The sequence below is a fragment of the Colius striatus genome, chromosome 6 (genome assembly GCF_028858725.1).
Source record: "Colius striatus isolate bColStr4 chromosome 6, bColStr4.1.hap1, whole genome shotgun sequence".
In the NCBI taxonomy this organism is placed as follows: domain Eukaryota; kingdom Metazoa; phylum Chordata; class Aves; order Coliiformes; family Coliidae; genus Colius; species Colius striatus.
The window spans coordinates 39183131-39471488 of NC_084764.1; the positions used below are offsets into that span (position 1 = coordinate 39183131).

Genomic DNA, 288358 nt, shown 5'->3' on the forward strand with positions numbered 1-288358 from the left:
CTTATTATTTTCCCTTCCAATTCAGGCCACTTTTTTCCCCAGAAACCCTCCAAGCTATTTCATGAGCACATCTGCTTTCTGACCCATGCAAACGACAACATCTGTATAAGAGTCTCAGTTACTTCCAGAGTGACTGCTCATGGCTTGCAAATAGTACAACGTTGCTTCTGCATCTGCAATTCTCTACATTTCTGCATTCTGCATTCCCTAAAATTATCCTGGGATTCAAAATACACTTTAAGGTCCAACTCAACCACAGAATCACACAATCATAGAATCATTCAGCCTTCAGTTTGCACCTGTGTACCAGGGTTGCTTTCCATGTCCTGGTAAATGAACACTGAATTTGAATCTAGCAGTCAGTCCAAACTTTGGTGCCAGCAGCATCAAGTCCCTGCTACTTCTGCAGAAGAGGGTAAACAAAAAAGGGCAAAGCTCAAGTTTGCCACTTCCAGAGTCAGCTCTGCTCTAGCCCCTGTCCCCTGGCAAAGACAGAAAAGTGGGGGAAAAAAAGGATTTACAAATACAAATTCAGAAGAATAAATCTTCATTAAAACAATTGATTTTTTCCAGTCATTATCCTGAAGTGCTGTTCTATCTATATCTATATGCAACATTACACCAAAAAAATGCTATTAAAGGTACTCTAGTTCATTTGCTTTGAGAAGTGCTCATTTTTTTGTACACATTTTATTTATATTATAAAGTCCAGAAGGATAAAATCCACTTGTGTGCAAGTAAAACGCTTAGAACACAAAAAGCACAAGGTAAGTGTTAAGAATGTTGTTACCAGCACATGGTGGGAACACCTGTACTGGTATACAGCTCTTAAAGGAAAGGAAGGGAAAGCATGCAGCTCCCTCCACACAGCACGTACCTGCTGCTGCAGCACTGGCTTAGTTGGAAGGGACATGGTTTTGTCCCTATTGGACTTAATGACAATAGATGGTTGCTTTTGATCAAGCTTCAACTACAAGAGATGGACTCATGCTTCTTTAACAGAAAAGGAATGCCCTGGTCAGCAGCATGCTCACTCACAGCATGCATGACCCCGAGGGGAGGGGAAAGCTGAACCAGTGCCCCAGTAACAACTCCATGAAACAATGTGCAATGCTCCCATCACGGAAATATGGAGGCAAAGCACTTCAGAATTGTACAAGCCAAACTTTCAGAGTAATAGTCACCAGAGCAAAACCCACAAAGGGAGATTCTGGCTGCACCCCCAGCACACAGAGGTCAGGACAGCCTGTCTGTACATTGCACTTAGGTTTGCAAGACACCCACCAACCATACCACCTCATACAGGGTACAAGCTGGTTCCACTGAACTTGCAATGGATAATATTTGAATAACAGAGTCAAAACAGCACTAGAAGTCGACTTGGAAACACTGCATTTGTTTCACGAATGTGGTATTTCACACTACTTATAGCTTTTTAGCCACTACACGTTTTAACCTGTCGAGCTGCACTTCAACTGTAATAGACATTCTGGGCTCAAATAATTTTCAAGGTAAAATTAATCCTGGTACATGTTGTCTCACTGTAAAGTGGCACAAAGTTATACCTGACTTGTAAGATAAAACCTAAACAGGAATTCCTTTGCATGCCATGCAGTTCTATCTAGAACTAAAATCTGTGACAGAGAAAGAAAGGAAGTCCTTCACAAAGGCAGAGGAATGCCACTAGGGCTAAAGCTTTCTAACAAAGTCATTCTCATCACCCTGCTATCTCTGTTGCAGCATCACATCCCAGTAGATTCACACATTCAAGGAACTGTATGACAATCTGGCCCCCAGACAGCTTGCATGACTCAAGTATTCACTGGGCAGCTCTGGGTAGTTGTTGCACATCTGTCTTAACTGGCAATCCAAGTCAGAAAGAGCATTCAAATCTTCGAAGCTTGCCATTTAAATTGTTCCCACAAGATCTGTACATACACCAGCAGCTGGCAGCAATCCTGTAACTCCCTAACCCCATAACCCCCTTGACTCTTTCAGAGTCCCATGATACGATTTACAGTAGGACCCTGAAGGTCCTGCTGTTTTGCAAGTGTAGTTTGTCCTTGCAGACAAAAGCACGGTTGTAGGGTTACGGATCTGCAGTTGTGTCAGAAGAGCAGCTGCAAAATACAGCTGAAAGTTTTGACAGTGCAACTGCAGCTGTGGAAAACTATAATGAGCAGGCAGCCTAACCAACAGGCTTTGGGAAGAGTTGTCTCTTTCAGTGGCTTTTTATTATTCTTTTTCTTGGTTTTTGTCTATCGGTTCCTGAAGAAAGTAACTAGACAAGAGGCAGAAACAGGCAGAAAGCAACCGCAAACAAGAAACACCATCATATCCCCAGAAGCCTCCAAGAACTGACATATCAGAAGCAACAACTTCTTAGGCTTTCTTAAGAACTTTTGGGGGTTGATGGGTTTGGATTTCAAGGTAGAAGGTAGGTTCACCTGAAGATACAGGTTCCTAATTGCCATTACTGCAAATGATGGTTTGTTTCGTTGTTTGGGGTATTTTGGGGGTTTTTTAAAGTTTTTCAGGAAGGAATTTAGTTTAGTTTAGTTTAGGTCCAAATGTTAAGTAATGGATTTGATATTGGTGTCTGGTAAGGTTGCCCAGATTACCTGATTGATAGTGATGCCTTGTGGTACATATATGTTTTACTACAGGCACTTTTGAAAACTTAGGATTTTGAAGGTTGGACTAGATAATCTCTAAAGGTCCCTTCCAGCCCCTACCATTCTATGATTGATGCAAGAGGTCATTAAAGTGTAGAGGGGAAACCCTTCTTTGAAGGAGCCATTGCATTCTGCAGGGCTGGTCTCAGGCTGCAGGGGCTAACAGCTCTGAAGCTGTGATGGCCATTTCTGCTGTGCATCACATGTATCTGGATTCAAAATCAGTGCAAATGGAGAGGCAAAAAACCCCAACCACACTAGTGTACCCTGGCAGAGTCCAAAACCTCAGCTTGCAAACAGAACAACAATCAGGATCTAGCACAAGGACCCTCCCTGCTGTGTGACAACTGGCTGTGTGGGGACTGTGAGTCTGCTCTTGAAGCGTGACCCCCTCCATACACTGAAACCTCCCACGAGTCCAAGGCAAGAGCAGCGGGCAGCACCCTAGGGAGAACTTCATCTCCCCAACACAACCACCTCTCTCTCACTTAGACATCCAGGTGCCTTGGACTAAAGCAAATTTCATCCTGACAGGTTCTTTCCTCTCTTTCTCAAAGGCAGTTGCAGACTGATAAACATCTTCAGAAAAGACAGTGGAGCAGGATTAACTGCAGCCTTTTAACTTCAGGCTTTCAAATCTGCTCATGTGGCTCCCAAGGAGCTAAACTACCACTGTACTCTCCCTTGCTCAGAACTTGTGTAAAATCGTTCTGCCAGGGGCAATGGGGAAGACAGCGGGGAGAGCAACCTCAATCCTGCAAAAACAAGACATCCTAATGAAGATACTGACAGAACCGGACACCATCGCCTAGTGCTGCAAAGAGAATCTACATAATCTTACTCTAACAGTTCAGTAAAAGGAGGCTTTCGAGAAAGAAGTTACCCTCAAACGCTGAGGGAGTGCAATTGAGAGAGTTTCTGTTACTTTCATTTCATTACATAAATAACCATTATTATTACTTAGGATGTTAAAAGAGCAGGAGGATACTTGAAACAAAAGGCCGTGCATGCACAACACCCACACGAATAAATTCCAGTGATCCACCCCAGCACTGGACACGGTGCCCTTCCCTGGCCACTGAGCTCAGTCCTCCCTTTAGGAGGAGGAGGGGAATTTATCACCAAATATACAGTATATTGCAATGGAAGAATACCAGGAAACAATACTAATTGGAGTCTGAGAGTGTTCTCCATGTCATGTTAATCTACTGTTTGACTCGGCAGAAAAGACAGTGAGGAAAGAAAAGCTCAATTCACCCAGCCTGAGATCAAAACTGTCATGGCAATATTGGCAGGTTAGACCCTGATTCTTTAAATAGTACATTGCCTTTGTTAAACAAAAGTCATTCTTTTATTACATAATAGAGATTATAAATAAATGTAAAGTGTGCATGCAGTCAACTGCATATTATACAAGCAATCTCTATGTTAATAATTGTTTTCTTTGGCAGGCCAGAATCCAGCTGGACATGCAATATTTACATATCAAAATCCTTGGTGTGTTCAAGTCATATTGGATGCAAGTGAAAATATATATGTATATATATTTACCGTATACACACACACACACATATATATGTATAAATGTATATATACACCCCTGCATATATACTGTATACATATATACACATAGGTATATGCTAAAAGTGGATTTCATCTTTTTCTGATTCGGGTGACGCAGGCCTTGAAACACTAAAAATATCCTGACAGGGTATCTGGGGGGGCCGCTGGGGTGATAAATGAGACTTGGGGGAAGAGATCTGGGGCACATTCTTTTCAGACAAGATTTTTAAGATTTCTGCCACCTGCTCCTCAAGGGCAGCCATCCTACTGCTTAGCAGCTGGATATCCTCTTTGAGTTCGTGCTTGACCTCCTGCAGCGTGGTTTGTAAGGCCTGCTCAGGAATGGGGTAGAAAGGATGTCTAGCATCAGCCTGAATGGGGCTGTGCTCCAGGGGGCTGCGAGTCTCACCAGCTTTATCCAAGCGAAGGTCACTTTTTGTTATTCCACTGTCACAAGAGTCTGTTTTCCTCAGGGGGTTTTTATTTACACCGTTCTCCGAGTCATTGCACTTGGGGTCGTCGGACAGCAAACCCATGGACTCGGCCTTCGTGACGTTGTTCCAATCCTCCTTCTTCTCCTCGTGGGTCCCTATTGTGTTCTTCAGCCGAAGCCATCCTTTCCCATTCCCGTTTTTCATCCGCATGGGACTGTTTACTTTCAGACATTTTTGGTCTCCATTACCATTTGGCTTGAGCTCCATTGCATCCCTGTTGTTAGGCTTCACAGCCTCGCTGGTTTTCATGTAAGCCAGGGACGTCTGGATGGGAGTGATCTGAGACACGGTGACCACGCTGGTGCCTGTGATGGAGGCCCCATTCTGCACACTCCGGCTTTCCACCTGAAGCTGGTTCCTTTCTGGGTCAATGTGGGTTGAACCCTGATTACGCATCTCCTTTTGCTGTTTGAATTTCTGGAAGAGTTTCCGCACGGGGTGGTCCACAGGGATGCTCAACGTCACCTCGTTCTTCTGGCGCAGACGCTCTTCTTCCTCCTTCTTGACATCACTGATCTTCCGGAAGATGATCTATGGGGGATAAATCCACAACAGGGTCAGTACCCAAAGGACATCACATACAGCAAACAACACCTGGAGACGGGGAAATCTTATTGAGAGAATAGTCATTTCTCCTTCCTTTCCATTTCTTGCAAAGAATTAAGACATATGCTACCATATAGCTACTGTACATACACACATACACACACTTTCTTAAAAGTATTGATTAAAAGTGGGTTTCCCCTTTATTTTTGATGTGGAAGATAGAGCTTTGAAGACTTAAAAATATCCCAACAGCAACAGAAGGAAAGAAAATGAATAAAGATTGATTTACACAACCTGAAGAGAAACCAAAGAGAAGAAAGCAAGCAAGAACCCAAATACCATGATACCTACCTACCCATTAATCTCACTCATACCTGCTTCATCACTATCTTTAGCACAGATCAAACAGAAACAGTAATTCAGAGGAGACTACACAGTTGTAAGTTTAATTCAATGTATGTACCCTTCTAGAAACTGGAAAGTCCAAATGTGGTGAATAATTTTTAGCTTTGTTTATTGTTAGTTTTGTAGGAGTGGCTGGAGGGTGCAATTAGGTTGACACAGCAACACAAGCATTCCCTGGAGAGTTTATACATCTACTACATGTGGGTATACTGAGACCACCACAAAGAAGCACCATGCCAGGAGGGGTGTGACCACAAAACCCAGCAATATACCCTGTTTTATGATGTCAGGCTATTTAATGCTGCAGCTATTTCACCCTGCAGCATCTCTCAGGCCTCTATAGAAAAAAGGAATCTTGAACCTCCAGCTGTGGAACAGTCCAAAGAGTAAAAACATTTCCGTTGATTTTATGCATGTTACTCATACTAAATCTGTTTGTTTAGGTTCCTCCAGTTTCATTGAATGTGAGACTGAGGCAGCATAGGGAAACTCTGATTATCTGGATGATGATATTAAAGTGAAAAGCAGCTGCTGAAAAGCAGCATGTGATTAAATGCAAATATGGACCGTGTAGGGATAGTGTTGGTATAGTAAAAGAAAGTCCCCACAATACACAAACAAAACTCTGTAACAGTCAGATGTAGGTTCTGAAGCTTTCATTTAAGTATCTATGGTTCAGTATCTATTTACTTTTTCTAAAAAGGCTTCTTATGCCTGTCCACATCTGCACAGAAATAGCTGCTTTCAAGTCTCACATCTTCAGAAATTAGCAGAGGAGTGCCACGATGGCTACAGCTCCTCCCCTGCATGAATCTGGGATGAGCTGGACTTCAAAGCTTCGTTAGGGAGCTTTCAAATGCAGTAAATATATCCTTGTGTGATGCTGATAGATGCAGCTGCTTATAATAATTTAGAAACTTAACATGTTTTAAAAAAAACCCAAACAAGTGAGAAACAGGGAAGATACTTTCATCTGACTCCTCTGACCTAGATGCAGTGACACATACACTCATTTGGCAGCTCCCCTTTGTTAGTACCTACCTGTATGGAGCAACTCTCTCCGACAAGCCACTGGGGACAGCAAGGGCAGGAGAAGTTGCCCTTGATTCAAAACCAAGTAATTACATTTGATTGAAGCCACGCTATCTAAATAAAGATGTGGAAGGTGGGTTGTGTTGCTTGGTCTATGACTTTCTTTCCCTGGGAGGCAGCGTGGCACCCCTGGCAGACAACACGATGATGAGACCAACCAGCTGCAAGGATGTGTCCCCAGGATGTGTCTCAGAGAAGATGGCTGGTTCCTTCACTGGTCTCCCAGTTAGGCTGTGCTGCTCTGCCCTGTGCCCTGTCAGGCCAGAGTGGCTTGATGCCTGTAAATATCTTCTACCCAATGTTACCCTGCTCTCTGGCCAGGACCCTATTTCACAGCTTGACTCTTTTCTCCTCCAGAACAGTTGGGTGAGGTACAAGGTAACTTTGACAATTTCTGTCCTGACAGCTGTTTATAACGATCAGAATGACAAGAAGAAAGACCACAGTACCCGTTACCTGCTACCCTTTTCCCTTTAGTGTACTCTTGCTTTTTTATTTCTTCCTTTCCTCCTCTCAGTTTAAAACTTGTCAGCCAGAGGTTATCTCCCTGCACAGAATATAATTACCTGCTGCTGCTTTCTTCTTCAAAAGAAAAGACAAGACCTCACTATTTCAACACCACCTGTCCCTCATACACCTGAAGTGAGCCCTTCTGAAAGCCAGGAAATCACTATGGGGGTTTTTGCCCCAGAACCACTCGGCCAGAGGTCACTGGGATGAACTAAGCCCCATGGCTTGAGGCTCTGAGCCCAAGCATTGCTCTTCAGAATTCACACACAGAAAATTAGATGTGAATTCTAGCAGTAATAGTTGTTTTTCATTACCAATTTTTTTCCATGTTAGGATTTCTTTCACATGGTTGGATTTAATCCACTTCCACAGTGGTTTAATCTAAACCAGAATAGGATTAAAAGTGTTCACATGAAGACTTCATTTTATTAATTTCTAATAACTACTACTGGCTATTTTTCTCTACAAGTAAGAAGAGAAAACCATCTCATACAATTTGACATTCCTCAGCAAATTGGGAGAGGCTTATTTTGAAACCTTAAATTGGATGAGCTATTTCTGTTGTCCCTGATCCTTTTCACAGAGGTTACACATAGGCCTGCCCACACGTATGTCCCAGGAATAGACACAAACCCCAAAGGAGTTAACCAAACGGAACTGAATTAACTGTGTGTATAACACATCTCAGGGAGTAAAGAGCCCCAAGTGCTAAATTCATTAATGTGATGGAGATTCAGTGCAGGAATTCATTTCCTTTATGGATGGGATTGTGAAAAACTGCCCATGTGACACAAATTCTGTCTCATGAGACCAGATTCTTCTTTTTCTTGGGTTTATTCTATTTATTTTGTGAAGGATGGGGAATGGAAGTGATGTTAATTATTGACCTGGCAAAGGATAAGTAGAAATTAACTGATGTCCAGCCCTGGGAGCTGAAATATTTGAGTTATCTATGATACAGGCACAGAAGAGAACACAGCAACTTGAGATTCTCTGTTTGATCTTAACACCAACCTCCTTTCCCTCTGCTCTGTGGCAAGTCATAACTCACCATGACTGCGAACTCAGCCCATTTTGAAAGAGGTCTGAAGTCTGGAGCTCCTGACTGTGAACTTGACTGCTTCCAAACAAGGACCCTACCAAAAGTACTGGAAATGGATATATTACTGATGGAACACCTCCCGTGACATGCCAGCTTCTATAACTGAATCGAAAGCCAAGTGCAAATGAGGGCAGCAGCAACAAGAGGACAAGGAGCCAGCTTAATGCTGAGATACACAAGTGCTCCCATTTATGGTGGAATTAATCAGTAAAGCTGTGGCCTTTCCAGATGTTTTGAAATGCATCCCTTGTCTGCTGTCTTGTTTTGTACAGTATCGTGAAAATTATCCCTCCATGACCTTGCTCCATTCGCAAAGACTTCTTAATAAGTAATTCCAAGGAAGACACATGAATAGATTAAAGAATTGGTAGAAGTCTTGGAGAACTTCAGTAAGTTCATGAAAGTGACAAATATTTGACCAGAGATCGTCCTGTCCTGTCCTTAAAACATCCCATGCGGTTGTTAGTGGCATTTGATGGGTACTCACCCTCACCAGGGAAATCCACACAGTTGTCATGGTGATGAATACAGTACAGGGAAAGGCACACAAGGCCATCAATGTAAAGATTTTCACAGATACTGATAAACCCTGTGTGCCCAAGCTGTGCCATCCTACAAACATGGCTGTCGGGCTGGAATCCTGCAGCAAGGGGAAGACCCTGTCCCGGGAGAACTGGCTTGACTGAGCTAATTGGATGTTTCTGCGGTGACAAAAACTGGAACAAAAAGTGAACACAACATTTCATCCTCCACAGTTACATAAATCCTTATGGAGCAGAGAAGGAGCTTTGCCATGAGGCTGGATTGGGGCTGCAAGCAGTAAGCAACAGGTCGCATTCAATAATGCACAGACTAGGCTGATGTGGGTGCTGGTCTCCTCTCAAACGTTTGTTCCAGAGGTAACTATCTTGTCTGGTTTAATATGTTGCAGAAGCCCCATTTTCCTCGCATCTTCTTACTCACAGTCCCATGTATTTGTCCAGATCCCTATCTTTTTCTTCCCATTTAATACAGATAGATCCTAGAAGGGATGTTAATTCATTATTGTGGCTGTGAACACAATTACTCTTCCCCTCCCTGGTTGCACTGAAAATGAGATCAGTGAAATGACCTGGGCTAGTAAAACTGAAGAAATAAATACGGTTCTCTCGAACCTGGACCATGCCAGTGACCCACCTGACAGCACAGACACACAGTTGTTCTGTCTCTTTTATATAGGAAATAGAAGAGTGTCTTCCATCGCCTACCTGGCCTAAAGGATTCAAGGCAAGTCCTGCACACAGGCTTAGCTGAAGCTGGCAAATGGATTTTAAAGTTCATGATATAATCAACATCAGATAAATGTTGCAATCACATACACCTCATTTTCTTCAGAAACAATGTTAAAAATCCCCAACAAGTACAACTGAAAATCGTAAAGAAAACTTAATCCATGCTCGGGCTGCACAACATAGACAAAACTTTTGTAAAGATGATTGCAAAAAAATACTATTAATTTTCATATCTCCATGTGCATCCCAGAAAAGTAATTGCCATTTTTGTCATGCTAATGAGGGAAGTGAATTCATGTCACATCCAGGATTCAGACAGCGGATATCCCAACCCATGCAGTGCTCGGCTCAGATTAATGTGCTACTTTCCTGCTTCTAAGACCAAACTACAAAATATAATTTCCAGAGCATAGATATCAAGAACAAGGTTCACCTATGAAGCCTGTGTCTGTATCTGATCTCATCCTCCTGGAGCCCTGCACAGTTAAGGGACAGAAAAAGGCACTTGGAGGGAGTGAGTCACTTCACTTGCATTGAGATGTTAAAACAGGTCAAACAAGCTGTACCTTGAAATGCCTGTTTGTCTCCTGTGTCTACACAGGGAGCTTTCTGCATGTCACCTAGGTGCAGACATCCTCCATATGATGGTGGGTAAGAAGTACCCAGCCCCCTGTCTCTAGCAGTGCAAACGTCAAGGTTTGGTACAGATTGCGTATAAAGCCTTCCTCTCAAACTTTTCTCTGGGGCACAGGGTGTATGTTATACCCTTCATCTGATGCTATTTTTATTTCCCCACAGCGTGCTGGAGTATTGCCAGTTCCCAGCTGGGATGCATTCCTCACCTAGCCTCAGAAACCAGCCAGTCCTTCCAGATAAACACTATTATTTTAAAAGCTGCAGAGAGAGGACGAGTGACGGCTGCACAGCAGACCATGCCAGATTGGCAGGTACAAGTGAGAGCTTGTAAAAAACAGCCTTTTTATTTGCACAGAGGGAGGAGATGAACCACTAATAGGGAAGGTAAAGTCTCCCTTCTTCTTACTTCACTCCCAGGGAAAACTCTCCAATGGCTGGTGGGGAACTAAGCTGATCTCCCTGCAGCTCCTAGGAAGTTGGAGCCCACTTGGGATGGTTGTGGCTGCTCTCATACAACCACACTTTTGCACTGTAAATCTAATCCCACTCCCAGATGTTGCAGGACAGATGCTGCCCAGATTCCTCCCACTTTTGGCCCCGTGAGCTGCTAAGGGCTGTCATCCCCAGTAATCTCTTCCTAGGCCATTGCTTTGGTGTGTTCAGGTGAGTCTAGGATGCTTTACCTCTCAGTCTCTCAGGACTAGACCTCTCCAGGAGCCTTCAGTTGCCAGCCCTTCTTTTTTGATACTTTGAAGGCTAGGCCAGTCAAGCCCAATTTCTCACATGTAACCTTTGGTAAATAGGCTTGCTCCAGAATTGAACTGTATTCTAAACCTAGGTGGGTTCCAGAGACCTTGACTTGCTATAAATGGGCTTAGGTCTTATTTTTCCAGATTTTTTTAAAAATGACTTTTAAGATGTTAACAACTCATCCATGTCAATTACAGAAATCAAAATTTACTTAAAGTTAAAAAGTTAAACTATTGAAAGAATGGACAGAAATGGATGAACAGGAAACCCCCTCACACGAGTCCTTCTGTTTGCCAACCAGGCAGAAACTGGAGGCCTGGGTTAGCAGAGCTGTGAGATGCAGTTCAGTCTGACAGAAGAGCCATAGGCCATCTGAATCCCTCGACTGCATCTGAAAGTCCAGCCAGAGAAAATTGAACAGCCAGTGTTAATGCAAACCTGCCTGTGGCATGGATGTAAGAAGCTGGTGTCATGCACTGTGGATAGACTCACTGTGTCTGGACTGTTTCTCTGCCTTGAAAACCTGTTTCATTGCAGGTTTACTGCCCTTCCAAAACAGAGAGGGCAATAGCAGCATTGTTAATGAGATGCAATTCTAGCTCTTGGCCCCAAGGGAGTGTTTGGAGTAACACCTCCTTCTAGGTCAGGGCATGGCAAGGAGGTGGGAGCAGACAGCTAGGATGGGAAGACCAAACCAGCAAGACCAGCAAACATCAGCAAAGAGCCAGCAAGGAGCACTAGTTATGACCCAGCTTCCATTAACAGCTTTTTGGTATGGCTCATGCATGAGAGAAGCCTCTGAACAGGCTGTCCTGTGCTGGCAGGAGACACTGCAACTGAGAAATGTATGGTCAGAAACCCTCAGCAGAATATAACAGAAATCTGGCAGAAGTGGAAGGGAGCTGAAGCCACAAAAAGCATGAGCCAATAGAGGCTTCAAGCTATGGCACCTCTTTCCAAATGCAGCTGCATTTAGGATGCTTCACCTAATTTACTCTTGTAAATCTCCCTGTCCTCCTAGCTCACTTTATTAATCTGTACTCTGAGGATGCAGAATAGATGGCTTGAAATGATGACTTATTGTTCTTCTGCTCTGTATGCTCCTCAGATAGCTTTACTTTGATGTGAAATTCAGCTTCAAAACCAAATTGCTCTAACAACTGTTTTAATTGCCCTCCAGTAAATTCTCCTTAATCCTCCTGTCCCAGGAACTGTTTTGTGTTAAACCTTTGCTCCATCTGCATGTGGGAAAGGAATTGCTGTCCTTGGCCATGCAGGGAAAAATGTCTGACTGCTGAGCAATTAGTTAATCTCCAGGAGAGAAATGTTTCACTAAACAGTCTTTCATGCCGGATTTTGAAGGAAAAGATGATCTTTGTAGGTTAGACTGCTGGCTGCTTAAAAGCAACAGTAAATAATAGCCTTTCTGCAAATTTCCATTGATCCTGACTTCACAGACACGGTAGCATGCAAAAGCAAAAGCTTGCTACCAAGCACATTTTAATTTTGCTCTGGAGCAACTGTATTCACATAGTTTCCTCCTAAGTGATTACAGAATTGACTTGTGAAGATTTCCAATCCAAGAAACAAAGTGATGTCTTTTCAAGGAAAGGAGAATTATTTCTGTGACATTGGAAAAGCCCTTAGCAGGGAAATTTAATGGCATTTTTCCTGCAAGAAAAGGGTTAATCCTTTCATCAGGACTTAAAGATCTGTGTCCCCCAAATCACCAATCTAAAGAAAAATAAAGGGAGAGAGACACCCTTTCGAAGAACCAACACAGATTTCCCAGAGTCCAGAACTTTCATCACCTCGTTACTGCTTGCTCTGTATTAGAAACTGGTTACTAAAGGTTAACTACAGGTCTGGTTGCATTTTGTGTTTGCAATCAGTTCTCAAGGCACCCAGCTCATCTTGCAGAGAGACATCTGTGCATGCTGGCAGCCAATTAGCCTGATCTGCATTTGAGAGAACAAGCATGCATATTAAGAAGAGAGTGGCTGAGAGTTCATCTACTTCATACTTGGTATGGCTCCCAAACCATCCTGACTGAGTTTCTCTCAACTGAGAGACTAGGATCCCTGGCTCATAGCAGAGGGAGGTCACTCTTTTGGCTTGTTGCCAAAACTGAGACAATTTATTAAACAGCACACATAAATGTTCTCAGGTTTTCAACTCAACACTAAAGGCTCAAAGCACTGCTGCACTGACACAGAAGCCAGGGAACAACCCATGTACAATGCTACAGGAAGTCCTGATACCCAGATATATCAGTCAAACCTTGATTATTGGGAGCATTGACACCGAATTTGTGAGGAAAGATCAGTCAAATCACTCAGCTTGAGTGATGGGCACTGACTCTTCAAATAGTGTGCTTACATGTTTAACTAAGAACAGGCTCAGCTAAAGGGTCAGACTTGCAAAGAAGTGCCAAAGCCTCTTACTCTGGTTGTATAATTGCACACATTCACACCAACAACTGCATTTTTTGAGAGCAGCTCAGTCTCCTGAATCAGAAGCTCATTTGTTCTTCCAGTCACCCAGACCTGAGCACCTCCTGCTATCAGAGGCTCCTTATCTCTGTACCCCATGGGAAAACAAGGCATGGATTTTCTGCCACTGCAGGCTTAGCTGTTATATCTGATCCCTGCTGGGCTCTGTTTCTGCTTGGGAAGGGATGCAGAGGAAGGGCACTGGGTACATTTGGAGGTTGGGAGCTTTGCCATGGTTTTTAAACATGACTCAGGAATTGAAACTGATCACATCACCTGCTGCTTTGCCCTCAGTGTTTTGTTTTCTCTGCTCTAAGCAAAGAGTGGATGCAGAACAGCCAGATTCAGACCTGTTTCTCTATCATTACAGCAAAATGGACCTTCCACATATGAAATTATTTAAAACAATTAACCAGAAAGGCTACTTTGTGAATTTATGGTGTTTTTCCAGCAGTGTCTCCAAAGAGACACAATCCTTCTTATGGGAATCCTGCCACACCTAGCCTTCTAATCCCTTTTCAGGACTCTAAATCCTACATTGAACTCAATACAAAGACCAAATTGGATTGGGGAGCTACAATATTTTATTGAATCAGGGCTTAATTGGTTTTCTGTATACAACATAGAGAGAGTTAAACATGGGGAAATTAAGCAGAGAGCAATTCTGGGATAAGTGTTGCAGTGTAACTATTACTGATTAGTATCTCATGGGAACCCATTGGAAGCTCACACCTTCCTTTACTCCATAACAACTCTCTCCTGTAAACAAGTCTAGCCTGGGTTGGTTGGTTGCTGGGAGCACAAACTGAATGGTTCCTCCTGCTCTCTGCCTCCTACTACCAACTTCTTGTAGATGTGGTCTTGATAGAGAGTACCATGTACTCATCTCCCCTTCTCCTTCCCCTTCTGTCCTTCACTGAAGCAGTTATTAGAGGAAGCAAAGGGTAGGGGAGATATTTCTCCTGTGTCTTTGCTGGGCACTAAGGAAGAGAGAAGAGCAAATTTCTAACACTCTTGTTAGACCCTCTTTCCCTCCAACTTGCAGATATTTCTTGCCATGTATATAGCACAGAACTCCTGCAAGAAGGGAAGCTGAGGTTATAAGGACTGTGGTCCCAGACCCTGGGAAAGAGGAGTCCTTCAGAAGGCTAAAAATCTAGGCTTGGTAGATCCAAGATGTTCCACTGGATCTGGAGGAGATCTCCAGAAAAGCCAGCCTCCACCCACCACAACAAAACACTCATGACTATTAGGACACCAGGTTGATGATAAATAGCTGGTGACACATATAACCAAGTAGGGCACCTTCACGTTCGGTTTCTGGCCAGTCCCACTTGTGACAGAATCAGTATCCCTTCATAGCCTTAGCACAAAGCCACACAGAACAGGGGCCCAGAGCATTTGCAGAATTTGTGTTTTCTTCTCTGGGTTTTTGCCTCTTAAGGCTTTCTGCTCGAAGACCAAACGGTCTCAATAAATGCCTAAGAGAGTCTCTCCATTTATAAAGCAACACATCAGCAAAAGAAGTGCAAATTTTTCCCAAAATGAACTCTTTTCTCCTCTCTAACTAGAAATTTAAATTCATTGGAACAATTGTGGAGTCTTTTTTCCTCAAATATTACTGTACCAGACTATAACGTGCCTGAAATTTAATCTGAAGTCTTTAGACTTGGAAAAGTGTTCTGCAACTGAAAGCTTGTTGATTTTTTTCCAGCTATATCCACTGGCCTAACAAAAGATAACACACCTTGCTGTCAGCCTTGCTTCTCACAGGGAGGGCATTCTACCCGGCTTTCGGAAACTTTGGGTTTATACAGGATCTGCCACCAGCTACTCTGTCCACTTCATCATTTTCAAGGTTTTGTTAATTTATTAGAAAGCTTTTCTAACAGAAGCTTCAATTAAAACAATGCACTTCCAGTGCCATGTGATGCAGAACACCATCACTTATGTTTGGAAGTGATGAGTCAGAAATGATTAAGTAATTTTAAAGGGCAGAATATATGAACAGCAGACCCCAAGGGACAATGGGCAGCCTCTGTACCTTGAAGAGCCAAGGTATCATTTGCATTTTTCCATATTACAAAAGAGAGTTCAAACAAGTTGCTGTCACTGTCCCCACCTGAAACAGGTCTAATAGTGTAGACTTGTTACGTGAGCAGAGTCCTTCACTCCAGCTTCAAGCTAATTAAAACACATGGTAGTGTTCTTGAGTAGAGCAGAGTTAGGCTGCTGTCATATGCTTGTTTCCTATTTGGTTCTAGATCCTACTCAACAACATGATCTTTTACATGTTTATGGGGCTGAGAGTGAGGGCACGTCTACGCCACACTACAGAGAAGGGCACAAGGACCCCTGCTGTAGTATAGCAGTGTTGTTCTCCCCCTGCCCCCGAGACAGTCAGGGTTAATTAGGCTCAGTTTGGAACTGCTCTAATCTGACTCTGCTGCTTTCAAGCCCAAAGCACATGCTGCACCATAGTTCTGCTTTTAGCCAGCCAGCCATGCCAGTTACCTTGGAGTTACTTTTTTTCCCTCTTAACTCATAAATACAGCCTGTTGCCACATCAGAGAAGAGCGGATCAGATTCAGGGAAGTGCTGTTGGTGCTCCTCCCCTTTCTACAGATCTTTTAAAAGAAACTCAAGCTCAAATGATTGTCGGACATATTCCTGTGCCTACCTTTCCTGTGGGATGCCCAGCAAACAAAGCTACAGGGATGCTGCAGGGGAGAATGAGTTGGTGCTATTCAGCAACTCACGTCTCTGCTCCTCAGCTCAAGAGACACCAGCACAATATTGAGTGTGATCACAAAATTGGCAGTATGACCTGGCAAGTCTTTTAAATTGAAATCAAGACTTGGAAAAGACAAACATCTCTGATCATTTGCTGACTGAAAGGCAGGGTCAGCCCACTGTGCAACAACTGTGAAATAAGTCTATTAAATCATTGGGAAATCTCAATTTAACTGGAAAAGAAGACCAAAATGTTATTTAAACTTTTGGTATCTACTTCATAGAAAGCTCTGTGAAATAACCTTAACAAGTATCCCTGCAATTCATCAAGTGAAACATCTCACCCAGCAAGAGCAAAAATTTTCCCAGTTGAGAGCTGTCAGTTGTCAGTGTGTGAGTAAGGAGTGCTGGCTGTTGAAACATATTGTAACTGCCTTTAATATGATCACAGGCAGTGCTTCAGTGGGAGAAGAAGACATAAGCATACAAACATTGAAGAGTATCCAGTCAAGAAGAAATATACCATGAAGAGGATGTACTGCTTTCAGCTAAGCATCTCCCTTTAGCCAAAAGTGGTCCGTGTAGAGCTCACATTGAGGGCACTTTTGCTCAAGAGAATGAAAGAATTGCATCTGCAATTGTCAGCAGAGCGGGAGCCTTCTATTTATGGCACAATCAAATGAAATTTTTTAGAGAGCAAAGACCCCATTTCAATGCCATTGCTAATATTTTCTTGTACCCGAATCTGCAACAGCGAAGAGCTCTTACTTTCTGGGGCAGAAAGTCAAGGAGAATCACACACAGTCAGAAGAGCTTGAAGGAGAGCTATCCACCAACTAGCAAGCTACCTAGGACAGCGTGGAAATACTGCATCAGCAATGGGAAACTTCACCACAAAGAGAAGCGTGTTGCTCCCTGAAGATTACTTGTGCAGAACTGAAGTTGCTGATGATAGTCGTATCAGAGCCTTTTGCGGGCAAAACCAGTGGGTTGCCTACATGACAGACACTCAGAGAGGATAAAATGTGCTGTCTGTCCCCAGAGGGACCATTACATGTTTTTTCTAACCTCAGAAGATGTAACTGAGGAACTCTGGCAAGTGGTGACTCCACAGAGCCTTGTTTTATTTCTGAAGGGTATCAGCATGAGGAAGAGACAGCATAAAAGAGTTAACTAGTGGGGGTATGGGGCTGGGATAAACAGATGGTGTGGTGAAGAGCCATTTCCTTCCCATTTACATGCTGACTGCACTAAATCAATCCCTGGGCTTTCATAGCAATAAGCTAAGCTCTGCTGGGGAGGATTTGAGTGATCTGGCTATATCCCACTTGTGGGTATCATTCTGTTGTGTCCCAGCATTTAGCCTATTGTTGGGGAAAAGGTCCTTCAGCTTTTTTTCATGTGATTCTTTGTGGTCTTCCTTAATATCTATATCACAGACATTATCCCTTTTCCAGACATGGATCTCCGTAAAGCTCATCAGCACTATTCTATGTTCCTATCCATGTATTTAGGCACTGACATAGGATGCTCCTTAGGGGCTGAGCCTGCTGGTTTTGCAGCCTTAGCTTATCTCACTGCTCCAGACCCAAACAAATTAGTTTGTAATCCTCAGTATTTTATGCTTTGGCAAATCTGTCTTTAAAAGTGATCATAAAGGACCTCCTCATGCAAAACTGGATTCAAACCAGTTGATTTGTCTCCTCTTCCTGTCTGGGGCTAGTAAGAAAACCCTTGTACATTCATAAATAACAGGTCTTTGCAATTAATAACATTGATGATTCTGTATTTCCCCATTTGTGACTATGCTGCATCCTGTTTACACACTGTTTGTATCCTTTCTACCACTCCCTGTGTATACACAATTAACAAAACACTAGCTGGTACAGGATAACCACTGCTGAAAGGACACAGAGAGACACCAGGTAGAAGAAGTAGAGCTTTCCACCTCTTGCTCTGTTATCTTTTCATCTCATATGCTGCACTTGCTTCCCGGAGGTCCTTTTGACTGCTGAGACTTTAGCCAAAGCATCTCCTGTTTTTCCTCTGGCTTAATACTTTTTTCTGGCATCTGAAAAACCCAGCTAAACCTAAGCCTTCCACACAAGACAAGGTTCTTCAGTCACCTTCTCCCAGGAAGGCCTTGTCCAAGCACTTTGACTCTTCTCAGTGAGGTCTGGTGCCCACGTCAGGTGCTAGGGGATGCCTGCAGATGTGCCAAACTTTCTACCCACTGAGCAGGGCTGATCAATGGAGCAACAGCATCTTCCCACAAGAAGGCTGGCAAGGTTAAAAAAGATTGTTGGGGGCTTTGCAAGGTCAATCTCTGTCTCAGCACAGTCCTTGTCTACCCTATCAGCAGCTATCTGACATGTTGGACTCAATTTGAGCAGTACTGGTCTGGGAAGAAGCTCTTCATGGGACACGTTACAGATGGACCACAGGGCAAACAATGCCTTAGTTCAAAACTTCCTGCAAAATGTTGTAAGACTAAGGGCTCATGTAGATCAGTCAGGCATTTGTTTGATATATTGATGCACTGCCTGAATGACAGAGCCCAGAGGGTGGTGATCAATGGCACAGAATCAAGTTGGGGGTCTGTGGCCAGTGGAGTTCCACAGAGATCGGTTCTGGGGCCAGTCTTGTTCAACATCTTCATCAACCACCTGGATGAGGGGACAGAGTGTACCCTCAGCAAGTTCTCTGATGGCACCAAACTGGGAAGACAGACTAATTCACCAGAGGCTGTGTTGCCATTCAGCAGGATGTTGACCAGCTTGAGAGTTGGGCATGAGGTTCAACAAGGACAAGTGCAGAGTCCTGCATCTGGGAAGGAACAGCCCCATGCACCAGCACAGGCTGGGGATTGACCTGCTGGAGAGCAGCTCTGCAGAGAGACCCAGGAGTCCAGGTTTATAATAAACTAACAATGTGCCCTTGTGGCCATGAAGGCAAGTGGCATTCCTGGATGCATCAAGAAGAGTGTGACCAGCAGGTAGCTGGCCCTAGAAGTCATTCTGAATGGTCTTCAAATGAAGGCCCTTGCTGCCATTGCATATTTAAGAATAGAAGAAACTCCTTTCCACTTTCCTCAGCACTTGGTCTAGCTCAGCTGCAAAGCAGCTATTCCCCAGGGACCAGCACACACAGGCAAGCAGATCTGTCCCAAACGATGCTGCTCTACATTTCATACAACCTCAGGCTGAAAGAGATGATTGTCTAGTCAGAGCTTGAAAGCCTTGGTCTGGGAGAGAGACACCTAGGTGTCCTCTCCTAGCCCTGACAGACTGCTTCTGTCATCTTAAACGAGGCCTTTTAGCGCTCTGTCTCAGTTCACCTGCCTCAGGGAGCTGTCCAGGGTCTGGAGAGAGGCCAGCGGACTGGAGCATCTTCCTTATGAGGAAAGGCTGCGGGAACTGGAGCTGTTTAGTCTGGAGGAGACTGAGGGGGGTCTCATTAATATTTACAAATATCTAAATGGTGGGTGTCAGGAGGTTGGGCATCCCTTTTTTTTTTCTGTTGTATCCCCTGAAAGGCTGTGAAAACTGAGAAGTAAAAATACGATGGAAAACCATGGATTAATAGCATACATTCCTTCCTAAACAGAAGAAAGATTTTTCTTCCTTTCAGCAAGTTGCTGAAAAGTTCAATAACAGGAGACTCAGCTTATTTCAGGTGCTTCCCAGAATCCCCTTGTCCCTCCCAACAGCTATGCCCACCTCTGGCATATATGTAAATCGGCTGCTCTTAAAATTGCTCCTCCAGGCTTCCTTTGCATGGGACCTAAACTGAGGCAGCTTGTTAATCACAGCAACTGGCTGACAATTAAAAAAGGCATAGTCAATCAGCCATCATTAAGTTGGAAGTGACAAGCTAGGTTTTATTTTTAACTAAAACTAGTGGGATTCATACAAAATTCCCCACAAAGTTTCTCTTGCACTTGGTGTACAATTTAATACTTTCCTATATGCACTGTTTCTTTGCTGTAGGAAGCAGCCCAAAAATAGCATTCTAAGTAAGGTAAATCCAAGATTTGCACAGCTGCAATGATTACCACATGCTGAACCAGCACATTTGGGTATTATTGCATCTATGAGGAGTGTGCTGCAAAACAGTAGTTGGATGGATTTACACCTGCACAGAAAGACCTTCTGCAGGGAGTCTTATTTAGCTTTTTACAGGCTTATGGTCTCTAACTGGTGAGGAGTCTTACTGTGCAAGCCAGGGAAAAACCTGGTGGGAGAGGAGAAGGCGAGAATAAAAGCAGTGCTCTCTGCAGCACAAAACAGCTGGGGAATTGTTATTGATCATTTCTAGATTGGACAAAACAGACCCCATTTTTGGCAGAGCCAGAAAACTCCAAATTGAGTGAATGCTAAAGCTGTCTGCTTCTTGCGGAGCCTCTGGGAATCAACTTATATGATCTCAAACAGGCAGAAGTTCTCTCTTCCCAGCCACGGTTTTGGGATGCATTGCAATTGACATCCCAAGTCTTGCAGAAGTACGGTTTGGGAAATGGGAAGTCTTGGTGTAGAAACTCATTTGTCATGCCATACTGTCTGGTGTTCTGCTTCAGGAAGCAATGATGGAAGTAACCAGAACACTTGGAATTAATCACCTCAGTTTTTTTAACATTTCGCCCTGTTTTGCAGTTATCATGTTGGAAAAGTTGTAGATAGACATAATAATTAGGCTCAGAGGACTATACAAGAAGAAATCCATTGTTCTGGGCTGTCTGAAGGAGTGGGAGATAACACAGCAGATACTTTTCTCCTCTTTTGGTGCAAATCCCACCTGCTCGGATGCTGGTGGCTTTAATGTTAGGCACAGTTATATCTAATGGAGGTGGCTCATAAGCAGGGAACTACCTGCAGCAGTGGCAGCTACCAGGCAGACTGAGGGCACCACAAAATAAATTGGCTACTCTCAGTGGTAACTTAAATCATAGATTTGTTTCAGGTGGAAAAGATCTTTAAGATCACTGAGTCCAATCACTTTTGTCACACTTCCAAGTTCATCAATAATCTATGTTCCTCAGCACTTCAGCTACACAGCTTTTCAATATCTCCAGGGATGGTGACTCCACCACTTCCCTGGGCAGCCCCTTCTAGTGTTTAACATCTCTCTCAGTGAAAAAGTTCTTAATCTCCAACCTAAACCTCCTCTGGCCCAACTTGAGACCATTTCTTCTTGTCCTTTCATTAATTATTGCAAAGAAGAGACTGAATCCCATCTCAATACAGCCTCCTTTCAGGTAGTAGCAGAGAGTGATCATGTCTCCCCTCAGCCTCCTCTTCTCCAGACTAAACACCACCAGCTTCCTCAGCCACTCCTCATCAGACTCATGCTGCAGACCCTTCACCAGCTTCATCGCCCATCCCTTGACATATTCCAGCACCTCAGTGTCTCTTGTGTAGGGAGAGGCCAAAAACTGAACACACTACTCGAGGTGCAACCTCAGCAACACCAAGTACAGATGGACAATCGCTTCATTGGTCCTGCTGGTCACACTGTTCCTGATACAAACCAGGATACCATTGGCCTTTTTGGCCACCTGGGCACACTGCTGGCTCACATTCAGCTGCCTGTCAATTAACATCCCTAGGTTCTTTTCTGCAGGACAACTTTCCAGCCACTCATACAATTGAACCTCATACAATTGGCATTTGTATGCATTTGTAACACTCCCACGGCTTCTTAGGCACCAGAGTAGTCATAGAAGGCTATGGGGAGAAGAGCTTTGTAAGAACACCTGCCCAACAGAGAGAGGGATAATCACAGTAACTATGTTTATCAGAACATCAAAACACAGAAGGGACTGATGATAAAAACCTTCTTAATTGGCAATCAAAAATGAAATGGCAACTTTGCTTCCCACTGCACCATACTCATTCCCTCCCCTGCTCTAGCAGCTGGAAGAGATTAAAAACACAAGTTTTAATCAATGAGGGGAGTAGAACACAAAATTTGTATTTTTTAATATTTACAAGATTAAAAATACTAAACCTTCTATTCTTTTTTTTTACCATCATTTATCCCCTGTGCAAGCAACAGTGCCCTGAACAAGTACTAGCAGACAGCCTGCAGAAGGCTTTCTGAGCCAACTAAGGAGAGTCTCCTATTTATGACAGCTTTCTAAAGAAGAAAATAGTATTAATTCATAAAAGGTACATTAGCAAATTATCATCAATCTGGATCTTCACTCTAACACAGACAGTTTATGTTTTTGTTTTCCTATGAACGCTGCCCATCCCTGACATTTCCTGTTTAATGATACATCCACACACAAATAAATCAGTTTGCACTGCCTGCCTGTAGAAGAGGTGCTCATACCTTTCACTGGGGTAAATCAGCCTTTTATAACAGCTGCTGAGTGAAAGCAGCACATCAGCACACACGAGTTTTTTTGTGCAGCTATACCATGCTGTTCAAACATCCTTGAATGAAAAGTATGCTAAATTGCCTAACATTCTCAACAAAAAAATACCAGTAGGACAAACAACATCCAATGTACTCCTGATTTAGACAGCAAAGACACACATCCAGGAAAAAAATAAGACTATCTTTGTAATGACAACGGGTTATCAGAATTGGGCTTGGTCCTACTTTTAACAGAGTTGGTAGTGCTTTGCCTCTCTCTCTTGCAGAAGCATGGTCAGGATGTCTGAGGAAGGTATTTAGTTTAGAGATTATGTTAAGAATAGAAGAGACCTTCTGTACCCTGTGGGATTAATGTTGCTCTGAAACACTACTGAAAGCAATAATGTATTGGCTAATCTCTGCATCTGTCTGCAGTCTAAAGGCAAAATGTATGAATCCAGACTGTGCCATGAATACACACCATCCCAAGCCTCCCAGAGACCCCAAGGGACATAGTTATTTTCATATTTAAACACTCTTTAAGAGGAGAGGAGAGGAGAGGAGAGGAGAGGAGAGGAGAGGAGAGGAGAGGAGAGGAGAGGAGAGGAGAGGAGAGGAGAGGAGAGGAGAGGAGAGGAGATTTCAGCTGGAAAGGACCTACAGTGATCATCCAGTCCAACTGTTTGACTACTTTAGAGATGACCAGAAGTTAAAGCATGTTGTTAAGGGCATCATGCAAATCCCTTTTAAATGCTTGGGGCATCCACCATCTCTCTATAATGCCTATTCCAGTGTCTGACCACCCTCTTGATAAAGAAATACTTCCTTATATCCAGTGTAAATTTCCCCTGGTGCAGCTTTGAACTTTTCCCATGCATCCCATCACTGGACATCAGGGGGAAGAGCTCAGGACCTCCCTCTCTACTTCCTCTCCTTGCGAAGCTGCAGAGAGCAATGAGATCATCCCTCAGCCTTCTCTTCTCCAAATCAAACAAGCCCAAAGTCCTTGACCACTCCTCATAGGACATTTCCTCCAGCATTTTCACCAGCTTTTTTGCCCTCTTCTAGATGCATTCAAGATATTCCAGGTGTAGCACCACTCATCCACAAACATGGTCACAGCCAAGGGAGCACACTATGCCTAGCAAAGGAGAATAACCCACTGTGCTCCCTCTGTGGCTCCAGGCAGAGTTTCAATTGCTCTTATTCCTCTGATTTTCCATGGTCTACATGACCCAAAGGATGCCCAGAAGAGCAAAGCTACATATCCAGGAAAAAATAAGGGAGATGACAATGTGGCAAAAAGGAGAGAGAAGGGAGTGAAGCACACAGAAGAAAGTCAGGCTCACAGCTACCAAAAAACAAAAGTGAGAAAGAAAATCCACCAACAGTTTTTCCAGCAATTGTTCTACTCAGACAGCCGTCCCATGCTGCCTGGAATGGAGGCACAGAGGGGTGAAGTTAATGCTGTCACAGCTTTCTCTTTGAATTTTTATGCTGCTCTTTCTACCTAGCAAAGTCATGCTCGGTCCCCCAAGGACTAACTTCCTTGCCTTGACTGCCTTAAAGTCAAATCCTTATGTGCCTGAAGAGGAGCAAAACCACAAGGAATTGCTCAGGGGAGTATGAGATGGGAGGGAAGAGTTGCAGAAAAAAAAAACCCTCTAGTATCAAATCTGTAATCCTCACTCAGAAAGAATCGCAAGGGTCTCTCGATGGCAGAACACCAATGGACTGTGCTAGGCTGTCTGTAACCACACAGCTACAAATACACAAGGAATTACTTCATTCTCCATACTGGCTAATTCCTCCCATGGCTTTGGCCCAGACCCATTAGCAGATTCTCAAGAAATTCCCAGGCACAGAGCAGCCAGAGCCCACAGGTCAACTGCAGTTTGGATGAGATCACTTTGTTTGAATGCTTAAGTGGGCTTTTGTGTCCCATGCACATTCAGTATACAAATATAAATACCATCAGAGGTGGTAGATATAAATCAGTGAAACAGTCTTTTAAGAAATATTGCAAAGGAAAATTAACATATCTGGAGATAGCTGTGAATGCAATAAAGCCAAACAACAAAAGGTTTTCAAAAATTGTCTTAAATGAAAGCCTCTTCAAGCACAATGGAGCCTGCAGAGTCTGCTAAGACATGCACAAAATCAAACCAAACTGATTTTTGAGGTTATAACTTATTTGCACTGTAATCACACTAAACTTGCACTGCAGCTAAACTATAGCTACAGGGCTTCATTTTCTGGTAAAATATGTTCATATAAAAGGAGAAAAAACTCAGGCAACTAAAGACCAGAGAGAGATAGGAACAGGCAGAGCATCCAAAACAATCTTTCCTTTCTTACTTGGGGATGAATAAAGGAATTTGGCAAAATTAAAGTCAAAGCTAGCCTATGAGCTCTACAGAGAGAGCATGAGGAGGTAAACATCCTCTTTATGCCCAAACTGAACTGACTTCACTGCTTTAAAAACCATCCAACCAAATGAGACAAAGCAAGGGTAAAAAGGAATAGTGTGCATTAATTTGTTGGAGTTACAGGTGAGGAGTGAGTGAGGAGGAAAAGAGGTGAGACTCTGGCTTACACAGCTGAGGAGGGTGTGTTTGCCATGATTACAAGAGAGTTTCTCACAGGAATGAAGCAGTAGCTGTAAACAACCAAACACCATGTCATGGGCAGTACAGCTACAGGCTGTGACTAACATCACTCTGTGGTTTGCCCTGGAGAAGTGAAAAGGGGTGTCACCATGCCTGGCTTGGGAACCCCTTAGTGTGCTCTTTCCTCAGCTTGGGTCAGCAAGCAGAAGGGATGTATTAGCCTGAAGATGCTTTGAGTCTCTGATACAGACAGTGAAGAGCAACATGCCATACACACTGCCATCAAGAAGTCAATCAACTTAATTTTCAAGCAAGATCTAGAGTCACAAACAAACTCTAAGTCATGCCAAACACCCAATGACCATGCAAGCCAAAAAAGAAATTGATCTGTTGGATCAATCAAGCCTTTCAGAGGCTTGATCCTGCATTCCCTGAGACCTTTGTACAGGAATAAGCTGCTCATGCAACAGGAAAGTACCAGGAGTGAGAGATGAATAAGGACCAAGTACCAGGCTACGGGTTGACACATTCCCTATGACAGGAGGGAGCCCACCAAAGCCCCCACAAGCTGATCCACATTATTAGTCACAGCAGTTCCCAGAGCAGCATGTTTTTATCCCCTGCTTCTCTTCATTAATACTGATAGAAAAACTTGTTTTCCCCAGATAGGTTTTGCCATTATCATTGACTCACATGAAGAAAGTTCCCAATAATGGACTGAAAAAAATGTGAAAAGGGACGATGGACCTGCCAGAGCACATGGACCACTGGGCAGAGTAAGTACTCACCACAGTGTGCTCCACAGCTCCCTCACAGTTTTCTGACTGACAGTTACTCAAAGACATTGCTCTGATCCCTTTCTACGTAAGCAAGCCACTCCTCACAGCTGAGGAGGATTGAGTGGGAGTACCAGATGGCAAAGTGCCAGCACCTCTGAATTAAGCTGCTGTATTTGTGAATGGCTTTCAGGACTCAAAACCTGCAAAAGTCCTCAGGTTCACCAGAACATGTGCAACCTTTAGGAGCAAGGGCCAATGCACAGAGCTATACTTTCTGCCTCTGACATTGCTTCTGCATCAGGGCACTTGCTAGTAAAACATGCTACCTGGAGAGCCTTGAAAATGAAAAAGAAGAGGGATCCTGAACGAAGCTTGGTGCGACCTTCACTTTTAGGAGACAGGAACATTGAATTCAAATTAAAGCTTTTCTAAAAACTCTGTAACACAGAAATGATGGATGATTCAGTCAAGAAACCACGTGTGGTTCATTAAAACCTCAAGCAAAAACAGAAAGCCAGCTTAAAATCATTTTGATCTGACATAGAAAGAAAATCAGGACATATGTGTTAAGAGAGTCTGAGGTCTTCACTTGCTAAAAAGCTTCAGAGATCTACAGTGTGCTCAAGGAATTAGAAAACATCAGTTGCTCACAGTGCTGTCCCTAGGTTTAAAGGAGTGGAAGGAAAAGAAAAAAAGTCTCTCCAGATGGTATTTCACTGCCTTAAAAGCACTCATTTCTCCTTGCATCTCCTTGGCTTGTTCTCCAGCACACCCTTCAAGAGCAAACGCGCCAGAGGTCCTACACAGTCAATTGTCCTCTTCCCTGGCTGCTCCTGACTCATTCCTTTAACACAGCTCATTTTGTTCATGGTAGGAAAGAGCAGAATGTGACCACGGACCTTAAAAGCTGTGGAAAATCTTTGCTTTATTGAAGCACAGGAGAATTTTAGGTGTGATTTCAGGACAGAAATTTCAGTTCCATTTTTCCTGCATTTGCACAGACTGTGTTGGTCTAGCAGTTAGGTGGAAGTGGTGCATTAGCTGGTGCAAATGGATGCAACGATGAGAAAAGGAAAAAAACACTTAACAGTATTTCAGCTGAACAGTTGTTTCCTATCAGAACATATTTGGTAGCTTGATTTAGGCCCTCCTTGAATTTTGACCATCAATAAAATGTACATTTATTTATTTGGGTTTGAGGCTCCTGTCCTGGCTCCCCTCCTCAAAACAAGCTCCAAGGCTCAAGCTTCCAGTGAGGCCCTCCTCCAGCTGTGTGAAATCTTGAAAGGCACTTAATGAATTTGACATTATTAATATTCTCTTCCAACATCAGAAGGCAGTAATTAACTCTTTGAAGACTCATCCCAAACACTGCTTTATAACTTTCAGTCCTCAGCCATGTAATCTCCTTGTGATTTTAAAATCAATCTTTTCAGATTAATTATTTTCCCTGTTTAGAAAAAAAAAACCAATTCAAAGTCCTGATTGTGCCTTGGAGTGTGCACTAGTGACGTTAGATGTGCCATAAAGATTTCAGAACACGAAACATGATATGCTGCAGTACTTTGCAATTACAGATTAAAAGTCACCTCGCCACTCTGGGCAGGGGAAATAACTGCAGGTTGAAAAGCTAGCAGGCACGCTCACTTTTATGGGCTCATAAATGCAGTGTGATGGCTGAGCTACCTAACATACACAAAAAAAGACAACAAAAATCCAGAGTTGATAATAGCATGCTGAGCAGATGCCTTAAGTAGGTCATTCAACATGCCAGGCCTCTAAATGTTATCTGGGAGTGAGAAAACATTATTTTCCAAATTCAGTGAGACATTTTCTTCCCTGTCATGTGGAACTAACTTTTTGTGCTCAGTAGTATTATTAATTTATTAGCCTTTTGAATGTCTAAATTGTTTAGCAGTCTATGGACTGCATTCAAGGGCTGGTTGAGAGACAGTGCAGTACAATCAAACGTGTATGTATATGTGTGTGTGTGTACATCCACATACACGTGTGCAAAACTGATGAAAAAAAATGTCTATATATTTTTGACACTGACAACTGCCATTTTCTTGAGCACAGAACCACGAGGAGTGTATTTTGTTATAATTAAATGTCAAACCTTACAAGTGATGACTATGTAGAAAAAGCACTAAGTATATTTCTATTGAAATCAATTAAAGGCAATGATTTTCTTTCTATCTAGATTACATGACTCCAGCACAATCTGCTGAAGTACAGTGCAGCTCTGTCAGCCCAGTTTCACTGCCTGAACAACTGTTTTCTCTTCACCTGATGGAACTGTCCTGGATGCTACCACTTCTCCTAAGAGATAAAGTCACTGTCAAGCATTTCCATGCCCAACAGGGAATCAAGTATACTTTCAGCATATATGAGATTTGAAACAACCCCCTGAATAATTTTGTGCAACAAGACTTGTATTGTGTCCCTAGTGTAAAGTAGTATGATCTATTTTGTGCCTAAGAACAACATACAGAATTTCTGTAAAGCAAGTTCTGGCTCAGCACATCTTTTTGCAATACTAGAAGTAAGACTCCTCTCAAAGTAAAACTCCTCTTGAGTAAAACTGTAGGAGACATCATAGGTGGAATTCATGTGATGTACCCTGTGTATTTAAAAGTTAGTGATCATTGATTCTCTCAAAAGTCAACAGAAAGGAGATGATTTTCCCATCCCAGGATGGGCACTAAAGAGGGGTCAGATGATTGCCTTCTAGAGGAATCAATCATCATGGGATTTAAAGGTGACTGGTGACTAGTTTGGACATCATCATTCAACTTTTAATGAAATTAATTCCACCCTGCCTGTACCACATTGACACGACCTTTCTTTGACCCTCCATCCACCTGCATGTAATGCCCACACATGCCCCTCACCAACATTTCCTTTCCTTCTGCAAAATCTAACACTCCTTTAGAAGTGTTCTCCCTTCTTGCTTTGAGTAACTACCCCCATGGCAAAGTCCATGTATCTAACACTGAGATAGAGAGCAGACATCTGTACTGGAGATCTGAGCTCCACGTGTGCTTCCACCTTGGTGTCTTCCTATGCAGGGGAACCAATTTTCCTTAAGAAAGGTATATAGGAGAGAAGAAAATCCATGAAAAACCAGCCAGGAAGTTATTCCCCATATGCACCCCTGCACTATAGAGTTGAACTAGAGTGCATTGCCCTGTCAGGAAAAGTTGTGTACGTGTTTTTGCTGTATACGATCTTGTCAAGGCTAATGGGAGAAGGTGAGTCCCAGGAAGCTAGCTGAAGTGACAGATTCACAGTTTCAAGAAGGGAAAGAACACATTTTAGCACAATATATTTGGTATTATCTTGTCCCATGAAATCACTGTCAGCAAGGCCTCAGCAAAATTGTCATTGTGGGACTGTGGCTGGTGGCACGACACAGGTAGGTGAGATGGCAAGGGGACGATGCTGAAGTCAAGGCTTGGAGGACATCTTATCAACTGAGAAGCGGTAAGTTAGAAATTCCAAACCAGCTTTCAAACTCCAAAGCCCTTCTTCAGATCTGAAGTTGACAACCTTCAAGTCAGAGGTAAACTGACACGCTGTAACTAGACCCAATTATAATTCAGCTCTTTCAGAGTCCAGCACAGACAGAGAGGGACTGTAATCCCCCTGCATCTACTTTTTGCCATGGATATTTCGTGCCATATTTCATACACAAATGCTCCTTTGAAAGAAGCATTTGTAAGATGCTCCGGTGACTAGAGAGCAACTAGACTCAGAAACATAAAATTCTACTTGCTTTAAACTCCTGGGACTGCAGAGGCTGAAATTTTCTTGTGAAATACTGAGGTAGCCTTGCTACATTATCAGGTGTGATGCCCAAGGTACAGCTGCAAAAAAACGTGTTTCAGCAGCAAGAGGATCACAGTTATTGCTCAATAATCTATACATCATTGTTATGAGATTTCTCCACGCAAATGAAATTTATATAACCCTCATCAATCTTAAAAAAAATCATAAAGATTAAATTTTGCTGCCACAGTGAGAATTAAAGAATCCCTTAACCTGTTTTCAAGATATGTCTTTATAGTTAATTAATCTTTAGATGGAGTGTCCTCTGAAAGGACTAATGGATAGTGAGCATTGCTGATTGATTATAAAATGAGCAGGAGGGTTGAAGAAGTGAGCTGTGAATGTAAAATTGCTATCCAGCTTTATCAACCATGCCATATTAAAATTCTAAGCTACACAAGTGAGAGAAGCAAGTATTAATGCAATCCTTTTGCTGAGTGAATTTTAGTTATTTAACATCAATAAATCTGTCTTAGTTGGTCTATGCCATACAGATCCATCAGACTGTCCTCTGACCTATCTATATCCTAGCAGACGAGAGACTAAAACTCACTTCTGAGGAATCCAGAATCTGGATCCTATCAGACTATAGAATATATAGAATATAGAATTTATACATTATGCAATGGTGTGGAAAAAGCCAAAAGAGCCCCAAAAAAGCCCAAAACTGTAAAGAAAAGGAAAAGAAATGTAATTCATATGTCACTCTGCTAGGAATGCTTCTCAGAGCTGCAAATCTATGGGTGACTTTTATTGAGTCATCATTAACGAACAGCGACAACATTTATTGAAAGGACAGTTAATCTGCAATGACCCGAAAACATCAAGAGTAAGCTAGGGGTTGTTAAACATTGCAAACAGCCTGCAAGAGCATGCAACCTCTCAGTGAGAGGACAGGGAAAACGCCACCTTACCCGTTTCCTCAGATTGCAGGTGAGTGTGAGATTCCTGGAGAAGGAGTTTGCAAAAGCAGTATAGAAGTCCAACACTTTAAGCAAGGCTTCTCGTTTAATAATATGTAAGTCGCAGTATGTCAGAGCCCGTACATTGGCACATGCATGGGCCAGACTGGTTTCCTTCCAGAAGATATCACCAAACACATCACCTTTACCTGAAAGACAGCAGGAGAAACGTGTTAAAAGGTAATGCTTATGCAGAGTTCTTCGGCACACAAAGTATTTCTTCCCAAACTGTTCTACCCTTCCAATTTTTCTAACAAGCTCCAAACTGTGACAACTAATAAGGGTAAAAGTTTTAAAAGCATCTAAAGCACCTGAGTATCCTTAGCAGTAGTTCCAGGTTTTTAAGGTATTTATAGATTGCTCTGTGAGGTGTCACAAAGCAGAAAAGCCAGATTGGAAATTTTTCCTTGTAGCTGAAGATGCAGTTAATGGATTTTTCAAAGGCTCCTGAATATAGTAAGCACTTAACTGATGTTCAGGCGATTGAGTATTTCTGAAGATCTGTTCCTAAGTGACTGAGAAGCCCAGCTCTCACCAAAAGCCTATGACATCTGGTTCCCTGCATCACTATGGCTTTGCAGCATGGTACAAGAGCCAGCTTCCAAGGCCCAGGACCACATTTTAAAAGATGTTTAAACATTTTTAATTCAGTGTGAGTGGCAATACTCCTTCTGAAAAATACACCAAAAACCTCCCCGAAACTTTTAATCTCTACATAATCATAGTCAGCTCTAAATCTTAAATACATCCAGAATTCTAGTCCGAAATTCAAACACATCCACTTAAGTAGAGCCTTACACCTAAGTTTGTATTTAAATGGTGGTTGGTTAAGAAAGGGTTTGACATTTTAGACACCTACAAGTCTAAGTAACTTCTACCAGATATGTAAATTACACCTAAAGGCTATTTCTACATTGGTGTGCAATGTAGGAGAAGAGCTAATGGTGAAGCCCTGCACAATTTGAGGACAGGACTAGCTGAGGTCTAGTCTCATGGACAGAAGAGCTCCAAAAGGTGGAAGTGCATGAGATGTGCGCTGACATTCCAGTTTCCTTTCCTCTGCAAGGAATCCACACCCCTAGACAGATGTACTAGACACTGAAGCAGGACAAGTCAGGAGGATCAGGACATCAGATGCAAAAATCTAACCCTGACCCAATCAGAACACCATCATGAATAGAGACTGGAGACATGCTTTCAGGTTTGGATCATATGGTTGCTCAGAGAAGTAGCAACAAAAAGCACACTGAAGCATCCAAAAGCTGCCTTTTGCTGCCCAGTTGCTCAACAGCCCTGGGCTGAGCAAGGGCCATGGTGTGATGCTTGTGGCTGACACCTCAAATCCTGAAGCAGAAACCATGGTACAAAGGGTATTTTTTGTTTCAGACCCCAATGATATACAAGCTCTTCTTTTGCAGATATTAAAAGGAAACAAAAATCAGTTAGTGGTGGTATCATTATTGATTTTAGATACCTCAAACTGCCCTTTGGTGACACACAGATGAAACACAGAATGTTAGTGATTTTATAGTTTTGGGATAAAAAAAGGTAATGCATTTTTATATTTTCTCTTTTAAAAAATTGTACCACTTCACTCTATTTTGGGGTCACAGTCTCTATTTCTCTGTTTCCATTTCTGCTTTACATACTGTATCCAGTAAAACATATCTAACATTTCTCATGAAGACTAAAATAAAATGTGCAAGTCCTTACCTTCTTTTCCTTGTTTTTATTTTCTAACAGAAGTCTATATAACAGAATCATCCCTTGGAAAGACACAAATTGTATTCTCATTGAACTGCTTTTAATTCTACATATTTTGATGTAATTAAAATTAACTACAGTACATATTACAGATGGTAACATAAGTTGCTTTAAAATGCTCTCCTTATGACAGAGCATTTCCTAGTAACTTATGTTTTATCCAACGTACTGGTCAGAAATTACCCTTTTTAGCTAATTGTTCTTGTTAAACTCACAGTTCAAAACCTGTTTTACAGACATACACAGCCTAGATACAAAATTTATAGGAAACAGAGCACTTCTGAAATGCACAAAATTGCTTAATGGATTTGCCCTCTGAGGTGGGCACAGGACATAACTGAGTCCTGTGAGACTCGCTGTGAGTCCTGCTCTCAGCAGCTGCAGAGTGCAGTTTAAAAGACAGGATTCAACAGTAAGGACTGTTACAATTTTCCTACTGAAATGTAGCCAAAATACTTTTCTTTCCCAATTGAAGGTAATACACAGTTAATTTAAGCCAAGGGCTGCAAGCAGTGGATGCTCACTATGAAACTCTGTACGATGATGTGTTACAGAATGTGTACCCAAACCATGGATAAATGAAATCAATCATTCATCAGCTTGAGAAGAACTTCTCATTGTCTCCAGTTCAGCAAGGCAGGGAACTGTACTGGGTCCCTCAGAAAAGCTGAGATATGATGAACTGAACTTATTCACTCCTCCATGAGCCATCAGTCACTAGATCTGAATGGTGAAGCTCTAAGCTCATCTGACATTGTGGTTTATTCTCTTCAGAAAGTATAAAATCTTGAAAGCATTTAACAGCTCTTGAATTTTTTTTCCTCACACACTTCTGAGTCTTGTTTGCTTGTTATGAATGTGCTAAGTAACATACCATATGACAACAAAACCAATTGGATTCTCCAAAATAAGGTGTCTTTTCTCATAAACACAGAGATTAATGTGCTATACTTCATCCCTATTAACTGTAGTTCACTGAGTAGGGAGCAGTAATTATTCATTCAAGTTTAATTTTACACAGTGCAACAACATGAAAAAAACCATTCTGGTAGGTCTGAAGCACCAGCTACTCAGAGGCATGTGTATCTTGTGCACTTGCACAATATGTGCACAACTCCAGGGAGAGGCTGAGATGTGCTGGGAATACAGAGACACTTGGGACTGATGCACCCTGCAGACTTTTCAACAAGAAATTTTGTGTTACCTCCAAAATCTGTATTTCCCTGAGTCCTGAGTGGTCTTAATACCCCTCCTCAACAGAGACAAAGCTCTGGGAGTCCTCCTGCCCCTGCTCTCACAGTGCCACAAGCATTGCTGAAAAAATAAACGCTGCAAATTAGAGTGGGAACTCTTTGCATACATTTTGCACTCGGTATGAGGAAAGGGAAAAGAACAGTCAAGATTTGGAAACTGCTGGATTTAAGCTGGCAGGAACATGTAAGAGTGGAAGAACCATGGAAACCAGGAGGACATTTACAGGGTGTTCATGACAGGCATCATTGTTGCTGAAACACCTACACTGGTATCATCCTAAATACATGAAAACAAAATGCTGATGTACTTTGTATATATGCCTGTACATAAAATATTAGTGCATGTTTGTATATAGACAGACAATTATATCACAGATTCATAGAATGGTAGGGGTTGGAAGGGACCTTTAGAGATTATCCAGTACAACTGCTTGCTAAGGCAGGTCCACCTAGATCAAGTCACACAGGAATGTACTCTCTGCTACCTGAAAGGAAGCTCTAGCCAGGCAAGGGCAGGTCTGTTCTCCCTAGTAACAAGCAATAGAATAAGAGGAAACAGCCTCAAGTTGTGCCAGAGGATATTCAGGCTGGATCTGAGGAGGAATTTCTTTGCTGACAGGGCTGTCAGGCATTGGAAGGGGCTGCCCAGGGAGGTGCTGGAGACACCATTCCTGCAAGGGTTTCAGAGACAGGTGGATGTTGCACTTCGGGAAACGGTCTAGTGGGTGATAGCGCTGGGACAAAGGATGGACTCAATGAGCTTAAAGGTCTCTTCCAACTGAAATGATTCTGTGATTCTACAGTGCAACTTTCCCCAACTGCATATAGAAATACAAAATAAATTCACCTTTCTTTCAGTATTCAGGACAACTACAAGACAAAAAGATCTATATGGTTACCTCCTCTCATCTCACTCGTTTTTAGTGCAAGTCTACCAGTACTTAGTATTTTTCTCCCATCCTGGAGACAACTCCATTTTGACATTATAGAGAAATAAGTTTCTATCCTCACTGACTGAGGATATAAACTTGAAAGTATGACCATTCCAACCATCTTCAAAACTCGTAAGACAAATCAGATTGCCTCAAAATTTAGGTCTGATTCAAAACAAGTATATCATATGATTTTAAAATCATTTTCCTTCTCTCCTGCTGCTGAGACTTTTGAGTTTGTGGCTATGGCAGTGAAGTGTGCAGGTCTAATTCAAAAACATTTCAGTTCAGCGAAAGGAATCTCTCTGACATTGGAGACTGCAGATCGCATCTATAACACGCCAGCTGGCACTAAATTAAGAATGATGCTTCTTATTACAGTTAACTATCATGCAGATAGAGATGAAAATACTTTAAATTTACAAAATAATGTGAAAATTGAACACTCACTTCAGCTCTTGTCAGTAAGAACCAGAACCACTTTTGAACTAGGATTAGTAGGACTAACATTTATATGGTACTATGTACACCAACCCAGACCTGCAAGATATTACTTATTCCAAGGCATGTGCTTAAGAAGAGCTGTGCAGTGCAGAGCAGCAAGACACATTGATTCTCAGATCAGTAACTCTTCAAGTATTTTGCAAAATACTTTGAAATTCAGCACTTAAAAAAACAACCTGTCTCACGTTAATTACTGAAGTCCTGCTAGCTGAAAAAAACAACCCCAGCCTCTTCCTTTATGAATCATTTTCCTCTTAGTTAATTTAGAGCTTTAGTGCACTGGAACAAAAGGGACTTTTCCTATAGATGAGAAATAAGACCCAGGTTGTTTTGTAAATTGCTACCAGGTGCATGTTACTAACCTGGGGAAACTCTCACAATTAGCCTGTCTTGGTTTACTTTGCAAGGAAAACCAAAACTGTTCAGCATAAAATATCAAGAGCTGATGTGACATAGGGGCAAATTCTGCCAACTTCATTCCACTAGAGAACAAATCCAAACTGCAACTAAACTACTTAAACCACGTGAGCTACTAACACTGTGAGATGAAAGTGAACTAGACTGCTTTTCATGGCATGCAGTGGCATGCATGGCATACATGGTCATTCTTGTCCTGAACACCAAGGTACTTCAAAATGTCAATGCATGGATCCCGAACATCAACTTACCAATGCCAACGGATGAGAGTTATGGGGTGCCTGGGTCTCCTGCTTACCTAAATGGCAGCTGCTACTTGCTCAGCCTCTAAAGCACTTTCTCCTGTGTGATCTGGTGAATTTTTGGATTTGTGAATCTTTTGACCTCCAAACACATGTAAGAGTAACAGTAGAAAAAGACTGATCCCTATCTTCAGCAGCAATATGAAATTCAAGAAGACATGTCACTTTGCACTCTTGCTTTCCTTAACTCCACTGATACTGTGCAAAACCCTCTTCCCAGACCCCACATTTGGAAATAATTAATGAAGCAGATCTTCAGTAAGTGAAACTCTGGCTTGCCTAAAACCAGTAAACAACAGGTTTGTATGAGATTGGATGCAGAAAATGCTGAGAAGTAACATGCAACATAGAAACACAAGGAAAAACTACTTCGGTGTGAGGTTGAGGGAGCACTGGACTGGACTGCCCAGATGGGTTCTGGAGTCTCCTTCTCTGGAGATGTTCCAAACCCATCTGGATGAGCTCTTCTGTGACCTACTCTAGGTGGTCCAGCTCTGGCAGTAGGGTTGGACTGGATGAGCTTTCGAGGTCCCTTGCAACCCTTAAGATTCTGTGATTCTGTGAAAGACAATAACTTAATTGAATAATAATAGGATCTGGACCCTAAGTGTGGCTGAAATATGAGCTATTAAATCTATATTCCTTTTGGTTTGACTATCAAAATTTAATTAATACAGCAGCAGCACCTATCAGGATTTCACTGCTCAATATATTTTTATTGCTATGCAGTTTGAGTAATATTTTTTATCAGTTCCTACAACCAACATTTGGAAGTGGTGGATCATTACTTTTTTGGCTGGCAAAACAACTTCTTTAAACCTTGTTAATCAATTTGCCTAGTTTAAGTTACTGTACAACTTACACAGCTGTGCAAATAGTGAGAGCTGGAAGGCAGCTTCCAGAGACACTTCGTTGGCTTTGCCACTTACATCAAACTCCTCACCAGGAGCAAAACCAGGTTAATTGCAGCAGGGTGAATTGTTAGATGCCCTCTGCTAGCAGATGCCTCATTTCATTAGCCTGGGGGATTTCAAACCCCTTGGTCCTTCCTGAGACTTCTCTGCTGATAACACCTCCTCATGAAGAGCACTGGCAGTTAAATTGTTTACTCCTTCTTGAGATGATGGAAAATTACTGATGTGCCTTCTCAGGGTCACCTCACTTGCTAGGAAAGTTTTGATAATTAGAGGCAAGACTGTTTGCCCTTCTCTATTATCCTGGCATCTGCAGATGAGTTACGTTAACAAAATTGGGTCTTGTTTTCTCCAGTGAAGCAGCACCCCATCACACCAGCCCTGCATGTGTTCTACTCTCTGCTACAGCAGCAGTCAGCATCTGCAAAAGGTGAGAGATTGTCTTCAAGAAATGGAGATAACTAGTAAGAGGAACATAACGGGGCACCTGGGTATCTTCACCCATGAGTCCTGTAAACTGTGGATCTACAATTGGATTCAGTCTCTTAGTGTACCATTTCTGTAATGTTCATTACTGCAGCAGTTGGACATTTAATTGTACACAAATGAGAACAAAACCAAAGTAGGAGAGAACAAAATGACACAGTGCTGTAAGCTGACTTGTCAATCACTGGGTCTAACCTGGTTTTGAGCACAGAAAATGACACAGCTGGGGCTGCTGAGCCAGGAAAACTGCTGCTGAACAAAAAGATAGTTGTCTCCACAGTGGAGCCTGCAGAAAACACCTGTATGGACAGCCAAGCCTCCTGAGAACACTTTCAGCAGGCAGGGAGGCTGTATGTGCCAAGTCACTGTGGCTGTGAGGGATGGGAACGTGACAACAAAGATGGAGAAGGAGGAAAAGCAGCAACATTGTGATGTGATTAATCCTGGGACCCAAGGGAAGATGAAGCCCTGTACTTCAGATAGAAGCATTAATATAAGAGATGGAAGACGTGTCCTTAAGCCATTTAGGTGTCCCTATGTGATTCACTTTTCTAGGCTATTCCACTTTTAAGAATACACCAAAACTTCCATCTATGGGTGAGCATGGGGGGAAAAAAATATAAACAAAAAAACCCCAACACCTTTTCTCTCTCTTTAAGCAAGGCAAACAACACTACCACATTAAAAGACATTACACTATTAAACCACTAACTGCAAAGTACCAGCTCCAAAGCAAAGCTCTGCAGTGTCCTGTCATGAGTCTGCTCTCATAGGGGAAATTAATGAGGACAAGTTTCCCAAGGATACTTACTGCATTTCCACATTAGGTTACTGCTGGGATATGGAGAAGATGGACAGACAGCTAGTACAACTCCATAAATTGACTTTCCCTAGGAAACCCAGTGTGATGGCAGATGCTTGGAGTATTCAAAGCGGGATACAGAGCTTTTCACATTAGGCAGAGGTTTTTAAACCTGGTCTCCCCCTTAGGCAGGTTCACTTTCCTTGTGCTTGAACTTCTCAAAGCAGAACAGATCAATAAAAATTATGTTATTCACCATCTGATCTGCAGTTGCTATTTCAGGTGCCACAGCTGCTGCTATAAGTCTTTGCAACTACATCTGGGAGAGATTTTCAAGTGAATTTTTAGGATACAGCATCTCATAATTACCCAGTTCAATATTCTGTTAAATAACCTGTCAGAGAACGAAAAAACTCTTCAGTGTACTCTGCGACTAGAGGAAGCAGTTTATCTTCCTTTTAGTTACATTTACACATTCTGCCAGTCCCTGTAGTACACCATGAACATCGCTCCGAGTCATGGGATCGCCTGTCAGCAGCCATAGCAGAATCAAAGGCACTTATGGTAATTAAAGGTAATTCACTTTAACTAGAGATGGCTAAAGGTCTCTTCAGCCAAATGGAGACTAACACAGATACTATACTTACCACATGTACAAGGCAGAAACAAAAATTCCTACTGTAATTCCAAACACACAATATTAATTAGTGAATGCAATAAAGTTTTGCATGGAATCCATTTAGTGATGGCTTCTAGTTCAGTAAATTACATATTCATCATTTTCAGTGTGTTATCCAGAAAACCATTTATTTGTTTAAATGCTGCTACTCACTCCTTTGGGTTTTAAATAGCTGTAAGCAAATATAAGATATCATCACTGAGACTCATAATGAAAATCAAATGGCCCAGTGCACTGAAATACAAGGAACATTTTAATATAGAAACTGCAGATTTAGGAGCTTTCACCATAAGGACTTCACATCTGAATGTGGACACATATTCATTCCTACATTACATCTCTCTTTTTAAAAACTTTAGTATACACTGGAGTACAGAAAGCTGCAGCAGGTATTTCAGAAGAACATGGATGTGCATTTTCCTGAATTCATACTCTGCAGCTGGGACAATGTGTGTTTTGCCCTTGGGGAGTCACCCCCATGGAGTCCCATCCACACATTTGCACTCTGCCCAGTTCCACCCCAGTGCAGCATACACATAAACAGGCTTGTACAGGAACATATCAGGAGTTTCATTCAGCTACAGAACTTGTCCTCATTTCTTCTCTCTTCCCCCTTGACCCATGGAGCCCTCTGGAGCCACAGTTACAAAGGAGAAATGGTACAGAGGGATGTGAGAAGTCCCCCAGGAGAAGGCCACTCACCAGATTTGCTCTCAGGGAGCAATAGCTTCAGTTTAAGAGAGGGTAAATAGCTAATCTTCCACAAGAGATGCGTTCTACAATAAATGAGTCTATTTTAAATCATGCAAGACAGACATTGTGTGGTTTTCATGCAGAGCCAACTCTACATCGCTCTGCTTCTGAGGACGATTCCTGCCTCAATACTAGTGCTGACCACTCAGTCCCACCATCTGCTACATCTTTCCCAATCCCACACAGGCTAGTGAGGAGTCTGCATTAGGTTGTTTTCCTCCCACTGCTGGCAAACCAGACACCAGTGGGCTAACACAGTGATTAACCTGGAGCTCTATCATTACTCTGACTTTTCACAACTGTCTGAATACACTGAGCAACCCTATCTTTGCATAATCAGATCAGACTTTATTTTCTGCAAAGCCAGTTCACTACAAGTGCAATTTTTCTTCCTTGCAAAGACTGTTTTCAGGTGTTATTCAGGGCTACAATACAGACAAATGAAAATCCCAGTGTGAAGGTTGATGTGGAAATCCTCCTGAGAGGCTAACAGAAAACAACACACATTTCCTCTATCAGGCTATTTAAAAGAAGTCAAGCACACAGATGCCATTCTTTTCTGCTCAGAGACACTGTAAGTGTGACCAGTGAGCCATACTGGGCAGAAAGAACATTCCCAATAGCTTAAAAGATGAAGGGTTTGCTTCTAGAGAAGTATCTCTGGAGACATGTCATCTCCAGCTTATGACAGCCACTAGCCTCTTGCCCTAGGTGATGCTAGGCAAGACTAGTTAATATTCAGAGCTAAGCAGAAGGCAAATCTATCCAAACTGCAAGCATTTCAGTAGAGATCACAGTACCTAAAATAGCAACCACTTCATCGTCCTGGATGACTTCTAGGGATCCTGAGACCACAAAGCAAAGAGCATCAACGCTTTCCCCAGCGTGGTAGATGAGGTCTCCTGGGGCACAGTGGATCGTCTGGAACTCCACAGCCAGGGCTCGCAGGCAGCCGTCGCTAGCCAGTCGGAAGGCAGGGTGCTCATTAAAAACCTTCCGGTTTAGGTGCACACAAATATCTGCTCTCATGTCCTTTGGGCAAATTGAGAGAACCTGGATAAAAGAAAGATAAAAAATAATGAGCTGGGAATATGACACTGGGCCAGGACGTGCTTTATGAAATGACTGAAAGGATGGACCTTAAGATCCATCCATCCGTTTCTTTCATAAGGCTTCTGGTGGGAGTTTAATCTTGAATTGGGGTAGTCTTTTTTTCCCCACCCATTGTTTTCACTGCAGTTGAAAGGGTAATGTGGAAGAAGGGACTATTTTTTTACATTGTTCTCATTCCTAACAGTTTTCACATTTGTTTTCCATAACTGCAGGTGGCACTACAATGTCCTCCTGTTCGTGGATATCCCTCCAGACTTGGTGCCCAGATTGCCTGCCCACTGTCACCCTCAGTCAATACAGGAGCACAGAATGGATCTCAGAGCTGAAGGAGCTTGAAGACATGCAAAGATGGATCATTCATGATAGAAAAACACATTTTGCACACATCCAGAAAACCTAGTCTTCAAAAGTCTCCATGTAGATGATCACTTACTGACATGTATTCAAACCCCACTAGGGTTTAGTTTCAGTGCCACACAGACATATAATAAGCAACTTGCCTTGGAGGGGTTACAGACTAAAAAATCCAAAGATCTTGAGATTAGAGCGAAAGGAATCACAAAACCTTAGGAAAAGTAAAGTAAAGGTGAGTGAAGAACACTCCTATGAATGTGAAGATGTCTTTCTGTGATTCTGTGATTCATAGCAGATCAATTAAATATGATCTTTAATTAGTAGCTTTCCCTATTGAAATAGTAACACAAACACATCTGAAGAAAGAAAGTGAGAACCTCTGGTTCTTGTTAGGTTTGTGGCCTGTGTGTTTCATATTATCACACCTCCTAAACACACTAACATACTTATAACTCTAAAATGCATGGTAGCTAATCACACTGAGAAATGTATAACAGCTTTTAAAGTTTTCCTAGGATAAATAATAGAAAAGAGTATGAGATTAAGAGCACTCTGGAAGTCTCCTGTAAAGAAGACTGCAGATCAATAGTACTGATTAATTTCTTATTGTATGGAATTAACCTGGCAGCTTGCTCTGCAGACTGTCAGAGACAGGGACATTAGGTCAATGTGTTGACTACCAGTGAATATTGGCAAACAGAGGAGAGTCTGGTAACCCTGACTAGGCTTAGAAGTAAATGCTCACGTTAATATTGAAGTAAAAACCGTGATTTTCATTTCTGTTTAATGCAGGTCTAAAACATATTAGTGTGAAATACTACTTACGATTCTGAAACATAGAATGGGAAAATAGTAATCAGTTTCTAGTACATAATACCATTTAGACCCTTTCTTATTTCAATAGATTGAAGTTCCTTTTTGGTCAAAGATATAATGAATGTAAAAAGGTGAGTAGCAGTTATTCTCCTAATCCTCTGTACTATGGCAGTCATAGGTTAGACAGGGCTGCTGCAACCATCTCACTAACCTCTTGCACTCATAGTTTTCATATCAGTACCAGAATACCTGGTAAAATCATAACCTGGATCTTGATTTAATGTTATCAAATGATACAGGGTAGCTGTTCCAATGGACAGCCACTTTCTCTTTTAAAAGATGCTCTGTTTCTGCACTGATTTTTTTTTCAACCAAGAGCCCAGCAGATCTCAACATGTTGCTCAGATAAAAGACTTCCAGTCACCAGAAATCTCTTCCACAGGTATGTGTTTGTAGAATATAACCAGGTTATCTCTCTTGAATAAACAACAGAGATGATTCTTGTGCCTAACACTATGAAGTACAGTATCTTTTTGGAAACTTCCCCATACCATGAGGTTTTCTCACTTGCAAACATCTTCACAGATCTACCAAGGGAACTAATTTTTATTCTATTTCATAACTGAATTTTGCTTAATGCCAGTTTTATGTCACAAAATGTTATTCAGAACACATTAAAATATCCTGCATAAGTCTGGTTTATCTCAAAAACCAATAATAAACACATTTGACAAGACATATTCTCCATAAACTGTCATTTGCATTGGGAATGTCTTGTCTGAGTCACTGTTGACCACAGCTCGAATCACATTTCCATAATTTTATTATGGCCAAACGTCAATTTTACACACTTAGACTTACTTGAGTCATTCTATTTACCCTTGGAAATATGGGCACACCTTAGTTTCTCCAGTGAAAAAACCTAAATATTGCATTTCAGGGTGACTGTTTCACCTCAGCCCTACTTCTGGATCAAACAGAAAGCTCATCTTTCTTAAAACAAAAATGAAACTTACCATCTTTCTTCCTCTCAATAATAATTTAATCTAAAAATTTTCTTTCTTTTGTATCATGATTGATTATTTTTAATGTTTTTATCTACTCTTGGGCTTAATAATGGTTAAAAGTTTTTAGGTCTCTTTAATACTTCCAGTAATGCAAGTGCTTTTGACTTAATAAGGCCATGAGCTATGAATTCTCAAACACTGTTCTTAAGAAAAATGTGTGTATTCATACATGATTGATTTCCAAATTTTATCTTTTAAGATTCCAAACCACAGGAAAAAATGGTTAAATGACTGCAGAGGTTGTTACTGTAAGATTTGGAGATGTTCTAGGTTCCTTTGCTTTTTTGGAGTGCAAATTGTATTCTTCAAGAATAAAAGCCACTTGGCTGCAAATCAGCATACTGTTTCCTCACAATTACAGAGTTAAATACAGACGATTAAAAGTGAGCACTCAAAGCATTACTCTCTTTGTAAAAACCACAAACATATCTATCATCACGTGCTGTAATATGAAAAGAGAGAAAAAATCTCATTGCACAGAAAAAGCCAGTCTTACAAAGCATAATTCACTGATGTTTGATAAAGAGATTCTCCTAATGACATATTATGGTATGGAGATATATGGAGATATCAGTAATCAATTAGTACAGCACTAGATAAGTAATGATCCAAAAGTTAGCCTTTAACAAATACTCTTTATTTCAGTTTTCTTGCCTGCTACGCTGCACGTACTAAGAACAGAGAATTAGATCTCAAGTGAAAAAAATACTTCATATTAAAAGGTTTAGAGAAGGACTTTTGACTGGTAAAGCTAAATGTAGATATATATAGGGGGGAAAGAGAGCAAAGACAGATGTCAATATTCCATTATACATGTACTGTACGCTCCAAGCACTGGACTTCATGAGCTCCAACCTGACTTTGCAGCACCTCATTTTTCTCCTTACAAATACCAACATGATGAATCCAAAAGGAGGCTCAGGGATGCCCCCAGCTTCTCTACTAGTTGTACTGTAAAAATGGGTTGTTGGTGATACAGACTACAGTATGTGATGTAGGAACCCATGGAAGCATTTGGAAGCTAATGATGACTAGTCTAACGATCCTAAGAGCAGAAAATGGGAAAAGAAGCACTTGAAATTCAGATAAATATTCTTCTGAAAATGATTCTTTATTGATAATAAAAACTTTGACATCCTTACTATGAAATGCTGTTACTGAGATCTCAGCATTTTTAGGCTGCATGCAACTAAAAAGATACAAACTAGTAGCAACATGGTTGTACATGAGTCCAGACTGTGTACAAGTGCACACACTTGGGTGTAAAACTGCAGTGCAGTTTAAGGGAGAGGATATCCTGTAACATTCAATTTACTGTTGGACTATTAGGGAAATGCCCCCAACACTTCATCTTAGTAGAATGAGAGTTCAGCTGAGACATTTGTTCTAGCCTGTGTATTCTTTCAGCAGTGTATCGAAAACTACTGTGACAAATCTCTGAAGAGGAAATTTCCTTAAAAACTGCAAGACCTTTCTCAGTGAGATCTGTTTATAAGCAAGACAGGATATTAAGGTTGCTGACTGCAATGCTTTAGTAACTGATGGTTTTGGAGCACATGACTCGGAGCAGGCAGTCTGCAGGGACCAGATGTTTGTGCTGCTACAGAAGCTGCTCCATAATAAATCTGTAGCCACAGACTTTGCAGTCAGCTTTCCCATATGCATACAAGCAGCATGAAAGAACTGAACCTGCTACGTTTCAATGCAAAATCAGAGGAGAAAGTTAAATTCCACAGAGGAAAACCTTGGCTGTGTTTCTACCAGAAAAGGACCAAGGCTCCACTGCACACATGAAGAGTACACATGTAACCACAAACACCTGAAACTCTATAAAGCCGAGAGAGGAGAAATTAAAGCACAGAATAACACTTATCATTTCCCTTCTCTGAAGAGAAAAATGAAATCTTCCCAAAGTTGGTGTAAAACAATTGCTGAGCTCTGCAATCATCACCTGGCACCCAGATGATACAAACTCCAACACACAGAGGTTTGACACCACTGATCTCTAGATCATTCTATAGCATACGTAAAAAGCTGGCAGTAAGTGAAAAGTTGGTGGTTGCTGCTAGATATCAGGAAAGGCCATAACCATGATATTTCCATAACCAAGAAGGATTTTAAAGCCCTGGGGGAGAGAGTGAAGGGTAGAGGGGAACAAGTTATTTTCTCTTCCATCCTGACCACCAGAGGAAAGGGGGAAGTCATTAATGCAAAAATCACACAAGTTAACTCCTGGCTAAGAGGTTGGTGCCAGGAGGAAGAGCTTGTTGTTTATGCCAATGGAAGTTTCTTTGGGGACTGTAATTTGATAGGACAGCACAGAATTCATCTCTCTCACAAGGGCAATGGAAGGCTGGCCAACTTGATTGAGGCTGTGCTATCATTCAATGAAACCTGGACAGGCTGGAGGGGTGAGCAGAGAGAAATCTAATGAAATTCAACAAGGGCAAGTGTAGAGTCTTGCATCTGGGAAAGAATAACCCCTTGTACCAGTAGAAGTTGTGGAATGAACTCTCAGAGAGCAGTGTAGAGGAAAGGCATCTGGGGATCCTGGTGGGCAGCAGGATGAGCATGAGCCAGCCATGTGCCCTTGTGGCCAAGAAGGCCAATGGCATCCTGGGGTTTATTACTGTTGACAGTAGATTGAGAGAGGTTCTGCTCTCCCTCTGCCCTCATAAGACCACATCTGGAATATTAGTCTGAGCTGATGAATTTTCATTCATTCTTCACATTCCTGGGAAGGAATAACCCCATGCACCAGTAGAGGCTGGGAATTGACCTGCTGAGAAGTAGCTCTGCAGAGAGAGACCTGGGAATCTTGGTTGACAATAAACTAACCATGAGTCAGCAACGTGTCCTAATGGCCAAGAAGGCCAATGGCATCCTGGGATGCATCAAGAAGAGTGTGGGCAGGAGGTCAAGGGAGGTTCTTCTCCTTCTCTACTCTGCCCTGGTGAGGCCTCATCTGGAGTCCTGTGTCCAGTTCTGGGCTCCCCAGCTGAACAGGGATGGGGAACTGCTGGAGAGAGTCCAGCGCAGGGCCACCAAGATGATCAGGGGAATGGAGAACCTTTCATATGAGGAAAGGCTGCGGGAACTGGGGCTGTTTAGTCTGGAGAAGAGGAGACTGAGGGGGGATCTCATGAATATCTAAAATATCTAAAGAGTGGGTGTCAGGAAGTTGGGACATCACTTTTTTCAGTTGTATCTAGTAACAGGACAAGGGGTGATGGGATGAAGCTGGAACACAAATAGTTCCATTTAAAAATAAGGAAAAACTATTTCACTGTTCAGGTGAGGGAGCCCTGGCACAGGCTGCCCAGGGAGGGTGTGGAAGCTTCTTCTCTGGACGTTTTCAAAACCCACCTGGACACGTTCCTGTGTGACTTGATCTAGGAGTGGGGGTTGGAGTAGATGATCTCTAAAGGTCGCTTCCTACCCCTATCATTCTATGATTCTATTAACCAACTCAGTAAGACTCACAGGGAATTGGCACAAAGTGTCTCACTATCTAAAAGATAGCTTGAGATTTGTAATGGGGGAATAAAATTCCCAAGGAATTTGATCCTTTTTCTCTTCCATCCGGTTCCTCAGCATTCTCAGGCAGTTTAACGTAAGCCCCTCGAACAGCTCAAAGGACTCTACAGGGAGGAGAGATTATAAAGAACTCAAAGAAAGGCAAATGAATTGAAACAAAAACAGTACTGATTGTGTCCAAACAATGCATTTTAGGATGGCTTTAAGTATTTATTTTTTTAAATCTTCCCCAGCTGGAGAACACCACAGGGTGGTTTAGCAAACACCACAGAATTGTTAAGACTTGTTAATAAAAAAGGGCAGAAGCCAGTGAATCATGAGAGCTATGTATGTACAATTCTCTTTCAGCACACAGAATTCTCAGCTTCTCAGGGTAGTTCCTAAAGGATATATTGAGTGATACTGAAGCAAAGAACTTGGACAGTCTTAGCGATGAAATAATGAGGACTGCTTCCTAAATGAATAACTGTAACAAATATTGGAGGTCCTAAGAAATGTCAGCTTTGACAATAAATAAAATAAACACCTCCAACATCTAAGCAGTTATAGGCAACAGACAGATCTTTGTTTTTTGTGGAGAAAGGCCACTGTGGGTTTTCAGACATAATCAGCAGTCATAATCAAGGTCAATTCTTTCCAAAAAACCACAACAGCCTCTAGACACCTAACCAAGTTATTCAGATTTTTAGAAGGATTTGGTTCATTTGAGTGTTGAATTATTTTTCTGCAGACCTGCCTAAAATTATAATTAGGCACTAGTCAGAGGCCAAAAAGACACAGATAAGAAAGCAGCTGATTGCCAAATCGCAGAGCATTTTCCTGTAGTAATCAGGTAATTTTGTAACTCAAAGGTGATGTATGAAACTGAGTAGTTATTAACCCTGCAAGTATTAGGGTAATCTGTAATACATCATTGAATAACTTGGCACTAAGAACTGAATTTCAGCAGCAACTGTGTACTCTCTTTAAATTACACTAAAGTCCAAGGTCACTTGGTTTTAAATGCACGGAAATTAAGACCTGAAAATCAAGTCTTATGAGTTTGGATTGTTTTCTTATTAACAATACACGAGCTGAACCAGGGGTCAAAAAGGTTAGATTTAGTGGTATAGTAACAAAATTAACTGATTTTTAATTGAGTAACAAGTGTTAGAGACATTAAAAAGTTCCTAGAAATTTTCTCTAGCTTACATTAAATCAGTACTGTTACAGATGGAATCTGGCCAAGGATCTGAAAAACAAGGGAAGATCAGAGGCATCACCTTGCATTTTAAGGAACCAAGTGCTTCACCAGCATGGGGCCTGCTGCTTTGTCTAATGCACTGAAAAGTGTGTCACACTAGCAACATTCACTGATGACCCAAAGTAGCAGATCTCATGTTGCCTAAGGGTTGTAGAGTTAAAGGTTTTTGGTTTTGCTGTAATATCTATCCCAAGCACAGTCATTACATGACCTTCTAATGGGGCAAAAGATAGCAGGCTACACGGAATTCTATCACTGAAAATCAACTTTTTAGATAAAAGAAAGGAAAAAAAACCAGAAAGAATATGGCATGCATCAAAGAATCTCTTAAGTCACATCTTTCAGAGTGACTTCTAACACAAAAGGATCACCCTTGAAAGAATAAAGTCAACCAATGGATGATTTTATTTTGTGCTGCTTCTGGAGGTGGCTTTATCTTCTCACATGCAGTATTATGTAAAGATATTCAAGAGTGAAAGCATTAACAAAAGAGATCTGGAGAAGACTTTCCCCTAGATGTGCATATAGGAGGTAAATAATCCATAACATCCATAAAGGTTAAACAGAAAGCCCCACTGGTGCACAGGTCCCACTCTTGGACCCATGTGAAGGACAGTGAGACCCTGACCATCTCTCCTACATCCCGCTCTCCAAAGAATTGTGGATTGCAACTGTATCTGCTCCTAGCTCAGCTCTGTGAGGTGAAGGAAGGCAGCTTGTTCACCTTGTCTCGATCTACAAGCAACGACCAACACCCTCACCTCTACAACAAAACAAAAATACTTGTCCAAATGATTTTTACTTTCCCTCTTCAGCAGGGAATTGTATACAGCTGTCCCACTTAATTTTGTGTTCTCTTTGGCCACGAAGCTTGGAAGCCTTTACTCTTGTCATCCACAACAAAATCCAGCACTTACAGACACCTCTGTGTGATGGGACACCATAGGAATACAGCCTGATTCCCTTATTCATCTCAGGGTATCACTAATTGTCACTACAGCTCTTGAAGATCTTATTAACAGCAAACATGACTAAACTGTAGTCTTTCTGTACATTAATGTCTAATAAAGTTGCAATCTGTGTCTATTTACCATAAGCTCATCTCTCCTCTACCAAAGCTTAGTGGGATAACAGCGAATAGTTTTAATACTGTGTTGTTTTCCCATGATTTCCATTTCACTTATTGCAATGTGGAATCAGCTGCAATTGCTGCTCCGGTTGAGACTAAATAGACACCTTTCTTCTCTTTCAACTCATAGCTTTTCTGAAGGAATCAACTGTCAAAACACAATAGACATTTATTTAATTGCTTTCTGAGCCATACAACAGAACAAGGGTCAAGAAGAGAAAACCTTTGGGGTTTAGTGACATTTCAGAACATCATCACCAGATGAGACCTTAAGACCTTTGGGGGTCAAACTGCTGAAGAGCAGCTCTGCAGAGAGAGACCTGGGAGTCCTGGTTGACAACAAGCTAAAATGAGCCAGCAATGTGCCCTCGTGGCCAAGAAGGCCAATGGCATCCTGGAATGCATCAAGAAGAGTGTGGGCAGCAGGTCAAGGGAGGTTCTTCTCCCCCTCTACTCTGCCCTGGTGAGGCCTCATCTGGGGTCCTATGTCCAGTTCTGGGCTCCCCAGCTCAACAGGGACAGGGAACTGCCAGAGAGAGTCCAGCGCAGGGCCACCAAGATGATCAGGGGAATGGAACATCTTTCATATGAGGAAAGGCTGCAGGAACTGGGGCTGTTTAGTCTGGAGAAGAGGAGACTGAGGGGGGATCTTATTAACATTTATAAATATCTAAAGGGTGGGTGTCAGGAGGTTGGGACATCCCTTTTTTCTATAGCAGCCAGCAATAGGACAAGGGGTGATGGCATGAAGCTGGAACACAAAAAGTTCCACTTAAACATAAGAAAAAACTATTTTACTGTGAGGGTGAGGGAGCCCTGGCACAGGCTGCCCAGATGGGTTGTGGAGTCTCCTTCCTTGGAGGTCTTCAAGACCCATCTGGACATTTTCCTATGTGACCTGATCTAGGTTAACCTGCTTCTGCAGGGGGGTTGGACTGGGTGATCTCTAAAGGTCCCTTCCAACCCCTACCATTCTATGATTCTATGAGACATCTACATGGTAGTTAATGATTATTCTGCTTTCACATATAATGACCTATTTCTTACAAAAGAGATAATATATATAAATTTTTCATTTTCTGCCTAGAGATTTCCATAATAAGTAAGAGACTTGAATTCAGTGTGTGCTTCATATACCAAATTACTACTGTAAAGATTTTTTTCAGTTGCTTAAAAATGGTCATATACAGAGAATGTAGTACCACGTTCTGTTGGATGAGAGGTACTGCTTAGTATATAAAGGCTTCTTAATTTTGTCATGTTTTCAGCTCTACTCATTTTTAGATGAATAACCCTGAATGCTGCAGCATTAAATATTAAAAAAAAAATCCATCTTTTTTGAGTCACTGTAACAGAAGGAGATACAAGTCCATGCACATGTATTACACATATCATCCCAGTTGTCAGAGGAGGATTCTCATGTTTAAGTGATTTAAGATTATGGATCAGAGGCCACTTGCTTCTCGTTAAGTAATAATAATAAATAAGCTAATGCTTTTAGTGTCATTGTTAATTCCTTATTTGTGAACACTCAGAGACAGGCTGAAGCACTGTGGTTTGAAGATAGTTTTTGAAGATGAGCTACTCCCAAGGAGAACGGGGAAGCCAACATTGTGTGCTTAAGGCACTGTCGTTTCACCATGGGAGAACAAGTCCCTTTCTACATACAAGGACAATAGGTTGGAGCTTTAAGACAAAGTTCTGTTTGGGACAGCATGCTCTCACAAGAAGCAAGGACTATATCTTCATCTAACTTCCTCCATTCTAACTTCCACTTTACCTTCAGTTCCCATCTAAGGACTCATCCACACCAGTTTTAGCCAAGAATTTCTTGGCTAAAAGACACACTGAATGTGTCATTCAAAGCTAGATATTCAAGATCTGATGCAATAAATCTACATACGCTAAGTCATAGCAATTTCAATCCAGTTACTAACTTGTATTTCAATTTCAAGCATATTAATTTAAATTCTTTAGTTATCAAACACATGCACATGTATTTCTTTTTACTCCAAGAAATTGCTGGGATTGTTCATGCCAGTAAGAACCTATTGTTACTGTCATACAATAAACTTCATTCTTTGTTAGTACATTAACCTTCTTGTTCGTTGAATATGGATTTCAAACCAAAGCCATTTCAATATGCTGAGTGACTGAATGAAAATGGATGAGCAAGGATCTGCTGGGACAACTCAGGAAGGAAGCAGACATCTATGAGAGGTGGAAACAGGGGCTGGCTTCTTGGGAAGAGTATAGGAACACTGCCAGGGCATGCAGGGGTGCAATTAGGAAGGCTAGAGCCCTTCTAGAATTAAATTTAGCCAGGGATGTTAAGGACAGCAATAAGGCATTTTTCAAGTACATCGGCAGCAGAAGGATGGCAAAGGGGGATGTGGGCCTGCTGCTAAATGCTGAGGGTGCCCTGGTATCTGAGGATGCAGAGAAGGCCGAAATACTGAATGCCTTCTTTGCTTCAGTCTTTACAGCCAAAGTCAGCCCTTAGGAAGCCCAGTCCAGTAAGGATAATAGGATGGCCAGGACAGCAGAGGACTTGCCCTGGGTGGAAGAGGAAGAGGTTCAAGACTTGTTGGCCAAGTTTAAGGCTCGTAAGTCAATGTGTCCTGATGGGATGCATCCTAGAGTGCTGAGGGAACTGGCTGATGTAATTGCTAAGCCTCTCTCCATCATTTTTGAACAATCATGGAAGACAGGCAAAGTGCCTGAGGACTGGAGAAAGGCCAAGGTCACGCCAGTTTTCAAAAGGGGCAGGAAGGACGACCCAGGAAACTACAGGCCAGTCAGCCTCACCTCCATGCCTGGAAAGGTGATGGAACAACTCATCCTGCATGTTATCACTGAACATATGAAGGAAAAGATGGTTATCAGGGGGAGCAAACATGGATTCACCAAGAGGAATTCCTGTTTGACCAATCTGACACCAGTCTGTGAGTGCATAACCGGCTGGCTAGATGAGAGGAGAGCAGTGGATGTCATCTACTATGACTTCAGCAAGGTTTTTGACACTGTCTCCTATAACATCCTCGTCAGAAAGCTCAAGCAGTGTGGCTTGGATGAATGGACAGTGAGGTGGATTGAGAGCTGGCTGAATGATAGAGCCCAGAGGCTGATGATCAATGGCACAGAATCGAGCTGGGGGCCTGTGGTCAGTGGAGTTCCACAGGGATCAGTTCTGGGGCCAGTCTTGTTCAACATCGTCATCAATTACCTGGATGAGGGGACAGAGTGTACCCTCAGCAAGTTCCCTGCTGGCACCAAACTGGGAGGACTGGCTGATTCCTCAGAGGCTGTGCTGCCATTCAGCGGGATCTTGACCAGCTTGAGAGTTGGGCAGAGAGGAACCTCATGAGGTTCAACAAGGACAAGTGCAGAATCCTGCATCTGGGAACAAACAACCTCATGCACCAGCACAGGCTGGTGTCGAACTGCTGAAGAAGCTCTGCAGAGAGAGACCTGGGAGTCCTGATTGATAATAAGCTAAACATGAGCCAGCAATGTGCCCTCGTGGCCAAGAAGGCCAATGGCATCCTGGGATGCATCAAGAAGCGTGTGGGCAGCATGTCAAGGGAGGTTCTTCTCCCCCTCTACTCTGTCCTGGTGAGGCCTCATCTGGAGTCCTGTGTCCAGTTCTGGGCTCCTCAGCTCAAGAGGGACAGGGAACTGCTGGAGAGAGTCCAGCACAGGGCCACCAAGATGATCAGGGGACTGGAACATCTTTCATAGAATCATAGAATGGTAGGGGTCATATGAGGAAAGGCTGCAGGAACTGGGGCTGTTTAGTCTGGAGAAGAGGAGACTGAGGGGAGATCTTATTAACATTTATAAATATCTAAAGGGTGGGTGTCAGGAGGTTTGGGACATCCCTTTTGTCTATAGTAGCCAGCAACAGGACAAGGGGTGATGGGATGAAGCTGGAATACAAAAAGTTCCACTTAAACATAAGAAAAAACTATTTTACTGTGAGGTGAGGGAGCCCTGGCACAGGCTGCCCAGAGGGGTTGTGGAGGCTCCTTCCTTGGAGGTCTTCAAGACCCGCCTGGACATGTTCCTATGTGACCTGATCTAGGTGAACCTGCTTCTGCACAGGGGTTGGACTAGGTGATCTCTAAAGGTCCCTTCCAACCCCTACCATTCTATGATTTTATGATTCTATGATAAATTTGCTGTAAATGGTGTTGCAAAGTACAGTCCAGTGTGACAGTTCAGATATATTTGGAACAGTTTGGATGTAGTACTGCATGTTAGGTTGAAAACATCCTTGGATGACAGAAACTGTTTGAGCTGTCTGATCGAAACAGAAAAGTCGAGAATTTCCTCACTAATTATCATCTGCCATGAGCACGGATGTTTTGCAAGATAGTAAGAAGCCTATTAAAAAGTTCATGAAAATTAAGAATGGAAAATTATGCGATGCAGACACCCAGGCAATAGACTAGTAAGAATCTCATTATTAAAGAATTGAAAACTAGACTGGAAGAAACTGCTAAGATCATGTCCAGGCTGTCAGATAAAGCAGTGCAAAGAAGCAGCTCAAGACCTGGGGCAGTAATCCCCTATTCCTACGCTGAAGCACTACCTGGATTTAGCAGCACGGCTGCAGGTGCACTGTAATCCCTTCAGACCCACTGTGTCTATGGCAATAAATCTGGCTTGATTCTGTGTACCTTGGAGGTCACTAGAATGTGTTCCCATCCACTTGCTGCTCTAGGTTTAGCACAGAGGAATTACATTTAAATGAAGAGGGTCTTAGGACACAGCTTGAAGAGATAATGAAGGAACTAACTCAAGAGAAATGATCCACTCTGCATAACCAGTCTCTAGGACTGTATTACTGTTTCTTTCATTTTTCAGATGGGATTTACAATACTTTCTCATGTGTTTTGGTGAACTATATCGTAACACCTTTCTGAGTAGAAATAAAGGTAGCTATGACATAGCTTTCCACTCTTTTGATAAAACAAATCCTGATTTTGGCTAAGATCCTGCAGCTGAATGGAAATGGCTCGATGCTTACGCTTGTATGGACCCAGGAATGCTCAGGGCCGCTGCTAGTTTGCTGGTTTGAAGGCTGTAAGGGATACAAAACACCAAAATACTCAAACTGGTGCTCAAGTTCTTACATTTATCTTGTCTCTGTTCTACTGCAACCTGGGCTTTTCTGAGAAGTTAGATTAGACGGAACTACTGATGTCCAGATGCAGAGGTTCTTGAAATCCTTCCATTTTTTTAAATAGGTTTTGGATCCAGGCCTAAGTTTAGGCAAGTCTTTACCATGGGAAAATTCTTAAAAACCTAAGTCACAGATTTTACAGCCATATTAATTATCTAGCTAAGCAGCCACTATTGTCTTACAGACCAGAGAACACTGCTTACCATGAGACGAGGATTATGGCTCTAACTGCATTTTTATTATCTGTCAAACTGGACATGTGGAAACAATGGAAGGAAGTTTTAGTATCTAAAGCATAGGTTCTCCTAATTAACTGCAAAGAATCATTAAAATCTAATGAAACTGTAGTGGAATAATTCAAGATTCTGTCTTAACTGAAAGGAAACAAACTGAAAAAGTTGAATTTTCACATGGTTTTGAGTTTACACAGTAGCACTGAATGTGTTTACAGTAGCTTAAACGCTGTGTGAATCAGCATTGGGAAGTTAGGATATTAGTGTATAATAAGTTAACGTATTAAACAATGTGGCACACTGAAGGATAAGAGTCAAAGAAAGTAAAATCCTTGTTACTTAAAATAGCTGTATTTGTCATGGTAAAATTAATTTCCCAGCAGATGATTAATAATATCTCTGCTGTTGCACCTGCATGATGTGAGACCAAACTTTTCAGTGTTGCGATTTCATCTTCGCATATCTGAACAAGTTGTATCATCATCCCATACCACGCAATTGCTTCACCTGATGCATGAACTTCAAAGCTCTGCAAGTACTAGCTATTTTCAGATATTAATCTGAATGCTTCCTTTCTGTCTCTTGGACACTTGCCTTTTAAGTTCTTAGGAGGAAAATGATGGAAACTGGAGCTTGAATGCCTAATATCAGCTGATAGATATTAGATCCACAGAAGCCACAGGAACATTGCTGACCTCTACTGACCAAAAATCTAGGCCTAAAACTGTTCTATCTTACCTATGTTGAAGGTATTGCATGTGGAAACCCAACCATTTAACTTTGCACTCCAAAATATCTAAGGTTAGACAGAGTCACTGCACGTATCATGAAGAAAGAGAAGCCCTGAGAACAACTCACTTGGTCTGTCCTGGTATATGATGAATTGCTTTCCGAAGATTATCTCCTACTTTAATCAGCTTTTGTAGAAATCTAAATGACCAGTCCTTTCTAAGGGCTAAAGTCCTGTAAGGCTTCTACCCCTCGGGCTGCTAGCAGTGACACATTTTCTGTATCTCTCTACCACAAGTCGTAAGTTATAGTCAAGAGATTTTAGCTCAAGGAGATCAATCCCTCCTGCCCCAAAATACTATGCTAATTAGGTTGATGGATATGTCTATGTCCTAGGCATCAGCAAAAGGTCTAAGCCAAGTAAACTCATAGCACTGCAATTCACAGATGTCAATACATCAGAATAACATTGATGCACATTAGACACCAAATTATGTTCTCAGACTAATTTGAAGACCGATTTCCTGTTATTTCCAATAGTTAAATACATGAAAATTATTTAATATTTTGGCAAAGACTGGAAAGCACAAAACATGTACCACAGTGAAAAATAAAGGCATATTTCCAAAGCAGCACAACTCTTTTCTAAAACATCAAGGTCTTGATGCAAACACAGAAATAATAATGGAGTAGCATGCAGTTAACAATTTGTTAGTCAGTTATATCCTGTTATACAGTCCTGTCTCTAAGAAAGTACACAATGGACACAAACTCTTGCTATCTAAATTGTTACCTCACGTACTCATACCTTCTCTGTGTCAATTCCTTTCGACATGGACCAGGTTGAGACAATATAATCCATGACTCTTTCACTAAGGCCTTTTGGGACTTGATATAATTTTAGGAAATCCCTCACATTGTTCAGCATCTCGTGGTATCGGTTGGTGTTGGCATACATTTGCTGGAAAATGGTGGTGACATTTCCAAAAATAGTTGCATAAAGAAGAGCTGGAAAAAAAAAACCAAAACAAAGGTAATTAAAAATAAGTGTATTTGCCTCAGTAAATGCTACTCATAATTCAAGGATAACATCACAAAATTTTATGTATGGTTACAAATTACTGCAAATGCATAGGCGTAAACTGAAAACGTACATTCATTTACAAAAGCTGTCATGCAGATAATGTCCACACAAGAGGGTATTTAAAAAACAGCCAGTGCATTTTAACTCTATACCCTATACTAATTCAAACTAATTTTCAAATGTAGCTTCAGCCTGACAGTACATCTTGGAGGCACTACCCAAATAATCACATGGATCTTCTGTAAAATTTGCTCAGCTAGCACGTGCTATGAGTAGAGAATGGCCTTAATCCCAAAGTGTAAATGGAGAAGGAAGGATCTTGAGAAGCCTGGAAAGAAGATATCTATACAAATGGGGCCCTCTTTCAATGGCTAAGATGTGCACAAGAAAGATTCAGAGAACAACTGAGTTCAATTTCACAGTCAGTCCCAGCAGATGACTTGAGTATGTTACATTAACTCTAGATGCCAGTCACTAATGACTCCAAAGAGAGAAAAACCAGATTAGTGAAAATACAAAGTCTCATTGCTGAAGGCATATGACTAAGGTAGGAGGAGGACATGGTAGAGTAGGAAGCACTACCTCAAATCCAATCCTGGAGTTACCTTCTCTTCTGGTTTCATTATTCCCTTTCCATGCATGCCACCTTTACCATCAAGCTCGGGCAGGTGAGCCGTGGAACGCCAAAGAATGACATGCCATATTTGAGATAATCAGATGTTTTAAGTCAGCCTTTCCAACTGAAAAGGCATCAACCTCAGCGTACTATTGGAAGTACAATGGCATGAACAGTATTTGATGTACAACGGTTAATTTCTGAAGCCTAAATTCAGCAAACCATTTGAGCAAAAACTTAAATGCACATCTTTACTAGTGCTGTCTTGAATAGTGGTAGACTGAAGGTCAAGCAAGTTTTAGGTGCCTTATTGAGTCACAATGCAATTACTCTCGCAAGTAAGCCCCAAATGACATTCTTCCATTAGGTATTACAGATTTTGAAGGAAAGAGAATTATTGTGATATCACACAAACGTGTGGTACCACTTCTGCTCTCAACATTATCAAATATATAGAAATGTGCCTGTCATTTTTAATAATCTTTCCTCAGAGGTACTTTATAGCAGAATGTACCTATGCATTTCCATATTGCTGTTTTGAAAAACAACTGCAGTCTACAAATGGCGAGAAATAACCCCTTGTGAAAGGAAAAAATTACTTCCATCTCTCACTGCATAATGTCTTTCCTCTACACAACACATTTCGACCTTATTCCAGGAAACTCACTTTGTTTCATTCTAATTTATTATTGTTCACCACCACTGTTGGAGAGGTGGCATTTTTAAAGAAATATAATGATTTTCTAAAATCTGTCTAACAGAAAAATGGTACATTCATTTCTCACTGTGCTTTTTACTATGTCTGTGTAAAAATGAGATACTGAAGTTCATCAGAAAGATGATGTTCATTGCTTTATCAAAGTCTTGGGATTTTTCACCTCAATATACAAGATCATATCAAACAAATTGTCCTGGTTTTGGCTGGGAGAGGGTTAACTTTTATAAGAAACTAAAAAGGAGTAGAGTGAGAGCAGCTGACCCAGGCTGTCCAGTGAGATAGGTCATGCCCAGTAAATAGGGGGTAAGCCTCAGGAGGGGCAGTTCAGGAAGGCGGTTTCAGGGGTCATTCTGGAGCAATCATGTTGTGTTCCAGGTGCTGAGCAACTGCACCATGCCCTATTCTCTTTGTATACCCTTTCATTTATTGTTAGAACTGTTTCTTCTTAACTTGTTTTCTTCTATTAAACTGTTCTTATTTCAACCTATGTGGGTTTTCCCCCCTTTCTTCAATTCCCCTTCCCATGCTGCCCAGAGGGAGAGGAATGAGCGAGGAGCAACCTCGTGGCACTTTGCTCCTGGCTGGGCAAAGCCATGACACAAGGTGACACAATGTGTAGCAAAGATGAGCGTGAGAGTTCAGTTTTAGAAAACATAGCAGATTAATACTCAGTGTGATGTCCAGAAATAAAGCTCTTTGTGAGGGTAGGGGTTTTAGCCTTGCTTTGCTGGATATTGCATTGTATCTGCTAGCAACTAAATTGTTTTCTATAGCTCTGTATCCAAGAGTATGTGGATTATAAAAAAGTCCAGATTGATTATTAAAAAAGACCAGATTGATTATAAAAAAAGTCCAGATTTCTTCTTTTTCCATCTTTCTCCGCTCTTTTGGACTTCTGTAGTAGAACATACTTGATGAAGTGTCATTTCTAAGTGCAACACACTTCAGGTTTCTGAAGAACAGTTGTTGATTTATCATGAACTCAGCTCACCAAATATGTTAGTGCACATATCTCTTGTCTTGCCTGCTGATGTTAGATGCAGCTGGAAATTACTATGACTAGAAATGTAAAGAGAAGTCATAGCTATCCCCAAAACTTTGCTTTTCTGCATGAGTAAAATTTATGCAGACCTGTAACTACAGCTAGACTGCATATGTAATTACAGTACATACAAACCAACTGGCCATTCAAATCTATACAGAAGACACAGGCTGACTGAAGATGTGACACAAAGCCCTCTAAGACTGGGAAAGAAAGAGGTTCAACTCCAACACCTGCCAGGATGGAAACAGCTAAGACTGCTCTGGTGAAAAAAGCTTGTCTGAAGCAACTGACACATCCTCTGAAAGAAAAAAAAATACTCTTTGGCAGAGACATTTTGTAGAAAATACACAGTCAGAAGGGAAACTCTCGTTCTGTGTTTCCTAATATAGGGTCCTGGAAGTCAAACACAAAAAGGGTATGTTTGGTCAAGAAATTGAGGATGGAATAAATCATTGGATCAAGCCTGCAAAATTGCTCCCAGTGTTAGCAGCAACTAAGTCAAACTTCACAAGCCCAGACACTGCAGAGTCTGCACAGACAAAACCAGTGTTACCTCTCTGTTGGAAATCAAAATCTTCCTTTGCCTCCTATTGGAAATGGCAAAAATATGTGGTTCAGTTCATTTAAATATTCCACTTCTACAGGTTAACACATGGGGGACCTTTGGCAAACATTTCAAGGGCATCTTCCTAGACCTTCACAGCTTTGAAGCTGTGCCTCAAAGACATTCTGCACTTGTGGTGGTTCCCTGTGCCATCACTGGTAGCTGCTGTGAGTGGTTTGCTGGCTTTTTTTGGGCAAAGAACATTTTCTCATAATTTGGCATGGAAAATCTCTTCTCCTTGCTTCTGTTCTCTATACAATACCTAGAAAAGTGGGTAGTTTTTAAAAAAGCTAATGTTTATTGTTTTGAGGACATTAAATACAGCAAAACACAGCAAAACTTAGTGCTGAGAAGGAAATAATCAATGTATACATAAAATAATTTGTATTGCAATTGTTAAACTTGTTACAAGTTGTGCTGTAGAGGTCCTCTGCTTGGAAGCTTTTGATAAGAAGAGGTTAGTCACCCTTAAAAAGTTACCTGCCTTTACTTTTCCTCATCCAACTTTAGACTGCTTTAGCTGCAAACACAACAGAGATGGGACACAACAAAATGGTGAGAGGGATTGGCTCCTTAGTTGGCAGAGTCAGCTCAGGGAGCTGACTGTCTCCTGAGTGCGTTGGATGGATGTAGACATGTGGAGATGTCTAATTGGCTCAACCCCAGAAGTGGGTCTGGCTCAGAGTTGGGGAGAGTTTTGAGCAACTTCTTACAGGAGTCACCTTCACAGTCCCTTTCTCATTATCAGAAATGGCTTCATGTCAAACCATGAAAGCATCTAACACTGTTGTTGCCTTCCACAGCCCTTAAAGGTTTAAGGCTCTTCATTACTGACCCTTAGTGTTTATAACTAGCAAACAATGATTTCTCAGAACATCTTTCTTTAAGAATAAAATGTTGAAGAGGCACATGGGAATCATAACATCTACCTTGAAAAAGCAAGGGATGAGGAGTGCTACCCAAGCTCATTTCACTTTTGCTGTGTTTTAATTATTTTTGGCAGGCAGAGCTGGCTGTAAGGGTCACTTGCAGAAGGTTCTGAAGGAAATAAAATACTGCATCTCTCTTGAGAGTAAGAGAATTTAAACAACTTCCAGAGAAATCTTTAAAGCTATACATATAATTCAATAGTTTTATATTTGGTTATTCCAAGAAATGGGAGCAGTGATGTCACTGACCTTCCAAATGAAATTCACTCAATTTCTTGAAATTACTAGATAGGTCAAACTGCATTTCTTCACCTTCTTTATAATGACTTGCATTTCTCCAGATGTTTCCTGTTATGCTCCTACAGTCATGCAACACTTATTTATTTAAGTGTCCTATGCGTGTAAGTCTGGAATAGTCTTCACTAGATAACATAAAGAACAATCTCATACAATGGCATAGAAATATTTGTCTCTACCTCCTTAAAGGGAAGGTAGTTGGTTCAACTAATATTTTAACATATTTTTTTACTATCAACTATAGTATTTAAGTGCTCTTTCTGTAAAAAAAACAGGTGTTACCATGTTTGCACATATATAAAACATTTTGGAAAGATTTACAATGAATGTTGGATAAATCTTTTTGTCTACTTAAAAAAAAACCAATGGAACGTATCAAGAATCTTAAGGGTTGGAAGGGACCTCAAAAGATCATCTAGTCAAACCCCTCTGCCAGAGCAGGACCACCTAAAGTAGGTCACGCAGGAACTCGTCCAGATGGGTTTGGAATGTCACCAGAGAAGGAGACTCACATGCGGTTCCTAAGCAGGCTGTGACTCCATGGGAAGCCTGCAATGGAGCTGCACACTGAAGAGCTGCAGCCTGCAGAAGGGGTCCCCATACTGGAGCACTTTGTGAGGAGCTGCAGCCCGTGGGAAGGGCTCACTTCAGAGAGCTCCTGCAGGACTGTCTCCCGTGGGAGGGACACCATGCTGGAGCAGGGATGGAATGTGAGGAGTCTTCTCCCCATGAGGAAGAAGCAGCATGTAGTGTGTTTGCAGAGCAAGGTTTTGGTAGCACGGGCACTAAGGGGGTGGCTTCTGTGAGCAGCTGCTAAGAGGCTTCCCCTCAATCTGATGGGGCTCACATCAGCCGGCTCTGATAGACTACCAACTGACTCTGACAGCCGCTATCTTTCCGTGGGTCTCTGGCCCAACACACCTACTCCCCCGCTGCTTCAGGGTGCACGTGGTCACCTCCATCTTATCCCACTTCTTCCACCTCCCCTTCCTGATGTAGATTCCCTCTTTTTAAATGGTGATGGCAGAGGCACCAGGTTGGCCTGGACAGGGCCACATGCAGGTCAGAGTCAGAGCTGGAGGAAGTTTTGAGAACTGCTTATGGGGGACTCCACTGGAGCCCCCTCCTCCTGTTACCAAGCACAAAATGGGTCCACACAAACCCAACCCAAGCATGCAGACCTGCTAGTCTGGGATTGGAGAAGTCATAGCATGTGAGTAATAGACATGACCCAGGAAAAGAGCAGCAGGCAAAGTTGAGCCACCAGCCATGTTTGAACCAGTGCCACCAGGAAAGCACATAAGCTGTTTGCAATTGGAGATTCGTCACTGAGAGGCACCAAAGCACCCGTCCAGACAATTGCTCAAGGGTAGTTGGCTGCCCACCCCGAAGTCACATTGGTGACTTCACTGAGAGGCCGCCAAGCCCGCTGAACCCTGCAGATTATCATCTGTTGTAGGAGATTCCAATAGGGCTTCTCCTGCCAAGTCATGAGGTTTGGGCTGGACTCCCTTGCTTTCTAAACACCTTCCAAGAGGAGTCTGGCTGTATCTGGGGTGACATAAGGGGAAGGCAGGAGGAGGGGGATCAGGGCAGGAATGTGGGCCCCAGGGCTGTTCTCTGCCCTGGTACACAGGGCCCAGCTTCTGTCAGGGCCGGCGCAGGCCTTTTGCTTCCCGTCTGCCTTGGCGCCTCTCCCACCTGACCCCACTCCTGTCCCTGGTTTCCCCACTACCAGCTCCCTCCCTCTCACCCCACTCAACCCATTCTCTCCCTTTTCCTGCAGACCATGGATGTCACAAACTTCTTCCTCTCTCATGTTTTGCTGGAGTGATCCTCTCTTTGTCTAAAAAAACTCACAGTAATATTTGCAAGGCTTTCAAACCTTTTCAAAGCTTTCAAGGTGAATTCACTTTACTCTGCTTTGATTATCAACTTTGAGAACCTGTTCTTCCTCACAGTATTGATTTACCTGTCACAGATGCTGAGTTGTCACTACGCCTAACAACTTCTTCAGAGCTTTCTTCAGTGGTTGTCTTGTAAAAGTCAGTAGCCCACTAGAAACCTAACTGCAAAAATAAGCGCTTTTCCCACTGTTATACTCTATGAAATCAGATATGCTTCTCTGCACTGCATCTTTCTAGGACGAGGAAAACAGTTGGCCTCTTCACTTACCATTCAGTGTTATCAATTAACTCTTTATGTATTCAAAGCACACCCAAAGTACAACTCCCCCAGCCCTAGTGGGATCGTGGCTCAGCCACAGGTGTGTGGCTTTATTGTCACTCACCACTGCTATGAAGCCATTTCTCACTGGCAGAGAACCATCTTTGGGGAAGATATTAATCTGAATGTGCTTAGCAAAAGGGTTCCATATCCTACATGTCATCGATTTGAATCCCAGTATATTTGAGTAATCGTTGTAGCACTTGAGAGAACATCTATCATCCTATCAAGAAGCTCCCCACCTTCACTCTTGCAAGTGACATCAAGTGTTCTGTTGAAAAACAATGGCAGGCAACCCTAAATATATTTTTGCATTGTCTATCAGAGGATCACAAAGCCAGATGAAATATATATGAAGAACAGGACCTCAGCACTCCAAAGGTTACAAACAGATCTGTTTTCAGACAAAAAAAACCAGCTGTCTAAATACTGTATCAAGCACATGACCTCCACTTCTTTCCACCAGTCCCACAGCTCTGCAGTGCTCCCTTCTCTGTAATACCAAGAACAAAAATGTTGCTGGAAATATTACTAGCCATTCATGTTGTGACGGTAGAAGGGGTTAGAGACTATTCAATAGAACAACAAAAGATTGCATAAATTGGCAAACTAAAAAAAAAAAGAAGTCTTTCTTTTCATTTCAGCCTCTATGTTGAACTTTCCATGACTATGCACAACTGGAAAATCACGGAATGAAAAGTGTCTTTATTTCCTGGCAGTAGCTCTTGGAGCTCTTCTCCTCCCTGTCCAGCTCCTTCTGATCAGCACTTGTTTCTATCTGATTACCTTGCTGTTTTCTTGATCACTATGCCAGGAAGGAGATGCTGGAATTACATTTACTGCATTTCCATTCCTACATTAACACTAATTTCACTGAAGTCAATGAAATTACACTGACATCTGGAAAGTATCTGAAGAGAATAATTGAGTATATTTTATCACTTTCCTTTGACATTTTGTGGTTGTTTTGTAGCATTTTTAAATGTCTCATTTCACTAAAATCCACTTATTCTGCTCTTGGATGCTCAAACTTCCCCTTCAAGACAATGATGTTCTTGCTGTAAAACTCCAGACACTGTCTGGAAGATGCCTGGGATGCATACGGCCCACAGAGATGAGTACAGTGACAGAAATGACACATAGCATCACAACAATTACCCATCTATGCCAAAATCTTTCCTCTAGACTGCAGTCCCTTCCAAATACTTATGATAAGAGTACAAGAAAGAGGGTGCACAAGAAAGAGGGTGCACAGGGCATCTCTGCCCTGGGCTACTCCTTCCACATTACCATGAAACCAGAGCCTCAGCACTTTCTTTATGGAACATGGCTAGGCACCGTCTATGGAACAGATTATCCTGAATGCAATTCTGAAGCACATACAGGATAACCCCTTGGCTCAGGCCCAGCCAACATGGCTTATGAAAGGCAGGTCCTGTTTGACCAATCTGATCACCTTTAATGACAAAATGACCTGCTTAGTGGATAAGGGAAAAACTGTGGATGTGGTCTTCCCACAATTTAATAAGGCCTTTGACACAGCCCTCCCATAGCATCCTCCTGGAGAAAATGGCTACCCATGGCTCAGATGGACCTACTCTGCAATGGGTTGAAAACTGGCTGCATGGTTGGGCTCAAATAGTTGTAGTAAATAGAGTTAAATCCAGCTTGTGACTACTTACCAGTGGTGTTCCCTGGGGCTCAGTGTTGGGGCCTATTTTGTTTAACCTTTTATCAATGACCCAGAGGAGTGGGTCAAGTGCACCCTTAGTAAACTTACTGATGATACCAAGCTGGGCAGAAGCATAGAACTGCTTGAGGGCAGAAAGGTTCTTCAGAAGGCTCTGACCAGGCTGGAGTGATAGGCCAAGGCCAACTGTATGAGGTTCAACAAAGCCAAGTGCTGGGTCCTGCACTTGAGCCACAACAACCCCAGGCACCACTGCAGACTTGGGGTAGAGTGGCTGCAAAGTCATCTGGCAGAAAACAACCTGGAGGTGTTAATTGACAGCCAGCTGAATATAAGCCAGCAGTGTGCCCAGGTGGCCAGGAAGGTCAATGGCATTCTAGCTCTTATCAGAAACAATGTGGCCAGCAGGACCAAGGAAGTGATTTTCCTCCTGTGCTTGTCACTGGTGAGGCTGCACCTCGAATACCATGTTCAGTTCTGGGCTACAAAAAGGACATTGAGGTGCTGAAGCATGTCCAGAAATGGGCAATGAAGCTGGTGAAGGGTCTAGACAACAAGTCTTATGAGGAGCAGCTGAGGAAGCTGGGGGTATTTAGCCTGGAGGAGGCTGAGAGGAGACATGATCACTCTCTACAACTACCTGAAGGGAAGTTGTAGTGACGTGAGGGTTGATCTCTTCTCTCCAGTAACAAATGATAGAACACGAGGAAATGGTTTCAAGTTACAACAGCAGAGATTTAGATTAGACCTAAGGAAGAGCTTTTTCACCAAGAGAGTTATTAAGCATTGGAATGGACTGCCCAGGGAGAGGGTGGAGTCATCATCCCTAGAGATATTAAAAAATGCATAGATGAGATACTGAGAGATATAGTTTTGTTTAGTGATGGGCTTGGCAGTGTGAGGTTAGTGGTTGGACTTGATGATCTTAAAGGTTTTTTCCAACCATAATGATTCTGTGATTCTATACTGACCACTGCATCCAGACCATGATATGTATTAGCCACCAACCAAACACCTCTACCAAGAATATCTAATTCCTTTCCACAAATTCATTTCTGTTTTTTCTCACCAAAACATTATGTGACAAAGTATTTTGTTGAGCTATTCTGCAAGTCTGGCTGTCCTAAACTTTGCATTGGCTATTGCTGGCTCCCCTTCCAAGAAACTGAGTAATTGCTCCTCCTCACCTCTTGAGCACTGCTCTTGATTTTTCTAAGCCTTCTATCACTGTGTTTTCTCAGTCATGAAGAGCCCTCATCTATTTGATATCTCCTTCTGAGAAAGTCATTCCATGCTTCATTCTTGTCACCTTTTAGATACCCTTTTTAATCTTACAAAATCTGGATGTAGAACAGTGCGGTGTGATGCAATGACAATTTCAATTACTTGCCCAGAAATCCTATTTGTCCTTTTTTGACTGGCACTCACTATTGCACTGATATTTTCAAGGAACTATCTGTAATAAGTCAGATGTCTTTTCTGAGTGGTAACTGCTAATTTAGAAACCATTACTGTATAGGTATAGCTAGCTATTTTTTCCCTACACATATTAATTTGCATGTACTGACACTGAATTTCATCTATCCTTTTCACAATAGTTTCTGTGGTGGGATTGCTATACCAAACCAGAAACCATTATTTCAGGATTGAGCAGAAAAAAGACCTGCAGCACAAAGAAGAAAAAGCTGCACTTAGATACAACTATGAGGTAAAGGATTAAAAAAAAAAAAAGGTCTGAGGAAAATTCAATCGTTCCTTAAATTTGTTAGGTTTATGCTAGTATCATGGCTTAGGTCCCAATAATTGGGAAGATTTTCTCATCTTTGTAATACAAGGCAAAGTTCTTCTTTCTTTTGATTTTATCCAAAAGTGACTAAGCCAACCCTAAAAGTCCAGCAAAAAAAAAAAAAAAGGAGAGATTTGACTGAATAAAAATGTCAAGATGGGACCCAGCACTCCTAAGGGTTTGGGGATATCTCTTGAACATTTAATTCTTTAGTGGCAAAAGTAAGCATCAACTTCTAAAAATAATTCTCCAGTTTGGCAGTCCCAGTGTCCTGCCATTAACACCAAATGGCCTTTTTTCAGGTAATAGTGACATTAGCTATGAATGAAATGGATTAATTTAAATGATCTTGATGCCTTTGATGTTTTTGTTCATACGCTGCTAGGTGAAGGAAATACTTGTAGGCTAGTGTTTCTCCCCTCCCAGATCCATCTCCTTATTTTACAATACATGAAGCATCCTCAGTTATTTCTCAGCTGTTATGAGCCATTAATAGCTGGGTACGAATGCCATTAATTTTGTTAAGGATAATGACATCTGAAATCACACATATAAACAAACTGTATGTGGAATGGGGAATTTGACAGTATTTTCAGGTTTTTTGGTCCCTCTACATTAATGACCTAAACCAGACAGCAATATTGCAGGTATCACTCATGTTCAGTTGTTCCTACCACTAACTACTTCTGTGATTACGAAACTGTTGTAAGCCTTACAGGATGAAATATTCACACCCAATGAAAATTACATTCAAAAACTCACTTATTAGCATGCCTTTTCAGGCCTTCCAGACTGCTTAATCCCAAGTCTCTGCAGTATGGTATATGAATTTTATACTGAACTATTAATTGTAGTTGACTTTGCAAAGCTGTTTTCTTCACATATTTTATTCAGTTTTGCAAAACCAATCCCAATGGAGTAAATTTTATTCCCAGTTTGTTTGATCAAATTGCATATATTTCCTTTAAGCTTTTAAGGCATTCAGATCTATTATCTATGGAGCAGAGCCTCTTCATCTCCTCTATTGATGGTTCAGCAGAAACAATCTTTCACATAGATCTCATTTTATGTAAGTGTTTATTCCTGCAAAGTACGTATTAGTAAGCATAACATTAAACCACATTAACCTAACCTAAACAAAAACACTTTGAACCAAATTTGCAAGCTAACCTGCTTTGGTTCTTAATGATATCAATCTGAACTCTTTTTTCCCTGAGGCTGGGATCCATAATTCACCGAGGTCAATAGAAAGTAGCTGGTGATGTTCGTGACTGTTAGGGTTGGCAATAAACGTGTAGGTTTTTCTTTTACTTTGAGAATTTGTATGAGAAGTTTCTCAAAAGCAGGGCAAAAAGCCTTTGGGAAACTATTTTGATTTTCTTCATGTCTATTCTTTGCAACATGAGCAATGAACATACAGAAGGATAGATATTGTTAATAAGAAGGAACTTTAAAAAAAAAGTAATTTGTTGTAGTAGTAGTAATAATAATAATTATAATATCACAGCCACTCCATGTTTGACATTTAGACATCTTAGAAAGGTAAATTATTCAATTCTGTTCCATACCTGTCATTTACTTAAATTGCTTCTGTTCTATTTTTTATTTGAAAATTTCAGAATTAAATATTTTATACAATTGAGACATTTCCTGGCTTTTAGAACTATTATTCTACAATTTATTATTTAGTCACTTTTTTTTCTAGTAAAATAGCATAAAGTTTAGCCACAAAGTAAGCAAAATTAAAACCAATGGTTTTTCTTAATTTAAAATTGTAGTTGTAGATCTTTTAAAGTAAAAGTATAAACCTAATGTCTTATTTCTTTAGTGTATTCTACTTTTTCCACCAAAGTGAAAAGGTTTTTTTAAAACAAAATAATGTATTCTCTTCTTTTTTAAAACCTTTCTAGCAGAAAACAAAGGGAAATATTTGTCTCTGATTTCCTTCCAGTGTAAAAAAATCTGGTAAGTGTAGAAAGGGAAAGAGATAACTTTTCTGTTATCTTGAAAACAAAGGCATATCAATTGAGAAGTTTAAAAAAATCTTGTGCATATTAATTCTTCTCTTCAAAACATCTCATTTTCAATAAAATATATTTTAAACAAAACTAAGGGCTTGTCTAAAGACTTTCTATGTTATCAGGATAAGTACCTACCACACTGGTGTTTTTTGCAATGTCTTATTAATTCCCTCTATTTCTCTCCCCCTCCACATCTCCTTTCAGCCTCTGTGGAAATCTGCTAGAAATGACAGTATATTTTTTAGTTTGTTTTGAAGCTTAGCTGCCTCCCATCTAAGCTGACACTAGTCTTAGCTGGTTTTCTTCATTTCAGTCAATACAATTCCTAATTATTTAACCTAATTGATAAGATGCCTCCTCTGGGTAGAGCTGGTTGCCACAACATTATAAGAAATGCCTCCATATTTCTCCACCCCTGAAGGATTTATACAGAGCACCTTGCTTTCAACAACTCCCCAGCACACATAAAAATAAAGTAAGTAATCATCTAATCAATGCCACTTGGGTTTAGGGAACAATAGGGCTATTTTTTTTCCCCCATTATGTTTTCTCCTTCTGCTGACACTGGCCAAGATTCCATAGCCTTAGTGCTCTGCTGTAGCATTCACACTTCTGTCACACAAAACATCGTTAGGTCAGCTGCCAAATGGCAAGTTCTCATCACAAGGGGACTTGTTTTACTGAAGTACTCATATATTATAACAGCCTTGTCAGCTTCTGCCCTATTGGTCCTACTAGAGTCACTAGGGATATCAAAGAGTAATGGTTGCTTAAGCTTTTCCTGGTTTCTTTAACCTGCCCACCACATGTATCTCCACAACTTGGCTTTCATCTTTGACATGGGACACGTGGCATTACCCACAGAGTGCCCTAGACAACTTACACACTCCATCAACCTGCATATTTCTCCTTAAATTCAGACAAAACAGAGGCAGAGAACATACCTTTCTGCATCTGTCATCACCCTCCACGTGCCACCACCATCACATGTCCAGTGGAGCAGGATGGGCTACTCCCATGGTACAACAGCTACAATTTCCCAAATGCTGGCCCAACTCATGCCCATTTATGTCAACATCTATGCCAGAACACAGATTCTGGGCACTGCAAGGCAGAGGCATTCTTCCTCCACGAGTTTCCAGACAGCAAAGCACAAGGAATCAAAGCAATAGCAATGATTAACCTACTAGACAACTTCCTCTCCAGTATATTTTGAAGATACCCATGAAGAATGAAAGTTTCCCCAGAGTCTTTCTAGTACCTTTGTGATCACTTGTAAACCTCCTCCTTCAAAACACAGGGAATAAGATGGAGGTCAATACTTTAAATTTTAACAAGTGGCTGCTAAAGGTCGAGGTTCAACCAGCTGCTGGAGGTAGGACTGCCACGATAGAAGAGTGCTTCAAATAGATTGGCAAGGCAAAGAGTCTTAGAAGTATAAGCTATCCTTGACATGACAAACCAAATGCCCCCAGTGTAAAGCAATATGCAGTGAGGTGGCACAGGTCCAATATCATCAGTATAACGCAGCTCATATAGATACAACTTTGGTGGGTTAGAGCCAAGTGCTTTCACAAAGCCCCCTCACCATTCACAGCAATAAAAAGTGGTGTGCTCTCAAAAACACAAAGGAAAGATGATACAGTTTATAATTGATGTCTAAGATGCTGCAGCTTAATCCTAAAGTTTCAGGCAACTTTCTGATGACAGTAATACGACTTGAGCCAATGAGTTTCAGAATAGATGTTAATGGCCCAAGATGTTTTAAGGGCCCTGCAACTCTCTAAGAGCTTTACAGTAGCAGAAAAAGGAGCACATTGAGGAAACCTTGTACAACAACCTCCATCTTATGGCTGAGGTCTTTCCAATCAGGGGATTCATTTGAAAACAGGAAATGAAGCCTAAGCTTATGTTAAATTATACACCAAGCAGCATTAGCAGCTTGATCTCTACAGTCTGCTTTGGACTGGGTTTAGGCAGTGTTCACACTGCTTATATTGCAATACTCTGGATAACAATGTACAGTTTAGTTTGGACCTAAGGCAGCCTGAAATACACAGGTTGGACAAGCCTCGTAGTGTATTTGTCCTTGTGAAAGCTACTAGCAAAACAGAACATTAGCTGTATCTGTTTTTCTTTACACACACCACTAGAGTTCTGGATCTGCTCTTCAAAACTAAATACCTAATTAAACTGATACAGATTGGGAATAGCCAAACTTTTTATGGTAAGAAAATATTAACTTATTTTCATTTTTACATTATTAACAGACTTGCTGAGTAAAACCTGCTCTCTTTGTTGTTGGTGTTGATTCATCCACAAGAATTGTGGCAGAAACTATTGAAATCTCAACTAACAAGTCAGAGATAACAAAAACCCCACCTCTGAAGTCCTTGATGTTATCATAGGGGCACATAAGGTGCCTCTAATTACACCTCATTTTTTAAAAATTCTTATTTTGAGCAGATTCATGCAAGATTCAAGTAATGATTTAATTGCCTAATGTATTTATTTTCATTTATGAAAGATATTTCCAAGTGCTCTAACCAAAATAACAACAAATTAAAATTCTCAAAAGCTACCATTTACTGATTACAATTAGTAAGAGCTTGCCCATTTCCAATCTCATTTACACAAAACAAATGTACAGTTCATTTCCAGGTTCATCCTTTAAGAGCAATCAGCAAACACTAAGTACTTTAAAGAACATATACTGAGAGGGACTGAGTAAAGGATGAGAAATGATCCTTTCAAACCTGCACAGAACCCATAGACAATTTAAGCAAGCCTATGCCCACTCCACAAATCTCCTCCTGCCTTGTGTAGACATAGAGTTATTAATTGCTCCATAATTAGACAAGACCAAAGAAATGAAGGCCACTGAGCAGAGTCAGTGTGCAGCTTACATGGCAGAGCACATTCCCTTATATCCCTCCTAATTAAAAGGTACCAAGTGAATGTACATTGAAGACAACAGGCTGCAGAAAACCATGCAGCACAGCCATGAATAGTCACCTTGAAGGAAAGGGGAATTGCCAAAGAAATGGAGAAACACACATTAGTCAGCACGCCAGACAGTCACTGGAAAAACGAGCCAACAAATGCAGAAGAATAAATATATTTTCTCTATCTACAACTCATTTTGATGATCTTTGACCGTTAAAGCTGTAGGTTTGGTCTCACTCTTGAGACAGTGGCCAGTCTGTTCTACTCCACCACTTTGAGCTATTACTGAAATGAGATATTTTGCCATGTCTTTTCCAGGGACAGTTAGGTTTGTTTTGTTTGTTTGCCACAAGCTTGATATTTACCCTCTTTGTCCTGAAAAGAACAGGTAGAGATTGATATGGCTCAGATTTTCTCTCTCACAGGAAACTTTAATTTTGAGACCAAACTGCAAAGAGAGGATAATTTTTAGATTTAAATATGGAGGGATATGTGTAGATTACAGTGATGGGAAGAAAAAGTAAATAATTTTGCATTATTTTGTATTCCACTAGGTAACACTAAAGAATTAAACACTCCAAGCAAAGGATGCTTAATGACAAGATTGATAGGTCAGTGTGTCCCATATTGCATTTATCAGGACATAATGGAAGGAAGAGGACACAGAGTGCTAACAAGTTTTTAAAAGATATTTTGGCAATATCATTTGAATGCTTCCTCTTTGACAAATTAGCATCTTCTACTGAAATAATATCCTCCCTCAGAAAATCTAACTAGCTTGAACAATATGCCAGTTTATTGCTAGTAGGGGCTTCTGCAATCCTCCAATGGTATTTGGATTCAGACTTATAACAGCCACATTGACTATTTTTGTATTTAAACTCATGAGGATGATCAGAGAAGTTACCATTGTGGCACAATCTAGTAATAAATTATTACAAGAAGCTTGAAATTAACTGCTTATCTAGTATGTTGACTTTTCTTAATTACTGGAAGAAGAAAACTTTTCCTTTAGATCTCATGATCCTAACATAGGCTGAGATGACGTCTTGGAAAGGCTATTGAACGCATTTTGCATGACTGATCTTCCACGTGGTATCTTTCATTTTCCTTCTGGGAGAAACAAAAAACAGTATTTCTCAGTATCTACTACTAAAAATATATATCATAGCCTTTCAGAGGCAAGTCTACTTCTCACCATGTTTCACCGTTTTATTTCAAATAGAATTGGAATCATTCAAATTCCTCTTTGTTAAAATCATGACAAGGGTAGTACAGCCCCATCCAGAGAGAAGCAGTGACTTTGTCTTCTACATGGATCTAAAATATTACTTAATACTATACTGTCACTGATGAAATAGTGGCTCTGTATGCTGTTCAACAGGTCTTTTTAACCAGCAGTTGGTCAGGTCAGTGCTTTGGACGGACCTTTTTTTTCAAGATAGAGCGGGCTGTGAGAATTTGGAAGGGAGGCTGAGGATGTGCCAGATCTTTATTTTTTGCAGTTTCTGCAAGCCAGGGAAGCTGGAGATTGCCAGTATTCTGGAAATAAGGATCTGTTCTGCAAGAATACAAAATGTTTTCCATTAAAATATCCCAACTGTATTTATGCACAACTGTGCACAACTGTATATCCCAACTGGTTCTTGCATTATTTAATTAATGCAATGAGGCTTTTATGATTAACTCATCTGTAAGCCTACAACACAGCCACAAGCTAAGTAATAGCAAAGAAAGTCCTGTAAAAATTTTAACTAGTCTGGTAACATGCAATTCAAACAATTTGCAATAGAAAAGCCTTGTTAAAAAGTTACTTTAGAAAATGTTATCTTCATAGAGAGAGAAAGAGGAGGGGAGAAAAAGAACATTACCCAGCACTTTATTTTCCTAACTAAAAATAACTTTTTAACATGTTCTAAATTTATGACTAGTACATTTAAATAACAAAAAGATTAAAAGAATCTATATTGGGTGGAATGTCTTCTATTTGGAGAAAACTGAGAATAGAAGTTCTGGAGACATAAGTTACATAAACCTGGTGTCAGAAGAATGGGGCTCCAACAACTGCAACAGGCCCTCCCTGTAGGCTCAGAGAACTTCTTTTCAACAGTCTCTTGCTCAGAAAGAATAGGAAGGAAAGATGGATAAATGATGAGGAATAAAGACTGAGGCATAAGTCAATGTGTAATAATTTTTCCAGCTGTTGGTAAAAAAGGTTTTAGAATCCTTCTGCCCTTCATTACATGAACATTTCAAGATCCATTTGAAATCAATACAGAAAAGCTGCCATCTATTCTGAGAAACCAAAACCTGTCTAAATCCAGACTGTTTCACATTATTCGCATTATTGGAGGTGCTGAATTAACACTGTTCTGACAGCAAACCTGCAGATGGATTCCTTTGCCTCAAGCAACTCTGGAGGCATATTTGGCAGATGTGTATTGATTTTAGCACCAGCAGAAGCAGAGAGAGGATGACTAGGAAAGGTGAGAGGATTTAAGCACTATTTTTGATCAAGAAAAGAAATGGAAAATTGGGTGACTGAAGATTTCAAGTGAGCTGCACTGGAGTGGGAAACGAGGTGCAACCTTCTCGTCTCTGCCATGTTCCAAATAACCACCTGACAGGGGTTATTTTCAGTTGTCTGTTTTCAGCTTCTCTTATCTCGGGCACAGGCAGGGCAAGCAGGGAGGGCGGGCAGAGAACAACCTGCTACCTGCACAGAGAGACACAGCCCAGGGAAGTGCTCCAGTCTCAAACTGACAAGATGGTGAGCACCCAGCTGAAAGCTAAAGCCAGGGCTCAGAAAGCAAATGCCTTGCAGAAGATAGATGCATCCACCCAGACGGAGTTGGCTGCAGAAGGATGCTTCAATGCTGGCAGACTGCAGAGGGTGTTTAGGTATATCTCTTGCTAAGGTAAGTATGTGTGATAGGTGCCTGCAAGTCCAAGAGCTGCAGAAACTATTAGTAGGCTCTAAAGTATTAGAGAAGCAGTGCTGAAGATTGACAGATGATTCTGAAAACAGGCACTAGACTCCACTGAAGATTAAATGCCTTGGACACTGGTGACACAAAAAAGCAAGACTCTCCTTTACAACCTTCCCTCCAGTGTCTCAATCAAAAACAAATTTGAAGCACTAACAATGGAGGATATAGATGAGCAAGATCTGGATGGGGAAACCTCAACGACCAGTCTACCACCAACTGCTCCACTGGCAACAGGCAGCAGGCACCATAAAGAAGAAGCAATGGGTGCTCCTTGTGGGTGCTGAAAGGCACTGAGAGACTCATCTGTCAACCAGATAAGGACTGGCAAGAGGTGTGCTGCCTGCCAGGAGCCAAGATGTGGCTGAGAGGATGCCATGTCTCGTTCAGGGACGCAGGCTACTGTCCCCTTCCACATGGGTATGAATGATGTCATGAGTCATGACATTATCACAATCAAGGACTGTAAAACCTTGGGGAAGTACTGGAGTACTCTGTCCAGTTCTGGGCTCCCCAGCTCAAGAGGTACTGGGAGCTTCTAGAGAGGGTCCAGTACAGGACCACCAAGATGATCAGGGGACTAGAGGATCTTCCTTATGAGGAAAGGCTGTGGGAACTGGGACTGTTCAGCCTGGAGGAGACTGAGGGGGGAATATCATTAATACTTACAAGTATTTAAAAGGTGCACAGCAAGAGGATGTGGCAACACCTTTTTTTCTGTTGTATCCAGTGATAGGACTAGGGGTAATGGACAAAAGCTGGAACACAAAAAGTTCCACTTCAGGAAAAATTTCTTTACTGTTGAGGTGAGGGAGCCCTGGCACAGGCTGCCCAGGGAAGGTGTGGAGGCTCCTGCTCTGGAGGTTTTCAAAACCCATCTGGACATATTCCTGTGTGACCTGACCTAGGTGGACCTGCTTTAGCAGAGGGGGTGGACTAGATGATCTTTAGAGGTCCCTTTCAACCCCTACCATTCTATGATTTGATGATCCTCGAGAAAAATACTATAGCTGCTTCTTTTCCCACAAATAGTAGTAAATACACAAAGTCATTTGAGAAATAAAAGCCAGTTACTTACACCAAAAAGTTTACCTTTTCTAAATACAAAACATTTTCATAATTTTGTCCCTTCATTTTAAGAAGTTTAAGATGGCTGTAACATCTTCACATGTGAAATTACAGAGTAATGGATTCAACAGTTTTTGGCAGTTTCTTTAGCAAGCATTTGCACAAAAAACACAATCCTGATCATTTGATTTTTTCAAGAACCAAGACATCTTTTAAAATACCAATTCTGGAAGAAGCATTCCATTTTAAAATTTAGATTATGCAATTGTATGAAATGCTCTTAGTCACTGAATTTTTTGGAAAAAAAAGGAAAGTTGAGCAGTGTGCTGCAGATGAAACTGGTCTGTACAAACTGCTTCACTCCAAAGCCGGAGTATTTCATCATGAGCATTCAGAATGGAGAATTCCACTTGGATAAGAGCCCTGCAGTGTGAAAACTGGATCATTGTTACGGTCTTTGGACATTCTGGAACAGATCCAAAGAAGACACATAAATAGAAAACAAAGGTTAAGCAAATTCAGATGCCTGAATCATTGTGTTGCCATGAGTGCTATCCCTGAAATTACTCGGAATCATTGGTTGCTTCTCTTTTCAATCTAAATATTCCTGAGTCACCCTCTAAGCTGCTTCCTGCAGAGATGAACAGACTTAAGAAGGACGTGGGAGGGACCAGGCAGAGATACCTGCAAACAGTGGTGGGTGCTGAAACTAGAAGAATGAGGTAAAGAGTTGAGAAGAATGGCCAGGCTTGGTCACAGCAGATGAATGAGTTCATCTGGAAGAGAAACAGGCAGAAGCCCAGCTAAGAGGGATAAATTAGAAAGGTGACCTGGGACCTCTAGAAAGTAAAATCTGTAGGATTTAAATTCCTCAGACCAAGGATGGTTGCACAGGTCCTCAGGAAATATCCTCATTACCAGCTTTTCCTCAGCTCTGTAGGTGAAGGCAGTGACACTGCCACAGTGAACCCCTGTGGGCTCCCTTCAAAGGGTGTCTACTGCATTTGGGGTGGTGGGTCTCGGATAAGCAGATGATCCTGGTAGTCACCCTGCCTTGTAAGCCTCTGTTCATGGGATTTCCAACATTTTCATATCCATTGTGTTCATCAAGAAACCTGCTAGACAATGGCCAAGTCATTTTAGCCATTTCCACTTTGTTCTCATCCCACACTCCCGTCCGGGAAACCATGTAAAAGACACTTAACATTTATAAGGAGGTTCGTAGCTTCAGCCACTGCTTTGATGATATGTTGTGGCGAGGTATTTTTATAACTTCTGGTGTTCACTATTCAAAGCAAACCCTTGGGAGAAGACCCTGTGGATTCAGTTCAGCTGTTCATGTTTACTCACACTTGTAATAGAAGAATGGGTATTTATTTTCTGTCTTCAGATAACAATCCTAAGCTGCTTTCCCTTTACTAATATATCTCTATTAAATTTCTCTGCTAATTAAAAAAGCCAAGACCATACCTAAGGAACTGGAAAGTGCTCGGATGATATTACCACTCTGAGATGGCTTGGATGTCATATTTTCCTTCTCCAGTACAGTAAAATCTTGACAATCACATTAAAGATAAAAAGCTAGAATAAACGCTGCTGGCTTTTTCAAAATAGAACATCATTATGGACATTAACACCTTCTGGGTTAACAGAAATACATGTATTAACTATAACAGCTTGAGCGACTGAAATGCCTATAAAGCATCTGCCACAAGATAAAGTGTAAAGAAAACTCTGGGCTGAGAAATACCCTGGGGAACTGGAATTAAAACATCCTGGAGCTCAGGCACTTGCAGTAACATCTGAAACATGTAGACAGTTTTACCAGCTGATGAGACCTCTGACATCAGGTCTGGGCTTCTGTTATCTCTGACATCACCACTGCTTTTGCATTTAGCAAATGAAACACAACTAAGACTGACAGCAAAACATAGGGAGAATTAACAGCCCTGTCTTGGCTGCCTTTTTCAAGGTTTTTTTTTTTTGCTTTGCAGCTGTTCCAATGCATTACCGTTGGAAGTCAGAAGTACTGTCAGGTATCTAACACTTAACTTGCTGAGTCTGTTGAGTGAATACAGAGCTGACATTTCCTTTTTAAAAAAGAGAAGGAGAAAAACTGGAGAGGCAGGGGCATAGCAGACAGAGTCTTCTTTTTAATTAAACAGTGTTATTTAAATTTATAACTGGTAATGATAATTTGTGCCCCAGGTCAGGTGAATTAGTTTCTAGGGAACTGAGTCATTGGGATGGGAAGAAAGGAGAAGGTGTTCAGGAACAATTTTGACAATGCATTTCTTCCCCTTTTTTGTCAGCCACTCCTGATGAATATTTTGTCAGTATTTTTACCACATAGCTCCACGGCTGATCAAAAGCTGGGATAAGCAAACAGAAAAGCTGTAAAACAGTAACCTATGTTGTTTTGTTGGGTTTTTTTTCCAGCAAAGTAGGAAAAACAAATTAGCATTTGAAAAATACCTTCCTGCTCTCTGTACGAATAATTGCTTAGCAGTAGTTGAGCATCAAGTCCCACATGTACTCAGATTAGCCTTTTCCCTCTATATCTTATCCGGACGGTAGAACACAAACCAGACCTCTAAAGGGCACAGAAAACAAGTTACTGAAATGCCCTGGGCTCGAAAGTACCCTGAAAACCATCTCTAAGCCACATCTGCACAACAACACATCCCTGCAAGACTGCTAATGGGGATGTTGGGAGTCAGTACCATTCCCAGCTGCCCACTTTGCCCTTGATAAATGAAGTATTAATGACAAGCACACAAGGCCATAACAGTATCTACATGCTTTACTGTGGCTGCCAGCAAAAGGACTTATCATATACGAAAATGAGCAACTCTCAAACAAACTTTCCAAGTACCATGATTATTTCTGTATAGTGACAGACAGAAGGGAAAAGGAATCAAGAAAGGGAATGAGCACTCTAAGTGACAAAATGTAAATAGCAGATGGTTTTACATAACTGGCATAAGAAAAGGAAAAGCAAAGGAAAACAAATCCCTTTGTGAAAAGGGTGAAAATGTTGCAGAATAAAGTCTCAGCTTAAAAATTGATGCACTGTGGGAAATCAAATAGCTCTGGAAAAAAAAAAATCACAGGATGCAAAGTTTTTCATCCCTCCATCCCCAGCCTCTGCTATGTACTGGTCAGTAAATCTGTATTCCATGCTGGGTTAAAATATAGGTAAAGCACACACTCAAACTCAAATCTTCCCCCTACCCTCCGAGTCTGAACATCCAACTCATTTGTACATCCTCCTAACTCAAATCCTTTTAACAGACATAATTGTAATAACTAGATAATCAAGTCCACAAGACTCAACAGTAGTTTAATGTTCATCTAAGCATATGATACCCCTATTAAGGTAACTTGCAACTGCTTGCCTACATTTCCTGTCTTAAACGTCTCACAATAATTTCTGAAATTCAGAAATAGCTGCCTGTCCCTTGGAATACATTAGGATATGTGCATAAAAGCATCTTCTAATTCACTTCCCACCATTTCAGCCTTTAAACAGAAACAAGCTAGGAAGTCATGGTACCAGATTCCAAGATGTGCTTACACAAATCCCCATTCAACTCAGCTCAGGAGTGGAATTAGAAAAGAGATTTAAACTAAGAGGTTAAAGAATAAAGTTTATGATGGAATTAGAACCACAAAGTCAAGAAATAAACTTCTCAAGGAGAAGAAGGAGAAAGTGTCTCGATATTTCCTTCCTCTATGGTCCAAGCCGGGGATTCTGTTCCTCTCTTTCCCTTTTTTTCCCACCCCGTTATTTTTTCAGGCCAATAAAGGAACTGACAAAATAAAAGCTCCAAATGCAACATTTCAATCTGACTATATTGGTTCTTTCACTTACAGAAATGTTCCAAGATCTAAAATACTGTACTGTCCTTCCATTTGAGACACTTCCATTGCAAACTTGCCCCTTGCACAGAATGACCACTTCAGTTTCACCCAGGTTTTAACATGAACTCAAGTTACTCCTGAACACTCTCAAATCTGTGCCCTTCTTCCATAAAGTATGGCTGAGGAAAAATCACACTTGTCTGGCATTTTTCCCTTGAACCATCTCTGCCTACGGTTTTGTTCATCCTTCGCAGAGATCAAATCTCTGGGATCCACGCAAAGCAGTCAGAAATGTGCTCTGCCAATGCAACCACTGGAAAGAGGCAAACTGAGAATTTAGCACAGCTATTTGATACTTCCTGTATTTCCTTAATCCTTAGAGATTTGTCAAATGGGACATCCTGCTTTTTGAAACAAGTTTGCAGCACTGATCACTAAGTGCTTGATTGATGGACAGCTGTATATGTAACGATTACAAAAAGTTAGATGAAAGCCAAAGCAGAACAGAATGACTGCTATGAAATTGGCCCAAAGTGCTTTTTGCATATATTTTTTAATGTCTCCAATATTGTGTACTTAAAGACTTTGACAACATAATTCTGTGAAAAAGCTTGTTTATCCTGCATAAAGAACATGGAGCATTAGCCTCCCAAGGGAAAGAAAATACTTATGCCTGTTGCTGTGATAAATGTTTCAGATGACAGCAGAAAATTTCTCCAGTAGTAGCAGGAAGAAACACAGTGAATAAACCTCACTGCCAACCCTCACATCTCACTTCGTCTATGTACTCAGGGTTGGAAAATAGAAAGAAAGACTCCTGACTATAATTAATTTCAACCTTTTCTAATTTCACCATGATCCATGCTTATAAATACTTTCATTAACTATCCCATGCAACACTCATCTATGTACTTAGTCTAATTAGATTATGGAAATTGTTTTAAATCAGGAAGGTTTAATTAGTAGCCATTATTTCACATGCTATTTCCACTGTGTTATGGGATGGCATGGATAATTTCATAGCAAAACAGAAAAACAGATTTTTCTTACAATTCCATATTCTGCTGCGAAGCACAACACAGGCTTCACTTCCTACCTTTGCAAACAGATGTTGCTTTAATAAATAATAACCGAGTTGATAGATACTGCCTTTCACGTCTTGACATCATAAGTATACTCTGACTAAAGCCAGTTTGGCTTTCATTTTAAAAAAGAAAAGAAAAAAGAATAAAGGGGGGAAAAAAAAAGGAGATAGAGGCTGAAGATTCCTTGTTTTAATGAGAAGATGCCACGTAAAACAGCCTCCGAGATAACATGTTCCACACTCTACCTTGTCTTGAAAAGCGAGATGAACTTCTTTTCAGTAAGATATATTGTCCCATTCATAGCCTATGAATCCTGCAGGTTGTTAAAACAGCAGTGGTAACATTGCATTGTTGCATGGAAATAAGCAGAAAAACTATATTAGATTTTACCCTGGGACAATCTAGATAACCTATTCCAATTATAGCTGTATCTAACTACCTAGCTGCATACGAGGTGAATAGCTGTGCTACATCAGCCAGTTTTAGGGAATTAGGGAAAAAAAATGCCATCTTCACAGAAATCATTTCAAGAAAAAAAGCATATGAGGATCAAGTCCCTGGGGATAAGAATGAGATAATTGTCAAAACATCTAGTCTGATATAGAAGACACCCAGACTGCCTACACTGAATTCAGTAAATGAAGTAATAAGACAAAAACCTGATATATGGTTTTGTCAAAAATTAACTTTGTCCTCATTTCTTGACACTTTTCCAGCCAAATCTTCTGACTGGGATATTCATTTTCTTGATATTTTCAGTTAGGTGTCTTGAATGTGAAGCGACTATAAAATGAAGGAAAGAGACTATTAAAAAGCTGATTGCCAAATTTCATTTGGGGCAGGAAACTAAAGTGAGGTAATACTATGTCTCACAAATGTAGATTCAATTTTATTTTGCTTTTTAGCAAAATCAGGATATTTACTTTGGACCAAGAAAGAGAGTTAACAGTGTATTCCCCAGCTGAGATAAGAGTTTTGTCTCCCACTCTAAACTTACTTCCTTTCATAAGATTAATTTGTTTTGGCTTGATATTTTCCAGCAACAAGGTGAATGCTTTTAGGAAATCTGGGGGAAAATTAGTTTGTCTGGTTTTCATTTGTGTAGCTCTATATGAAAAATATTTTTTATCCATTTGTGGAAGTACACGAAAAAGTGACAATAGCTATAAACAGGAGTGTCAAATTGGATGCAACTACTGATCACATTAGGGTAAAATACACATATAGACTTTGAAAATACCCTTTCAGTAGTAAAAGCATTCAAAAAGAACATGCTTGTTCACCTAAAGTAGAACTGAATTTATTATGCTCTTTTTTAAGGTTATTCAATTTTTTTTCAGATAGATCAGGGAAATATCCAGAAAGTGCAAGTCAGTGACAAATCATTACCATTTAAAAACTAACACCAATGAGATCTCACATTGGTTTCTTGTTCTTAATGGGGGGGGAAATGTCTAACACTCATCTACTGTTAAGGCTTAGCACTACTCCAAGGCTTTAGTGCTCACAGGTCAGGGACCTCAGAGTAATGGCTTGATGGTTTATCTTAATCTTGCCTGATTCATAGCTGTTACCTGACATTTCTTTTCTGTAAGTAATAGTTCAGTGTTGATTTTGAGTGGTAAAAAGGAAGCAAGGAGCAGATCCTAAACTAGTTCAAAATGTTCTGTGTTGGTTGCAAGAGGGAATGTTTTCAGAAAAAAAAAAAAGGAAACAATGTAAAAGCCAACACCTCCCTGAACGTGCTCAGGATAAAGCTGTGTGTTTTGAATATGTTGCCTAATATCCTAAACAATTCACATTGTCAGTATTTACGCTGAGACTTTCAAGCCTTTTGAAGATTTACAGCAGATTTACAGGCACCTGTTGTGGCTTTGCCACTTCAGCTCCATATATCTTGCCATTCTACTAAATAATATTGTCTCTTTCTTAAACGTGCTAATATTTCAGTTTTAAAGAGCAGGACATATTGGACCGCTGCACTTATGCCTACATATGCTCATCTTATTCTTACAAGGAGCAAGAGACAGAATAATTTCAGCACAAATCTATACTATTCCCGTGTATCCTGGCTATGCTAATCCTGGAACTATTTACCATTGAACATACTGTTCATAGCAGAAAGAATTGCTTCCCGTCCCTCTTGTCAGGCTGCATTCCCTGAAGCAAAAGAATATATACATTTAAATTTTGTTTTTAAATTAGGAAGAACTGCAAGGTCCATCTGATTTCTTCCCACAAAAGCTGTATCTCAGACCCACATAACTTTTCACTATCATGAAACATCCTGACTGCAGGCCAGAGCAATGGACTTCATTTACCTCTGTCTTCACTTGAGCTTTTAAACTCTAGCTTGGTAAAAATTAAATGCCTCTTGCCGTCTTTGAATTTAACCTGTGTCTAAACCTCAGGAGAAGGTGGAGTCAATCACAGAATTCTACTCAGATTGATTCAGCGCAGTCAGATTCCTTATTTTGTGATTCCTGGAACATCTTCATTTGTTTTTATTGGCTCCCTGTAACTTGGAACATGGCTTGGTAGGCACTGCACAAAAACATGTGGAGTTCTTGCCGCCAACCATTTAACATTTAAGCCAACAAATCAGGCATAGGTTGGGAAAAGAAAAAAAGAACCACAAAATTTATCAAACAACAAAGTTCAGGATTCTACCAAATGTCAGATCTGGAAATGAAAATAGAGTTTTCACATTCCTAGGTGAGAGAGCCTTAACCCTCAGACATTTCTACCCAAGAGCTCTTGTTTCTCTATTAAATGCTACCAATTAAGAGACTACAACTGACACTTTCTCCTTTTAATGTACACACGAAAACACATTAGTTAACAACCTCCATGTGTTGCCATTACACATGAAGTCGTTTTGTTGCTATGTTTATAAGCTGAAAGACAAATAAACTATGAGAAAGTCTGATTCATTCTGACATTCTTATTGTAGTAGCATGAAAACCATTAAAAGTGTCACATCAATGCAAGGAAGTTTGTGTGACATTGACACGATGATGTGCCTTTACCCACAGTACAAATTTGGTTAGAAATATTTGTGCAGCACACAAAGGAAGAAAGGAATAAATACCTGGCATAGAGATAAAGAACACAGAACTCTGTTTGTTCCCTCTGAATGTGTAACTGCAAAGTGATATATCTCAGCTGGTTGAAAATGGATTATAAGATGAGGATACATAACTTCTCTATGGTCCATTACTTCTTATTATCATCCAGATGGAGCATTGCTACTAGAGCACCACTAAAACCCCTTACAAACTGCAATGTTTTAGATTACTAATTCCTTCCAACAGCATGTTTGTGTATCAATAATAGACTGTAAAAACAACAACAATCTGACTAATTAGGCTAGATCAAATCTGCTCAGCTTGGCTTTCTGTCCCTCCTATTCTGAGTGTTCATGTGGGTGTTCAATACTGATGCAGTTTCCGTTAAACTCCTTCCAACACCTCTAATCATCCCTTATAATATTGTAAACATTTAGGAGTATTTAATGGCTTCTCTTGTTTATAAGAAGCATTTAAACAAAAACACACCTGTGTTTAAACCATATGAATCATTTTCTTGCTGCTCTGCCTGTTAATGCAGGGGAGTTTAAATCTCACTTAATCCTAACAGAGAGTAGTTTACTTGGGAAGGCCCCAATATATGTTTAATTATAAAAACACTCTGTTTAGCAAAAGGATTTAATTCATTAATACTTTCTGATATTCTTGGGTTTGTTAGGGTTTTTTTTAAACAGGTTACATAGTAAAATTATTTAAGCCTGTGTTTTGCCAGATTGCTCCTTTAGCAGTTGGTAGAATATGTAGAACAGCTGCAGTGCTGGGTCCCACACTGAAGCTTGGGGGGAAAAAAATAACCAAAAAATGGACAAGGGAAGCTGTGTGATCTATTAAGTCACTAACTTCCCAAAAATGTAATCTTGCTCCAAAACCCACCAACACAACACAATGTGCATGTTTTACGATACTTGAAAAACAATAAGGAAGTTCTGCCAATGAAGATTTCTTATTTTTAAATGAAGACTAATTCTTCCATTTAAAAATCCTATTAATAGTCAATGCTACTCCTTGACTTTCCAGAAGAGATCGCAGAGCAACCTCAATATGGGTGCAACCATGGACACCTGCCTGCTTCTTCCCAAGGAACAGAAAGGGGGCAAGGTGCATGGAAGCATCAACCACATCAGCTCCTGCAAGGTCTCACGAAACACCAGCAGGTTCACCTGTGTTTTGCTTCTCAGCAGGACTGCCTTTCATCCCCTGCTGCAACTGCAACAAATTGACAGGGCTCAGCATACCACCACTCACTCGTAAGCACACACACACACAGAGCCTTGTATGTCATCAGACCTCTCTGCTAAAATGACCTTGTGCATGAGGAAAGGCAAGGCTGCTCAAGGACCTCCAAGGGCTGTGAGAATGCCATGGGTAGGCATCTTACACAGCTGTTTTTCCCTTTCTCTCCTCCTTCACTTGGTTCATCTTCAGACAAGGAAATTTGATTACAAGATCCCTCTTGCATGACCAACCTTCAGCTGCATCTAATCATTTCAGACTCACATTCCCCATCCCTTTAAATATTTTGTCATACGGTACTTATGCCAAATGCTTTTTCCTGAACTTCTTTCCTACCCTATTGAGTGGCTTTTTTTGTATAAAGATTGTGTTTGATTAACTAGAAAGTTACATTTCCTTTAGGCAAGGTAGACTACCATTTTTGTCAGGAAATGTCTGCATTAATGAGGCACAGTTGTAACCTTCTTTATGCCTCAACCTCCTATTAAAAAAATAATGGGGTGGAAGCATCCATCAGATTTTGTGCCTTAAATATTTCTGGTAAAGGAGCAAAAAGGGCAAATGAAGCTAGTTCTCACCAGATAAAGGAACAATAGTTTGTTCCTGTGTCTCTACCAAATGGGTGATCACTCAAACATATAAAGTAAAAAACTAATTTCCATACATGGGACCTCACTGAAATTGATGGTGGATTTTATAAAAAGCCTATACAAATGTTAGGCATGTGTCCTAGCAACCTTCAAACAGAACTTTCCCTCCTAATTCTCTCTTAACTGTATTTGGAAGATCTACCCACAAACATTAAACATCACAAGTGTTTCTTGCACTACAGCTTGTGGCCAGAAAAATGCTGCAACAGGATTACCGAAAGTTAAGCTCACACTAAGAAACAATGAGGTCAGTGGGACTATTCCAGTGCTTAAAATACAACATGTGTTTAGAGTTACAGTTCAGGAAGGACCAAAGGACCTGATAAAATGCTTTTATAAAAGGCAAGAATTCATCAGACCTCACTTTGCTCTCTCAGCCTTTGAGCTAACATCATTTGATCATATACAAGGCAAGAGAGATGAGTTACAAAGGATGCAACACCCCATCAGAAGGCAAATGATGTCTGACTGTATGATGACTGATGAGTCTTTCAGGCTGTTCAACCCTGCAAATACATTGTGAGAATTATAATTTTTCCCTAGCTACTATCATTATCATTGACCTAAACACAAATGTTGAAGGGACTGCCACTTCCAGTGTTCCAACTTCATTGGAAAGATACAATTAAAGAGGTTTTACCCTCAAACTGACCATATTTCCCTTCTGACCATTAATTCTGTCATTCTGTGATTTCACTGAGGAAAAACTGACACAGAGCTTGACACGATGACGTTTCTATAGAGCTGAGCTGCTTCTTGTTGAGGAACCCAGCCTTCAAGCTATCTCTAATTGTCACATCACTACGTAGAAATCAGTGGCAGATATTTATAACTCCTTTTCCATCAGTTTCATCCTATTTCAATTCTGATTATGCTTCACAATAGAGCTTTAAAATATGCTTTAATTTTCATTATATGCTTTGGATGAAATTAAATATTCTGTTCTTTTAGAAAATGCTTCACATTGTTAGGCAACAAATATTAGACAAAATAAGATAAAAGCTTATTAATCTTTCAACTTAAAAGGAAAAAACAGTCTTTTACTATCTGCTGGCCATCTATCTTTTATCTGCTTGCTTATTTTCACCTGGGAAATGAGGTAAATGGTTGAAAATGAGAAAATTGTCGCAAAATCTGTCATTTCTCTTTCTTCCTAATCTTTAAGGAAGATTCTACTTCCATCCTTCTACTATTGTGTCAGTAGGTTATACCAAAATAGGTGGATTTTTTTTAAAAAACACATTTTACAGGAAGAAAGACAAAAACAAGAGGGAGAAGTATTTCCAAGACAAAAATTAAGATTTTCTCTTTCTTTACTGTCTTCATTTTCCCAATGAAAAGGTCCTGATGAAAACACTGAGGCAAGAACATTTAGTTGAGAACTATATTTTAGTGACAAAAACTTTTAAAGCTAAAAAAAGTTTAACTCCTGTACTAAAATTAATTTCCCTGTGTCTCCTGGAAGTGGATTTGGTTCAGATCCACAGTGAGAACAGGTTCTACTTCCATAAATAATTGAATGAAGATTAATCAGCTCCAAACAATGCCTTCCAAACATGTCAGGGAACATGAATGCTGTCATGGAGTCCTCATACTTAAGAAAACAATCCCACTAAAGCTTTGATGTAGTGTTGGACACCACTATTCATGTCTCAATGCCTCGCATGATTTAGACGACAACAGCATCTGCACAGGGAGCTGAACTTCCCTGGGGTGAGGGTTACCCCAGCACACACATGCACATTTTACATTTCAAATTAGGAAGTGATGCAGGGTGAATATGCAGTGCAAACATGCAGCCACTACATCATGGACCATAAAACATCACTTAATGTTAAAGGATGAGCAACCATCTAGAGAAAGTAAGCTTTGCTAGCTTTGCCTTGCTTAACACATCATAAAAGATTTTCAGCTGTACCTTATTCTCCCTTATGTATAAGACAGACAGAGTTGGAAAAGACCTCAAGGGACTGCCTGATTGCTGTAATGAAGCAGAGCAGGGATGGAGCAAACCTGGCAGACACTCACAAATGGAGTCTAACAAATCAAGTGGTAGCTTTGACCATGGTCTGAATCCTCCTACAGCTGAATAGTTTTGGTGGACTGATGTTGTAAAACTCCGTTTTCAACATCAGTCTTTCATTCTCTTGTAACTGACCTGACTGCCCTTCAAAAAATACAGAAGACCAACATTTTTTTTCCCTTTCAAGCATGCTCTTTGTAGCACACATGGTAGAAGTCAATCTTCATGTTCCCCTTGTGCTTGCATCAGCTTAAACTGAAGTCAGTTCCTCCAACTGCTCCCCTGAGATCCAGTCTTGTAACAGATTTTTGGTGATCTCCTCTCTCTCCAGCTGGTCTACAGCTTTCTTAAAGCCCCCCACCAAAAAAAAAAAAGGCAAAACCAAAAATACATCCCATGAACCCTAATTCCAGCAGAATAGCTGCCTTCTTTAGATTGCCTATGACATTGCTCCTGATACTTTCCAGAGTGAGATTTACAGACGTCAGCTTGATGTTACGTTATATTCAGTCTCGAGTTGTCTATCACCTTCTCCATCCCTTTTCCTCCAAAACTCTCTCCAGCCTCACTGAAGCAGAGTCAGCTATTCCCTATACTGCACTTATGCATTTGATTTGCCCTCTTTACATGGGATACATTGCACTTGCCTTTATTGACATTCACCTTAATGATTTTGGGATGCCTTTTCCATTTATCAGGATCTTGCTATCAGCCTCTCTGGACATGCAACAATGTCACATAGTATTTTAGTTCTGACATTCAAACTAGTCAAATTTAGGCAACAAAATCTCTTGACTGACATGAAAAAAATTAAGGCCTGATTCACTGGTATGATTAAATTTTCTACAATGTGGCACATCTTGAAACAACTTGTCTCTTCACAGCCCATTCTAACAACCTTCTGTACACTCTGGTTGATAAACCACAGCACTAGCCTGCAAGTAAATCTAGGCCAGTATTAACAGAAAATACCTGGCTTTCTCAGGTAGTGCCCACTGAGGAGCACAGCTCAACTGTATTCAGGCAGAATCTACTCAGGTCCGACTTACTCAGGCAACTCTCCCCTCTGAATGCCAACCACACAGAGGTATTATCTCACAAGTATACAAAATCATGCCCTGCAGATTTCCCAGGATCTCTATGCAGATACAGGCTTAGATCACTCACTTGGCCTTCTGAAACTTAAAAAGGGAAACACATGAACAATGTCCTTAGTGCCTTCCATTCAAGTGGTGTAATACCTTGAGGGTTATCTTTTACCTAACATTTGTTTATCCCTCTAGCACAATATGCTGTAAGGCTGTGCTGTATTGTGAGCTAGCCGGATATATTTGCTGATTAATTAAAACTTTTTGCTTCCTGAGAGATACAGATGTTATGAGTAACCTGAGGCAACCTGATAATCCCTCTGGGACCATCTCAGGTGATTGCTTGCACTGTGTGTGAGCAAAAGCATTGTGTGTAAAGGTTGATTTTCCACATTTATATCTCATTTATTTAATAGCAATTTTCAGTTGTTTTAAATAACATAGCTCAATAGCATTAAATAACATTTCTTTCTTTATTCTTACCTCTCCCACTCACTGCCCCACCTCTCTTGATACCATAAATTCATCAAAACATATCAAGCTAATGATTATAAAATAAAGCTTACATAAACACACACTAGCTACAACCTTGTAAAAAAAAAATCCCAAGGTGGCTGTATTACAGTTTTAAAGCTCTTTATATAAAACCACATTTTTGCTATAAACTAGAACATGAATATCTAAAAATCTACTGCCATGTCAGAACCAAAGCATAACAAGGTGCATATCCTCCCCAAACTGCCTTGTTGTATCCACCCTAATCTCACTCTTAGACTGAAGTTTCATGAAATAGTGGATGATCTTAGATCTTTTACTCTCTAAGACTATTTTTTCCCTATGGGCTAGTGATTTCTTTATACTTCAAGCCTTTGCCATGCAGTTGTTCAGAGAATATCAAGATTACCAAGTTTGGCTGCTGCACTGAGACCAATACCCTGCCTGGAAACACTTCAACAACTCCAGCTGTGAGACATAACTGGGGTTGCTAATAGGTATCACAGAAAAATCTTGACATCTTTACTTTATAGAGCTGAGAGCATCTGGACTATGATCCAGTCATCCAAAATTATCCAAATGCTTTTCCAGCGGCACTCAAAAGGGGAAATTTCCACCGAAAGGCAATATGATGTAACTTTCTGTGTCATCTCCTTCTGTATGCACTGCTGATTGCATGCAAATTCACAGTTTTACTTTCTCCTAATTTGGATGTCAAAGAATTTATTACCTTTTTCATTGCCTCATCTGAAATACTAAACTAATAAAGCTATCCCATTTCACTTAACTTGTATCACTGATTTAGTTGCATAGAAATCTTTACACCTAGTCTTCTAGGTGACTTGCAGCCTTTTGAAAACCTTTCTTCAAGTTCTGATATATTAATATATGCTCACTCCAAAGACAAGGGGTAGGGCTGATGCACAGCTTTACTTCTGGTATTTCATCCAGTGGTATTTCGGTAATGAGATCAAATACCAGCCTGCTCAGAAAAAGACAGCTAGAAATACACCCAAATCAAGTCTTCTGAAAAAATTCTTGGCACCATCTCTTGATATTTAAAACCACTCTGTGTCAAGCAGTTCTTTACTGCAAGGCAGTCCCCACATCAACAATTCCTCCTCCTCCTCTATTAGGCCTTTATCTCTGAGAAGTCCAATTAGAAAAGAATTATTTCCTCCAGACAATCTCCACCTCTCTTAAATAGAATACTCTGAGACTTTGTTACTAATGTACAGCTGACTTTGCAGCCTTTCCAGGTGGACATGTGCTTGTGCAGAGGAACAGGAGGAAAGCAGATGCACACAGAAGAGCTAAACTAGGAGTAGTTTGGAAGCACCCTTGTGCCCTCCTCTCAGTGGTCTCCTTCAGGGCAGTTTTGTCAAACCATGCTGTAGATTGACATTGTACAATATAGGAGACCATGAAGAAGTAAGAAACTCCTATATCAAAGCCATATTCTGTAGGACATTCAGAACTTCGCCAGGTCCAACCTGGTAATAACCTCCAAGTGATCCTTCCAGGGAGTGCAGGTTGCCACCCAGCTCTCCAGACACTTCACACTGACTGCTGTGGAAGCATCCCTGCAAGCCCATCTGCTAAACACAGCTTGAGGATTATAAATGTAGGTAGTTGAAACAATGAAGAGCTCACTAGTAGGTCCATGTTCTTTTTCAAACAGATATGAGCAGGGCTCACTTTTTAAGAAACTATAAGGAGCAGCTCAGAAATTGGCACAAATCCTCTATTGCTGAAGAGGTTAAACCCTCCTGTGGCTCCTGGATATGTGGTGCAGAGCTGTGTCTCTTCCACATCCCAAATTGCTGCAGGAAAAGAAAATGCCCTTACAAGGGACTGACTCTTGTAGGACACCCTTCGAGCAGAGCTGGATTTCAACCATAGCTAAACACTCAAGCCTATCAAGTCCTACAAATGTAAAGCCTTCTGACATTGTTGTCTGTTGCTTTACAAAATAAAATATTTAATCTACATTACTGGAAGTGATTTTTGCTAGAAGGTGCTATCTTACACATACACTTTCCTCAGGATCAAAAATTAAATCCTATGGACTCTTGGGACTGCTTGTCTGGTAGTCTGCCAGACAGGCACTTTCCTACAATTACACACTGTTGTGTCAGTGCGTGGGCTTAGCTACTGCTTAACAAATTTACTAGATAAACCTCCATGATTCACACAAACAGTAGTCAAGTGGCTAACTACCATATATTGGCAGGGAGCTGACTAATGTTACTTGAACAATGAAAGAACCCCCTTGAATAATGAATTAGCTTTTGGGAGATCAATGGGGGAATGACTGACAGCCCGCAGCAGCTCATGTCACAACTCCAGAACAAGAGCTGAGGAACAGCATGGAAAGGTGCCATGAGCAACCAGCAGCTTTTCAGTGTCATTTGCCCACTGCTCAAAATGCAGAAGATTTTAGAACTGGAGGTGGCTCGGATGAGAGCATCTCACCCGATCTCAATAGCAAAGAGCATGTTCTATTCTCTCCATTTAGTAAAATTCAAAGCAGAGCAGGGTATCAAGAGGAATCCACCCACACTTCCCTTCATCATCTCTCCCCTGAACAATAACAACTTGGGGTCAAAGCGACACAAGTCACATCTGTTTTCTTTTCCAACCTGCAAATCATCATCCTGTGTATTTTTAAGATGAAAACAAGAAGTCAACGTTTCAAGCCATGAGATTAGAACTGAGTTTTGGAAAGAGTTTTCTAGAGCATCTCCCATATTATGAAAGGCTGAAGGAGCTGGGGCTCTTTAGCTTGGAGAAGAGGAGACTGAGGGGTGATCTCGTTAATGTTTACAAATACATAAAGGGTGGGTATCAGGAGGATGGAGTCAGGCTGTTCTCAGTGATGGCCAATGATAGGAAAGGGGACAACAGGTACAAGCTGGAACATAAGAGGTTCCAAAGAAATACAAGGAAGAATTTCTTCACTGTGAGGGAGCACTGGCACAGATTGCCCAGATAGGTTGTGGAGTCTCCTTCTCTGGAGACATTCAAAACCCATCTGGACGAGTTCCTGTGTGACCTACTCTAGGAGGTCCTGCTCTGGCAGGGGGGTTGCACTGGATGATCTTTCAAGGTGCTTTCCAGTCTTTGAGATTCTGTGAAATCACTCCACTAGCTGACAGAAACAACCAATCTTCCAGAGAAAGTATCCTGTACAATTGCCACAACAAATTCTTCTGCTCATACATAAAACCAACTTGAATTAACAAGGCTGTTTTCATTATAATTTAAAACTAATGGTTTAAAAACAGTATCCCCCCCCACAACCACCTTCCTATAAATCTGGAAGTCAACAGAAGCTAAAACAAGCTATGTTTTTAAGTATCTCCCAAAAGCAAGAACAACAAAGCATCCTTTCTCAGCTCTTCTGGTGACCGATGCATGACTAAGAGATTCCTTTGGGACATTCACATCCTTAGAAACAATGAAGAATTCAACATTCATTGACACTCCTGCCTTCGATATCTGAGAAACATAGATTCACTGTGGTTGGGAAAAAAACCTTTAAGATCATCAAGTCCACTGTTAACCTATTAATGCAAAGTCCACTACTAAACCATGTCCCTATATGCCTCACCTACATCCTTGCAGCAAGGATCATCAGAGCAATTCAGTGACCAGTGGAATAGATTGGATTTCTGTTATTACTTAGATTAAGTATGTGCTGGGTTGGGCCCATCCAGTTGGATGAATAAACTCCTGTAAATGCCTTATTTATGAGGCGAGACTGACTCTGCAATCTGCTGTATGTCATTTAGAGCAATTTAAGTGTTGTGCATGGACAGGGGGAAACTGATTGTTCCAGGTTACAGAAGAAACATGCAGAAGTGTACCCAAGCCCTTCTGAGCTGCAAGCTGGGAAGCTGGCCACTTTTCTCCCCATGGAAGCATAGGAGGGAAGAAGACATGGCAGTTCACAAATTCCTGTCATTTAAACATCCACAATTGTTTCTTCAGAAAACCCCATCTCTCCAGAATTTTCAAGCTGGTTCACCCTGCCATATTGCCACTTTCCTCAACATGCTTTTTCCCTTTTACAGACTTTCTGTTCTCTGAAGTCCTGGCTGTGCTGAGCTGGAGCATAAACCAAAAGTATCTTTCTGGCTTCTTTCTTAATACATTCCTTTTGTGAAAGTCACAAAACCAGTAAATTTTGCATCTGGCTGTGCTGCAGAAACCTAAGACCTGCCTGTGAGCTACAGAAACATGCAGCAGCAGCAGCAGCTGAGTTTCTTGCTAGAGGCTGTGAGCTGACAGAAGATAATGGGAGGTTTACAAGAAAGGTCCTTCCTGAATGATAAACGATTCCTGGTCCATTCAAAGGATCCAACAGAACTACCTATTTATTACGTTCTGTACAGAGGGGAAGAAATGACCTATATCAACACAAAAGGCACTACAAAAATCATCTTTTCAATGCATATTCAGCAACTCTAGGCAGCAAATGCAGAATAGGTATCTAAACAATAACCTTTGGAAAAAGCCCTGCTCCCTTGTCATAGGATGCCTTACGTTTGCTATTTTAAGTTTTTCAAGTGTCAAGAAGCCACAAAAAACAAATATTGCTGAACAGCACTGGACATTAAGAATAAGCAAGTGAGGCAAAAAGAAATCTGAAGTAATCTCCAGAACATCAGGTTAACTTATTCAAAGCTCTCTTTCCATCAAGACAGGTGATGTATTTCAGTCTAAATATCCCACCTGATTCTGTCCTCAGTGACAACCCAAGTGACAAACTGCCAGTCAAACTGAAAAGCATCCTCTTTCATCTGTGTTTCCCCCACCACTGCCCCGCACTGAGTAATGCTTTATCAGCAGCTACAGAATCTTAACTTGGCTATTTTTAACAAATACACCATTTTGCAATCCTGCCCACCAGAAGGATTTGCAAATCTCTCCAAATACTCCTCCCAAATCCTGATAACTTTGCCAGCATGAATAGGAAACTTGGGGCTTGCAGAACAAGGAGCTGCTAGGTGACAACGCAGCAAAGACTTTCTTTCATATCTGCAGTTTGCATGAGTAGGCAGCTGGGATTGTGACGAATTACTATCTCTGATTCCAGGGCTAAATTTAAGACACTTACTTGGCACAGTCTGTTAGCAAAGATGCTGCCAATATCAACTTTGGTATTAGTAAACTTTTTCAGGAAAACTACCAAAAGTATTTCACAGCCTCTTTCTGCTTACAGCAGGATTCAGGGACCGGAGTTTTTTATTGATTGAACTGTAATTGCATTTTGCTTAATGTTTATCTCAAACACTTTTTCAAGAGAAAAACTGAAACATCTTGCTTTGAAAGCAGTTCAAATGAATAATTTTCAGTTCTTAGTTACACCTTTTCTTGAGGCCAAATCCTTTCCCCAAGCTCAACGGTCACTTTGCCTGAGAAACTGCATTTCCCGTTGGCTCTTTGTTGTGCCTTTCCATCCCATTTTGGTGTCCAGAATGTCATGTTTTCAGCAACTGCCACTGCAAAGCATGTTTCTGCATTGCTGTAGGCCTGATCTCTTTGCAGAAAGACTGAAAGCATAAAGCCCATGACCATTATCTATTTGGAAGCTGGCATATTTTCTAACTAGTATTTAACCAACCAAGCAGTCATTATACTCATGAACATGAACTGAAAATCTTCAAATCTTCACTGTCAAGTTTGTGAAAGATTCAATCATTTGATCATAATTGAGCAGATTACATTCGCAAATGATCTATAAAGAAGGTTTATTCTGTCTGTAGCCTTCCTGGAGGACACATGCCCTAAACCTCACTCACAACAGAAGCCACTTTTATTTTCACAGCATTATTTTTATGTAATAATCAACTTAGCTGTCCTTTTGCCATGCTTCTTGAATTTTAGATTCCACTTCTGACTTTGCCCAAAAGCCTATAAACCTGCTCAAGGTTTTCCAATGACTAAGCTTACAGGTACCACTTATAAATCTGACATGTACATTTAATAATTTTTTAGGTAACACTTATAAAAACTATTAATTCAGCCAGTGACACGTACATAGGTTGCTGTAAATGTCAACTTTGATTCTGCCATGTTTATCTTCAATCTTTAACATGTGTTTCTGAGACAAAAAAGCAAGAGTACAATCCACCCCAAATAAATACAAAGCAGATTACAAGCTCCATTTGCTTTTCACTTACTGAGGTCATGTACCTATGTTATTATCAATAATATTATTGTTATTATTCATTATGGTTTTATGACTCTCACGTCACTTTAAATGATTTACCACGGCTGCTTGGTTCCTTTTGTGCCACACTCTTCTGCAGGGCAACAGAAGTCCCCACAAAACACAAGAGAAGTAAATATTACAGTGTTTAAAATGTTCTGTATCCACTTTTTTCTCCAAACCCCCAGCCTTCTGTAAATACCACAAAGCAGTTTCAACAAATGGCTAATCAGCATCTATAGGTTTTCTATGGCTTAGCTGCAATAGCTCATTAATGTTCTAGCTTGGGGATTTGCTTTTTATGGACTTTGAAATGTTTTGAAATACATCAACCCATCATGTAAAGATGTTGTTCAGCAGAGATATCATTGCACCACGCTGCAAGCAGAGTCCTAAAACTGCAACTTCTCTTTAAAAAAGCATTTAAAAATCTCCAAACAAATGGCTTTAATCTTCTAAAGATCTAGAAAGACTGTAGCAAGAAAACTTCCTTTTTATAGTTCAGTATTTCTCTGAGATGAGCTCAAAGTGTTAGCTGAGATAATTATCACAGACATTATGCAGATCTTATTTCCAAAAGGTTTTGTTTGCTGTCTTGTTACATAATTGCTTAGTGTTTGCATAGAGCTCAGAAAATACAAAGCATCACAGAAATACCAATAATTATTTATCAGAAAAATAATTCTCCTAAATGACATTAACATTTTCAGCAGTCTTTACTATATGTTGAAGATTCCTGTTAACTTGGATTACTGCTCAGCGGTCTAACCTTGGCAGAACATAAAATGAGAAATGTGCCTTACCACTATTGTTTTTAGACTGTTTCAGTGGAGCTGCAAAAGAAGCAGTAAGCAGAGAAAAGGTGCAATATAGTGTCTTAATGATTTTTTTTTCACTTCTAAGCTTTGCTGTTGACAAAGGATACTACATTCAGCAGGTAAAACAAGGACTTGTAAGTCAAACCAGTGCCATAAAGTGCAAAATGACTTTATGGAATCACTAAATGAGCTAAAACCACTTCTAACGTTTCCAAGCCAGCACAAGTTTATGAGTAAAACTCACTCAGATGACCTGAATATGAACATACATTACAACTTTTCACCAAATTCCAGTCAAGACCTTTCAAACACAATCCCAGCTATCTTCAAAGCATAAAGAAGAGGCCCTGAACTCAAGATAAAACCGTATCACCTATGTACTACACTTAATCTCTCAAACAATTCCAAAGCCATTGCAACTACACAACTTCAGTTCCTGCTTTCAATCATTCCAAGTTCATTTCATGATTATTTACAAGTACTTCACATTTTTTTAGGATATCAAGAGAGCTTACAGTAAGGCTGCTACGTAGCCATCATTCTAGTTATACAACTACCTTAAAACACGATAAAATCAAATTGTACTTACAGCCAACCATCATCATGGCCACCGAAAAAATCTTCTCTCCATCAGTGGTTGGTGCAATGTTTCCAAATCCTATCGTTGTAAGGCTTGTCATGGTAAAGTAGAGAGAGGATATGTACAACGAGTCTTTACTGGGTCCTCCTTCCCACTGCCCTGAGCCAGTGGTGTTGTATCGATATGGTGTCCCGATACTCAGGGCCAATTGGTAGAGCCAACTATCTGTTTTGATTGTATTAGTGACTTCATCTATAACTTCGTAGTCCCCGATGCTGTACCATATGCAGGCTAGCCAGTGGGCCACCAGCCCAAATACACACACCAACAGTACCAGTACAGCAGCACCATATTCCAGATAATGGTCCAACTTCCTGGCAACTCGACCGAGTCGTAGAAGACGCACCACTTTTAAGGAACTGAAGAGGCTGCTGATCCCCTAGAAATGAAGAAAAATCACTGAAATACTTCACATAGAAGGCCATACAATAATTTCTGCATCTGCTTTAAATCTTTCTGTACATTTTTTTCCCGTCCCAGATGACAGAATACAAGATCAAACCCTCTTTCCCCTCCAGTACTTTTGTACTCATCAAGGTAAATCAAGTTTGGCACTCATTAGGTGGATAAATTACTTCATTCAAGCTCAGTCTTTACAAATAACAGAAGAGTTCTGTTTAATCCAAAGTGAGAAACGGCATGTTTATTACAGAAAGGAGTGATTTGATGCTTTGCCAGTTTGAAGTAAACATGAGGCTCTGCTTTGACCTCAACGAGGTCAGATGGAATTAAAATATCCAAGGAGAGTCTTCTTGAAACTTCTCAGAGAACGGTGTTCTACTAAATCTAAGCAGAGGACTGCTATTCTGTCCAAAATGGAGGTCCACCTACTTCAACTAATCCATAGCATTAAGTGATGCTAAAGAGAAAGGTCAGAAAGTAATTGTAACAGGTTACTACAGAGTACTCTGCCTATTGTTGCTCATCCACCAGAGAGTGGCTGGGTCACTTCCTCTAATCAAAAAGCCTCCACTTTGTATTACGCTTCACTGTTAATATAGCTCTGCATACTTTGTTATTGATAAGAAATCTCACTGACTTAATATGGAACAACTCTGGGCACATCTCCTTCCTGAGTGAGCAATACAGGGCAATACAGACCCCATGGCACTGGCAAGTAAACCACATGCCTTTGTGTATAGGATTAAATTCCTTTCCCATCAACAGATATTGCAGATATTTTCCTAAAGCAATTTCCTGAAGTGTTTGAGCAGTGGTGTCGGTTTTTTTTCCACACAAGATAAATGAAGTACAAATAAATGGGAGTAAAAATATTTAGGGACTAGATGTACAGGAACCATCAAAAAGTTAATAGAAACATCTGAGAGGGAACAAGAAATGTTTATGTCCTCCTCAATGCACAAATGGTTCGCAAAGTATTTTAATAGAGTTTATAGATGCAGAAAGAGAAGAAAAATATGTTCCTGATCTATTGCAATCCCATGATATACCTAACTCGTGCATTAAATTAATTAGTGGCTCAAAATAGAAGGTTTGTAAAGGAAGGTTTCTAATATAAAACATTCAGAAGCTGAAGACATTTAATTTAAAGTAGAAATTAAGACACAGAAAGCAATGAGGCAAACATTCCGAGTTACTATGCCAAGATTAAATTGCCCTTTTCTATGCATCATTATCAAATCAGTCTAGTCAAAACACTGTCTAATTAAGTTATCAAATAGCAAAAGGCTGGAGTTTCTGGAGTTTTCCACACCAGAAAATCATTAATCTCTTTCGCATCTCTGTTACTTTTCACAACTAATGTTTGAAGTGTAACATACATCTGATATTTCTAGATATAATCTGTTTAACAAAGTTCTTGTATCCTTTTCAGATACTGTTGGAATTTGTTTCAGATCCCCAAATCCTTAATAAACTGAAGTTCTATGTTTGCATTCAGGCTCTCATGATGACTAACACAACGAAGGGAAGTGCAATTTTCCCATTTTCATTTCTGTATTCTGCATTTACACAAGACACTGGTCTAGTTTATCACGCCTGTTTCCACCTAAATGTATATGTACTTATTTATTTTGGGGTTTAAGCCTGTGAGGCACTCTTAACAGTCAACTTGTCCAGTAAAATCTAAGTCTCCTACAATGTTCATTGCACAAACGACCATTGAGTAAGGATATCTACATTTAAAAAAAACCACTGCAGAGTAGTTTAATAGTATATTTCATTAAATACATCTGCAGTGGGTGTCAGTGAATTAGGGTTTTGAGAGCTTACAACTTGCTGTGAAATCAAAGGGAGGAAACAGCAAGGTGTTTTTTGTAGGATCAGGTCCCATTGCATTGGTCAAGGAGGTCCATGTTATTTCCACTTAAAGAGTCTCTGTTCATAACCAAAATAAAGGCTAGGGAAGGAGTTAGAGACCTGGCTTCTAAACCTTTGAGTCACATTTTTGTACCTGATAGGTTAAGTTCATCCCAGTGGCAAGGCTTACACAGCACTTTCTACTGCACAAACCTAAACCAAGAGTCAACTCTTGATCAGGAGAGTTTACAGTGCTGACACTCCATGCTTCATCCACATTGCGTCTAAGTTACATGGACAGTTTAGCAGTTGTGGAATTAATATAAAAATTCAGCATTTACTTCAAAGTCTAAGAGAAAGTTTGTGCTGTGATTATTTTTTTTCCTAAGCACAGATAACAATCACATCTTTTATGTATAAAACAAAGAGAAATGTTTCATTTTAGTTGTCATTGAAATGTATTCCTTCCAAATAGTAATTCCTTTATGTAAGTTTCATTGTATATCTTAAAGCCAGTTCAATCTCATCCCCTACTTTACAGTTAAGAAATCAGAGATATATTTCTTGAGCATTCGCAATTCATATCTACCAAATCTTGCAAAATACAAAAATAATATTGTAAGCTTTAAAAGCCTACTCCATAAAACACTACCTAGGAAAGAGCAATTAAGCACATACTAAATGAACATATGATCCATCACACTGTTTCAGTACTGCCTCGGGTCAAGCCAATAGCTTTATACTGAAATATCTCCTGACAGTCATAAACACCCAAAGCTCTGCCTAAGATTCAGCAACAATCTCTCTGGTGGAAATTATGTGAAAGGCTAACTGCCTTGAATTAAGTTCATTCATTAAGGCTATTCAGAAATCCAGTGTTCTAAACTCAATTGATTGCTGGTTGCCTTCAATTTCATTTTTCTGTTAACTGTACTTATGCTCCATAATGAATATTTTTTAAACCTTACTACTAAATGATAAGCATCTGCTCTAACTGAAGTAATCTCAGCACTCAAGGAACAAAGAGGTGATCAGAAACCTTGAATGGAGCATGTAATCCTGTTTGGCAGCAGTATCACATAGATAACACACATTTTTTATGCCGAAGATTGAGCCTTCTAGAAGGAGCATTTGTAACTCTATTGCCATATTTAGTCAATTGGGCCAATTGTCTACAGTATCTGCTGGTCCATTTTCTCTGACTGACAACATCTTGTTATGTTATGAACCATCCAATCCTGCCTCTTGAGGTTTTTACTACTGTATTTAATCACGTCTTAATCAGACAAGGTCATTCAGCTTGCTCATCTTCAGTCATCCAAGATGTAGAAATACTTTAACTGAAAAAACATCTAATCAAGAATGGTATTTTAAAATGTGTCAAGTTTGGAACCAAATTCATATCTGATACCCATCACCAACTTCAGTGTCCCAAGTGTGAGTCATAGCAGATTTTCCCATTGACTTCTAAGGCCATTGGATTAGGAGAGAAAACAAGCAGTAGCTCTCAAACAGCCCTTTTTGTACCGCCATTTCTACGTAGCAGGCAGCTGAAGCCACAGCAAAGGATGTAGACAATGTTGAATTTTTCCAGAAAGACATTTTTGAGGAATAGATGTTCAACTTTGGAATTAAATTAACCACTGATAATTACATAAAGCCCAAGTTTATTGAGATAAGGGCCTTGCAAGTCTGTGTTCTCACATTGTCTTGATATACTAAGAAAGGAAGTTCAATTTGATAGTGCAGACATAAGTGATGACAGCACTCAGTCTGAAATGCAGGAGGATCACTCCTTCCTATTAAAATTACCTGAATCTTGCCATTTCCCATCCTAGATATTACCAAATTGTCAAACTTCAGTCTTCTGGGATGAAAGAAGTGTCTAAGCTGTGTGTCTGCAATAGGCTAGTTTTCTCATCAAAAGGCTAAAATAATTCTTTCCTGCAATTGGGATACACGCTGTGGGAACAGACCTCTGCACCTCGAGCAAGAGCAGGCAGCTCAGTTCTCGTGCGCTTAATGAATCCTTGATAAGCCAGGCAACAGGAAGGATGAAGCTGTCAAAGTCATGTTATACAGGAGCTGAGAGCCAAACATGCAAGAGGATAAAGGGAACATTGCCACTAAAGGAAAAGGAAGGTTACCAAATGCAGGAAATCATTCACGTTCATATGAGTGCCAGAGATGTCCTCCTAAATCAGGACAGACAGAGTAGAGTCTGTTCTACACTAAAGGAGCAACACAATAGCAGAACTGCATGCATCCCTATAAAAGATTTAATCAGCTAGTTACTTGCTAATCTAATAAGTCTTTGCTGCAGTAGGGAATTATTGCATAAATGTTTTTAAAAGTAAAATAAAACCAAAACTAGCCAGTACTTTCAACCATTTAAATATACTAAAATGTGCTCAAACCTCAAAATTAAATTCCAGTATGCTGAGATGGTAAATTTGTGCATTTTTCTTTTTTAATTAGGGAACCAATGTGTTTTTAACTCCAGGCAATTTTTTTATTAGATTTCACTCCATGATTTTTTTATGTATTTGTCATTAGCTGTGGGCACATATGCAACAGCAACAACAAAAAAAGAAATATGCATTTTAAATGTGTTCTGAAACTGAAATCGTCCCAGCTCTGAAAATGGGGATCAGTACTGCATCATTTAACAAAAAGCACTGCCTTGGAAAAGGTCAGAGGGGGAAAAAACCCAAACAAAACCACAAAACAAAACAAAAAGAAGAGCTAGCTTTTCACTGTTTTCATGTTCAGCACATTGTGGTTTTGAAGAATTTATGGAGTGGCCAAGAACCAGAATTGGGAACCTTTCTGTGAAATGCTTTAAGGCATATTGACACTGGAGTCAAAGGTATGACTGCAGTATATACAGACCCTTCGTAAGCTAAATTTAAGCCAATATGCTTAGAGTTGCTAGACGCAAGCAATTACAGTGACCTGCATTCAGCAAACCTAGCCATTAAAGTGACCAAATCCTCTGAGGAGTCTGCAGCCCAGGCTGAGCTCTTTATCTCCATGCAACAGCAAAATGATTTCATGTATGCTGAGCTCAAGCACACCTGCACAAGCCACAGCCACACCATGACTGAGCTCTAACCATCCTCCTGGGTTGGGATTCCTCTCACATAATGCTGCAATCTTACAGCCGACCATCCAGTCTATGTGAACTCTCCAGCTTTCCTCTCTGGTGAGTGAAGAGAGGCATGTCAGAAGAGTGATTTGCCCAATCCATCTCTGACAGACAGCGATGGGATGAATCACCTCCTGGAGCTGTCTCTCTCCCCTCCCAATGAATACAAAGAAGCTGAAGCCTATCACTTACACAGCTTACAGGAGGAGAAATTAAACCCGTCCTTAGAAATCTGGATAGGCTGGATCTGGGCAGCATCCAAGCTTGTATTATGTTATTAGAGAGATAAGTCTCTCATTGTGAGACCTATCTTTCTCGATATGAGCTTGGAGAATAAATGCTATTAATAACAGTAGGCTGAGATTTTCTGCAGTGCAATAGCACGCTTATTTTTTTCATTGAATAGCAAATTATCCAATAAAAAGTGATGCTACACTACATTTGGTTCTGACAGAATTTTGCAGAAGTCTCCATTGGACTGAAGAAGGAATTGAATTCGTCCATGAAAGAATGAACAATCAGGAAATAAACCACACTGGGGTTCTTGACCTCAAAAGGGCAGGAGCTGGTAAATGATAACTGATTGTATATTCAATTAAAGACAATAATAAATTAACACAACTAGGCTGTGAGAGTCTGACAGTAGAGGATACCTGGAACTTTAAATCAAGAGGTACAAAATATAATAGAGGTTGTATCTCAGAGAAGTGGAAAAACTTGTAAAGCTGGGACTCGGTTATAAATGTGTAAATAGCCACACAAAGGAAGAAAACAGAAACAGAAAACTGACAATACATAAGAAACACAATCGATGGAGACTACATCTTATAGGGTCAAAAGAATAGGAATGAAGTGAGAATTGCCAAATATCAGGTTGAACTTTTCCTCATAAAGAACATTAAAACAAATAGCCAAAGATTCTTCATATCCATAAATGAAAAAAGAGCAACAGAAGTGATAAAGTTGCAAATGAGGTAAAAATACTCCGTGCTTGGGCTACAAATTAAATTAATTCTTAGCTCTAGTTTTCAAAGATGGTGTTGATGTTTTCCAGAAAAGCTAATGCATCAAGGAGGAAACAAAGAGACGTTACCTGAACAAACATTAAGAGAAAGAGTAATTACAAACATTGAGATAAATCAAAATGCAATCAGTGCAGTGATAGGTTTGTTACGCTTAGGTTAGCTGGGATCTAGCCAAGTTCTCCTGACAGCTTTCACTGATAACACACCTCATTTTCTAAATAAAAGAAATGTAGTATTTCAGTAATCAAGGGGGAAAATTATTAGGAAAGGTAGAGAAAACAGGGACCATAACTAGGGCCGTAAGGTGACTGAGGAACTTGTGAAAAGGCTGGCAAGATGAAAATCATTAAAATGAAGTGTAGGAAGGGTTACAAGTGGCAACTCTCAATGATTCTGTTGGCTTCTTGGGGAAGTAAGCAGAAATATATGGTCACAATATCTGTTGGTGGCACAACTTTGGAACACACTGTCAGTGCAAAGAATAACTGTGTGGGAATAAAGGGAAATGTGATAAAGCTTAACAATAGAGACTCTCAAGGCATCCATCAAGGGGCAAACTCACAAAAAAAATCTACAACTACAAAGATCTTTAGCTGAAAGTTACTGAGAAAAAGAAATATTTGGGTATACAGGTTAATTCCATACTGACTCAGAGCAATCAGTGGGTTGCATTCACAGAAGAGGTTAATACAGTTCCAGGATGGATTGGTTGAGTGTTTCCACTGTCAAGAGGAAAAAACAACCACCAACTACAAAGCAAAGATGAATTCTCTGTCTGGAGTAATATGTACAGCTCTGCCCTAAAAAGATGTACTTAAACTTAATTCCATTCAGGGAGGCAGCTGGAATGGCCAAGAAAATTTTCATAACATTTCATAAATGAGGTTTCTAGACAAGATCAGTTTGCTTAGACTAAGGAAGGAAAAAGAGGCATATTTATGCTGGAGGAAGGGCAGAAAAACATCTCTCTAAGCACATTATAGAGATAAACAAGAGGGAAGAAAAAGAAATATTTAAACAAGAAGGCTGGCACAAGGACAAATTAAGATGGATTTGAGGACACTATGAACGGAGGTGAATTTTGACCAATTTATGGGAAGGATGATACAATGAATCTGTCCACCAAAGCAACTAACTCAGCGGCTCAAGAAGTCCTCGTGACTTTTACCCCTATTATTTTCTTGTGCTTTGGTTTTTATCCTTTGAAAAGTTGAAGTCAGGCAAATATAGTCTCAAGGGGAGGATACATCTCCCCTCAGCCTAAACTGTACTGTGGAATGGTCTGCATGTGAGCATTAGCACATAGATAATGACACACTATCTTGTCATTACAGTCAATAGTGTAAAATATCTATTTTAGGGCAGGGTGACTCCTCAGACCTATTTTGAAGCTGCATCTCAGAACATAAGGAGCCATATCCCAAACATGCCTCTGTCTGCTTGTGGACTATGCCCAGCCCTGTGTCTCATCAGGTGAATCCCATGCTTAGTACATTTTGAAATACAGTCCCAATACTTTATTTAAAGCAGCATAGACAAAACTTTAATTACATTTATCTCACCATAAGCAATTATGCACACACCAATAATTAAAAATCACCTAATGAATCACTTAGTTGATTCTGTAAAGTTGAGGTATAGCTCAGCATTTGGTACTGAAACAGTGAAAAGGGAGCCATTTTTCTAAACCTTGGGCAATCTTCACCGAGCAGCTGTTACATGATAGTACACAATGCAAAAGAAAACAAGTGCCTACAGATTTTGGGAACAACTGAAACGGTGAGTCTTGCCAACACAAGCAGGTGAGGCTGCAGGCACATACCCAGAAGGTACTATTCTGTGCAGTGCAGGAGGAGTATCCAGAAGGATATACAGGCTGTTTTAAATTCAACCAGCAAATCATTCCCGAAAGAAATTTTTTAGCTTAGCTACTTAAATAGAGCTTAGCTCTCAAATCCCTGGTTAGCTACTTAATGCTTCTTTACTGGAGTTAATGTTAAAATAAATCTTCCAACATACCTCAAAACCCCTTCTTTCTAGGTAAACAACATAATAAAGTTACATAGTTACAAATCAAAATGCTGGAATGAGAAAAATAAAAAAGCAACATTTCTGATTTATCACCACTTTAAGATCTGAATTTAGAGTTGCAGTCAATTATGTAAATCCACAGGGATCAAAGAGTTTTACTTCTGCACAAGCTATCTAGATCCTGACTCCAGAAACGTGCAGAGCACATTTAATACTTGACCCTGCACCACTAGTAGCAATGGGCGTAGTTACTGCAGTGAGCACGAAATAGAGTCCATACAGCAAAATGAAAGCACAGAGGTTTTCTCATGCAGTCTCTGAAAGCACCTCTAAATTTATTGCTTGATCTTTTTTTTTTTTCAAGGAGGACAGGGGAGATTTTCTTCCCTCCCCCAAACAAACGTCAATAAGCTATAACATTATAATGAATTGTTTATGGCACAAATATACAGTGCAATACATTTCAAACGGTGAATAACTAAGGTTATAAAAAGGGTGATTTCAAAATATTTCTCCTAGATTCAAGTTAAGGAGAATGTGGCATCTTGAACTATTTATTTGTTACTGCATCAGTGTGCTCAAACACGGTAAAAAAGGAGGATGATGCCATAAAAATCTGAGAATTTTCACTTACTTAGGAAAGGTGGATGGAAGATGGAATGGGACAGAGAGGAAAGTGTGTGACATTTAGGACATCTGAACAGGATACTGAACTCAGCTGATAGTTTAATGCTAGCAACAAGCTATGAGTTTCCTATGCCAATACAGGAATAAGAAGCAAAGAAATATCTGCAGAGAATAACCTGAACTGTAATTTTTTCTGTATGTTCTTCTGGAACTACACAAACTCCTAATGCCAAGGGGTAGATGTAACATCAGTCTTGAATAAAATATGCCAAGTTACACGGCAGTCTCACTAGAAAAACTGCTAATTCCGATATTAGTCATGCAGTTAATTTCTCCAAGGCTGTACCTCAGCTCCTTTTTGTGCAGAGCAGTTGCACATCTAAGTCTGCAACTCTTATACTCCCATTGATGGCTCTGTACATGATTATCTCAGTAATGTGAATTTGCACTACTCTCATGGACACTATTTCAGTGAGTATCTGACCAGATTATTTCATTTGGGCAGAGAGGAGTCTCATGAGGTTCAACAAGGACAAGTGCAAAGTCCTGCATCTGGGGAGGAACAGCCTCATGCACCAGGACAGGCTGGAGATTGACGCTGAAGAGCAGCTCTGCAGAGAGAGACCTGGGAGTCCTGGTTGACAATAAACTAACCATGAGCCAGCAATGTGCCCTTGTGGCCAATAAGGCCAGTGGCATTCTGAGATGCATCAAGAAGAGTGTGGGCAGCAGGTCAAGGGAGGTTCTGCTCCCCCTCTACTCTGCCCTGGTGAGACCTCATCTGGAGTCCTGTGTCCAGTTCTGGGCTCCTCAGCTCAAGAGGACAGAGAACTGCTGGAGAGAGGCCAGCGCAGGGCCACCAAGATGATCAGGGGACTGGAGCATCTTCCTTATGAGGAAAGGCTGCGGGAACTGGGGCTGTTTAGTCTGGAGAAGAGGAGACTGGGGGGGGATCTCATGAATAGTTACAAATATCTAAAGAGTGGGTGTCAGGACATTGGGGTATCATTTTTCTTCCGTTGGAAGCTGGAACACAAAAAGTTTCATTTAAACAAAAGGAAAAACTACTGTTGAGGTGAGGGAGCCCTGGCACAGGCTGCCCAGGGAGGGTGTGGAGGCTCCTTCCTTGGAGGTCTTCAAAATCCACCTGGACATATTCCTATGTGACCTAATCTAGGTGGAATTGCTTCTGCAGGGGAGTTGGACTGGATGATCTCTAAAGGTCTCTTCCAACCCTCACCATTCTGTGATTCTATCATTTGTCTTATCTCCTTTGTCAGCCTTGCCTTTTTTTGCAAGCAAAGGGATCACAGGACTCAAAGCTCCCCTTGAAAGCACTCCACACACAACTTGCTGCAACTGGAGTCTGCATCTCTGACTAAAGACTCTATTTAAATGGCTTGTACCACACATCTGCTTCCCAGTTACATATACTTAAAAAAAGGGGGGGGGAGGAGACTATTGAGACATGTAATTACAGTTCAGTATGCCATAATCCACATCAGAGCAGTGCAGCATGAGGCTACCAGGTCACATCCATCTCATGGGAAAACCTTGCTCAACCTCCCCTCGCCCCCTGCATCAACTCCAGTTGCCCCTCATATCAAGTTGACATTTGTGTGTCCCCAGAGGGTAACCTGTACAAATATCCCAGATCCTGTATATCATTTAAAAAGGTGAGAATTAAACAGTGGCAGAACTTGAATAAAACCTCAGCTGGAACAAATGCACAAATGTGGTGCAATTCTGCAACTAAGTACAATAGGGATGATGGATGAAGAACAAACATGAGTGAATATGGTTAACCATGTAGATAACATATGCCTAAGGTGGCTACAATATCTATATCTAAATGTATTCAAGTCACTGTATTACTATATTGTGGTTTTCTGCATACTACAGCAGGCTGACAGTATTCTTCATATAAATGCCTTCCAACTACAAAACGAAGACACATGCCAGGTCCCAGGTTTAGTTCATCTGTCATTATGCAGCTAGGAGTTTTCATCAGTTTAACACTTGGCTGCAGCAGGGATTTAGTTCTGGGAATTATATTCTCCATGTCAGCCACTTAGATTCAAGAAAGGCAGCTAGTCATAGGCTTTATTTCAGAGCAAAAGCCACTCTCTTGAAACAGAAATTTATCTTTATCTTGTGTATACCACTCAGACTGGTGTTTACAAATTCTTCTTCAAATATCTCCTGAAAAGGGACCGTTTTCACTACAGCACTACAGATGTGAATAGAGCCACACTAGTTGTATATCAGCTTCCATTTACAGACGTTGCTATTTCAGTTGCTATTAACTGCAGTGATGCAAAGAAGTCTCTGCCACCACTGAAGCAGATCAATAATAGTAATTAAAAGAAGATTACAATTAGAAGGATTCCATGCCTTAATATGTTCTGCACAGATCACTAACTTTTTAAAAGCCATTGGGTCCTGTAGTCTTACATTAGTAAACAACAGACAGAACTTCAGAGTTTTAGGTCATTTAAATTTGTCTGCTTTCACTTCCAGCCATTGGCTCGTGAAAACTAATTTTTGTAGAAAGGATGGTCTTTTATACAACTCATTTGAAGAACATCTGTTTAGCTGTATGTATGTACCATTCTTTGCAATATGTGTCATGTCATTTTCAGGCAGAGATGAAATGAAAGTTCCAGGTTTGGTTTCACTGCAAACTCAGAAAATCATGAATTTCAGTGAAAATTCCCAGAAAACAAACAAAAAAACCCACTCAATATTTTCTCCAAATAGCAAAAAGGGCTTTTTCAGCTGTAGTTAATGCTTAATTTGTTGAAACAGTTTCCATTTGGCCAAAAGCTTGTCCATCTACCTAGTATTGGGAATATATATTGTATATACTAATTTACAGAGGCTCAAGTCTAGCCCTAGGGAGAACTGTATCAGCATGCCCGTAGCTGAGTGTGGATACCTCAGGTTTTTCCAGCTCCAGGTACTCCCAATTGCATGTCTCTATGTAGGAACAAGAACCAAGCACCCTGATTTCCCTGGGTTTGACCACATTTCAACAAGAACTGGGATCAGCATCCTCAGGGACCACGTAAACCCATCTGCTGCCAATTTCAGCACAGTGTGACTCTGGTAGTTGTGACCTATATGGAACCAACGGTTACTCACACTATAAACAGTCTTTTGGTAGCTCAGAATAACAGAGGTTGGATGGTTTTCTATTAGACAGAACACACATAAAGGCAAAACCACAAGGTAATATAATTCTCTTACACCAATGGAAGAGTTCTTACATATAGGTAAGTGCTCAGGGGAAAAAATAATAACAAGAAAAAAATCAGAATCACTTCATATAACTCTCAAGACAAAAATCAAACTTCCAGCCACTATCCACTTCACAGACTAATAACAATTAGAAATTCACGTGCCCAAAATCTTTGGATCCAAAGGCCATTTCTAGGTGGACCTGCTTCTGCAGGGAGTTGGACTAGATGATCTCTAAAGTTCCCTTCCAACCCCTACCACTCTATGATTCTGTGATATATCCCATTACTCAAAACTTTCCTTTTTTAACTTAAAAAAAACAGATATACAGACATGCACTTTTGGACTAAATCTGAAGTGTCAGAATCCTTTTACTTCAAAACTAGGCTGACTGTTTCCTTTTTTTTAGAGATGCTGAGCACATCCTCCATTCTGAAAACTGAGTTGCTTCCTCAGTATGTTTTATAGTATCTCTTCTCACATTTCTATATATAAAAGGTTTTCTGTATAGCTTTGGTTTAGTCAGAATGTATTTCAGTGTCAGCAATGTTTCCCAATTAGAAAAGATGTCATGCATTTTTCTGATTCCTAGGACTATCACACTACCAATTTTCTTAAATAAAGTATGTATCCCACTAAGGATGCCACTTCCCCCTCCCTCAGCTCATTTTTCTCCAGCCTATTTTACCTTGTTTTCCGACCCTTTCAATACCACTTAGCCACTTAATTCCTCATCCACCACATCAACTTAGATGACTGTGCTGTGCAAGATATCTCTCTCATTATCTTACCTTTCCCTCTCCTTGTCATACATCTAAATCCCCCTGAGCAGAGTGCAACAGTGTGGCTCTGTAACTCCAGTCACGGAAGCCTACCCTTACAATTCTGCCTGAAATCATCTTAATCCCCCCTCAATTCTCAATTTGTGTGTCATAATCCTTTTCATCATATCCTTCTACTGAGGCTATATAACCACTCAACAACAAAATAACTTTGATTTGCAGCCGTGTTTGCCTCAGGTGGGAATTTCACAAGATTCTGGCCTTGGCCTAATGTTGCCCATGACACTATTCCTACTCTGGCCAAGACTGATTGCATTTGAAGAACTGCAGCCCTCGGTAAGAAAATGCACATTTCCTCATTTCACACTCCTTTTTGAGTCTTTCAATGAATTTTCTTAATTCTGATATTATAAAATAGCACATAAGTACATAAAGTATCTTACACAACGACTCAGCAGCCTCTGTGTGAGAGCCTTCAATCAGCTATATTACATATAGCAGTCTGTCTATGAGAGACACATATCTAAATTTCCTTGGTCATATCCTTCTTTATGTGTGAGAGACCTGCTTGTAGATAGGAAAAAAAACCTGCCTGCAATGGTGTAGCTCCCTATTCACGTAGTCTCCTTAATAACTAACAGAAGTGCATTTGATGCTTTATGTAGAAAAAGGAGGGATGGAGATGGGACAGACAATGGAAATTTGTAAAGTCACGTTTCACTCAATTAGCTTTTGAGGCTATTCACTCTAAATTGAGTCCACCCTTCACCACCATACCAAGAACCACCATGACTTGCCCCCAAGACCTTTGCTATTAAGCTCTGATTTACTGTTAACTGCTTCCGAAATGTCAAAATCACCAACTTTAATGCCAAAGACAAATGCCCTTATGCCCAAGACAAAGAGATAAAACCTACCAGAATCTAGAGCTGAAAGAATTTTTTATCTCTCCTACTTGCCTTAAGACACACTCACCTTCTAAAGGGAAATACTCTCAATCAATCAGAATGTTTCTCTCAAATTAAGCTTATCAGTTTACTTATTCTTTAAATATTGTTTGAGCACACTACTGCTAGTGGGACAAAGAGATAAATCCCAGAAAAGAAGTATCAGTTAAAATAAATGTTAAAAGCCAAATGAAGATAAAGAGTATTAATATAACTACAACTACCCTGAACCCAGTGACTGGCTCAAAAGACTTTAATGTCATAAATGAAGACATGTCACAAAAAAAAAAACCCACCAAAATTCTTCCTCAGAAGACAGAGAAAAGGGAAAATGCAGACCCAGGGAAGAGAAACTGACTGTTTACATACCTGTTTTCAAAATTACTTCAATTCTTTTCAGGCACTATGGTAAACTAGTTGTAGGGGTTTGAAATCAAGTACATAAGCAGTTATACTCCAATGCCTGCTGGAGATTTCAAGGCCATAACACGCCATTTCAAGAGAAATAAATGGCACTACTGGTTCTCTTATTAAAAAGGAGTTTATTTTCATTTATTTGAATATTAATCTGCTTTAGCAGTGGGATGGACTAGACAACCTCTAGAGGTCCCTTCCAACCCCTGCCATTTTGTGGTTCTGTAAATGGTAGCACCTCTAGGATCCCTGAACTTCATGATACCTTGTTATTGTAACCACATTTTGGCCAAAGTTAGACACTTTGTCTCAATTATAATGCACTATGCCACTGATTCTCTTCACTGTCACAAATACTGTAGATTGTTTATTTCTTATCTATATGCTAGAGAAAGGGGTTAAGCTCATTGCTTAAATCTGTACTTCTCAGGCATGGAAATTTTCTGTTTTGCATATTAAAGCACAAAAATCTGCAGATAACACTGCATTTTTAGAGTGATCAAGTTCCTCAGTCTCAAATTGGTTATCTTTAAAAGCTGTATTATATTTACAACCTTGATAATACCTCCTCCTCACAAAGCCTGACTGTACAACCTGCTTCCAGACGGGCAGCCCTCATATGATCTTGAATTTAAGCTGCAAGTATTATCACTTCTGTCATATTTGCTATAAATAAAATGGAACCGTGTTAAAAGATGGTACTCAGCACATAGACAGGGATGGAATTTTAAAGGAACACTACCAAATCTGCACCAAAGATTACAATAAAAAGATAAGAAAGTAGATTTTATATAGTGAAGATATAAAGCTATAGAATTTGAGAATTAAAGAAAAATCTCAAACCCAAAGAAACTCATGGAACAGTGTTTTAAGAAACAATTATTAAAACAGTAAAAAATGAACAAAGGCTTTTTCATCTGTTTATGGTCCTAAACATAAAAGGCTCTAGAGAAAAATTTAAACAAGTCCTAATGCCATTATAGTTGCATATTAGTAACAAATTTTCTCTACACTGACTTGTGTATGTATTATTTGTCATAGTTATTGCTTGTTTTCTCTATTATCTTAGAGTGCAAGTTTGATTTCATAAATGTTAATACATTTAGCAGTTAAAAGGCTTTAATTCAGCATACATTTAAGATATTTATGGTTTCTCTCCTCATATAGTTTCTAAAATTACAACAGTAGCTCAAGAAATGTTTTTTTAAAAAGGAGATAAATCTTGCTCTCAATCAGATATTTAAAACATATCACAAAACCCCCCAAATTACAGCATGGTTCAAAAAGTAATCCTATGTAGAATTTTAAAAATGCTCAGAGGCATTCTTTACCTTCAAATTGTTTGTCACCATCTATAGCCAGAGCAGATTATTTACATCAAGCAATACTGGTATGCCCAACAACAGATTAGGACTGCTTAAAAGCAATCACTGGGTTTAAGCTGGAGAAGGAGGTTGTGGCAGGGTCCAGCCCATTTTGATATAGGCATGCAACAATGCTTTTGTATGACAAATAAGTGATTCTAAAATCTACATCCATTAATGTACACACTCAGACATGGTACTGAAATCATAACACACCTCTTCTCCAACAAGCAAATGCTATGTAGGTAAAGCCCAGCAGTTTAAAGCCATCCCTGCAGATTTGCACAGAGCTTTAGGTGACTCTTATTGCTGCCATATGCCTGGGAGCATGCTCCCAAATTAATCCCTAATTAATACAATCCTTTTGAGGTGAACTACAATCACTTACCTCATCCACATTCTCAAAGGCATTGATGATGTCATATGGTAAGCAGGAGAGAAGATCAATCACAAACCATGTTTTCAGGTAGTTCATCCTTATGAGTTTGGGATCAGATATAACCTCTCCACCAGGGCCAACAAAGGTCGTGTGAAAGTTCAAAACAATATCAACCAGAAAAATAACATCCACGACACTGTCCAGCACAAGCCAGGCAATGTTGTTCTGTTTTGTCTTGAAGGAAACATTATATGGAACCATAATTGCTGTGTAGAAGGTTAGAATTAAGATGACCCAGTCCCAAGTGGTCTTAAAAGCACAATAGTGTAGTATAATGTGTGGCGGAGTCTTAGGAGCTTCTTGCTTGTACTGAGGAAGAATATCAGATCCCAGCTGGAGAACCTGTAAAAGACAAAACAGCAAATGTTATTGGTTTTGATTAATATGATTAATATGATAAGGGGTCTTATGAATTTCTGTAAGGAACAACACAAAGACAGGACTGTGTTCATTGGACATTCTAACTCAACCCATCATTTCTAAATTATTGATTTAAGATTGTGTGGAGGCAAGTATCATTCCATGAATGAAGCCTAAAGATATTTTTGCAAAAAGGGAGGTCTTTGCAGATGGACTAAGGGCAACCTGCACCAAGAGCAAGGGCAGAGAGGCTCCATAAACAGGTTGTGGGTACTGCCACACCAGCTTATGCTCTGCAGTTATGAACATGAGCATTTATACTCAGAATTGTTACAAGACTAATCCTTTCTTCCTGATCTCTTTTTTAAACCACTCTTGAGCCAGAACAGTACCCTATCAAAGCTAAACCACACTTCAGTTTTGCTGGCTGACCTCCTTCTAAAATGAAGCATTGCATGCACAACTTCTGCCCTAACACCCCAGCAATATCATGCTCCCTTCTCATATTTCTAAAAAAGCTGTTGCTCTTACAAGCTCAAGACCACTAGGGAGTTCTCTTTTATTTCTTGTAATTTCTTTTCTTTTTGGTATATGACTATAATCTCCTGCATGCACAGTTTTGTAAAATGTGGAACTTCAAATGTTGCAAAGGAACCCAGCTAATCTAATTACCTCTTATCTCGGTCCAACACAAGAAACAATAGCACAAAGGAACGCACAATGTGCTGATACATTGTGCTGACAACTGAAAGATTCCTGTGTGTTTTGGAACCAGTAACACGTTTCACATCTGGAGATTTCAAGCCTGTATGGGCTAAAAGAACTAATTTCAGCAACTTTAAAACTCATTTCAGATCTCTACCTGTCCCATATTAGGAGGTGATGTATCACATTTGCAGAGATAGTTGGATTGCAAATAACAGTCCCATACGTGTAAAAATGATCAAACACAGGATGCTTCCTCAATGAAGAGGAGTAAATGGCTCTGAATAAACAGAATAACCACTAAGAATATGAACTCAAGTACCACAGATAAGGATTCTCCATTAATTTGTTGCAGTCTTATTTTTAAGATGAGAAAGCTGTTACTCAGATCAGGCTGTAAAAGTCTGGCTCTACTGAAAATCTGTTCTTCAGAAATCACAAAGGAACAACAGAGGCAGCCTCTCTCACTCAACATGTTTAATCTGGCCCAATTTCAGGCTGTAACCTCATGGCATGCAAACCTCCTTCTGCCTACCTTTTCCCACCCTCCCTAAGGTCAGGTTTAGCAATCATGATATGTAAGAAAAGTCAGTTACTGATATGATGAATAACTAAATTACCGGTACATCGGTTAGTCGTTTCTTTTCTACAAAGTCAGTTGAGTTGCACAAATGTATCTTGTGTCCAGAAAAAAATTTAGACGTCCTATGCAGGCAGCAGTGAGAGGCCAGCATAGACCTCCAGGAGACCACGGCTGCTTCCTTTGCCAACAGCCTCACATCACATCAGCTCTGCTGTAACACAATGCCACGTGTTGAGCTCTAGCTGAACAGCAACACACACCAAGTGGTGTGGTCCCAATGACACTCATCAGAGACCCTCATAGATGCCAAAACCCTGGTGAGATCCATAAAAATATCAGCCTCCAGCTGCCTGTTCCCCAGTGACCAGGACAAGACTCACTAACAGCGCTTCTATAACTGGTGGTTATCCATGAAGAAAATCCACAAAACATCTTTCAATATCAAAATTTACCTGCATTTAACAGACCATTTTTAATTTGACTCATAATCTGGTTGTTATCTCCAGTCATCTCTTTGGACTTATCTGTGGTAAACACTCTACTGTTACAACAAATCAGGACTGGGAATTCTTCCCTTGGTTTCTCCAAACCTATTTCTTCCCTGCCTTGTTCACTAGGTAGGAGTTGGAAACGGCTTCACTACAGCTGAAATAAGAAGCTACTTAGAGCTCAATCCAAATGCTATGAACATAAGCGTGATAGTTCCCTGTACCTCTGGTGGTGGAGTGCTAAGGAGCTCCCATGATACTGCAAAAGCATAATTATTATTCTTAACATAATATCATGCTGAGTTTGACATGGTGAGTGGGTGGCAAGTGGCTGTGGAGACCACTGAACTATAATGACTATTTCTTTCATGCTGCATGAATTTTTAATTTTAATCCACTAAAGAATACACAATATCTTGTTAGTCAGCTGCATTCATCACAGACTCTCTGAATTACTCTTGTACACAACTAATGAAAATTACAGAATCACAGGAAACAGCTGATAACTGTTAAGCCCGATAAAGGTGAGCAGGATGCTCTGGAAGGGACGATGCTCCTCCTCAGTCACAGAAGTATGGAAAACAGGGCCTGTACAGTGATGATGTACCTCTACTCTGCCTGCATTCCTCACAGCAATTTGCCTGCAAAGCACTTGTAGCTCTAAGATTGCACACTATCCAGGTAACTTATTGCTGAGTATAATCTTCTCTTTCCTCAGCTTTTCCTATTGCCTGATCTAAATCTTCCTTGCTGTGACTTAATGCCATTACTTTTTCTCTAGCTATAGTGGTCCCAGTGAACAATTTTCTCCATCATTCTATGAAATCGCTTTAGGCTTATTTGAATATTCTCCAGTCTTCCCTTCTCTAGACTAAACCAATAATGGGTATAACTGGATTTACAGAACACAGAAATGTCACGAATTAGAAAAGCAAGACTTGAGAGTAATTCAGCAGTCATCTAAGCTATTGGCATGGGATAATTCAAGGGAACACATCACACTGCCAACACCTGAAAACTGTGGGTTTCTACTCTGTTTTAAGTTAGTGAACTTGGATAATTAAAAACTCTAAAACCAGAAAGGGAATGAAAAAAACCAACAATTAAAGCTTCTATTAGTGCTTAGCATCAAACCCAGGACAACCTCTCTGACATAAGGTGGCTAGGGCTGTCCTTTTCAGCAGCTCATATGTTTTGACCCGTATATTTTTCATTATCAATGGACATGAAGATGAAAGCAGTACCTCTGTTTCATCAGTTAACCTGAAGGCATTCACTTGTTGCACCATCTGCACTGTTAAGGAGATGTTTGCAACCTGCCAAAGAGTTCATTTCATCAGTTTTGAAGACAAAAATGTTTGAGCAAAATACCACAGGAATGACTTTGCAAGAAAGTCGAGATCAAGGTATATATGTAGTTAGTGTACCTGTACAACCCCAGGGACCCAGACAGGGATACTTCCAAAGAACATTCCCATTTCAGCACGTAGAGGAACACACTGGGCACCCCAAGTAAAGCAACAACCAGTAAACTGAGAATCGCATGCACAGAAGTAACGCCATGTAAGTAAAAGTGACCTATGGAGGCTGTTTTCATGACTGAAAGAGCATGACCTGTCCCAGACACTGGGCTTGGCACACAGTGCTGCCTTAGAATCAGTAGAAGAGAGGCCAAAAAGATCAGGCTTGGGAAATATTTTCCTCTAAATATTATTTCTTAATGAGAATTAGGATGGGTGGGGTTCCCCCCAACCTCTTCCTGCCTTACAAAGGGAGGTGTCTGTACCACTTACTTCAGCTAACCGAGAGTGTTTGTGCACCACCTCGGCCTTGTTCATCGGCGTCAGCTGCTGCAGTACGCTCCGGCTGTTTGTCAGGGCACGCGTCAATCGAGCAAACTTTGTCCAACCTGCGGGAAGGAAGGCAATCCTGTCAGAAGTACTCAGACCTCATTAATCACTGGTAAATCTCCTTCACATTCACTAAGTCTCACACTTGAACAGTTTCTGTAAATTGCTGCACGGAACACCTTCAGGCTGCAGGCTTAAAAGCCTTGCTAAAGGGGAAAAACACTGCTGCTTCAAGACAACCACAAGTAAATCTCAGTAAAATCAAAATGCTCTGGCTTGTTCTTTCTTCTGCCTCTTGGAAACATTGTGCTAGAGGGATCACATTGTGCTTTCAGCCTTCTGGGGAGTTACTCTGCTGCTGAAATGATTCAAAAGCCACTGAAGTTAATGCAAAGGCTTCCCAAGACTGCAAATCCTGTTGAAGTAAAATCCTCCCCAGGTACAGAAAGGCTCCTGCTGATTCAGGGTTGCTGGAGCAGGCCAAAAGTCTGATCCTTAAGTCTTTACTGTTTCTCGCCCAAGCTAGACTTCAGGGACAAAACTAAAACCAAAAATCATCAAAATTCAGGGCTGCATGAACAACAATGCTTCAGACAAGAAAAAAAAGTCATTAAGAGTCTGGAGACAGATTAAGCACTAGATTTTAAAGGGCATTAAGAGCCCCATTTAGCAGTTAAACTAATGATAAACAGCTGCCATAATGGTAGATTGAGACCCACACACTGGGCTGCCCCTGGGGATTTTTTTCTGCAGCATTCAGAAAGGAGCAATCAGAGTTTGTTACTGACAGCAGCACAGACCCAAGAACATGTCATCAAGTCATTCCTGCTGGAAAGATGCCCAAATATGAAAGCTGGTGCAGATCCATCAATGATGCAGGTAAATCAGTGGTAGCAAAGTAAACACCAGGGGTTTAAGCAGTGTAGCACCATGGTGTTGAACAGAAAAACTGAAAATCCAAGTAAAGCACAAAGGAAATGCCTCCCCAAGAGTGCTGATGGAGATGCTCAGCATCTAGTTTAGCCAGATATAACCTGGTATTTTACCACATATTTATGTATAAGAAACAAATTATCAACAGGAAACTGATTCTGGAGAAGGTTTTATTTTCATTTAACGTGAATGCTGAATAGGTGAAAATTGAGCGAAATGTCACATCTGAAAAAGGAAATACAACATGTCTCTAGTGGCTACCCTTATTTTCAAATTCCTGTTGTCTGACAGGAGTCAGGGACTTGGAAGTTAAAGGAAACCCTGGGGCAGATAAAATGAAGAGCAGAGAACAAACACAACAATAAAACTTCGAAACAAAACAAAACAGTTTGGCTTTGCAATTTACCACATATATATATATGCAATATATATTCATGCAATTGTAAATCCATTGTTCATCACTTAATCAGAATAGATTCAAGTATCATGATACAACACCAGGAGCGCACAAATCATTTGTGTCTGGCTCTTTACATATTACCTCAAAAATGCATACCAAAAAATATAAAGCTAAAACACAGAAGAATTTTATCAACTTTTTAAATATAAACCTTAGATGTGAAGAACTTCAGATATTCCTCATGCTTACACAGATAATCAGTTAGGAACATGCACTTTCTGTATTAAAGAAGGTGAAGGGAGTCTTTAGTAATCCAAGTATGAACTATTAATTTCTAGAAAATATATTGTGGTTTTCTTTCTCCTAATTGTCTATAAAACCCTGGCAAGGAGATAGTTTTAAAGTCTTTAACTGTTCTTTCTTAACCAGTGATTTCAAAGAGCAAGTGAGAATAGTAATAGCATCGTGACAGCTCTGCCCCAACATTTCTCATAATTGCTGGAGGCCACAGCACATCCAGCCAATTGCTTTTGTCACGCTGCAACCCTGCTGCAAGAGCCAGGGAAAAGAGAGCAGCTCTCCTCTGGGAAGGTGGTCACCCACCTCCAGATCCTGGGAAGGTACTTAAACAAATATACACACACTCAGTATCCTCTGCCCCTGGAAAGACACTTTCCCTGTGGTCCACAGGGATGAATTTGAACGAGTCTTACTAATGTAGGAAAACATCTGAAGGGAGATTGCAAAGAGGACAGAGTCAATCACTTTTCAGTGGTGTCCAGTGACAGGGCCAGAGACAAGGGGCACAAAATGAAACACAAGAGGTTCTGTCTGAACATCAGGAAACACTGTTTTACTGTGAGAGTGACCAAGCACAGGTTGCCAAGAGATGTTGTGGAATCTCCATCCTTGGAGATATTCACAAGCTGCATGGACATGATTCTGGACAATTGGTCACAGAGAGCCTTACGTGAGCGTGGGGTTTGGACAAGACCTCCAGACATCCAGCCAAAACTCAACCATTCTGTGACTCTGATCCTTCTGATAGCTGATGGTTAATTAATCAAGGTTTACTCTCTTTTCTGAGGTTTAGGGCATTGATCTATGCAATGATTAGATGAGGATTTGGAGAAGAATCAGGGGCTCTAAGTGATGAAGCCATAACCTCCCTATGAGTGATCCCACTTACAAAAATATGTATTTTAAAAACGCTTCTCCTTTTATAAAAGAAAAAATGATACGAAATTCTTTGTCCATTATCTTAGGGAAGAAAAACATCTGTTCTGTATTAACCACAAAGACATCCTGCAGAAGTTGGGGAAGATCACGGAATGATAGGATTATTTTGGTTAGAAGAGACCTTTAAAATCATTGAGTCCGACCATTAACCCAGCACTGCCATGGACACCACTATACCACATCCCTAAGCACTTCATCTACATATCTACTGAGTGCCACAGGGAGCTAGAAGAGTAGACACATACCAAACAAAAGCAATCCTTTTGCTGTAAAAATAAAAAGGAAAAATTGTGACTTTTTCAAGTAGTCCCTTTCCACCTTGATGAGATCACCAGTGTCATGTGAAAGAAAGAAGCCACACATTTTAGCATTCAGAGTTACCAGTCTGCTCATCTGGTACCTCTTCTTTTCACAGGGCAAACCATTTCATTGTGTTATTTCTCCACCAAGACCAAAGCTTTGCTTTGTGCTGGAGCAAATAGTTTAGAAACTTCACATTTCCACATTCAGCCTGTGAAGCCCACGATTCTGGATGCTGAAAAGTAGAGAACATGCTAACATGACTTCTTTTCTAATTCAGCACAAAGTCCAGCATTCTTCTACCTGCTCCAGTCTATCCATCTGCAATAGTGTGAAAAAGTACCAAGTTCTTTTGTTTCCTATTTACAACCCAAGAGGATTAAAAACATAGCACCAGCAAGATGCTGGGTTATGAGTGGGAAGGTGAAAATGTATACAGGCTGCCTTGTGTCTGAAATAATCTGTACAGGGTACATTTCTCAGTTGTTTGACCTTGTTGTAGGCTAGATAAGTTCAGAATTATATTTAAAACCAATGTGTACTTTTAAATAGATCAGGTAAAATTCGCATGGCTGCCTACTGCTGTCAATGTCTCTTCAAACGATTCTCTCTTTTCTTTTCCCCTATAGACAGAGACATGAAGAGAGTGATAATTTTATCCCAAGTATTAGTGACCGCCTGTCCTCACAGATATTTTCAGTCTGGAAGGAGTAAAGGAGTGGCACAAATAGCAAGTGCTAGAGGAAAACAACAACCTACTCATGAGAAAAAGCACCACTTCTGATGCTCGCTTCAGCTCAGCTGGATCACATCTTTCTTCCACAGCACCATTGGAAAAATAATACCTCAAACTTCCAACATTGCACTCAAATGCTTAGGAAGACAGACAATATCATCAAATCACACACCAGATCAGGCCAGCTCCATCTTCTCCTTACAAGAAATTTTATGTGGATCTTTTAGAGGAAGATGTTAAGTACCTCAAATGGAAAATTCTGGAATAATAGACACATGATTGTTTCCCTTGGTTCTTTTTAATTACTTTCTAATTCACAGACAAAACCAGAAGAAATTGCACCCTTGCTTTAAAAAAAAAATTAAAAAATCTTCACAAATGTGCATTCATTCCAATGTTTAAGAACAGAACCTTGTTTTGGAACAGGAGCCTAGCAAAGTACTTCTGTGTTCCTATCCATTACTCAAATTCCTGCATTCTCCATAAATTGAAGAGGCAGGTTTAACAACTCCATGCAGTTACAAAAATAGGACATGAAGATGGCAAGCATGCTGATAGACATGAACCAAACTAGTTTCTGCCTTGGCCCTGCTGTAGTGCTGTCCTTCCAAGCACGCAACTTTCTTCCTCCTCCACGTGTTTTAGTTGCAATTACATATTTTACATTTGCAAGATATTCTCCACATCTATTACTCTAATTAGGGCTGCCAATTTGACAGCCCTCTGACTGAGGAGCTGAGCTGGGAATGAGCTGGTGGCATACTTCACACAAAGGCTGAGCCAAAGGTTTCTCTGAAGAGAAATAAAGAAGTACTCCATTATTTAAAAAAACCAAAACCACCAAACTGGTATTTCTTTCAAACCTTAGATGCTATGACATGAGCTGAAGCTGTTCATGTTCTGCCAGGATGCCTGAGAAAATGCAGGAGCATGGAAGGGAAGAAGGCAATAATCAGTCAAAGCAGAGCTCACAAAAACCTCCTCTGAAGGGAAAAAACTTTCCTGATAGGTCCAAGATGCTCACTCAGACAATCCTTAGATTCATACACCACTAGAGAAATTATGTGGTGTCTAAGGGTCAAATGGTATTTCCAGCTTAGAACTTGATTCTATCATCCCTCCACCATCAGAAAGTCCAAACTATCTTACCCAAGACCTCTTACACTATAGCACGTGTCTTTCCACCAGCTACACCTCCAATAAGAGCAGCTTATGCCCATCCATCTTTCTTCCTGAGGTCCTGAATCAATCATTGTGTTTTATGCCGGACAGCTGGGATGGTAACAGCTCTGCAACAGCTGCTCTGCTAACAGCTCCACTCGGACACCACACTCACTGCCTACTCTGTGTTCAGGGGCCTTCTGTGTGTGAACTGCAGCCTTGCATTGCCATAGGGACCAGTCTCTCTGCTCTTCTCGGCACCCATCTCCTTCCTGTTATCGATCCAGTACACAAACACTCTCATCCATCTCCAATGCCCGCTCCTCTGCTGCCTTCTCTAAGGAACAAAAAATGTCATCGAGATCAAATATGCTGTTGTAGTGCATGGCAGAGCATAAAACAAAGCTCAGCAAGGGATGCTTCCCCAGGCAGAAGTGATGCTGGAAGCAATGGGACACAATCACTCTTTACTAATGGCTGTCTGCAGACAAAACCTTTCAATCCCTCTGATTCCTTCCAAGGACACAAAGCAGGCACAGAATTGCTCACACTTAAAGCTGTGAACCTCCTGGGGAGCAAGTCTTGGTGCCTGTCACACATGGACACCCAGCCAAGAGGCTGGGACAGACCTGGGGAGTTCCCTCTGCTGGGGATAAATCTCTGCCCAGGTGCAGCCTAATAAGCAAAAAAGAGTTTGGCTCTTTTGCCCCACTAGTGCTTCAGCCACCTTCCCTGTACAAACTTCAGCAGTCAAAAGGCTTACCCCTTGCCTTCACAAGTAACAGCAAATATGTTCAAATATAAGTATCTGCAAGTGAAAAACCCCTTCAAATTCTCCCCATAACTAGAAGTTGAAAATTTGCAATCTCTCAAACTGGATTTGTGTACAAGTCCAAATACAGATTTAGCCACCTAGCTAGGAGCCACATTGGGAAAAAACAACACCTCTAGTTCATAAACTATGTGATTTTAAAGCTAAATTCATACATCACAGTTTATGAAGAGTTTCAGTGTCTCAAGGTGAGATGTTAACGTTCCTTACAGTGCACTTGCTCTGAAAAATCTAGACATGACTGGTTCCTCCTAATAAAACAGTAGTGTAGCTCTACTGGGTTGCAATTAACCTCTTTGTCGAGGTTTGTCTGGTCTTAAAAGGATCAGAAATAATGCAGGCTTTTAAATCAGAGTAATGGGGAACTATTCAATATCTGAGACTGCAATGAAAACACTAGGGTTAACAATGATAGTCCATGTAAAAAAAACAACTGCAAAGGGTAATAACAGCAATGTTCATGTTGATTCCTGCCTGTAGGAGCACAAGTAACACCTCCTGGGAAGGTGCTTCTCTCACTGTGGAGTATGAAACAGTTAACATGAAGTGTATATTATTTAAACATTTTGTATTACTTAACCACAAAAACCTAGAAGCACTCAGAAATAGTCTGGAATTCAGTTTGTAACAAGGATCAACCTTTTGCATCAATAGTTAGCATCTACATATCAAAACTATTTCTAAACATTCAGACCACAAAATCATTGCAATGACTGTCTGTTTGCTCTTTACTCCAGGTAAAGGATGGCTGAAAGAGCTCATTGTCTCTTCAGAAAACTTAATCTTCTCACTTTTGCTTTGTTAGAGGGAGAGGGATAAATGGGATTCCAGAGTAAACAGAATAATAGTCAAACAAAGCTCAATCACCTCCATGATGTACTGATGCTGTTGCAGATACACAATTATATTAATTAACAACTTGTCATCACAATAAGTAGTCAAGCGCTTGTTAAGCACCTGTTAATCACCTAGTAATAGTTGAATCAATTAGCTAAGCATTTGCAAATAACTCAAATATCCATTGATTAAGTAAGTATTCATTTGAATCACATGAGGATCAAACTGCAAGAGTTACATACCACACCTGATAGGGACCTGTTACCTTAGCTAGGAGACCCCCTAATTTGTTAGGTTACCTTAGCTGTTACCTTAACCACAAGACCCTGGTATATGTATTCATTAGGTTACCTTGGCTGTTACCTTAGTTGTTACTAAAACAAAGGGACTGATATCTGTTTTTGACCAGTCACTGTGAGTTTGGAAATTTTGGTGTTGGTTGGGAACCAATCCAGGTGAAGGGCTAAATTGATAGATGGACTTTTTATGCATGCTTTAGTTGGCAAATGTGTTAGTTACCATTTTCAGGGCTTTTATACACCTCAAACAAAAGTGTCTGCTTATCTGCATTCCTGTGTAGATCCGGCAACAGTGCTATTTACAGACTGAAGAACCACAGAGTCTACTCAAATGTAACTCAAAATATTAGGATAAATTTCTCAGATTGGAATTCTATGCATTCCACTGTCTAATAACGTGCTGCACTCTTGGGTAATTTTTTTACATATGACCTCTGTTGGCTCAATTTTGTATTCCCAGTTACCACCCACCCACTGCAACTACTGGGGATTTCAAAAGGGATGAAGAATCACCAGCTAATCTTGGGCATATCCCTTTACCTCTCCAAGCTTCAATTTCTTCTTCTTCAAATGAAGATAATGCTAATGACCTACTTTTGAGATGTACTGACGAAAAGTGCTAAGATTTATATACCACTAGACTGCATTTGGTACACAATGTCTTTTTTAAATTCTGACATAGCCATAAATTTACAAGACACAACTTCTTAGATGTGACGTTTCTGAAACTAAAGCAAAGATTTATACACACATACAGGTCCACTCAAGACTTCTTTCCCATAAGTGTATAAAAACAAGCACAAATCTGGGGAAGAAGAATATCAACCAACCAAAAAAAGACTAAGTACTGCAAATGTGAGTAAACTGGATTTTAGGAGCTTGTCAGATAGAAAAATGGTGCCATTCAGTGGTCAAGGGAAAAGGACTACATCAGACAAAGCAAAGGTTCAAGGTCAAAAGGAAGGCAGCTGATAGAAATGAAAAAACAGTATACAATAAAGCAACAGTGATGGAAAAAAAGAGGGAACAAATAAGTATGTGAACAAGAAATTACAGCTTATGAGGAAGGATGTGGAAAACCTGAAGCCATATGGGAAACATCCTTCCCTGGCTAGATTTATTACAATAACAATGAAGTTTTTAAAGAACTCCCAGAGTACAACCAAAAGGCTTTCTGCACCCATATGCAGAAAGAGCAAACAGCCTGACACAAGTAACTACTGGTTGCTCAGCCTGATTTCAGTGCCAGGCAAAATGGGAGAAAAGATGATCTGAGTTTCAATATGTTTAATAAAAAAACCATAATGAATGGCTGTCAATAAGGAATGATGTAAAATGCCCCACAATGGTAATTTCATTATTCAATAAGAGTATGAATTCAGCTCAGGAAGACAGCTGAACACCTTGACAAGAACAAGCTAATGCAATGGCTAGACAGAGCCACAGCTCATGTGTGATGAAATACCAGGGAAGCACAAGCCAGGGCGGCTCCCTGTAGCACTGCTCCCTTGCTGTGGCCGTGCTAGGCAACAGCACAGACTATCAACTTCATGACAACCTCAGCAGCTGCCTGTGGTTTGCTCCCAGCTCCAGACAAGGACTCAACAGCTCCCAAATTAGCCCACCAACAGAGCTCATCACATAACATCACCTCATCTTGGTGCTGTATTTGAATCACCCGAGAGCCACAGTTAGCGAAATCCTCTTGCATAGTAATCCTCACTGAACTGACACTGTGTGAGCCTCAAGAAAATACTGAGTAAATTACAGGTTAAATGGATCAAAGTCCTGGTTTAGGCCCATGTAGGAGCAAAGGGCCATGATCAGCCATAACTGTCAAAAGGGCCTTTGGAATCCCCTAAGGACAAGGAGGGTTCAATTTCCACCTATGGTCCCAGGCAAAGCAGACAAGACTACTCAACTTGGGGAAGAAAATGGAAATTTAATCTACCACCAACCAAAAACATAAAAACCAAAAACATAGTGGTAAAGAGTGGAACAATGATGAAGTGCACAACCAGCCCTGTAAGATTACCTTCCCCTCGCTCCTCTCTTCCCATGCTCAGAGAGCTGATCTCAGTTGTCTTACCTCCTCATTCCTGAGCAGCACAGGAGGGCAGAGGATGGGGGTTTGACAGGTTCCCACACAGGCTGGGCAGCCCTGCGTTCATGAGGGCTGCAAGCAAAATACAGCTCCAGACAAGCCCATGACAAAGAAGAACTCAGTATCTGGCAATCAACAAACAAGTAGTGGAAAATAGTAAAAAATTATTACTGAGGGTTTTCTGGAGCTCAGAGGACAGGTCCCTTTTAATTTAGTGGTTTTCTCTAAGGTTTCAAAGTCATTATGAAATGATTGATAAAATGGCCTGATGACAAGAAGATTAGATGAATGTTAAACAGGCATGAGGAGGATGTGCTCGTTAACTAGACATATACATAGAAATCAGATATCTAGGCAAAAAGGAATGCAAATGGGATTTCCAGCATAGGACAGGAAAACGTCCCTAGCAAGGAACAGTTCCAAAGAGGATCCAGAGGTCTTAGTAGATGAGCAAATCAGCATGTGGTTTGCTTTGGCAAAAAGTCACCTACTCCTTGGATAGACAACGACAAGAGTTAGGCTTGGAGACACTGAGCAGTGGGCAATATTGAGGAGTTACCTGTGAACCTGCCTGGCTAGAAGACTGGCCACAGCCTGCAACCTGTGGCCGAAATCTATGCCACCATGGCCTCATACCTACTGCTGCCAATGAGCTGGATTAAAGTACAGGTAAAATCTCTGTGTATCTGCCATCAGCAGACCTCCAAATTCAGGCTACACAGAGGTTTAAGAAGCTCAACTCATTTAGTTTATCAAAAGAAGGTGGAGTGATGTCTTGACTAAATGTAAGTGCCTTAATGGTACTTTCTTAGTACAGTGGGAAAAATGCATAGAAAGATGCCACTGCAAGAAGCCCAAGCCAGCTTAATTTAAATATGCTACTTCTTCAAAGTTAAAAGTGTAATGAAAAAAACAAGAAAAACATGAAGGAACGTGGTGGATCCTCAGTCTCTTCAGACCTCCAAATCAATACTGGATGTCTGTCTGGAGGGGATGGTTTAGTCACACACAAGTTCCTGAGTTCAGCAGAAAAGTAACTTAGTGAAATGCAATGCAATGCCATGTGAGACACAGATTAGGCTTTTAAACTCTCTACTATATTTATACTTATTACTTTATCTATGGCTTACAAGTGTTTAGTTTTCCACATAGAAAGTGTATCCATCTACAAACAGTTACTGCTTTAAAGATCAACTTCCAGTTTAATTCAATCTCTCACAGGGCTAGATTTGATTTCAATGGGATTTCTTTTTCGTTGCACATTAAGCTTCCAGAAATTTACAGTTAATGTTCATTGTGGGTTGCTGATGGAGCACACAAAGGCCTCAAAAGGCAATACAACATTCAGAAAAGTACTTAATTTCTGTGAAGGAAACTAAACAGCCATGGATATGGAAATTCTCTCTTCTTTGTTATGGTGAGTCTCTAAAAGCAAGAAAGGCAGGGGAGTGGGGAGGAGAGAGAGAAATAAGAGTTCAGAGTGTCACCTCTAGCAGCAAGGATACAACTACCTTTTTGTGACTGTTCAGCCTTTGCAGTGATTGCTAAAACGCCATCAGCATGTCACTGAAGATAATAACAGGGATGTCTGTCCTGCAGGGAGAGGAGCAAAGTGACTTCAGAGGGTCTTCCTGGTTACTAACAGACTACACCCATCCAAAATAGGCATCCAAAATACCAAGAGACTATATCTTAACATCACTACTGTGACACTGGAAGCCTGGCATATGACCACTTCTCTTGTCATCACCCACATGGTCTTGTCAAGGACCATGTGTCCCTGGATGCTGCACTCTAGACACAGAGGAGATCAGCGAGATGTAGTGCTCTTTGTGATGCCTGAAGGCACTGGGGGGGTGAAACCCTGCAGAGCAGAGCAATAGGAAACTGCATCAGAACATGTGAGTCTCTATAGCACCAAGACCCTAGTTATTACAGCCATGGAAAAGTGCAATAAAAACACGGTAAGGATATCCAAATTGTGACCTATTAAATTACTATTATGGATTACTGTCAAGGTGATGTATTCAACAGGGTACACTGTGCTTCAGCTGAAGGTAGAAACCTCATTTTCATGCTCTAATCCCTCCACCCACTTCTATTATCACCAGGATTGATACCCCCTCAAGGAAAAAAGTTCCCATGTGTAACTAGTTATATATGCTTAATAATTTGCACTTATTAAAGATAAAAAAGGATCAGAATTATAGGCTTAGCAAGGATTAGCAAGCATAAGTGCATATTTCTGCAACTACTACACTTTTTATAGCACTGTCACACTCTGAGATAGAGTTGTACCATTATATAGAGTTATATAACCATAAAGAGTTATATCACTGAAAGCATTACAGCATTGTCCCAGGCAGTCTTGATTATCAAAGTCTGGTTTTATCAAGTGAAAAAAAACCCCCAAACCAACAGCTCTGGGATACTGCTGGGATGGGAAGATGGCACATCTGTTAAGAGCACGTGGACCTGAGTTGCAGGGGCCTCATTCAAACATCTTTGCATCCTCATTCAACATCCCATTAGTATTCAACAGAATCACTTTCAGTGGGCGACAAGCCTGATATTTCACTCGAGGCACAAGATAACCAGTGAGAATCTTAGCTGAAAAAACTTCCAAGCTTACCTAGACATCACATTGTTTCTTCACTGATAATAATAACGTGAAAAAAGCTATTGCACTACTGCATTAAACTCCACTGTTAGCCAAAAAATGCCTGTCTTTTTTTTTTTTTCTGCCCTTAAACTTTCAGCTCAATATAATCTACCACATTCCTGGCCACAAATAGTGTTAACATTTTAAGTGCCCCCACTTGCCCTTCTAATAGTTAGGGCCCAGAAAAATGGCTTCATTTTTTTTCTGACAAATAAACATAAGATTATTACCACTGTGTGTCTTTGGAGGGATTGAAAGTCTTCAGATGTTTTTTGAAAGGCCATTGGGTAAAGACAGAATAAAAGCACAGCAAGCTGATAAAAGCATCCAACTGTGACCCTACAATGGTACAAACATAAAAAAAAAGATTCTCTGGGTTTTATTCTTGGGAAGAAAATACATAATACGATCTTTCATATGCTTGTAATGGCCTTCCACCTCTGCTGTGTAAGGCATTCAGCCAGGACACCTGGGGATCTGGCCCTTCAACACCACAGGTAGGATCTATTGCTTGGTACTGAATCCAGATCAGATGAGTGTTCTTGTTACCAAAGGAGAGCAGGAGAAGGAAACAAAGAGACTAGACAAACACAGCACAGCTCCTTCACTAGAAAATAAGGCATTGTGCTGGTGTCCATCAGGTGCAGCCATCATCTGCCGTTACATCTCCTGCCTCATCACTAATTCTCAGACCTCTTCTTCCACATTGCTGTCATCCACAGCTCATCCAGCCACCGACTTAAGAGCTGGGACACTTCAAATCATAAACCAAGGTAAGGTTTATAAACTGGGTCGGTTCTCCCTATCCTCCAGACCGCCAGTGGCATCTTCACCCAGGAGTGAGCACATCCACCAGGCAGCTGATGTTTCCTTCCGTATCATTTTCAGTGCTTCTACTTGGCATGATGAGGTATTTGGGTTTTTCCTTTTTTACACTTTAGTATGGTTAGACATTTTTAAAGTAATTTTCCATTTACAAGCACACAACAGTACTTTTTGGTCACTGTTACATTGCTATACATCATAGGCCTCCCACACATCACCCAGCAATAATAGATACCAGCATGGATAACAAGAAAACAAGGCAATCATATCTTTAGTGTCAAACTGCTTGTACCCTCTCAGAAACAAGAGTTTTGATCTCTGCCACTGTATTTTATTAGAGGAAGATAGCTTTTAAATATCCTTTTTCTCCAGTCTTGCCTTCAGTCCATAAGTTTCAACACCTTTCTGGACTGCAACAAATTCACAGCCTCCTGGGTGGCCCAGGAAAAATTTTCACTATTTTACACCCTCCTGCAAGCAAAGTCCTCTCCTTCTCCTCCTCCTCCTCCTTTCTGACAGCATCACCACACAGCAAACAGTGAGCACACAGGTAAGCAGAGAGCTACACCATCTGTCACAGTGCCCCAGACCTCTCCATCTCCCATTGCTTGCACGGGGCTAGTCCCCGTGATGTCAACCACCTTTTTTTTGTACTGAGTCTGTAAGCAAGCATGTTTTTGAGCCCATATCATGAAAAAAAATTCCCACCTCTCCCTTGCAATGAGCTTTATAGTAAAACTTCCATTTTCTTTTATTTCCCTGCCCTGTTTTCAGACATATTATAAGCTCCTCAACGCTTCTGAATGGTTCTGCATACCCAGCACTGGGGCACTGTTCACTGTGTCCTGAAGCTGCTGTTGCCTTGCAAGGTCTACAGGAGATGCTGATCATGTTTTAGCCACCATAAGCAGATCTGTCAAACTCAACCATTTGCTTCCAGCAGCCAGGACACACAGCCACGCTGCAGTGTAGATACACCCATTGTTATGACTTAAATGCCAAAATCATAGAATCATAGAATGGTAGGGGTTGGAAGGGACCTTTAGAGATCATCTACTCCAAGCCTCCGATATCTTGTGTAAGAATGATGTACTGAAGCTTCACAACAAAGCAACATACCGTGGAACAGCGTGGAATATATTGGTATGAAGAGATTATTGCATAATGGCATCAATATTTTATTTCTGTTGAATTTTTTATCTCAAATTTACTGCTCCCATAAGTAATAGACAGTAACTCATCTGCACCATAGTTACTTATGTATTATGTATTGCATGGTCCTGGCAGAATTTCTGCAGAAAAATCTTTCTTTTAAAGAGAAGAAGAAAATAGCCCTTTCAATGATAAATCCCAGCCCTCAACAGCAGTACTTTGCTGAAACTCCTTTTACAAAATATTCTTTTCAAATTCTCCACTAAATTGTTATGTATATGTTTACCAATCTCATAATTCAAAAAGGAAACATCTTGACAGCTTCTAAGCACGTTGTAATGTTATCTGCAAGGACAATGAATTATGCATCTCTCGCAGCACTAACCGACAAAGCAGTGCTGTGATCCCAGCACCGTGGGATCTTGCAGATCCACCCAGTTGTGACACAAAGGGTAATGCAACGATGCTGTTTCCCCATCCTTGTAGTAAAATGGTCCAAATATTATATTTTAAACATAGATGAGGAATATAAAAGACAAGAAAAATTGCAGCAATTGTTTGTAACTATGGAGCTTGTCAGACGTATCGATCAATGTTAATCAATGCTCTAATCAAAGCACCTGGAGTAAATCTTAAGACTCCACTCATATGCCTTAAAGGCACTGTGGTGTGGAGAGAGGGGTGCCTTCTGCAGTGCTCTGGTTTGTGGTTTAGGAGGTTTTTTTTAAAGCACAACTTTGACTGAAGTAAGTGCTCTTTAAACATGCAGCCAAACCACTCTGGCTGCTGACGACAATATTTTGCAATGTTCATAGTTAATACCTGGCACTTTAACTAATGGTACCCTTCACTGGAGAACAGCAGCACACAAGTTACATGCTTCACAGTTATTGCTCTTTCCTATAGGTACATACATTTTTCCCGTAACAGATGCCAGGTGGATTCTGCTCATCCTCAGCCACAAGACAGAGAGGGGAAGAGCTCAACACCACCCCCCAGCACATCCCCGCTTCCCCAGGAAAGGCTGCAGAGTACAATTCTCCCAGGCTGAGCGTCCAAATGAGGCAACATTCATCATTTCTGCATTTGGGAGCCACCTTCAATACGTTTTATCCATCCTGTGGCAGCCACACATTTCTCAGTGCAAATATGTACTATGGAAATTGAGGCAGTTCCATGTAAGATACATCTCAGACCACTCAGACACCATCCAATAGGAAATTCTACAAGAGCATCTTTGCAAAGACTAGCGTTTTGCCCGATGAACTCCCACTACATATCATACACACTGCAGCAAGGAGCCAGTCCCATGCCTTCAGACCTCTGCAATTAAAGTCCTTTCAGGTAACTGGCATTGATCCTAAAAAATATTTCCAAGCAGAAGGATTTCACGTTACGGAGCTGAAAGTGAAATAAAGGAACATTTGCAGATTGCTAAATAAATTGAGAGGCAGTAAAGCTTATGGTGGCTGAGAAGGTATTCCTATATCAAGACCTTATAACTTTATGGATAGTGCTCTCTAGACAAAAATTTTCCTATTTGGTGTTAGCTCAAAGCGAGGCTTTTCATTTTATTTTAAGTCTGCCTTTATAGATCTATTTTCAGTTATCCAAACATATATAAGACATTAGTGCAAATCCTGTTTGCATTCAAATGACACCAAGTTTATTCTCATGAAGATGGCTTAGAGCACACACAGCTCTCGGTGAGAAATCAAATCTTCTCCAAGCATAAAGAGAAAAATACAGCAAGAAATTAATCACCAGAAGGCAACTTTCAATAGAAGACGGAATGTGGATGCTGCAGCATAAATGCCCTTCTTGATAAAATCTGCATTATCTCACCCAAACCAATACATGTGTGAACCTGATACACGACACTCATGTCTAATAAATCAAGATCTCCTGCACCTTTCCCCACCAGTTCTTTCTTGTGCAAGGATGCAGATCTGGCCATGGGTTATTGAGTGACGAGATACCTCAACAAGCACATCACCAGCAGCTCTTCAGCAGAAAGTACAATGTTCACTGCCATACAATCATCAATGCTGATGGACCACTAATAAAGGACCCAAACAGGCTGTTTCTTTCGCATTTCATCTCCAAGAGTGAGAAAAGGAAGAAATATCAAGATCTCAGCACAAAAGACCCAAAATTATTTTTTTCTGAAAAGAAGATACCAGTTCCATAGGAGAAAGGTATCCCAAAACAACACAGCATTAAAATGACTCAAAAGTATGTAAGTTTTAGTAAATGCCAGCTGTAGTGAAGAAATAGTGAAATGACAAAGAGATATGAAGGCTTGTGATGCTGGCAAATCATCAGGGAATTTCCTCCCATGGTGATTTTTCTTTCAGTTTTAAGCAATAATTTACAAAAGTGGCATTGAAATTCTGACAGGTCACAAAACAGTTCCTAAATTCAAGACAGACACCACAGGCATGACACGTCCCTGTTACAGGACTGAGCTCAAGCACATAGTTTATCATTTACAAAAAACAATAGTGTATGTCATTTTTACCTTTTGTTGAATCATCTTCAATTGGTTGTTTGAACAAAGTGATATCCTTAAAAGTGCACAAGAACAGAACCACTTTTTCATGCTCATTTCTTATAGGTGCAATTTGCATGTAGAACCAAACTGGAGTTCCTGAAGCAGAGAAAAAGGTGACATTAGACTGTGGTGTAGTACAATCTTTCCCCAACCAATACACAGAATACCTCATAATTATATGTTATTATAACACACATCTAGTTTAAGATCATATCAGTGTTTCTACATCTTCCAGATCTTTATTTTACCTCCTCAAAGGAAAACAACATAATCCCATTTTTATAGCTTCATTAATCTAATTAGAAGAGAAGCCATTTCCATTCTGAAATAAAACATTTTTTCATCCCCTCATGCTCTTGTTTTCTCCCAGCTTGTCTCACAGATGTATTTGACTGTAAGGTAGGAAGGCAAGAAAAAATGGATGGATGGTATCTTTTATTTATTCTTCACATAATATGGAGATATCAAACCTAAAATGGATCGACTACACTATAAAATCCTCCAAATTTGATGCCACTCTGTTACTTAAGAGGACCTGAGCTAATCCAGACAGATGTCCTATCAGGACAAATTGAGAGATTCAATGTCCTTATTGTATTTCGGGTCATACCCTTCACCTCCTTGTTGTCCTGCCCAGTGGAGCAATCCCTCAATGCAGTTATCTATATTTAGCTTTTGAAATAAATGCAAAGTATTTTTCCAATCCTACCACTTGACAACTGAACAGCCAGAAATTGCCTGGAGTGTTGAACTGGTTAGCATGGCTAGTGGTAAATCCTCACTGTTTACGCAGAGCTCCTTCAGGTGCTCATGAGCTGAAACTCATTTTGATTCCTCCTTGGCTGAAACAAACATAGCAGTCCCCTACATACAGGTAGGTCTGCTCTGTAAATCCTAAAAAAGACTTAAAAAAATTTGCTTAGAGGCACCCCGTTCACCTGCAGGGATCAGGTAAAGCTTCATGTCCATGGCCGTGTCCCCTCCCTCCCAAACTTGCACCTACACACGCTGCACTATAAACGTCTTCACAGACAGCTAATTACCTTTGGGATTTGATGTGCTTTCAGCCAGCTGACATAATGGCTTTGTCTGAATGCCAGCCTGAGAGCTGACACATTGAGACAAGCCGCTTGCCCATTGTTATCCTACAGGTACCACTGCCCACCCAAATCTCCTCTAATGCACCACATCTGGGAGCTGTGCCATGAACTGCAGGACAGATGCTCTGAGGCAACGAAATCCATTTGGACTAGGACTACTGTGGGGAAGGTTAAAATCCACAAGAGTTCATGACAAAATTCAGCATTGCTGAACTGGGATCAAACCAGTAACTCACTAGGAGTAAATTGGAGAAGTTGGGGAGATGGGAGACTGCTTTTTGTGACAATTCCAAAGCCATTATGCTGATCACTTTATTACCTCAATTCCCAGTTGCTAACCCAAGATAAAAGATTCCTTTCATAACTCCTAAAAAATAGTGCTACAGTTCTCTGGAGTAATACTGTACTTGCACTTATACCTGGATCAGCAGCAGCACCCTTTGAAAAGCTCTGAAAGTAACTAGGCAAAATAATCTGTACAGTAGCAGTAATAAAAATCAAAGAGAGACAAAGACAAGGTGGCTATTGCTGCTGAGGCAGAAATCTGAGCAAAAGCAGGCAAAGGGGTTTCCTGAGTATTACCAGCATGCCTGACATGGTTGCTAAATAGTTGGGAGTGTAAAAAGTGAAAGCAGAAGAAAGTTGTTGACAACTTTCAGGTATGAACCTGAAACCTGCAAGCTGAGTTAAAATGACAAGGGAGTGTGGGAAACCAGCAGTCATGTGGGTGCAGCCAGAGAACATCAGCTCTGAAAAACCATCTCTGTGCCAAAGGAAAAAAAGGATGGGAAAGCAGCCTGGAAACCTCGTAGCCTCCCTCTGCCAAAAGCCGAAAGGAATGGGTAAGGAAAAAAAGTGGTTGTGCCACATCATGAAAAACACATAGCACCTCTGGACCTACAGTTTGAAAATATAGGTGTGAGAGTGGTCTGAGAGTCCTGCAAGCTCCATGCAGGGTCTCTGTAGGTGATAAATACAAGCCTTTCCACAGAGTAACTGTCTACATTTTGCAGAAGTCTATTCATACCAACAGATAACTAATATTTATTTATTTATCTGCTCTGATATTCAGCTTGGAGAATAAACAGGCAGTTTCTTGAAGAATCTTCTCCCATAAGGCTCAGAGTGTGGCAAATGGAAGAAAACCCTGGGCAAACCAGCTGCTGAACTGGGAGCAAAAGTAAGCCTATTAGTGTTAGCAAGAGGTTCAAGTTCTGGGCTTCAGGTGATGGAAAAGAAAGTTGGCAACATGTCATGGATGGGAACTGACTCAAGCCTGAAAAGAAATAAGAGTACTTTTCCATAAAGTTCTTCTGTAATCCTATATAAGTTATGGAAAATAAAGGCTTGGAGATCTGGGCAAAGGTCAAGATTTTATTAAGGCAACTGCAATTCAATAAATCTCTGAAGCATCATCAAGTTCCAGCAAATAATCCAAAACCGAAAGCAAAAAGTGACTGGCTTGTTACAGAAAAGTCACTAGAAGAAGGCTTTCTTCTTTTTATACTTAAACAAAATAGAGAGGAATTAGTTCAGGACTGTCTCCTGGTAGAACAGGAGCTGCCAGCCCAGTTAATAAGAGAAGACAGAGCCAGGTAGAGCATTCGGTCTCTGGGATCATCTTCCAAAATCACACAGACACAGGGCATGGCAGTGCTGGGCACCACCACTTGTGAAGATACACAACACCAATCTGTCCTGAGAAGTTCCCCTAATGTGAGGGAATATCTAGGTGACCTGCACAGGAAGCAGAAAATCTAGAGAATAGACACATCCATATGCAGAGGAACCAAAAAGAGGTCATTTGGAGGGCTCTCCTGAGCACCTGCTGAAACAGATGGACTTCAGAGCTGCTCTTGCTTCTCTTTTTAATTAAAAAAAAATTAGTGTTGGCTAAAATGCTTTGAAGCAGGTAGAACTGGAGACATTTCCTACTGTTTAAGTGCACATCCAGGAAGATTTAGTCTAAAAATGGAAAGTGGAAATAAAGCATAAAGCATGTGAGTTTGTTTCAAGAAGACAAAAGTATCTGGAATGTGCTCTCTTCAATGTCATGAAATGTTTATGCAAGTTTGCAGTGAAATGAGGCAGTCAGGCACAGTTAGCTCTTTCCCAAGCCACACCATTATCCTCCCTCAGCCACGACATGCAGAGAGACCTCCAGCTTCACACCAGTAAAGTGCTCCATGCCAGCAGCAAAGTTCACCTGGTGGAAAACATTGCCTCAGGCCCTGGGTTGTAGGCAGCTGAACCAGAGAGAAAGCTCCCCAGCCCCAGGACCTGCACATCGACCTGGGCAATGAAAGTCTAAAGCAAAGAATTTGGCAAATCCATTAAGATTGCTTTTGGCCTGTGTTTGATGTTGGCCACTGACTCAGTCAACTAGACTCATTCTGCTCATGTGCTTGAGGAAACAGATTTTCTGGAGTGCATTTCATCTGATAGTTTTGGCTTTCTATCTTGGGAAGGTGACCTGTGCCAGTGGAGGAAGCTGCTCATCTCCACTGGTAACAGTAGGAACTTCAAACACCAGCCTGGGAGAGATGTGTGTACTGAGCAAGCCCAGCATGACCCCACACATCAGTACAGGTTTTGCTTAGTATGTGCTAGAACATCGATAAGCGAGAAGTAGCACTGCCCACACGTGTGGCAAGGCAGAAAGTGGGACTGCAGTGACTCATGGTGCAAGCAAAATGAAGAAAACCTTCTCTAGTTCTGTCAACCTCTTGTAAACCCAATGGCACCAAGAAGAAGGGACTTAGGTCCTACATCTCATTAAGCTACAAAATTCCCTGGTTTGCTAATTAATCCCCAAGTTACATGCCCGAGGTAGTACTCTCACTAGAGCTCGCACGTGTTGGTTTCCACAACACAGAGGCATCTCAAGACTGCTGGGAGCATTCACTCACTGCAATCAGGGTCTGGGTTCTCACTTGTGAAGAGAGACATGGGGGTGTTTCCTGAGGGACGTGGGGGAACCTCATTGAGGATTTCTTTTCACTTAACCCAGTTAGTTTCCTTTCAGGGAAACAATCCTCAAAACTAAATATATTTTGGAAAGAAGGAGTCAGACTACAGACAGCAGGAAACAACTACTATTCTTGGCAATCTGAACACTTGTCCTGAAAAAAGAGCTCTCTTCTTGAGCTGTAGAAACCAAAACACCCATGTCTTCTCTAAATGTTGCCCCAAATTACCCATATGTTGAAATGAAAATTTATTTTAGTCTATTACATCCTTTAAACATGCTACTTCACTCCCAACACCATACACAGATATATACATACTGTTTTTCTTGTAGAGGAGAATTTCAAAGCAGTTTGACTCATAGTTGTCGAAAGTCTGTCTGACTTTTTCAATGGTCTTCTTGTCTGTCAGTTCACCATACATAAAACTGGAAAAGAAAAAAATGTTTCTCTTTTTTCCAGCAACAATTTTGTTAGAGCCACCTTAAACAGCATAAGCATTGGAGATGCTATTAGCTGCCATTTCCCAAAGTTTTAATTATTATTTACAGTTCATTTAAACATTTAGAGTGCCACAAGGAAACCTACAAGAGGGAGTAACCATGACCAGCAAATAAATCTACTGCAATATTTCATCAAGTGCATTTCTGAGCATACCTTTAAGGCTATATGGTTAGAAAAAGAGCTGGTATAGCCTATAAAACCATTATTGCCACAGCTGCAGGCCATGATGATATTGCTATCAAAACTGAAAAAAAAAAAAGAACAAAACCTCTGAAACCTCCCAAATTTTGTTCAGTTGTTTGAAAAGGCATAGGAATGGAAGCTACTACAGGGAAAGGATGCTGGCTGAATCAATAGCTACAAATCTAATCTTGTCAAGATGCATCTGGGACAACGAGATATAAGCAAACAAAAAAATTCACCCTCAGTTTCATTATTGCATATTGCAATTCTTTAATATTTCAGTGAAAATATGAAAACATTAAATGCCTTTTGGAAACTGATCTCTCTCCATATTGAGAGTATAAAAACGCAATTTTAACTTTGCTGTTTCTTTCCAGTTGACCATCTCCTCTTTGCAGTCTTTTCCAGGTCAGACTTTCAGCTGGTGTAAGCAAACCCAACCCCCTGACCTTACTTTTGAAAGCCTTTGTAAGGAAACAGTCAGGCTTTTATCCTCCTGGACATGTTCCTATGCAACCTGATCTAGGTGAACTTCTGCAGGGGGGTTGGACTAGATGATCTCTAAAGGTCCCTTCCAACCCCTGCCATTCTACGATTCTATGATTCTTCCTTGGGTTAAAAATAAGCAAAGACCACTCTGAGCAAATTCCCCTGAATGAAAATGGAACATGGGATAAAAGCTTTCAAACACTTGGATGAATATATTTTTAATTGATCAGACTTAGGAGTTTGATTTTTTTTCTATTTTCTTTGTTCACAGTTAGAGCTTCAGCTGAACCTACAACAGACAACCCTGAGAATATGAAAGAGAAAAGAAAAGCTATCAGTGCCTCTGTGGTTTCCATGCAGCTTCTCTTTTATTGATCAACAGGCCTCCAAAGGTTCAATAAACATTTATTTTATGTCTACTGTTCTGAAAGAAACAATAAAGCAGCTTAGTCGTTAGTGACTGGGCAAGCATTAAAATTCTCAATGAAAGCCAGACTATGAATCTTTTCTTTACACAGCCAAGCAAGGAAGGTAACGGGGCAGATTCGAGAACAAGGTGCTGCCCAGTATGGGTGATGGAGGCAGATGCAAGGCATAGCAGTAACTGCAACGTCCCTATGTCACTACAGGAACTTCTTCACCAGTAACAGAGGAAGAGCTATTGAGAAATGACATCATAACTGTTACCTTTGGGACAAGAACTACCGTGGAGACGCCACTACTGCGACTAACATCAGGAAACAGTTTTACAAGGGCACAAGGCTCCATTAATGTAGTGCCTATCATTAACATACACGTCAGTCTGCAGGAAACGAAAAATCAGCAGCCTGCTGCTCATTTTCAGATGGCCTGCCTTTCTTTCCTGAGTTCAGCTGATAACCTTTTGTACATTTACATACATCAAAAAGGTGGTTTTTTAACTCTATTCCTTTTTTAACGCACTGATGAGCAAAGCAGATTGCTCTCCTGTTTGCAAGACAAAACAAGAGCTGGTAGTTTTCACACAGCCTCTTGTACAACTGAATTCTCTTCTTTGTTTTCTTGAGATTTAAAACAATGTTTCTCTTACTCCTGAAGGGAAAAAATAAAAAGGGCTTGTAAAATGCTTGACTTTACATGGCACAGAATACAGAAAGTCATTATTAATCAGCATTCGAATGACAAATCATTCTCAGCATTGAGTGGTGGACGATACCAGACTGTGCTGCTGAATACAATCAATCAGCTTTATGTTTTAAACTGAAGGCAGTTTATTATTGCAGCAAATCGGTAATATTCAAATCTTACCTTGTTTTCACATATAAAGAGACATTTTAAAGGCTTGGGGAATAATAAAAACAATTTTCAGAAGGCCATTTTTAACAGCACTGAAGAAACCCCAAAGCCACACACTGTACAACTTACATAAGATCTTTGTTTATCACAGGTTTAATTTAATTTAGTCTGCCCTATTTTGTACACATGGAGAGACTCCCACTTCTTCAGTCAATCACTCTGTCTTTTTCTGCCTCATGTTTTTTGTTATTTATTGCTTGTTGAGTGCCTTTGGTGCAAACTGTACAAGACATAAATATCAAAAACCACTCTGCTATTGGGAATCTAACTACCTAGAAAACAGACTTATCAAAAAGAAACAAGACTTACTGAAATGCTCAGAGAAAGGCACAATCTTAGATAATTTCCCCATCTCTGAAACAGACCATTTGTCATTTAAGATGCTTGGGCTCCTGCCGCCCTTTGAAAGCATCTGAAAAAAAAAGCCACATCTGAAGCTTCTCATGGAGCTTTTCTGTCTTTGTCAGAATACAGCACCACGGCATCAGAACAGCTCCAGGTCTGCAGAGCATGTCAAGGCAGTATTTAACAACTGCTTGTGAGGAATTAACTACAGGACAGAGGACAGGTGAAGCCCAGAAGGCAACATGATCCTACATCCACTTTACAGCTCTGTTCATCCAAAAGCATTGGATGAAAAGGCACCAATGGCAACAGACAAACATCTACCCAGGAGGAGCAGTGAATACAGACACATGTCAATAGCTTTAAAACTTTGCAAGTTTAAGAGCAGGCAGCGTTTCTAAGGAGAAATGGTGCAGCTCCCTGGGTCCCGTGGGCATGCTCAGCAAGATCTCTTTGCACAGCTTTGGTAGTGCAAAGAGGCCTTCTCACACACACAAAAATCACATCATAGAGGTGACATCTCAGTATCAAATCTGACTTTTTTCCAGCCCAGCACACTGTATCCACCGTGCAAAACGTCATTTCTTTGAACATGGTGGGAATTTTGCCATTAGCTTCACTGGAGTCAGGAATTCACTGGCAGATTTGTTTTAATCCCACTTGAAATGGCAGTAAATCAAAACAAGGAAGAGCAGAGATGCTGACTGGAGCACTGCAAGTGTTTTGGTTGAAAAGCTAACTGTAAACAACCACTTCAGAGGGGAGATCCAACTCCCTCTGCCTATACAGCTGGAAGGAAACACACAAACAGGGCCTAAGAGCAGGTTTCCTCTTTGAATACAAAACCAGCAACCAGCTGCTCCCAGTCCAACATGAGGCTCTTGGGTGAAAGGAAGGGTAAGCAAACCACAGCCTGCAGCAAATGCCAAGTGTAAAATGCCAGGGCAGGTCTACTAACCAGCCACTCAAAGGGTGCCTGCTCTTCCAAAGACTCAATGAGAACATAGGTCTTAATTAATAAGCAGCAATATTTAGAAAACATTGGTATTACTTGCAAAATTAACCTTCATTTTAATGTTCCAGAACTGTTTCTTCTTTCAATGTATTCATATAAGTATACATTGCCATTACTGTGGGCAACTGGGTGTGAAACCAGGGGTTTTCCTACATGCTGGTTATCTATCAATGCATCTCCAGGTAGGAGATTTCTCATGATTAATTGAAGGTTAGAGGTGTCACAATTGCAAGGGATTTTGCATGGTTAATTGAAGGTTAGAGGTGTCACAATTGCAAGGGATTTTGCATGGTTAATTGAAGGTTAGAGGTGTCACAATTGCAAGTGCCCTGTTCCTTCACATTTGGCACAGCAATGCTTCACCAGCACACAAGTTCTTCTACCTACAAATCCAGTGCATTCCAGCACTCCCTTGTATCAATTGTTCTCTGTATCAGCCCCAGCTACATGTGCAACTTTGGGTGCTACGTGCACCCAGAAAGAACACACACTGGTTCTCACCACACAATATCCACACAGCCTGACCCCTGTGTACTCTCTATATCGTGCCCATGAAGCTAGGGAGACTGGCACTTGTACTGAGGCATTTCAAAGTGATTTTCCTGCCAATGGGCGTATCGTTGCTGATTAAAAAGATAAGAGAAGTGCAAAATCAGAGGAACTACCAGCTTGTCACAGGAATAACTCATTGCCTGAGCTGGAACAAAAATCACTCGCACTCCAGTGCCTTTAGTTCATTCCCTCTCCCTGTGATCAGCATCAGCCAACCCCACCTAGGACAGAATGTAATCACAGAATCACAGAATGACAGGGGATGGAAGTGACCTCTAGAGATCATTCAGTCCAACTTCCCTGCTAAAGCAGGTCCACCTAGATTAGGTCTCACAGGAACACATCTAGGGGGATTTTGAAACCTCCAGAGAAGGAGATTCCATCCATGATAATGATGACATGTGAGCAGCCCCAGTGAAAGGCTTGGGGTGGGACAGACAGAAAGGAGGCAGTAAATACTCACTGGACTACCAAGCAGAACGCTTATTTGAAGGCACTGTACCATATAGGCAGGGGCAAATATTGTAAATTTTATAAATTGTCCATTATCACACGATCAGTAACAACAGTAACTCGAATCAGAGGCTAAATTTACACTGTCTATGAAACTCTGTATATTTCTTTGGCTGGATTTTTGGCACAAAAAAAACTGTAAAAACAGACCCTTCCAAAAGCTGCAATAAAGGTATGGCACCACAGCATTCATCCCAGAGCACTCACCTTAGAACACTAAAGCAAACATTATATATCTAGCAATTTTTATGTATAATGTAATATAACCTGGGCATAATACAGCAAATCTGGACTGAGACCCTGATTCAATCAGGATTGAGAGCCTGATTCAGAAAGTAACACAAGTAATAGCTCCAGCTTGCAAAAAACTTCCAGTGGCATTGCACTGAGTAAGTTTATGCAGGCAACACTGGCCTTCAAGACTATTTTCCATGTCATACAGCTGCATCACTCTTCATTAGAGAGCAGCTCCAAAGACACTGCTCTGAAAGCTGCATGTCAGATCATGCCTAAAATCTCTCCATCTCTTCTTTAATCTGCAGAGACTTGGATGTCTTCAAAGATGCAAAAAATATCACACTGCATACATAACTCAACCAGGTAAGACCCAGACACAAAAGAAGCAGTAGTCATCCTTTGAGTGTAGAGAGGCCTCTCCTAAACTCAGAGATGGAAGTGTAGAATAAAGATTAAAGAAAAATAAAAATCTTTGCTACCCATTCTATTTTCCACAATAATTCTTCCTTGAATTTGCATGTGTATGACTCACTTTTATTATCTACTTGCACATCATCAAAAATGGGATCTTTATGAGTGGTAACTAGAGCCCATTAGATTCACAGAAAGCACTCTGATGGAACAGATCTTTTGGTCTCCTCAGCATTAAGGCACAGGGGAATCATTATGAGAGAGGTATGGCTAAACTTTCACTCCCTCAACATTTTCCTACAATCCCATTCTATATTTATAATTATTTCAGTGTGCCCAGACTATAAAAGTGCTGTCTCACAATAAACTTTACAATTCAATAAACAGGATAGCTGAGAGCAAAGAGGAAAGCATGCATGTACACCCAGGACAGCTGTGATAAGGCTCTTTCTTTCAGTCCCAGTGAGTATATCAACTCTGCTGCTACTGTGTGAACAAGAATTTCATTTCAGCAGCACGTGTCTCTTCTTCATTGCCCATTAGAGAGCACCTGAGTGCACAGAGTAACCCTAGACTCCAAGGCTTCCTTCCCTTCCCAGCAGATAAGAGCAGTGACCACATACGTTGCTTTTTGGAGTAAGTGATGACTGATATCAAGGACAGGCTCACTGCCCACCCTGCTCCTGCCAAACGAAGCATCAGTCAACAATCAGTGTCTGGCAGCAACCTGTCTCTCAAAAAACATTGCTGTAGATATGCAGCCCCCTCCTCTCAGTGCCCTGGAGTTGGAATACATAATGGGAAAACCTCATATCTCAGCCATTCATTATTGTCTCTGTTCCTTGTTTACTTTGCTCATACACACACACGCATGAGGGATTTAGTCTTTCCCCAAAGCATCTCCTTTTAAAGGATGCAGCAGACAAGGCACAGATGCATATCTAACCATAAATCACAGCTGTCTTCTCCTGAAAGACCACCAACAAGAGGGAAAAGCCATAAACTTGCAACGCTTAGAGTAAATATAGCATCATCTTAATCACCCCCTTGGGAATAAAGATGCAGTTCGTACATTGCTCTGCTCTGTGTGTGTGTGATAATCAACGTGGGCTACACAATAGCCCACTGCCTCCTGCCATGAAAAGAGGGCAATTAACAAAACTCTAGTTAAAAAAAAAAGCCTTTGAAACATCTTACCTACAAACCTACTTTATTTATTGGATCATTAGCTGGTGCACACTCACACCGATAATAGCAAGGATACATTTCAAATGAGAGTAGAATAAGGTGTAAATCCTCGCAATACTTACTCCATCTTCTGAGAGCACCTGCAGTTTGCTCTCATTCACTCTAAAACTTTTTAAAAGCTTCTCTGTCAAATAGTCTTTATTCCTACAATGCTTAGTGCATTCATGCAGATACCAGAAGATGATGGGAATTTCCGAACTGGGCAGATCTGGAGTGCTTTCAAAATAGATTTGGGTGAAATTTACTAAATCTGTAGATGTTCTAAGTAAAACATCAAAAATTACAACCAAATTCAATTTAGTTTTCTTTTATTTAGGATTAGGTTTTTCAGGATCCTAAACACTACTCTAGATTTAGCAAAGGACTTTGCTACCCATTCTATTTTCCACATTAAGTATTTCAGCAGTTTGTTAATGCTGGTGGAAAAAAACATTGATTTCACTAAAAGTTAGTCAACAGTGTCTAAATGAACGCACATTATTAAGTGCTTCACCATGTCCTGGGTAAGTTGCTGGTTACATTCATTTAAAGCCTGTTTCAGTACTTTCATTTCTGGAAACCCATGCTTTGCTTATATCAATCCTTTTCCCCAAACTTTACTCATCATCTCAGCAGATTACAATCTTAAAAGTGCATCGAGTGGCAATGGCCAGACAGTTGACATACCTGCAGGTGCTACTCTTCTGCATGACGTCAGCTCGATGATATCCAGAGAGTTTACAAAACCCGTCATTACTATAAACTACGGGCCAGTCCACGATCTGGGCATTTCCCAACAAAAAACTGGATTCTGAAAACAGAAAGAGGAGAGAGAGGAAGGGCTGTTGTCAGTGGCCAAGTACATTGAACGCTTCCCTGTGTTACACAGCAGATGCAGAGTTATTCATGATGGTATCTTCTATCGTGACATTTCAGAGATCAAAACGGGAATCAGAAAAGAAACGAGTTAACTCCTAGTAACCTAAGCAGCTTCTTGCACCCCAAAAGACCATTTCAGCTTTAACACCAATGCTTTAACAATTTAGAAAGGACCTATTTATTCACATCTGGGCAAGGTACCATGTTTGATTGTTATTTTATATGTATATTGAAATCAACCTGAATATAACCTGCAAACTTAGTTTTAAATGCTGAACTGTGTATGTGCCCAACGCAGATGACAACTCCCTTGCTTAGGACAAGTAAGTCTTCCCCCTGGGCAGCTCCCACTCTATTTTGCAAGACACAGACAGCATCCCTGGGATGAGGGACAGAGCACGCCAGGAGGTGCTGGGGAGGAGTGAGATGTGCCCACCACATCTTATAGTACATCACGAGCCACATCATGCCTGGGAGTGCAGATATTAAGTGACCTACATGGCAATTCAGCATGATCAGGGAACCAACGAGTGCCAAAGGGACTTACACGCTGAAACAACACAAAACAGGTATTGAATTTCACTGGTAGATTATTACAAATGTAAATAGGTGGGATTGGCTCATGCTAGTAACATGCATCCAGCGCTGTAAATACAAAATATGGGCAGGGAGTTAATTTGTAGGAGGCTGAACTCAGGTTTAAATATCGCTTCAGTCATCTGTTCTCAGCCAGTGTTTACAGTTTATACACAAGGACTGGCACCAACACATGATGAGTTGGTTCTAAAACAGTTTAATTCACTAATTTGGAAAGATTCCTTCCATCCCTGCTATTAGCAAGGTGTTTCCAAAGAAGGTAACACCCATTCTGCTTAACATAATACTGTGGGATTTTATGTTCACCTACACCGTAAACATTCCTAATTTTGTTTCAGAAGTAATATTCTGACTTAGCAGAGGTTCTCAAATTGCAGTCTGTGATGATCTTTGCAGTTTATTTTTGCTGTGAGATTTCAATTTCATTCAAAATCTATGCAGCTATGGAACTAACTGGTTGCATTCACCGACGATAAAAAGATTAAAATACAACTATTAACAATTACTGCTGTGTAGAAATCACATGAAATGTTCCTTTCAGCAGTACTTGTGAGATTTAAAAAAAAAACTAAGGAGATTTTGACAATTTTTCCTCATGAAAAGCAGTGAATGGTTAGGCCAATTACTTATAGATGTATATTCGGGTGCACTCAGTCATTCTCACATAAAAGTGGGTTTGCATGAGCTACACATGCCCTTCTCAGAGCAGTTATAACTGTGACTGGATTGTACACTGTGCAAACATTATTCTGTTGTACAATGAAAGCATACTGAAAAATAAAATAACATTTCTTTCCTTTTTTCTTTATAAGCATGAATTTGGAATAAAATAATCAGGAGATTACAGGATTTGCTACAGAAAGGCAGATTTTAAAACATTTAAAAACCAACCAGTGTGAGAAATAGAAGTTTAGATTTGTGAAATCTAACACTTTCAAGCTCAAAGCATTTATCTGAACCCATCACAAGTATTCTTAAGCCTAAATGGCAACTGAAAAAATTCGCTTTCCTACCCGGAGGGAGATGCCCTCGCTACAAACAGCAGGAAACACGGAGTAAAGCCTGAGCATGACATAAAATCTTTCTGCCTTTCCACAGCCCTTTCTGCACCAGGAACTCAGCACAGTGCAGATACTAACACAGGGGACATATTAAACCCCTGAAAAGCAGAGAGTTCTCTGGAGGTCATCTCGTTGTATTGATACCTCCCAACATCTTGCATCTTCTCCAATTAGGAAAAGGGGAGATATTACCAGACCCCTAAACTGTCTGGGCTCCCTCTGTGACAACCACTCTCCCGCCAGCACACCCCAGTAGCTGAAGACGATGGGAATATAAGCAGACCTTCATTTGCCATTCCCTAGGAAACATCCAATATTGTAAGTCCTCTGGATAGATTTGGAAAGAGATTTCTTTATTGGATTATCTTCCACCACAATTTTTGTCCAAAATACCTAGATACAATGGACAAAACCTGGGTGATGAGACTGCAATATCAAACTCGGTCATGGACGCTGTCCACATCTAAGTGCTCCCTAGAGAACCACAGTTCAAAAGAAGATAACCCTGCTTCAAAGCCTCTCCGTCCAACAAATAGAATCCTGATTGTGTATTCCCATCATGTAACTGTTTCAGGTCAGAGACTACACAGCAGAAGATTCGTGCTGCAGCCAGTAGCCGACCTACAGCATTTAATGGTTGTCTTTTATGGATTTTATACTTCTTTACACCTGGGGGTCTCAAAATAATTGATAAGACATTCACTAAACTGATCAAACCCACTAGAAACTTGGGAGGGAATAAAACATACAGCAAAAGTGTTCATAGTTTTAAAAACATAATCCTATAAAATTAGAAGAAAAAATAGACACTAGAAGTATCCCAGGAGACACTAGTGTGTATAAGGTTAGATCACATATGTAGTATATGTACTAGAAACTTGACTAGATATTAGAATATGTTCTTTTTTGTCCCCATGAATTTGCCTTTACTTAACTGACTTCTTTTTCACCCTTATTTCTGAAGCAAGCAAGGCTTATTCGTCCATGCTCAGTACATGAATATGGATGTGTGTGTCCTGTTTCAACTGAAGAAAAATCTTGAATCAACGTTTGTGTCTTGTTAGAGACGATGAATCTAACTGCAGGCACAAAGCCATAGGAATCCATGTTTCATTAATGCTGCTGCTCAGTGAGCAGCCTGAGAAAATTTAAGGAAGAGCGGGCCAGCAGCGGGTTTCATTGTGTGCTCAAGTCTCATGAGTCACAGTACTCCATGCCTACTCTACATTTTATCAAGAGTCAGGTCCAACCAAGACACATATTAATTCTTCCCCGTTTCCACATTTTCTCCAGATCAAAACTCCAGGCAGATTTCAGTTTACATTAGCCAGTCCATATCCAGCTGTAACCATTCAAAGTGTCTAGGGGATGATGCGACACTTTGAGAGAGCCTCTTATTTTTGGACATAATCTCTTAAAATTGCAGAGTGCAACTCCTCTTTGGACAAGAAGGAGTTTTTGCTTTGAGACCTCTGCTGTGACTCCTTGTACATTCTCTAATATGTCTTTGGTTTGGAGCATAACCTTGGTCAATGACAAAGACTCTTAAGTAGAGAACACAGCCCTAGGGTTTCTAGTTTTGTGTAGCTAGAGAAGAGACTGATTTATACCACGTCATCACCACTAACTACTCATGAAAGTCTCTTTCTGCAGTTACCTCCCTTGAGGCTGGGTCCTAACAGCCAGTCCTGGACTAAATCCATCTGCATGCCTGACTTCCCTATTTCTACAGCTCAGTTCATGGTTTCCTCACTAAGAAAGGTGAATCACAGTTGTGTCTTGGGTTAAGATTTCCATCTGTAAGACCATGGCAAATTTCACTCTGTTCAATTTGCAGTTGGCTGCTTGAACCTGGTGTAAGAGACATGGGCTGAAAAAAATCTCATTTCCTCTCTATCTCCAGTTGCCAGACACCAAAGATGAGTCTCTTCACTTACAAACACAACTGGCTGTGCGTTCCTCCTGGCTTCCTTTGTCAGTAGCTCCAAAGCAAGGAACTTAAGCCAAGGGCACCATGATGTCCCTCTGTGCCCTGCTGCAGTGACTGGTGAAGTCTCATAGTAGCCTCTTGGCACAACCCAAGTCTTCATTCAAGCAGATCAGGCATAATGAAAAGCAAGTGTGCTACAGACCTGCCTACAGACCTGTCTGCAGCCACGCATCAGAGAGGAAACACACCCAGACCATAAGTACTCACTCGATGAGAGCCCAGGGATGTGTCCTGCCAGCATTCCTGCAGGCAAGCACAGAGCCACCTCATCATCAAATCCCAAGTTTACTCCTGGTCCCCTCCTTCCCCTCTTGGCCCACATCCCATATTGGTTAGTTCATACCAAAGAACATTTGTGGAGTGAGCCAATAGCCTTTTACACAGTGTTTTCTAAAGCATGGATGTGAGAGCTGCAATGCCACACACCAAGGACTTCTCCCTAAGGGCAGATGTCTTCTGCAAGGCAGACTCGGGCTCAGGCTCACTGTAAGAAAGACATGGAGGTGCTGAAGCATGTCTAGATGGGCAATGAAGCTGGTGAAGGGTCTGGAGAACAAGTCTGGTGAGGAGCAGCTGGGGGAACGGGGATTGTTCAGAGTGGAGGAGGCTGGGGGGAGACATGATCACTCTGCAACTACCTGAAAGGGGGCTGTAGCGAGGTGGGGGTCAGTCTCTTCTAAGTAATGAGTGACAGGACAAGAGGAAATGGCTTCAAGTTGCACCAGCGCAGGTTTAGATCAGAGATTAGGAAGAACTTTTTCACTGAGAGGGTTGCTAAACACTGGCACAGGCTGCCCAGGGAGGTGATTGATGCCTCATCCCTGGACATTTTAAAGACCTGTAGCTGAGGTGCTGAGGGACATGGTTTAGTGGCAGGCTTGGCAATGTAAGGGCAGTAGTTGGACTTGATGACCTTAAAGGTCATTTCCAACCAAAATTATTCTATTGGAGAGGCAAGCTCTCCTTGCTTGCCCTAGTCTTCAATAGAGATGATCTCAAAAGGTCCCTTCCAACCCCTACCATTCTGATTCTATGATAAGACTGGTGTTTTGCACCTTCTTCAGAAGAAAAAGAAAAGGAGCCAATAAAAGGTCTGCAAATTGCAGAGTGATGAGCATAGCAAAGACACCAGGTCAGGGATCTCCACAGCTATCTTCCTCTTAGATTCAACACATAAGAGTTATATTCTGCAAGCTAGGTGAAGAATATATTATACTGGAGATATTGTCAAGGATAAGTAGTTCTTAACAGAGTTTAGCTGGTTTGGTGAACAACACCAAATTCAGCCTACACGACAAGACTTGAATTTACTCAGTTTTTAATAATACCACGACTACACTGAAAGTACAGTATCATGACAGCAACTGCCAAGGATAGCTAAAGTTACAGGTGACAATGCAGTATCTGTGCTATAGCCCAGAAATGAAAGTCTTCCTCCACAGTACAGTCCAGTTACAGTACACAGTACAGTAGCACACAGCCTCACAAGTGTTTTACTTATGGAGGCTGGGAACTTCTCCCCTGGTCCACTAGACACTGGCTATTGCTGAAAGCAGACAGTAAGCCTGACAGATCAGTGGTGATGCAGATTACCATGTGGTGATATCTCACACTCCAAAAACATTAACATGCAGCTAACTTCAAAACTTGCATGGCGATAAGCCTGAAATGTGTGGTAATGCATTCAGCCTTGCTGGAATTTCCCTCGTGTACTGAAAATTCATTTCCACTTCCCATTTTGTTACAGATAAAAGTCAATTTTTATTATTTCTAAGATTGTCTTGACGTCATTGCCTCCAGCAATCACTTTCTCCATCTATCCCCCTTCCTTATGTATTGTAGAGAGCTCAAATCTGTAGGTTGTGTAAGTTCTTTCACTAGACACATCTAAACACCAGCACCTGTCTATAAGACAGCAGGGAAGAAGGGCTCTGCCAGCAGACTTGCCTGTCTCAGAGTTGCTAGATTCCTCTTAGAAAGTCAGCAGGCTTTTTATTAGCCAATATATCTCTCCTATTTACAAGGTTTAGTACTGATAGCAAGGAATTTGTGTGTTAGAGGCACATGGTTAGCAAAATTTCAGTTTGGAAAACATAACAATTTGTAGGAGGAAAATAATTGTTAAAGGCACTGTATTTGCTGCTGCTGTGCTTTGATTTTGTAAAGAGGCTCTTTTGTATAATGGTAGCCTATGCTATAGAGCAGCCAGCCTTTAATCTTACTCTGTCTTGCAGCAGCTAATACTCAACACAGCGATTAGCCTTGTTTTGTTTAAAAAAACACCAAAACACAAACACCACAATGTGCAGGCAATTTTTTTTTAACCAACAAAATGCCCAAAGCAGTGTAAAATTCATGTTATGTAACCACAGGAGAGTAAGAACAACTAAATCATTCCAGGAGATATGCTTAGCCAAGTGAGAAATGTTGTCTCTAACCATTTTTTTTACTATAGAATGCTTGGGTACAATTGTAACCAAAATTGTTTAAATCACCATCTTGGAATTCTGTCTCATCCCAAGAAAACAGGCAACTAATGTTTTTAGAAAGGTCACCACTGAAAAGATGCTTTAAAAAAACCCCACGAAGCAGTTGCAGAACACAAGTAAGATTAATTATTATAATAACGAAAAGGAGCAGTGTTTCCATCTAGGAATAAACTCCTAACTCAGGCAACTTTACACAGAGCTGTCCTTTAGAATTACCACCATTCCACTGCAGAGGAAATGCAGCCCGGACCTGACAGGGTCTGGGAAATGTCTGGCATTTGCCTTTTTTGCTAGTGTTGTCTTATAAAGCCTCGAATCACTTAAACTGCTGTCAGCTGACTCTCCTTAGAACTACACAGGGTCAGCATATTGCTGTAGCTTTCTTTAGAGCATCATGGAAAAATCAGGAGGGTCTTCTGAATGTGTGTGTTAGGGAGGGGTGGGGTCCTAAGAAAATGTTCTCATTTTTTAGTTTCTTTTAGGTTTCCCGAGTATATCTTGGCCTTGATAATACATATTTCTACTGGTGGTGTTTACAGTGACTCCAACCACTTGTCCAAGGTGTACTGCATCCCCATAGAAATCAACAGAAAATCCTAGACTCTTTTGGAGGGCAAAATCAGCCTCAATGGGCACCAACACCCCTCCAGCTCTGGAGTCAGCTGCAGAGGAGCTGCTGTGCTTGGAGCAGCCACCTCCTCCAGCACTTGGTACTCCTTACTATTACACCACACTGCTGTTTTCTAACAAAGCCATTATTTCCCTGGTGTCTCTAAAGCATGCAAAACATTGGTGTCAGCCAATTTACCCAGCACATTAAGTGTCGCTTGCCTGAAAAAAAACCTCTCAAAGGACCAAGTCTTTACGCCACCTTTCTGTAACGGTGTTGTTCTTATTTAATACTCATATTATGAAAAGGCAACGAGCAAGATGCCACCATACCAACTATGCTCAAATGATCCATTTCCTGCCCCAAGTAAGTGCTCCTCAAATAAAAGATAAACAACCCAGCATTGGCTGAAATATTAAATCCACGTGTAAGTCAGCTGGGAACACAGCAGCTTTCAGCCATTCAGCAAGTGAGCTCGAGAATAAAAAAGTCTGCCTGGAATTTACCTCCTGAAATGTGAATGTGAAATTCTGAATGTGAAAGCCCACAAACAGCTCAGTCCCCTGTCTTTACGCTGGCACATCGTTGACCCCGGGAAGAGTTTTGAGTCGGTAAGGATGAGACAGTGTCCACATGAGACGCCTGCAAAATGACATTTCATACAATTCTGATCACAGTTTGCCCCCAACACATTCATATATCCTGGAGTTAAACTAATCCTCACCCATCCCGCTTATCATCTAAATGCCACCACTGAATCTTTCTCTATTAAAATTATGCAGAACACAGATGTAGCCAGACTAAATTTAAACTGGAGCACAGCGTAGCTCTCACTCAAGGTGCACTGATACCCTCAGGGAGCAACCAAAAACCAGGTGTTTAGCCTTATACAAACAAGAGTGCTTGCTTCATGTTCCCAGATGAGAAAAATGTGGTAGCAGTAGTTGTTCAGACACCGGGGCTCCTCTTGCAAACACTCAACCCAAAGCCAGTCCTGGCTGTGGTTTCACAGAGCCTGGCTGTGTCTCAAACAAACCTGTTTCGGCAGAGAATCATCTACCTCTCCCGGGGTCCCTTCTTTATGCAAGTGAAGCAAAACTATCAAGAGGCTGGACGCCATCCCAGCACCGAGGTGCTGTATCAGGTGCATCTCCTCAGGGGCCAGACAGCAGGATCGGGCCCTGGTTAACTGGGTTACCCAGGGCTTGGCTTTAGAATAGCCAGCCACTGAACTGTCCTGATTAAGTAAGTACCAGACTGTTTGGTTTGTTTGGTTTTGGAGTTTTTTTCTGAAAAGCAGGTCATTAGAGTGCTAACTCCAAAATCTTCTTCTGTTACTTAATTCTATCAAACCACAAAATCCTGTCCCCTTAGCTTTCCAGGAGAATAACTTAGAATCCCCGTTAAAAACCCTGTTTAACAGGCTAATTAAATATGTTTCCACAGCTCACTTCCTGATATTATTCTCTGTCTGCATACTCCTTCCAATAGCAATAAAAAAACCCTGGATGTTTACTCTGAAAACCTAAAAATCGATAATTTCATTTTTTTTTCTCGTCTCTCTCAAGATTTAAACATCAAGTGGCGAAGGCAGCAACTCCCGCAGTGACCTCTTGTGGCAAGCGCTCGGCAGCGCCTAAGCCTCCCCCAGAAACGAACAACGTCTCTCCCACCACCCCCATCCCACCCTCAGCAACACACAGAGAAATATTCGAGAGATCTGGAATTTACAGAGCAGTTTATCAGGAAATCCAGTCGTCCCTTTAGCTAACGGTACAGTATCAATCGGGTTTCTAAGTGAATACAATGGTACAGAGCTGCCATAACCAGGGGTTTTTTAAAAAAGAAAAACATACACACAAAATTCAGACAATGTAAAACTCTCCCAATTTTGGCAGCAGTCCAATATGTTTAATCTATTCACCTTCAGCAAACCAACCTGAAAAGGAAAGCGAGGAGCTAACAATTGAGAACTCCCCACCAATATCATCTAGCAAAGACTCTTAGTGTAAAAATCCACTTTGAGTTGATTTCTCTATCAGCAGCCCCCCTGCAGTTGCAGAAAATTGCAAAAGGAACTCTGTGCCTTCAAATGCCAAAGAAAGCCCTGATGATGTGAGCTTCTTGGCCATTCCTTCAGTAACTTCTCCGCAGTCAACTGAACTGGAGGCTGGAAACTTTCACTTCAGAGTTTCTAGTGCTTTATGTAGAGATTTAGGGAACTGCTGAGGTCCACATTTGTTTTTAGAGGATCCTCAAAGACAAACATCCTGTAAACTTGAAGTAACTTGCTTTAATGAACTTTTTCTCTGCAGTGTGTGTAACAATTTGGATGAGATGAACTTGCAGCTTGAGTTTATGGGAGAGAAGCATTTATGTCTCATGGTCCATGACAACAATGACGTTTTCTCACCGAGTGTAAGACAACAGGTACACTACTTGGGCTAGTAAGAAGGACAGGAGAGGCAATAGATATTTATCTATAATACCAGTGTAATAAAATGGAAAAGGTCTCTTGTCACTATAGCTGTGACCCTCATTTGTCTGCCCCTTCCTGGCATCAGTCACCTATAAACAGGGCTGACCCTTTCACCTACAGTCATGGGGATCCAGCAGGGCATAAAGCTCTAGCTGAAGGAACTGCTTCATAGGAATGTGACACAAAGCTAAAGAGGTGAGGAATTAAATGCAAGTTCCATTAAAGTTCCCAGTACAATTCACATGTAGGCCTTATGGAGCCAAGATCATAGCCCAAGTGTCAAAATACACTTGTGAAAGACCAGCAAGATCCATTTTCCTGAGGAAGCTTCTAAGTGTTATTGCAACAGAATCAATAACCAGTACTGATGACTCTTACCATAGAGATAGGACTATATATAGTCTTTCACTAAATTAAGCCCCTCTTCCAGACTGTTAGCACTCTTTATTGAATATTGCCACAAGGTCCCAGCATTAACCTTTTCCCAGACTCATTCTCTACCATAAAACCTAAATATACCATTAACACAAGCTTACTGCTTTTGCTGATAGTACATGTGAAGGGTGAAGATGGACAGGCAAGACAGATGTCTTTCTCTGCCCTTGTGTGTGTCTCAGCTCACCAGATCTCTCTGCACCCAGGCCATGGACCCTTCCCTGCTCTAAAGACTCGCTCAATTCCGATTGCACCTCTGCAGTGCTGAGACAAGGTCAGTATTAGCAGGAGCTCTGAATGCGCTGGAGAAGCAACCAATAATATTAGTAATAACGGGCACAGATTGCTGAGAACATCTTAGGAGAGAACATTGCCCTAAGGAAGGCTGTTATTAAAAGTCCAAAATACTAATGGCAGTAAAAGGCAGTCGCCTTAATGTGATTTAACCTGGTGCTCTCACAAAACACTTCTTTCAGCTCAGCAAAACACCTGGTGTTCTTAAGATCCAGGGCACAGTCAAGGCTGTAGCGAGACCATATCAATCTTTGTGAGCATCAGATAAGACCTTTACTCAGTGTATTTTCACTGTGCTTTAAAAGGAAAAAAAATAAAGCAAAAGAAGATTGCAGATAGTGCACTGAGATTACCCTGAAGATGGGTCTGTGTGTCCTGAGGGCTTGTCCCTTTTTACCAACCACAGCAGTTGGTCTGACAACAGAACCCGCTTCTCTCCACAGACTTTGTCTCTCCTCGAGCGTAGCTCAGCTGTGCTGTGGGCAAAGAACCCACTTAGCTTAGAGGTTTACTTTCCACTACCAAGTCCTTTGGGAAGCACCTGCAGCCTACTGCCATCCAAAAAGTAAACCATATCACTGCTTTAAAACACTTCACAAGCTCTAAGGTGTGAAGTCACCTCCAAAAGAGAGGTTGCCTGGGCAAAGGGACACCACGGGACTCTCCCCAGTGCTTTGGCATTTGCTTCATCCTCCCCAAACACATTTGCTGAGAAAGGTACATTTGTCAGGGCAGCCCAGAAATTCCACCCCTCTACACAGAAGGCAGAAGAGCCACAGTCAACCCCGTTCCTTTCCACCCAGCTCCTTCTAGAATCACAGGATCGTTTCAGCTGGAAGAGACCTTTAAGATCATCGAATCCAGCCTGTTTGCTCCCGACTCACTGTGAGCACTTCTACCACATTTCTAACTTGATTTGAAACCAAAGCTCGGGTGAAAAGGGAAGGCTCATGAAATTCCTAAACATTAAATGCTTAAATAAAGCTGAATATTGAATATATGATTGCTTTTAGCACCAGGCTGGCCGCTACACTACATCTGTGCACCATGTTCCCACTATACCAGTTCTGGCTTTCCACATTTTAAAACTATTGCAATTTTTGTCTATAATTTTTGTTATTCAGATCCATCTCTGGCATTTCTGAGTACTGTGTTTCTACCTACATTTCATTTTGAAACCCTTGCTTCCACTTCAAAGGAGAGCCTATCTGCCAAAATACCTGTCTAATTTTTCCAGCCGTACCTGTTGCCTAATAGAAGATTTCACCTCTATCTACAAACCTTCTCCTGCTTGCTAAGAAAAGATTTACAGTCAAGAAGTGCAGTGGGATTGCACAAGCACACGAGATCTCAAAAGAGTGTGTTCTTTATACCAGGAATGGTGACAGCAGGGGTTTATTTGAGGATACTAAAGACGTACTTTAAAAAACAATTATCAGTCTTAACATCCCATTCCTCAACTTGTCAATGAGGAATCTCTTGGTAACTGGTGAATCCAAGCATAAAACCAAAACCCAGCATATAGGCAGCAGACCAAATCCTTGCCTCCTGCTGAGCACTGGCAGGAGATACTTGAACCAGATTTGTTCTACTGGAAACCATTAAGTTTGGATTAAGCAGCGCTGAATCCAATGAAAATTACTATTTCTATAAAGGACAAATAAGGTTTTGTCCTGGATGACAAAAATAAGAATGAAATCATGATTGAGGGCACAACACTGACCACCTACATGAGTGAAAAAATAATTCCCAATCTACTTTTCACTTTGTTGTCCAGTGGTGCAGATTTGTCTCTGTGGCATCATGCTTAGGTACCATTAGTGGCAGAGAAAAAATTGAATGAATGACCACATCAGCACGATTTACACTCCCAAATAAGACCAGGTTAAAACCCAGAGGGGGATACGTGCTTTTAAAGTGTAACATTCAAAAGTCTTCAGAGCTTTTCCAGTTTTTCACATCTCAAAGCTTCACTGAGCTTTCACCAGGGAGGACATGTGATTTAATTAGAGCATGATACAAAAGCATGAGAGTCCCAAACCGTGTTCCTAGCTCTGCCACTGGCTTGCCGCATGACCTTGGGAAATCATCTGTGATGCCTCAAGCCCCTGTTTATGCCACAATTTGAAGAACAGGTTGGGAATGCTTCCGTGCATCCTCTTCCACAAGGAGCTGTGAAGTGTAATTAAATTCCACCCAGCGTTAAGAAATTGTCAGAGGGAAAGTGCTATATAACCCCCTATTAATTAAGTTTGCATTTAATAGTCTGGTAAATAACTGCTCAGTTGTGGGAAACTAGCTCTTGGTGATCATGCAGCTACACAGATTGACAGGGAGTCAGTTGCCAACCACAGAACTGACACAGGCAAGATGAGAAGGAGGAAGCTCCCCCCCAAAAAAAGCTCATGGCTTAATATGAGGCTGGCATTTTAACATACATTTTAAAACAAATTCTGAGTCCTCATCCCACTTTGCTCCTGTGGAAGTTGGTGAAACACTAATTCACTGACTGCCATCAAAATCAACTTCGAGCCAGTACACCAGACCATAATCATATGTACGTGAGGTAAATCATTGCAGAATCATGCAACAGACATGTGAAAGGGAACGCTTTTCAGCATCATTTCACATCACACTAGTGTCTCGGTTAATAATACATGTGGCAACTTTTCGCGATGCTCTGCTTTGCCCATCTTTCCCATCCACATCCCCAAGTGCACACTGGCACAGCACAGCTCTGGTATGGCTGGGCTGCCCTCAACTTGGGCTGTCCAAAGAGGTATCTTTTAGCAAAGTCCTGCTGGACTTCATTTGTGCACTCATATGTTTCAGTAGCTATGTGCCAGTGCAAAGACTATGTAAAAAGGGAAAGTAACTAGAACAAGACTTGCTTAAAGCAGCATCCACACTAGTATACCTGCAAGCACACCACAACTTTAATGGAGCTGTGCTGATCAGTGCTCTGCACTGGATGAAGGGGCAACATGAACTCCAGCAGCAAGGAATAATTTGATGGCCGTGCAGCCCTGAACCAGCCCTGTAAATATTCACCTAACAGAGGAGCCGTGGATGAGCAACTGCAGACAGTTCTTTAGCTCAGGATTACCACTATCCAAACCACAGTCATTCCCTCATTCTTTTCTCCTGATACCTTCGCCACAGACTTTAAAGTGTCACAGAATTGACAAGACTTTGAAATCCTAAATGAAAACAGCTGCAAGCCAAATCAATTATTGGAGAACTCAAGTACAATGAGAAGGGGGGAAATGACCCGACGAGTGGAGAGGATATTAGAAACGTAAATGATGACTACTTCTTTTCAGAAGCGCCTCACCAAAAAAAACCCAAAAGTACTGATAACGATGTAGGAAGAAATGAGAGAGGACGGGGAAAGGACAACTCCCGTGGAGACCGGTGGGGCACAGCAGAACCCCCATTTCCTTGAAGGCATCGCTTCGGCACAGACCCATCAGCGTGGCGGCGGGCGCGGCACGGGGACCGAGGGATGAATGGATGGAGGGATGCATAGACGGACGGAAGGATGGATGGACAGAGGGATGGCTGGATGGATGGAAGGATGGAGGGAGGAGACCTCTCACCGCTTGAGCGCCGGACAATGTTCTCCAGGAAGGTGTTCTGCGGTGCCACCAGCCCTCTCTTGCCCCCCGGCATCCTGCAGCGCCGGGCTCGGTGGCCGTGGGTGCGCGGCGGCGGCAGCGGCGGCGTGGGGGGGCCGGCGGCTGCGGCGGGTGCGCCCGGTGCCCGTGAGTCGCGCAGGGGCGGCCGCGGCCGCTCATGGTAGTGGCGCCCCCGCGGCGGCTGCAGCGCGGACTGGGGCCGAGCCGCGCGCGGGGCCGCCGAGCGCCGCCGCCCGCCCCCTGCGCCTGCGCGCCCGCCCCGCCGGGCCGCCCCGGGACCGCGGGGGATGGGGTGGGGTGGGGTGGGGATGGGATGGGATGAGGATGGGGGGCGCGGAGCGGCGCACAGCCCCGCGAAAGGGTGCGGAGACCCACGGCGACGGTACGGCCGGTCCGTGCTCCGCTGAGCATCCGCACCCGAGTCGGGCTCTCCGGGAAACGTCTTTGAAGTTTTGCGTTGTTTTTCCCCCCGCTAAGCGAAACAAACCCAAACCCCGCCGCTTTTCATTGGCACGGTGTTTTAAAGCCCGGCTGGGTTTGGGTGGGCAAACGGACCAGGCAACGCTACATGGCAAAGGGGAAGGTGCCTGCGTTTGTCCCGCAAATGATAACCGCAAAGTGCAAGGTGATGGTGTACAATTCCAGCCTTGCATGAAGCCATCAACCACTTTTTTTTGAGAGAGAGGATTCCTCCCTCTCCCAGTGAGAGCAGCTGTGAGGGGGACGCATCGGGAGGCAGATTTGGGGCTGGACACCTCTTTTCCATCATTTGACTCAAGGACCCAGCTCTGTGGCGTTGCTCCTGTGCCGGAGCCCCGAAGGAGCTGATGAGTCAGTGCAGTGAGACACCTCACGCTCATTTCTATGTAAGCTCTGCTCTGTTCTTGCCCCAGCCACGTTCCTTCCTCAACCTTTTCATCAGTCAGCCAGTGTCCTTCAAAGGTATGGACAGAAAAATCCTAGAAGGAGTTTCTCCACCTCTTGTTTCTGGCTCTGCTAATTTTGCATGCTGCCATGGGCTAGAAAGGATGGGAGAAGGAAATGAGAGATGGAGAATCACTATTTGTCCAGAGCAGGAGCATGGCCTGCATAACACATCCCACTGGGATGCACACTCTTACCATAGCTGGCACAAGCAGCCATGCTTCTCCTAGGGAACATTATTCAACTGTGGGAAAATCAACTTTGTTCATTTTTTTCCAGCCTGTTTTCAGCACCTCATCTTTCCCTTGCTTGCATCTTGGTCCAGCAAGTCTCACTGAGGTCACCTGAACTCCACAGCTGAAATCTAAGCACATGATTTTCAGTTTCCACCACGCTGGGACCTGTCTCAGGAGCAGCTCTTTCAGCCTGAGTGTCTGGACTGCTGTCGCAGCAGACAGCTGCTGGAAGAAGGTCTGGTTCTGCTTTCATTTAAACAAATGCAAACCAGGAGCAGTTCTGTTACAATCAGCTTGTGAATGCTGATATAAAAGTAGCTTGAGAGATGAACCAGACCCTATTTTTCCAAAAGCGTATTGATTCCCTCCCCCAGCTCTAAAATCTTCAGGGCTTTTCTTAGAATGGTGTGGTTTAAAAGATGTTCCTGTTGAGCTCTGCCCCACATACAGGGAAGCTTGGCTCCTGGGAAGTGATGGGTGGATAGCAACACCTTAATTCTTCCAAGCAAGCAGTAGCCATATAAAAACATTTGTGCACAGGCAAATACTGGGGGACTGATCTTTCTGGAGAGTGTCGCCAGGACCTCTTCTTCCCACTTTCTCTCTAGTTCCACCCAATTTGAACTCAGTTTGAATTATTCTACTCATTTTTGAGCCTTGTTTTGAAACCTAGATTCACCTACTTACCTCCTCTCCCCGTCCCCACCTTTGATGTTTTTTACCCTTTCTACTGATTTCCTCTACTGTACTGTGCAGTTGTGCCCGAGAGTCACTCCATCCTCCCTTGCTTCATCTTCTCCACTTCAGAACCCTCTGTTAAGTTCTGCTGCTATATTTCCAGTGGTACTAATTAAACAGTAGGTTACAGAGAGGGGCAAGCTCCAAAAACACCTACTTAAATGTCACAGACGTTTGATAGGACAGAAAGGACAGAATATGTGGTGAGATGCTACATCAAGGTATCAAAAAAACTCTAGAGGACACATGGGTTTTTTTTCATGAATGCTGGATGAGGCTAAAGATAACCTTAAAAAGAAGAATCTGATAATGAAAGCAATCTGTGACCTGTCTTCTTTTGGGAATCTTCAAATTATGCTTGGAAACAGCATCAAGCCACTATGAGGAACGCCGTCAGAAAGGTTTGAGGTCAGTGTAAGTAGGAAAAAGGGAGTTAAGCAGCTTCTGATGAAATAAAAAATATCCCAGCCTCAACCAGCTGTTCTTGAATGTAGCAGAAAATCCATTGTGGTTCAAAATGTATTTATCTTTTTTTATCCCAGGATAGGTAAGTCAATACAGTTTGAACTGTAGAGAATTAATGAGCTGTTAAAACATCTTTTTTAAAGTGTAATCTAAATGTAGCAACATTCCTGATGGAAGATTAGAGGATTCCTATTCCTTCTTTCTTCTCAGCTTTCAAAATCTATTTCTTTAAGCAAAGTAACTTTCCTTTCCTAAAGGAAAAAGGCTAAAAGGGAATGAGCACATTGCTGTGTGAAGGTAAAAGAGTAACTGCTATTCCTTCCTCTTCTGCTTCACCATTTCTTTCCTTCTGAAATTTGGAACACCTACGGAGGGTGATTTACTGGCATTTCTCCAAAAGGACCAATACTCCACATCCAATACTCTGAGCAGTGGGCAAACGTTAACTCCCACAGCAAGTGGAAACAGAGCTTGCTATTAAGTTCAACTGTGTCTGGTGAAGAGCTGACCCTTTGAATCTAAACCTACAGGAAAGTGTTATTTTACTTCAGGGACTATTAAATATTTCAGAACTAGTTCTTACCCAGAGAGCAGAGCTTTAAATGCATCTTCCGTGAATTTATGAATTGAGGAATCATCACCTGGGGCTCAGGGGACTCCTAGAAGAGGAGGAAGGCATAGGCCAGCATAAACAGGCCTGAGTCATTAGAACATATGAGCTGCTGAACCAGTTCACACCATTGCCTTTGCTTTCAGTGTCTGTACATAATAAGGTGAGTCAAGTTCCCTGAGAACACCTCAGGCGTCCACTGAGACCCACCCACATAAAAACCTGTGGTCAGAACCGAGTGATGGGATACCCTCAGCAAGACTTCCCCTTCTAAAAATCATAACTGAAGTGACCACAGCTCTGGTTATAAACAACATGATTTGTACAAGTTAGTCTATGAACTCCAAAACTAGCAACACTTGATTTTCAATAGATTACGGGTGAATTGCTGAAACAGAGGCTCAAATGGGAAAGTGATGCCAGAGAGAGATGTTTGAAGCACGCTAACAGAAGGAAAAGCAGGTAGTGTTTACACCTTGAAGCCCAGAGAATCTGTACAGAAGAATGTGACAAAAGAATAATTTGTGGTACCTATGAGGCATGAGGTCCTTAATAAACCTTTCTCCATGGTCAAAGTATACCTGTTGCCAGAAACTGGAGCAGGACGACAGGTGAACTCATTCATACCACAACTTTCTTCTCACCAGGGAGGACTAGAAGGTCAATTCTTTTACTGTCTCCAAAACACTACCTAAGAAGTGTGTGTGGGACTCATCAGAAATCTGCAGGAAGCAAGGGTCTCTGAGCCCACTGTCCTTTTCACCATACAGGTGAAATCTGAGTTCCAAAGTTACTGAAGAGATGCCATCAGATCTGCTTATGCATATGAAAGCATTTCTGCATTTCATTTGAACAGCAGCTTTCCAAAGGGATTTAATGCCTCTGCTCATAGCAACAGCTGATAACACCACGAAAGGATACTTGGGGAGGGGGAAGGGAAAAAAGGAAAACATTGATGAAATCTGAGAGCCAAAATGTTTACTGCTATTTGATTTAGCACTGATGAGAACTCTTCTTTCTCTGTTGTGTTGTGGAAGTTATGGAGCTCTCATCCCTTAGCCTTTTTGGCAGTCCAAAGCAAAGGGTTGCAGAACTTACACGAGGCAACAACATTCAGAGAAGTTTGAATAACTGAGTCAAGTACACAGGAACTAAGAAGAATATTATTGGGAATCTAGGATGCACTCAGGATGGTGCTGAGTGAATAGGTAATGGCTAAGACTTTCCCCTCTCTGCTTCTCAGTCAACATGACCCTGAACCATATTCCTGGGACACCAGCCAACCTCTGCTCAAGTACAGCACAATTAATTTCTTCAGGATGCTCATCACTAATCTGCTGGTGCTTTATAGGCATCTTCTGCATTTTACCTCGTCATACAGGGATCAGACAGGAAACTGGGGCACAGAGAGATTAAGGTCAAATATCGCCTGTTAATTCATAGTGTCCAACTTGAGACGTCCAAGATCTCATAGCAGAGGGGTCCCACTTTAGTAGAAGATTGTACATTCAATGTCTAGTGACTTCAGTAATAGCAGGGAGAGCAAAGCATTTCTCCAGATCACAACCTGTGCCTTTCCAATGAGCTTATAAAAAGAAAATAGGAAGAACAGATACACTGAGTTCCAGTGACTTGTACAGCTTCATGGAAGAGCCCTATAACAGATTTAACAATTCCAGGTCTTGCTTCTAACATGAGACTTTTTACAGACCTTGCCTTATTGATTCATACCTTTCATTTTCTCCAACAAACACCCCAAAGGTATTACAACCCAAGTTGCATAGAGGTTGGAAGCTAGTCAGGGAGATGTATATGCACACATGTATGTGAATTGTTATGGAGGATGTAACTGAAGACTGTGTTGCAAGGAATAGACATAAGAGCAGAAGCAACCCAACCATCATATAGGTATTGCCTTACTTTGAAGCACTTAGAAACCCCAACTTTACCTTTTCACGGGCTTCTAAGACAGAATTGGACATCTAGGGGAAAAGAAGCCTTTAAATATCATCATCTTATTAATGCTGTTTTCCATATTCTTTCACCTGTGAAGTCTGTGCTTTAGCTCTCATCAGTCCAGCTGTGTAGTCACAGGGAGCCATTAAAGCTTCTGAAATGACCTAAAACAACACTTTGAATTTAAAAGCATCAAAACTTTCCAAGTCCATTATCACAGCACCAGGTAGGTGCTTCAAGGTCCAAACCAAGGCTCCTGTGTACTTTTCCTCTGGAAAACAGAGGAAGTCCTTCTTTTCAAAGGTATGGCGTTCATATTTATAGCCCTGCAGCACATTTATGGGTAGAGAAACAGACAGTGATAGGAGTGAAAGTTTTCATGTCTTTTGAGATTTTCAGGAGGGAAGAGGTGGGAACATCAAACTCCTACTTGGAGAAAAGCTAACACAAAACCCCAGAAAAGCAGTACCACAGGATGGCAGTTTACAGATGAGAAGCGAGATGAGCAGATGACCAGCTTGCAGCTCGAGAAGCAAGGTTTGGGACAAGGGTAGATGGGCTCAGTCACAGCAGTCAATGGTGTAAATAGCTGGTGTTCAGTAGGTCAAAAGAGTAGGTGGAATAAGGCAAGGAAACATTATTCCAGCATAAGAACAGCACATGTCAGCACTTAGGTTAATCACTGGGGGCTCTAATAAGACTGTGGCAACTTCCCCTTCCAGGGTTTCTTCCTGAGAACTAAGGTGATAGGAACCAATAATTTATTGTCAGACCTTACAGAGATAAGTCACCAGATTAATTGCAGTAAGCCAAGAAAAACAGACTATGTCCTTCTCCTCTTGCCTTTTTTAATGGGAAAATATGTCCACTCACAAACAGGTTATGCCTGAAATAACAACCGTGTGAAGATAGGATTACAGAGTATTGCCATGCTTCAGAAACACACTTTTCAGGTTATTCTTGCCTGAATCATTACAGGAATATATTCCTATTCCCTCAGAATAGGAAACAATCCATGGTTATATCTTAGAAGTGATCTGTATTTAAAGTAATGGTCAGGTAAAAAAAACCTCATGGACATCTGTTTCTGTTAGCCTCTTTGACTAATCCTGAAGTCTTTATAGCCTCAAAAAATTCTTGCAGGTGTGCTCTGAGGAAATCCATAATAGAGGGAAGAACTGCTTGGGCTCACAGGTTCTTTCTGGGCCCAGCTTAAAATACATAAAAACTGCTCTGACTCCAAGGTGCAATGCTTGTGTACTTGAACTAGCAGTGAATCCTTGACACTGTAGGGGCAGGGAACTCATAAATAGAATCCTAACAGCAAAAAGGGATGGTTGTTTTTTTCAGGCAGCAGTGCATGATAGTCTGGATTAAGCCCAACAGAGGTCTGAAATAACAAGATACGTCTCCTCTCACCCACACAGGTCCCCATGAAGTTGAGCTGGGGTTGTATGAAATGAATAGCTTTAAATACCCCCCACTCTTCTCCAGCCATGGTCACGTGTGAGGACAGGAGAAAAGCAAGCACCCCACTGGAAAATGGAGCAATTTTCTGCATCAGAGCTGGTTCTGTAGGCTTCCTGCAGACCCAAAGATGTGGATTGCTTTTTAGGCTATGAACTGACCACGTTTCCAGGCTTATTGAGGGACTCTCAAGGGAAGTAATTTTTCCTTTTTAAAGAAATGAAAGTGGAGAGTCTCTAACTCTATGACTCCAGGAGCTGGGGCTCTAGGTCTGATTTTGGCTCTCTTTTGTTATTGTTGAGTCTTTTACCTTCCATGCTTTGAAGCATGCATGTGTGGAAAGCAGTCAGGAGAGCTGTACTGGCAGGAGGGAGGACACACCAACTAGCCATCAACGGTGCTTGTGGCAAAGGCCATGTCAGACAGGACAGTCAGAGACAGACCATCACTTCATTTTGCTTTCCAGAGGTGTTTACAAGTTATTCCCGTGTCTGATACTTCTTCTAGACCCTTCTCTGTGTGAGAACGACATTGAGTTCTGGAGCCTCTTCTGAAATAAGCAGGAGTCACAAAAAAAACCCCTTTTCCAGAACTACAAATCCACTGTGTTTGCCACATTTTCCTGTTAAAGGAATGCCTCTGAAAGCCTGAGGATTGTGCATCGAGTACACTAGAAAAATCTCAAGACTTTTTGGCAGCTGAAGCATCAACATAAGTGGGTGACATTAAATTGTCCTGGAAATTATGCACTTACCAAAAAAAAAAACCCACAGAAAAATACTTTAAACACAGCATTTGCTTCTAATGTAGGCTGTCTAAATTAAGCATTTTACATGTAGTGAGCAAAATGTTATAATAACAGTAATGCAGTTAAGAGCAATGGGGATTTTTCCAAGTTTAAACCTATTTAGATACACTTGTTTATTTAAAAAAAAAGTATTTGAGAAGGAAATTTCTCACACTAGGGCTTAGTTTAACTGCAATTCTTTTGGTTTTTTTAAGAAATTGTCATTAGAACTCAGCAGGTGGCCAAATCTTGAGTTTAAACACACTTGTTAAAATCTGCATTACTAGAAAGACAAAGTTTCGGCAACACAGACGTTGTACCTATAGGTACATATACCTACATGGTTCGGTTTAAGCTAAAGACAGGCAAAAAGGTATTGTTCTACAGCTAGCAAACTAAGACAGAACTTTTGGGCTAGCAAAAAAATTAGGCTAGAGCCCACAATCAGACTTCAATCCTCTTATTACCAGGCCAATGCTTCATGCATCCACCTCAAACTCCTTTTCAGATAGAGAAGGATGACAGCAGATGCATGTCTGCACCAATCTTTGCTCACATACTCTTTCTCTTCACCGAGATATATTTGTCATGTTTTCAGTGTATGGTACAGCAAAACCAATTACTTATGGATGCATCACACAACAGAGGAACTGATCATTCATGCCATTCTGGAAGGCTGCTGAACATTGTCCCTTCTATACATGTTGTCCTTCAAGTTAAATCTAACTGCAATTAAAAGGAAGATAGTTATGAGTCCTGATCTGCAGGATAAGAACATAGATTCTCCAGTAAACATCTAATTCAGCTAGATATTTTTGCACCAGTGACTGAGTCCAGTGCTAATGTGGCCTGTGCACAGTTTAGTTGTCCAGCCTTAGAGTGGGTAGTGGCTGTCTGTCTGCTTTTTGTTCTTAAGTCTGTGCAAGTTTTTATATTGATATTCACAGAAGCAGGATCATAGAATCATTTTGATTGGAAAAAGACCTTTAAGATCATGAAGTCCAACCACTCACCTCATACAGCCAAGCCCATCACTAAACCACATCTCTCAGCACCTCATCCACACGGCTTTTACATATCTCCAGGGGTGGGGACTCCAATTCCACCCTCGGAAGCCTGTGCCATTGTCTAACAACTCCCTCAGAGAAAAAGTTCTTCCTTATCTCCAATCTAAACCTTCCCTGGCACAACTTGAGGCCATTTCCTCTTTTACTATCACATATTACTTGGGAAAAAGAGGCTGATCCTCACCCTGCTACAGTCTCCTTTCAAGTAGTTGTAGAGAGTAACCATGTCTCCTCTCAGCCTCCTCTTCTCCAGACTAAACACCCTCATGTCCCTCCTCATCAAACTTGTTCTCCAGACTCTTCACCAGCTTTATTATCTGTCTCTAGACACACTGCAGCACCTCAACGTCCTTCTTGTAGTGAGGGGCTCAGAACTAAACACAGTGTTCGAGGTGTAGCCTCACCAAAGCCGAGTACAGGGTGACAATCACCTCCTTGGTCCTGTTGGTCACATTATTTTTGATACAAGCCAGGATACTGTTGGCCTTCTTGGCCACCTGGGCACACTGCTGGCTCATGTTCAAAGAGTATGTTTGTAGTAGCAATTCTTCAGAGAACTTAAAAAAACTTAGCATGGAACAACCTCCTTTTAGTGCAGTTAATCTCAACCCATCACCTCCCTGGCAATGCTTTCTCACAGTAAGTTTTATTAGGATTTGCTGCTGGCTCTGCAGAAAACATAACATGGAGGCAGAATCTGCTGACACACAAACCTTTCATAACAAGCAACACGGCTGCTACTCCAGCACTTCTTCAGAAGGCAGTAACATCTTACATGACTAATTGATTAGCATGGAAAAAGTGTCCCTAATTTACTGTTCTATTGGATACACAGCTCTTCACTAACACAAGCAGGTCCAACAGATGAGATGCTGTTTAAAATGTAGTTCAGACTAAATTAAATATTGAAGGACACTAAACTCTGCTTTACAAGAAGGAAGGATGTGCCAGGGTGGTGACTGAGCAACTTTCATAAAACCTCTAAATTATCTATTTGCTTTCCTTAAGACTACAAACATGCCAGGTAGGCAGTGTAAGACAAAACATTTCTTTGTTTTTTAAGTATTGGGTAGCCAGACTGAAACCTACAGACCTTGGCATGCCTGAAGCACCTTTGGATTGTGGAAGAAGTCTTAAGATGTGATATCCCTCAGAGCCAAATCACTGCAGCTGGAGCAACTACAGTGTCACTCCTGGGCCAGGACACACATCCCAACACTCAGGAGATTGGAGCTGTCACCATTCAGGAGCTAAAACTGCAGCTGCTATCATGCTCTAATCATTCCTCAAGACTTTTTTACTGCTCTAGAAAAGTGCACAAGAGTGGCAAAAGATCTGCACCACAGATACTACAACTACTTCTGAGTCTGGCAGAAAACGAGACATCAACACCAATATACATATGTAAGCACAAGGAACTGCTCTTGAGCTTGGGCCAGAGTAACCCAAGGCTGCTTTTGGAAGGGGTCTGCAAGAATCAAAGTAGAATCATAGAATTATTTTGGCTGGAAGAGACCTTTAAGATCTTAAAATCCAGTCTTTGTCCTAGCCCTATCAACCACTAGTGGGGGTTTAATTTTGATACTTGGCCCCTAGCCTCAAGTCAGACTCATATTAACTCTCCATCATCCATTCTTTGGAAATCCTTAGCAAGACCTTTAAAATGCAGTAGCATACACTCACAGCCACCCCTCAGCCTGTGACATTTTACAGACAAGTTGCACTCTAGCAACTCACTGATGCGAATACCAGGCTGCAGGAGAAGAGCAATGCAGTCTATAGGAAAGGTGTCCTGGAAGGGCAAAAAGAAAACTTATTCCATAGCTGGTAAGTTGTTCAATACATAGATCCAAAAACACGACAGCAGGGAGGTGGAAGGGAGATGAGGAGAGAGATGAACCCTCTCCCTGGCTAATGAGTCTCCTTTTTCAAATTGCAAGCTGCTCCTGTGTTGAAGACCTGAATGGAAAGTTCACCTCTGAGCACTTGGACTTCAGTTGGAAAAAAAATAATAAAAAGCACAATTAACCTTAAGACAACAGTTGGGTACATGCTGAAATGGGAGCAGGTTTCAAGAGGAAGATATTGTAGCAATTACCTTTTGGTAGCTTTCACTTTCACATCTTTAAGAGTTTCATTTACTTGTGCAGGCAAACCTGCAATCTGATAGAAGCAATTAAAGCTAAGCTGCTTCCTAGAGTGCATTGAAGGGAGTCTGGGCTGTCCTTACTGTAGATATGACACTTAAAGGAACTGTCTGGCAGCCTTGGGATGTCTTCCACAACCTCTGAAGATCAGCAGGACTAGCACATCAGAGCAACACAAGCATTTGAGAAGTGCCACCACCAGGCATTTCCCACTTCCAAGAGAGCAGTTTGGGGTTAGGCATCCTGGGGAAGACACTGACTGAAATGGACATTAGGACAAGTGTTTGGGAAGTATCCATCCATCCTCACTTCAGGCACTACCTGAAGAGACTTGCCAAGCACTATACCTTCCCTAGCACCTGCAGGCTTGCAAAGTTAGATCCATTTTTCTCAGGCAAACATTGTGTTTCACCTTATAAAATCTCTTACCTCTGCAGCACCCTGCTACAAGACTGGCTGTTTGTATTTGTATCCCCTTGATTCTCACTACATAAAAAATGAACCAGACTCCTTTTGCCTTTTTTTTTTTGACAGGGATATGAAGAAGAGCTCAGGGGAAATGAGGTACTGTATGCCACCAATCCAGTTAGAATTTCTCTTCTCTGACTGTGGGGGACCAAGCATTTCTCACAGCATCCCAGCTGCACTGACAGGCAAAAGCTCTGTGACTGCTAGAGTTTACTCATTTGTTTATTTCAAAATCATAACTGTTACTTTACTTTGGGGAAAAAAGAAGTTATTAAGTTTGCAAACCCCATTTTACAGTAAGGCAGGTAATTAAATCAACTTCTTGAAAGAGTGTCTGCATTTCAGGCTGTTGTTTGTTCTGACATTGCTTTATGAAAGCAGCTCTCCTGAGTTGTATTGCCTCATTATTTAACATCTGCTTGTTTAAACATACTTCCAAATGCAACTCAAGTTAACTATTAATTGTAGAAATCACTTCAGGTAAAACACTTATCCAGCTGCTTGGGTGTGACAGGACCCCAGAGCAGTCTATAGTTCTCCACCTTCATGTGTGAAGAAGAAAAAAATTGCTGCTACAGTCAGTGCTGTAAACACACAAACACCAACATCTCCCTCAGAATGTGTGTGTGAAGAGTCCAGCATACAGCAGTGGTTGTAACCATAATAATTATCTCTGTAATAAATATCTGAAGATCACAATTTGTGCTTCCACTGTAAGCTCCTCGCTGAAGTCCTTTGCATTCAGTAATCAAATAGCTCAGGGTAAGGTTTCCTCCATAATGAAGAGCAGCATTTGACTCTGTACAGCTGAATCCAATTTCCATCAGAAAGACACAATTGCAGCCTTAATTTAATTTCTGATTAGAAAACTGGACTCGTCAATACAAACCAATTTGCACCAGAAACACATTTTTAAGTGCTTTTTGAGCTACAGGCTCCACACACAAAAAAATCATCTGGTTCTTAATTATATCAATCTCACTTATCTTCATCTCAAAATAGACACAATCTAAATGTAAAGAAAACAGAAAAGACTTATACAGTTACTAAATCCTTTGCAAAAGCAGAATGCTGTTTTGTGGGGGGTTTTTTTTGTAGGATACAGGATTCCCACCCTGCTGTTTTCAATCAAACAACTTTTGAGATTGTTCTCTCTAGGAGTAGAAATACACATTCAATAAGCATAAACCAAATGCCCCCTGTTGGCAATGCAGAGCTGAAAACCTTGCAACGTGCTTCAGGATCCCTCCACCTCCCACTGCTAACCAAAAGCACAGGGCACAACAGTTAATATGTTACATGGGAAGAGACACGATGCCCCAGACTCACCTGGACGTGTTTTTCACCTCTTCTATGGTCAAGGAGCCCCATCCCAGTACATGTGATGCTTCCATGTCAACAAAGCTACCCCTAAGCATAGGAGAGCTCTGTCTTTTTTGGAAACGATGCTCCAGACTCACCTGGATGCATTTCTCACCTCCTCTACAGGCAAGGAGCTCAATCACTGCACCTGGCCATCAGCAGCCACACAGCCTGGGCCCTCTGTGTCACCTGTTAGAATAAGCCAAAATACTCATCACGAGTCAGGTGCTTAAAATGAAAACTGCTTGAAGGTTTGAGCGATTCTGTAACACATTTGGGTAGCTTCTGAGGAGATAAACTGAAAACTAACAGCATTTTGAGCTGGGTACATTTTCTGTGGTCATTGCATTCTAAATTTGGAATTGCCCTTTATTAAAAAAAGCCTCAAGAATAAGTAAACAAAAATACCCCAAATGAAGTTAAACTACTTCACCAGAAATTCTTTAGCCAACAGCATTTTTTTCTGATGACTGAAGGCTGGGTGAAGTGCTTTGCCTCGTTCTGGACAGAAAATGCTAAGAGAATCCTGCTACCTGCAGCTTAGGAGCACTAACAGAGACAACCACTTCCCAGGTGAGAATCATTTCTGCAAGTGACAGGAGGTTGCTGGTACCTTTCTGTACCAAGTTTCCTCCAGCTGCCCACAGCTGAACAGTCTCTGTCCCTCCTGGCTGGCAGCCACATCCCCAGAGGAGGGTGCTGGACCGATTCTCCACAACTGACTGAGCATCTGTCCCTCAAAAACACCACTCCAGGTGGAACTAATAAATAACTCAGACCTCTGCAGCCATGCAAAAAGCAAAGATCGTTTCCTTGTCTTGACCTGGGAATAGAATCACAATTGGAGACACACAGCAGGAATTACCATCCTCTCACATTTCCCTGCAAATGCTGCCAGTAAAATCATTACACTTGTGAGAGGTGCTGTGCTGTCTCCTGTTCTTTGAGTCAGTGAAGCTACAGATTTCTGGTTCATCAGAAAGGAAGCCCAGAGCTGGGTACCAGCAAATGCCAGCCTTCTCCTGGAGACACACCTGGTCTCCACCACACAGATGGCTGAACTACCCAGAGCTTAAGTGACTTCAAAACCTGCCTGGAAGTGTTCCTGTGCATCTTGAGAGGAATCTGCTTTAGCAGGAGGTTGGATTGGATCACCTCTAGAGAAACCACTACCATTGTGTGTTTCTGTGACTTTCAGTGTTATGCTGTAAACCACAGAACAGCCAGGTTCATTTCATTCTGCTACCTTAGCTCCTGCAACAGCTGGCTCTTGTTAGGAAATAAGTCTCATCTCTATCTTGAGGTTCAAGACATGCCAGTGCTGTCAGGGTTAGGACTGAGAGGGATAAAAGTCAACTGTTTGTGAAGTGATAGAGCATTGAAATGCAGGGGAACACCAGGAGGTGTTTTGTGAGTACTGGTAGCCCACACTATTGCTAAGCACGTGTGGCAAGGACTTGGATGCTTCCTTCACCCCTTCCAAAAGAACCTCATCTCCCGCAGCCACACCATGCACAGCCAAAATTAGTACCTTTGGCTTGTCCTGCTTAAAGGATAGCAGAACTATCTCTTGCTGCTTGCCTTACCCCTCTGCACCTGGCTGGCAGAGCTGCTCCTCACCCATACTGGGCACAGCTTTTCTCATGCCACTTGATCCACCTCCAGCCAGACTGTAAGTGGCATCCTACATTAGATGAATTTTCTGACATTCATTAATGAAATATAAACCCTGCCATTAATTAGACAACAGTATCTCTTTGCTGGTTTTAACATGAAAAATATCTCTACTGAGCCATTCTTCAACCAGCATTATTTGGATTAGGAGTAAAATGTTATTTCTGATCCTTTGGTAGAGGTTTGGGGAACTTTTTGCTCTTTCTTGCACTCTCCCTCCTGTCATTTTAAAATGAATTCAAGAAATCTCATCAGTGATAGGAGAGAGAGGAGACACTGAGTATCTGGATTTATCTGTTGAAGTGTTTTGTGTAATCCAGTCTGACTTTATTCTGTGCTGGGAAACCTGACGTTTAACCTGATAGTAGTCCTTTGTGATTCCCCAAGACCATGAAGATTAGGAGAGCAAAGCTTTTAAAATTATTCAGTGGTATATCTCTATAAGATTCTTGCAAATCTGCCTTCAAGGCTGAAGGGAGGGAAGGAGAATCCAACTGAACAAAAGCCTTAAAATAAAACATATGCAATACTCTACAAATCTGTGTAACCACTCAACAAGACTGGGAGAAAAAGAGCAAAGAAACACCTGCAAAGCAGCACTGCAAATGGCATGTGAAGCAAGCAAACAATAAAGAAACTATTGCAGCTTTTAAGGCCATCAAGTGAAACGCAGAATGGTCAAAGTTGGCTTGGCTTTCTCTCCGCTTGATTTGAATTTCAGGCTCTGATGTACAAAAAGCTTTGTCTCGATGCAGGGGTTTGAAGTCCTGCAGGACTCTCTGCCTGGACACTTTTGCTTTGAAGCAGTCTAAAGCTTCCCCTTGTCATCACTGTTTCACATTAAAATATATATTCTCCATTGCAGAACTTAACAAATAGATTTTCAGCTGCTCTCTTTTTTTCCCCCCTAGTCAGATTGTTTTCTTCAGGCTCCAAGTATACGCAGATTTAATGGAGAGATCTTTAAAAAATAATGCATTCCTTAGAGAAAACAATAAGTTAAAAGCTGTTTGTTGTCTCCTGCAGGCAGATTTTTGCAAACAAAACCAGAAAACATAATATAATCAGAATGATCTGTGCTGCAAATCAAAACTGTCTGCCTCTTCAAAACCATTATTTTGTCCTGGTTACATCCATCCCTAACACTTCAGTCTTTCCACCACTTCAGCTGCCTCCCAGTTGCCGCCCAAGCCCAGCCCCACGGACCGAGCAGAAGACAGCGAACAGACATGATGTTTGTTCTCTGCTGCTTCGCTGAGTACTATGTTTCAGGCTCAGTACCGGGTCCTGGCCATCACCCAAGACCAGTGCTCTCTCTGCCAAGATCCAACAGCTCCTGCATCCTCCCAGCTCTCTCAGAGTATGTTTGCCTTTCCCTCCTTTTGCAGCCTTTTCTTTCTCCCTCCACCTCGTATTCCTACTTGTCCCACTCTCTTTCTACTTTCCTCTTTTTCATGGCCCAAACCCCTGATCTTTTGCCTCTTAAACTCTTCTAGGACTTAAATCCTCCACCTACCTCTTCCAATGGTGAAACAGAGTGAGAACAAAAAAACATAATGGATTCAGAAAACAGCTCTGCCATGGAATGAGCCACCAAATGCATGCAAGGGTATGAGGCTTTTCCAAAGAAACACATTCCCATTTGTCATGTTGTGTATAAGAGCAATGGCAGTCAGGATCTGAAGGTAATTTTTACCCATCACCAATTATAAGAAGATTTTAGGCAAAGCATTACATGTTTTAGAAATGTAAATACATTGTGATGATCTGTGAGCTGGCACAATCAGACAAATCACCCACATCAGTGAGGAACAACCTTAAAAGAGACTAGAGCAACTTTAACTGTAGCACGGGCAGGTGTGTCTCCAGCCACCCCATTGTCATTGCTTAGGAGGCTGGGTTCTACCTATTCATCAAAAAGGAAATAACACACCTCTGCTTTTAATGGGTAAGATTCACTGATCCCACCCTGGGTGAGCCAGGTAGGGATGTCTTCTTAGAGAGGAGAAAAGTTTCTGGAGGCATGAGGAAGGCAAGCAGAGATACATATGAATACAGACTGGTGGATTAGGAGGCCTACAGTTGGATTTGGAGATCGAGGAAGCAGAGAATATATGTCACAGCCAGTCCTTCGACAGTGAATTTGTATGCCTTGCTCCCATCTTGGCAGCTGGGGAAGGAGAATAAGAGAGCATCACATCTGAAACTCTAGTGTAGGGATCAGGTCACACAGGAATGTCCAGGTGGGTTTGGAAACCTCCAGAGAAGGAGTCTCCTCACCCTCCCTGGGCAGCCTGTGCCAGGGCTCCCTCACCTCAACAGTAAAGAAGTTTTTCCTGTTGTTCAAGTGGAACATCCTGTGTTCCAGCTTGTGTCCATTACCCCTTGTCCTGTCATTGAGAACTACAGAAAAAAAGACTGGCCCCACCTTATCACCAGCTGCACATTTAGGTATTTATAAGCATTTATAAAGTCTCCTTCTCAGCTTTCTCCAGGCTCAACAGCCCCAGATCCTGCAGCCTTTACTCTTAAAAAAGATATTCCAGTCCCCTGATCATCTTGGCAGCCCTTTGCTGGACTCTCTCCATCAGTTCCCTGTTCCACTTGACCTGGGAAGCCCAGAACTGGGCACAGGACTCCTGACATGGCATCACCAGAGCAGAAGAGGAGGATAATCTCCCTCAACTTGCTGGCCACACTCTTCTTGATGCCCCCGGCCTTCTTGGCCATGAGGGCACATTGATTGCTCATGTTTATTTGCTTGCTGAGCAGGACTCCCAGGTCTCTCTCTGCAGAGCTGCTCTCCAGCAGTTCAACCCCCAGCCTGTCCTGGTGCATGGGGTTGTTCCTCCCCAGGTGCAGGACTCTGCAATGGCCCTTGTTGAAGCTCATGAGGTTCCTGTGCCCAACTCTCAAGAATGTGTCTCGAACATAAGAACAATCTCAAACATAAGTAAATTTTGCCAGAAATTCTCAAAGCTCCAAGACACAAGATGTGTTCCACATTCCTGCAGGACATTCCATATTTCTTACTGCTTTCCCAGGCTCTGAGAGACCAGTGTGTCAACGATGGCTGCAATTCTGCCTGGGCTGTCAGAGGCAAAGGTGGAGTACTGCTTCCTGCTGAGTGGATCTTTATAAAAGAACACAGAAGACCTTATTAAATACTAGAAAAATTGGCCAAGTCTCTTGGAGAGTGTTGGGGAAAAGCACTTGTAGCTTTATTTTACATCCTTCCAGGATTCCTCAAGCACTGCCTGGTTCAAATTAACAAGACATTTGTTAAGGCAACATGTCTTTTTAAGTTGTAATTTCCTCTTCTTTTTGAAAAAATGTTTTGATTAAATAGTTTTCAACTTATCAAGCTTGAAACTTTGACAATAAAACTTAGGAAGGAAAGAAAACCTAAACCAGAGTGATGTATAGGTTTGTTTAAGCAGCTGGGGTGTTTTCCAGGCAGGCTAACACAACACAGCGTGCAAACACACCATTCTAGTTTCATCGATGTGAACACAGCTAATCCAAATAGCATCAGGTAAGGGTAAGAGCCTCTCAGTACTAACAAAGTGGATTATTTAGCCATCTGCAGAGAGGTCTTTTCTTTCCTAACAGATGGGTAATTCTTTAGCCAAATTGAACCCCATTGAAGCACTAGCAGTGACTGTACCAAGGAGCTGGAGAAGCATTGACATGTCTCCTAGCTAGAGGTCACAGTCTTTTGGAGGTGTTTCCAATATGCAGTCTTCCAGGACTTCTATAACCAGATGACTCCATGTAAGTGCTGTAGCAGTCTAAACCGTCTCTTTAAACTTTCCATTGGACTGCTGCTACCATGCACTTCTTCATGCTCACCTGGTTCAAACACCATGCACGCCAGAATGACACCTGAGGATGAGGAGGAGGTTACAGGGACGTTTCTCTTCCACTGGCAGCAGTGAAAAGTGATGGTTTGGTGAATCTAATGGAATCAGATACACGAAACTAACCCACTGTGTTTTGTCTTTGAGAGGAACTCTCTCAAGGAATTTCAAGAGAAAGTCAAGCCACAAATGAGCTCATATGACCAGCACCAACCACAAATGGTTTACTGCTCTGGTTGTCATGTAATGAAATATGTCAAACAGTATTAAGCTTTTAAAAAAGATTTTAATGAGCTTCTATGACATCTTCTTACTTTTTAGTGATTGCTTTCAAAATGAGACAGTTTCCAGAGTAATGCTGGGAGGGGAAGTGTTCCTAACTGTACCACTCTTCTGTCCCCCATTTTTCTCGTATTTCACATGCAACCTTGGGCATGCATATTACTGTATCAACAAGTTGTTTCATTTTCTGTCTTAATGTGGAGACAAAGTAGCTCCAAAAATCAGGTGTGTTGCTGCTGAAACATACTAGAAGCAGCAACACTGTTGTGTTTTTCTGAAAGGGAAAAAAAACCCCATGAGGACAAAAAACCTGAGATACCACATCAGATGAAAGACCCGTTGTCCTGTTTCCAACAATGCCTGAGACAAGCTGTGTGGGAAGGAACACAAGAATGTGGCAGGCATATGAAGACAGTCTTATGTTACTCTTCAAAGCTGTGATATTTTGCAGTCCTGGAGCTTCCTAAGCCAGAGGTATATTCTCTGCATTTAATATCTATATGCGGGTTCTTCATCCATGAGATTGTTTAGCTGTTTTTTGAACACTGGGACAAATACCTGAACCAAAAGGGTTTTTTGTTTGCAACAGCAAATCTGAGGGCAGCAGCTTCCATCAAGACTGATTAAAAGGAAAAAAAATATATATTATAAATCTCGTTATTGATGCACTTGGCTTCCAGGAAAACAAAAGCAGAATGAACTGTGCCAAACAATAAGCATTTCTCAAAGAGCTAACTCTTACACGTATGAATAACAACGTGTAAATAACAAGACCCTTTCTCTAGCTCTTACTGGCAATTTCCAATAAGAGTCCTTGAGCTTAATGAGAAAAAAAAACCAAACCAAAACATAAATCCTCAAACACTAAAACCCTCAACTGAAAATTCTAATTGCAGACAGTTTATTCTTCTTTTAAGTTTCAACAACAAAAATAAACCATCCCGTTTCAATCAGCCAAGCTTTGTCTCAGAGGATGACAATATCCCACTGAAAGGAAAGTTGTCAGAGATACAATGTCTCTTCATGTTTCTTGACCTCTCTTCACTGTTTACAAAACATTTTTTCCAAAAATGAATGGATTTTGTGTGGATGCTCAAAGCCCAGGTCACTCACAACCGTTGGCTCCTCCCGGGACAGCCACTGTACTACTGAAACACAATGAAATGACCAACCATAGCTGACCATCTGACACGGTTGGGCTCTATGTTTCTTACCTCCCAAATGCTGCTCAGCCCAAACAAAGTTAATTTATGCCTGAAAAGACCTCCTTCTAACTGTTTTCCCCTGCCAGAAACCATCTGATCAAGAAATCTGTATGGGGTATATTTTCTCTTGGTCTGTCTTTAACCGCAGTAGCATATTTCTACGGGAACATCACTATGTTTTATAGATGTGCTGGTGCTGCCACAAGCTTTTCTCATTATTGCTTCCAAAAGCTCATGGTCAGAGCCAACCGCAGCTTTTCCTGTATGAGCACTCATAGTTAGATGTAGACATCCATCACTGTATGGTATGGGACACATCCTTTCCAATCAGTGCATTGTTTCCTTTTGCGAATGCAAGACTTCTGAAGGGATAAACAACCGAGTTTCCCCCTTTTGCAGCTGTATAACTCCAAGCCTTCTCACAGATGCATGCTTTACGTCTTGTTTCAAATGAATTGGCAAACCTTGAAGGGAAATGATGCTCTTGTCATCTTTGAATCATAATGAAATACTTCTTTTATAGACATGTGGCTTTCGGATGACTTTAAAGATCGCTGCGGTTTGCTCTTTGATCACACACACAGTGCAGACATAAACTTGAGGTAAGAGTTTTCATATCAGTTCCATGTAAGGAATAGAGGCCACCCAGAAGGGCCAGCTGAGCCTTGGACTCTGATTTTGGAGAACAGAAGTAAGATTTTTCATACTACATTATGTTATATTATTACACATTTTAATGCAGGAAGAGTTATAGACTCAACTTTTACCCTTGGCTTCCTGGAACTTCTCTTTGTTAAAGAATCAAGCCAGCACATAACATTTCAATGAGACTATTTTTCTCCATGTTATAATAATGTTACACTTATTCCACGCTTTCTTTAAACTCTCTGCTGTGTTAGTTGAGCTGTCTTTGTTTGGAAGACATTAGGTTATTGGTTCTGCTTTTGAAGCATGGCACATTGAGGAATTAGTTTATTTTATTGTGCTAGAAGCTGCCTGTTTCTAACTAACTGCTGCTGCCTTTGGCTCACAACCTCTCCTGCAGGACCTGTGCCACGTAATTCTGGCAAGCAGGAATTGCCCTCCTATGTAAAGTTTACATAGCCTTAAAATTTACTTCCTTTATGATTTTCATCTTTGTTCTTGTTTGTCTTCCTTTTGATACCTTTTAGTTTCTGAAAGACTCCTGCAGAGTGAGCCACAATCAGGTGGAAAGCGCCCTCCAAAATATTCGTAAGGTCTTTCCTGCAAATGACTGCTTGAAGCAAGGCTGGACCAAATATGTCCCCCAATGGGTTAAACACTCATTTTTCTATAAGATCCCGTCATTACTCCTGAGAAAGATCCTGAAACCGTAAAGATTGTCTATGACAAGGCAGAAAGCTGATTGCACAACCCCCTTGCTTCAGCAAAGATCTTGCTGGTGGAAGCGTTTCAGCCTCTCCACTTTGCAGCAATGGTTAGCACACAGCATGGAGGGATGACTTGGGGTGTGACAGCGTGGCTCGTCCTCCCCATCAGCAATCTTCATTCATTCAGTAATGAAATCTTTATATCCTTTAGGAAGCAAGTCTTGACTAGCCAAAAGGACTGTCAGCACAGACTGAGGTGAGGACAGCCTCTCAAACTGTCTTGTAGTTCATCCATAAAGCCTCCTTGGAAACTTTTTCATCACATGTGAGCATGTTGTTCCCACACAATTCTTCCCTTTCCATGTCTGTACCTTGCTGTATGTCTCTCTATGCGTTTTTTGAGGTCAGGGAGGCCAGAAATAGTGACTGCCACTAGTTATGGCCTGGAAACCAGCTCCAGGCTTCATGAGGAAGGTAAACATATCCAGAAATGGTGGAATTTGGGGAATTTTCAGCCAGATGAGTGCTGTTCTACAAAACAATCTTTTTGTCTTTGAAATATCTGTACCACAAACTTTCACCTAAGCACACCAATCAGGGAATAAGTTACACTTCTTGCCTAATTGGTATATGAAATCCCACTAAGAGACAGAACATTCTCACCACTGACAGGGCAGAGATTGGTTTTGAAAATTTCATTTGTACAGACATAATTCTATTTCTGGATATTTGAAAACAGCCACGGGGAAAAGATAAGCAAGCACATGTTACAGGGAGTGAAAAAAAAAAAGCCCACCACAAAAAAAAACCACACCAAAAAACCCCACCCCATCCAAGCTGCCTGTTGGGCACAGAGTATTGCACCTCGTCATCTTCCTGAGGTCATTGTTAAGTTTTCCCACGCAACCACAGTGGAACAGTCTGTGCAGTTTTACACAGATCCCTGGTTGGTGTAAGACAGTGTGATCTCCAACAACTCTGTTTATGTTAATGGAGGATTTGGCCCAAGGTGTTAAAATATTTACTGCACAGAGACTCACAGATCTGTTATAATTATGTTTTTATCTACTGATCAAACCTCTTAGTGTTCCCAGTGCCTTAATTACTAAACTTGGATTTCTTCCAGGAAGAGATAAACAGCAGTAGACAGATGGGCAAAAAAAGGAATAATTTAACATTTCCCTGGAGAAACAATAGAGAAGAAATCATTTAACAATAACCAGAATTAAGCAAAGATGAAGATGTTCAGTAGTTATTGTTCAAGAACAAAATCAAACACACTAGAAAGAGGCACGAACCATGTTACATTCCTGTGTACCCAGATGGTCCCTGGTGCCTACTCACTGAAATCCTTTCACCTAGGATCAAATAACCCTTTTCAGTGTAGTTTTTACACTCCTTGCATAGGTTGTTCAAAGGCCTGCTACAACACACCATCAGAAATTTTCTCTTGTTATTCCACCTGAATTTTTATCTTTTGATCATTAGGACTTTGCCTTCAAAAGCTCTGTGACCTGCTGGTTGCAGTTCTGCTACGCTGTAGGAGTTTACCAGTCTCCTTGCAACAATTTGTTCCATTTTTCAGCTGGGGATGGAAAGTGAAGTAACACACAGGTAACTCATATTAATCAACACAACTTCCTAACACTGCAAAGGGTCATGGTGATCTTTCCTGTACAGCAATGTCAGGAAGATAAAAAGTCATCCTGGAATTTTGCAAAGCAGAGTTCCCACCGAACCCTTCTTTCAGTGGCTAGGGCATTTGAGGTCCACGAACAAGAGCACCAGGAAATCTGTTGCAAGTCCTTTCCTGGATGTATATCACACACACATGCTTTTGGTTGATGGAGAAGAGCTTTCCATAAAGACCTCACATGCATAAGCTCAAAAAACTCCAACCTGAGAACAACACTGTTCTTCCCACACTTTTTATACTCAACAAGGAGCTGCTGGAAAGAGTTCAGCACAGAGACACCAAGATGATAAAGGGAATGGATCGTCATCTCCCTTATTATGAAAGACTGAAGGAGATGGGACTCTTTAGCTTGGAGAAGAGGAGACTGAGGGGTGACCTCTTTAATGTTTACAAATACATAAAGGGTGGGTGTCAGGAGGATGATGCCAGGCTGTTCTCAGTGATGGCCAATGATAGGACAAGGGGCAATAGGTATAAGCTGGAACAGAAAAGGTTCCAAAGAAACACAAGGAAGAATTTCTTCACTCTGAGGGAGCATTGGCAAGGGCTGCTCAGATGGGTTGTTGAGTCTCCTTCTCTGGAGACATTCCAAGCCCAGCTGGACGAGTTCCTGTGTGACCTACTCTAGGTGGTCCTCCTCTGGCAGGGGGGTTGGACTGGATGATCTTTTGAGGCCCCTTCCAACCCTCAAGATTCAGTGATACTGTGATTCTGATTCTATGATTCTATAACAAGAGGCCAAGAGCACCATCTGTACATAGATGATAGCTGGTTTATTTGCCGTACTGATGCAGGGTACTCAGAGTTGACAAGAACATGCCAGACTCACAGACAATAAGTTGGCTTCTTCAAGCAACGTGGTATGGAATATACTCCAGCTGCTGGATTTCAGTTTGCTTCCCAGGGCCTGCAGATTAATTTTTAATAGATCACAAAAGGTAGAAAGAGAGTAAGACAAAACAGAGCATTTAAATACACCTTCACAGAAAAACAAAACAGAACAAAAACAAAAACAGAGGAATCTGTACATTAAAGTGCTGGGAAAAAAAACCCTGTTGTTGAAAGGCAATATGGGAGTGCTCCCTATCTTCATATCAAATCCCTGAAAAAAAAGCCTGTAGGAAGGAAGATGAGGGTGTGTTGCTCTGTAGACTCATCTTTTCTGCTCGCCTGCCCCTCACTTCCCGGGGGAACTATCTGTCCAAACTCCGTAAGCCGAAAGGAAGTTCAGCCTGAATCTTAGCAAGACCCCAAGCACCAGCCAAGAACATGATGTGCATGTAGAAAACAGGGACTGAGAGGGAAAAATCCCACTGTACAGTCATCTGTGGACAGGCAGTGTCAAGAGTTCAGTTCGTTTGTATGAACTGGCTGTTAGGAGACTTGCCAAATAACATGCAAAGCAATGATTTCACTGCTAAAGTGGTCATTCCCTTCAGTGTAAGGTAATTATCCAAATCTGGAGCCTGTCACTGCACATCACCCAAATTTGCGTCTTCCTCACTTAAATCCATCTCTCATTTTGCTATTCCTGGTGCACGGTATGAAACTGTAAATCACATTTCCTGGAAGATGAAAGGAAACTACATACCTGGCTCATTGTAAGTGACAAGGCAGACACAGTTTAAATACAGATGTTTTGAAGATGCTCGACAGGAGGCATATTTTTAGGGGGAAAATCAGACTTAACTCTAAAACTGTCTGGAACTTTAAAATGAGTACAGATTTCTCAGTTACATCATGATAGTTTTAAAAATAGCCCTCTCCATGAGATGCAAAACAATTTGCCTGCATTATTAGTCTTCATTAGTTGTATTACTAAACCCTTCAGGAGCCTTAGCTGTGAACAGCAACCAATATGAGCAACGCTCTGTACAAATAACATGGATCATTATCTTTTGACCTGTTTTTGACATTTCTAGAACTTGAGCCAAATTCACTGCAGGACCAATACAAAGGAAGCCAGTGAAATGACACCCTGGGTCAGTTTAGTCCCCCCTTTCAAATCTTCAGTCAATACTCATTTATTTTCTTAGATACATTTCCCGTTTCCCCTTTGGAAACACATTCTGGCTCAGAAACCACCCTTTAGCATTTGGATGTATTGTTGAATTTCCTTTTAATTTGTTTTCTTATCCAGCACTCCCTCTCAGTCTTCACAGTGATACAAACTTTCCAAGAGAGCAAAAATGAAACAAAGCCTTTGTCCCAGCAAACAGCTTGCTGCCTGCCTTCAGGAGGTATCTATTGTATTTTGACTCCCTGACAAAGGAGAAGGCTTTAGCTTTCCTGCCCTTTGTAGGTTAATGTGGGGCTGTGCATTTCTATGCCTCCACAAAGAGAAATGTCCCTCCAGTTTCCTCAATATATTGTCAGTAGTATATCATAGGTACCTTCCTGAGACAGCTCCAGAGGGCCATCAACATGCCAGTGTGAGTTATAAATGGTCTGACTGCTCAACTACCAACATCCCTTAACTAGGCTTTTTAAAAAAATAATAACTCCATGGGACAAGGCAAATCAACCAATTAACCAAGGAAAAAGAAACCAAAAAAAAGGACCTTTACCTCACATCCCTTTCATTTATTTAGGATCTGGGCAGAGATTCTCTCCTATGTAGTAAAGACTACGCACATTCCAGCTTTTTCAACACAGTCTTTCACAAAGTGTAATTTGCTCAGCCTCTGCTATTTCTGGGTGGTGAGTGTCAATTCACCATCTTCAAGTAACACTCTATGACTGATTTCTGTTATTTCTTTGATGTTTCATATTGTCAGGGACAGAGGCTTTCCTGAGTCCTTTTAGAAGTGTTGCACAACTAGCTTAGTGAGGTCAGGTACCGAAACAGTGAAGTCTCTGCACCAAAGGCTGTTCAACACCTCCAGGGTATTCCTAAATTCCCAGGCATGCCTGTGCCACCATGGCAACGTTGCTCTTATTTCCCCCTTCTACCTTGCTTTGATTTAGAAATACTCTCATGATACAAGACATTATTTTCTCAGTCAGGGCCATTTTACCAGCCACAAGAGAAAGAAAGAAAAAGTGAGTGTGTATGTCTTGTGAGAAGCATTGACAGCTATGGTTTGTTAAAAGCTCAAATAGATCGTGGATTATCACAATCCTTCCTAACCAGAGGGACCTGCACTGCTTCTCCACTACCAGGGAACAGCAGAGTATTGGAGCCAATGACCCTGCTCCCACTTAGAGCAGAAGATTCATTTTCCCAGTTTTACCCTTAGGTTACTTTCCCAAGAACCAGGGTCTGTATAATTTGCAGCTGATCTCCAACCATTAATTGCACACCAGTATACTGATGGGTTTTTCCAAAAGACTTTACTTTTTAAGCTGGTAACATTGACAAGGAAGCTCTATTTTCCTGTTATTTACTGTTGTACAGAGGTATTGATAAGAGAGCTAGAGGGAAGACACACATTTCTCTCCATCCTCAATATTTCTAGTGCCTCTGCAGTCTGATCTTCCACTTCTAAGTACTTTTTAAAGGGGGACACCTACACAATTGAGCTGCAGCCTCTACCATAAGCCTCCCTTATATTGTCTCCAATACACAGTGACCTTGGCTGCTGTTCATTATGTCTACAGACACTTGACTGAGAGCTCTCTGTAACGGAAATATTTGGCAACTGGGCTTTGTGACCATCACATTTTCTTCTTCTGATAATTTCTGTTGACAAAAGACTGAAGGAACAAAGAAGAGAGTTGTTTTAAATAATTGGGGTATTTGACTAGGGAAAATGATGCAGCTGCTTTAGTATTAAGAGAAAATAATTACTTTGAAATGTTTTTGCCTGTAGGAGAAAGGCAATGGAGAAAGCAAGCTACTTGCCATCAGCAAAGGTTACTTAAAACCTATGTTGTGAACAAAAGGAGGTGATGGCAAAATTAAGAGAGGAATTTGATTTGGTAACTTTGATCAGCACAAATGTACACTCTTCATTGTTGGTTTGATACCTCCCAGAGTGTATGCAGGTGAGCTTGAGCTGGCCCAACAAGCTCTGAAATGCTCCTGCTGGCAGCTCTCAGGAGAGGAGTTCTGCATGGAGCAATTGGTGTCTGCTCATACCTTACTAAGCACAAAGCAGAGGCAGCCCAAAGAGGACTGATGGGGTGCAGGTAGTGCTAGAGCAAGAAGTGCCAGAGGCTGGGGTGGAGATGGATCCATGGAAGCGATCCATTCTTGGAAGGCAGATGGGTGAGCAGAGAGAGATGGGTCTTCAGTTCACATAAACCACCCCACATCCTTCAACCTCAACACAACCTCAGCTCACCAGTTGAGACCTGGCCCCAAATAGTCTCTCATATGTGCCACAGGAGGGCAGATTTACAAGCAACAATTAGGACATGACAGACACACATCATGTGCAGACTCTGCAGGGGCTATGCCAAAATTGTCTGTCATGCAAAAACTGTGCTGCAACCCAACATGGAATAGCAAATAATAACATTACATTCTTCAAAGAGATAGCATGAAAGCAGGTAATTCCTTTCTGTTTGATACAGTAAGAAAAGGGGAATCCAAGCTCTACTGAGAGACAGAAGATTTCTTCTGTGGTGGTTGTCTCTACACAGATAAAACTGTTAATTAGAAATAGCAATGTCTTTTCAGTGGCTTTCTTCACTGTGTAGACAGTAGCTCAACACACTACAATTTTACTGTAGTTAATGACAGTGATTTTACTCTAAAAGGATAATGTCAAATTAGGGGGTTGATCCTGCAAACACTTAAATATGCCCTTGCCTTCAGAAATTCACTCATCATTTTGTTTGCTTTAGCATATCAACTTGTATGTCCCCGTACAGGACTTGCATTTCATAGCAAAGGGCTAAGGTTGAGCCACAATCCCATCCTGTAGAGAGAGAAGCTCAATAACAACCATGATACCATCACAACTCCTGCTCAGTGTTAAACGAACAAGTATTTCGTGTGCTGTTACACATCGAAGGTGTTAGAAACTGAAATTCATTGTCACTAGAATGATGGGATTTCCCCAAAATTTCATTTTCTGAGCTATGAGAAACAAACACTGTGAACATAGATCCAAACTAGCAGTGATAAACTTGGGTTTAAACATTTTCCTTCTGAAATGAAAAGAGACACAAAGGGAAAACTATAAAGTTGTTAACGCTACAGGTGTCTTCTGGATTCTCTGCTGCTTTGCCTTATTCTGAAAACAGATATAGCTATCAGCAGCAAGAATAGAATCGTTTTCTTAAGGGATATTTGTGCTTATTGAGAAAGTTTATATAAGCATCATGTCCCAATACCTAACCCATGAAAATGGGTCAATAAAGCAGATCCAGAGGGAAACTTGTTTTGTTTTAAAAATAAGCTGTTTGGGGAGTTAATTCATTTTTTATTAAACTAAAGGCTTCTTTCCTTTTTTTTTTTGAACACCAGGGATTAATGTGGATATGACTGAACCCACGTGTCATACATTGGCCTTTTAGTCCTTTCAGGCCATCAGTGCATGCCATAAAAAGAAAGTTTGGAACTGGGAGCTGGAGAGCTGTGCACCGAGTCAACACTGCACTTCCAAAGTATCCAAATACCTGGAGCCAGATACCTGAATGTTTGGGTACCAGTGATACTCTAGTGTGTGCAATTCTTGTCTGACAACTGCTTTTCCCTCCACAGCCCCTTCTGACCAGACACCACTTCACACATCCTCCCCAAAGGTGGGATGACGCTACCTGCACGGCCTCTCCCTGATGCTTCATTTTTGCTCTGAACATTCAGGTCCCATCACTGCTGTTGTTTCTGATTAATCCTCAGGATGACTCAGAATAGTTGTCTTTATGCAATATCATTTTGCTGCCTCTTCACATGAAATCACTAGTATTGCATACCAGGAGGGTAAACAGAGTACCTCTCCCTTTTAAAGGTGGACAATGAGAATCTGGGGAACCATAGCACTGTCAGTCTGGGAAGGCACTAGCAAAAATCATTAAACAATCCATTTATAAACACCAGGAGAACAATAAAGTGATTTTAAAAAGCCAGAGTGTATGTGTCAAGAACACATTGTACCAAACCCAAACTCATTTCTCTCATTAACAGGATGACTGGGAAAGGAGGAGGTGGTAGATGTTGGATGTCTTGATTTCAGTCATGAGAAACTAGGAAAGTATGGTTTCCAGGAGTACCTGCTTGCAAAAACATGCCCAAACAAGTTGTCCTCAGAATAACAGCACATGTTGCCCTTGGGGTCCTCAAGTGGTCTGTCCTGCTCAGTTTTACTCCATATTTCCATAAAGCATGTTAATGATGGAAAGCAACACTTCAGGAGCACATAGGTACCCTCAGTTAAGAAACTCGTACCCACCAAGGATCACAGGAGAACACTTGAATGTAATGTCAAGAAGAGACCACAGCCAAGCCAGAACTAGCTGTTACTGGGCAGGGAGTAGGAAACAAGATGCAAATGGGAAGGGGATGCACTCACCTACCATGCTTATAGACCTATGCCAGACCAAAGATGTAACATCAACTGCACACCCCAATAAATACATCTTCTGTATGACAAGGTGTAATTTATGGTTAGCTGTCAAGCTAACCTAATTTGAGGTTAATTAGTAACCTATTCTGGCTTTGATTAGCTCCTCTGGCACCCTCTGAAAAGGAAACAATTGCTGAAAATAAAAGCAAAAAAACCCAAGATCTCTAACACTGGCTGTCACTAAGATCTGATTTAGGTAAGACAATGTATCCACAGCCCTGCCCCATGCTGTTATTTATTTCAGAAAAGTCAGCAATAAATACACAACTGTATGTTTAAAGAAAGAAACAGCAGCTGGTAACATTGACAAGGAAGCTCTATTTTCCTGTTATTTACTGTTGTACAGAGGTATTGATAAGACAGCTAGAGGGAAGACACACATTTCTCTCCATCTGCTCTATTATACCACTGTAAGTCACAACAAGAATGGTCTCTGTAGAGTCAAGTGGAGAAAATAATAACTGGGTTTGAGATAAGAAAGAAATTTAACTTGCAGTTCTTCCATCCCAAACCCATTCCACCATACCTTTCAGAAAGCTGGCGTCACGTGTAAAAACGCTCTGCCAGACTTTTTTCTCCTCCTCACTTGAGCCACGGGACAATTTGATTCTTTCTCACGGTGCAATGGGACTTTCAGATTCCCCACCTGTTTTCGGGATTTATTAAAACCAAACTCAGTCAGACACACGACACAGTTCATGGGACATCCATGACAATGAGGACTCCTTTTCTAAGAGGTGAAGTATCTGTCACCTCTCCAGTAAAGCTTGTCCCAATCTGCTAGAGCTCAGTTAAAAGGCTCAGTTAAATCTCAGAAGGTGGAGGCTTATAATCAACAGTTGAAATGGGTATCGTGGGTGAGGTGGTAGAGTGGTACCATGAGTGAGCAGCCTCTGAGTCCGTCCTGCACCAGAGGTCCCAACAGTCACCTGCGTCTGCATTCAAAGGTAAGGGATAAAAAGCTCAGTGCAGCCTTAAGCTCCAGGGATTTTCTGTAAGGGTCATGAGAAGTGTGTTGGGTGAAGTAACAACAGCATGAGCTGAGACACCTGACAGCCCTGCCATCACATGCAGGACAGAAGGACTCAGCCACCAGTCCTCCACTGAGTGTGTTTAGATGGAGGGAAGGGCTCCTGAGCTGTCCTGCAAATAATAAGCCTCAGCCAGCACTTTTGATGCAGTTGCAGCCTTTAGTTATACTCTTCATCTTTCATTTTTCAAGTTTTGTTCACAGAGAGAAAACTAACACTACTCTCACTTCACATTCATAGAACAATAAAACTACAATGATGCACTGGGAAACATGATGAGAGATCACCAGTTGTTGAGACAGGGAGCCATCCGTGGGTAACACAGACTCACTAAGCTTTTCTTTTTACCGTGTTTCATGAGCCTCTCTAAAAGAAGAGTAGCAAAAGAACCTCACAAGTATTTTCCCAGAAAGGACCATTCCCCATTTAATACTCCTACACCCTGTGTTTGTATGAGTAGGCTCAGGGAAGGTAGTGGAATGTCTTGTGTTATTATGATCACAATTGTGCTTCATATATATTTTTCCCATGTTACTGATAACACCTTAGGGCACTGGAATGGAAAGAATTCAAACAACTCCACTTGCTTTCACTACTCCTAGTTCCCTTATTGAAATTTAGATAAGTTGGTATCAATTTTGCTTAACATCTATATTCATTTGCATTTCTTTTCTTTTTTTCTCTTACACACATTGTTTGCAGAGAGAATTAACCACAGCCAGCCCAAACAATCTGTCGAGCAATGGAGATGTTTCTGTTCCTATCACATTCGAAACTTACTCTCACTCACCACAAAACCCACAGGAGGAGGATTACAGAGGATAATTAGTGGCCAATAATTTGTTAGAATAATTTCCTACCATCAGTTTAGTTTCTTACCCTCATCATAGTTTGATTTAGAGCACATTGGAAACAAAGGGAATCCACCAGAAATCCTCCTCTCCGCTTTCATCTCAGCTAGATAACCCACAACAAAGGAAGGAACCATCTCCTCCTTGTGCTAGCATGGAAGAAAATGCAAAATGCATCCTCATTCGTGGAGGGTTGTGAAGCACCCTGGCTTAGGCCACTGCTCTATTAAAAGTCTCTTAATGACCACTAGATGGGGAGAGAAACTTATTGTCCCTACATCCCTGCAAAATCTATGTGTGCAAGCAGCTCATTCTTCCTCCAAACTCAGTTTTTAACTCAACCTTTTCCTCTCAGCTGGAGATGAGTGGTGGGGCCCATGAACTAGATGTGACCAGAGACAAAGAAATCCTTTAGTATGACCTGCAAGTTGCAATTATAATCTTTCTTTTTCCTGAGCTCTGTTGCAATCCCTGAGACATCAGACCTTAAATTTGTGGATGGTGCTGGAGTGAGATTGATTTTACACATGGAATATGCTGGGCCAAAGTAATTTTTAAGGGTAAGTTGCTCACTGAGAGATTTATTTGGCAGAGTGATTTGGAGATATTGTTAGTTTCTTTGGTTATTAAATAGAAAATATGTAAAGAAAGAATTGGGTTTGCAACTTGAGAATCCCAGGAGAGAAGGATCAAATTCAGAAAGTTAGCGAGAGATGATTGAAGAGACACAATACATGAATTAGCACTCCAGTTATCTCAGAGACCCTAATATTACCTATTTCCAAAGATGCAGCCATCTAAGCTCACACCAGAGAAGTACTTACAGGACAAAGTCTTTGGAGGAGTGGATTTCCCTAAGGAGGTATCAATCATTCTCCATTGGCAACACCACAGAGAGACTCCCAAGTCAGGCACTTTTATGAATCTCACTGATTGCCATAAATCTGAGCCTGTCTATAAGCTGCCATTGCAGAATACTGTGGACCCTAGCGGTGTTAGCTCTAGACAACAATACAGGCAACAGCAAGCTTCAATATTTTCCAGTGAAGATAGAAGCAGAAGCAACAAGTTGATGATGGTGCTCCACACTGCAGTGGTTAGTCTCTGCTCACAGCCAGCTAGCTAGTTCAAAGCTAGATTGGGTCTGTCTCTACTACTCTGTGTTGCAGACATGGCTGCAGCATAAACATGTCCTCAGAAACCCGAACTCCTGGTATTTACTTTGGAGACAGAACCAGAAGCTCTCCTTCTCACTTGCAGTCTTAGCTGAGAACTACAACAGCGCCCACGAACAACTGTGGTTGCTATAAATACCAGCCTCTTAGTCACCTTTCAGTAACAAATACCTTGAAAGCACTTGGCTTCAGTAACTGTAAGTTTCTCACTTCATGCCTGGTAGTAAACATCATCATCCTTCAAACAAGATTTGAAGGTTGCCATGGAACTCTCAAATCTTTCTGGTCCAGGAGAAGTTAATGTTTCAACTACAGTGTTTTGTTGAGGATATTCTGTGTGGTCTTTTTCCCTCCACATTCCCTGATAGAGGGATCATTACCTATGACCAAATAAGAGATGTACTTGGCAGCTACCACACTCATCTGCCAAGTTCAGTGTAATGTACTTCCAAGAGGAACATCTGGCTCTAATTTTGTTCCTTGGCAATGCACCTGTTGTCTACATGGCTGGCTACCCCTCTCTGCTGGCAGCTGTGAAACTGCATTGCAGCACAGATAGCTGCTTTACAATGTCTGGATGTTCTTTGTCCTTTCCTTTATCCCAAACTTGCCTACACTTAGGAACGACTTTGCTTTGCAAATGAGTGCAAGATGCACTTCACAAAATTACACCTCATCTGCAAATGGAAGCAACCAGGGACGAAGAGCAGCGTGGGCCTATTCACCTACTCACCAGAATTAGTAGCAGCAGACCACCGTAGGGCCACTTGCAGTTAACAGGCACATATAGTCATATATGCTCTCCCAATAGGGTGTGAAAGGAACTCCTGTCTCAACTGTGAAAATGTGGATAGTATGATGGGAGAAATGAGTCTTGCAAGGGATGCATGAAACAAGCTGGTTAATGTTCTACAACATCCACTGTGGATGTAGACTTATCCTGTACAATGCTGAGCCACTATGTAGCACTGAACGATGCTTTTGTGTTGAATAAAACCCCCTTCCACACTGAAGAGGAAACAGAGAAAGGAGGTGTTTGCAAACTGGACAACAAGAAAAGACAGAAGTAGCTGTAAATTACTGAAGAGTGAAGAATCAATATGGGAAGGACAGGGTCCTTCATTATAGGAACCAGATTGTGACTGGAATCTAGGATAGAGTCAGTAATGAAGAAGTAAATGTAAATGAAGAAGTATCTTCTAATGCAGCATTTCATGTTTGTCAAGGAAAGAATGGAAGGATATCCCCCATCCAGATAAAGCATACACTGGATAAACACTGCCATCAAATTGCATTAGAGTAAAGGATCCTGAGACAAAACACCATGTGAAACCAAAAGTCCAAGTCCACCAAAAACCCAGTACCCAAACTTGCATACACTGTGGCCATCATCACAGTGTTTGGCTGAAATGAAGACAATTTGAGGTGTCCAAACATTACTATGCAACAGTATGCTCCTGCCAGAAGTGGGCAGAGCAGAAGTAAGAGCACTGAGAGAAGGAGTTTTTTTGTGGAACAATGGAAAAGCTCACTTCAGAAGATAAAAAAATTCTCCATCAGCTAAGAAATGAAATATCCTTTCATTTTAAGTTAGTTTATAGGTGACATGGCAATGTTGCCTCAGAAACGGTGATATTAGGGGTGTTAAAAGTCTTCTACCTGCCTGCTCCCCAGAGGGCAGGACTCCTGAAAGACCACAATGACAGAGCTCAGTAGCTCAAGGTGACATAAATCCTGCTTTTAAATTGCAATGTTCCTACTTCAATTCCCCATGTTTTTCCCATCAAACAGTTGGAACGCTCCCCAGGATTCAAACCACAGTTGGCCTCTGATGCTCGGTATAACCTTTTGAGCAGATAAACCCACCGTTTTCTGTCAGGTACAGCTGAATGTTTGTTACAGCTCCCTGGTGAGTTGCTATGAAAACTAGTGTCAAATTAATAAAAGCTTTAGCAAAAAATGTCAAAAGGTCAGACACTGCTCCATGTTTGGGGCTGCTAATTACAGAGCAGCAGGAGAGGCTGGGATATCACCTGCTGGCACTCTGCTCAACAGTACTTAAACCAGAAAGTGCCTTCCCTGCTGGACGTGGAGGTCAACTGTGTAAAAGAGACAGAGAAGGGAAAGCAAATAGCTTGTTAGGGTTTGAAAGCCCAAGTTTTCTCCCTGCATCGTAAAAACAAAGCTGTGTGTATCCACAGTGGGAAACAACAGCTGTGAGCAGCTGCCTATTGTGAGAGGTAACTTCACGGTTATGTGAAATTGCTTGCCTGATCAGATCCATCCTGTTCACGTGTAAGTTTGGCTTCTACACTCTGTAAGGAAGGAGAAGAGGTGGGATGCAGTCATGCCCCTGAGAAGACCTCATAGCTGTATTGTCATATTCAAGCCAATGTTGAATCCACTCTTCTCAAAACCCTAAATTTGCCAAACTGTTGGTTCCCAAACTGATTTGTGTTGGCTGGGAACATAAGGATTTGCCAGCCAAAGAAACTCAGTCACAGAGAAGTGCCCAGACTTGGATTTTGCCCCTTGGAGCAGAATGGCTGCAGCTGGTGTGAGCTATGTGATGCAGCCAGTTCAAATCCAAGTCCAAGCACAGCCAGTGAGGATAGTCTCAATAGCGACAGGCAACAGCAGGAGGATGAAAGAGCCGAACTAAGGAAAAGCCTCTGTGTTAGAAGATTTTCATTGCTTGTGTTTTTACAGTCTTTGACAGAGATGGGTAGGGAGAGGGAATATACTTTTCTTATCGACATTTCCAAGCAAACATCTCTGTTGTGATGCAGAGACTCAGATAAGTCCCAGCCTGAGCCCAGGGCTTGTCTGCCCTACAGCCAAGTGGCACCCAGAGGACAGTTTTAGCACCTTACATTCAGTCTTCCCCAAATAGTGCAGAGTGACAGATTCCACAGTAGAAAAATCCTCTAAAGAGCTAATCTGGCCCTGGTCTTGCATTTGGAGCAACCTGTGGTAGGCACAGCACATGCCTCAAAGGCATATCACTTAGCAGGAGATAACCACTGATTCATGTGTCAAGGGCATGGGCTGCTATTTCCAGCAACACCACTGCCTCACACGTCAGCTGGACAACCCTTTCTCTTCTGATTCCCCTTATGTTGTGTGAGCCTTTAGAGTGAAAATTCCAGGAAGCTGAGTCTGCTGAGCTTCCCTGTACCTTTGTCCAATGCTGAATGTAATGAGAGCACATTTCCACTGCAGTCTTCAAAGCACTGCTGAATGCAAATCACACACAGCAGCACAGAGAAATTGGTGCAGGGGCCACGCTAACAGTAGGGCAATCAAATTAAGATATTATGCAAACATTGAATGAGAACACAAACCAGACCTTTTACTGAGATAAAAAAAACACCACTGAACTTTTTGTTTGTTCCCACAAACACACACTCACCCCAGTTCCATCGAAAGCGAGGCAGGCAGTGACACGGTTGAGTGGTGAAAGGCTGTTGCTCTGCTATTCACGGCATGACAAGTTGCAGAAAGATCTGTCACAGGAATGCCAATGGACTGTATTCCAATCCCCCTTAGTGAAAATTTGGAAAAAGACTGGTAGCTGAACCTGGTCAAAAAAGTTGGGAAATCTCACAGGGACAGATTTTCTGATTTTCTCCTTTTTCTTTTTTTTTCCCCCACCAATAGTCAAAATATGGCCCAAGATGATCTATATGAAGTTGAAAAAGGTATTGAAACACATGATGGCAATCTGAACTGTACTTCAAACCTGGTAAAAAAGTTAACAGTGATCAAGACATCTAACAAAAAAAAGTGTAAGAGCACCATGCAATTATTCAGGTGCTTCGTGAATTACTTTAACAGGGGGTTATCATTTATACTATTCATCCAGTAGCTAACACAGCAAAATTGGTTTCAATGGCTACTTTGAAAGTGTATGAATCTCTGAAGATGATCTACAGGAAAGATTAAAAATCACTGGAGCATTTCTGACAGTATAATGGTAACAAGCTGAAGTGAAGCATCACAAATGGAATGTCCCATCCACCAAAGGGGAGAACTCTCACCCATGACAGAGAGAAAGACATCACATCTTCCAGAACTCCAGCACTTTCCCTTCTGAGACCGGGCTGAGACATGTGTCATAGACACCCAGAGAGGATGGGAAGGATTTAAATGCTTTTGGAAGCCTCCAGCTTTCTTTGCTATTATATACCTAAACTGCACCTGCAACACAGGGCTCTCAGCACAGCTGATGATCGTGATGAAGGCTGGTGGGTTCAGGACTAAATGTGAGAGCCTGACTGTGTTTCACCATCACCACAAGCTCTGTGGCCAAGGTGTTAAAGATGAACTGCTTTAGAGGGTGTGATTACAGTAGCGTGCTCTCGTGCTGCTTGGATGCCTGAGTGGAAAAAGAAGCCAGTCTCTGACAAAAGGAAGACTTCACAGCTGGATCCCCTAACAAAAGCCAGTGCAACATATGGTCACAGGGCTCACATGAGCACAGTGAGCCCAGAGCTTTGGGAAAAGCTTTTCCAAGAAAAAGCACTACTGGATGATGCCTACTGAGATCAGGCTGTGTCTCCAGATCGCCTGCATTAGTTACAGCACGTAAATTGGGGCTGTTCTCCTCCTGTCCCTGATGAGCAAAGCCCATCAAAGTCTGGAGTTTAAATTACAGATGCTTATCAGCTGCTTGCTGTTTTCAAGTTAGTTCATCTGATGTTTTGCTCCATATGTTAAATAAATCCACTTTTTTGAGATCTGTGTTCATCTCCATACTGTGCTGATCCCCTCTGGAGAGAGAACATAGGGAAATGACCCCGAGTTGAACCAGGGAAGGTTTAGATTATAGATTAAGATGAACTTTTCCACTGAGAGGTTTGTTAAGACAGTGGCATAGGCTGCCCAGGGAGGTGCTGGAGTCCCCATCCCTGGAGATATTTAAAAGATGTGTAGATGAGATGCTGAGGGACATGGATTAGTAATGGGCTCAACAATGTGAGGATAGTAATTGGACTTGCTGATCTTAAAGGTCCTTTCAAAACAAAGTGATTCTATGATTCTATGACACAGAGGCCTCTGGCCAAAAGCCAGTTCCACAGGTGAAGAGGAGGAGAAGTTATGTGCTTCTCTATGCATTGGAAAATGTAGAGTTCATCCCAACACAAGTCAAATGATTGGGTCTGATTCCTGCAGGGTGCAAATCAGAGAGACAACCAATCCCCTTGATCACCTTCTAGACATTTGCTGTAACAAAGAGCAACCTGTGTCTATTACCAAATGTGTCCTGAACACAGGAAAGGAATTACACTTAGTCAACAACAATTCACTGAGAACTGATCCACATGTTATTCACCATAGTTCTAGCCTACACCACATTTCTTTTGACAGAAATAATGATATTTCTGAGATGCTAGTGACAGAAGAGTCATTATTTCCTTTGTGACTAGAAGGTTGTATACAAATGCTTGAAATATGCTGCAGTGCTGGTCCTCAGAGGTACATGTGGAAAGAGGTACCAAAATACTTATGCATGACACTGTACTGTATATTGGGAGAGGGGAGGAGGTCAGGCTGCATGGTGCCTCTGACCACAGAATCACAGAGTAGCTGAGGTTGGCAGGGATCTCTGGGGGCCATCTGGGCAAACCTGTCTGCTCAAGCAGGGCCCCTGAAAACTGACTGTCCAGGACTGTGTCCAGACAACTTTTGAATACCTCCAAGGATGGAGACTTCACAGCCTCTCTGATGCATTACAGGACCTTTGACTCCAATGAAGATGAACAAAATTGGAAATACTTAGGAGCCAACTTTGCCCACTAAATCTTTTGAGATATTGCCATTGCAAAATACACATTCATGAAGAACTGAAGGAAAACAACCCTCAGGGAGTCCTTCCATTTAATACAGATACTGGAAGCAAACCAAGACAGCTCTGAGATGGTGGTAAATGTGCAGCGGGGCTCATTTTACTTAAACAGGCCACTGTGGGAGAAGGGGAGCAGGGAAATGGAGCCCTGACCCTTAAAAGCTTCATGGGGCTGCATCACTTGATTACAGGATGATGCAAAGCAAAGCACCATATTGCAGTATTTAACAGTCACAGTTTCCCAGTGATACACTATGCCTAAATTTCACACATGGCCACTGCTAAATAAGCAGAGCTTCCTGCTGGGAGATGTCTGTGCCATCTCAGGGGAGGAATGAGCCAGACAGTGATGAGAAAGAGGAGGCACAGATGGGTGAAAAGTTTCTGGAGTAGCCTGAGAGAGCCAAGAACGCCTACAGTTGCTTGTCTGCAAAGCTGGGACTGAAGCTTATGCCATGCACAAACCAAATGTGTTGGCATAGGTGTATTAACAGCTGTGTAACCTGCAGCAGAAGCCCCACTGAGCAATGCAAATCTACATAGACCTCTTGGAAAGCACTGGAGCATATGCTTCAGAGAGCACCCAGATACCTTTGAAGGAAGAGGATGATTTGGTGATGCAAACAAACCCTCCAATTGCTAAAAAAGGAGCAAAACAACCTGTGACTGCCAGCACTCCTCCCATAACCTTGTCACTGGTGGAAAGCCAAATTGTCCCCATAGTGAGCTGGGGGAGTTCAGCCACCAGAAAAGCAACATGAAGGGGTAAACAAACAAAAAGAAGAAACAAAGAAAAAAAGTTGAAGGGTTTGCTGGATGTTTTCTCCTTTGACAAGTTCACTATGAGGTCAGAGTAGACATTTTCATGGTGACAATCAGCAAGTAAGTCAGTTTGGTTTTGTCATGGACCCATCACACCCTTCAAACAATGTAGGAGCTGGTCCCAGACCTGAAGGTTAGCAGAAAAGACAGTGAAAAGGAAGCATTCCTCATTCCTGTTTTACACATGAGATAAGGACATCAGTTAAAGATCTACTCCATTCCTGCAAGTCTGAGCAAGACATTTGGTAACGGTGCTCCCAGGTCTCATTGCAGGCCCTCTGCCACAAGGCTTTGCTGAGGACAGGTTCAGCAAGGAGACACAGCAGAAAAACCATGACATCCTTTTGCTTTCCACCTTGGTCCTCATCCCATCTGCCTGCTCCTGGAATGTGAAGGCAGCACCAGCCTTCTGCTTATTTTTGACTGGAGTCAGAAAGATCACATGAAGCATAAAAGCACATTCCCTCTCTGGAAGCAGCTTGTTCCCTTCTTTCCAAGAGAGTAAAAACTCTGCATGAATGTTTTATGAATCAGCCATGTGTTCATTTCTACGATAAAGCCAGCTTGGCAATTTGGCCTGAAAAGGGGGAAGCTGAAAACCTACAGATTCCAACTGGCATGTTTCTAGACACAAACTTTTTTACCCTTTTGGAGACATTACATTCGGTCACATCTAACTTGGAGACATTTCTCTGCTTCTAAAGAAATTGCAGATTATGTCCCAAGCATTACTCAGAGGTGAACAAAAATAGATGTGTTCCATTAATGACTTCACTGAGTGCATGCAAGCACGGTGCTAATTGGTCACAATTTTGGTGCCCTCGGTGCAGCTTGATTTCCTGATTGCAGCCCTTTTAACATTCCCAGCAGTCCACCATCTGCAGAGGCAAATGCCATTTCAAGATGCAAAAGAGGCAGAGATGAGGATCCCCCTTGTTTAACCTCCTGCTGGATTGCTCAACCTAAAAGAAATGTAATTTTGAAAAAACAAAATCCTCTACAGAAAACATCTTAGGTAGGGAAGGACAAACTACCTAAAGTGACATTTTCCTGCTATGTTAATCCCAGGCTGAATGCTTAGCAAAGTCTACTTCACTGTCATAGGGGGAGAGATAAACTTCTTTTGCCAGGCATCAACTCTGCTCTTGGGAGAGGAGGGGGAAAAGGAAAAAGCGATACAAGAACAAAACCAGAACGGAGATAAGGCAGAGGCAACAGTCAGTAGTTTTCTGGAAGGAAACAAGAGAATCTTGATGCAAAAGGAAAGATGCACCAGACTACATCTCAGATGCACATATTCCACTATCCAGAGGAAACTTTCATACCTCCAAGGAAAACTCATCCTCAGAGTCCAAATACCTATGGACAAATCAGCAGGAAATGCAGGCTCTGGACAAGTACCATACCAGCTGTATGGATGGGTAAGTAAAACAGCAATATCTACAGTCAGTGATGCAGAATGAACTGTAAGGTAGCAAGCTGAGCATCATCCCTCCTAGTTGAAAACAGTACTCCCTGTTTACAAGCACACAAACACACCACGTGCAAGTCTCATTATATAGCAGCTGCCCCTGCAAAGCAAGAGAGAAGAGGATGTTAATCCTCTGATGGACGTGAATCATCCTTTGCTTAACCTCATCTCTCAAAAGTCATTTCTTTTATAAGCTCATCTTTCCAAAGGGAAACCAAATGACACTAATTATATGCATGGCAGCAGCATGAAATAGAGAAGCCTCTGCTGCTGGCATGGACCACCATGGTGGTGGTAATGGTGGCAGCGTGACTGATAGCGTGTGATGTCTGTGGAGAGGCTTGTTCTCACTCAACAAGTCTCAAAGCTAAACCTTAGCACCTGCCCTTCAGCACGCTGCCTCTAAAAAGGCCTCACACAGAGCACTTCCACCCCTCCTATGGCCACTGTTAAACTGATAGTTTTCCTCCTTTATTTGCTGCTTCTGCTTGTCAATACATCAAATTAACTTGAGGCCTCAAAGACCACATCACTGGGATTGGAGGCTGATGAGTGGGGCTGCCAGCAAGGAAGGGGAACAGAGGATGGAAGGAATAAGGATAAAGCCCTACTTTCAATTACTCTCAGCACATATAGGCCATAGAGGCAATCCAAGAACAAAGAGCACATTGCAGAACTAATTAGTAAATTTGCAAGTCCCAAATCTCCTACAGATCTTCTCACCAAAATTTCCTGCACCATCCTCTAACTTACTGGAAGGAGCTCCAGGGACCATCCTGTCAGACCAGTGCTGATGAAAATGAAGCTGATGTTTTCACACAGACATGAGGGAGTTGGACATACTCTGCAGCCCTGGGAATAAATCTGCTGCCAGTTAATTTGTTAATTAACAAAAGGTCAGAGGCACTTCATCTCACATAGAGCTCTCTGCTCCAGAAACTTTACTAGAAAATGCCTCAGATGCCATCTTCAGAGTGCTAATAGCACCTACCAGTATCTGTTATCTATTTCATGGTCCCTTCTTGCAATGGTGGTCTTGGCTAGAAGCTTGTAAAATCATAGAATCAGAATGGTAGGGGTTGGAAGGGACCTTTAAAGATCATCCAGTCCAACCCCCCTGTAGAAGCAAGTTCACCTAGATCAGGTTGCATAGGAACATGTCCAGGTGGGTCTTGAAGACCTCCAAGGAAGGAGACTCCACAACCCCTCTGGGCAGCCTGTGCCAGGGCTCCCTCACCTGAACAGTGAAATTTTCTTATATTTAAGTGGAACTTGTTGTGTTTCGGCTTCTTCCCATTGCCCCTTGTCCTGTTACTAGCTACTATAGAAGAAAAGGATGTCCCAACCTCCTGACACCCACCCTTTAGATATTCATAAATGTTAATAAGATCTCCCCTCAGTCTCCTTTTCTCCAGACTAAACAGCCCCAGTCTCCACAGCCTCTCCTCTTATGAAAGATGTTCCAGTCCCCTGAATGCTAAGAAACAAACTGGGTTGGATATCCAGGAAGTACACACATTTCAACAAGCTTTCCAAAGCATTCACACTAGCTAGGTTTGATTTTTTTTTTACTTCAGCTATGTGTTTCCAAACTCTCTGTCCTGCAACCAGCCTGCTCTTATTGGATTTGTGAGATGGAAACGATTGAGATCTTGTGAGCAAATCTGACCATTTCTAATCTGATTAGTGAAAGAGCAAAAAAAAGCCCTGGATCCAAATTAAATCAACAGACCTTCTGAGTTTTGCTAATCATTATCAATAACCCTGTGACTTCCATGCTGGGGCTTGTAGGCGGCTTCATTGTGCAGAAGCAGTCTTAAGGGAGATTAAACTTCAACAGCAAGTGCAGAGGGGTCAGCTTTAACCTCAAGCATCACCACTAGCAATTTGTAGGTTAAATCTTTTGTAAAATGTAACAGGATTGCCTTAAACTTTGCTAGACTGCCAGATGACAGGACTGGCTGTTAATTCACAAAACAAAGTTACTGCCAACTTTCTGAGTAAAAGATGTAACCCCAGACTAGCAGAAGGGTCAGTGATGTCCAATTAACGTGTCTATACTTTGCTGCAACCAAACCAACTCTTGTTTTGTTCCAAATTATCTGAATGGTGCCAAAACAAGGTAAGGTAATGACATTAAAGAAAGCATTGTTTTTTTAGTCCAGATACACATTTTATTTTATAACTTTATCATAACTCCTCTAAAGCTGTACATATCACCTGTATAGCTAAAGCAAAAACATAGTGCTGAATATGAGTTGTACAGGCAAGATTTCAGCCTTCCTCACCTTCAAGATCAACTCATCCTTTTGGCCTCTTGCAGGCAAGCTGTTAGATCTAACAAGTGTGGCTGTACTTCCATTATGCACGCTGAGGGATGTAAGTTCTTTTATTCATGCTTCTTAACAAAACCTTGTTCCCCACAAAGCTTGCCATTGCATCTGAGCTTAGAATTGGAAAGGTTTGTAAAGGGGTTCAGCTCTTTGATCAGTGAGTATCAGAAAAGTTAACCCCTTTAAGCACTTTTGAAAGACCCTTTTTAAAGCTGTAGAGAGGAGAATAAAGTATCTTAAAGCCTCTAGAGGAACAGCATGGGAAATTTTTAACCTCTTGCAAAAAAAATAATGAAGATAGATGCAGTCCTGCTAAGATTTGCATAGCTTTATGGTCATGAAGGAGTGAGCTATGGGAATTTGGTTGTAGCCCTAAGTCTGGCCTAAGCAGCATTAAAGCTTGCCTCATCTACAGTATGCTTGATGTTGAAAAACCTTGCTGATAGATTTTGTTTGTGTAAAATAGGAAGCAAGACAGGAGCTGCTTTTGCCTGATAGAGGCAGTGGGGAACTGAACCATTAATTATTGGGATTTTTTTCTTTCCTTGGCCAATCCAATGCTGTTACATTGCAACAGGTTTCACTCATGTATTTGGCAACCTTACCCAACAAGGTCACTAGGTTGGTAAACAAAGGTGTAGAGGATATCAGTGTGATGATACCCAATCAGCTACATAACAACTAAGCAGAGACACAGGCTTGGAGTTTGACCTGAAGTACAATGAGAGAGAAGCTTAAAGTACAAATCCCTGTGATACATGATATCTGTCCCTCAGGATGACCCAGCTGTGCTGCTGATGGTGCAAATGATCAGCAGAATAAAGGCTTGGAGAAGGGGGATTGAGGTGCCTAGAGCTTACAAGTTTTCTTGGAGAAACCCCAGCCTTCAGCTGTGGTTCTGAAGCTAAGAGGATGCCACCTGAGCTCCTAACTGTAGGAAACCCTTTAGTGATGCCCTGTGGCAGAAGATGTGATGTCGAGCCTAACATTGCTTACTAAGATCCCTGTTGCCAACAGGGAGGAGGATGTCAAGAAAATGAAGAACATGGGGTATAGTGCACAAATCAATGAAAGACCAAAACTCCTGATAAGAGATGGCAAACAGAGTTCCCTGGGGCTCTATTGAACTTGTTCACCTGTTTAATCCATCTACCATATCTTGGGGAAGGTGTTCAGAGACAATCTGAAGAGCTCACACAGACGTGGGGCTTAGGGTGCCCAGGGGAGAATGCAGATGGTTCTGTTGCACTTCTTCACTGCAAATATTGAAGGACATGCAGTTTAGGGTTAAGGAGGCTCATAGTTAAGTTTGGCTTTGTCTTTAACTCATGCAGTTTGGGGCAAAGACACTTCCTTTTTAGGGTTTTATTGGTCTTTACACTTCCAGGTGTGCATGACTCCAAGCCTGAATGTGCTTCTGAGCATTTCTTTCTACCCAGGCATGAGCAAGGGGTGGGGAGACATTTAGCACCAGCATTCTTCCCTGTGGAGCCCCAACTGGGGCTTGTTTCCCCATTTCAAGACCTTTGAGTGAGTCTCGTGGAAGGGAAATGCAGCCAGCTGGATGTGCTGGGCTGCTGGGCTGGGCTTTATGTTACTGTCTGGCTTGTTTCTGATGGAAAATGCAAAATCTTTCCTGTGGAAGAGGCAGGGAGTTCAGTCCTTCATATGCATATAGGCTGTTATATATTTAAATGGAGAGAAACTTAGGAGATACATGACAAAACAGATGAGGGGCAGCAATCGTACAATTCAAAGCTGGTTTTCCACAGACTACTATGTGGTAGCTTTATTTTTAAAACAAAACAATTAATTCCTGCAGCTCTTGACTCCACATTTTTCCCTCTGTGTTTACATATTTACAATAAAACGGGGGAAATCCCTCTTTTTCTTTTTTTTCTTTGAGTAGGTGAGGGGAAATGCAAGACAAACTTTCAATTCAGAGAGCCTGAACTGAAAAAACAATTATTTGTTCTTGCTAACAAAGTTCCTTAGAGAGATACAGAAAGTTGACAGTAAACTCTACCTACCCACTACAGCTCCTCTCTGCCTTTCCACTTCCCCCCTCTTCCCCTCCCAAATGGAAGAAAATATCTATCCCAAGAGGAGATCAGTCCTGGGGGGAAAAAAAAAACCAGACAACCTTGAGACATAGCTTCCAGCCTCCTCATACCCTGCCTGGCCACGTAGGTCCAATGTCTTTCAGAGCTTCTCTGAAATCCTCCTCGGCAGTTGTGGTGCCGACAACCTCGCGAGCAGCTCGAGCACGGGACGGAGCAGAAAGCCTAAAAACTTCGTTCTGCAGAGAGACCTCTAGTGTTATTCTTTCTGCACGTCCTGGCAGAGTTCCTCCAAAGTACAAATACACACAGAGCTCCCATTGTTTGCAGCCCTTCACAAGCCCACTGATCCTAATATGGAATTCAGCAGGAAACCCATGATTTCCTGACACACAGCAAGCTGGAGAAAGAAAGGAAAAACTCCATTAAAAACCTCCAGGCTCTCCTCCATGTTAGAAATGAAATGGAAAATGGAGTGGATTTAACAGGAATCCCAAACTGGAGGAAGAGAGACACGAATGAAAGCTGCAGGCTGCTGATATTTTTCAAGTTGCAATAAATACTGAGAAGTCCAGGGCAGGATGAGGATTTCCTGACTCGGATGAACGAGAAAGGACAGAGCACTTTTTTTTTTGTTATATTCCTCTCTGTGTATCGAATTTATTCACCTCGATGCTTCTCTTGACTGATCTGGTAATTGTTAGAAGCTGCTGTGACAGCCTGGAAACATTAGTATGATTTCCTGAGTTTGAGATTTGCTGCCTTCATCCCCCCCCCCCCCCACCCAACACACACACCCCCTTCCAAACTCAGGAAAAGTCAATATAATCGCACTTCATTTTTCCTTCATGTGCACTTGGAAGTCCTGGGAGCAGCAAGAGCAGCGGCAGCAGCAGCAAGAATGAACTGCAAGGAAGATGACAACTGCACTGACGGGAGCAGCGGTAACGCGAAGAAGATGTTAAAATGCGTGGTGGTTGGGGATGGTGCAGTTGGGAAAACCTGTTTGCTGATGAGTTATGCCAATGATGCCTTCCCAGAGGAGTATGTCCCCACTGTGTTCGACCACTATGCAGGTAAGAAAGTGCTTTAAAAGAAATTTCACTAAGGGCTGCAGGAGAGCCAGGTGACGGCGGGAGGGGGGGTGGGTAAAGGAAGCTCCAGGAGAGGACGGTTCAAAGGGGATGCATGGGTTGCTTCTTGTCCAGGAATGTGATTCAGGCCTGGATGATAACCAGGCAGCTTCGATGGCAGCTCATACAATTGGGGCAATACAGCATTTATTCAGAGAACTGATTTGTTTGCTTTCAATTTTTATTCTGCTTTTTGGCAAATGATCAGCGTTAGGGGTGCAATTAAATCCACTGCTCTTGGGAGGCAACAAATATCATTCAGCCTGCACTGGTTTCTAGTCTTGCTTTGGTTTGGAAATTCTGAAGATGTGAACTTCACAGACTGCAGTTATGAAAACGACTGTAGAGATGAAAAAGATATATGCTATTGGTGATCTTGTGCCTTATAGCAAAGGATGCATAAATTGCAGTATATATATCCCATTTAAGGAACAATCTTTAAGAAAACCAGCATAGTCTCTTTCAGTGCTGTCAGAATATAACTCAGAGACATTCGTTGCTCCATCTATAAATAGATTTTAATACTGTAACTTGATGGTAGGGAAAGCTGAAGTGGTGATTGGTTTGAGTCCTTTCTAATGAGGGAGTTTGTAGTATAAGAAAAAAACCACAAACAAGATAGAAAAAAGCACAAGCAATGTGATCAACGTTCCCTGCATCACTGTGCAAAACAGACCCACCAATTAAGTACAATATTCACAGGCCTCTTTCTGCAGCAATTACTTACTTAACTCAGCAGTGTTTAAAGTTACCATGCAGATGGTGTGACAGGCTAAAACTGTTGCTCAAGCTTCTGCTTAAATTTTCCTGTCCCAAGTCCTGCTATTTTTCTTCTCTCAGTGCCTCTTTGGCTTGCAGTTGTTGTTTATGAGATCCCTGGAAAAGAGATTCCAGGAGCGCTGCAGAACTCATCGCTTATCTTGCAGCAGCAGTTTGAGTTTCTCTCCCTGTCTCCTTAAAAACTGGATTTTCATGGCGTAGCTTATCATAGATTTGGTATTCTGTAATGGGAAAAATCTCTGTTTTCACTCTGGCTTCGTGTCAGGTTTAGCAGATGAACTGGCCAAACAAGAAAGCTGTGTAATTGCAGAATCTGATCCATGGAAATGTGAAGACTTTTTCCTCCACAAGAGTGGGCAGTGTCACTTCTAATGCAAGCAACACTCTTTCCTCTGCCCTTCCCACCAGACAGATTAAATGACCACTTCAGAAAAAAAACAACAAAACAAACTTTACCCAGACAAGATATGAGAGTATTGCATGGTGGAAATAAATACTTCCACGAGCCAAAAACCCTAAGGAAGCCTGACTGCATGACTTTATGTCTTATTGCAACAGCACACGCTTTCCCATGATAAGCTGAGATCTGCTTGTCCCCTACAGCTTTGTTTCCCAGCAACATGCAAGTCCCAGCACCCACTGCCCTTCTCCCTCTCTCTCTCCCATGCCCTGCAAATACTTCTGTGTACAGAGAAAGCCATACATTAGCTGCTGCCAGAACACAAACGCATCAGCCTGTGGGCTGGGTGGTTTTGGTGAGTGTGGAGGCACATGTGTGTGCACACACACGGCTGCTGCTACCTGCCACGCAGACTGGCACTTGATGGGAACATCACTTTGAGTTTCAGTTCCCTCTCTAACTGCAGGTGACTTGCAGAGACTTGCTTTGATTTCCTTTCCTCTCTGTCAAAAGTGTCAGAAATTAGCAGTAGGCTCAAAAGTTAGGGAGGAGAAGGGTGGGAGAGGAGAGCTGAGAGAAGGATGATATCACTACATAATCCTTGTTTCCTTAGGGTGCCAGGTAAAAGCATTATGCATGCACTTACAAATCAAGATACATTTTCAGGGTCTGAAGAGTTAGACCTCTAAAACGTACAGCTATTCTTATTTGCCTTCTTGACTATTATAGCACATAAATATAAATGAAGCAGGTTTTCTATGAGAAAGTTCAGAGAGAAGAGGGAAAAAATAGCTCTGTATATTAACATGCTATTCTGAGACAAACCCTGTGCAGTGGTCAAAACTAGTGATGAAAAATGGAATTTCAGGTTCCTGAGAAATTCCAGTATTTATTAAACCAGTTTCACTACAGAACTGCACATAGAACTGAGCAATGGAAGCAACTTTCTATGTGCAGCATGCTGGGAAAAACCAAAAAAGTCACTTATAGACCATAAAAATATTACATGGCATAAAGTATAACATAACTTATTTAAAATACTGGAAGTAGTGAGAGGTAAAAGAGCTCACTCGGGACAACCTGACCCCTGAGCTTTCAGCCTTGAGCATAGTCTCTTGCAACAGCCCCTTCTCCACGTCTATCTGTGTGGCAGCCCATGGTGAAGAGGAGATGTGGCTCAGCAGTACCATGGGCTCAGTGGTACCATGGATATGGTGATACCACAGGCACCACAGCAGACAGAGAGACTTCACGTATGGGCACATCCTGCAGGGTGGTTGAGGCACTGGAAAATCTCATTTGAATTTACCCCAGGGAGCTGGTTTGTCTGCCCCTGCCCTTGCCCCTGCCAAAACCAACTGTTTAAACTTTCCCAAACAAGCTGAAATCGTTTGATCCAGTTCTTGTGTGCTGGAAATGCCCAAAAGCAAGCAATTGCTGCAGATTTTTGCAAAGCTGCACTTTCCATTGAAGGCTTTTCACCCGGGCGTTATTACCAGCACTTGTGGGTCCCAGGGCATTTACCAATTTCCTTCTTTCTAATGGAAAAAGGTGGGGGTGATCTCAGAGCAGTTCCTGGCTGCCAAGACTTCAGCGACTCAGAGACAGTGATGCTATCCAGCCCAGCATTGGGAACAGCTCCAGATGCACCATTGCTGTGGCCAAGGCGTTAACCGTTCACGGCCCCGCAGCACCAACTATGTTGACTTGCCCTGTTGCCTTGAGTCTTTTTATCTCCTTCCCTGGGCAGGTTTTCACGGCACAGGTGAAGCAACTGAACATAGTGACCAAGGGTGGCCCAGAGGAGGCAAATAGCATTTGAAAGGGCTGAGCTCCAACAGCATTAGACCTCTATAGTACTTACCCTGTGCCTTTCACATGAAAGGCACCAAGGCCACTTTATAAAATTTGGACTCAAGCTGCCTCTAGGAAAATCAAAGGTAGTCTATAGATTTCACCTGGGGAAGAAACAGGCTTCCTACACATAACTCACACAGCACTTACATCTCAGTTATGGTGATGCCTGGGATAAAAGGCTGTTGGGTGTTTCACCATGTATGCAGCTGCACTGTGCAAAAGTCCAAACCAGTTATGAGCTTCACACTAGTAATATCCTGCCACAGATTTCACCCACAGTCCACAAAAAATGAATTTGTTCAAGGCCTGTTTCCAGGGTTGGGATGGGATGGATGGAGAGTAAGGTCAGAGGCAATGCCAGACATATGGGGAAGGCAAATTCATTACTTGGATACAAACATGGTTTCTTTTGTTGGATGCGTGAAAGTTTATGAGTCTGGTTATTTGAAGAGCTTTTGATGGAAGCCAGAGCCATGAGTAGGTTTCCTTACCTTTGGTGAATTTCCAAGTCTTACACTGAAAGGGTTTAGCCACAAGGTAAAGGGCTATTTCTAGGGCGTGCAAATCAAAGTGCTATCCCAGTGACAAACAGGATATTACTGGCAATAACTGTAACAATAGGGACTGTTTGGATAGTGAGTAGATGCTTTAACATGCTGGTTCCATTCTGTCTTTTGAACATCAAATACTGATTTTCCGTGAGCAAAGGTCTCTCAGCCAGGGTGACTTCTATTGTGTCTAGCTATGTGAGGTTATAAACGTTTAATTAGGGCTGAGGTTGTACCAACAACAAAAAAAATCAATTCAACTAATATTAGAGTTGGTTTAATAATACCAAAATTAACTGGCTTGCTCTGTGACATACAGAAGGGTGATGTCTGTTATTTGTGACTTAGGTGGCCACTGAGCATCTCATTTGATATTCATGAACTCTAAAAATCCAGCATTTTTTAGCACTAAATTTATTCACTCTGAGATTTATACTCAGGCTTCCTAGAGAGGTAGTGAATGCACTAAGCCTGTTAGTGTTTAAGAGATATCTATAGAATGTCCTTAATAATATGTTTTTATTTTTGATCAACCGTGAAGTAGTCAGGCAGTTGGACTAGAAGAATGCTATAGATCCCTTCCAACTGAAATGTTCTGTTCTGTTCTATCCTAAAAGTACCTTTTTTTAATGTAAAAAGCTCAATGATTGAGGAGCAGTACTATTTCCATGCAACTCATTTGGCCCACTGTGCAGACAAAGGTGAATGGACTCATTAGATGGTTGAAATCTAAGAAGAAAAGGGTAGTGAATCTCAATCTCAGTCTTAATGCTACTTCAGGCATAGCACATAGATCAATGTCATACAAACAACTTTAGGAGCCAAAGTTGCATCTTTAGTATATGAGAGTCAATCCCTCCAAAGAAGAACTGCAAAGCATCTGCCTTAAAGACGTAAAGTAGATGGTGTCAATAGGTCCCTCCTTCCCCTCATGTGTCGGCACAAACTGGTGAACATTTATAAATAGGGAATCCATTTGAAAAAAATTAGCAGTGGCATGTGATCAGCTAATGAATAGCATACAGAATAGTTCAGCCATGACTGAAGCTCTGTAAATTAAAAGCAATATAGAAGAAGACAGATGATAATTGCTGTTAGGAGACACAATTTTTATTCTTTAGCCATGATTCAATCTAACGTGTCTGACTTTGCACTAAAGTAGGCTGGGGCACTCACTGGTCTCACAGTGATCCCAGCCTTGCTGGCTAAGCAAGCCATGCATGAAGGGAGAGTCTTCTGCTCTGTCATTCTTATTAGCAAAGGAATTCTTGCCCAGAGCAGTCAGCTTGTACCTATGCAAACCCATACATCTATTATACTCTGCCTGTGTGCCACAGCAGTGACTCAAATTCCTATTCCTTGTGTCCTCCCACAGAAGTTGGAAGTAGGCTATCACTGATCATAGAGTTGCCCATGGCTGGCCACTCTCAGTCCTGGGACAGCCAGGAGCACCCAGAGGAGACTGGGACCGCCCTGGCACCATTCACAAGCCATGCACTGAACAGCTTTGCCTTGCAGCTTCTCCTCACGTGGGAGGAACCATCAGCCAAGACACGGCAGAAACTAGATGGGAGCTGTAACAGGCCAAATTTCTCCAGCTACAGGCACAAAAGCACATCTGTCCACACTTTTGATGTGCTAGTTATTTTTAATTGAGTGCTAGTACACACTGGTTTCCACTCACCTCTACCTGCCACGGTGTGTAAGCAATGACCTAAATCTCATACCACCTCTTTTTACTCCCTGTTGAAGCTATTAGAGACTGCCCAAGGAGATTTGCAATTTCTGCATGGGTGCTGCCGTGGGAGTCTTCACACTACTACATTCCTGAGACAGTTGTCTCCTATAAACAGTCTTGGTAGCACATTAGAGAAACACTTCATGCAATGTTTGGGGTCATTAAACTGAAAGAGCTATAAATAGCGCTGAAAGAGAGCTGTGATGTTTATTTGCATGGATGTTTGCAGTGGGGTTTTTTTCCTTTTAATGTTCATCCAATTTTGATCATACAGACTTGAACTTTACCCCTGAGACAAGAAAGCATTGACTCTTTTAAGATCTGGCTCTTTAGATAAGCAGCCACAGAACAGATATATTCATTTTGTCTCTCAGGAACTAAAAGGACTTCTCTGCCAGTCTTCCTGGTATCATCCTGAGTAAACTAGGGATGTCATTCAAGGCATGACACAACAGAAACCCACTAGTGCAATTTGAAGGCTTTTATGGCTGCCTCTTTTGAAGATCAACTTTACAGTATCTCTAATTCTTGGAGTCGGCACAGAAGGTTTAATTCCATGTCCTGTGTCACATAAGCCAGAGGAGATCTAGTGATCCTCAGGCCTTTCCACATTCAGGAAGCCTAGACAGTCTTCATACCAAAAAAAGTGGGGTTTTGCCAGTGTTTTTATTCCAGATATTCGGATGAAACAGGCACCACATCTTGAGACCTTTTCCTGAAGGTGTTTTACAGTATGCAAAGACCTGAGATAGCCATCGTTCCTATCTCTCTTCCTCACACACATCCCTGTATTGTCCTGTGGGTGCACAGTCCACTTGAAGGCCATGGAGACAGAGCTGTGTGCATGCTTTGTGATCCTATTTACTCAGGGCAGATTGTTTCTGCAGCAGTGCTCTGAGCACGATGGTGACAAAGTCGCTGCTGTCCCCTGGCACTGCTGAAATGCAGCTGTGGCTGGGGAGGAGTCTACAGCACCCGAGCTGCTTCCTACCTTTGCCTCTGTCTCTGTTATACAGCTTCTCTTCTTACTCTTGCCGTTCCTGGTTTGATTTTACTCTGACAAAACTTTATGCTACAGAGAGACACAAGAGAGCTCTGCACTAATCCCTCTCAAACCCTCCAGCATCTTGCTGATCACCCAGGACTCCACTGATAGACCAGAAGCTTCTGCAGCCTGATGCACAGAACCGATTCCTTCATCCAGTATTAGCAGTCAATGGATGTTCCTGTGCATTAAGGGGACAGCACTGCACCATGAATAACATTTACAGTCTAAAAAGTAGATGTAGGGAATAAGCAAACTACTGTACACATCAGGAAGGATAGTGCCAGGAATTAAGAAGAATGCACGAAGCAGCCATGTTACTTTATCCAGGCTTATCCACTCTCAATTTCAACTAAGCCCCTCTGTCTCCTATTTTGTATTAGCTCTATGGTGTTTGAAGAGCAATAAGAAACACAATGAATAGCAAGCAAGCAGTTAGACCATTTTAATGTGTACTGGATGTAGAATGATGGAGTTTTTGTAAGCTCAGCCACAATCCCAAGGGAATAGGTTGCAAAGATAAGAAAGCCAAATAGCTTAAAAAGAAATATTTCTTTGCATGGTGTGTGATTAACCCAAGGAACTTATCATTGTACAGAAGTTACTGAGGACAAAATTTTAACAAGGTTTGCAAAAAGAGAGAGGCTAGAGCAGATATCAGAGAGGCTGAGTGCTAACATAAGCTAATGAAAAAGACTTCTACAGGAGATAATAAAATGTGAGCTGACACCACCTTCTGTTAGAGGCCAGGATAAGACCTACATTTGGCCTGATGAATGGGAAATTACCTTAAATCTGCTCGTTTCTATATCAAAGATGAAGACTTGACTCCTTAGGCTGTGAGTCTGGCCTGATTCAGCATCCCTGTTCCCAGTGCTGCAGAAGAATGCTTCTTCTGATACATGGACAGGCAAACAGAGTTTGAAATCTGGTTATGCAGCAATGGTCTGTTGCAGAAAGACATGGAGGGATTGGTGTGGAGGACAAAAAGGGTTAACAGTGGAAGTGATGAGAAAATGAGCCCTCTCTTCCCCACTACTCCAAGGTAGTCAGTCTTAGTCTTTCTTCCCCATCTAATCAGCATAACATCAATATAACACTGCATCAGCTGAAGAAAACAAAACTGAAACTGTGACCTCAGGCTCCTGAAGGAGAATCTCTACAGCTTGAACTAATAATCACATCCAGTATCTTAAAATCAATAATTGACTCAGCACAAGTGGCCAGCCATCCACCCCAGGGGGCAAATCCCACTGACAGGTGGTGCCAGACCAGGTAAATGCTGGTAGTCAGGCAGATGCTTTTCAACAGCAGATGCTCCATGTCAGAAAGGAAAAAAAAACTTAGCAAAGAAGTCTAAGCAACCAACATTTCTAGACATGTACAAACTTCTTCACTTCTGCAGGATGTAGCAGTGTTTTCACTAAGTTTTCACTGTTAATGATGGTTTCGTTGCTGATGAAGTCAATGTAAAACGCCTCCACTAAAATGTCCTTCTCATTTTCTGTTCTCTTGATAAAACTTGATACCTTGATGTCTGCACTAATGATACACATCATTGCTACCATGATTCTCTGTGTGTATTTTGCCCTGCAGGCAGTGCCTTTCCCATGTTCTAACTTTCCAGTTGTTATGGCCAGACCTAATGACATCATGGAAATGGCAAGGGATGAGGAAGAGCCAACATATTTCCTTCAATTGTTGTGTTCAGACAAAGTCATTAAACAGTAATGACATCTCCTGTCAAATTGTTATTTACCTTTGCAATGAAAAAAATCCAAGTTATTATAATTCTGGTCTGTTTTTAAGAGTGGTCACTCACCAGTCTCATGTCAAATGTGTTGTTCTTCTATCCCAAGCTATGTGTCTTCTGGATAGTTCAAGGAGTAAGTTACTGAAGGATGAAAGCTTTAGGAATTGTTACTCTAAGTTTTATCCCAGAAGGCACTAAACTCATGAATTTTAAACTGGATTTATGAACTGGTATTCATCTCCCTCTTTTTCCCCAAGTAACATCAGGAAAAATGGGGTTTAAAATAACATCTAATAAAAAACCAAAAAGTTGATTTAGTTTGTTTATTATCAACAATTAAATTGCATTCAAACTCTGCAGTCTCTCCCCTGAGACAAGCTGTGCTACCAGCAGCCTTGGCTGAGTTCAGGGACTAGACCTTACAGGTAACTTCTACATGTGCTAAAATGTTTGAGTGCTGTTTATCAGCCAATGACTTTCCCGGGTACCCAGGCAGACAGGGAAACTCTCCCCAATCTGAGAATGAATCATTACACCTCACTGCAATCACAAGTGCCATACATCATGTCACAGCAGTGAGGATAGATCCCTTCCAACCCTTAAGACTTTGTCATTCTGTGATTCAGTCAGGTGAGTGTAACATCAGGGAGAATCATGTGGTTGCTGTCACCTCTGGCTGAAAGGGATGCAGTGATAGCTTTTCCCTAATATTTGTTCTGTAGCATACACATAGATTCATGATCAAGAGCAAAACCTTCTTCTTACACAGATATCACTGTGGGCATGGAAAGTCATCGTATGAGGGTAGACAAAAGGTGGCTTGGAAGGGTCTGAGGAGCCACAGTGCCATTTGAACCCTGTGGCAATCACTAGGAAGTGGTGATCACAACTACTTTCCACAGCCAAAGTGGTTCATTTGGGATCTGAGAGGAAGGCATGAGACACCATGCAAGCTTAGTACTTCAGCTAGCATTGTTCCCCAGACCTAGTGTGAGTCTAGTACACCAGCAAATCCAGTACTGGAGTTACCCCAGGGCTGCATTTCTGCCTCAGAGATTGGCACAGCAATGAATCCATAACTGTGAAATGTGCCAACCAGCCTTAGGGAAAGAGAAGGCTGGAAAAGCCATTCACTGGCAAGAGAAGCAGTGAGAAAAAGGAAAGAAAGTCCTCCCAAAGGAGGGAGGTGGACAGCTGTACAAATATTCCCAAGCACAGTGGCACAGGAGGCACAGTCAGGGGGGTTATGGAGCAGGAGAGGAAGAGCAGCATTGTACCATGATCTTCCTCCTGGTTCAGGACAGCGTGAAAGTATGTATCATGGAAATAGCAGTCCCAGTGATGAGCACAGGAGCCAGCACTTTGGTATCTGAAAGGGTTAAAGAAGACTGTGTGGAGGGGCTGAACAGAGAGGTCCTGCCACAGTGCAGGAGGATGCCTGAGGTGACTCACTAAAAATGCTTTCCAGTCCCTGCAATTCTGAGGGGATGGAGGCCACATCTCTTATTAAAAGCTCTCTGGCAAAGACACCCAGCTGTAACTTTGAAGTAATGACATTAACAGTATCTGCTAACACTCGCCTTTCTGCAGGCTTTAGGGAAAAGAGCAGCTTCAGCAATGAGTGGGAAAGCTTATATGTTCAAACATAACATTAATTTTTATCCCCTGGGAGACAGGACAAAAAGAGCATCTATTTACAATAATAATGCTGCTTTGCTGAGAATAGACCATAAGAAAAATCCCATAAGGTTGGAAAATGTGTTTTAAGTTCACAAACTGTCTCATGCTCCAGCTCCAGAGAGGGCAGGCGTCCAGCTGCTGTGTGCAGCTCTGTCCTCAGCGACCAGACCCTCCCTGTCTCAGACACTTGATTTCTGAGAAATCTCCTCAGCTCCATTTCAGAACAGGTTAGCTTATCTCAGAGTGTTTTCCTCTAAAAACTAGGTATAAAGTCAACGTCTTTCTAATTTTGGAAGCCCAATTGCTTTAGACAAAGTCCGTGAGCAGCAGAAATGCAGAGACCTGATTTTTCATTTAAAAGCTGAGGCTTTTCCACCAGGGAATCTCAGCTCCAGAACAAGCTCACTCTGAAAACACCTCCTGAGACCATTTATTTTATGCTATATATATTTATGAAGCAATGGTTTATGGAAGTAATGCCCAGGACTTTGTGTTCTCCATTTAAGGCTGAACAAGAGCACTGTTATTGACAGGTTGGGTTGTGTGATCCTGCTTCACAAATGGGCACAGAAACTTCAGTGAGGTCTTGGAGCCCATCTACATATAGATTACAAAATACCTCTACAGAGGGATTTTGTAATGGCATCTTTCTTTTTGTTTAGGTATAACTACACATAGCTATATCAAAACACAAAGGATACCACAGAATTGCTTGTAATTTCTTTATAGTTCAATCTCATTTTTGCTCTCTGAAAACTTGCTATTGAAAGTTTCAGCAAAAGCAGGAACAAAAGCTAGTAAGGCATTCGTGTGCTCCCATTTAAGCTCTTAGAAAGATCTTTTACCTTCACAGTGGTGCTTTGCTTTGTTCTGTGTATGCAATCAGTAAATCTCAAAAAAATTCAGTACAATTCCCTCATCTCATTGCCTTCTAGTTACTGCCCTGAATATTTTAAGCCTGTTCCAGGAATACGAGGGAGTGACATCCCTCATTAAAAAAATATATGTGAAATACAGCTTTAAGAAAACAATTTTCCAGGAATATTGTCCATGAAAACAGAATCAAACTCAACATTAAAAGAGGAGTTCCTATTCCAAAAAAACTATCCAGTTAATGTGCCAGAAAGCAAGCTTGGAGAAGGACTCTAAATTAGCTGAGCCAGCTCATGATACCATTAATATGGCAAATTTTGCTTGCCATGCACAGTAATCTTCTCTGATGGAGTGTGCCACTTGGAGATCTGCTGGGAATTTACCTAAACCATTCATTCTGGTTCAAGCCCAGAGGGATGAGGTTGCTGTGGTTCATATTATTTTAATATTTCAGAGTGTTAAGTGCATTTTCTCCCTCTACTCTCCCTCCCGGGAAACTGCTAAAATGGTGAAATAATTCATTCTTCCATTATTTGAAGCATATTGCCCAATTTATTTCTTTTCCTGTAAAGAGCTGCTTGTAGTAATACCATAAGTCCCTCCTGATGCTTCCGAGGAAGGAGGAAGCAACAGGGAGTGTGAATGCAAAACAAGGTCCCTGATCTGAATTGATGTTTGACAAAGGAAACCTTTGCCAAGAAAAGGGTGGAACAGGAATAACTTGTCTCCATATGGTGCTTCCAACTGTTTCGCTCCCCCTGCCCTCTATTTAAATGCATGAACGTGAGAGATTTAGGAAAAAAAACCCAAAAACACAAGGCTTGCAACAATTTTGCAAGGAAATTGGTATTTTGAGACTATGCCCAACAGGGTGGAAACTCCTGAGGACACGAGGGAACCTTCTCCCTGGCTGAGTGCATACACAGTTTGTAGCGGTGAGGTGCATAAGGCAATTCATACAAAGACCATCTGACTAGAGTTCTTTGTACCTGCCATCATTTTAAGCCCTTCCAGGTCTTGATCTCCTTTCTGCAGTTGCCTCCATCTTTCAGAACAAACAGCCTCAGTTCCTTGTTTTTCTTTGGTATATACGTTCCATGTTGGGTTTTTTTCTCCTCAAAGAATACAATTTTCCCACCTGAAATGACAGAGAAAAAGACAGTTTGTCTTTCCAAAGCATTCCTGACTGCAGCATGGGACATGGGGCTGACCAGAGGTAGTTATGGGTCCTGTGGAGCCATCCCTGAGCCAGCTGGGTCTAAAACCAAACCACAGACATTGCATACATATTGGCTGCCCCACAAGCACCGAGTGATAATTATTACCGTGTGTCTTCTGATTTCCTCAAGCACTGCTGAGCTGGCCAAGGGCTGCAGTCAGCCAGGGCATGAGAGCAGATGTTCTTGCCTTGTGGCAGATGTCAGCTCTGCCCAATGGAAAATGCTGTCCAAGATGAGTGAAATCCAACAAGTCAGTCAAGGCTTTGCAGGATGGTAGTGAGACCATTCTGCAGTGACCACTGTCCATTGCAGACACCATCCAGCAACCACCTCTTTCCTAGCAAATCCTTTCCACTGCATACCATAAAAGCATGATCTCTGCATTGTTTCTTGTACATAAACTAAGGAAGGTCAAAAAAAAAAAAGCCAAACAGCTGCATGAGAAACAAAAAATGCCCAAGAGAAGAGAAGAAAAGGAGGAGGGTGAGAAACAAATATACATCCTTAGAAGATGGAGGGGAAAGGTATATTTAAGAGAAGATAGTCCAGAAACAATCCATAAACCTTCAAACAAGTTATTTGTAACAAGGATGTTTTGGGGGATATGACTCATGATTTTGGACTTTTGGGGTTAGCAGAAGTTCTGGCCAGAGCATTTTTGATGAACTATCCCACCAGGAGAAAATGCTGATTCACGAAAGTTGAAGCATTTTTTAAATACTTGGAAGGACAAATTCTTGAGGTCCAGAGCCCTCTGGTTATTTCTGACAGTGTAGCAAGAAAGATCTAAATTGAAAACAAAATAACTGAAGGTTTTGTTTTCATTCCATTGTAAAATGAAAATAAATTGTAAAACCTCAGAAGTTGTCTCAAAGCTGAATTATCATCCCCCTGGCCAGTTCTAGTTGCTTACTCTTATTATCTGTTTTACAGTTATTGTATTGTCATCCTTATTATTCAAAGGCAGACTTACTCCCACTTCATCTAAAAGAAATGTTTGGATGACAAAGACAAAAAATTCCAAGGGAAATGGCTCAAACAGCATGACCTCAGGTGTGGTTTTGGGCTCTCTCAAGGTGAAGAGCAGCAGAGAGAGGTTGCAGGGAGAGCTGGCAGTCTTTACAATCCTTGGCAAACCTGGCAGAACCAGGAGAGCACTTAGGAGAAAAGAGTCTTTGAAGTAGGTGTCACTCATTGTGTCTTTCATCTCTCTGGTGTAGGCTACTTGTAGAGAGAGGTGGTTTTTTTCCTCCTCTTCTCCTTTGATGCCTTTTGTCATCACGTTGCTGTCTAATAAATCAACATTTCTAATCAATAAGACCATATAGGTTTGACTTCTAGAAAAAGGAAGTTAGTCCCAGTGCTCCCAGAGCTTTTCAAAGTACATCTTCCTCCCTCCAGACACAATCTTGCTCCAATGAGTGGTCCCCAAAGTTAGTGCTGCTGGGACAAGGACCTCAGCTGTGGTGCCCAGTGGATGTGGAGGAAGTGTCTATTGATGTTGCTGGCAGGCTACAGAGGAAACATACAGTAAAGGACCTGACTGAGAGCTCATGCTGTGTTGAGTTAGGAAGGACACAACTGTGGTCATGGAAATTAGGTCATGTGCAACTAGTTTGAATTTGAAATTCAACTTATACTGCAGCTTCTGAGATCATTTACTGTCAGGTCACTTTCAGGACCCTCCCACTACAGCTGCATTTCTGTTATCTATCACATTAACTAACCAAGACATTGCTATTTGGTAGAAAGGTTTCCATCCATAGGCCAGAACCTAAAGTGCTCTGTCTTTCCCAGGATCTTCCTTAGTATGAATTATATCCAATCTAAGGAAGTTCACTTGAGGTGTCTGAGGACTACTGAATTTCTGATTTCCTAGAAGAGAAGACGCTACTGACAGAACCTAGTCAATGTTCCTTGTTACAAGAGCTGGAAGCATAACCTGAAAGGGACTGGTTTCATTTCCCAGTGAGCATGGTGGTTGTGAGTACCTAAAATTAGATTACATTAGCTGTAAATATTTATGCACACTGCCATAATACATAGCTTTTGGTCTGATGATCTTCAGTGTGAGGAAATCATAGTAAAGACATTTTGACATGGGAAATGGAGGAAATAACAGATTTTTAAGCAATCCTTTTGAAGGTTAGCTACACTTACACAAACTGCTGGGTTCATCTGATTTTGGGAGGACTCACACTGCCAGGCCCAAGCAAATCTAAGTCAGGAAACCCTTGAAGTGAAGGAATGTGTGGCATATAATAAAAGGCCACAAGTAGATGAATAAAATAAATGAAAGAAACAGATGATTTCCTTAATGCATTTCTGTGCAAAATGCTAGGCTCCCAGGAAAACAGAATGAAGATGTTTATGACACACAACAGATAATTCTCAAGACAGAAACATCAATTTGCCCCACGTATTTTTTCAGGAGATGCAAGGAGATACTCACATATTAAAAACTACATAGTTTATTTCTGTCAAAGAAAGACTTATTAGATTACAAAGAAGCCATATGTTTGGGGATGTTTTTTTCCCCAGACTTCTTTGATAGATATATAATTCATACAAGCAGTTAGAGAAGGGCCTATAGTTTCCACTTCAGGGAGTTTTCCTCCAAATCATTTGCACAGATGCTTTTTGCTAAGCAAAGACAACAGTTCTAATGCCACTCACCATTTCACTGATATAACCCCTGTTAATTACAGGAGCTAGTAAATGAGCTTTATTTCTCTCCATGATTTTTAATAGTATGTACAAAAGAAAAAGTCATTGATCAGCAGAGGAATGCAAATGCCATCTTGGCATGGGGCAGGGGAATGACTGCTCTATGTCTCAACGTGAAATGATGGGCAAAGTGCAGCTGCAAGCGTGAGGAAAGCTGATGATGAAACACAGCCCAGAGCAGAGAGAGACAAGAAGGGTACAGTGGGATAGAAAAGCAAAGAAGTGCTGCCCATACTTTTCTGCTGGCACTCCAATATTGAAAAATCTCCCATGTATCTTCTCTAAAAGGCAATTCCACCATAATCCTAGTAAGGATCAGAGTTCACTAGTAAGGATAGGAGAGAACAGTAACGGGAACCAGAAAATCAGGGCAAGAAAAACAGCAGCTCCAAAATCATCCAAAGCCCAGAGGGAACCTGGAGCTTGGCATTCACATTGTACAACAGAGTAATTCCTGAGGCAGAAACAAATGTAGCTGGCTGGAAGACTCTTCACTCTTGTCTGGGCCTATTGGGACATATGTGGAAGGATGGAAAATCTTCTGTTTCTTTCTAAGGAAACTTGGGTGAGACTTTTTGAAGACACCTTATAGAGCTGGGGGCTTCATTCAGATGTAATTTGAAAACAAACATTTTGAGTTCTTTGGAAAATCTCTTCCCATCTTTTTGGTTCCCAAGAAGTTCAAATCCCCTTGTCCACCTTCCTGAGCTGTTTACAGTTCCTCCATGGCCAACTGTCACAGACATCAAGGTCTACTCTGCAGGAGGGCAGCAAAGTCCATTCTTCAGCACCCACCTCATGAGGTTATAAAACAGCTTGTTTAGATGCTTATTAAACCTTTGCCTAGAGAAACACAAGTTGTAAGCAGGAGTCTTGGGATCAGAGACTCTTAGTAGCTGTAAAAGAAAATGTTAGACATGTCACAGTTTTTGCAATTATCCATTTGGAAGGAAGACCACAAATTCCCTTAGCTCAGCAAAAATGCACAGTAACTGGGTGACAATCACTGACACTGGGAGTGCAATGAATACGCTCCAGATGTCTCTTCAACATCCATTGGGATTTACATATCCCCCTTGACAGATGGGAAACCTCAGTTCTGGAAAAAAAACTCCTATGGGCTGAGTTTATAGTAAGGTAGCCAAGACTAGAATTTCTCTCTGTTTGTCATCTTACTATTTCTAGAAATATCTCCTTCTGCCCTTTTGGAACACCAGAGTGTATATTTCCCAGACATGTAGCTGGTTTAAAAGAAAACAGACCTTAAAGCAGGAAGACATGAGCCTACGGAGATCAATATGTCTGAAGGAACAGGAGTGGGAAAAACTCAGAGAAATATGTTTATGAAGGAAAGCAAATTTACTACAAAAAAAAACTTTACAGTTTGTCATCATTCACATACCCTCAGGTAAAGAAAGAGGTGTTTCCAAGTGAGTGCATATAGGCATACATGGCAACACAGGCTGAAGGACTGTTTCAAAGGATACGGCCCTGAGACTACTCTTGAAATTATTGTTTCACCTTGTTAAAGAATTGCAAAGCAAATAGTAAGTTTATGATGATGAAATGATACATAGGATCAAATTAACTCATCCTCAGTGTTTTCCTCTGATTACGACAAGATATATCCAGGCTGCCCACGGAGAGTGTGGAGTCTCCTTCCTTGGAGTTCTTCAAGACTCGCCTGGACACGTTCCTATGCAACCTGATCTAGGTGAATCTGCTTCTGCAGGGGGGTTGGACCAGATGATCTCTAATGGTCCCTTCCATTCCCTATCATTCTGTGATTCTGTTATTCTATATTTTTTCCATAACCAGTCCCCAGTTTATTTTAGCACTGGCTTTCTGGATCCCAATCCATGACCGACCAGGTACGTCCTGTGAAGCATCTGACTTCATCAACATTTTGTTAAACAACGGGGAATCTGCTCAGACATCCAAGCTGCCTTACCAGTACAGCAGTAACAATTCAGCATTTTATTTAAAGGAAAGGAGATTGAGGAGATACATAGGTGTACATTTCCTGATGATTTTCTCATCTTAATTTCTCCAGAGAGTCTCAGCAGTGATTGATCTATTTGTTTACCAGAATCTGTCCCCAAACTGAGTCTGAGGATCCTGTGTGTACAGAAGAATGCTGCTTTTTTGAAACAGCAGAGATATTGAGAAACCCTGAAATACTGGTCTGAAGTGCTCTTAAGACCGATCCAAGCCAGTTTCTTAGTGGCCCTCAGTGGTGTGGTATAGACAAGGTTTAATTCTCATAACTTTGCCATTTGCTCACTGGGTTTGTTCCCCACTGAAATGGCACCAGTTGGCCACTATTATTTCACACTCGAGGGTTCGAATGTTTTGTCAGTTCTCCAATCCTATGAGCTCTCATTACCAAGAGCAAGAGAGATTTCTGGGCTGTTGAGTCAAAAACCACACTTCATAATAATGCACACACTGCCTAATGTTAAACAATTCATTTCACACTGTTGAATTCTTAAATATAAGCGAAGCACTGTTGTTTTAGATGATCTTGGTCATTAAAGCCCTGTGGGCAGCAGGCTTCACAGCAGTTAATAATAGCAGTATTTGATATCAAGGAGTAGGGTATATTAAGTAAACATTAAGTTCAATCCATAGTCTCCACACTAGCACAGTAATACATGAGAGCTCGTGGGTTTTTGTATAAAAGCTGGCTTGTGTCAATACATTTTATTTGGAGGGAAACACTGGCACTGGGAGGGTCACACAGCTGCAGGGCAGGAATCAAGGCCAAATCATCTGTGTCATGGACAGTTTTACCCACAAGCCACTGTGCCTGCCATCCTCTGTTCCTGCCTTTACTTTTCACCTGGAAAAGTTCAATAGCTAAGCCCTCTTTCCTTCGCCAAAACACTTCCCAGTCAGCCATATACGAGGCAATTGCTTCTCTCTTTTTGGCATCTGCTCATACACGTGGATTGAAAGCCAGTACACTGAAGGGAACATACCTGTTGTCATGACTGGGATGGGGGGGGATTCCATCCTCTGCCCCAAAGCCTTTCCAGATGGGCAGAAGAGTTTTCTGTTTACTCCTCTTCAGGCTGTTTCTCACAGCCTGTCTGAGTCCATGTTCACATGAGTGATGTCAGAGACCACTGTAATCCGTCCTGAGGGAAACAGCAGAAGTAGAGGATAATAGATCAGAGACCATCACAATCTCACTAACACCTACCCTCCATCTCTACCTGCAGGACTTCACTGAGGTCCCATACAGGTGTAAGCATATGTTTGCCTCTGTGCATGTCAAGAACATGAACAGGCACCTGGGCTTAAACACTAATTCAAGATAAGCACACACTTGCGTGTTTTGCTGAAACAACCCCAGAATGAGCAAAGTCTGAATTACACAATATGAAAATCATACTCTCCATTTATTAAGCGTGTCTTGACAGTACATAAAAAAAAATCTGGAGCTTTCTTCTTGGCCAAATATTTCTCCCACTTCATACCATAGGTATGCTCCAATTGTGCTGGGAGCAGAATGGCAACATTATGACTCACTTCATATTGTAGGCTGGAAGCACAATATTTTGTTCCAGAAAGAAATAGATTGTAGGCATAAGATTTAAAAGGCACTTTGATCTGTTCACCATCCAGTCACTCTTCTGCTACAGCCTTGACTGTGCTTATTTCCAAAGTTATAACTGTGCTGGGAATATAGGATGTCCAAATTCACTTACAGTGGTGAGTGAGGGAGTTAAATGAATTTTTAGTGTTTCCTTCTAGAGCAATTCTAATGGCAGTAATTGCTGCCACACAGTTTTGCCATCGGTTCAATGTTGTGTTTGTGCTGGAGCTCTCAGGCACAGATGAAATGACGCTGTTCTTGTGCCTTATCAGGATCCCTTAAAGTGGTCCAAACCTTTTTGTTTGTCAGCCTAAAGGGAGTGGAAGTGATTAGCCTCCCCCTTTGGTTTTGTGTAAATTATACAGCATTTGCCACCAAGACTACCATGAGCTGAAGGTTTAGGTCAGTTTCTTTCAGTGGTGTAGTGGAAGTGAAAAGCAAATTAACTTATAGTACTTAACAGATGATGCAAAAACCCCTATGCTGTTTTGTACTGGCAAACTTTGTTTGTAGCAATCCAGCATTGTACCCCCTGCTCAGACACCAGTTAGCTTCAGTGGCCTCATCAGTCCTAAGCTGAAAATTCCAAGGATGCACATGGCAATTCCTAAAAAACATCTGCAGTGTTAGAAACAGACCCTGTAAACACTACTTTTACCCACAGCTTCTCTCACTAGGACTGAAGCATTTTTAAGTACAACTGCCATGTCTCAAAATCAAAAGTGCATGGACCTTTGCTGACATTTACTCTACAAGTGTCCAAAGCACCAACCATATATTTCACTTGTGACAAGCAAAGACCATGTGGCAGGGCTTTGTGAGCCACACTGGCCAGAGATACTTTCTAGCATTTGTCTTTTAAAGGCTAACATCCATACACTTGTCTGGAGCACACAGAAATCATGTAAAATGTTGGAGGTTCCTGTATTTCCAAGCCCAGCACTGAAAACTACATAGTTTATGTTTAACCAGCAAAGCCCCTGACCACCCCCCGCACATCTCAGCAACACATCAAAGAAATCAGTGTAGATGGGACAGAGCTGTAAGCCTCCAGTCTGCCTTGGCTTGGCTTCTAGCCACAAAGCCTTCCACCCTCCTCAACTGACGCAGCCCCTCATAAGCCCTGAGCTTTACTGGGATCAGCTGCACCTGCTGCTTTTGGCTCAGAGCTGCATCCCTCAAGGGAACTTTGAATCTACCAAAGGATCTGCTCCAAGCAGATTCTTTTCCTCTTAGGAAACCAACAGTGTAGGATACAGGAGACTTCCTCCAGGGGCTAGACTTGCAGATAAAGCCTTAAAACTGTTGCTTGCATAGAAATGGCAGACAGAGGCATTTTGCTCTTTGGCAGCAGCATCCTCACTAGTCCAGAAACAGCACTCCCCATCTGACTCTGCACCTGCATATCTCTGAGAAAGCACCATGCTCATGTGGGTGCAAACTGGGGCTGCATACAGAACCACCTAAGTGTGGGGAAGGACACTGGGGTTTAAAAAGACTGGATGTCAGGATGAAAACACTTGCACTGTAAGAACAGATAAGAATTATTTCACTCCATATGGACTCAGTTTTCCAAAGAACACACTTAAAATGGGAAGTATCCCAAAAGGAGGAGGCTGGAGCCAGGCTGTTCTCAGTGATGTCCAATGTCCAACAGGTACAAACTGGAACATAAGATGTTCCAAAGAAACACAAGGAAGAACTTCCCTGTGAGAGTGAGGGAGCACTGGTACAAGCTGCTCAGATGGGTTGTGGATTCTCCTCTGGAGACATTCAAAACGCACCTGGATGAGTTCCTCTGTGACCTGCTCTAGGTGATGCTGCTCTGGCAGGGATGTTGCACTGGATGATCTTTTGAGCCCTTAAGATTCTGTGAAAAACAATAGAAAGTTTAGAAAATAAGATCTATAGGAAAAGGCTTTCATTATTGCAAACATCAAGGTTAGGTGAGGGATGTGGAAAAAAAAGAACCACAGCACCAAGGTAACAGTCCAGAAGGACCAGTGAGGACCAGAGAACAGGAAACTCAGAGCAGAAGGGAACACTTTTTTCCAAGGAGTTCATTTAGAAGTAGCTTAAATACCTCCAACAGCCTCAAATTTAGAATGCCTTTTTGGTTTGTTTTTTTTAGTGAAATGCACACTGTAATCTGTAAAACTGAACAAACTGCCTCATGAAATTCATGTGGCATCATTGCAGATACACTGTTGGGAGCAAGGCTGGGCAGGGAGTGAATGCTCATTCACATGGCCCAACAGCACATCTTTACCTCCAAAAGTCATACTATCTGTTTTTGTTCTCCTATCTGGTTGAGTAAGAATCTACAATGATATCCAAAAAAAGCCATTATACCCTCAACATACTGTGATGGTTGGAGAGTGCACAGGCACAGTAAAACAACCTTCACAGCATCCCTCCAGCCTGAATGCAGTCAAAGTCTCAAGTAGAAGGGCATGTCTTTGATATCCCATTTGCTGTTGTTATAGCCTCTGGTTTTAAGTTTTAAACCTTCTAATAGCGTAATAATGAGCTTTCCATTTCTTTGCTGACGTGGTTGATGCCTGCAGGTTATTGAGTTTAAAAGCCAAAACACACAGACATAGAAAATTTTCTTCAGGGTTGAAAAAATATATATATATCCTATTGCAAGGGTGGGATTTAATAAGCCTTTGTTCTCCCAAATCTCACATAAACAAGCACACTCAGACATCTCCCAGTACAAGGCAAGGAAAATCAAGAGTGCCTGTTCAAACTTGAATCTTACTAGTCCTTGGTGGGCAGCAGGAACATATGTGCAAGTTACAAGGCTTGAAATTTAGGACTTTGCTTCACAAAATTTCATAGAATCATAGAATGGTAGGGATTGGAAGGGATCTTTAGAGATCATCCAGCCAAACCCCCCTGCAGAAGCAGGTCCACCTGGATCGGTTCCCATAGGAACATGTCCAGATGGGTCTTGAAGACCTCCAAGGAAGGAGCCTCCACAACTTCCCTGGGCAGCCTGTTCCAGTCCACATGGATCAGGTGAGAGATTGCCACTCACTGGAAGAAATGTTGTGCAACGTGCCACATCCTGACAGTCTCAGTTGTGTGGGACAGCATTTGCCTGTCCTGGGACTGCAGTCGCTTTTGTGGCCAGTAGGTGCAACAGTACTTGATGTAGAGTTATTTTGGTCTTCAGGTCTATTTTTTGCCAGTGAGTTGTTCTCAACAGACATACAGCAAAAATCTGTATAAACTGATGGAAAAGTTAAAAATTGAAAAAAAAAGACAAAACAAAACAAGTGATTTCCAAATCCTGTAGTGAGTAGCACTTTATGATCCATGAAATGGCTGTAACACCCTCCTCCAAAAAAGAGGAAGAATTGAAGGGGTTTTGAAAATTGTGATAATTATCCAATAGCACTACGTTGTAACCATGTAATTATACATTGAGACACACATTCTGCCTTTGTAAAACTTCTGGTGTCATTTCTCAGCCATTCAAACAGCCATTAAATGATGCTGGGAAGCAGTCCATGTTGTCTGCTCTATTGCCTACCTCCTCCCCCTCTGCTTTATTGTTTTCTTCTTCTCTGCTCCTCCTCCTCCTCCCAATTGGTTTCAGAACTATAAATTATCACTGCCTGCCTCAAACTGTGGAAAACGTGAGGAATTCCAACAAAGTCAAACCTGAGGGATGTGGATCTCTTCAAAGGGTCAGAGAAGGGGTCAAAGCCAGCTTATGGCAAGTGTCTTGGTGGCTAAAGCCAGCACTGGCAGCAAGCATGAGAAAGCACTGTTAACAAAGTCTGCAAAGTCTGTCTGAAAGTCTTTCTATATGTGTCTCTAAGTGTGCAAATATGTGTCTGTTAAAAAAAAAATAGGAATCTTAGAATTCTTATTATTGGCACAAATGTGTCACCAAAAGACACTAGCAAAATACAAGGGTAACCAAATGGATGGTAGATCCTATGGCAGATTCTGTTTTGCCCTGTTTAGGAGGAAATACAAGAGATACTCCTGTCTTCAAGAGATATTATATATGTGCAAAATATTAGGTCCTGGATTACCTGTCAACACATCTGGGAAATATCTGTCATCTGCCTTTTTCCTGCCACCTGCCATTTTCCTGTTTTGGATGGCTTGCCCTGACTTGGCAGGTAAAGACACAGTCAGGGGGCTTCCTGAGACCCAACCCTTTCTCATGGACATGTGTGAAATTACCTTCCAGCCTCACGTTGTTCTCTTTAGAGAAGCACATTGCGTGAGCTCTGAGCTTTGTCAGTGCAGCACTAAAGGCATTTGCTTACTTTTAAAGGTTATTAGTCAAAAGAACAAGGACAAAATATTATAATTAAAGCTAAACAGACAGGGAGGAGAGAGAGGAGGATAAGTAAACAATGACAGCTTCCAGCCCTTCCTATAGAATCATGTCCAAAACTTCTCCCCTGTGAAAAACAATTTCTATTTCAATATCTATGGCCAGATGGGTATGGTGACTCTGCTTGAGTCACAGAACCACTGAAAGAAAAAAATATTATTGGAACTGGCCCTCCCCAAGCTGCCCAAGGACTGGTTTCTGATTTGGGTAGTTGTTTTAAACGATGTTGTGTTTTGCTTGATAACAGAGAATCAAAAGCACTCTGAGTCTTCAGAGCAGTAACGACCTCTTAGCCAAAATAATGGAAAGTTTTCAAAGAACATCAGGAGAGCACAGAAAAGCTCATCACAATGCTTTTACTGTCATTGCTCACTCTGTTTTCCTGGGGACAGCTGATGGAGGGCTGTTCCACTGGGGGTGGAATTTCAATCAAGGACTTAACATTTTAGAAAGTAGGGACTGTAAGAAAAGAAAAATCTCGTGGAAGCCATATTAACCATATTCATGAATTTGCATTCAGACTGTGCCTGGAAAGGACAAGGCAGTCTTTCTTTATTAAGCATGGAAAGCTGGGTACAGCAGAGCCATTTTCCCAAGCATGTTGTATACAGTGGAGGGGTATTGGCTGGTTTTCATGTCGTGCAAAGCTCAGCCTCACTCCTCTCAGCAGGCAGAGTCCTCGTTATATTCCAGATGCTGTACACGCACATCTGGGTACTGTGGACGGTCCAGATTCACTTCTTTTCTGAAGTGAAAATGAGCCTTCACTTTCTCCAGCACTTAATACCTCTGAAAGCTTCTTCCTGAAGCATATTGGCTTTTTTCCTTTCCCCTACTTTCTTTGGTCATATACATGAGACAAGCAACATCTCTCGTGCCTGGGCTGAAGCCAGGAGAGTATCCCAGCCAGCAAGATTAGCTGCAATTATATTTATTCCTCGTTACGTGCAGCCCATGAGCTCCCCTTTGGAGTAAGGGCAAACTCTGCCCTGGTGATCTGAGAGTTCAAAGCAGTGCCCTAAACTTCAGCTGTCATTTGGTGTTGGATCACACTGGCCATGTGCTACTTGAGAGGTGATTTCTATGTAGCCACAGAAGGGGCATCAGCCCATATTAGGCTGGTGACTAATGAGTGTGAAGCTCCTGTAATTTATTAATGGGACTGAAGTTCAAATGAGCACTTTTTATTCTGGTTTGGCTGACCTCAAACACTGTTTTAAACCATCTGACAAGGCTCAGGGTTGTTTTTCTTTTTTTCTCATATTCAAAGTGGCAGCTCTTAAACCTTCTGGGCAAAGTATCATTAATGTCCTAAAGAGGGATCTCTGAAACCAGAGCATAATGGAGTACAGAGGGGGTGTACATCCATGACCACTTTGCACACTGATTTTCACTTTTAAGACAACATTCATTGCTGGGCTATTATTACCCTTCTACTTGCATATGTTGTCAATTACAGTCAGTGTCAAGTTCAGACTAGGAAGAGAGTCTTAAAAAACAGTTCCTGCTTCCAATACAGGCAACACGACTTTTCCATTGACTCATCAGGGTTCAACCCAAGAGAGGCTTCAGAAATGCTGAACCACCAAAGAACAGAAAGCATAACTGGAGTGATAGGCTCTGGCCATAATATGCTGAAGCCACTACAACAGGAGAGAGTGGGCTGGATAGATTTGGTAGCAAAGTTAGTGGAGTTTTCCTACATTTTTAAGCTGCTTACGCAGCGATAGAAAAAAGACAATTTACTTCTACTCTGAGTGTGTGTGTAACAGATTGTCCCACTGTTTGCTGACATTTAAGATTTTCAAGTCTTGCTTAGAAGCATGACCTTGGAAAGCCTGAAAGGGAAGAGATCTCTTAGGAATAGACATCTCTTGAGAGCAGAGCTCTATCAGTATCTCCAACAAAAGGACAAACAGCCTCTTTGACAGGACAAACTTCTAGGGCATTTTCCAGCAGCAGTATCTTTAAGAAAGACCAAAGTGATGTGTCCTCATTTAAAAATCACTGCCACAAGCCTTATAGCAACTCTGTTCACTCAGTTCTCATTACTGCCAAGAAAAAAGCTTGGGTGGGCACACCCACCACAGATCCTAATATCTGAAACCAAGTGCTCAATTTTAACACCTGGTTTGCCATCAAAATGATCTGAGTGAAAAAACAAGGTTCAGTTAAATGTAATTTCATTTTTTAGATAATCTGTTCAATTTTACATCCTCCAAGATTCAGTGCATATGCAAGTGAATCCTCATGGATCCATGCAAGGCTAATCCTTCATCTGGTGGTGTCTAGTCAGGTGAAGATGAAGGGTTTGCATGAGTAACTTGAGGGCAAAATTCAGGCTTCCATGATTGGTAATTAGGTAAGATTAAATGAGATGGAAGATTTAGGCAACACTTCTTAAACAATAAAGTGACATTAGAGTTTGAAAAGAGGCCAAGTCACTTATCAAGTACAATTCCCAGTAAGAACTGGAGGCTTTGTGCTATTCTACTGTTCATCTGCCTTTCAAAACCCCTCACTGAGACCCTGTCCAGCAAAAAAACTCAAAGCAAATAGCTGACTTAAAAACACGTGTCCTCTCCCAGCAGCCAGAGATGCTCTGCAGGAACACACGCATCTGCCCACACACATCCAACCACAAGATTAGGGCCAAAGTGTTTATCAGTGGAACCTTACCAGATTTTTTTTTTAGGTCTGTTTGCATTAACGTCAACATTGGCTTCTAAGCTTTTCCACAGCTTGACAGCAAGTGACATTTAAAGGGACAAAAGATCTTTATACAGTGTAACGCAGCCAGTCACGCCACTGTAAAGACTGCAGAGCGACCACAGGAATCCAGAGACACAAGCACCACATCCACTTAGATAAATGCTATCATCTCTGCATTGTGCAAGGAAAGCACGTGCCTGTCAGATACATTGTGCTGGTTTTTAACACTCCTGTTAGCACATGTCAGCTGTTTACTGGTCCTCACGTGTAATAACGCTCCTAGGAATAAAGTTTATGCCCATAGAAGCAGTTTGCTGATACTCTGGGTTTGGACTGCATCTGCAGCCTGTGTTACAGAAGGAGGAAAAGTGTCATTCATCCTTCATGCAGGACTGAAATATGTTCTTCCTACTTCCTGAGGTGTGGATAAAAGAAATAGCCCTAGCTGCAACAGAACTGATTAAAACCACGCATCCTTTTTGTCCCCCTATAATTTTATTCAGTTCAGTATTTTCCAAAGAAACACCTAAAACTCCTCCATAATCTATCTTTAGAGAAAAGTAACCCGTTTCACCTTTCAAATGCAACCACCACTTCCACAGACTTTCATTTTAAAAGAAGTTTCTTAGGAAATAGCCATTCTTTTAAAAGAACACGTTATAAAAAGCCAGTATAAGACATAGGGAAAGTTTCTTTTCAGCATTCACTTGCCAAGTTAGTTTTGGCACTGAGGGCACCTTGCTGTCAGAGGGATTTCAGAAGATATGTCGCTTGAAGTAGACCACATTAGATCAAGCCACAAGCACATGAACCACCTCTCTGGCTTCCTCTCCTGGTTGTAGACAACACAGCTGAGGAAGCCACACAGTTATTCAAGGAGCTTCAGCCATGAGTTGCAAATGACAAACAGCAAATCTGACTCATTGTTGATGTACCTCCATTACCGTGTCTAACGAGCTGATGCTTTATGGGTATTTCCTAAGCACTGTAATATGAGTCCTGCAGATCCCTGTGCTGGAAGTTAGCCCACTGTTCCCTAAACACGAGCCTCGGTGTTGTAAGCAGTGGTGTTTGAAACAGCCTGGGCTGCTGTGATGTGAACGTGCAGCACAGGGAGAGGGGCAGAGCTTCACTCGTGTCAGTGTGAGCAGGGAGGGTGAGATGTGCGAGCAGAGCCTGTGTCCGTTCCCATCTGCTCACTCCAGTTGGGCTGAGTCACGCAGGAAGTTCCTCCCCAGCCAGGGCAGCAGGAGCCACCAGGGCGAGATCCACACTGATGACAGTCCCGTGGGGAATTTGATGGGTGGAAATGAGACATCAGCATTTGAGGAGAAACCTCCTCAGAAGGGATTTATCAGGCTTGTCTTGATAATGTTTTGAACTGGGAATAAAACCAGTACAAGTGTTTACCCCACTGCTTCTCTGTACTCACGAGATCAGTCCCTTAGAGAGAGAAGCCCAAAGCAGTGGTGGGATCAGGATCAGCCTCTTTCCCTGGCCAAGAGAAAGATGACCTTTAAGTCACAATGCAGCAAAATTCCTGGAAGAAAAAAATACCAGCAGCTCAGAGAAACAATTGGCCTGTGGCCCTCGGCTGCCTTGTGTGCAGACACATCACAGCTCCTCTCAGCACAGCTGTTTTGGATTCCCTGCAAGCACCAGCCATGGTCAGGGGCCAGCACCAAAATTCAAGTGTTAAATGACGCTTTTGACTCTTCATCGACCTGTGGAGCTGGATGATCTTCTAATAACCAGGCTGGAGGTGTGTTAAATCTTTACATTAGGCAGGGGGAAAGATGCCATAGTGGGAGTTTTCTAAAAATAGAGTGTGTAGCAAACAGGACCAGAATACCTTACCAGCCTGTCTAGACAGGCAGAGTAGCAGCAGGCTCCTGGCTTCCAGGCTGAACTGCTGCATCACTCTTTAGGATAGCAGGAGTGGACCAGTATTTTGATACCTAGAGTGAGGTGTTGAGCTTTCCTAGTGGTACACACAGCACTGCCTTGCAGATAGCTCACTGCATGTGGACTAGAGACAGGACCAAAAACAGCTAGCAAAGACAGAAGTATAGCAAGTTGCGAGGGAAACGATTCAAGAGCATGAATGGCAGTGTCTGCCATATGAGCTTCAGCAGCAAAGTGTGCCAGTCTGCATTAGCACACTCATCACTGACCACGTAGCTAAATTGCCAAAAACAGTGCTGTGCATCTCAGCTAGTGACACAGCTCCCTCCATCCCCCTCTCCCATACCAGGCTGTTGTGTTGCATACCTCTGCCACATAGCTGCTACCTCTGTTGGGTTCGGGCAGAGGGATTTTCACTGCTGCTTGTGATTCACACTTTCTGTGCTGGTTTTAAAGCAATGCCACCATAGAATCAGTCCTGCCTGTGCTCTCCCTTTCCCCTCCTCCTCCAAATCCTAGTTTCTGATTTCCAAAGCATTCCTAATCCTTACATATTTCAACAGTCAATCAATTGCTTCACACGGCAAATGCAAACTAATTGTACTCTATAGAGTACAGTGTACTCTATCTCAAATCTGAATTGACTCCAAGGATGAAACAACTCAGGAAGTCACTCCCAAAATTCCAAATGGTCATTCTCCAGGAAGTATTTTAATCTTGCCACACTTATATTCACCGAAAGAGCTGCCCATTTGCTCTAGCATCCCTCTAAGAACCATAGCAAAACTAAGTTCAGCCCTGTCACTCTGATATAAAAGTCTGTGTGCCAAGGCAGAGAAAGCCCTGCTCTCTCCATGAGTATTCTCAGTGTTATTTGATAAGGTAAAAATAGCTCCCAGATATTACAAGCTTACTTTTTGGCTATGATGTTAAATGCTTTGAAAGCAAACAACAGGTAAAGTAGACACACACCAGAGGAGAAAGAGATGAGCAGCAAGTTTGGTTTGTTCATTAGAAGGGGATAGTAACTGCAGCACAGATCTGGTATATACAGGAGGTCAAACTGTTAGAAACAGGAGCTGTAAGCATATGGGGTGGAGGGGGGAAGCTTAGGGTTGAAACCACAGTTGTTCAAACACACTGGCTAATGGCAGCCCTGGTTACACACATATGTGCAGGTGCAGACTGATCTCAGCCAGCATCTGTGGAAAATAACACTTGGCAAAGGAGCACATCACACAAAAGCAAATGCTGCGTGTGCACACAGGGAGCTTACTGCTGGAAAACTACACTAGGAAAGGGGCCTCTCTGGTCTACACTGCATGCTGGCCTCTTCAAAGGGCTGTGTGAAGTGCTCTCTGACTGGCAGTGTTGGGTCAGTTCAAGTACAGGCAGAGCTTGTTTACCTGCCCTGATGAAGGGCCCTGGCTGATGGAGAGCCCCAGTGCAGGGCTGCAGTGAGAGCTGGAGGAAGGGCAGAGGCACGGGGAGTGGAGAAGCTGAGCCAGAAATAAATGCACTGAGCAGCACTTTCCTCACCCTCCTGCACCCCATTCCCATCCAGTAGAGACTACAGAACCTTTTCCTCACATCTGCTCCCTGCCTGGCTGAGTAAAATCTACAGCCAACATCTAGACACCACTTCAGGCACTGTTTTTTTCCTGCTGCTTCTTTGATTGTGGGAGCTCTGGATAACCCTGAGACCAAAGAAAAAGACAGACAGCTAAAGCACATGAGGTGAAAGCAACTGAGTTTATTCTACTGTCTGTATTCTGTAGAGTGAAAATCTTTTACCCTGTTTCCCTGTGACAAACACTGGGTTGAAACAAGAACAGAAAAACACAGATAGAAGGAAAAGAAAAAAAAGGTGCTTTGCTCAAATCACTAAAAATACTGGCAATTAAAACAAAAATTATGCTTTTTTTAAACTCTTTTAGCAGCGCCTTTGGGCTTCTGGACAAAGGCACATAGTCCATGCTTGCTTCCTCTTTCCTTCTACTTTGTTTTGCCACACACAGTGTGGTCACTAAGTGCAGAGCAGAACACCTACTTGCAGCAGAGAGTTACAGGGCAGCTGAGCAGATTTATACATCCCAGGCCTTCAGGTTGCTTTCTTCACCTCATGCAGGCAGCCTCTGAGAGGGTTTAAAACCAATCTCAACCTTCCCCTTCCATTTCTCTCCCAAAGGGAGATCGGTGGCAACTTTCCTTATATAGATGGTTTTGAAAGCAGCCAGAGTGACATCCTTAAAAATATCAGTCTGTGGCAGTAGCAAAAACTTCCAAAATCAAGACTGGGACTTGTACAGGACAGCACTAACCCCACAATAACCATGCAGATGTGAGCTCCTTCCCTTGTAGCTCTGCTAAACCAACACTTGGTCCACAGCTTACTGATACTCACCAGCGAGATGTGCAGCACAAAATAGCTAAACCCACACAAGAATCTCACAGTTTGCTCTTTTCTGCACCTTTTTTTTTTACCTGCTTTTACCGTGATGATATTTAGAGTCAGGTAATACAGAGCTCATCTACTGCTGTAGGGAAATGATTGCGTGGATTTGCACATACTCAGACAGAGACCAGATTGATTTGCTGCTGCCCTTCAAACAGCCACCAGTTCTTTGCTGGGCTTAGTTTGAAATGCTGCATGTTATTTTGTTCACCATGCTTTTGCAGCACCAAAGCAGAGAGAGTTGAGGGTTTCATGGTGCTTTCTATATTTATTGCTATGAGAATGCACAAAACCACACAAAACCCCTTTTAGATTAACAAACAATGCACAAGAAAAAAGTTGTTTTCCACAACTCAGCTTTTCTCTCTCTCCATATGGAAGAATCTGCTTCAGCTGTGCTTAGAGGTGTCTGAGTTAGAATCTGTTTTACTTAGTCTGGCAGCCTCATTTCTTTGTGGATGCACTTTCTGGATTAATTTCTGGGTGTCTGTCAGACATGTTACTGTGACAGGGCAGGAATGAGAAAACATCTGATAAGTTCAGCTCTGGCCAAAGTCAACCCAAGACCCAAAGGTGCCTTTTTATACCAACACCAGTACTCTTTCATTAAAAGTCAATACAATATTTGCAGCATGCCTGAAAACTCACCAATATCCCAACCACTTGGGATACAATCCTTGGCTGGCAGCTGTGGCCAAGGCAAGCAATTGTCTTGCTGATGTTCAGATTCAATTTCCAGTGGCAGCAATGTCTAGCCACCCTAATCTTCCTGTCAGAGAAATCAGCTTGAATTAAACATCACAGATACTCTTGCTTTAGAAAGTGCATATGAGCAACATGCCCTGTTCTCTGCTGCTCTGGGCACCTCCAAGAGCAAAGGATCCAGGACTCTCACAGGGATGAGCAGGACATGATGACCAGGCTCTGAGCATCACCCAGAGGTAGCTACTGCCTGAAATCATGGCCAAACCCCAAGACTCCTCTGCTTTGAGACAAAGCCACAGACCTCAGCCCCAAAGAACTGCATCCCCCTCTGTGCACCTTGTTTCCCTTGCCACAACACAGGAAATTTTCTTTCTCCACCTTTATTGTTGGAGTGTTTTCTCTGCAGAGCCAGGCTGGCCTCTGGCTGCCTGTTTGCATCAGCCAAATACAATGGAGTCATAATCCGAGGTGTTGCCGTCGTAAAAATAGAAATGAGAACAATGTCATCCTTAAAAACAGAGTTTTTCATGTGTCTGACTGTGTAAGATACACTGTTTAAAATTCATTCACTGTGCTAACCAGCAACTCAAATCAAAGGCACAATTCACATCATCCTTGGTAAGCATTTGTGGGAAATAGCTGTGGATTTTCTATTTCAATTAATTTCTCCTTTATTTGTAACATTCTGTGATTTTTCTTTAAAGTCTCTTTCCTCCGAAGTCAGATGTGATCCCCATTAGTGGCACTTTGATACAGCTGAAGGAGCGTGTCAACATTTTCTAATAAGAGATTAAAGCTCCAAGAAGGGAGCAGCAGGGGAACAAGGGGGAATGAGCTGCTCTGCTCTCAGGAGAGCAGCGTGAAACACAAAAATGACCAAGCACCATGTTGAAAATGGTTTCTCAGAACGCCTGTTTCAGTCCATCATTGAGCAAATACAGCCTTAAATAAAGCTAGGTGAAAAATAAATGTTGTTTCTGCCAGAAGAAAGAACACTTTGCAGAGATGTCCACTTTGATATTGGCTAATATTTTTTGGTTTTTAATGGCAGTATCAACTGCTACCTGCTGACAATGTTTCTGACTTGCTTAAGAAAGGAAATGTTATCAAAATGATCATTTCATCATAAATTTCTGCTCTTCTGCAACTAGTGACCATTGCTTTTTGAGATGAAAAGATTTTAACAGCACTTACATGAAAAAATATACACTGCTTGTTTCAAAATGAGTTCACTTTTTTTTCTGGCTACAAGACATTATGACTGATGTTTCTCCTAACCAAAAGTAATTCCTCTGAGTTCAGCAGAGCTGCCTCTGATGTTCAACAAGGTGGAAGAAAAGGTGAATGAAACCTAAGAAATCTTTTCAAGAATAAATACAGTCTAAATAGAGTTATAGGTGACAGGGAGTGCAAAATATTCCTGGAAATCCAGGCAAATTAGATCATATGGTCTGATACAAAAAATTGTATTCAAGCATAAAAAGATTAAGAGAAAAATTCAACTAGTGAATCCTAACCTAAGGGACAGAAGTGTAAAGAGCAGAAGCCCATCACAAATTCCTGTTGCTTGGAAAAGCTAGATATTTCAGAATTAACTTTTATTGTACACAAGAATGGAAAGTTTAAAAGTTTTACATTTTTTATTAGAGCAAACTATCTGCAAAGAGAAAAGTAAATAAATGGATCTCCTGGAAAAAACTGATGTGATGATCACACTTTTTCCATACCAGCCTTAGGTCTAATACATTGGCAACAATCTGAGAATTTTGGGCTTTATGTTAAACCTCACTTCCATCATCATGGTGAGAAAGCACTCCATAGCAGCTGACAGCCCAGGTCCTGGCACTTGTGTTCTGCTCCCCATCCAGGCTGCATTGCCCATGGGCCAGCAAGCCACAGTGCCGTGGTGCCTCCCTGGCATCCTGAGTGCCTGCATTCCCCTCAGAGGTCACTCTGCCCAGCACACATTACCTTTAGAGAAGGGAAACAGCTTTCCCTAAACTGGTCCAGGTCTTCTCAACAAAGGGAACAGGTCAGATCAGGGGCAGTTAGCTCACATCATTTCACTTTGTTTCTCCCACTGGAAACATTTGAACTCTCCTGTTGAAAGCAATAGTTTCCCATGGAAACTTCTGATTCTGTAGAAATCACATTTTCTGGCTGAAAATTCCTGTCCAGCTCTATGTAGGAATTTGGATTTTTTTTTTTCTATCTAAAGGAAAAAATCCCCTGGCCTGAACTCAATCAGGCACTTCAGCACCTCTTCTGTACATCCAGTGCTGGGCTGCAGCCAACATGCAGCCTCTTGCTCTCCTACAAGACCCAGCCTGTGCTTAAAAGGCCACCAAATCACCCCAGGTGGTAGGAAGTGCCCTTCTTAGTTAACAGGGGCTGGATCACATGAGTGCAATCATGCTTGGATAAAGGTTAAGTGTGTCCTGTGCTCAGGTTTGCCCTCACTCCCTTTCACGTGCACACACACTAACACACAGAGAGTTAAGACCAAGCATTTTATCCCTCTGCATCTGTTGCTTTTCCAAGATTACAATCACTTCATTGTCTGCAGTGGCTGCCACGCTGGACAGAAAAGTGAAAGGCTTCTCAGCAGGAGACAGAGAAAGCTTTAACAGCATTTAAAACCTTTAGTAGCCAGGGGAAACAAAATATAATGCCCAACTTGAGATGTTCTTATCAGAAACTTTCAATATTTCCAAGATTTTTGCTCACAGTGTTTAACATTTCTCCTTCCTCAGTGATATAGGTTCAGAGCTGCTGCACAGATGTTTGGCTAATCCCTGCAAGCTGCAGGGTAAATAGCAGCTGACATTTGGTTCTGGTGTTGAGTACAACGTGCCCAATTCAGTTTGTGGGAAATGCAAAGCAGAGTATCTCTCGTGGTCCTCTTTGGCTTCAGGAACAGGTACTTTGTTTCCCAGCCCTTTCAAGCAATGCCTCATGGGAAAAACCAACACTAAGGTCAAACTTAAACAAGATGCAGACAAAGCATCGTAAAGGTGGTGTTGGGACGGGCTTCAAAACATCATTTAGTCTTTCCCCTGCCCAAAACAGCTACAGAAGTGCTGGAGTTTTGGCAAACTTAATGCTCCTGAACTCTTGCACTTCCCTTAGCATGTCACGCAAAGCATTACACTGGAGACAGCTAAATTTAGTTCAGTGTGCCAAATGTGCCCTTGCCCCAGTGGTTCACAGCTCAGAGGATCAGATGCTATTTTAAGTTACACTACAATAACTCTGGAATGATGCCTGAGGCACCACTCTGCTCCCTGAGCTGCAAAGGAGGTCCAGCTGCAGGTATCTTGCTCAAATGCAGCACCTGGAACACACACATACATACATACTCTGCTGGTCTGTGGCCAAATGCAGCACTCAAAACTTGTCAGGCTGTCACCAGCCACGTCTTTGCATGAGGTGCAGCAGCTAGCTCAGAGCTTGCCTGGCAGCTAAACATAAGGAATAGGCTCTTTGCACAGACAGCAGCCAAGCTAGTGGCTGCTTACTGGTTTACATTCCTGCACAGCAATCATATTTGCATATGATACATTTTCCTCCTTTCTAGCTTTGGTACTTGTACTTTTCATTCAAGATGCTCTTAAACAGAGAAGCCATTTTCCCCCTGAATCACATCTGGCAGCAGTAGGGTGTGCTGTAGTGAGCTCCAAGATGTAGGGCTAGTGATGCTGGAGGATAATTATACTTGAGGTGCTGTAGAATGTCCAGAGATGGGCAGCAAAGTTGATGAAGGGTCTGGAGAACATGTCTGCTAAGGAATGGCTGAGGGAACTGAGGTTGTTTAGTCTGGAGAAGAGGAGACCTAGAGGAGACATGATTATTCCCTGCAACTAACTGAGAGGGAGTTTTAAAGAGCAAGGGGGAGATCACTTCTCCCAAGTAACGAATGAAAGGACAAGAGGAAGTGGCCTCAAGTTGCACCAAGGGAGGTTTAGATATGAGATTAGGAAGAACTTTTTCCCTGAGAGGGTTGTCAGCCCCTGTCCCAGGCTGCCCAGGAAGGTAGGAGAGTCCCCATCCCTGGAGATATTTAAAAGCCATGGAGCTGAGGTGCTGAGGAACATGGTTTAGTGGTGGGCTTGGTAGTGTGAGGTTAGTGGTTAGACTCAATAATAAATGTCTTTTCCAACCAAAATGATTCTATAGCAGCTCTCCCCTACCCTGACCCAGAATCCAGGACAGGGCCACGTTAGTTGCAATGCCCCTCATTCCTTGGCTGTTCTACCACAATCACCAATACTGATTAACACGTTGCAAAACTGAGAACCAGCATAGACTATCTGGCCTTGGCCACTCTTAGCCAAGAACTCCTCAGGAACCCAAGAAATGGAAGTTTGCCAATTTATCAGCCTCAAAACTCTTCAAGAATTCAATCCACTAAAGTCACAGCCACTGAAGATTAAAATGCTTTTGCCAAAGTCTCCTTCTCACCAAGAATCTGAAACCTCTGTCAAATTCAGACCATACAGTCCTCTGCCAGTGTGTCACTGTGATAGAGCTACTCTGTCATCTGAAGATCCAGCTTACAGTGAGAACAACCCATCTACTGCAGAGCAGAGATTTTTGTGCCCTTCCATCAGCATTATCTGCTCCCACTAGCATCTAACACAGAGCAAAGGTCATCACCACAGTTTTTAGTAAGACACTGTTTGAACAAAGAGTTAACGTTGCCTCCTCAGACTGCCTTCCTCAGCTTTCAAGGCAAAAAACCCCTATCTCTGATCCTCAAACAGTGCAGGAAGAGTAGTGGAAAGCTGCCTTGATTCTCCCTAACCACACAGAGACCTTGGTCCTCTCGTGCTGTGAAACTTTGTCTATTGTCTGGATACATTTCAGTGAAATTTGCTTCCTTTTAACACTAATCTCCCATTTATTCAAACAAATCATGTGTTCCCTTGATAGCCAGATGCTTGACACAACTTTGGGGATAGTCTTTTCCCCAACACTCATTTAAGTTACAGGAATGGGTTTTGCTTTGCAAAGAGAGGAGAGAGGAGCTAGGCAAATAGTAAAAGGCTCCCTTTATTCCCACTTTTTCTTCCTGGTGTAAAATTCACCTCCCTTGCTCTTCTTACCATAATCTCAGCATCACTATTAGGAGATTCCAGATATATTCTTCACAATCTGGTGTCATAAAACAGTTGAAAAGTTTTGACTGACTTGATTTATGTTAAAATAAGCTGAAAATGTCATGGTTTGTGCTCTTTTGCGGGTCAGCACAACTGGTTAAAATACTAATAAGATTGCTGCAATTATCAGTTCCTCTTTAATAATTGCTATAGCAACAGGAGCCTCAAAAATATTTTGTATAGCTAAAAAAAACCCATAGAAAACAATCTACCTGCTACCTTTCATTTTTTGGGTAGGCTTACACATAGCCAACATTTTGTTCTTTCATTTGTCTCAATGACACAGATGATCATGTGGCCTCAGGAAAGCCAGCTCCCCTCCATCAGGGTTAAGAAGATATCTAACATTCTTCATTGTTCAGGAATAATTATAATCTCTTTAATAATATGTTCAGGTTCTACCTATTTGTATTACTTAAGGCTACACTTGTTCCTCTGTCTAGCATTTGGATTTAGTGCTATTAGTTTGAGAGTAAAAAGACCCTCAATTAAAGTATCCCTGATGCACACAACAGAGTGCCTGCAAATGTGTGCACTTAACCTAGGCAGTTATTAGTAGTTTCTAAATCAGGAGCAGGACTGCCTTCCATGGGGATAGATGATGGTGCACAGTGAACATCTCCCAGTCTGCTGCACTGCACAGCCCCTCTAAGACAGAATGAAATCTAACAAAACACTCTTTTAGACACAATTGTCGATTGTTCTTCAACGCCCCAAGCAATATAATCATGTTAGTCTTTTCCCATCCAGCACAGCTTTGCATAATGATGATGCCCCAAGAGCTCCCTCAGGATTGGGTTACTGGTGAAACTGGGCACAGCTTTCCTTACAAAGAGATCCCAAGGTTCCTTGGGCTCTGCTATCAGCAGAGCTGAATTTGTTCAGGGAATGATTTGCACAGCAATAACTCATAGAGATGCAGAGGAAATCCTCCAGTGATGATTTTACAAACAATGTGCTCCGTGATTCCGATAAATCAACTTCATTCATGCTGTCTATAAATAAGTAATGTCCCAGACTGAGAAGAAGCTGGCTTGTGGTTTAGTGTTGTGCTTGTTCTGAAAGCTTTGGGAATTTCCATTTACTTTCATCCATTTCTGGACCAAATTCCTTCTGCTTGATCTTCCTAATCCACCTCCACTGCTTTTGTGTTCATTGTCATGTAAGCTGGCCAATGCTGAAGTCTGACTTCTCAGTGCATTTTGAAACATTTACAGTGTTTCATACCAGCTGCTTGAATTTCAAAAAAGGATTGATGGACTGGTACATCTCTTCTGTTTGCTGTCTCTGCATAGCAAATACCCAGCTGTGAAGAGCTACAGTCTTTTTCCTCTCAAGATGCTAAAAAAAACACCACCCCACATAGTACAAATCATGAATCTTCCTACAGGACAATACTGTGTAAATCAACATAAGCCTGTTGCAGAATGGGACAATAGAATTGTCATTTGGTGTCAGCCTGCTTCCCAAAGCAGCTGCAGTGCAAGTCAGGGTTGGTCATTTTCCCACCGATTCCACTGGAATCCTCAAACCTGTATGGGTGAGGCAGAGAGGAGGGAGTTCCCCTTGCCACCCACTAGAAATGAGAGACCAAGGTGGAGAGCCATCCCTAGAGGTAGTGGACAGATGTCTGGAAAGGAAACATTGATGAGATATGACTTCTCTGATGTTTCCAGAAGTATCTCAAATGTCCTGCTGAAAATGTTTGTCCCTGCATGATCCATCTCAGACTTCCAAAAGTCTTTAACAGTGACTTCCAGACCATGAAAGCATTGCAGGAACACCTCTGTTTGTCTCAAATACCCAGTGAAGGCATCTCATAAAAAGAGAGGTATAGTCTCCAGATTTCCCATACAATCATAGTTAAAAGGAATGTAGTAAAATGGCTTACAAACACAAAAGCCAAGGATGACTTGATTTTCACCTTAAGAAAAGCATAAGGTACTGCAAGACTCATTAAATATCCAGAAGAATCAACAAAGGCAAGCTTTATATGGGCCAGTGAAGGATGACAGGTAGAAAGTCTTGTTACCTCTGGCTGGATGATTATTGAAACCATTGCCAGACCACACTGCCTGGTCATAGCAACTGCTTGAAAAAGAATGTGGAAAAGAGCTACAAGAATGATATAAGAACAAGAAAATATACCCTGTAGGAAGACATCTCTAGATAAGCTGTTTAGAGCAGAATAAATGATGAATTCTATCTGGCTTTAAAATCATCAGACATCTGTGGCCTAAAGACAAAGCAGTGAATTCCTCACCACCTCATTAGGCCACGAGCTACACTGAGTGAAATCAGCCGAATCCCAGCCCTGGAGGCCTCTCTGTGTTCCCACCATGGGGAGCAGGCTGCAAATGTTTTTCAGATATTGTAAATATCAGATGGGCAAAAGTATTTGCTCAGCAGAACCCAGATCTCATCCATTGATGAGGTGACAGAAAATTGGTGAGGTTTACTCCGAGCCTGTCTCTTGAAAAGTGCTGGCTCCCAGAGGCCTGTAGGAGCTAGTGGCAGATGATCACAGGAGCAATTAAAGACAGGCATTTAGTACAATTTACACCTAAAGTGATGTATTTAGGCTAATTACAGGGCAAAATAGAGTGCTTTTGATTTTCCTTTCAGAAAGAATACAGCGAAGCTGCAGGGTAAGTCTGACAGAGAAAATCAATTTGGCTGTAATCAAATCTGGTTTGTCATGGAGGAAATGAGGGAACACGCCGTGAGCAATCCATGACTCGGTTTCCTGGAGATGACCTTCTTGTGTGGAGGTGAAGAATGGCCCAGGCTTGAGTCATGGGGCAGTGCCTGGGTGAGCCAAGGGTCCTGTAATATCAGCTGTTATCTGCTCTGGGTGTGTTGGCCACACAATGTTGTTGCATTGCATTCAGTCAAAGCAAAGAGGATATATCCAAGGAGGAACACTGCTAGGATAGGCTTTTAGCTAAAGTGACAGCCAGTATAGCTCAGCTGAGTTGATCCTCATTCCTCACCTGAACGATGGCAGCATGTCATTAAGGTCTTCCTCACTCCTTCTTTGACCAGCTTCCTTTGGTAGCTGCCAGATTGAAGCATCCTCAGGGCTTTCATTTGCAGATTTCCAGAGTATTCTCAGCTTCAGCAGTGTAACATCTCCTAAAGACTGGTCCACAGCAGCTGGAATGAAGTTCCCCAGACACTAACCCAACCAAAATCAAAACAGCACATGAGATCAATCCCTGGCAGCCCCATCCCTATTTTCTTCACCTGGATCAGCCAAAGAAAGATATTTCTGAACAAAAATATGAACCAAAATAAGATTCATAAATGCCCCTGAAGCACTTAGAAGGTGCCACAAAAATGGACTGCCCATATTTCCTTTGTTTTCTTGTTGAATATTCAAAGTTGCTATTTCTTAAAGCCTGGGATATTTTCAGTTCAGTTACTTATCAGGCTGGTCATTACGGGAATCAAAGATAACGAGAGACCCAAGTGTCTTTGTGACACATTTGAGTTTCAGTCCCTAGTTGGAACATAACAGGGACCTTCACATTTCAGCCAGAAACCCTGATTTAGGAGCTATGCCATACAAAAAAGACAAATTATGACAGTTGTTTTTAAAATCTCTCTCCTTCAAACTCCTACAAAAACTTTCCTGTCCCGTCTGAAGCAAGTCCCAGACAGCAGAACACATCTGCAAAGTGGAGGGGGAATTCCCAGTTCATTATGAAAGCTTTCACAAAGTCACATTCAGGAAGGAAAGAGTTACCCAGCAAGCACATATCATCAGTATTCCCAGAGATATCAGCTGCTGCAGAACCCACTACCTTCAGTATACAGACAACTTCACAGAAACCACTCTGAAAAATGTCAGAGGAAGGAACTAGAGGTCCTCAAAACACCTTGACATATGCATTGTCTGTGGAATGCAGCAAATGTTCTTGAAGATGTGATCTGAACTTTAGTCATGCCTTGCAATGATGATTACCAGAGAGGGAGTAAAACCTCCTGGGGAAATCACTGACTGGTGCCCCCTTCTGAGAAGATCAACTTAAATCTCAAATCTGTGTTGAGGAAAGTACACACAAGAAAAAACACACCACAGAAAAAAATCCCTCATCATTGCAAGTGGACTCTATTCTTTATATGAATAATTGAATAAAAAATTAATATAATGAGTAATTCTGGTAAAGAACAATGAGGAAACTGGGAATTAATGGTTCTGGCATTGCTGGAAATGTTCTAATTTTTCATAAGCTGGTGTTCCAGCAAATTTAGGACACTCACAAGGAAGAAGGTAGACCAGCTTCTTCATTTACTGTGAAAACTAGAGAAGAGGAGATTCAGTTCTCACCTCCTTGGGAGCAGCTCTAATCTTCTGAAGTGATGCTGTGGTTCTGATCCCTCTCACTGAGTATGGAGTGGTTCACCCATTATTTTGGCAATAAGGTCTATGGTCCTTTGAATTTGAATCCTTCCCCTTTCCAAACATCTTGAGGACAATCAGGGTGCCCCAAGTCAAGGCAAAATGTTTCACTCCACAAATGGAAATTTTGTTCATCTAGAAACTGGGAACATACACACACGTGTATTTTATATACTAAATGTATGTGTGTGCATTTTAAAGACAAAAATATTGCTAAATGTTTCATTGCTATCTCCTTCCTTAGTATCTAATCTGTATTTAAAACATTGATCATATCCAGGTAGAGCTTCACCTAACAAACATGTGCAGGAGCAAAGAAGTTTGTTTTAAAGTAGCATTGTGAAGCTGTGCACAAGCTGAAGCAAAGAGCTTAAAACAGTATTGCTCCTTCTTGAGTGAGCCCTGTATGAGTGTGCACCTTTGGAAGTGAAAGGAAATCTATAAGGCACACGTGTAAAGAGCTTTCTGTCTAGAAATGGAAGATTTCTTCAGGCATCTACATATTCCTCAAAGCCATAACAACCCAAATCTTCCATCTAAACTCCACCGCAGCTGACCAAAACCTCTTCTTTTGTCCACCTTCTGATTTTATTCTCTTCCTTACTTGAAAAGAAACAGACCTGGGCATTTCTACCGCCAACAGATCAACAGAATTGTTATACTGATGGCCATTAGTCAATGTTAAGTATTTTGTATCTGGTATATATAATCATAGTGAACACATACAGGCACAAACTGAATAGTCAGACCTTGCTGAAAAGGGCCCTTGTGAGAGTTTGAGGCTTGATGCAGACCAGCTTGCCAAAAAGAAAATGAGAAAGTCCTTCCATCCAGGCAGGTGCTACCATCTCTTCTTGCTGTCAGGCTCCTGGCATCTCTCTCCAAAACAACTTGCCCTTAATTTGTTGGCAGAAAGGCCCTAGAATAAATAGATGACTTATACTGTGTGGCATCACACTAGACATTGCCTAAGATAGTGTATATTCTGACCAGTGATTTCACAGACATTTGGTTCTGCAAACACTTCATCACAGGAATAGAAAAACTTCCCATCATGTGCACATCCTCTCCCTTGTACCTCAGCTGAAATGCAACTGAACTATTGCATCCTAGTTTGATGTCATACTATAGATGTTGCTATGCACTATTAAATCAAACAGAAGAGACTGGGAGGGCAGCAGACGAGTTATGTCCCCTTTCTGTCAGCGCAGATTGTGAACGTTGCTGTTGTGTGGCTGAAGGCTTCTTCCATGGGTACAGACAGTTCAGCCCCACAAAGTCACCAGGACTTTGCTGTGAGCAAATGAAATGCAATGAGGAAGAGTTTGTTAGAGGGTGACCATCCACAAGTGGATCTGGAGCAACTTGGGCAAAAAAATTGTCATACTGTCCCCAGGAACACAAACTAACCACTTATTTAAAGACAGAACTCCCAGCTCAGACCTGTTCATGGTCCACACACCAGATCCAGCCCACACAGTCACATTGCCTTTCTACTGTGGCCTTCAAGCAGGACAGTGTGTTTCAGAGCTCTGTGTTGAAGCCCATTAACAAAACACCCAGGGGCTCACAGACAAGCAACAAAGCCCTGCAGGTGAACCAAAATAGTGACCAAAACTTTAGCAAGCAATACCCAACTAATTTATGATCTAACATTTTAAAAGCAGTGTTTTACACATCCTGCACTGGGTTTAAAACCACCCAGTGAAAGGAGGAAAATGTCAGCCTCATCACATTGTCTGATGCAACCCAGACTGGAGCTGAATGAGAACCAGGACTGTGTGAGTATTCAGTCACATTTTACTGCAGCCCCCACCACACTTGGTGTTAAAGGCCATGCCATTTCAGTGCTTAATCAGTATATCAACATAGCCAGTAAATGGCAAGGAGAGTTTGTATTTATCTTGTGACTCCAAGACTGCTCATAAAGCCGAGTTCACAAGCCCATAAAGGAGCTTGATTTACCCAAATGACTGGGAAGGAATTCTACAGTGCCTTCCCATAGGCTTGGCCATTGAGAGAACAGGGTACATAAAAGTAAACTGAGATAAAGCCTAAAGTAAGGCCTACAAACCTAGCAGAGCAATCTCAGCTCATAAATACAACCTACCAAGTGGACACCCTGAATAGCCTTTAGCCTGACAAAGGCAGACTGATAAACTCTCACTATAAAAATACCTTGATGTTTTCACAGGCAAAAGCCATTTATTTTGACATCTGTTTTGCCTGTATGAACGTGTGGTGGGAATTTCAGCACCTATACATTAATCTAGACATTGCTGTTTGAAGAGCCAGTGATTTTTGTCAGTGTGAGCCATTTTGTCCCCACTGCATTCAGAGACAGGAATCCAAAGGCAGCAGTTTGCTTGTTGCTAAAGTTTAGCCAATAAGACAGTTTTGCTGGGGTAGTAGCCATAAACTTAGAGAGGTGATGTGGAGAGGAAGGATGTTTGCTGATGATGAGACAAAGTGGGATAATTGACAAGAAAGAAAATCTATAAATATCTATGGGGAATTAGAAGGATGGAACAATTGGTACCACACAAATTAGTGCAGGACCTTTAAGAGGCAGGATGCTATAAGGAGAACTAAATTGTGATATGCAAGCTGAGTAGACTCAGGGTGTGTTTTTCCAAAAGCCTTTGCATTTCTTAGCCCTTGTGTATGTGAAGAGCAATAGTAGGACAGCACCACCATCACCTGTATTCCCCCTCAGCATTTCCCAGAGGTCACAGAGTCAAACTGTACAAGGTGCCAAGAACTGTTCAACATGTGGCTCCATAGAGCTGTTGCAAAATATCCACCATGGACCACAGAACACAGACAATAGTTTAGGAGCTGTTGCAGCACGTCCTTCTGGCAAAGCCTCACATGCTGAAGACAGACTGGGTCTTTATCCAAGCAACTTACCTCCAAGCCATATTAACTAGGCAGCAATTTGTGTCTGCACCAGGACTTCCTACCAGTGTACCTCTGTCAGTCAGATGTCCCCAAGAGATGTGCCAGTAAAGCTTCAAGTTCTTCCAATACTGAAAACCTGAGCTGACCTTTGTAAGCAGGACCCAGCTCAGTTTGCCTGAGCTCAGGGTCAGCCAGCATGAGAGGTAGAGCTGGGTAACTGTGTCAGCACTGACATATGGCCAATACCTCTTCATATGCATCTGACACTTTAGATCACCTACACCTCTGTGCACCCTATGGCCACATACCTGTCCTAAGAGTATCTTCTTTTGGAGGTGCTCTGCAGACTCCATACCAATTTAACCAAGAACTGGCAGTGTAGCTGGTGTTCACACACAGTCTAAAACAAGTCCTACACACCACCTTAGCCAGCTCAGTTCTGCATGGCTAACCCATCACAGCTGAAAAATCACCTTCAGCTAGAGGGTACATCTTCCCACAGTTGGTCCTTGAGCAAAGTAAAATTAGCAGAACAGGTCTGGGTCTGTACCTCTTGGTACAAGGACAGATTGAAGGCTGGTCAAGGTTGCTACTGAAAAAAAAAGTCCCACACATACCTCCCAGCTGCTTCTGGTAAGCTGTGCAAGACCACTGATGACCCCCTCTGCTTCTAAGAGGGGAAGCTAACAAAAGCAAGTGTATTGTCAATAGACTTAAACAATTCACACTTCTACTGGGACATTTTGAGACTCCTTACTCTGCAAAAAGTTGAAAAACAAAGCTCTGGGGAGGTTTAATTCAAATGATTTTGTTCAAAACAGGTTGAAAATAAGGGGATGGGGCACCTACACTATCTCCATTGATACCCATCTCCCTACCCTGGTACCTCTTCCCTGGGCTTTTCCACCCACAATCATCTATGTTCAACCACTAGCCCCACTTTAAGTTCCTCTGGAAGCTGCGACTTTGTGTGAGTTATGTCCTGAACTGAGGAATGGAAGGAGAGCTCTTGGCCTCTTTCCCATCTCCTCTTTCTCCTGCACATCGTAAGACAACCCATCAGTGGGTGAGTGCAGCTCATCTTGCTCCCATCAAGAAGTCTGATCCTTGCTGAGACTGTACTTTCAGGATGTCAGGTTTGTTCAGTTTATATGCCAGCAAAAAAAACACCGTGTCACTGTGTAAGCAAGTAAAGCTGCTGAACAATCAGTCTGTCCAGTCACATGGACAGAGGCTTCAAGTCTAAGACATTTGCAAAAGGACACTTTCACAGAACAGGAGCTATTAACTTCTATAAACTGGTGGGTGCTTTTCTCCTGCAAAAGTCTAATCATTTTTTTTAAAACACCAGCCAGAACCTCTATGATGTTGTCAAGCCTTCTCTTGCCAAAAGTAACTATTAATCTTTCCCAGCCCTCATTAACTGCAAGGTGTGACCAGGTGATAGGCACCAGCCTTATCCCTCCACACCCCAGCTATAGCTCTATGTTCATTCCAGCCTTTTACCCTCATGCTTAAAAAATAAAGTGCTTGTCCATGGACTACAAGAATACCATTATTTTGAGCAACCTCTGTGATGAATGTTTAAAGTCTTCCTGTTGACTAATGGGAGGAACTGGATTGCTCTCTTTCTTTACAGGTGAGTAGTAATCATTTAAGCAGATTAGCTGTTTGACTAAATGTCATTAACACAGATCATACTCTTTGTATAAAATAACAGGGATTAGTGATCAGTTAATAACAGGGTTCATCCAAAGACAATGAGAAACATTTTCATCAGTGGGCTTAAAATGAAATTCAAAGTGAATTCTACTAAAGGAGTAAACAAGCCCAGTGTGATCAATAAACTAAGCCATGCTTTCCTTCATTTGCAACAGTCTGTTCAACATCCATGCAAATATTAGTGCTCCTCTTCCTCCTTGTCCTTTGAAGAATCCACCACTGAGCCTCATATATTCAGCACTGCCATTTGACCTGAAGTTGGACTGGCTGCTCCAGAGGCAGGGCACCTCCACTGAGACTCACTGAACTTCAACCACTGCCAAATGCTTTATCACTTCACTGCCCAGAAGAAATAAAATAATAGAAACTGTTCTCAGCAATCCACAACAAACCTGCCCCAGTGCTCATGGTGGGGAGGCAGGAATTTCATGCTTTCAAGTCCTAGCACCCCTTTGGGGTGAGCTGGTGGCTACAGAGACAGAAGCAAATGTCCCCTGGTCTCTGGATCCCTGATGGCAGGGTGTGCAGCTTATTGCTTGTGACTGTCCATGAAGAAACAAGAGCTTGGCATAAAGGATTTGCTTTTATTGTGACTTCAGGTTGCCTTCAGTTTGGGTTATGTGCTTGGTTTAGTATTTACACTATAAGACACATGCTGATGTGTTTAGCAGAAAGGTCTATTGGCATCAGTTTTTTAATTGGCATTAAAGTGAGGACACTTGCTTGTGCCTAAACAACATCTTTTGTTTCTCTCTTCCAGTAACTGTGACTGTGGGAGGACAACAACACTTGTTGGGACTGTATGACACTGCAGGGCAGGTAAGTTACTGCAAGACATTTCTCATTTTCCTTTCCCATGGTTGATTTGTTACTACCATAAACTGGGGTTTGCTGCTCGTGCTGTTGAGGGGGGCAGTAGCTTAAAGGTATTAACAATATCATGAGTTGGTCATGGTTGAACTGCTGACCTTCTCCTTTTTGTATTCTACATAGAGTTTTCATTCTAGTTCAGCAACACCACACACACAAATACACTCAATCCTAAGACTGAATTTCATCGTAGCGAGAACTTAAAGCCTCATAAGGCTGTTCAGCCTCCCAAATATCCACCTCCTACTTCATGTTTTGCATAAAGTCAGGATTTTCTTACATTTACCACATGTGGCACTGAAGATACAGAAAAGAATTCTCATGTCCAAGATCAGAAAATTAATGCAATACAGCAATAGCCTATTGATCATCAGCTATTGACTCTTTAAATGGTAACCCAGCCAGGCTGGCACCCATCCCAACATCCTTCTCCCAGGACAAGAGTGTCCATTACAGGAGAGCCTGTACTCCATATATAACGTTTTTACTGTTTCCACTGTCCACAGTCTGATGTAGTGTGCTTGTACTAAAAGTTTGTAGAACAGCTTTGGTCTATGGGCTGATTTGGAGAGGAGAACAGTATTTCTCACTGCCTTGCTTTGCCACTTGAAGGGCACAAGAAAGGAGAGGGGGAAAAAGTAGAAGGATCAACATATTTTCACACTGAAATTTGTACTTCCAGTAACTATTAGAATAAAGAAAGGACCACAGCCTACACAGAAACCTCACAGAAGATCAGCTGGTGAGAAGGCAGGGAGCAGGTCCCAGGTTCCTCCCAGCCGGGGAAGGTTGGAACCCACATCCACCAGCTCCTGCAGTCAGAGCTGGAACTGGAGGCAGCAGGAAAGGAGATTTGGAATCCTATGTCACTCAACCAGCAAACTGCCTTGGATGCAGGGGTTTGCTTTCAGAAGCATTTCTTGGCTGTGCTTTTTTTTTGGCTGTGACTGATTGCTATGAGGTGCATAAGCAATGTAGAAGGAGACCCTCACATCTGCATAGGACCACTTATTACAGAATATACTTTGCAGAAGTATTCTGAGTGGTCAAAAACCAATCAGGACAGACTGTCACTTCCAGAAGAATCTGCACTCAGCAGGACTGGAGCTTTGGGTTTTACTTCTTTTATTCCTATCACATGGTGTTACTTATAGCCCACCCATCCTTTCTATCCAAAGTCAGTCTCAAAATATGACCCAAGTCCTTGTCTCACATTGAATACATGGTCAGGTTTCTATTCTGTGCTCACAAACACAGAGCTCAGAGTGGGTCTGTCATGATCCAGCAGCACTATGAGCCTTTGCAAACAAGACTGGAGCTATATTCAGTTCTCCATCAGATTTTACTCAGTGCTTTAATATTTCTACATATCTTCTAGGGCTGAAAGTTCCACCTGCCACCAATTTCCTCAGCAACACATCCTGCCTCAGGAGGATAAATAAGAGAAGAAACAATCTGTCTTTGACCATCTTCACCCCCTCCATCCATCCATTCCTCCACAGCCATTTTGCCATCCCCTGCTTCAAATTATCCAGAGCTCCACCTGCCTCCAAGCACCATTTCTAACCCATCAGGCTCATTCCCCTTTCAGGCTTTGGTTCAGAGGACATGGTCATCTAGTGAAAACTCAGATCATTAGTCACTTCTAGAGGACTAGATCTTATCTCTGTGGAGGCTGAAAGGATGATGCTTCCTACATGCTCAAGCCCTAACCACAGATCATCTGGGTTGTTTCCTCCCTCCTTCTCCTTGTGTTGTGTGGCTTTCCAAAGGCATCGGTGTGAAGTCATAGCCAAAAATAACCCTTGACATTACAATGCTATAAAACATATGCTAATGAAATAACAATTGGAAAATGTACTCCTGCAGCAAGACCCTCTGTCAGCCTGAAGGGAAAGCTGGCAGAGACTTCAGATCTGGGGTATCTGGTTTTCTGCATCCCTGGCACAAACACTCCTAAGAGGGGGGGAAAAAAAGTGGGTTTTTTTTTAACCCCAGGCTGGACTCAAATGCAGAGTGCTTTACCAGGCTGACATGGCAGGGAGCATAGTGAGATCAGCATAGCAGCAATAGGGGGAAAAAAACAAACAAACGATTTTTGCTGTACTTTCTGGGCCCAAACACTGCAAGGCTCATGATGGCAGTGAGGAAGGAGCAATACCAGTAAATGTACCTCATCCCTGGCAAGTCACAGGCAGGTAACTCAGCAAGGCCAGTCCTGGCACTGACATTTCCATGCCAAGCCAGCAGCCAGGCAGTGTAACTGGGAAGCCTTACACTAGCTAAATAACACACAGCAAAATGCTCGCATGAGCTAGGGAAACAAATTAGTGATCAGTTACAGCCCAAGTCCATCAGGACTTGTGTCCGTTCCCAAATGCCACTGTCACTAGCTGCAGCACCTCTGCATATGCCCCATACTCATGCAGAGGTCCATTCCCCTTTTTGTAGTTGTTTGCACTGTTAATTTGCTTGACTTCAGCCACCTCTGAATGATTTTGTGTCCTGGTAGGAGATGAGACCTCTGCTACATGATGCATGGGTATCCTTCCTTATGGTTTATATAATACTCTGTGCTGCTAACCCAGACCAGGAATGATCCTTCTGAAACAGGATTTTCTAGGAGCTCTGAAAGAACAAGCAAAATGAAATTAAATGCACACTCCTGTAGCTGTCACTGCCAGGCAGAGCACTCGTGGCTTGTAGTTTGTAATGTTAATGGTACAGTAAGTTCCAGCCCCTCCAACTATGCACATCTGGAATATTGAAACTGGTTATATTTTGCCCATTTCCTTCCAAAAAATCCTAAACCATGATTCCTCGAGCTCTTGCTGCCACCACGTGGGTGTTTTAGGAGGCTGGTTTGCAGCAATTAAACTGAAAACACTGAAGATGCCTTTGCCAAGCAGCTGGTATCAACTTGTGTTGACCGTGGCATCATCTCAGAGAAATCATCAGGGCTGATGCTCTGAGCTGAAATAATATCCCATAATCAGTCAGGCATCAGACCAGGCCTCCCTCACCCACAGCATCCACATAAAACTCACTTGTCTCTATAAAGCAATTGTTCCTTTGCTTCCATTGTGTTGGCATCCACTTTGCCTCTTATTAACACCGCTGTGGAACCCGAGTGTCATCTCTGGAGCCTTGTATAAATCTCCTCTAAATAACTTGGCTTTGCTTCTTCATGGCCTATATCACTGACTTGGTCACCAATGTCCCTATTTTTCTTTCTTGCCATTCCTGGCAGGTGGAAGATCCACTTGCTTGGGCTGATGTGTGCAAACACTTCCATTTGTCATGTAAATCTTTCCTCAGATAAATACTTCCTAGGACACTGGAAACACATAGGTCAGTTAACAACACTCTAACTTTACCCTAAATACTGTGGCTGTGGGGCTAGAAGTGGCAACTAAGAATTTACTCCTCCTCTTGAAGTGAATTTGGAACAAGGAACATTCACAGTTAGACAAAACAAAACATCATGTTTGTTGTTTAGGATGTGCCTTTAAACTTCTCTTTTGAGATAGAGCCAAAATTGGCCTCATGCTTCCTTTCAAAATAAATAATTGAGGTTTTCTCTTCAGAAAAGGTTGGAGAAGATTGTTTTTACATAATCAATTAGTATCTTTCAGAAGCTAGTGACAATTCAGAAATAGTCTGGGTCATCCTATCACTGCATACTCAGTGAAAAAGACTTCAGAAAGAAGATATAGCAGTCCTGGCTCATATTTAATCCCTCTCATTTGATGATCCAACCAAAGCAAGACTGAATTAAGACATCATCTAATCTGGGCACAGAGATAACAGTCCTGCATCAGTTTCTCTGGCAAGATAGACAGAAGATGCATTGCTCCTGCCCCTAAACAGGGATTTTCCCTACCTCAGGTAACTGTTCTCAAGTCTGAGCAACAGCACCTGAGTCTCTCTTTTGGGTTTCCCTTCTCTTTAAGTTATTAACTTTTTCAGTTTCTGCAAAGCAGAACTCCACTATCTGAAGCTGCAGACAATTGTAATTTAAAAAGCATATTGCAGAGATTTCAGGTTTGTCCAAGAACTAAAGCCCTAGGTCTCAGTCAATCTTGACAAAAACAGGGATTACAATTTTCTACACCTCAACTTTATGTTCCCTTCCCCCTTTTTTGCTGTTGAGGGGTGCAGAACTGTCTTTGAAATAGATCTGTGCCCTCTAAAAGCTTATGTTTCATTGTATGGAAGTTTTCTAACAGGTTTCATTGAAAAGTAGCCACCAGATACAGCCACACACACTCACACTATCAGAAAGAGCCAAACTGTCCCTTATCCATGACTTACAAAACCTCTGCTTGCTCTCAACACCTCAAGCCTGAAAACAGACCCAAATTCTTCCATGGAACTCAATTACCAAAGCCAGCTCACAACATTACACAGTCATGCTTCAAGCTGCTTGAGTATTCACCCTCTTCACAAGTAGACAATAGAGAAAACATCTTCTCCCAGGCCAGGGCCTGTAGAAACACTAAATCACCCCCAGTGATTTCTTCAGCCAGTGGAGGCTGGATTTGATCTGCTTTGTGCTTTCAAGATGAGCGTCTCCTGCTGATATATTGCTGCATAGCATACATGATAAATAGTGCAGAGACCCTATTTGTTGTATATGGTCACGTCTGTAATGACCATTGGGGAATAGAAAGCCCAGAATATTAACAGAAAAGTCCCTAGAGATGTTTTATCAGCAGCAAATATTAGCTAGCAGTGAGAGTCAAATATTACTTCCCAGGATGGTATCACGTTGCTAGAGGGCTGAGACTGCAACACACAGCCTCAATATAATACCACCAGTGACAGCTGCTGTGTAGCACCACTCTCTGCACCAGCATCACCACAGATAATGCACACACAAACAAATGTCAGCTCTTTTGGGTAAGGATGCTGACAAAACTGCAGCCCTGGCCCAGGAGGAGCAATTTTCCCCTCAGCAGCTCCCTAGCAGTTATTAATGTGTATTAATAAGCACATTAATAAAAAAGCATGAAGGGATAGTGTTTATCTGTTCTTCAAGAGCTAACTGCACCATCATCTCCAGTTATCTCCCATCTCGCAGCACACTCTCTGCTTTCCCTCTGACAGGAGGACTACAACCAGCTGAGACCCCTCTCCTACCCCAACACGGATGTGTTCCTGATCTGCTTCTCTGTGGTGAACCCTGCCTCATACCACAATGTACAGGAGGAGTGGGTGCCTGAGCTGAAGGTCTGCATGCCCAACGTGCCCTATGTCCTCATAGGAACCCAGGTAATGCTCCTCCAGGACACCACCAGCCACACCAGGGAGCTTCAGAGCAAGGAAGCTCCTTCTCCACTCCATGGGTGGCTGGAGGCTGAGCTCTGGGGAAAGGTGACATGCAGCCAGACTTTCCCATTAGAGGAAAACTCAGGGATTGGGAATAGAAGTAACCATGCAAATGTCCCATCATACTAGTCATGGCTGGCAAAACTCATCCCATCTTTTTACCCAAATATCTGTTAATATAGCAACAAGACATAAATACCTATAGGGAGAAAAGATTTCTGACAGGACTTTAGTGAGGGGAGAAAAAACAATACCCAAAGTCTGTTGTTAGAAGCAGAAGCTAAACTTCAAACTACATTTTAAGAACGGGGATAATTAACCAAATGACTGAGTTAAGAGACACGGGAAGGAAATAGCCTCTCTCATGCTTTACATCAACACTGCAATCAGTGACTCACCATCCTGCTTGTGTTTTAGTGGATGTCAGACTAAACAATCAAACCACTTCATTTTTGCCTTAGAAATCTATAAATTAAAGTACCTTAAATATGAGTTTGCTCTGAGGATGCAGGATGGATAGAGATTATGAGAAGCAGGGAATACGAGCCTGGAAAATGCCCAAATACTGGAGAGTAACTAAGCCAAGTTAGTGAAACAGATCAAACTGTGGTCAAAACCAACATCTTCATGCCATAGGAAAGTCCAATCACTCAAACACTGGCTTTGTTTCTCACACAGGAATAATTTAAACCACCCATTTTAAAATAAAAATACTACACTTTGAATCACACACTCTGAAAATGGATGAGTTTAAAAGTGCCAGAATGCTTCACTTTGATGTTCTCCATGGAAATAAAGGATTTGGTTTCAAGTCTGTCAGACTGAGCTGCATCTGTCTGACCTATCAGGGTGGTTTTTGGGTGATGCAGTGCAGGGTCAGGTCACAGCAGCCTCCCCTTCCAATGCAACTCAGGCTTCCACCAACACCTTCCAAGCTGCATTGTGAGAGCCATAGAGAACCACATCTTTACTGCAATTGTCTGAGCTGTGGCCCAATAACTCACCAGTGAGAACTAATTCATGCTAAACAAAAAAGGGGGGAAAAGAAAAGGAAAATACATACACAATTCATTCCTGAATTAACATCTGAGGCCAGCTTCCCTTATGCAAGGACACAACTGCAGGTTTGTAAAGCTATGAGTGTCTGTCTTGAGAATTACAGCAAGGTGGTACTAAGAACAGAGTTTGTGTCTTTTCCATTAGATTGATCTCCGAGACGATCCTAAGACTTTGGCTCGGCTGCTTTACATGAAGGAGAAACCACTCACCTACGAGCATGGAGTGAAGCTAGCAAAGGAGGTAAATGCTTTTACTCAGGTCCCATGAAAACAATTCATCCCAATTTTCCACTGGGTTTGTTTCATTCAAGGTGAATTCCTCCAGGATGCACTGGTTGGTTCCAGGGGCTGGACTCAGAAACAGGTGTCTCCTGAGTCTGCTGTTTTGTTGTGATATCCAGCTAAGTATTAAGCAAAGGTGCCCAGGGCAGCAAGTGACAGATGGGCAGCAAAACAGGTTTTCCTGTCTACAATACCTAAGCAAAGCATTTCTTGATCAAGCATCTACCAGGTGGGGCTTGTAGAATACCCCCTGTCTGCAGTCATCTCCATGCAAACTCATTCCTATCCCTTACAAAAACACAGACATTAATTCTCACTTACCTGGTACACTTCAAGCAGGAGTGAAGGCTCTCGTAATGTTTCTGTGCTATTGCACTCTTCTCCTGGAAAGGCAGAGGGAATAAAAGCTCTCCTCAAGCCCTTAAATGGAGGCATCTCAACCCCAGCTGTTTCTGCCTTATATCCTGCAGGTGTTGTTAGAGGCTCTTGGCCCTCAAAGGTCAGCAAGAGCAATCACTAACAGAGTGAGTTGAATAAGCAACAAGGTTGTTGAATAAGCTGAAGCTGCTTTCCCAGGCCACAGTGTGTGTCTGTGTCACACCAGTCAGGAGACTCCCATCTCAAGGTGATGCTTCCCAGAAACCAACTAGAAGCCCTTCCACAAGTAGCAGCTCCCCAGCATTGCAGGAAGCAGGACACTAGCAGGACAGATGAGGGGAAAGAAGCTAAGTGTATTAAGGGGTTCAGCTAATGACCCGGAATGCCCTTAAACCACCCCAGCTGCACAGGCAGGAGGTCAAGCTGCTAGGCCAGAACTCTTTGGAGTGTCATGCAGGGAATTCCTACTCCCCATCAACCACTTGTGATGAAATACAGGTGTTGATGCTCCTCCCTACTCACTCACCCAGGATGGTCGCCTGAGCTTGTCCCTTGATCTCACAGGCTGCTAGACACAAAATAGAGCAAGGATCTGACCTCCTTTCTGAAGGTCTGGGCTTCCCTCCATGGCTGGACACGTGTGCATGTAGAATGATGCTGGAACAGAGTCTCTTTGTCTCTCCCAAGAGTGGATACTCATGTTTTCTCTCTTCTCCTCCAGATTGGAGCACAATGCTATCTGGAGTGCTCAGCCCTCACACAGAAAGGCCTTAAGACTGTCTTTGATGAAGCAATCCTGACCATTTTCCACCCCAAGAAGAGAAAGAAGCGCTGTGCAAAGTGCCACTGCTGCTGCACCCTTGTGTGAAGTCACTTGGAAAGAAAAGAGAGTTGAGTTCCACGAAATCAAGCAGGTTAGAAGGGCAATGAAGGTCACATGCAACTGAAATGGGGAACGTGACCAGAAAAGGGTCCTTCTTGCCCAAACAGGAGCCCTCAGTTCTGTGAAACCTCCAAGCTGTATCACACTAGGCCAGCTCCTGTCTATGTGTTTTCCTAACCCTCCAGAGCCACACGCAGTCTGTTCCCACTACTGCCAACAGAAACCAGGATGTCTGCTCCTGCTTGACTCCTCACCTTAGGAATAAGGTCCAGGTGCTGTGTGGGGAAAAAAACTCCAAAAACCAAAGAACTAAAGGTTGCAAAACAAACATGAGAAACTCTATTTGTGGCCTTAAGCAAGAACTGATCAAAATTAGGGTTTTGCAGTACTTAGGAATTGAATCTGAATTGACTGAAAGCACGTGGAGATCTGTAGAAATCCAATATGTAAGATATACACTATAGGTAGGCTGTACTTTTAAATTACTTTTCTTTTATAAGACTCACTATTTCAGGATACACTTCAGTTTGTTCAAACCACGTGGAAGCAAAGGTGGTGTGATTCCAGTTTGTTTTCACTTCATGGTGAAACTTCACAATGTCAGTATGTTGCTGCATCCAAATAATCAAAATGGATCAACATTTACCTCCAGACTTAAGGAATGTTCTTACAACAACAACAACAACAACAACAAATGCAAAGAACTATGTTTTACCAGGAGAATGTTCAGACTGAGCCACGCTTCCATAAGCTGGGAAAGGAAGAACAGAGTTGTAGCATCAATGTACTGAAACAAATTCTGCCACCAAAGAATATCGCCCTAGATGTGAAATAGCTGCGTGGAACAATCCCTCTTCCAAACTGAGAACATGAACAAGACACATTGCCATGGCAACTGAAAATTTACCCTGAGGATGAGCTGCATTTCTACATCTCACCTGGCAGACAAAAACAGCAAAGACCAAAAAGCCAGAGGTCACACTGACTTCAGGTGCTTTAAAGTGACTCAGTTGCCTTAAGATTTTTTTTTTTAATGGAATATCTCATGTAAAAAACTCATCAAAGTAGGGTTGTAAACATGCTGATTTATTGTAGTCTCATTCCTCCCATTCTTTGCTTCCTTCATTGCTCCTGTTCTTCTATCTTCATTATTGTGATGGCTGTTAAAGTTGCAGCATAGCTGCAGCCCTCAGGAATGAACTATCACAGGAGTTACAGGTGATGGGCTGCAGCTGACAGCACAGTGATGGGAAGTCCAGACCTTAAGGGAAGGGAAGCTGCCTGTTATCTCTCTTTGAAGAAAGCATGCCTTTTCACTAAAGCCTCTCCAGGGAGCCTGTAGTTTTGCACATCACAGCAGCAGACAACTCAGAGGTGAACGGGAAGGGAGTCTTGTTACTTGCATCTGCCTTCAGGTACCCTGGCAATGCCACGAGACTCTTGTTATGGATTTCATTCCCCAAGCAGGAAATCACAGTGCCAGCAAATAGAGATTTGAAGACCTTGGATGTCACTCCTTGCAAAAGCAGGGTCTGTAGCCAGTGTTTCCAGAAGTGCCAGCAGTGAGCAGGTAATAACAGTGCACCCTCCCAGCCCAGGGACATGTGCCCTCCTGCATCCTGCTCCAGGGTCTGCCAGCCCACTCCTCTGCACAAGCCCAGCAGCATCGCTGAGCACAACCATGTAATCAGGAAAACTCTCATTATCAGTAGTGAATTACAGGGCTGGTGTCATTTGGAGCAATTTGTGATGTCAGCAGGATTGTAGGAAATGCACCCATGGCACAGAGACTGGAACAAGCGTGATGCAGTGCCCAGCCTTGAAGTCCTTGAGGATTAGGGATCCAAATTCCTCCTTCAGCACAAATTCAGTTTACCTTGGACACCTACAGAAACCAGCTCTGACACTCCGAAAGGTTTTGATGTAGAAATAGCCAGTTCTCTCTGAAAAACAGTGAACAAATTGGAGGCAAACACCCTGTTGCTGTTACACAGACAGCTTTCACTCACCCTCTCTTTCCTGCTGCACGCAAGCACGAATGGAAACAAATTCATGCTAAATCAAAGACAGACAAAAGAAAGATTTCCTCACTGCTGGCATCCTTTGTGCATATTTCATATTTGGTGTTATTAAGTCCCAGCCATTTGCTTCAGCTGGACTGGTTAATAAAGCACAGCTCAGAGCAAGGACAGAGCTGAAGCCCAACAAAGGAGTTCATGTCATGCCACAGAAGCTGTGTTGCCTTCCCCAGGCAAAACAGTGAGTATCTGCACAGCTGGGATGCTGGCAAGCAGCTGAGCTATAATGTGTACAGAGATATTAAGAGACATTGATGAAAGCTAGGAGTGGATTAGATAAATAAATATGCAGGTAAGCTTTTGTTGGCTTACAACCTGACTAGAAGTCCACTGAAATCAAACCAAGAAAAGCTTTCAACAGATTTCAGAGAAAATTGGAGCTTCAACTGTGATGCCATTTACTTCAGTGGAAACAAAATGGGATGATTACTTTGTTTCAGTTCATGTAGACTGCTACCCTGTATACAAGACTGGTTAAAGTAAGTGAAGTCTGTTTCAGCCGAAGTGCAATGTGAACACTCAGGTTGGAGCTGCCAGGTATTCTTAAAGCTTCACAAAATATGGAAGAAATAGAAATCCAGACTGACAGCTGAGCTTACCAGGAAATAAGGAGCATGCTGGAGAAGTGCAATATAGCATTGCTGGCACGTAGCAGAGAAACAAAAGCAAATGGTCTTTCTGCGTGCTACTGAGTATCAGGGGTGTCTGTTAATACTAAGGGGATGGTATAGAATAGGCATATAAAATCAAAAACCAAATAGCAAGCTGTAACTGCAGTGATTTGAGGAAGATTTACTCAAAAACGTATGGTGATGTAGAAGCTAAAATGCTACTGTCCTAACATATTAAGCTGCAGCACCCTGCAGAGATCATTGCATAACAGCAGAAACAGATAGAAAAGCACTAAAATACACACCAAAAAACCCCCTCAATGTTAAGACTAACCAGGGGTTTATTAGCACTTACAGAACCAAGCATACAAAGTTTTTCAGGCAGTAAAATTTCAAGTTTTTCAAGCCAGTTGTGACCAAAACTTGACATCTGGGATCTGTATGGGAGGAAGAGTGATCACAACCCACTGAGAAATGGCCTCTGCACTTCATATGGTTTTGACTTCTCTTCTAACCAAAAAAATATGTTAATGCCAGTCCCATAAACTTTATTATGTGTACATAAACATAGGTTATGTACACACACTTATCCACACAATGTGGCACCTACCCAAGGATCTGCCCTGTTACACTATTACTTTGGGGAGGCCAACTGGCTTTTGAAAGGGATTGTAGTCAGATATAAGGAGACTCATTGACTATCTGGCAAGTCATACCTAATACCTTTTCTAAACATCAGCAGATGATGTGTGAACAGCCAGCAAAGCCTATTTTCAGAGGTATCAAAACACCAGACACAGCACAAGCACAACAGGTATAAACTTTGAGTTATTTTCAAGGACCATTAGTAACAAGAAAAGAAAATCAATAAAGAGTTACCAGGTGAAAGGAGATGGGTTTTCTGACTGAAAGATGAGCCTGAAATCAGACCCCGATTTCACCTTCAAAGGAATACGATTAGGAGTCATAAAGACTATAAACCATCCCAGGAACCTATTTGACAATGTCCTCTTAATGCAACTGATGTCAAAACCTTTCCTGATAGAGCTGCCTTTGGTAATAGTCTGGTATCATTTCAAAAGCACTCACAACTTACAAGAAATCTGCTAAACCCTGTAAAACCCATCTCCTTTGGCCTCTTCTAAAACCTTAATATTCTACCAGGAGTTGTTAACCTGAAGTTGTAGTTTCAGAGTTCCCAAAGGGTTTTCATGCCAACTCCTGCAAGGAGAGTAGAGACACAGCAGGTAGTAGAGAAATCTCAGGACATTTGTGATATTAGTTATTATCACGTGAAAACAATCTATAGATGCCTCTGCCCCTCAGAGTGCTGCTGAACACCAGGCCAATGGAAATGGGGCAATCTAGTGCTACGTCACCACTTCCAGCATGACATGAAGAGGTCCCACAAAGACTTACATAGTTTGTCTTGTGCCTCCAAGAGCTCAGAAAAGTTGGGCAGAATGAAGAAACAAGGCTCTAATACCACACAAGTCCATCCAGGAACATTTGTTCAAGAGTATAAGCCCCATGTGCTTATATCCTCCAGAGGAGCAGGGAGCAATTCTCAAGATGAGCTCTTCCCAATTGTCCTATGTTCTGTGTCCTATGTGCCAAATGCTCCCAGATCTTCCCTCTCTGCCCAGTAAATCATACACTATAATAATACAGTAAGATGCAACTTATGAAGAACAGCCAACTGCAAACTCTTGCCTTATGTTGTCTTGAACTGGACATGATGTAAAGCTTTCCCTCGACTTCTACACGCTCTGGTCCTGATGTAAATCTTGCTGAACTGCAGAAATCCCTCTAAGTCCAGCAAGGCAATCAAAACAATTATTTCAGCAGCTGCCATGGATATTTCTCATGGTTTTTGTCTTCCAAAGCACGGCTCCAGTTCAAAATAAATACACAATTAAATGTAGCATTGGTTCTTAATAAGCAATAAAGTTACTCCAAATACTCTTATTAAGGAGCTAGATTTTGGCAGTCTTCCTTATATTGAAGAGTATCTTACTCCACAAGGAACTATCTCAAACTTCCTCACCTCTCATCCAGCCCCAATGATGGAGACTGAATGTGGTCATTGCTGAGCTGCCTTTGTAGCTACCATATGACAAAACCTCTTCCAGATGCTCTAGTGTTGGTGGCCTGCATTCCAAAAGGAGTGATTTTCCTATTGCCCACCCACTGTGCAAATTCACCAGGTGTTCCACCATGCTCAGCACCACAATGTCTGCTATCTCAAAGGAAGCATGGTAGAAAAGAACCAGTGAGTTGGGAGAGAAGATAAGCCTTGGACATACTGCTCCACAAACCACAAAGGACTCCCAGAGAATCAATGGCTGCAATATAGATGTAAGCAAGTGGGAAAATCACCGTAGCAAACCAAGAGCAACAGGGAACAAATATTTCAGTGAATGTTGACAGAGGTGCATGTCATGGACTTCACTTCTCATTGACAGGAAGCTGTAAAACCTTCACCCAAGATACTGTCCCAAGACTCCAAAGACCCAATTTGAGAACCCTTTACAGGAGCTTGGAAAAGGTTGCAGAAGTTCTTGCAAACAATTTCTCGTGCTACCTCTCCTCATCGCACCCAACCTCCTACATATACAGTTATATGTGTCTCACAGATGTATTTTAATCATGCAAGCTGCCACATCCTTACAAAAATGTCCCTTCAATTTGGACATGAAAGATGACCATTTGCTTACCCTTCATGACTTTTTCTGTGGCTTTTTTCCCAGATGACAGAGCAATTACCTCTTGATTCACCACACTGAAATTTCATCTGGATTAAAAGTACATCACAATGGCATCAATCTGTCTTGAGCCAGGCTTGTTTAAAAGCACTTATCTCTTCTCCAGCAAACCAATCAACATATACTCAAGTTGGCCCAGGGACCATTTGTTTAATAGACAGGTAGAATGCAGGAATCTGTCTGCATGCGCCTTTGTCTCTGTACGTTCCTTTTCCCTTAAGAGGATTCACGTGGCTTATCTTATATCCTACATTTAAGACAAGAAAAGAAAAGAGAGAGAAACAAATCTGGAAATAACAGAACATTTTGGTGGCTGACAACTCTACAGGACTGGAGGAGCATCTGCTGTGACAGGAGGTGAGCGTGGAGCGACCTACGTCAGAAAACTTCCAGACACGTTTGAGCTCTACGTAAAAATGAAGACAAATGTCTACCATGAATGTTTATTTTCCTCTGACTGAATAAAGGCCCTCTGAAAACAGGAAAGAGCCTCCCACTGATTTCAATAGTGGCTTGTGATCCCAGCTGTTTTCACCTGTGAAAACAAAACATGAATAGAAATACGTTTGCATCAAAAATTGGGACAAAAAGACCAGTTAGAAGTAATGAATGCAAGACAATGGCACCTACACTTCTGCATTGGGGGACAACTGAAAAATCAGAGCTCAGAGACACAATTAGTCAGTTTCATTTTAAAGCTTAATATTTTTTTTAAGATGAAAGAGGATGCCCATAACTAGAATGAAAAAAATCTTCACATTCTCTTTTCTTTGTTTCAGTTAAAGCTTTCAGCAACATGTGAATAAGAATCTGTTTTTCCTGGGCAGTTCCAGGAACCCCACCAGAACAGCAAAAAGAGTTTAGAACCCTGTTGCAAGAGGAAAATGATCTCACAAATCCACGTGTCACAAAGCACCTCACAAACATCACATCAGTTGCTGCCATTGGTGAAAAATCCCTGTAACTTGGAAAATACGTTAACAATGACTTTGAGCACAATCCTCACTCCCTTCCAGAGCATGCAGATCATAACACAGTGTTTGGCTGCTTCTTCTCACTATAATTTTAGGGTGGGATTGTCAAAGATGCTGCAAGTTGGCTTCATTCCAATTCTTGCAGAGACAATGGAAAATTTCAACGGGGTCCACACATGACTAATGTGGAAAGCATTTCAGAGGCTCTACGTTTCCTCCTTTTCTGCCCTTTATTATGCCTGACCAAGCTTTGAGCACACAGATACACTGAGACAGGTCCAAGAATCTTTTATACCTTTTGGCTGCTGGTTGTGGTCTCCTGAAAGAAGTCAGGCATCTGGAGACTTTGCTGATCTGATCTTTAGCTTGAGCTTTAGAAGCTGGGTTTGTAACTCCTCGTTTCAACGAGATGAAAATTATTATATTAAGGGTGTAATATTCAAGACAAATATGTATCTTTGTTGAATTGGAAACTACACTCATTGCTGTCATTTAATTTCATCTTATCCCATTCAGGATGCCAGATTTAATTTTGCATTTGGTTTTGCTAACGATCAGTTTGAGCTCTCACCGACACCAGCTCTGCTGAATTTTGACTTTGATCAGAAGTTAATGAATTCAGAGCAAATTGTTGTCACCATTCTACAGTTTCAAGACCTTCCAATACACAACAGCTATTTGTACTGATAACATGTAGAAATTTTTGTCTGATGTCTGTCAAAGAAGTTTGTGTGTAAGCCATATCCATAGTGTGACTGTCATATCGTCTCTTCCATCGCTTTTCCCTAAAACAGGCAGCTGCTCCAACTGCATTACTGAACTGCACTGCCAGTGTGGAGTAAAGGAGCCCAAACTTTCCCCAAACTTGTAAATATTAATCCATTAATCAGCAATAACATAAAGCTGTGTGAGAGGGGAAAGACACGGTCAGAGTCTTCTTCACTCACAAGCAGAAGTGACCTTAGATGGTAAGTCCAGGTTGCCAGGTGGGAAATGCCACAGAGCAAAGCAGAGCACGGTATCCATGCTGGAATGAGCCTGGCAGAAAGGCTTGGAGGTGCCTTTGTGGAGTCACACTGGGATACCTGAGGCTCAGCAGCACCTTGAGACCGGGAGGGCTTCACAGAAGGCTGCAGAGAGGAGCGGGGAGATGGATCTAAACTGTCCTCAAGTGCAAGGATAACTGAATCCAGTTTTACCTGTAATGATGTTGATGCACTGGCCAAATACAAGCATTTCACTTCAAAGAGATTCTCTGCTCCCCTGAGAACACAAGAAGAATATATCTTTCCTTTCTTTTTGCATAGTACTTCAGCAATACTTAAAAGTAACAGTGCAACGAGTTATTCTGATTGAATTTGTGAAGCAGATATAATGACCTCAGCACAAATCAGGACCTAACACATCATCAGTCAGTTCTTAGCAAGTTAAGTAAAAGAGTCATCTACTTGAAGTGAGAAACTGATATTTTCTCTCTTAAAAGTTGCTATGTGCAATATGGCTGGAGTGTGGGACTGGTCAAACCAAAGGATGGGAACTAAAACGTTATGTCTGATTTTTGAGTGGCATATCTTTTTTTTCAGAGACTAGACAAATCTACATAACTCATGTCAAAGCAATAAAGTTTGAAATCAAGGAAATTAGTTCTTCCTGCAATTTAGTTTTGCATAGTTTAAAAATCATGTAAACAGCATTAGTTTCCTATTTACAGCACATGATTCTGTACTCTTTTGCTTGTCCTCTCTTAAACATTGTAATTACTGTATATGGTAACTGCACATTAATACCACTTAATGTACATAGTTTATTTTAACAAAATAAATGTATTACTAAGTGTTTTGACAGCACCATTTTGAGACTGTGTGGTGCTGTGTTTATTTTCCCAGATACTAATCACATCTGCCTTTCAGGACATTTCAGGTAGGCAAGACACACTCTAACATATAGGACTGCTATTGGCTGGTCCTGCAAGCATCTGCACCTTCCACTGTCACCTGCAGCATCCCAGGAGGTGATACCACAGAGGTTGGCTCATCTCAGGCATGTCCCTCTTGGGAAACTGCTGCTTTAGTTCTTCAAATTAAGGAGGCAAATCCCATCATTCCTGAACAACATCCCTAATACTGATGGGGTTAAAGCAAGTTTCACCAGAGAAAGGCTCTTTCTGTGTTCTTGCAGCTTGTGAATCTCAGCAGGCTTAAGCAGCTCCTGCCCAGGACACTCACTTACAGAGTGAAGGCAAAGGGTACAAGATCTATTCCTAATAAAAAGGCACCGCAGCCCAAATCCCTGGCTGCTCTAAGTGGATACATCCCCAGAGGAGCCAGGACAAATCAAGAAGGCACAGCATGTGGCCTGGGATACATTTGATTTGCTTGTCCTTGGAGGAAGCTGGTATTAGTCACCAGGCTTGCCCAGGAAGCAGCAGCGTGGAGGACCTGAGCATCTGGGGTTTAACAAAAAGGTACCAAATGCATCCTCCAGAGCAGAAACTACTGCCTGATGAAGCTGGGAGCAGATAGCCCTGATATTTTCACACTTCCCTGAGCATCTGCAGCTGGTTACCGTCACTGGCAGGATATTGGGTGAGGCAGCCCTTTGCTCCAACCCAGGGCAGTGGTTCCTATGTTTTCATGTGAGTACAATGAAAGCAGAAGGGAGCTGCCTGATCTGTCCCTCAAAAAGAAATCCAATCAGGTCAGGAAACACATGTCTGGGGACGTTTCCTGCACACCCTCTCACTGTGACTCAGGTTTGAAGATGGGGTAAGATACACAAGTTTCTGACATAGTCAGTCTTTCTGGACACACCAGCTGCAGTATGGGAATGAAGGGAGCTGAACTTGAAGGCTCAGTGAACTTCTCTAACCACCATACAATAGGAAAGTATTGTGAAAAATCAAAGCACTGCATGATTGTGACTTTTGCTGTTCATGTTGAAAGAGCAACAACAAACCTGAGAAACTGAGTCGTGTGTAGGATACAGACATGGCTCATCACAAGGGAACTTACAGCCTGTACAATCCAAAACACACCGTAGAGGACAAAAATCAGCTGTATCACCAGTTCCAGTGTCCAGAGGGAAACTGAGGCCCCTCCTCAGCTGGTATGTTTATGGCCAAGCCAAGAGCAAAGTACTGTTCCCAGGATGCAGAGCCATGCCTGCTCCTATCTGTACTTTTTCCTTCCTGACCAGGCAGATGCAGCCACCTCCCTTCTTACAGAAAACCTTTTACTGCAGGAGGTACTTCAAGCTAGGGATGCAGAGCTGTGAATTGTTCCACACTAAGGCTTTGCAAAAGCAGCTTCTCTCTCATTCCCTGCTTTGCAAGTACAGTTCTCCCAGGAAAGTCGAGTTCCCCTTAGATATGGAGAGCAAAACTTCCTTTCCTTGCTTTTAGGTAGTGAAAATCATGCTAGATTAAATGTGCAGTGGCATTGACACTTTTGAGAGGTCTGTGTTGCAGTTTGTGAGGATTTTTGTCTGGTGCTGGTGGTCAGTGTCCAGGTGAAGGGGATAACCAATGTGCTGCAAAGAAAAAGTGTTTTTATGGGAGGCATTATGTAAGGTATAACAGCCTTTGTGACAAACATGCCTTGCAAACTGATGCACCAAAGACAGAAGGGCTGTTTAACTGCTTTGGACAGATGGGATGGTGAGTTTTACGTCTGTGGCTTTAAAGAGCATTGAAATGCCACCGAAGAGACGAAGGTGGCCTGGGAAGGGACTTTGCATGGGCTATGTTGACTGCCTGCAAGTTCTGAGCAGGACATACCACCCCAGCTGCAGCATGAAGGATGTGAAAGCCAATAGACCTGGTCACAAATGTCAACATTGGTGGGAATTTACAGAATGCAGACCTGGTACTGTAATAACTCCTGGGGGAAAAAATGCCCCAGACTTGCATGTACCAGCAGCAGGAATGAAGCTGGCTACCTGAAAGTCACCATCATGTGCCCACTGATGGGAACTCAGCAGAGATGGGTGAAGAAGGATGTGCACCAGTCAAATGGTTTGGTGAGCTCTGCTGGTAGCTGTACTTTTGTCACCCACAGCAAATCCACAGCATCCCCATTCATTTTTGCTCCACTCCTTAAAAGCCCATCTAGAAGTGCTAGCTGGTTTCACTCAGTACATCCTTCCCACTCTTCCTCTCCCACCCCTCTCCCAGGCTGTGACTGCATCAGTCAAACCCCCCTTCACGCCCTGCAGTGTTTTCTTCTGCAAACACTGAGGCTTCTACTGTCACAGCATTTCTGGGTACAGCCTATATTTCCTGTTGGCTGCAGAGGAAGGAAGTTTACCACTTTCTAACTCTACTGCTAACCCTAAAACAGTAGCACAGCCAGACTCAAAGAGAGAAACACAGCTAAGGAAATGACTTCACATACACATCAAGGAAATATTTTGTGGGTGTTCACAGCTCTGGCAAAGAGTTTGTAGGAGCTTATCCATGTTCTTCTTGAGAATACACATAAATAAAGAGGAACACATTGCTTAAAATTGCTTTCCTACTACAATTTTGAGGTTTATTAAGGACACAAAATAATTTGCAGGTTTCCCATGATAGTTGTGATGCCAGTTAGAAGAGGAACGAGATGAGAGAGATTATGAGATGCAATTTGAAACAAAACACAACAACTTTTTAAAGGGCAGCTAAACTCTCCATCGGCACAAAACTGCTCCTGCTGCTGCTTGCCACAACAGTCTCTGTTCAGAATTACAGAGAACAGAGTGATAAAATCACCTCCTTCCTACTCCACCAAAAAGAACTGTAAAAGAACAGCTTTTACAGTTCCATAGACAAAAAAAAATGTCAGTAGCTAATAAATTACAAGTTAAATTAAATCTGTCTCAGAGAGGACAGGACACTTGGAGAAGTTTCAACCATTCATCTGTGGAAATGGAGGCAACTGCATCCAGAAGACAAGACATTTAAATGGGGAAAGGCAGCTGCGGATATTACTTTCAGCAGCAATTCTCTCCTAATGGCTATCTGAGAAGGTGTCTTTGTTTTGTAACCTCCCCTGAGTCTCTTCCTTTGGGCAAATCTTCCTACTTTCACATAATGTCCCATTTTGTTCAGGGGAGAAATGAGTTGATGACCATGGCTCCGTCCTCCTACAGTTGGAAACCAGAGGACAAAGGTACTTACGTGTCTGTGCTCACTGCGGGGCTGTTGAGGCAGCTCCCAGGTGTCCCCTACTTCATAAACAGTGGGTCTGAGGAGATATGAAACATCCTCTGGCATGTCTGCTTTCTTTCCTGTCCTGGGCTTCCCTCATCCACATTACTGGCCCCTCCACATCTTTCCTGTGAGCATGTGTGGCTGCTCTGAGCTCAGTGTGCATCTCAGAGGAGCAGGTCACCACGGGGCTGAGCAGCGCAGGGAAGTGTTGGAACATTTTTTGTAGCCCATTCTTTCCCATCACCTCAGCCAAGGCCTCGCTGAAACCATGAATGTAGTGTTTTGGCTTGGTCCCTCTAACTCTGGAAATTGTCAGGAGAGACTCCTTGGGCTCTGCAGAGTCTCACTGATCCTACATGAGGGCAGTTCCTCTCCTACCATGGACAAAAGCAGGTGGGAAGATATGAATCTCTGGTGTTACAGATTTAATATGTTTTTCTCTCTTTTTTTTCAAGGAATTGTCTCTTGTGAGGCAAGATTTTTTTGAAACAGAATAGCTCCAGTTAAGCAAATCACTGAAATACATGCTTCACTGTAAAAGTCCACTGATTCTAAGCAAATCAATCGTGTTTATGTACTTTCCTGTCAGGGCAGAGTATGTACTCACCATAATTTCGAGGTAGTAATTTGGACACTCATTTCCATTTCATTGGCCTTAAGGCCTTTTCTTTGACTGCTGTTCTCAATAGACCTCAGGGCAAGCAGAACTAATGCTGAGGGTGAGGTGACAGAAACATTGGTAATTGCATTTCCATTACTGGGGAGAAGGTAACACCCCACAGGAATTAAGAGCCTGTCACCGTGGGGTTCCACAGGGTTCGGTTCTGGGGCCAGTCTTATTCAACATCTTCATCAATGACCTGGATGAGGGGACAGAGTGTACCCTCAGCAAGTTCCCTGATGGCACCACACTGGGAGGACTGGCTGATTCCCCAGAGGCTGTGCTGCCATTCAGCGGGATCTCAACCAGCTGGAGAGTTGGGCAGAGAGGAACCTCATGAGGTTCAACAAGGACAAGTGCAGAGTCCTGCAGCTGGGAAGGAACAACCCCCTGCACCAGTACAGGCTGGGGATCGAACTGCTGAAGAGCAGCTCTGCAGAGAGAGACCTGGGAGTCCTGATTGACAATAAACTAACCATGATCCAGCAATGTGCCCTCGTGGCCAAGCAGCCAATGGCATCCTGGGATGCGTCAAGAAGAGTGTGGCCAGCAGGTCAGGGGAGGTTCTGCTCCCCCTCTACTCTGCCCTGGTGAGGCCTCATCTGAAGTTCTGTGTCCAGTTCTGGGCTCCTCAGCTCAAGAGGGACAGGGAACTGCTGGAAAGAGGCCAGTGCAGGGCCACCAAGATGATCAGGGGTCTGCTGGAGCATCTTCCTTATGAGGAAAGGCTGTGGGACCTGGGGCTGTTTAGTCTGGAGGAGACTGAGGGGGGATCTTATTAATAGTTACAAGTATTTGAAAGATGTATATCAAGAGGCCAGGGCAACACTTTTTCTGTAGCTTTCAGTGACAGAACAAGGGGTAATGGATAAAAACTGGAACACAAAAAGTTCTATTTAAACTTAAGGAAAAACTATTTCACTGTTGAAGTGAGGGAGCCCTGGCACAGGCTGCCAAGGGAGGGTGTGGTGGCTCCTTCTCTGGAGGTTCTCAAAACTAAGGGTCCCTTCCAACCCTACCATTCTATGATTCTATGATTTCCACTCTCAGTGACGGCTTGGTCCACAAAGAGATATCACACAGTGTGAAATGGAAAGGAAACTGCATCTTTATTGTACTACGCTTCTACAGCTACGGTGCTTTGAACAGTATGATAAGGCTCATCTGTCCAGAAAGGACAAGGATTAGGAGCATTGCAGGGTGAGATCAAATTCTGGGTTGATTTACACCCTCTGTATTGCTGGAGATATTGGGGCTATAAAGCCAGGGAAGAATTTGGCTTCCCCTCACCTGGGCTGGGAAAGGAGAGCTCAGGCACTCTCACACTCAGTGGTGGTGGTGGAGCAGATGTCACAGTCACAGCGGATGGCCACGGGGTAGGTGTAGAAGGGATCCACGTCCGGGGCACACTTGGGCAGCTTCACTGTCACCATCTTGGTCTCATTGTAGGTGCAAACGCGGTGGTGAGACTCGATGTAAGGCGGTTCCAGCACCGGCTTCTAGGGGGGGAGAAATTCAGGTCTCAGGAAAGAAGCAAAATGTCTGGAGTCCCAGTTTCCTCAGGGGGATTTAGTGTAAATAGAGGAGCCACTGGAACAGGTGGAAGGGGCCACAGAAACCATTTTTAGCTTTCATCCTTCAACACCTTCTTCTTGGAGCCCTGCTCTAGAGGGGAGTGGGTGTGTGTGTCTGTTTCTGGGTTTTTAAAAGCATAAAGCTCCAATTAAAGCTACTTGAAAGATGACAAAAGCCCAATCAAAAAGCTGGTTTCCAGCAGAATGCTAGTCCTTCAATCAAATGCATGTTTGACAAAAGCAGCTGGTTTTGTCCAAAAGGATTGATTTTCCTCAAAGTAAATGCATTCAGCTGGAAACCCTTCCATGTGCACGAGTTGCCTAAGAGCAGAGGTGCCTCCAGGTGCCAAATGTCTGGTTTTTTCTCAGTCAGACCTGTCTCCCCAGTCAGGCTGCACGTCCCATAAAGCCCAATGGATGTACACCATGGGGGATGCAATCAGCACAGCAGCCAGTATAGAAATCTGCAGCTCCTCACGAGGAAAACAGTTTGGCCAGAGGCCTCAGCCATCAGGAGACAATGGGATTGTGAACATCCTGAAACTCACACTCCCACGTGGTATCACAGTGGCATTGCTTTTGTGGAAAAGAGAGTTTTTTCTCAACAGCATCATCTATTTTCCAAAGACTCCAAGAAGTGGCAGAGCAAATGGGAATGGGAGTCCTTTCTCTTGCACAGATGGAAAACAGCATCAAGTAACACAGCCAGGAGACATTTTACTCTTTTCTTTCTTTCTTTCTCTCTGTGGTATGTAAAGAGCCTGCCCTGGGAACCAAGAATGATGGCATGGAAAAGAACAGATGCAATGTTTCAGTTAGAAGATATGCAGACACTCCTCCCTTTTACCAACCCCTCCATCCAAGTACATCACGGTACTCTCTAGAAGTTGTAGAGCTTACAACCAGTTGTTTTCAGCTTAACTACATCCCAGTGGTACTGCAGCATGGTAAGAAAGTCTGCAAGGTCTGTGCTGTCAGAGAAGCTTGGTGGTGGAAGGAATCAGGTGACAAAAGGTCCCTCAAAGGAACCTTAACCAAGCAAGGAAATCTGGCCACTGGTGGCCTCTCCCCTCATGCTACCAAGCAGTTAAAGAAGGTAGTCACAGCTGACACACCGACTGTGGCTCCTCCTCTGCTCACCTAAACAGAACTCTTGTCTTCATGTGGACAAAATCCCACTGGAGTCACTTGAAGCTTCTCTGAAACAATTAAACTGGGTCTGGCCCCTTGAGCCTTCCAGTGCCAGAAAGAAGATGATAGTCAGAAACTTGTTCTCTGAAGTGTTTGTAGATGTACTTATGCTCTTTCTTTCTCCCCTTGTACCCCTCAAATCATAGCTACTTCATATTTATATAAGACTGTGACTTAAAACAGGACTAAATTAGAAACAGACATGATCTCTGGGATTTGCTTTTTGGAGCAAAATATTACCCATCAATTGGGAGCTCCTGTCTTCAGCTCAAAGGAATTTTTTCTGCTCAAGTAATAAAGGCCTCCTCTCCTGAAGTGTTCAAGCTGTAAGGGGCTTTCAAATTGCATAATAAGTGTATTACATAAGTGCCTCACTAATATCATTGGATGATGTACACCCCCCTCTGAGGCAGGGGCAGGAGGGAGGGACCAACTGACAGCAAATGCTGCTGACAGAGGTGGTGAGGGATCCTAGAGCACAGAATCACAGAATCACAGAATGGTAGGGGCTGGAAGGCATCTTTAGAGATCATCCAGTCCATCCCCCCCTGCAGGAGCATCACCTAGATCAGGTCACACAGGAATGGGTCCAGGCAGGTTTTGAAGACCTCCAGAGCAGGAGCCTCCACACCCTCCCTGGGCAGCCTGGGCCAGGGCTCCCTCACCTCAACAGTCAAATAGTTTTTCCTTAAATTTAAGTGGAACTTTTTGTGTTCCAGCTTTTGTCCATTACCCATTGTCCTGCCACTGAACAGTACAGAAAAAACTCCTATCCTCTTGATACACACATTTCATATACTTGTAACTATTAATGAGATGCCCCTTCAGTCTCCTCTTCTCCAGATTAAACAGCCCCAGTTCCCGCAGCCTTTCCTCATAAGGAAAATGCTCCAGCAGTCCCCTGATCATCTTGGTGGCCCTGAGCTGGCCTCTCTCCAAAGAACTGGTTAGTCAGAGAACTGCTAGTTGTCTGTCCCTCTTGAGCTGAGGAGCCCAGAACTGGACACAGGATTTCAGATGAGGCTTCACCAGCCCAGAGCAGAGGGGAAACAGAACCTCCCTTGACCTACCGCCCACACTCTTCTTGATGCCCCTCAGGATGCCATTGGCCTTCTTGCCCACGAGGGCACATTGCAGGACACAGCCCTTGATTGTTTAGTAGACAGCTGCAAGCTCTGTCATGCTTGGGGGGTTTCTTTGGAGGGGTTTTTCTGGGGGTGAAGCCCCAGCCCTACCAGGGATGCCGCTGGCAGGCAGCTCCGTCAGCCCGGGCACAGCCTCACCTCCCAGGTCTCGCAGCGTCCCCAGCACGCGTCCGTGGTCACCCGCAGCCTCCGGCACCCGCGTTTCTTGGCCAGGAAGGTGAACTCCCGCACGGCACAGCCCGTGAAGGTCCGTAGGTCGATGGTGGAGGCCCCGAGCCCTCCGCCGCAGCCAGCCAGCAGTAGGAGGAGCAGAGAGCCCAGGATCAGGCAGTGCAGCTTCATGCTGAGGCAGATGGAAGCAAAGCAGAGGGTTCAGGGAGGCAGCACAGTCCAGGAGGCAAGGAGCGCAAGTGCACTGGCTCAGCTGGAGCTGGGACAGCCCTTCCTCCGGTCAGAAGCACTGTTCCCAAGCTCACTATCCTTTTATAGCTGGAGAGAAGATGTACAAATGAAGGGGCACCTACTCCCAGAAGTGGACAGTCTCAGTCAAGGGGTCTGTAACAGAAAGCAGTAGTGCACAGACTTTCCCTGCAGAGCAGTGGGATTTGTCTGGAAGGGATAAAGCCAGCAGCCAGTGCCCTCAGACCCACTGAAATGCCCATATTGCAAGTTTACTTTGCAGCATATGCCTTCCTATCATCCCATTTGGCATGCCCTGAGCTTGCACAAGGCCAATAGCCACGTAGGCTGTTCTCTCAGCCCACACATACTTTGCTGGCTGAAGTCCTTGATGCTTCTGGCCCTGGTAGATGCATTCTGAGAGGACTCTGTCTGTCTTCATCCACACTGATGGGAGCTTGCTCCCTGCCTTGCTGCATTGGGGGAAGCAGCATGGCTGCAGCTCACACAGTCAGCAGGGCTAGGTCTGAAAATAACAGCAGCATTTTGACTCAGGTACTTAATTCTGGATTTACCCCACTTGTCTTTTAGCCTAAGTTAGGAGCCACACATCCCTGAATTTGTGCTATGATCACAGCACCACCCAAAAGATTTATTGGAGTTGTCATAACCAATAGCCTGAGCACTGGACTTATGCTGGGCCACTCCCAGGGCTGAAGCCAGAGAGGTTGGTTATCCCTACCAGACATTTCAGACCCAACCAAGGCTCCTAAGTCCGTGAACAAAGCTGGTTAGACAAAGAGGTACATGGCCAAGGTGACCAGAGGAGTCTTGAACTCCTCACACCTTCTGAGCAGTCCAGCATCGGCCAAGTCCCTCTGATACTTTCTGCCTCAGTGAAGAATGTAACCAGCATCTCTGGAAAACTGCCCAGAAAAAAGAGAAATGGCAAGTTAACTCTAAACTGGAAAGTAGCTCTAAGTCACAAGACCCATTTTATACCTCACATACTTGCACTGCAGTTAAAAATGTCCACCCAGAAACCCCAGGCTTGACATTTAATTTTGAGAAAGTCATCTACTGCATAGGTCACTCAGACTTGTGCACATTGGCCCATGTCCTTGTCTGGATAGACTGAAGTTAAATGAGCTTGGCCTGCCTTTTTCCTGACTGATATTTGAGTCTCTAGGCTCCTGTTAAACCAAATGCTTTACATTTGCTAAAACAGAGTTTTAGATAGATGAAGTTTGCTCCACGTTACCACGCATATGCTGTAGCCTTAAATGAATGTATGCTTATATAGAAGCTTCAGCTGGGTAAAAGAACAAACCCTAAAGTTCTTTCTTTTAAAACAAGACATTTGAGAGCAGAACAGACAAACTTCAGAACAAATCAAACATTTATTCTTTGCCACTTCAGCAAAATCTGCTGCTTTATTTGTGGGCTGCAGCCATGTCATAGAGTAAAATCAGAACTCACCTGGCTTGTTGGAGTCAGATCTCTTGGTGCAGTTTTAAATTGCAGATGGTGTTTCAGGACGTCAAAGTGAGCAGCCAAAGACTTGTACAGCAATCCTTGTCAGCTTTGTGCCCAGTAGATCTCCCCAGCAGCTGCTACTTGGGTTGTTTAATTGCTCAGATTTATAGGAAAGGTCTTGCCAATCAAGGCAAGGCAGAGGCAGATCCTTACTTGAATCACCCAAGGCATCAAAGCCATCGACTGTAAAGCAAGCATCTCCTTTCCAACAGCGATTAGCTTAAAGGGTATTGTTTCATAACAGCAGCCCTGAAACAAAAGGAACATCTTGGTGAGTGAAATAATGGGCATGCATTGGGGCAAAATAGATCTTTTCTTTCTGTAATGGAATTGCAACACGCTTGTGAGGAGATTGGAGGTCTCATTAACAAGCCCTGGTTAAACATCCTGAAGGGAGACTTTTCAAGTATTTGTGCCAACAAACCCTTGAATTTTTGTCAACTGCATGAGACCTTTTCTTATTTGATTGCTCTGTACAAGCAAGGGCAAGGGATGAGGGGAGAAAGTGTGAGCTTGCAAGAACAGCAAATGATCTCTTGACAAGCCAGGCAGCTGTCACACAGCTGAGCACCACTGTGCAAAGGAATCTGGCGATCATGTCCATTGCCTTCACCACACAAACACAATTTTCAGCTATTCATAGGACAGAGAGAAGCTGAGGAACTTTGGTACTAAAACAGCATCTGTTGATGTCTAGAAAATGGACATCAAATCTGAATCGATTACTGCAAGTCTGTTAATTTGCCCTACAAGTATTTAGTGTTTACTTCCAGTGGGTTGTACTCAGGCCTTCTGTAGTATGAGCTATGGAAACCAGCAAATAGACATTGAGGAAATGTGATACTGAAGGATTCAAGATCAAATGAAGTGTATTACACTACATAGATGCTGTCCCTTTTTCAGGGTGGATAACACATGGCTCAAGGTCCTTGTTTCACTCCCAAGGTCCGTAGGATAGAAATGATGCGGCAGCAGGACTCGTATGCATGCAAACACCTTCTGGAAATCTACAGAGCACTTGCTGTACTTCACTGTTCAGCTTGGAGCAGCCACTGCTTGACTGTTTTTCATGCTACTGTGTGGCCCTGCTATCTCCCTGATTGGTAAATTACACTCAAGTTGGCATGTAAAAGGCTGGTTATGCACTCTCAAGATTTGCCTTTTCAGCCTAAGCTGGCAAATGCTGATTGGAAGAAGTGAAAGAGGGAAGCAGTGAAGCAAGCCTCACATTAACATCCCAGGACATTTTGCACTACCAAGAGCCACTGTGCCATCTTTGGAGATGACAATGCAGCAGACTTTTACTTAAGCTTACAGAATGTGCTGATGTGTACACCAGCAGAATCTGACCATCTTGACTTTTGTCCTTCACCTTTTCCTTCTCTACAATTACCTCATACCTGCATACTTCTAATGTAGCAGCACAGGAGGCCCCTCTCAGGACTTTTCTGGTGGAAAAGGACTTGGAGACATTAATCAACAGCCAGCTGAACATGAGCCACTTGCTCAGGTGGCCAAGAAGTCCAATGGCGTCCTGGCTTGTATCAGAAACAGTGGCCAGCAGGACCAGGGAAGTGATTATCCCCGTGCTTGGTGCTGGTGAGACTGCACCTTGAATACTGTGTCCAGTTTTGGGCCCCTCAGTACAAAAGAGGGACACTGAGGTGCTGGAGCATGTCCAGAAATGGGCAACCTCAGCCTACATCCAGGCCTTTGCAAACAACTCCTGAAACAAAAGCAGGAGGCACTAAGTGCTACTGTCATATTGCCATCACACCATGGGAAGCAACTGCTTTAGAAAATGAATTCACTTAACAGAAAAACCAAACCAAACCAAAATGAACAAACCCAAAACAAACAAAAACACCCAAGATGTTATTCTTTTCACAAGAGGAAGGGAAGACCAAAGAATAAAGGCACAGAATTTTTACTATAGTTACCTGAAGTCAAGTTTTACTGAAGCTGGGAGGAATGTTTGACATCTTACCCAGCAGCCTCATTATTATCCACAGTCTTACTTGCAGTAAAGCAGACTCCAGCTTCTAGTGGAGACCTATCAGGTGGGACATTGGAGCAGGAAGAGTGAATGGAAACACTGTAATTGCCTCCATAGATGTGATCACCAGATTTAGTCTGGACACCTTTTTCTCCTATTGAAACCAGTAGGGAAAAACAGGAGATTCAAAGCCGAATCAGATCACAGGGAGGTCAAGAGGAACAACCAAAGTCTGATCTAAAAATATCAGCAATGAGATAAAAAAAAAAAAAAAACAATTGTGGGTTTTTTTGCATTATATTTGATGACCAAAAATAAAGCTAGGAAAGAAATCTGTAAAAGCTTTTAAAGAATGTACAGTTTAAAGGTTCCTGACTTGCTGAGAAAGCAGATAAATGTGAAAATATTGGTCACAAGATCCTTTTATTTGATTCTGGAATTGTGCCAGCAAAAATCAGCCTAAGATTAGAGACAGGTACAGGAAATACATGCCAGATGGCAGATCAACCAGCTTTCACAGGTCCCTTTTCTTCTATGGATTAGAAAAACAGGTGCTGGACTTCTGGTTTCTGTAATTCACGTTGGATTCACTTACTTCAGCTAAGCAAGGTTCTGTTCTCTTGTCTCTGTACTGAACAACCTCACAAAGCAAAATGAAAGGCAAATTGCAGAGTCTTATGTTCTCTTTGGAAAATCCTGCCTATTCATGGGACAGACATTCACTTCTGAAGGATTTGTATCATGTCTCAGGAACTAAGTGCTGGCTTTTTCCCAGGCAGAGTTTTGTTGGCTTATTGTTTTGCAGGGTATTTTTAATTTCAGGTAATTAATAAACATACCACTGACACTTCACCTTCAGTGTACATCATAAATTTATAAGCTGCATATTCTTTCTTCTCCTGGATCTTCTGCTTTGATCTGGAACAAAGTACCACATATGGATGTGGGTTCATGTTGTCTTTCCCTATCTCCTCTCCCATGATCAGAAACCAGAGCGATACCAGGTGCTGTTCACTTCAAGGCTATGGAACACTCCCAAATTACAATGACTCAAACAGATCAATTTACAGGAACATCACAATTCTCCACCATGCAGGGGATTTTTAATTCCATTCATAATTCCAACTTCAGACACACCCTAATGTATTTTTCCTAATATTAACCATCTACAAGGACTGTTTTTATTTCAATAGGATTCCAAGTACTATGATTAATCTGTCTGTATCATGATTAAGTCACAACTGAGAAATAAACAAAAGGGTGAAGGTGAGAACTCATACACAACTGAAGCAATATTGACAATGATTATGTCAATGTTTTGTGTCACATTGGCAGCAGGTTCAAGAATTACAAGCACTATTTTAACAGATATCCCGCCAGGTTTTCCAATGAAAAAGGATTAGTTTTCATATTAGATGCCAAACTTGAAACACAGAAGGTTTTTTTCAACATTTTCTAGCATTACTGGTTTTGGCCCAGATTTCTAAGTCCTTCTAACAGAAGTGGAGTGATGAATAAGGTGTTAAAAACCTATTGGTGTCAGCTCAGTCCACTCGCTTCTTGTGGACAACAACATTGTTGAGTTTGGCAGAGCAACTGAAAAACAGAGTTTGTGGAGGTCTTACAAGTGCTGTCCTTGAGATGCCCTGCAGAAAAGTGATGGGAAAGGATGTAGAGGAGAGGACCTTGAGTAGCTGAGGTAACACTACTGTGGAAACAGAGGTTGTAGGTGGAAGACTGTAGGAGAAGGCAATGAGGTACAGTAACTCAGGGAGAGTTAATGGACTAGAAGTTTGACTAGGATCAGTCGTGAGAAAGGAGCTGAGATGTGCTGTCTAACAAGACAGACCAAGAGAAGCAAGAGTATTGAATAGTTGCACATAGTTAAGTACTACAGAGAGCCACGCAGGCAGCTGGCTGGCCAGAAGTAACCAGTAGCCATTCAGACAAGACAAGACAAGCCAGTGACTGGACATATCTGATGCACTGCACACAACAGAAATTACACACAGAAAGAGGTAGACAAGCCTTTAGTCAAAGTGGATGAATTAAGAAAGAGTTAAAGATGGCTCTTACCAATGTTAGGTTTAAAAGTACCAGAGAAGGAGAAATAGATAAGGAAATAAAGTGGTACAGGTTTTCTAGCCAAGTTCACAGGAGCAGGCATCCAAGAGAGGCTGGGATTCAGGGTGGAACGCTGTGAGTTATAAAGTCAGGTTTGTGAGCCATCAGGTGGGAGATGAAGCTATGTATGCTAGATGTAATTTGATGAATTCACAGGGGAAAAACGAGCAGCAGAATCCCCTTTCCCTATCATTAGACTTTGGCTCAACAGGTTTGTTAGTCTTTGCTGGTAGTTCAGAAAGAAAGATAACATTTGTGTCCTGAAAACAGCATCACAGAAGAGGGTGTTAAAATTCTTTAAACCTTCCTGGAGCTGCTGCATGTTTGTCCTGAAGTGAGATTGACTGTCACTTGCTAAATGTCTAAAGAATGTGAAGAACTGGTCTGCAAAGGGACAAACAAAGCAGGTTTAACCTTAAGAGGGCATGGCTGGTCTGCAAATTAAAATCAAAGGGAGTAAAGCTCATGGAAACACTCTGACAGAAATACTGCCAAATGTAAGTAAGAACAGAAAGCACAGAGCAGCAGTCAGGAGAGGTGTGCTCAGATGGTAATGAGATAAACTCCCCTCCCACTAACAACAGGACACCAGTCCTGGCTGAAGGGCTCAGGCACACAAAACCACTCCTCCTTTAAAAGACTTTCTGCTCCTTCTGGGTCCTGAGCCTGTGCTCAACACAACCCAAAGAGGTTGAATGAGCTTTGAGGAGAAAAAAAAAGGGGTCAGAAAAAAGGATTTGTGGAGCCTGCTATGGAAATAAATCGTGCCACACTTAGTCTTTAGGCAAATGACCCTTGTTACAGTAGAGACCATTACTTCTTGCTGCTTCTGGTGGCACCTGTGTATCAAATAGCAGAGCAGCCTGATGAACAGACCTCCAAAATCTAGCCTAGGAGATGTGACTTGCTGTGCCATTGCACTGCATTGACTGCAGCAATACCAGCTGTTCCAGCACAGACACTGCCTGATCAGCATTGCTGCTGCAAGGAAACTGTCAGACACTATTCACCTGCTTTCCCATCCAGACCTGGAAAACGAAGCCCAAGGGTGAGGCTTAACAGCAAGAAAGGAACATCAATCGGCAGTTTGCTTGGGGCACATCTAACGTGGTGAGATAACAGCACTCTGCTGAAACAAGCCTGTAGCTATGAAGGAGAGTGACACTGAAGGCCCTACAGCAAGTAGCAGAGTTGGAGCTTTTAAAAACTGGTAGTGAGCCTCTCTGACATCCAGGTACTGCACTCAAACCAAGCTAATTCCAGTAAGGATAAACCCACAGAGGAACTGAAGGTTTAGTTCAGCTTCTTGCTTGAAACCTGATTTTACACAATATGAGTAAACAGTCTGTATTACAGTTCTGATGTGTTTACTAAGGTTCCTGGGGTTTATGTTTATTATATATGCAGCACCTAGGAAAAATGAATTTGTCAACCTTTAAGCTCTGAGCAAAATGTTTGGGAAAGAAACAAACTCAGGAAGAAAAACATAAAGGAAAACAGGAGGTTAAGAATGTCAGGGCAAGGACAGCTTTCACCAAAATACACCCTGACCCATCAGTGTAAGGATAGCCACAGTTTAACAAAACAGAGTAAAATTGGATTAAGTTCAAATAAATAAATCAGACAAGGTGATAAAGCAGACCAATTTGCCTGATATCTGTCCCAGACTAAGTAGTGCAAATACTGATTCAAGAGTCGTACTCTACAGAGTCAGTAGGTTGTATGTTGCAAAGACTAAGAACTGTTTAAGACACAGTTCTCAAAAACTGACTGCCAGGAAGAGCTTACCTGCTACAGGGACATTCTTGGGAGAGCTCCCTGATGGGTTGGGAGTTGACACATAAACAGTAATGTCAGGAAAAAGGAAGAAAATCACATCTTTAGAGTGGATGAAGAGATGAGTAAAAGCACAAGCTCAAGTCCAAGCTGTGGAACTCCTCAGTCATGGTCCTCAAGAAAGTAAGGCAACTTCATAAGGCTAACTTTGCTCTAGAAAGGTGTATTTGTCAAACATTGCTCCCAGTAATAAGGAATGGAACACTACTAATTAGGGTAAAAGTGGATTGCATTCCTTTATTTGCCAATGCCAAATACATTACATGATCAGAGCTTGAAAAGAAAACAAAGAAAAAACCAGGAGCAGGGTCTGAAAACAACAGCCACCACCCAAACCTACAGCTGTAATAGAAAAATGACTCTAACACTGAACTCATCCTCAACACAGAGATGTGCAAACCGTCCAAGAGAACATCGGCATTTGCTTGGCATGAAGTCCTTGAGTAACAACTCGGTTCCTGACAAGTTTTAAGCCCTTCTGACATCTAGAAGATAAGGCAGTACATGGCTGAGTGTGAAAATAACTGGGCCCCTCTATATGACAGCTTCCAAGCTTGGCCTTTCTCTCGGTATGCAGAATTGTTATGCTGCTGTGGACCTGCGTACCAAAACCAATACATGAGTTCCCTGATGTCTGGTAGGGGTTGCAATAGTACTGAGCCTTTGCTCAGCCACATGGGCATGTATCCACGGTAATCATAACACTTGGAAGATACTAAGTACTATCATTCTGTCAAATCTGCTACAAACAGCCGAGGGGGTTGTGAGAAATAAAAAGAATTGAGGTAAATAGACTAATAGTCAATATACTTCTCTCTAGACAACCTGGACAGAAATGCTATAAGCAGCAGAAGAGTAGGCATTTGGTCTGAGCTGTGTTTCACTCTATCTTTTTAAGGATCTGGAGTGCAAGCTGCAGCACTTAACTCTTAAACTCTGGTTTTGCCTTTATCGAGCCTGTACTAAATAACTGGCTGTGGATATTGCACACAATTGGTAACATGCTTCTCAATTTTCACACTCACTTTTGAAACCATGTGTACCTTTATTCTTACCTTTTCCTCGACAGTGGTCACATTTTCCTGCCTGTGAGACTGATTACAGTGATGATGCTGATCACATTCACCCCAGCGTGACTGAAGAATTCAGACCCAAGGGAGTTAGCTACCATTGATGTGGCTGAGAACTAGGCTCTCTAATTGCACACGTGGTGATTGCCTGGAGCTCACTGCAATGTGAAAAAGATTCTCCCATAAAAAGAGATGCTATGTAAACTATATGTGCCTGACAATAACCAATTTAACTCAAATCACATCTGTGTTCCACAGCTTTCCTCTAATGGTCTTTTGAAAGGAAATGTTACCCTTTTATGACAGACTAGTGGGCAATGACAGAGCTCCATTAATCCTCTCCTCTGGGCTAAGAAGTTGAAGATGAACCTTCTTATTCAAAACTACAGAAAATCAAAGATACATGATCTTAATTCATTAATTTCCCTATTATTCATGTCCAGGGCACTGGAAAAAAAAGATCTTGTTTTGACATGCATCAGCACCAGTGCTAGTGCTCACACATTGCCTTGGTGATGAGTGAAGTCTACAAATTACATCAAGCTGGAAATTAAATCTCCTGAAACAAAGCTATCATCTCTTCCTGTGAATCCTGTTAGAATAAACTCCAAGAACTATTGAAGTAATCAAAATCCAGCCAGGGAAACAAATATGATGAGAGTCCCAAACCCCAGAGAGGCACTTGGCCAAACCAAACCTCGGCACAGCAAAGACACAGACAGTAACAGGCAAGAAGTTTCAGCAACAAACAGAACCAAACTGCAGCCTGAACTCTTTTTACCTTCTGGGGAAATGTGGACCTCAGTCAATGTGGAGTCCTCAGATTGTTTCCAGTTGGAACTCATCACCTTGTTTGCATTGATTTTAAGAAGATCCTTGTGGCTGCAGAGTCATTCCACATCATGGGACTAGCAGGGCTCACAGAGACAAAAGGTCATAAAGAAAATAGAGTTCCAGCAGGCCTCTGAGAAGCACACTCTGCAACTTCATAAAGACAGCTTAAGTGACCATAGGATTACCAGTTTGCTGTTGCCTACCTTGTGTCAGCAACTGAAGAATTAGCAGGAGAGGAAGATGAGAAGAGTGAGAGATGACAAATCTCCTCCTTTCACCTATGAGCACCACTGCCACAGCCACATCACTCCCTTCTCTGCAATCACACCTGTGTCCTTCCTGCCAGGGTCTGCATTTTAACTCTGCTCTAACACAGCTGGAGACAGCCAAGCATGTTCTTTGAGAAACAAAACCATGGAGGCCATGCTGAGAGTGCATGTAGATCCCCCTGTCTTACCACTATCATAAACCAATCTTGAGTACCATCTCTCAGTCACAATCCATCTCAAAACTACTATAAACCAATCAGAGAGCAGGCACACTACTGCATAGCTAATCTTTCATAGAATCACACACAATCACAGAATGGTAGGAGTTGGAAGGGACCTTTAGAGATCATCCAGTCCAACCTCCCTGTAGAAGGAGGTCCACCTAGACCAGGTCACACAGGAAAGTGTCCAGGTGGGTCTTGAAGACCTCCAGAGCAGGAGCCTCCACACCCTCCCTGGGCAGCCTGTGCCAGGGCTCCCTCACCTCACAGTGAAATAGTATTTCTTATGTTTAAATGGAACTTTTTGTGTTCCAGCTTCAGCCCATCACCCCTTGTCCTGTTGCTAGATACCATAGAAAAAAGGGATGTCCAACCTCCTGACACCCACCGTCTATACACTTACAAATATCAACGAGCTCCCCCCTCAGTCTCCTCCAGACTAAACAGCCCCAGTTCCCACAGCCTTTCCTCATGTTGTTTCCTTTCATGCTGTCACACGTGCCATGACCTGGGAAATGCCAATTCCATCACAGGATGGACACATAACCTGACCAGGGAAGTACACTGATACCTACAGGGCTTTCTCCACCAGCTCTGCCTCAGAGGGAAACAGCTCTCTGCCATTGGGAAGACATCACTCATTGTAATTTTTAACTTATTCACAAATTCTGATGTCACAGTAGTGAGGATTTCATACTCAACCTGAAAGCTCAGGTCAGAGCCCATAGTCTTCTACATATGGATTGTTCGATACAGATTAACTGAAAGAGCACCACAAATTCAATTTCATGGTGCTATTGCTACACACCTCTGCTTTTCTTCAGATGTGCTTTACATGTCTTTGTAAGCTATGTCTACTTTAATTCGATTAGACAGATAAATCCTGATAAAAACAAAATGCTTTTGTCATTTAAGGACACTTCCAAACCTGAGATTAATTTATAAAGATCCAACAGACTAACAAGACAAGTTTCATACTTCACAGGGCTTTGTACTGTGTTTGATTCTGACAATGTCTGCTCTATCCTCTTATGCTCAAAGGTCAAATATGTAAATCATGGACCAGTACAATCATTTCTTGCTTCGCTGGCAGCTGGCATGTGGCAAACAGATGCTGAAATCCAGCTGTTTAAATCCTTGATCAGCCATTTAAGTCGAAAGCCAGCAGTGAAATGACTAAAAGGTATGTTTTCAGAGTAGTGTGCCAAACTGTACCCGAGGGATTCCCACTCAACTTGAAATACTGAAAGAGTCTGAACTGCTTCGATATGTAAAGAATAAGACATACAGATGTTGTTTTATAAGGAAAATTCACTACAAACCACTTGCAGATTAAGCTGGAAAGGTAATAAAATGTTGGGTATTTCTAAGGCTAGAAAATTCAAGCTAAAGTTTGCCTTTTTAATTAGCGTCAGTGATGCCTGTATGAAGGGATCAAACATCCTGCAGGCTCCAGCTGTATGGAACTGAATTTCTGAACCCCCTGGCCTTTAGCATCACTCAAAAGCAACACACAATTCAGGATAAATGTTCACAGAATCACAGAATCTCAAGGGCTGGAAGGGACCTTGAAAGATCATCCAATGCAACTTCCCCGCCAGAGCAGGACCACCTAGAGTAGGTCACACAGGAACTTGTACAGGTGGGTTTTGAATGTCTCCAGAGAAGGAGACTCCACAGCCCATCTGAGCAGCCCCTTCCAGTGCTACATCACCACCAGGAGTTTAGTAAATCTTCAGAAGTTCAGCAAGTACTAAACCTCCATTGACATGGAAAGGGGAAAACTATGCTGTCCTACCCTCCTTTGAGAAGACCCACTCTGCAGTGGTTGGCCCCTCAGTGCTGAAAGGACACAAGTAAAAACCCAAGGGCTACAGTCCAGTATCAATTTTCCTGGTTTGGGTGATATTCTCTGCCTGGCACTGAGAACAGTGATGGAACTAGCAGTGTGTATTTAAAGAGATCAGTGACAACGGCAGTTTCTGTAGATCAGTTTCACAATCCTTTTCAACTGAGAAAGCACCTCATTGTTTATTTTTGTTTTAATCCAAGGAGCCACAGTGTTGACAGATTGTCTAAAATTGTCTCATCTGTTATTTGCCCCCATTTTGGTTCATTGATTGCATATGCAGAACTGTGCCCATGGAAGGTTTCTTTCTGGGGCAAAGGTTTCCCAAACCTCCTACTACACAGTGGTAGGTAGTGACTGTAGGCTGAGCAACAAAGATTTTACCCACTCAGGCTCTCTGCCTAACTCAAGGGCAACTCTGGAATGAAAAGGATTCTCCATGTCACAGCAATGTGGGAACTTCAAACTATGATCCAAGAAACGCTGTTTGGGGGTTGGATCTTATTATCATTGAAGCCATTAGGTACTGACTCTTCACACAGTGACTGAAGAGAGATTGTGGCATTCATCTGGAGATCCTTTTGTTCAAAATCTCTCCTTTGCCCAAAGGCTTTGGCACATGGGAGTAGGAAATGGCTGGAGGCACTAAATACAGCTCCCCACTCCTTGTTATTCAGCCTTCAGCACTAAAGATAAGGACTTTGACATCCCTAAACCCTACACAGAGGCCAGCTAAAAGGAAACACACACCTGTGGAAGTAAGGGAAGGACTGGTAATGTTTCAGGACGCCCTTCCCTCCAAATTGCTATCATATAGTATTACATTTTAATTGGGCTACTGTTGGGGAGATGTCAGATGCATTACACTTGCATTAGTGATGTGATTCTCCATACCTACAAAGTGGATAGCCTGTGAGACAAAACTGTAGTGTCCAAGCAGCTGAAGAAGCATCTCTAAAGGCAGAGCAAGAGATCCAGAGTCAGCATCCCTACTCTGATCCATGGGAATGACTGGAGTAAAGCATTTTCCTGGATGTAGACACACTTGTCATGCTTAAAAATTACTTGTTTCTCTGATTTCTTAAACATCTGATCACCACTGAAGGAAGACAAGTGTGGAATAGATTTTGTCTGGTCTTTGTTTTTAACCTCCTTGCAGCACTCCCAATTACAAAACTTCCTTGTAAACCCACGTTTTACCCCAGTGTCCCTTCTCCTGTGCAGGTGTGGGTCAGAGCAGTGCACTTCATGCAAGCTGCCTTCTTCTCCTATCTCCAAACTGTCGGTCCACTTCCATCACAGGGTGCCAAAACAGACAGTAGACATCTTGCTTCTCAGCATAATACTGATGTTTACTGCAGTCTACAAAACAGAATGTCAAGTTACACTGCTTCAGGTCCATTTTTTTTCTCACATCAGAGATGAAGTTAGCAGTTTATTCTCAAGGCAGCACATTTTAGCTGAGTAACAATCACGGCGAGTCTCAGAGAAGAAATAACAGTATCTCAGTAATATTGGCCATGAAATGACAACTGCACCAGGAAAGGATAGTTCCCTGCTCTTGAATGCAAAAAGACCCTCTTTTTAATTTCCCCTGTAGCAGAGTATCAACTTTTGGACAATGCTGCTGCCCTGCTCATAACCAAATTCTTTCATAAACAGACATTGTGTCTAGACAGTCTTAGAAAAACTGTCTCTACTTAACATCAAGGGGTTGGGTTTTATTGTGTGTGCTTAAGGGTTTAACTGTATGCTCACATACTGTTCCCAAATAATGCAGCATAAATCTGTTCCATTTTTCTCTGGAGCTGATGGGTGCATCATTGTAAGGCAGGGAGGAAGCAATCCAGGATCACACATTCTCTCTGAAGCCTGTATCCATAATAGATTCCCAGAGGTCACCCAGCTAATATACACACAATAGTAATATTAATAGGATAAATTTATTGCAGGAAGAGGAAATGAGTCCACATCACTCCTGCTAGTACTGACTGGTTTCCCATATAGACACAGCAGATTTGTCCAGTCTCCTCACAGATCTTTATTTTACTTTTGGTGACAGCAACAGGACTTCCATCATTGACTCTGGCAGGAAGAGAATTAAGTCCTGCAGTTTACAGAAGAGCTGCACTTAATCAGTCTCATTGTGTTTCTGTACTTAGAAGAGGGAAGACTTCCATCATTCAAGCAAGTATGAGTGCACCCAAGGTAAAAGCAATAAAATATTCCTATTTTAGAGAGAAAAAACACCCCAAAATAGCCAATGGATAGAAAAACACAGGGTTGATTTTTGAGATCAAAACAGAATCTCCTTTTGCAGAGGGACAAACTCTGTTCTGGACTAACACACACTTTTTCTTCACATATCCTTCCCTCTAGGCATCTAATTGAATTTTGGTCATTTCTGGCTTGCTATGTCCAAGTCTTTCACATCCTCATGCTAGCAGAGGAGAGGATATCTTTCTTCTAAAAGAGACAGGTGAGGGGCATAACTTGACATGCAGAGGATTCCAAGAAGAGTGGGCAATGAGGGCATGAGGTCTGGGGCCTACACAAGCTCCAGGCCAGAGGCACACAGTTTGGGACTGCAGTGGATTTGGCAGTAAGGATTGCCTCTTGAGGGAGAGGGAAGAACTTTTGGACAGGATGAAAGATGGTCTCTGACAAGAGGACAAAAAGGAAAACTGAATAAGAGAGACCACATGCCAGGTTGGGGCAAGGAAGGATCAGGACGAGTCCAGTCACTGAGGTGCTCAGGGAAGTGCGTTGTGTGATGGGAAAGCTCAGGACTAGGGTGCCAAGGGAGGGTGGGTAAGGGTTACCCCACAGCCCTCAACCATGCTCACACAGAGCAGCTATGTCCTCCCTGCATCACTCACACTCCCATCCCCCTGGCACAGGGATGCCAGAAACTCTTCTCCTGCCCTTGCCTACCTGGTCCTCTTTTTGCAGGCAGAGTCGCTTGCAGACAGCAAGACGTTACATGGCAAAGGGATTAGCAGGAATGGAGTGATGAGGATAACGGATGGGAAGGACAGAATGGGAACACATGGAAAACAATTCAAGGTTACACTACAGGAAAATACGTTTCAAAGCTGTGTTTTGGGGACTTCAACCACAGCCAAGTCAGGCAGCCCAGAGGGAGACAAGCCAGTGTGGAAGTAAGGTCACGCAGTTTTGCCTGCTAGTATTTCCATAGCGAGCTTCAAATCACTGCTCCTCAGCCTTGCCTGTACGTTGCACATCCTGACTACCAAAAAAA

The 288358-nt window shown here is 42.0% G+C and overlaps 3 protein-coding genes across 3 annotated transcripts; 1 reads left to right on the top strand and 2 right to left on the bottom strand.

Moving 5' to 3' along the window:
• Window positions 1-4315: 4315 nt before the first annotated feature.
• KCNH5 (potassium voltage-gated channel subfamily H member 5) lies at window positions 4316-157923 on the bottom strand. The gene is made up of 11 exons (XM_061998186.1): window positions 157851-157923; window positions 144105-144228; window positions 136928-137034; window positions 132508-132636; window positions 116450-116565; window positions 112470-112862; window positions 96194-96623; window positions 55834-56033; window positions 40417-40669; window positions 30763-30959; window positions 4316-5263 (listed from the first exon to the last, which is right to left on the bottom strand). The coding sequence occupies exons 1-11, from the start codon at window positions 157921-157923 to the stop codon at window positions 4316-4318; spliced, it is 2970 nt and encodes a 989-aa protein (XP_061854170.1).
• A 44775-nt stretch (window positions 157924-202698) lies between these two features.
• On the top strand, window positions 202699-265053 carry RHOJ (ras homolog family member J). The gene is made up of 6 exons (XM_061998948.1): window positions 202699-202984; window positions 203155-203367; window positions 248734-248792; window positions 253953-254117; window positions 255378-255473; window positions 256614-265053. The coding sequence occupies exons 2-6, from the start codon at window positions 203193-203195 to the stop codon at window positions 256758-256760; spliced, it is 642 nt and encodes a 213-aa protein (XP_061854932.1). The 5' UTR covers window positions 202699-202984; window positions 203155-203192; the 3' UTR covers window positions 256761-265053.
• A 5309-nt stretch (window positions 265054-270362) lies between these two features.
• Window positions 270363-273304, bottom strand: GPHB5 (glycoprotein hormone subunit beta 5). The gene is made up of 2 exons (XM_061998796.1): window positions 273101-273304; window positions 270363-270551 (listed from the first exon to the last, which is right to left on the bottom strand). Exons 1-2 carry the CDS (start codon window positions 273302-273304, stop codon window positions 270363-270365), a joined length of 393 nt encoding a protein of 130 aa, XP_061854780.1.
• Between the last annotated feature and the right edge of the window lie 15054 nt (window positions 273305-288358).

Excerpts from the sequence above, each read along its gene's own strand:
- RHOJ (XM_061998948.1), top strand. The coding sequence starts at position 203,193 with ATGAACTGCAAGGAAGATGACAACTGCACTGACGGGAGCAGCGGTAAC. Across the intron at positions 248,793-253,952 it reads TGTATGACACTGCAGGGCAG|GAGGACTACAACCAGCTGAG; the intron begins GTAAGTTACTGC and ends TCCCTCTGACAG. Across the intron at positions 255,474-256,613 it reads GAGTGAAGCTAGCAAAGGAG|ATTGGAGCACAATGCTATCT; the intron begins GTAAATGCTTTT and ends CTTCTCCTCCAG.
- GPHB5 (XM_061998796.1), bottom strand. The coding sequence starts at position 273,304 with ATGAAGCTGCACTGCCTGATCCTGGGCTCTCTGCTCCTCCTACTGCTG. Across the intron at positions 270,552-273,100 it reads GACGCTGCGAGACCTGGGAG|AAGCCGGTGCTGGAACCGCC; the intron begins GTGAGGCTGTGC and ends CTCCCCCCCTAG.
- KCNH5 (XM_061998186.1), bottom strand. The coding sequence starts at position 157,923 with ATGCCGGGGGGCAAGAGAGGGCTGGTGGCACCGCAGAACACCTTCCTG. Across the intron at positions 132,637-136,927 it reads TCTCCTCTACAAGAAAAACA|GAACTCCAGTTTGGTTCTAC; the intron begins GTATGTATATAT and ends TCTCTGCTTCAG. Across the intron at positions 116,566-132,507 it reads TGAAGATGATTCAACAAAAG|GTTGGACAAAGTTTGCTCGA; the intron begins GTAAAAATGACA and ends TCCTTCCCGCAG.